This window comes from Somniosus microcephalus, chromosome 5 (genome assembly GCF_052327205.1).
Source record: "Somniosus microcephalus isolate GS21.2 chromosome 5, FLI_Smic_1.0, whole genome shotgun sequence".
Lineage (NCBI taxonomy): Eukaryota > Metazoa > Chordata > Chondrichthyes > Squaliformes > Somniosidae > Somniosus > Somniosus microcephalus.
In genome coordinates, this window is record NC_140991.1 from 232,904,109 (window position 1) to 233,192,466 (window position 288,358).

The window sequence follows — 288,358 nt, forward strand, 5'->3', positions numbered from 1 at the left end:
TGCACCACCCCCCCGCGGCATTGCTGTCTGACTCCCGCGAGCCCGGCACTTCTCCGTGGTGCCGGGCTCATTTGCCGGGGGAATCCAGCGGCGATCTCACGGCTGCAGGCAGCTCCTCCTTAAGAGAAGGAGGAGGCCTGCAGTACCCCAGCCTGCCGCACCGCATCGGGTGGCGCAGCGGCAGCTGGACGCCTGAAATAGACTTTCATCGCCCCAAGCGAGGCGGCCAAACCCTGCAATAGCGCTCGCCTCCGTCTTGGCCCGTCGCAACTGAATTTCAGGCGGGCGCTACGGGAATCCGGACGAGCGCTAAATTTCGGGCGCTAAAGACCTGGCGGGGCCTTACTGAATTTCTAGGCCCATTTGTTTTCTTAAGTGCTTGCTGACCTGCATGTGAACTTTCAGTGATTTGTGTACAAGGACACCCAGGTCTCTCTGAATACCAACATTTCCCAGTCTCTCACTATTTAAAAAATATCCTGCTTTTCTATTTTTCCTATCAAAGTGGTTAACTTTACATTTCTCTACATTATATTCCATCTGCCATGTTCTTGCCCATTCACTTAAACTGCCTCTTTGCAGCCTCTTTGCGTCTTCCTCGCAGCTTATTTTCCCACTTAATTTTGTATCATCAGCAAACTTGGATACATTACACTCGGTTCCCTCTTCTAAGTCAATAACATAGATTGTAAAAGCTGAGGCCCAAGCATTGATCCTTGCGGTACCCCACTAGTTACAGCCTGTTTATTCCTACTCTCTGTTTTCTGTCCATGAACCAATCCTCAATCCATGCTAATATATTACTCCCAATTCCATGAGCCCTAATTTTGTGCAATAACCCCTTGTATGGCACCTTATTGAATGCATTCTCAAAATCCAAATACACCACACCCACTGGTCCCCCTTTGACAGATTTGACAAACATGATTGGGCTATGGGAAGGTGTTGTGGCTGCTCCCACCTTGGGATGGGGATGGGGAGGTTGGATATACCAAGTAAAACCCAAAGGTTCTGTGGGTGGCGAGAGAGAGGAAGGTGAAGTGCTGTTGCAGTTCCTGACATGTATCATGATTCACTGTAATTACTAAGTACACTATGTTCTACATACATCATGTGTTTGAGCTTTGTCTGGAAGAAGTTGAAGATCCTGGTTAAATGGGTCTTCACAATTGGCACCTGAACATAACTAATTTGGTTAGTGGGGGAGAGAGAGTGAGAGCGTCCAACAGTTTTCTACATTGACGAGTTGGTGGTCTGGCCAAGCAATCCTTCAAGTCACAAAGAAGAAGCATTCAGAAAATAGTCCTCTCATTGAAATCAAGGAGTCAAGAAAGGAAGACTATATTTGTCTGGCCATATAATTACTGTTTTCTTTGATTTATTTATCTGTCAGCGCTGAGCAGACCCAACACGCAGCGGCGGGGGAGGTAATTAAGGTCATTATGACCTTGTTACAGAGCATTAAGAACTATTTTCTGCTCACCTTCAGAGTTTACCAGGTCACCCATGCTGCTCGGGGATCACATCAGGTAAGAAGGGCGGGAGTTGAATGGCCATCTCATTACTTGACAGCTGCAAATGTGCTATAAAAGCTCCCATCTCACAGCTGTTCACTTTCGAAGCTCAGAAGCTGTTGCTTGCAGCATTTGGAAGACAGATTGAGCTTTATTCAGATTGCAAGTGTTTGGAGCAAATTCTCTATCCAGTGTCACCTAATTAGAACAATCTCACCAACCATTGACAGCTCGCTTCTGTCATCTCTACTTCACCACGCAGATGACACAAAAATTGGTGGGGTGGTAAATTGCGAGGAGGAAAGCCTCAGGCTACAGGACGATATAAACGGGTTGGTCAGATGGGCGGAAAAGTGGCAAATGGAATTTAACCCTGAAAAGTGCGAGGTGATGCATTTTGGACGGACAAATAAGGCAAGGGAATACACAATGAGTGGTAGGACCCTAGGAAGTACAGAGGGTCAGAGGGACCTTGGTGTACATGTACATAGATCTCTGAAGGCAGCGGAACAGGTAGATAAGGTGGTTAAAAAGGCATATGGGATACTTGCCTTCATTAGCCGAGGCATAGAATATAAGAGCAGGGAGGTTATGATGGAGCTGTACAAAACGCTGGTGAGGCCACAGCTGGAGTACTGTGTGCAGTTCTGGTCGCCTCACTATAGGAAGGATGTGATTGCTTTGGAGAGGGTGCAGAGAAGATTCACCAGAATGTTACCTGGGATGGAGCGCCTCAGCTATGAAGAAAGACTAAACAGGCTGGGGTTGTTTTCCTTGGAGCAAAGAAGGCTGAGGGGGGACCTGATTGAGGTGTACAAAATGATGAGGGGCATAGATAGGGTAGATAAAGAGGAACTTTTCCCCTTAGTAGGGGGGTCAATAACAAGGGGGCATAGATTCAGGGTAAGGGGCAGGAGATTTAGAGCGGATTTGAGGAGGAACTTTTTCACCCAGAGGGTGGTTGGAATCTGGAACTCACTGCCTGAAAGGGTGGTAGAGGCAGGAACCCTCACAACATTCAAGAAGCATTTGGATGAGCACTTGAAATGCCATTGCATACAAGGCTATGGACCAAATGCTGGAAAATGGGATTAGACAGGACAGGGGTGGATGGGCGGCGCGGACACGATGGGCCGAAGGGCCTCTTTCTGTGCTGTATAACTCTATGACTCTCTGACCTACCATCTATTCCATCAGCATCGGTGCCTTTGAAACTATCTCACCTTGGTCCCCAGAATCCCACCACGATCAACCCCAACACCAGCATCACCAGGAACACCAGCTACACCAATAACAACACAACCTTCTCCACAAGCAACCGACACTACACAGGACACAGGGCATCAGCACCTGACCACATTGCTGCCTGGGATGGCCTCAACATGGCTAGATTTACTTCACTTGATGCTGCACACATGATGTACCCTGGCTGCCACATGATGTGTCAGATTGGCACCACCCCACAACAACACCATAAAGCATCTCTACAATGCCCAAGCCATTCTTTCACACTCATCACCATTGTGGGGGGTACTGTTATGTCTCACCATTCAATGCAACTCACTAAGCCACTTCCAAAGGTGCACACAAATCTGTCCAAGAAAGCAAAGTGTTCAAAATAAAGGTTTCAATGTTTGAAAGCACATTAACAGAAACTTTACATGAACATTGCATAAAAGACCCAAGTGCCTACCCTAGTGTGTTGTTAGTTGGTATGATTGCACTAGGATGCGGGTGAGTGTGAGGGGCGGCTAGTGAGATGGGGATGTGATAATGTAGATAGAGAGGGATGGGTGGAGGTGCAAGGTAAGTTGGTGTGAGTAAGCATGTGCAGGAGTAGGGTAGGGAAGGCAGAGTGATTCTTCTTATTCTTAGGAAGCCCCTCGGAACCGAGGATGACTTGCTTCCACATTAAAAATGAGTTCTCATGTGACTGATGAGTCCAATGCGGGACCTACAGTCTCTGTCACAGGTGGGGCAGACGGTGGTTGAAGGGTCGGGTGGGTGAGGTGCTTGGGTTGATGTGCGCTCTTTGCGCGTTTGCGCTTGGCTTCCGCTTGCTCCCAGTGAAGAGACTCGAGGTGTTCGGCATCTTCCCGGATGCTTCTTCTCCACTTTGTGCAGTCTTGGGCCAGGGATTCCCAGGTGTTGATGAGGATGTTGCACTTTTTCAAGGAGGCTTTGAGGTTGTCCATGAAGCATTTCTTCTGCACACCTGGGGCTCCCTTGCCGTATCGGAGCTCTGAGTAGAGCGCTTGTTTTGGGAGTCTCATATCGGGCAAGATATACCAATTTGGATATTGTTGAGGGAGATGGCTTATTGGGGGAAGGCAGCAGCAGCCAACTTCCTGGCACTGTAGGTGGTTCTGCTGCACAGGACGGGATGAAAAAGAGCGGGAGAGCTATAGTGATAGGGGATTCTATTGTAAGGGGAATAGATAGGCATTTCTGCGGCCGCAAATGAGACTCCAGGATGGTATGTTGCCTCTCTGGTGCAAGGGCAAGGATGTCTCGGAGCGGCTGCAGGGCATTCTGGAGGGGGAGGTGAACAGCCAGTTGTCGTGGTACATATAGTTACCAACGATATAGGTAAAAACCGGGATGAGGCCCTAAAAGCTGAATATAGGGAGTTAGGGGATAAATTAAAAAATAGGACCTCAAAGGTAGTAATCTCAGGATTGCTACCAGTGCCACGTGCTAGTCAGAATAGATATAGAAGGATATTTCAGATGAATATGTGGCTAGATGAATGGTGCAAGGGGGAGGGATACAAATTCCTGGGACATTGGAACTGGTTCTGGGGGAGGTGGGACCAATACAAACTGGACGGTTTGCATCTGGGCAGGACCGGGACCGATGTCCTAGGGGGAGTGTTTGCTAGTGCTGTTGGGGAGGTTTTAAACTAAAATGGCAAGGGGTTGTGAACCTGTGCAGCGAGACAGAGGAAAGGGAAGCAAGGATAGACGCAAAAGACAGGAAGGAGAAAAGCAAAAGTGGCAGTAAGAGAAATCAAGGGTGTAAATCAAACATGGACACAGTAAATAATAATTCTAAAAGGTCTAAGAGTGTTAAAAAAACAAGCCTGTGTAGGGGGTGGTGTGGGGTGGCATGTACGCCCAGTCAGTTATGCCTCTGACTGTTTATGAGCGGTTTGAATCGCTCCCATACCCCTGGGTTCTAGACACCGGACTTAGGTACAAGGCGGCGATACAGAAGAGACTTGAGTAGACAGGTGGTTGGATGTAAGCAAAAACCAAGATTTTTATTGAAGAGGAAATTAAAACAATCTTATGAAAAAAAGTTACTAGTATACACTTTTACAGGCAAAATACAAAATAACTATACTTATACAGGGAATGGGGAACACACGGCACATCGAGGGAAAACAACTATCTTAACAATCCCCTTATCCTTATCCCACCCCCTATACCTAACTAGATTAAGCTATGAGGGGCCAGAATTTATGCTCACCAATCAAAAGGGGTCTGCTGACCTCAAAACAGCGGTGGGGTTCAGGGTTCGCTCTTGGTGCTCTCTGGAGCCTGCCATCGTCACGTGGTCTCCGGCTGCTGCAAGGACGTTGTCCAGGTACAAGTACCCGAAAGTTAAAGTCACTGCTTGGGTACTTTGCCTTGCAGGGATGACGGTTCCTCTTCCTCGGCCGACAGTTTGAGTTTATATGAAGATAGTCGCAGGTCAGTTGAGACTGTTGGCCCGATGATTCGAAGCCTGTCTTCAGTCATCTTCCTCAGTTTGTCTCCTCCGTTCGTCTCCTCAGTTCTCTTCCTCAGTTCGTCTTGCCTCTTCACCTCATCGCGTCCCGCCTCGCCTGGCCTGAATTGTCCGTGTCCACCCGATGCAGTGCCTGGGCGATTCCAGATGGAGTGGGGAAAGGCACGGGCAAAAGCCAGGAGATAAGCGCGGGACGGGGAAAGAGCAGCAGCCACGAGGGCGAGGAGCATGGAGAGGCCAGAGAGAAGAGAAGAGAGCGGTAGCTACCCGGGGCCTTCAATTATACTCCTTTTGAAAACCCTTATCTGCGCGCCAAATCAGGTTAGTTCTTTGTCCCAATCTTGGCAGGCTATTTTAAATAATGGTAGCAATCTATACTAACTGTTTTTAGATGGCCGGTAATCGCATCTACTGGCCCGATAATTGACTTGTTTTGTTTAAAATGCACCTTGATGGGCTTGTCCAGCCTCGATGGCTTCCTTAATCTGTTGCTGATTATTTATGCAAACTGCTTGATGGCCTTAACTATAGGCCTAACTGGGTTTGATCTGCCTCCGATTTGGGCTAATACATAATTCAAAGTCCTGTTTGGTTTCAAAAATGCAATGTCTCTCTACACAGAAACTGCAGCTTTGGTTTCGATTTCTCCACGAGCTCCCACAGAGTCCAAGTTTTAAAAATCTCACAGGCTTTCTGCCACGAGGCGCAGATGCCATTTTGGGTACACTTTTTCATTAAAATGTCCATGCAGGGTCCCTTTTCTTATTAATAACCTTTGGGGAAATGTAGAAATTTTGAATTTTGCGAATCTTACACTCCTCCCTGTGATACTAAAACTTGCTTGAAGTATCATACTTTTACAAAGTGAGCAAAAAATTTCTGACCCTCCATAGTCAACCTTCCCCTGTAATTACCTATCTAAATATACCCACGACACATGCACTTCACATTCAGTGAAAATGTAGTGAACATCAGCATACAGAGAGTAAAACTACAGACTTTACACACACCCAAGCATGGAGGGGGTCCAACACCCCTGCACCACTTGGTGCACATACATCTTTGTTACCCGCGTCGCAAAAAACAACAGAAAAACCTTTATTAAAAATAACAAAACACAAAAAAAAATCTTTAATCAAAATACAAGGAAAAAGACTTAAACGGTCGTATCTCCTTCCACCTTTACATAATGTTCCTTCCAGATCTTCTGGTTATGGAATTCTAACAACTGACCTTTTCCCTTACATTGAATGCAAGCTAGATACAACACTATCCCTAACTGGCAAACCACGAGAATGCGGGAAGCCAGTTTGATCCATGAAGGGAACCTCTATATTATTGAAAATGTCCCACCAGGGTGGAATCACAATATCCAATATCTTAGTCCCTATCTCTACTGTTTTCTGCTCTAGAGTGTAAAAATGATTCTGCGAAACTATGACGGCTTTGAGTATTTTGGTAAGGTGTTCAGGGAGAGGGGGAATTTCATAGCCAAAGTGGGCTACGTACTTTTGCAAATCCGTAAAATTATGCTTCACAGTGAGGTGAACAGTGGAGGGTTCAGGAATGGGAACAATTCGCTCCTGGGTCACTTGAACTTCTGCCTCAGGTTTAAAACAGAAGCTGCTTTCACTGACCGGACACCAGCTATGCTGTCCATGCTGGTAGTGGGACGCGCCGGTGGTGACACAATATGTCCCACCTCCTATATATGCTACCTGCGGGGGAACATGGCCTTGTGCCATTGCCTCCATGGTACAATTTATAGGTTTCACGCCAGCAGCTCGGAACCCACACTACGGTTTCAAATAGGCATTCAAGTGGTGGGGACACAGGATTATGTGTGCTCCCCGGCTTCGGCACCCTGAGAGGTCAGTATCTGTCATAGCGTGCTCCCACTTTATGACGTAAGGCGGGACCGCTGTGAAACAAATGTGTGCACCCCCCTGAATGACTCCAATGTTCTCCACCCTGTATACCGGCGCGGGTCGGGCTGTCTTAACCATGACCGGCATCCTAACTACTACTCCCATGATTGTGTGGTTGGACCGCCCACAATCCATGGGGACTGGATAGGCTTCGGAGGCTAGCCGGAGTTGGCACAGGCTTAATGCATTCTCAAATGGGTGTAGGGCTGCGAGGTGCTTGTTGCTAATCCAAAACCCTGTTTTAAATCCTCTAGATTACTGCGGCCCTCGCCCAGTAACCACGCCCCATATAACACGCACACCTCATTCTGCGCAGCCTGGTCAGAAGTGTCGTGTATTGATTGCGAGTTTGACACCAGTCAATACGGTAGTGTAATGTGCATTGCATTATGGGAATTACCCGGGAAAACGGCAGTCGGCCATTTTACGCAATAAAGTGAACATCGCAGTTATAAGCCTGTCTGCCTGACTCTGATTTAATTCGACGTAGCTACATGCTTGATTGAACGCATTAAAGCATAGATACAACTTTGGCGATCAGGATAACAAACGGAATCATTTTAGATAGGTAGTTGCCCAAGTTTAGTTAGCTAGGGTGGAGATGACAGGCATTCAAAATTTTGCATGCTTCGCCGAGCCAGCCACGTTGGGTCCAAGATGGACAAGGTGGTTAACGTCTTTTGAGCTTTATGCCGACGGCAAAGGACTCATTATCGACGATACCTCTACAGGTGCCACAAAGCGGAGGAGAAGCACTCTACTTCTACATCTAGCAGGACCAGACGTCCAGGATATCTTTTCGACTCTACCGGACACAGGAGTGCCAGCAGACTACACGGCGGCAGTTAGTGCTTTGAATCACTACTTCTTGCCCCAGGTCAACGCAGCATTTGCTAGACAGACTTTTCATAAGTTGTCCCAGAAGACAGGTGAGACTGTGCAACAATTTGCTACTCACTTGTGGCAGGCTGCTAAAGACTGTGCTTTTGGGGGGGATGCAGATAATCAAGAGACGCTATCCTGAGTAGATGCACGTCAGCCTATGTGCGGAGGAAATTGCTAGAGGAAGGGCAAGGTCTAACGCTTGCCCGCACATTACAATTGGCCTCACAATGTGAAAACGTCGAGGAGCAGATGTCAGCCATGTCATGTACAGAGAAGGCGGAGACAGATACTGTTCATCGTGTTACACAGAAAAGAGGGTATTATGCGAAAAGCTCGACAGAGAAACCAAAGGGAAATGGCGATAGGAATGAAAGGAAATGTTACAGATGTGGACACACAGACCACATGGGCAGAGATCCGAAATGCCCAGCAAGTGGACAAACATGTCATAAGTGCAAGGGAAAGGATAATTTCTCCAAAGTATGCCGCATAAAGGGTACAAAGAATCACAGTGTGAACAATGCAGAGGAACAAAATGACATTGCATTTGCTGTTACTGGAAATAACGTGACAGAGAGACTTACCTTTTGTGTGGGAGGAGTAAACCTGAGAATGTTAATTGATTTGGGTGCAACTAGTAATGTGATAGATGAGAATACATGGGAAGGATTAAAGTCAGAACACATTAAGTGTCAGTCACATGTCCCTAAGACAGAGAGAAAGTTATTCTCTTATGCTTCTAGCCGACCACTGTCAGTTAAAGATATATTCACATGTGGGATTACAATAGGTAAGAGAACTGAGCAGGCGGAGTTCATTGTGGTTAAAGGCCATGGAGAGCCGTTGCTAGGAAGGGAGACAGCCATGAAACTGGGAGTTTTAAAAATAGGCGCAGATGTCTCAGCTGTGGTAGATGTAAGACGGCTACTAGAACAGCGGTATCCAAAGGTGTTCCAGGGAGTAGGAAGGCTGAACACAAAACAGATCAGTTTGTATATCGACCCACAAGTGAAGCCTGTGGCCCAGCCACTCAGGCGTATACCATTTAACTTAAGGGGGGCAGTAGAGGCCAAAATAAAACAATTGAGGGACATGGACATTATCGAACCTGTAACTGGTCCCACCCCATGGGTAAATCCTGTGGTTATTGTACCAAAAGCGGATAAGGATGTAAGGTTATGCCTAGACATGAGACGAGCAAACCAGGCAATAGTGAGGGAACAATATCCAATCCCCACCATTGATGATACTCCAAGGTATGAACGGCTCGACGGTGTTTAGTAAGCTAGACCTGAAATGGGGTTATCACCAGCTAGAACTGACCCCTGAGTCACGAGAAATCACAACGTTTGCAGTACATAACGGAGTATACAGGTACAAGAGGCTGATATTCGGTGTATCTTCAGCTAGTGAGCAATATCAGCACGAGATAGCTAATGCCTTAGCTGGAATAGAGGGTGTTGAAAACATCTCAGATGACATTATCGTGCATGCACACGACCAGGGAATGCACGACAGACACCTGCACGCTGTCATGACCAGACTAATGGAATGTGGACTGACACTAAATTCAGAGAAGTGCCAATTCAACATGGACCGATTGATTTTCATGGGAATCCTGTTGTCTGAAAAAGGCATCGGACCAACAGCAGAGAGAGTGCAAGCGGTGGCAGAAGCTTGGGAACCAGAGAATGCTACAGAGGTGAGGAGTTTCTTGGGATTTGTTGGGTACAGTAGCAGATTCATCCCGCAGTTTGCAACGCTATCAGAGCTACTGTGACGCCTGACGAGAAAAGACACACCATTTAAATTTGGATCACAACAGAGACAGTCATTCAGTGCACTCAAGGAAGAGTTGGCCAGAGCCGGCACTTTAGCATATTTTGATAAGGACGCACCAACCAAGGTGATTGCAGATGCCAGTCCTGTAGGTTTAGGCGCAGTACTAGTTCAGGACCAACAGGGACAAGAGGTGCCAATATGCTATGTAAGTCATAGTTTAACAGACTGTGAGAGGAAATACTCTCAAACAGAGAGAGAGGCCTTAGCTCTTGTATGGGCTTGTGAGAGGCTGCATCCATATGTGTATGGCCAAAAATTTAACTTGGTAACTGACCATAAGCCATTACAAGTGATATATGGCACACACTCTAAACCCTGTGCCCGTATAGAGAGATGGGTACTTAGATTACAGCCGTACGATTTTAAGGTGATACACATTCCAGGCAAGCAAAACATTGCAGACCCACTGTCACGATTGCTGGGGAGACAGCAAAACAGGAGAGAGATTCTCATGGCTCAGATGAATACGTGAGATTTGTAGCTGTGAGTGCAACACCAAAAGCACTCACTACTAGAGAGGTGGAGGAAACCTCTGCTGCCGACGCAGAGCTGATTGAGGTATGGAAGGCAATCACAAACAGACATTTTGAGAACTGTAAAACTTACGCAGCAATTGCAAACAAGCTGTGCATAGTGGGGTACCTAGTTCTTCGGGGAACACGCATCGTGCTACCCACAGTGTTACACGCACGAGCCCTGGTGTTAGCACATGAAGGACACTTGGGAATAGTTGGAACAAAGCAACATCTCAGAACCAAGGTTTGGTGGCCTGGCATGGACAAGGCAGCTGAAAAACACTGTAAAGCGTGTCACGGCTGTCAGATAGTAGCCAGACCTGACCCACCTGAATCGCTGAGACCAACACCATTACCGGAGAGCCCCTGGCAGGATGTAGCTATAGACTTACTGGGACCCTTGCCATCCAACCACTCCATTCTTGTGGTAGTTGATTATTATAGTCGCTACTATGAATACGACATCATGACCTCCACAACAACAGAGAAGGTTATTGATAGTTTAGAGTCAATCTTCAGCCGTCATGGTTTGTCAATCACCTGCAAATCTGATAATGGTCCCTGTTAGATCCGTGTATCTTGATGTTGTGTCCTTCAATAATTAGACAACCAGACTGCAGGGAACGATTCAACAGGTGTTTACTGAATGAGGGTTACTCTAGAACGAACTGTACAGATCACTACTCAGGGTTTATATACAGGTGTGGTCACTGCCAGTACTACAGTATACAGGAGCTGTAAAAAGTAGTTCTCCCCTTAAAGGTGCATACATTACAATTCCTCCCCTTTTAGATTAACAGTACCATAACACTCATTTAACAATTAAATATCAAACCAATTACAATTAACACTTTTAACATGCAACATTAACTGAAAATAGTCTATTTATAAATTCAGTCTTTGGGGAGGCTTCCTGATTCTTTCTGGATAATGCCTTTCCCGAGTGTCTCGCTCTTGGTGCGGAGGCGATTCTAACGCCCTGTCGTCAGTTGATTCATCAGCTTCCAATGCTATTGTTTCTGAGGTAGATGCGACCTGTACGTTGGGTTCCTCACCAGGTACGTATGGCCGAGACATGGGGTTGACTCGTTCCTGTGACTCTAGGATCTGGTCAGCATGGCGTCTCACAATGTTCTCCCCAACATCCACTGTGTACATTAGTGGCCCCTGCCGTGTGCATATCGTTCCTGGTTGCCATTTCTCTGTTCGGTAGTCACGGGCCAAGACTGGTTGCCCTACATTGAAGCTTCTTGTCGGCTTCTCATTGATGTGCTGGAATTGCTTATTCTCAACATCTCTTCGTACATTTGGTCTGAGCAAATCCAGACGAGATCTCAACCTTCGGTTAAAGAACATCATGGCCGGGGCTTGGTTGGTGACTGCATGTGTCGCATTTCTGTAGGCTAACAGGAAATTGTCCACCTTATGCTGTAGTGGAATGTCGTCATCGCACATGGCCTTTACTGCTTTTTTAAAGGTTTGTACGAACCTCTCAGCCAATCGATTTGTGGCTGGATGATACGGGGCGGATGTGTAATGCCTCACCCGATTCGTTTTCATAAATCTTCGAAACTCTTCGGACACAAACTGTGGTCCGTTATCAGAGCAAATCTGCTCCGGCAAGCCGTTCCTGGCAAAAATGGTCCGTAGGACTGCAATAGTTTTCTCCATGGTGGTGGAGGACATTTTGATCACCTCAGGCCATTTCGAGTGCGCATCCACGGCTATTAAAAACATTGAGTCCATGAATGGACCAGCAAAATCAATATGCACCCATTGCTATGGAGATGAGGGCCACTCCCATGGGTGTAGAGGGGCATGTGGTGGTGCATTTTGGACCTTCTGGCATCCTGAGCAGCTCTTTATCAGGTCCTCGATTTGCTGATCGATCCCCGGCCATCACACATAAGCCCTAGCAAGGCTTTTCATTTTCACCCCTCCCAGATGACCTTCGTGAAGCTCATTGAGCACTCTCTCCCTTAACTTGGGTGGAATTACCACTCGGGATCCACACATCAAGGTCCCCTGGCATACTGACAGCTGTTCTCTTCTGGATGAGAATGCTGGCAACAGTGAGTCGCCATGTGCTGGCCGTCCCTTCACCGTCAAATCATATACCCGAGACAGTGTCGGGTCATTTTGGGTCTCCTTCTCTATACCAGCATTAGTTACTGGCAAGCATTCAATTATAGTCGAATGAAATATTTCGACAGGATCCACTGCTGGTGCTTCCTCCACAGTAGGCACTGGCAGGCGTGATAGCCCATCAGCGTTTCCATGCTGTTTCGTGCCCTTATACTCGATTTGATATTGGTGCGCCCCTAGAAAAAGGGACCATCTTTGTAGCCGTTGCGCAGTCATCACCGGAACGCCCTTCTTTGGATTAAAGATGGAGACAAGTGGTTGGTGGTCAGTCAGCAAGGTAAACTTCTGCCCGTGCAGATAGTGATTGAACTTTTTCACTCCCCACACTAGGCTGAGGGCCTCCCTGTCAATCTGGGCGTAGTTACGCTTGGCTGAGGTTAGTGACTGAGACGCAAAGGCTACTGGCCTCTCCGAGCAGTCCGGGAATTTGTGCGACTGCACCGCTCCAATGCCATAGGGTGATGCATCACACGCCAACCGAATTGGTAGTGCTGGGTTGAAATGAGCCAACACCTCTTTTGATGTGATCAATGCTTTGCTCTTCTGGAAAGCTCATTTACATTCGTCACTCCACTTCCATGGTACCCCCGTTTGCAATAGGGTGTTCAGTGGGTGTAGTACGGTGGACAAATTCGGCAAGAACTTATGGTAGTAGTTCACCAGCCCGAGGAACGACCTCAGTTGTGACACATTTTCCGGTGCTGGAGCCTTGACTACTGCCTCAATCTTTTCAGGGGACTTATGTAACCCCTCTTTATCAATAACGTGGCCACAATACGAGATCTGCTTCTGGAAAAACTCGCATTTGGGGCGATTAGCTCGGAGCCCATATTCCTTCTACCTGGTGAGCACCTGCTCCAGGTTGGCAAGGTGATCACTGTCATTTTCGCCCGTGACCAGGATGTCGTCCAAATAACACTGGGTCCCTGGAATCCCTTGCAGGACTTGTTCCATTGCCCTTTGCCAAATAGCCAGAGCTGATGCTACCCCGAACACCAGCCGCTGGTATTTGTAGAGACCTTTATGAGTGTTGATCGTGAGGTACTGTTTCGAGGCTTCTTCTACCTCCATTTGCAGGTACGCCTGGGCCAGATCAATCTTAGTGAAGCGTTTCCCTCCAGATAGCGGGACGAAAATATCTTCAATCCGCGGAAGCGGATATTGTACAGTGTGAAGGACTGGGTTCACTGTCACCTTAAACTCCCCACAGATGCGAACCTTCTTTGGTTCCCCAGGCGTATTACTCAACGACCTCTTCATTACAGGAACGATGGGTGTAGCCCACTCGCTCCAGTCCACTTTCGACAGTACTCCTGAACGTTCCAAACCTTCCAGCTCTGCTTCGACGGCTGGGCGGATCACATAAGGTACCGGTTTGGCCTTAAAAAACTTTGGGCTTGCATTTTCCTCTATTTTGATCGTCGCTGTTATGCCTTTTAGTGTTACGAGTCCCTGCTGGAACACTTCTTGTGCGTCAGTTAGCATTTTTGACAGTCGTCCAGGTGTGATGTCGTCATCCTTTTAGGCATCTACAGTCAGTGCTTGTATGGAATGCCAATCTAGCTGTATCTTTCGGATCCATTCATGTCCTAGTAGTGGTGGTCCTCCATCTGGCAATACATATAGGTCCATTTTTGGTGTTTCCTTGCCGTTATATATAACGTTCACCCTTATTTTTCCTTTGGGGTGGACTTTTTGCCCCGTGCACGTCTTCAAGACAATCTTTGTATCTCTCAAGGGTATATGTGAGAATAGCCGCTTGTAGTCCCTTCGGTTTATGACTGTTAGGGCTGATCCTGTGTCCAATTCCATTTTCACTTGGACTCCTGCTATCTTGAGCGTGACCCAGATAGTTTGATGATCCTCCGTTTTGATCACATTATGTAGTTTCAGACAGCCCAGCTCCTTGCTTCCGTAGTCTGTATCACTTTTCTGTTCGTCTGAACTACTCTCCGTCACCTTATGTACCTTCTTGTACTTCTCCTGTGGAGATATCTTGCTGCTGGTTTTCTTTCCCAACCTGCAGACTCTTGCTATGTGTCCTACTTTTCCACACTGTTTGCACACTTTGTCCTTGAACCAGCAATCCTTACGGTCGTGTGTTGTTCTGCCGCAGCGATAGCACTTCACTGTTCCGTATGACATTTCATTTGTGCCATATTCTTGCGGTCTCCGTTGTATCTCTGCCACGCCCCGTGCTGCTGCTTCATGTGATACTGCCATGCTGAAAGCCTTGTCCAGCGTAAGATCCTTTTCTGATAGAAGCCGTTTCTGGGTTCCTTCACTTTGAAGCCCACACACAAACTTTTCCCTTAAAGTATCTGCTAGTCCTGTTCCAAACTGGCAGTGTTTTGATGGCTTGCGCAGTTCTGTTAAATACTCAGCATTACTTTCATCTTTATGCTGGTTCCTTTTGTGAAACTTAAATCTTTATGCTATCAGCAGCAGTGTGGGGTTTAAGTGGTCCTGTAGGATTGACACTATGTTTTCAAAATCCTTTTCTACTGGCTTCTCTGGGTTTACTAGGTTTCATAGTAAGCCATACGTTTTTGCACCCATTGAATTCAACAATACCAGCGCTTTCTTGTCATCTGGCACTTCATTCGCCTTGCAGTATACTTCTATGCATTCGACATATGTCATCCAATCTTCGACTTCATTGTCGAACGCTGTGATACTGCCACTCTTCGGCATTTTTGGGTGTGGTTAGACTGGCTTAAAATGGCATCTCCCGCGCTTTCCTTTCTTCCCCGCTGCGGCTTTAAATGGCGTCTCCCGCGCTTTCCTTTCTTCCCTGCTGATGCTGCTCGGCCCTTGAACACCGGCTGCGCTCTGCTCTCTCGCGCCTCTCTCTCCCATTGACGCCGCTCGGTCCTGAACACCGGCTGCGCCCTGTGCGCTCTACCCTCTCTCTCTCCCCCGTCGATGCTGCTCGGCCTTTTTCTGTGCCGTCGGTCGGCTCTGGCCGCCGCTGTCCGGGAAGGGTCTGCACAGTACCTGTTGCCAGCCTGTTTCGCTGGACCACCTTGACTGGAAAGCCAAGCCTGGCTCTCGACAGCCTCCCCTGCAATGCTCAAATCTCCGCTGGATGACTGGGGGGTTTCCCGTGGTCGACGCCCGTGCTTCTGGACTCGGCCTTCTTCCACTGTTCTCCAGGAGCGAATCCCTGGGAGGTGATGCAGAGTTGCAGGTTGGTTTGAATCTGCTCGTCGCCAATGTTAGATCCGTGTATCTTGATGTTGTGTCCTTCAATAATTAGACAACCAGACTGCAGGGAACGATTCAACAGGTGTTTACTGAATGAGGGTTACCCTAGAACTAACTGTACAGATCACTACTCAGGGTTTATATACAGGTGTGGTCACTGCCGGTACTACAGTATACAGGAGCTGTAAAAAGTACTTCTCCCCTTAGAGGTGCATACATTACAGTCCCCAATTCAGATCTGAATTATTCAAAGAACACTGTGAAAACAACGGGATCAAACACCTGAAAACGACAGCAAAATGGGCTCAGACTAACGGAGAAGTCGAGTGCCAGAATGCATCGGTGATGAAGAGAATCAGAATTGCTCAGTCAGAAGGACTAGATTGGAAACGTGAACTTAGAAAATATGTGACTGTGTACAGGAGCATTGACCATGCCACGACAGGAACGAGCCCGGCAGAGCTGCTCTTTAAATGGAAAATGAAAGGAAAGCTGTCAGACATCACAGAGTCGCGCGCAGACATGGAAGTACGTGACCGGGATGCAGAACAAAAAGGCAAGTCCAAACTGTACGCAGATGAACAGCGGAGAACACAATGCTCAGAAGTGGAAGTTGGCGACACGGTGCTGGTACGGCAGGACAAAGTGGACAAGTTCACCACTCCTTTTAATGCCACACCCCACAAAGTTTTGAGTAAAACAGGGAGTCAAGTAGTAGTAGAATCTCCAGACGGAGCACGCTACTCAAGAAACACGATGTTTGTGAAGAAATACAGAACCAATGGACCAAAGGAGACACTTCATGAGCAGGAGGAAACACAAGTGACTGAGGACAGTATAGTAGACCCTGACACACATACCACTGTGACACAGGCAATACCCACTGACACCAACATGTCAGACATACCCAATACAGCCAGACCTCAAAGGGTTAAAAGAAAACCCCAAAGACTGTCTGATTATGTCACAACATAAACTGTGCGAGAAATGCATGGGTGATGTTAAATGTTTAAACCTGGGAATTATTTAGTTGTGTGGTAAGACACAAGTTTGTAAAAAGTTTATAAACCATATAAGTTATGCAGTGTTATTGTAAGCAACTGTTTGTAAACTGTAAGTTTGTTTCCAAGGAAAAGGGGGATGTTGTGTATTGATTGCGAGTTTGACACCAGTCAATACGGTAATGTAATGTGCATTGCATTATGGGAATTACCCGGGAAAACGGCAGTCGGCCATTTTACGCAGTAAAGTGAACATCGCAGTTATAAGCCTGTCTGCCTGACTCTGATTTAATTTAACGTATCTACATGCTTGATTGAACACATTAAAGCATAAATACAACAAGAAGCATTTCTGTCCTCCCTTATGAGAGCATTTACCATCTTTGCGTGCTTTTCCAATTCGGCTATGATTTCCTTTAAATGGACCGTCATGGCCTGGTCCTCATGCAACTCCGAGCCCAGTGCCTTGTTCTCATCCAGTAATATCTTCTTTAACTGTGTTTTTAAATCGTTTATCTGGGTCTGCAACTCTATGTCATCTAAACTGTTGATGACAGAGGACCCAGTATTAAACGCAGTGAAACCATCGTTCCATACTCCCCTTCTTTGCCTCCCTGCATTACCCAAAAACTCTCGGTGTGTGGTGTAGATTTCGGTTTTGTCCTTGTGGGCGAAATTGAACTCGTAAAACTTCTTGAACATGTCGTTTAACAGGGCCTGGTATAGCTGCTCTGTTTCTTTGGGACACCACTCCGGCAAATGTACCTCCGTGAGATTTAAAATCACGGAGGCTACCACGTAGTGTACCCCCTGGTACAGCATCTGATCAGTGGGGACTAGTACCAACCCATTCCCTGGTCCCTTGATGGTAGTGGGGCAACCTTCCCTGGGTAACCTCGCCGCCTGCGCCATGGGCATGGCAACATGCTCAGTGGTGTTGACTGGGATCGGGGTGTAAGGGACCGCACACACCTTCAGGCTGATATCCCACTTCATCCCCTCCCCGGTGTCGTGCCACTGCCGGTGGAAAACGATAGAGATGCCTGCGGGGCAGACCTCCTCTGACCCCCACATACGGATATAAATCCCTTGATCCGGCTCCCACCACTTGTCCCAACACACAATTAATCCTCCATGAGTCCCTGTGATCGTCCGGTGGGTGTTGTTCCCCAGCCGTTCCCACTCGACTTCGGGGTTCCTCATGTCCTTGCTCAGCTTCCTGAGCCACCACCATCTATCCAGTGGAATGTGTCCTTTACACGTCAAACATATTCGCTTCCCAACAGTGACGCTGACCCTCGTGGTAACAACTCGTACCCTGGGGCACAGGAGGGAGGCCTCCCCGTACGTGAATCCGGTTTGGCTGGAGTACTGAGACGAATTGGACCCCAGCCATCCTGGCCACCTTCCCTCATGGAAGTAGATGGTGGTCTCCTCCACATCCCGTTCACCACTTCCATCGATCGCTGTGGGCGCCTTGTCTCCCGAGCACCCGTAGATGTGGGAGTCTTGGACGTTGTCTTGTCTTTCGATGCTCATCCCAATCAGGGCGAATAGGATCACGATCCCCTTCATCCTGAAGATCTTTCTGCAAAAGATACAAAAACATGCAGCCAGATCCCCAAGAGATTCTCTGGCTTGGTGAAGCATGGTCGGGTCCCGCGACCTCGACCCCAAATATACACTCTCAACAGATTCCTTAACTCAAAACTACCCATCACCTTATTTAACTTAAATCAAAAACATCCAAACTTAAGCTAAATAATTAAACTTTACTTAAACTAAAACTTAAACTAAAACTATATACCTCCGCTGCCCGTCTCCGGGCGGCCAGGCTAATCCTTGGTCAGACTGCGGCTCGTCGCTCCCCCCGGCGAGACCGCACCGTCCTTCACTGTTGGTCCCTCGCAGCTCGTGGCTGCTGGCTGAGGACCTGTGTCCTTGGACCTCTCCCTGACTCAAGGGGCAGCCCTTGGTAACTGGAAGGCTGGTGACTATGGCTTTCTCGGCTGGGGCGTCCGTGGGGACCTTCTAGGGGCCTTGGCGGGTGGGGCTTTCTTGGCCACTGGGCCTTTAACCCGAACCAATGCTCCCTCAGGCTTGACCCCTCCAGAACCTGGGCTGGGGGCAGGTAACTTTTCGCAGCCTGCTACTGCGAGCTGTGAGTCTCCGCCCCCAGGTCCCATGGTTGGGTCCGGGGTGGGGTTTTCGACCTCTGGTCCCTCCCTCTTGTAAGGGGTTTTCGATCGCAGAGGTTTCTCTCTCTAGAGGCCTCTCTCTCTTGCACAGTAAAAACATTGAGTGGTTTGACCCACTCGCCCCTTAGGTTCTATACACTGGTCTTTGAGGCAGGAACTACAATGCAGAGAATACTCTATAGATCAGGTTTAATGAAAACGAAATGAAATGTTATTGCATAAAGGAACAAATTGAATGTAAGCCAAATAAGGTACATGGGAGGGAAAAACAAATCATAATACAGGGCTAACCAACATATATACAGGCATGTTATACTTTACAAAAGTCATCTCGAAATGGGGAAACACACGGAACATCGAGGGACAACAACTCATAATTAATTATACCCAAAATGCCCACCCCCTAAGCCTAGCTAGATCAGATTATGAGGGGCCAGAAACATGCTCACCAGTCCAATGAGAAAGTATAAGATTTTGAAAGGTCTGCATTTTGATCCTCTCAGGCGTCCTGTCTCCACGTGGTCAACGCTGCGGGCTGCGACACTCTCACTTCTTCCTCGAGGTGAAGGTCACGGACAGGCTGGATGCTGGCAGGCCTGGACATCGGCGTGGACGGAGACCACCTATTTGACAATGGTCAGATAGGTTTCTTCGCAGAGCCCAGCTGGTTTACCATTTTCAGATAGGTTTCTTCTAATGGGTTGCTGTCCTTTGTCTCGTCAACAGCCCGGGACTCCAGTTATACCTTTTCATGGAGGCCCTTATCTCCCGCCAAATCAAGGTTAGTCTTTGTGGGCTGTTCCAGGATATACCAGGTTGGCTCACAGAGACCCTTCACCTTCAGATCCATCTGTGAGAGGAGCAAGGTCCAGCGAGCAATGCGGGCACTGCTCACTGTTCCATCCTTGATCCACTTGTCCAGAAGCATCTGATGGGTGAGGAGGGTGATGGGAGAGGTGCCTGTGAAGATCAATGATCTTTTCACAGCCCAATGTGTGGCCAAAAGGTACCGCTCACAGTTGGAATAGCTCCTTTCAACATCAGTGAGTATCCTGGAGGAGTAGACGACTGCTCTTGGAGCAGCACAGCACTCAGGCTGTCCTCGCTGGCTGCTACCTCCAGGAAAAACTCTTTCCCCCCATCTATGGCCCCTAGAGCTGGCGCGGTCTGAAAGTCTTTCTTGAGCCTGACAAATGCTGCCTGGCAACCCTCATCCCAAAGCCACTCCACTCCCTTGTGTAGGAGTCGGAGCAGAGGGGCTGCGGTGGCCACATAGTCCTCAATGAAATCTCTACATACCTGGACAGCCCCAGAAATGACCTCACACCCGTTACTGTGTTAGGGACTGGTAGTTTTGTACCGCCTCCCTCCTAGCCTTATCTATGGCCCTTTCTCCAGCGCGCACGGTCAGACCGAGGAATTTCACCTCCTGCTGGCCGATCTGCGCTTTCTTGGGATTTACCTTGAAACCCTGCTGCCCTAACAGCTCCAGCTGTTCGGCCAATAGCGGGCCATGCTCCTCTTTTGAATCAGTGAACAGGAGCAGGTCATCCACATATTGAACCAACTGTCTGGGCTGGCTAAAATCCTTCAAACTGTTGGCCATGCGCTGGTGGAAAATGCTGGGGCTGTTGTGGAAGCCCTGAGGCAAGCAGTTCCACGTGTACTGTTGCCCTTTAAACGTAAAGGCAAACTTGTACTGATCCTTCCTCCTTACAGGGATGGACCAAAACCCATTTGAAATGTCCAGCACCGTGAAAGTGGTCGCAGATGCTGGAATACTCCCGATGAGGTCGGCAACTGCTGCCACTGTGGGTGCGCAGGCTGGGATGTTACTATTTAGCACTCGATAGTCCACCGTGGCCCTCCATGAATTGTCTGGCTTTCTGACTGGCCGTAATGGAGAATTCACGTGGGTAGCTATCAGTCTCAGAACTCCTTGCTGCACTAACGAGGCCATGGCTGCTTCCATGTCCGGTTCTGCTTCCCTGGGGAAGTTATACTGTTTCTGTGGTCGGGCCATGGGGTCCCCGTCTACGCTGACCTCAAACCCTGTGACCCTCCCGCAGTCGTGTTTGTGAGTGGCAAATGTGGTCAGGTGGGCCTGCACAAATGCCTGGAACTCTGGTGGGGTGTTGCTGACCATGAGCCCGAGGTTATAATCCTCTTTGGGTTTCATGGTGCAGAGGGTCCCCTTCCCCTCCTTTCCCGGGATTACTACGATCTCTCCGTTCTTTACTTTACCTGCCCCCCCAAAGGCAGTGATTCCTCAAATCCACTAGGATCCCGTGGCCTACGATAAAGTCGGCTCCCATGACCCCTCTTCCACCCTCCACATCCCATTTCATCAGGACACAGGTCCACTTAGAGCTGAGCGGTCCTAACCGAATGGCGAGTGGGATGGAAAACGAGCCGGCCTGTTCCCTACCCGTGAACCCTGATAGACTGTATGGGACCCCGCTGGAGAGAGGTGAGGTGGTGGGGTTAGCTGAGTAGACCAAGGTGCATGATGCCCCCGTGTCTAACAAATAGGTCCTTGTCACCTTCTCCACCTCCATCTCCAAAAGGGGTCTTTTCCACTCATCATATCGGAGAGAACACAGAAAGACAGGCTGCGTTGGCTCTAGTCATGGCTGTGGGTTGGATGGGATGGATGGGGTGAGAGCACCGGTGGCGGCTGCTACTCTCCCCTGGCCAGTCAGCAAGGACCTCATGGCATCCAAAAGTGACTCGACCTCTGCGGAAGGGGTCCCTGCCCCCGCCTTTTGGGCTGTGACTGTGGGATGCTTTCCCTTGTTACCTTTCCAAGGGTTTTTGCAATCCTTCCGCCAGTGACCATCCTTCCCACACCCGTAACAATTGGTCTTGGTGTTGGGGGGGTTACTCCCTTCCTGGTGCCACTCTTTCCTACTCGGTCCGGGTTTTACCTCATGCACCTTTCCCGTGGGTGGGTGTGCATCGGCTCCCCTACCATTTTTGTAAGCCAGAGTGAGCTGCCTAATTACTGTAAGTTCGGTGGTCTGGGGATTTTTGGAATCGAACCAGGCTTCTGCCTTGGCTCGGACCTGTGGCAAGCTGTTTGCCACCAGGCAACGGAGCCAATGTGTCAGGGAATCGCCATCAGGAACGCCCGGCCCGGCGACCCCGGACAGGCCCTCCGGTACACCGGCCATAGCCAGTCCGCAAAAGCCTGCGGGGTTTCCCCTAAGAGCTGGATCATCTTCTCCACACAGGAGAAAGGACTTCCCTCATTCATCCCCATGGCCTCCAGAACCGCATCTCTAAGCTCCTCATACCCTCACTGCCCCCTTTTACACTCGTCAGAGAGGGATTGGAGGAGATTACTCTCCAGGGAGAATAGCAGCATTTTGGCCTTTTCAGCGTCATCGCAGTCGTTGACGCTGGCCGTTTGCTCTACTTCCCTGAAGTGGATCGAGGGGTCTCCCTTTTCGGAGAGCCTCGGGAGATGGCTGACCATAGCCCTAAGCTATGACTGGGAATTAAATATACCAGGTTATTTAACAATCAGGAAGGACAGGCAGGAAGGGAGAGGAGGTGGGGTGGCTATGTTAATAAAGGAAGGAATCACTATAATACAGAGAAATGATATTGGGTCAAAGGAGCAGGATAGTGAAACAGTTTGGGTGGAGATAAGGAATAATAAGGGGAAAAAAACACTAGTGGGTGTAGTCTATAGGCCTCCGAACAGTTGCAACTCTGTTGGACGGAGTATTAATCAGGAAATAGTTGAGGCTTGTAATAAGGGAACAGCTATAATTATGGGGGATTTTAATTATCATATTAACTGGACAAATCAAATTGGGCAGAGCAGCCTTGAGGATGAGTTCATTGAGTGTATTAGGGATGGGTTTCTTGAGCAGTATGTAACTGAACCGACCAGGGGGCAAGCAACCTTAGATTTGGTCCTGTGTAATGAGGCAGGATTAATTAAAAATGTCCTAGTAAAGGATCCCCTTGGAATGAGTGACCATAACATGGTTGAGTTCCATATTCAATTCGAGGGTGAGAAGGTTGGATCTCAAACAAGCGTGCTGAGCTTGAATAAAGGAGACTATGAAGGTATGAGAGCGGAATTAATTAGAGTGGACTGGGAAAATAGATTAAAGGGTAAGACGGTACATGACCAGTGGTGTACATTTAAGGAGTTATTTTACAACTTCCAAAAAATATATATTCCACTGAGGAAAAAAGGGTGTAAAAGAAAAGATAGCCATCCGTGGCTAAGTAAAGTAATTAAGGATAGTATCCAACTAAAAACAAGGGCATATAAGGTAGCCAAATCTAGTGGGAGGATGGAAGATTGGGAAGTCTTTAAAAGACAGCAAAAAATAACTAAAAGATTGATTAAGAAAGGGAAGATAGATTATGAAAGTAAATTAGCAAAAAATATAAAAACAGACAGTAAAAGTTTCTATAGTTATATAAAAAGAAAAAGGGTGGCTAAAGTAAATGTTGGTCCCTTAGAGGATGAGACCGGGAAATTAATGGTGGGAAACATGGAGATGGCAAAAACACTGAACAATTATTTTGTATCAGTCTTTACAGTAGAGGACACTAAGAATATCCCAACACTGGACAAACAGGGGGCTCTAGGGGGGGAGGAACTAAATATGATTAAAATCACTAAAGAAGTGGTACTTGGTAAAATAATGGGACTCAAGGCGGATAAATCCCCTGGACCTGATGGCTTGCATCCTAGGGTCTTGAGGGAAGTAGCGGTAGGGATTGTGGATGCATTGGTAATAATTTTCCAAAACTCACTGGACTCAGCAAAGGTCCCGGCAGATTGGAAAACTGCTAATGTAACACCCTTATTTAAAAAGGGTAGTAGGCAGAAGGCTGGAAACTATAGACCTGTTAGCCTAACATCTGTGGTTGGTAAAATGTTAGAGTCCATTATTAAGGAGACAGTAACGGGACATTTGGATAAACATAATTTAATAGGACAAACTCAGCATGGTTTCATGAAGGGGAAGTCATGTTTGACAAATTTGCTTGAGTTTTTTGAGGAAGTAACATACAGGGTGGATAAAGGGGAACCAGTGGATGTAGTGTATTTAGACTTCCAAAAGGCATTTGACAAGGTGCCACACAAAAGATTATTGCTCAAGATAAAAAATCACGGGATTGGGGGTAATATTCTGGCGTGGGTGGAGGATTGGCTCTCTAACAGAAAGCAGAGAGTTGGGATAAATGGTTCGTTCTCAGATTGGCAACCAGTAACTAGTGGTGTTCCGCAGGGGTCAGTGCTGGGTCCCCAACTCTTTACAATCTATATTAACGATTTGGAGGAGGGGACCGAGTGTAACATATCAAAGTTTGCAGATGATACAAAGATGGGACGGAAAGTAATGAGTGAGGAGGACATAAAAAACCTGCAAAGGGACATAGACAGGCTAAGTAAGTGGGCAGAGATTTGGCAGATGGAATACAATACTGGAAAGTGTGAGGTTATGCACTTTGGCAGGAAAAATCATAGAGCAAGTTATTATCTTAATGGCAAGAAACTGGAAAGTACTGTAGTACAAAGGGATCTGGGGGTCCTGGTGCACGAAACTCAAAAAGTTAGTATGCAGGTGCAGCAAGTGATTAAGAAGGCCAATGGAATGTTGGCTTTTATTGCTAGGGGGATGGAATATAAAAACAGGGAGGTATTGCTGCAGTTGTACAAGGTATTGGTGAGACCGCACCTGGAATACTGCATACAGTTTTGGTGTCCATACTTAAGAAAAGACATACTTGCTCTCGAGTCAGTACAAAGAAGGTTCACTTGGTTAATCCCGGGGATGAGGGGGTGGTCATATGAGGAGAGGTTGAGTAGATTGGGACTCTACTCATTGGAGTTCAGAAGAATGAGAGGCGATCTTATTGAAACATATAAGATTGTGAAGGGGCTTGATCGGGTGGATGCGGTGAGGATGTTCCCAATGATGGGTGAAACTAGAACTAGGGGGCATAATCTTAAAATAAGGGGCTGCTCATTCAAAACTGAGATGAGGAGAAACTTCTTCACTCAGAGGGTGGTAGGTTTGTGGAATTTGCTGCCCCAGAAAGCTGTGGAAGCTACATCATTAAATAAATTTAAAACAGAAATAGATAGTTTCCTAGAAGTAAAGGGAATTAAGGGTTACGGGGAGCGGGCAGGAAATTGGACATGAGTCTATGTTCGGAATGGTCATGGCCCTGTGGGTAGTGGAGTGGGCCCAGGGGCCGTGTAGCCTTGTTCTGCTCCTACTGTGTTCTAATTCTGTGTTTGATTTCAGGAGATGGTTTTATTCCTGTTCCTGGCTGGGGTGGAGATCGCCTTTACAGAAGGTAAGTACTGTAGAAAATATAGGGACAGAGTGATCTCCTGGAAGAATTTCGATCGCCTAGATGGGTCGGAGAGGAATTTCCCAGATTTTTTTCTCCCAAATTGGCCATTGGGTCTTATCTGCTTTTTCGCCTCTCCCGGGAGATCACATGGGTTCGGGTGGATGCAGAGTGATAAAAGATTTGAGGTTAGGATCAGATCAGCCATGATCTTATTGAATGGTGGAGCAGGCTCGAGGGGCTGATTGGCCTACTCCAGCTCCTATTTCTTATGTTCTTATGTAAGCTGTTGGGTGTTAAAGGGTAATACGAACTGGTTTTGGAGGGGTCCCTCAATGTCGCCATTGGCCTCCGATGCCGTGCTGGGCACATCGGTCCCGGCTCCGACCTCTCTGGCGGGGGTTGCTCTACCTCCGCCTCCACCTCTGGCTCCACTCCGGGCTCCACCCCGGGTTCCACCCCCCCTTGCTGCCAAACCTCGTTGAAACTTGGCGCTACGGGTGGTGGTCATGAGTTATCCTCTCTCTCAATCGGGTCGTCCCTAGACACTACCAGTGACGTTGGAACTGTCCTCCCCTCATTCCCCATAAAATCTGCCTGGCCTGCCTTTGGGCCTATGAGGCATACCATGCCTTTTGCCTTCCGGAGAGCCCGGCTCAGATTTTCTATCCTCTCTTTACAGGGGCCGTGGTCTGCCTCCTCAAACCCCTGATCGCTCGCTAGCTTATATGCTGCCTTTACCTCCTGTACTTTCTCTCCCTTTTCCCTAATCTGCCTTGCCAAGCGGGCATTCTTCTCCCGCAACCTTAACTCATTTCCCTTGGCCTCGGTGACTTGGCACCGTAGGTATTCCAACTGGGCCTTGTGTTCTCCCACTAAATTCACTCTTTCCTGATTCAGAGCCTGCAAAGCTACTAATAAATTCTCCCCTGCAAGAGCCTTATCCTGGATCTCCAGGGCTGACTCCCTTAACACGACTGCCTGTGCTGCAACGAGCCTGTCCAAAAGCTGGACCTGCTTTTTAAAACACATCAGCCAAACTGCCTTCTCTAAGGACCTCTTGAGTTCCTTTCCCTCTGTCCACTTAGCTGCTGCATCTACCGGACGCCCAGCCTTTAACAGAGTGGTGATCCACTTCTTAGTGATATTCACCTTGCTAAACACGTAATCAGAAATCCTTTTCTCCATCATGGTTCGCTCATCCGAACCACTGTCTACTGCGTCGCAACCTTGTTGCCGGTGTCCTGTCGCGGTCGCCATTTCTGTAGGGGGTGGTGTGGGGTGGCGCGTACGCCCAGTCAGTTATGTCCCTGACTGTTTATGAGTGGTTTGAATTGCTCCCACGCCCCTGGGTTCTAGACACCGGACTTAGGTACAAGGTGGCGATACAGAAGAGACTTGAGTAGACAGGTGATTGGATGTAAGCAAAAACCAAGATTTTTATTGAAGAGGAAATTAACACAATCTTATGAAAAAAAGTTACTAGTACACACTTTTACAGGCAAAATACAAAATAACTATACTTATACAGAGAATGGGGAACACACGGCACATCGAGGGAAAACAACTATCTTAACAATCCCCTTATCCTTATCCCACCCGCTATACCTAACTAGATTAAGCTATGAGGGGCCAGAATTTATGCTCACCAATCAAAAGGGGTCTGCTGAACTCAAAACAGCGGTGGGGTTCGGGGTTCGCTCTTAGTGCTCTCTGGAGCCTGCCGTCGTCACGTGGTCTCCGGGTGCTGCAAGGGCGTTGTCCAGGTACAAGTACCCCAAAGTTAAAGTATCTGCTTGGGTACTTTACCTTGCAGGGATGACGGTTCCTCTTCCTCGGCCAACAGATGAGTTTATATGAAGATAGTTGCAGGTCAGCTGAGTCTGAAGGCCCGATGATTCAAAGCCTGTCTTCAGTCATCTTCCTCAGTTCATCTCCTCCATTCGTCTCCTCAGTTGTCTTCCTCAGTTCACCTTGCCTCCTCAACTCGTCGTGTCCCACCTCGCCTGGCCTGAATTATCCGTGTCCGCCCGATGCAGTGCCTGGGCAATTCCAGATGGAGTGGGGAAAGGCACGGGCAAAGGCCAGGGGGTAAGCGCGGGAAGGGGTAAGAGCAGCAGCCACGAGGGCGAGGAGCATGGAGAGGCCAGAGAGAAGAGAGTGATTGCTACCCAGGGCCTTCAATTATACTCCTTTCGAAAACCCTTATCTGCGCACCAAATCAGGTTAGTTCTTTGTCCCAATCTTGGCAGGCTATTTTAAATAATGGTAGCAATCTATACTAACTGTTTTTAGATGGCTGGTAATCGCATCTACCGGCCCGATAATTGAATTATTTTGTTTAAAATGCACCTTGATGGGCCTGTCCAGCCTCGCTGGCTTCCTTAATCTGTTGCTGATTATTTATGCAAACTGCTTGATGGCCTTAACTATAGGCCTAACTGGGTTTGACCTGTCTCCGATTTGGTCTGATACATAATTCAAAGTCCTGTTTGGTTTCAAAAATGCAAAGTCTCTCTTCACAGAAACAGCAGCTTTGGTTTCGATTTCTCCACAAGCTGCCTGTGCTGCAGAGTCCAAGTTTTAAAAATCTCACAGGCTTTCTGCCATGAGGCGCGGACGCCATTTTGGGTACCCTTTTTCATTAAAATGTCCATGCAGGGTCCCTTTTCTTATTAATAACCTTTGGGGAAATGTACAAATTTTGCGAATCTTACACCTGAAGGCTTTCGGCTGAAAATTCAGTAGCCTTAGCGCCTCATTTGAGGCGCTAGAGGGCCTTGCGCCGGAGTTCTGGCCAGTAGTGAAATTCCCTGGGGCCCTAAATCGGCGTTGCTCCGGTAGCGCTGCGCCGGCACCGATGACGTCATCGGTGTGCGCAGCGTCCCGGTTGCCGTGGTAACCCGCCCGAACTCCGAAATTGAGTTGCGGCCGCCTCGCCCGTGGCAGCCGCAACCAGCGTTTTGTCAGAGGTGCCTTACTGCAGTTAGCGCCGGCGCATTAAAGGCCCCGCGGCGGCCGGCCGCTTTCCCGCCGGCCGCCTGCCCGCAGCTCCCTCCCCGGACTTCTCTCCGCCCCCCCCCGGAACAGATGCAAGCCCGGCACTTGTCCGAGGTGCCGGGCTCATCTTTAAGCAGATTTGCGCGGGCCGCGGCTGGGTGCAGGCAGCTCCTCCTTAACGGAAGGAGGAGGCCTGCACTTCCCCAGCCTGCCGCACCGCATCGGGTGCTGCAGCGCCGGAATTGCGGCGCGAAATGGCAGTTAGCGCCCTTTTCCAGGCGCTAAGACCCTTCAGTAGCGCCGGCAGCCGTTAGGGCGCGGCGCCACTGAATTTTTGGCGCGCGCAGGGGACTTAGCGCCGGCACTAATTTACGGCGCTAAAGCCCTGGCTAAGCCAAAACCCAATTTCTAGGCCTTTGTGTCTTAATGCGACGAGCATTCCTAATAAGTTGGATGAATTAGCTGCGCTAATAGATGTAAACGGATATGATATAATTGGGATTACGGAGACATGGCTCCAGGGTGACCAAGGCTGGGAATTCACCATCCAGGGGTATTCAATATTCAGGAAAGACAGGCAAAAATGAAAAGGAGGTGGGGTAGCATTGCTGGTTAAAGAGGAGATTAACACAATAGTAAGGAAGGATATTACCTCTGATGATGCGGAATCTGTATGGGTAGAGCTGCGAAATACCAAGGGGCAGAAAACATTAATGGGAGTTGTATACAGACCCCAAAACAGTAAAGCTGAAGTTGGGGATAGCATTAAACGTGTAATTAGAGACGCGTGCAATAAGGGCACAGCAGTTATCATGATTGACTTTAATCTAAATATAGATTGGGCTAACCAAATTAGTAACAATACTGTGGAGGAGGAATTCCTAGAGTGTATACGGGATGGTTTCCTGGACCAATATGTCCGAGTGGCAGGCAGTGACTAATGGGGTACTGCAGGGATCGATGCTAGGACCCCAGCTATTCACAATATATATTAATGATCTAGCCGAGGGAACTAGATGTAATATCTCCAAGTTTGCAGACGACACAAAGCTGGGTGGGCATGTGTGCTGTGAGGAGGATGCCAAGAAACTCATGTATGATTTGGACAGGTTGGGTGATTGGGCAGTTGCACGGCAGATGCAGTATAATGTGGATAAATGCGAGGTTATCCACTTTGGTGGCAAAAATAAGAAGGCAGATTATTATCTGAACGGCAATATATTGGGAGAAGGGGAAGTGGAACGAGACCTGGGTGTCCTTGTGCACCAGTCGCTGAAGGTAAGCATGCAGGTGCAGCAGGCGGTTAAGAAGGCAAATGGTATGTTGGCCTTCATAGCGAGAGGATTCGAGTACAGGAGCAAGGATGTCTTGCTGCAGTTGTACAGGGCCTTGGTGAGACCACACCTTGAGTACTGTGTGCAGTTTTGGTCGCCTTATCTGAGGAAGGATGTTCTTGCTATGGAGGGAGTGCAGCGAAGATTCACCAGACTGATACCTGGGATGGCAGGAATAATGTATGAGGAGAGATTGGGTCGATTGGGCTTATACTCGCTGGAGTTTAGAAGAATGAGAGGGGATCTCATTGAAACTTATAAAATTCGAACAGGACTAGACAGACTAGATGCAGGAAGGATGTTTCCAATGGCGGGGAGTCCAGAACCAGGGGTCACAGTCTAAATGTAATGGGTAAGCCATTTAGGACAGAGATGAGGAGGAATTTCTTCACCCAGAGAGTGGTGAACCTGTGGAATTCTCTACCACAGAAGACAGTTGAGGCTAATTCATTAATTCAATTCAAGAAGGAGATAGATATATTTCTTAAGGCTTAAGGGATCAAGGGATATGGGGAGAAAGCAGGGACAGGGTACTGAATTTGGATGATCAGCCATGATCTCATTAAATGGTGGAGCAGGCTCGAGGGGCCGAATGGCCTACTCCTATCTTCTGTGTTTCTATGTTTCTACGTCAAGGAACCAATTGAAATCAGGCCATCTTAGACTGGTTATTATGTAATGAGAAAGGATTAATTAGCAATCTTGTTGTGCAAGGCCCCTTGGGGCAGAGCGATCATTATATGATAGAATCCTTCATTAGGATGGAGAGTGAAGTATTTGACTCAGAGACTAGGGTCCTGAATTTAAATAAAGGAAACTACAATGGTATGAGGTGCGAGTTGGCTAGGATGGATTGGGGAACGTTACTTAAAGGGTTGCCGGTGGATAGGCAATGGCAAACATTTAAAGATCGCATGGATGAACTACAGAATTTGTTCATCCCTGTTTGGCATAAAAATAAAACAAATAAGGTGACTCAACCGTGGCTAACAAGGGAAATTAGGGATAGCATAATATCCAAGGAGACAACATATAAATTGGCCAGAAAAAGCAACAAACCTGAGGATTGGGAGCAGTTTAGGATTTAGCGAAGGAGGACAAAGGGATTAATTAAGAGGGAGGAAATAGAGTATGAGAGTAAGCTTGCAGGGAACATAAAAACTGACTGTAAAAGCTTCTATAAATATGTGAAGAGAAAAAGATTGGTGATGTCAAGCATAGGTCCCTTGTAGTCAGAATCAGGGGAATTTATAATGGGGAACAAAGAAATGGCTGACCAACTAAATACATACTTTGGTTCTGTCTTCACAAAGGAGGAGACGAATAACCTTCCAGAGATGTCGGGGAACATAGGGTCTAATGAGAGGGAGGAACTGAATGAAATCAGTATTTGTAGGGAAATGGTGTTAGGGAAATTGACGGGATTGAAGGCCGATAAATCCCCAGGGCCTGATAATCTACATCCTAGGGTACTTAAGGAAGTGGCCCTAGAAATAATAGATGCATTGCTGGTCATCTTCCAAAATTCTATAGACTCTGGAACATCCATGGATTGGAGGGTAGCTAATGTAACCCCATTATTCAAAGAAGGTGGTAGAGAGAAGACAGGGAATTATAGACCGGTAAGCCTGACCTTTGTAGTGGGGAAAATGCTAGAGTCCATTATAAAAGATGTAATAGCAGAGCACTTGGAAAACAGTGACAGGATCGGACAAAGTCAACATGGATTTACAAAAGGTAAATCCTGCTTGACTAATCTACTGGAATTTTTGAGGATGTAACTGGTAGAATAGATAAGGGAGAACCAGTGGATATGGTGTACTTGGACTTTCAGAAGGCTTTCGATAAGGTCCCGCATAAGCATGTAAAGTTAAAGCACATGGGATTGAGGGTAAGGTATTGTCTTGGATAGAGAACTGGTTGGCAGACAGGAAGCAAAGAGTTGGAATAAACGGGTCTTTCTCCGAGTGGCAGGCAGTGACTAGTGGGGTATCGCAGGGATCGGTGCTAGGACCCCAGCTATTCACAATATATATTAATGATCTAGACGAGGGAACTGGATGTAATATCTCCAAGTTTGTAGACGACAAAAAGCTGGGTGGGCGTGTGTGCTGTGAGGAGGATGCTGAGAAACTCCAGTATGATTTGAACAGGTTGGGTGATTGGGCAGATGCATGGCAGATGCAGTATAATGTGGATAAATGCGAGGTTACCGACTTTGGTGGCAAAAACAGGAAGGCAGATTATTATCTGAATGGCAATAGATTGGGAGAAGGGGAAGTGCAATGAGACCTGGGTGTCCTTGTGCACCAGTCGCTGAAGGTAAGCATGCAGGTGCAGCAGGCGGTTAAGAAGGCAAATAGTTTGTTGGCATTCATTCGAGTGCAGGAGCAAGGAAGTCTTTCTGCAGTTGTACAGGGCCTTGGTGAGACCACACCTTGAGTATTGTGTGCAGTTTTGGTCGCCTTATCTGAGGAAGGATGTTCTTGCCATGGAGGGAGTGCAGCAAAGATTCACCAGACTGATACCTGGGATGGCAGGAATGATGTATAAGGAGAGATTAGGTCGATTGGGCTTATATTCGCGGGAGGACTAGACAGACTAGATGCAGGAAGGATGTTCCTGATGGCGGGGGAGTCCAGAAGCAGGGGTCACAGTCTAAAGATAAAGGGTAAGCCATTTAGGACAGAGATGAGGAGGAATTTCTTCACCCAGAGAGTGGTGAACCTGTGGAATTCTCTACCACAGAAGGCAGTTAAGGCCAATTCATTAAATATATTCAAGAAGGAGTTAGATCCACTTCTTAAAGCTAAAGGGATCAAGGGATATGGGGAGAAAGCAGGGACAGGGTACTGAATTTGGATGATCAGCCATGATCTCATTAAATGGTGGAGCAGGCTCGAGGGGCTGAATGGCCTACTCCTGCTCCTATCTTCTATGGCCATCGGAGCTGATCGAGGGTTTTCAAAGCTTCGATGCTGGGGATGTTGGTCTGAGCGAGAACACTGATGTTGGTGCGCCTTTCCTGCTAATGGATCTGCAGGATCTTGCGGAGGCAGCATTGGTGGTACCTCTCCAGTGCTGCACATGGTCCATGTCTCTGAGGCATACAGGAGGGCTGGTATCACCACTGCTCTATATCCCATGAGCTTGGTGCCAGGTTTGAGGTCCTGGTCTTCAAACACTCTCTTCCTCAGGTGACTGAAGGCTGCACTGGCACACTGATGGCAGTGTTGAACTTCGTCATCGATGTCTGACCTTGTTGACAGTAGGTTCCCGAGGTATGGAAAGTGGTCCACGTTGTCCAAGGCCTCGCCGTTGATTTTGATAATCGAGGGGCAGTACTGTGTGGCAGGGGCAGGTTGGTAGAGGACCTTTGTCTTACAGATGTTTAGTGTAAGGCCAATGCTCTTGTACGCTTCGGAGAAAGTGTTGACGATGGTTTGGAGTTCGACCTCCGAGTGTGCGCAGACACAAGCATTGTCTGCATTCTGTAATTTGACGACAGAGGATGGGACGACCTTGGATCTGGACTGGAGGCGACGGTGGTTACCTGTTTGTTTTGTAAATTAGCTCCACTCCAGCGGGGAGCTTACTGAGGGTGAGATGGAGCATTGCAGCAAGGAAGATCGAGAAGCACATTGGTGCGAAGACACAGCCTTGCTTTACCGAGTGATGGGAATGTGATGAGAGGCACAGCAGGATGAGGTTGAGTGTGGCTTTGCACTAACATGTCGTGATTTACTGAGATCATTGAAAGGTTTGCACCACTGCAGCCTGGTCCTCCTGACCACATCCCTGCTTGTGTCCTCCTGTGCAATGTGCAACCAGGAATGAACCACAGCAGATAAGAGAAGTAATAGCAGGGGAACAGCTAGGTAATAGTGACCATAATATAATAAGCTTTAAGATGATAATTGAGAAGGACCGAAGTATGATGAAAACCAAGCTAATAGATTGGAGAAAAGTTGATTTTGAGGGGCTGAGAATAGAACTTGGGAAAAAAATGGGCAACAATATTAGCAAACAACGATGTAGAAAAGCAATAGGAAACATTTAAAACAGTGTTCAACAGTGTGCAGAAAAAATATATTCCCCTAAAAGAAAAGAACAAACTAAACAATCATGAGACTCCATGGATGAATAAAGCCATAAGGGAACAATTGAGGGTAAGGAAAGAGACATACATTAAGTACATAGACAGCAGGGGAGTGCATGATAAGGGAGAATATGAAGGGATTAAGAGAGAAGTCAAAAAATCAATTAGGGAGGCAAAGAGCAACTATGACATTAAATTATCAAGGAACATAAAACATAATAGTAAAACATTTTTTTAGGCACATCAATAAAAAAGGTAGGTTGGGAGGGGAATAGGGCCATTAAGGGATAGTCAGGATAATACCACAGGTAATGATAGAGAGATGGCAGAAATATTAAATAATTATTTTGCTTCAGTATTTACCAGGGAGCTAGAACATGTAGATATGACATTGGATGATGAGATTAGTAATGGGATAAGTGCATTTAAAATAAAACAAGGGGATATCTATGTATATAAAAGGATCGATCTGTCTGTCTGTCTGTCTGTCTGTCTGTCCTTCAGTGTGTCTGTCCGGCTATACACTCTAAAGTTATAGAGCGTACCTACATGTGCATTACATCAAAAGAAAGCTTACGATTCCAGAACGGTCATAAGCATATTTACATTTCGGCGAGACAAAAATTGCACCCGCGGTATCCAAAAAACATTCAAAATTCTGCTCATTATCCGCTCATTAGCATAGAGTGACATTTAGGTCGAACAATCGTACGGTCGAGCGACCCGCCGGTCGACCAATCGCTGCGTGGCGGGGGCGGGTTCATTGCGTGTGCGGGCGGGCCCTCCTAGAGTCGAGTGACAGGACGATTGACCAATCCTACGCTTCGGTGACAGGACGATTAACCAATCGGTGCGTGTGTGGGCGGGCCTTATCGTTCTGAACTGAGCCATCTTGCTTCCATTCTTTTTCCCGCTTTCTACGTGTTTCTTTTCAAATCTACATTTTCAGCAAAAAAAAATTGCCTTTATTAAACTGTTTTAAAAAAAAGTTAATTCATTTGTAAATATTTTCTCTAACCTGATGATTCTTTTTCCTACCTTTCCCTGTTTTTGTAAGGCCTCAAAGCCTGGGCCTCTCCTGCCCAGCCACGCCCGACCTCTCTCACTCTCTCTCTCTCTCACACACTCCCAGTCAGCACCAACCAGATCGCTCGCCGCCATCTTTGATCATGGCAGCACTTCAATGTGGGGAGACAACAGCGCCATATTTGATCCTGGCGGCACTGCAATTTCCTCCTGACGCCATCTTTGATCATGGCGGCACTTCAATGTGGGGAAACAACAGTTCCATCTTTAGTCTGGGCTGCCCGGTTTCTTCCTCCTTCCCTCACTCTCTCCTTCCCCCTTCCCCCCCTCGCCCCCCTCCCCCTCTCCCTCTCCCCCTCCTCCTCCCATCCCTCCCCCTCCCCTCACCCCCTCCTCCCCCCTCCCCTCCTCCCCCTCCCCTCCCCACCTCCTCCCCTCCCCCCTCCCCCCCTCCTCCCCTCCCCTCCCCTCCTCCCCTTCCTTCCCTCCCCTCCCCCTTCCCCTTCCTCCCCCTTCCCCTTCCACCCCCTTCCCCTTCCTCCCCCTTCCCCCCAGTCGCTCTCTCTCTTCCCCCCAGTCGCTCTCTCTCTTCCCCCAGTCGTTCTCTCTCTTCCCCCCAGTCGCTCTCTCTCTTCCCCCCCAGTCGCTCTCTCTTCCCCCCCAGTCGCTCTCTCTCTTCCCCCCCAGTCACGCTCTCTCTTCCCCCCCAGTCGCTCTTTCTCTTCCCCCCCCCCAGTCACTCTCTCTCTCTCTTCCAACAACAACATGCCCTCGAAAAAGCCTCGGCACCGCCGGGCACTCCAGCTAGTATTAAATAAACTAATCATACTCAAAGAGGATAAAACCCCTGGTCCGGATGGATTGCATCCATGCATTTTAAAAGAATCTCAGGAAGAGATAGCAGAGGCATTACTACACATATTTAAGAATTTGTTAGAAATAGGTGTAGTGCCAGAGGACTGGTGGATAACTAATGTAAGAAGGGGGATAGAACATGTCCAGGGAATTACAGACCAGTCAGCTTAACATCGGTGGTAGTAAAAATAATGGAATCCCTACTAAAGGAGAAAATAGAAGAACATCTAGAAACCAAAAATATAATAATAAATATCAGCATGGATTTCAAAAGGGAAAGTCTTGCTTGACCAGCCTTATTCAATTTTTTGAAGAGGTAACAGAGAGACAAAACAATGGTAATGCAGTAGATGTAATTTATCTAGAATTTCAAAAGGCCTTCAATAAGGCCGCACGGTGGCATAGTGGTTAGCACTGTTGCCTCACAGCGCCAGGGACCCGGGTTTGAATCTGGCCTCGGGCGATTGTCTGTGTGGAGTTTGCACATTCTCCCCGTGTTTGCGTGGGTTTACTCCGGGTGCTCCGGTTTCCTCCCACAGTCCAAAGATGTGCAGGTTAGGTTGATTGGCTATGATAAATTGGCCCTTAGTGTTAGGGGGATTAAATACGTGGGGTTACGGGGATAGGGTGGGATATGTGTTGGTGTAGGGGTTATGGGGATCGGGTGGGATATGTGTCGGTGCAGGCTCGATGGGCCGAAATGGCCTCTATCTGCACTGTGGGGTTTCTGTGATTCTGTGAATAAGGTACCACATAATAGACTGATGAACAAGGTCAGAGAATGCGGAGTCAGGGGACAAGTAGCAGCATGGATTGCTGGCTGGCTTCAGGACAGAAAGCAGAGAGTAGGAGTAAAGAGTAGCTATTCACAGTGGCAGAAGGTGGATAGTGGTGTTCCTAGGGTTGCAAAATTCCGGGAATTTTTAAAATAGGAAACCTTCCATGGGAATTTTCAGGAATTTATGGGAATTTGGGGAATTTTTAGTTTTCTTGCACACTAATGGTTTTTGTCTCTGACCCTTATATTGGCCCAGAAATTCGGCTCTCCACGGGTGAGTACGCACGGGGTACTCACCCGTAGGCTGAATGGAAGTGCGGGTTTCCTGCATGCACTGCGCATGCGCAGGAAACCGGCACTTCCGATCCTCTGAACGAAGGGGTGCAGAGGTCGAACGCGCGCGCAGGGGAGGCTGCGCGTGCGCTTTGAACTTAGGTTTTTTTTGCAGGTTTTCACGTGAGTTTAAGCCTGCAGGATTTACACATTTAAAAAGCAGGTCCAATATCCAAACTCGGGGGCCCACTCTCCTCCTGTTTGTCCCAGCCTTTTGCAAGCCTGAACATGTCCTTTTAAACCAGCCAAATCTTCCTGGGATTTTTATTTTAAATCCCTTTGGCCCAATAACTCCTAAAAACAGTCCAAAATCTCTTCCTTAATTTAACTCTTTGTAATTTTTCTGTTAGGCCCAACCACACTTTTATCCTTTTTACAGATTTCTTCTGTAATGTTCCAAAATCATTTAAAAAATGACTTTCCTTCTGTTCTGGGGTTGTGCAGAAATTTTTGAACCTTACACAGCTACCTGCTTTCCCCTGACATGCTTAACAACTTGCTTGGCTCTCTTGTACAGTGTTTCCATGGTTCTCAAACCCATGATGTCCTTGAGGAGCAGGTTGAGCCCATGAGCTGCGCACCCAATAGACGTAATATGAGGGAAGGCCTCCTCCACTTGAGCCCAAGCAGCCTTCATATTCGCAGCATTGTCAGTAACTACTGCAAAGACCTTTTGTGATCCAAGATCATTGATGACCGCTTTCAGCTCATCAGCAATGTATGTGCCTGTGTGTCTGTTGTCCTTCATGTCTGTGCTCTTGAAGAACACTGGGAGAGGAGTAGAGATGATGTAGTTTATGATGTCCTCCCCTCGGACATTTCACCAGCCATCTGAGATAACTGCAACACAGTCTTGCATCTCTATCGTTTCTTTGAGCTTTCCTTGGACTTTATTATACTCAGCCTCCAGAAAATAAGTAGACAAAGCATGTCTGGTGGGAGGACAGTATGCAGGGTGAATAACATTGAAAAATCTCTTCCAGTACACATTGGCTGTGAGCATGAGGGGTGAGCCTGTCACATATACAGCTCGAGCAAGGCACTCATCTGCATTCTTCTGGCTATGGTTATCCATTGTATCAAAGAACCTTCCAAGTTCAAAGAACCTTCCAACTCCTACAGGGCCATCAGCGAACAACAAACTGCGCACCCAGACGGAGCTTTAATCGTCGCGGGGGACTTCAATCACACAAACCTAAAAACTGTACTATCGAAATTCCACCAGAATGTCTCCTGCCCCACAAGAGGGGAGAACACACTGGATCAAGTCTACACGAGCATTGTAGACGCTTACAAGGCCATTCCCTGCCCCCACCTTGGGAAGTCTGACCACCTCTCCCTGTTTCTAGCCCCGGCATACAAACCGCTCATCAAAAGAGAGAGGACATCAATGAGAGCAGTGAAAGTATGGCCAGAGGGGGCAGTATCGGAGCTTCAGGATTGCTTTGAACGCACTGATTGGGGCATGTTTGCCCACAATGACATCGAGGAATACGCATCCACAGTGCTATTCTACATCAACAGCTGCGTCGAGGTCGTCACGACCCACAAAAATATCAGGTCATACCCCAACCAGAAACCCTGGATGAACGGAGAGGTCCGCTCACTGTTGAAAGCACGCGACGCAGCATTTAAATCTGGCGACGCGGCGGCTTACAGAGCAGCTAGGACCAACCTAAAAAAGGGTATCAGGACTGCCAAATGGAAACAGACACTGCGGCTAGAGGATTACTTCCGCAACAACTCGGACCCCCGGCGCATGTGGCAAGGCATCCAGTCCATCACTGACTACAAGGGCAAAAACACCAGTCCCCCGGTCAGCGACGCCTCCCTTCCGGAGGAGCTTAACAACTTCTACGCTCGCTTCGACAGGGACAACAAGGAGCCGGCTACCAAAGCCTTGCCAGCCCCGGAAGACCAGGTGCTCACTCTGTCGACCTCCGACGTAAGGGGCGCTCTACGCAGAGTGAACACACAAAAGGCTACTGGACTGGATAGCATCCCTGGACGGGTACTCAAGGAATGTGCTGATCAGCTGGCTGATGTCTTCACCGCCATCTTCAACCTGTCATTGGCCCAGACAGTAGTCCCTACATGCTTCAAGACCGCCACCATCATCCCTGTGCCTAAACAAGCGGCTGTGACGTGTCTGAACGACTATCGACCTGTCGCACTCACACCCATCATAATGAAGTGTTTCGGGAGACTGGTCTTAGCCCACATCAAAGCCAGTGTTCCTGCCTCCCTTGACCAACACCAGTTTGCCTATCGGGCAAACAGATCAACGGAGGATGCAATCACAACAGCTCTACACTCAGCACTGAATCACCTAGATGGTAAGGAGACCTACATCAGAATGTTGTTTATAGACTACAACTCAGCATTCAACACTATCGTCCCCAACAAGCTGGCCACCAAACTCCAAACTCTTGGCCTGAACACTTCCCTCTGCAACTGGACCCTGGACTTCCTAACAAACAGACCCCAGTCTGTCAAATTAGGTAACCACACCTCCCCCCCCCCGACCCTGAACACGGGGGCCCCACAAGGATGTGTGCTGAGCCCCCTCCTCTACTCCCTCTTCACCCACGACGGTGTGACTGTTAATGGTTCCAACACCATCATCAAGTTTGCAGGTGACACCACGGTAGTAGGCCAGATCACCAACAACGATGAGTCAGCCTACAGGGAGGAGGTCCAGCATCTCGTGAAGTGGTGCGCCGACAACAACCTGGCCCTTAACACCAAGAAAGCAAAGGAAATAATCGTGGACTTCAGGAAGTCCAAAGGCGGAAGTCACACCCCCATCCACATCAATGGGGCGGAGGTGGAAAGGGTGGCCAGCTTTAAGTTCCTCGGAGTCCACATCACGGAAGACCTCTCCTGGTCCCTCAACACCTCCTCTCTGGTGAAGAAGGCCCAGCAGCGCCTATATTTCTTGAGGAGGCTGAAGGGATGTAATCTGTCACCCCCGATCCTCTCTAACTTCTACCGCTGCACTATAGAGAGCATCCTGACAAACTGTATCACGGTATGGTACGGCAGCTGTAGCTCCCATGACCGGAAAGCCCTGCAGCGGGTAGTCAAAACTGCCCAACGCATTACCGGCACCCGGCTACCGACCATAGAACATATATATCAGAAACGCTGCCTACGGAGGGCACGGTCCATCATCAAAGACCCTACCCACCCCAGCCACAGTCTGTTCGCCCTCCTACCACCTGGAAGACGCTACAGATGCATTCGCACCCGTACGACCAGATTTAGGAACAGCTTCTTTCCCAGGGCTGTCATCCTACTGAACTCCACAAATAAACACTAAAGCCTGCACATCTGCCGATGCACTTTATTATGGTCATATTTATGCTAATATATATGTACAAATGTATGTTGAAATGTTTAAGTGTCCTAATCCAAATTGTACACTCTCGGGAGCCGCAAGCCTACATTTCGTTGCACTGCACTTGTGCACTAACAATGACAATAAAAGTTGATTTGATTTGATTTGATTTGAAGTGGGCCAGGAGTTGCTGATAAGGAGCCTGATGCTGAATGTGAACCATCATCTTCTTGAGTGGAAGCAGAGGAACTCTGGGCTGACTGCTGTGAGCTTTGAGTGAAGTTGTTGCATTTGGATAAATGCTGCTGTATCGTTGTGGCATTCTTTACATATGGCTTTGTACAGTGTTTGTACATGTACACAGTCTTTCCATCTTTAATGCCTGGGGTAAAATGCTTCCACACATCCGACGGTAAATGTGGCATTGTTCTATGCAGAGAAATAAAGGGCATTCATCTCTGTCGAACTGCGGTCGATTAGCATGATTGCAACAGGGTGAGTAAACTTTTCCTGATGCTCCATGTGATGGAAGCATGACCTGTGCATGCATGACGCTACATCACCAATAGAGGGAGCTAATTGCTCATCCACTCATCTAGCCAATCAGGACACATTTGTTCACAGTTACACAAAAAACTTGTAATTATTAAAACAAGCCAAATAAGAAGATAAACATATATTGATTAAGAAATTCCTTAATAATTAAGATTCCCTCTCTATTAGTAATTTTAAGAGAGGACCTGTGGAAAAAAAATAATGAAATAAAAAGAAAACAATATTATGCTAGCATGTGCTTTTTTGGGCAAAATTCCCAAAATTCCCAAGCTAAACTTCCCGTGGAAAATTTCTGGAAATTTACTAGAAACTTTCCACCCCTTCGCAACCCTAGGTGTGCCACAAGGATCAGTGCTGGGACCACTGCTGTTCACAATTTACATTAACGATTTAGACTTTGGAATCAAAAACGCAATTTCTAAATTTGTGGATGACTCCAAATTGGGAGGGATAGTCAATACTGAGGAGGACTGCAACAAATTACAGGAGGACATTAATAAACTCGCAGAATGGGCAGATAATTGGCAAATGAAGTTCAGCACAGATAAATGTGAGGTATTATATTTTGGTAGGAAGAATAGGGAGGTCACTTGTTACTTGGAGGGTGCAAGTCTAGTTGGGGTAGAGGAACAAACAGATCTCGGAGTACAAATATACAAATCACTAAAAGTTGCGACACAGGTTAGCAAGACCATAAAAAAAGCAAACCAAGCACTAGGGTTTATTTCTAATGGTACAGAATTGAAAAGTAGGGAAGTTATGCTAAACCTGTATCGAACCTTGGTTAGACCACACTTAGAGCACTGCATACAGCTCTGGTCGCCATATTATAAAAAGGATATAGAGGCACTGGAGATGCTGCAGAGAAGGTTTGCAAGGATGATACCAGAGATGCGAGGGTATACATATCAGGATAGGATGAACAGGCTGGATCTCTTTTCTCTTGAAAAAAGAAGGCTAAGGGGTGACCTAATTGAGGTCTTTAAAATTATGAAAAATGTTGATAGAGTGGATACAGAGAGAATGTTTCCACTTGTGGGGAAGAGCATAACTAGAGGCCATCAATATAAGATAATCTCCAAGAAATCCAATAGGGAATTCAGAAGAAACTTCTTTACCCAAAGAGTGGTGAGAATGTGGAACCCGCTACCACAGAGAGTGATTGAAGCGAATAGTATAGATGCATTTAAGGGGAGGCTAGACAAACGTATGGGGGAAAAGGAAATAGAGGGTAATACTGATAGAGTTAGATGAGGAAAGACGGGAGGAGGCTCATGTAGAGCATAAACGCCGGCCTAGACAGGTTGGGCCGAATGGCCTGTTTCTGTGCCGCATATCCCATGCAATCCTATGTAAGGTTGCATTGGTCTCCTGGGGAGGTCTCTTCCGCTCATTGGAAAGGAAGACAACCTCCCTGCGTGTTGTGACTCCCTCCATAAGCATATGGAGGGAGTTATGGGAGAGCCTGGGTGCAGCTGTGCACCTCTGTGCAGTGCTTGTCAGTGTTTGCAGCACCTCAATGCTGTAGAACACTGATAGCACAAATGTCAAAATCAACTTGCGCATGGTCCCTTTAAGGAAACCGGCTGATGCCACATCATCAAATGACATCATCAGACCCATTTCCTTCAATTGGCTGGCAAATAGGCTGAGCGGGGTTAACAAGCCCATTCAGGGGGAAATCATTTTGGACAGCGGGCTGGAGCCAGCAGCGAGGCTTGCACCCGCCACCGACGTCACCCGCCATGAAGCTGGCGAGGTTGGTAAAATCCAGCCTGTTAACTCTGTTTCTGCCTGACCTGCTGAGTATTTCCAGCATTTTCTGTTTTTATTGCATGTTTAATATAGTATACAGAATGACTTTTCTGTTTGTTTTAGGGGAAAAAAATCCAAATATCTTTTGTAAAACTTTATTTTATAAAGCAGAAATTCTATAGGCTGAATTTTGTCAGCCCCGAGGAGGCGGGACTGCCGGTAAAGTTGCAGAATTTGGGAGTGGGTGGCAAAGCCGCCCCCAGCCCGCCTCCATGCCCTCTTGTCAGGAGGCAGGAAGCCGTCCTGCCCCGGGTCCCGTCTCATCAAGGTGGGAAAGAGATTAAATTCTATTAACTGCCTGTTAACATTTTTCCATCCGAAGTGCAGGCTTCCCGACCTCGGGGAACCCCGCCAGGGTGTAGGAGATGAGTAGGAGGTCTGCGGGGGTCGGAGGGATCTGAAAGTGCAATGTAGAGGTGAGTGATGGGTGCAAATGTAGAGTGGTAAGTATGTAAGGTGAGTGTAAAGTGTTAGAAAATGTTCACTTACCTTTGTTTCTGCCTACAGCCTTCAGCCACTGGGGAGCCGGAGTCCTGACATCTCCATTGTAGATTTCACAGACTGGCTGTTGGATCCTCCGAACCAACAGCCAAGTGATTTCTGCAAAGTTGAAAGGTTTGACGAGTCCTGAACAAAAGGTCTCAGCAAACTACACAGAATGTCAGTGTTTGGCAGCTTCACAGAGCTGTCAAACGTTGACATTCCTTCTTTCAAAAAATCTTGACAGATGGCACGTCATACGCTGATGTGATCTGTCAGTGACTTCCCCCTAATTTGGCCTGCGCGGGCTCAACAATGTCAATCAGTGGAAAATCCTGCTGGTTGGCCAGAAGCTGATGGAGGCGGGATTGAAAGCCAGCAAGCAGCAGTCCTGTCTCCAAAAGCTTCCCATTGACAAAATCCAGCCCTACGTTTGCTGAAAATAGTAAGCCATTGTAAGCTGAAAAATGGCATTTGATTCATCAGCCATTGTATTTAAGTTAACGGATGCACAAAATGCTAGAATGCACAGGCAGCTAGAATACACCCCACTGATAGCTAATTTATTGAATCTTAGTTGCTGGAAATTATATTACAATTATCATTGTGGGAGTGAAATCAGTGCCATTACATACAGTTGGGGCTGAATCTGAATCTTTTTAATATATTGCTTAATCTTCGTGTAAAGCCTGGTAGAGATATTTCATCCATGTTCGTTTTGCTGTAAACCTGGTTTTCAATATGGTGTGAAAGGGATATAAAATGTGACTGTGGTAACTGGGAGCAGTTTGGAATACAAGCATACACCCAAGGCAGAATATGCAAACCTGTGGCATCAAGAAATTTGTAGCTTTAGAAGGGCAAACAAATGTAATGGCAGGAGTTAGAGGGGATCCCTGTGATGAGTATCCCATCAGGAAGCTATGCTAGGAGGCAGGCCCAATTTGATACAGAGAACCAGGCACTCTTTGCCAGTATCAACCGCTGATAGAAACCAATAGTTAGAAACAACAATTGCCACTGAGGTGATCACTGCTCTGTCAGGTATAAGTATAGGAAAGAATAAGAGCAGCAATGAAACACAATCTCTCATTGGCTGAATCAGATGTCAACCTAGTAAGTAAAGAGTGGGGAATAGTGACACTTCGATAATTGCGCAAATCCTGTTATCATCTGGAAGGGGTACTTTCTCAATGATTCACAGCTTGATAACTTTAAATCAGTCCATGAGAGGAATTCTCCAACTTGTTTAAGCAAGCATTCTTATCCTTGCAGGGATGGCTTTATCCTATGGGAAATACTGGATAGATATCAGTGTCTAATGTAATAGTGCAAAAGCCTGTCCCCACATCTGCAGACTCCTAACCAATCTCAGTAATTAAATACAAATTACACTGGGAAATGTAGGTTTGACAATCATATCTGAGTTGGCATTTGCAAGCACACAAAGTGTGTAGCAGATCTGGGATACCAGACAAGGGAACATTCCAAGGAATGTCGGTATCTGTGGCAAGTAGCCAGCAGCTGAAAGGTTTTGACTGTGATTTATCTAACTTTACAATCTATACCTGCCCATAAGGCAATACAGTTTTCAGAAACATTTTTCCCCTAGGAGAAGGGCTAATTATAGACTTGGAAACTGCAGAGGAGAGACCAATGCCGACTATTATGGCTTTATTGGGGAGAGGGGATCAAATGACTGCACCAAATAAATAGGTGGGCAAACAGAATTAAATTTCATTTGCCACCTTCAAGAAAAAATTATGATTTAGCAAATAGGATCCAACTTGACTATTTACACTAACAGCAGGCAATTCAAGACCATACTGGACACATGTGCCACATTCTCTCTGATGAGAGCAGAACTTATCAATTATATCCAAGACTGATCATAAGACCATGTAGAGGTCCATCTCTTGTAATGACAAATTCTGCCAGATCTAGTGGACTAGTTAACATAACATTTGAGTGTCCATGGGAAAAATTCAGTCAGGGTTGTCTATTAATTGAGAATTTGCCAGTGCATTTCTTGCTAGGCTGCAATTTAATTCATTATGAAGTCATGATTGATCCATATGACTGGGTGCAATTCAGTAATGGATGTTGGGTGTCCCACAGTGAAATGAAAGGTCAACAGATACAGGTTTCAGTCAGACAGAAACCTGTAGATAGATTCACTTAATCACAGATAGTAAAATCGCAGAAGCCCTTGGCTATGTTTGCTCTGCTATAGGCAGGGGAGGTACAATGTGAGGTAGCCAGGCAATTATTTGGGGACATGACTTTACCCAAATATGTTGAAAAACACTGCCAGTGGCTTGTTCGGCAATTCATTCAAAGTGTCAGAGAAAAATGATTTGTTGAATTCTCCACTCTGCTTTCTGACAAAATAGGATGGACAAATATAATTACACATTATATTGATACAGGGAAGTCTGCTCCCATCATTAAACCATGATAACAGATCAGCAATGGAAAGAACATTGGTCCAACATGGCCAGAAGATACTGCCAGCTGATGTTATTGTGTCAGTTTTGGGCCCAAGAGCATTTCCTGTGGTGATAATCCGAAAGATTCTCTGCTGACGACAGAAGATTGAATCAAGTGACAGTTAAGGTCAAATATCCGAAGACTTCAGTTGATGAATCTGCAGCAAGTACTGATTGCAGAAAGCAGGACTGATTGTATAACTTAAAATGTCAGTGTTTGAGAAAGGAGGTAGCATTCTTAGGACATATTGGTCAGATATTCCTCTGCCTAACGCTCCCTCAACAGAGCCGGTACCAATATTCTCACGGGGAGGTTTGCTAGTGCTTTTGAGGAGGGCTTAAACTAGCTTGACAGGGGGATGGGCACCAGCATATAGGAGTAGAAATGAGGAATAAGGTGTATAAAAGAGTGAGTGTGTGGGTAGTACTAGAGAAGATAGTACTAGAGGTAGTAATAGTACCATATTAGATAGGAGCAGACTAAGAAAGACTACGAAAAATTCAAAAATGGGTTTAGAATGCATGTACGTAAACGCAAAAAGTGTGGTGAATAAGGTTGGTGAGCTACAAGCACAATTAGCCGTGTGGCAATATGATATTGTGGCAATAACGGAAACGTGGCTTAAAAACGGTGAGGACTGGGCACTTAAAATTCAAGGGTACAAAGTATTCAGAAAAGACAGGGAAGGAAAAAAGGGAGGTGGGGTGGCAATTCTGATTAAGGAAGACATTGTAGTGTTGGAAAGGGAGGAGGTTCCACAGGGGACAAGGACAGAATCTATTTGGTTAGTGTTGAGGAGCAAAAAGTGTATGATCACACTATTGGGGGTATTCTACAGGCCTCCAAATAGTGAGAGGGAGGTAGAGGAGCAAACCTGCAGGGAAATCGTAGAGATATGCAAGAGCTATAGAGTGGTGATATTGGGGGACTTTAATTACCCAAATATTGATTGGGATAATGCTGAGGTAAAGGGAAAGGAGGGGGAAGAATTTCTGAAATGTGTTCAGGAGGATTTCCTTGACCAATATGTTCTTGGCCAAACTAGGAAGGAGGCATTGCTGGATCTGGTGCTGGGGAATGTGGTGGGCCAGGTCGACCAAGTGTCTGTGGGAGAACACTTGGGCATAAGTGATCATCGTATCATAAGGTTTAGATTAGCAATGGAGAGGAGCAAGGAACAATCTAGAGTGGCACTTCTAAACTGGAATAGGGCTAACTTCAATGGGATGCAAGAGTAATAGCCAGGGTAAAATGGAACCAAAGACTGACAGGAAAAACTGTAACGGAACAATGGGTGATCTTTAAGGTGGAGATGTTCCAAGTACAGGCTAGGTACATTCCAACAAGAGGAACGGGTAAGGGAACCAAAGCAAGAGCTCCTTGGATGACGAGAGAGATAAAGAAGATGATGAAACAAAAAAAGTGCGTGTATGATGCATGTCAGGTGAATTCTTCAAGGGAGAACCAGGCCAAATACAATAAGTTGAGAGAGGATGTAAGATTGGCAAAGAGAGCATATGAGAGTAGAATGGTGGTTAACAGAAAAGGGAACCCAAAAATCTTCTACCGGCATGTAAACAGTGTTATAAATCTCATCATAAAGAAACTACTCATGAAATAACACTGGACGACCAGCTGGTGGCACCAACCAAGGAGTATAAATACTCGGGCTTGAGCCCAGCTTGCCCAGGGACATTTTGTAAGACAGGAACAAGTGAAGTACAACTAGACCTCCATGTTCTGAAACAAGCTGATTAAAGCTTTGCTTTATACTCAAACCAAGTGCGTAGTGAGTTTTATTACGTCAAACATTAAGTGGGTAATAAGAGGCGGGGTGGAGCCTATTGGAGGCAAGGAAGGTGATATATGCTTAGAGGCGCAGGGCAAGGCTAGAATACTCAATGTGTACTTTTTATCAGTGTTTACTAAGGAGGTGGATGCTGACAAAATATCAGTAGAAGTGGAAAAGGTGGAAGCAATGAAAGGAGTGAAAATTGATAGACAGGATGTACTAGAAAGGCTGGGTATGCTTAGAGTGGACAAGTCGCCTGGTCCTGATGGCTTGCATCCCAGGTTGCTAAGGGAATTGGGGGAGGAGATAGTGGAAGGGCTTGCCATAATTTTCCAATCTTCCCTAGATGCGATGGTGGTGCCTAAGGATTGGAAAGTGGCAAATGTGACACCATTGTTCAAGAAAGGGTGTAAGGACAATCTTAGTAACTACAGACTGTTCAGTTTAACATCAGTGGTGCGTAAAGTTTTAGAAACAATAATCAAGGAAAAAATTAATGGGCACTTGGAGAGGTTTAAGCTAATTAAGGAGAGCCAACATGGATTTGTAAAAGGCAGATCGTGTTTGACCAATCAAATTTAATTTTTTGATGAAGTAACAGAGAGGATTGATGAAGGGAATGCAATGGATGTTGTCTACATGGATTTTCAGAAGGTGTTTGACAAAGTACCACATAGAAGGCTGGTTAACAAAATTGAGGATCATGGAATAGGTGGGTCAGTGGCAGCTTGGATAAGGAATTGGCTTAAGGACAGAAAACAGCGAGTTGTGGTAAATGGTTGTTTTTCAGACTGGAGGATGGTAGATAGTGGTGTTCCCCAAGGGTCAGTGCTGGGGCCACTGCTTTTTTGATATATATAAATTACCTGGATATTGGAATACAGAGTAGAATTTATAAATTTGCCAATGACACCAAACTTGGGGGTGTGGCAAACAGTGATGATGATACCAATCAACTGCAACAGGACATAGAAAGGCTAGCAAAATGGGCAGACAAGTGGCAGATGGAATTTAATACAGAGAAGTGTGAGGTGGTGCATTTTGACAGAAGGAACAGGGAGAGGCAATATACAATTAATTACAATTTTAAAGAGTGTGCAGGGACAGAGGGACCTGGGAGTTAATGTGCATAGGTCCCTGAAGGTGGCAGGACATATTGAGAGAGTGGTTAGCAAAGCATATGGGATCATGGGCTTCATAAATAGAGGTATTGAGTACAACAGTAGAGAAGTTATGCTGAACCTTAATAAACATAGAAACATGGAAGATAGGAGCAGGAGTAGGCCATTCGGCCCCTCGAGCCTGCTCTGCCATTCAATGCGATCATGGCTGATCATCCAAATTCATTACCCGGTCCCTGCTTTCTCCCCATACCCCTTGATCCCTTTAACCTTAAGAAATATATCCAACTCCTTCTTGAATATATTTAATGAATTGGCCTCCACCGCCTTCTGTGGTAGAGAGTTCAAAAGGTTCACCACTCTCGGTGAAGATACTCCTCCTCATTTCTGTCCTAAATGGCCTACCCTTTATCCTTAGACGGTGTCCCCTGGTTCTGGACTCCCCGACCATCGGGAACATCCTTCCTGAATCTAGTCTGTCCAGTCCTGTCAGAATTTTAAAAGTTTCAACGAGATCACCTCTCATTCTTCTAAACTCCAGCGAGTATAAGCCCAATTGACCCAATCTCTCCTCATGCGTCATTCCTGCCATCCCAGGTATCAGCCTGGTGAATCTTCGCTGAATTCCTTCCATGGCAAGAACATCCTTCCTCAGATAAGGCGACCAAAACTGCACACAATACTCAAGATGTGGTCTCACCAAGGCCCTGTACAACTGCAGCAAGACATCCTTGTTCCTGTACTCAAACCCTCTCGCTATGAAGGCCAACATACCATTCGCCTTCTTAACTGCCTGCTGCACCTGCATGCTTACCTTCAGCGACTGGTGCACAAGGACACCCAGGTATCGTTGCACTTCCCCTTCTCCCAATCTATTGCCATTTAGATAATAATCAGCCTTCCTGTTTTTGCCACCAAAGTGGACAACCTCACATTTATCCACGTTATATATCATCTGCCATGTTTCTGCCCAATCACCCAACATGTCCAAATCATCCTGGAGTTTCTCGACATCCTCCTCACAGCACACACGCCCACCCAACTTTGTGTCGTCTGCAAATTTGGAGATATTACATCTAGTTCCCTTGTCTAGATCATTAATATATATTGTGAATAGCTGGGGTCCAAGGACCAATCCCTGCAGTACCCCACTAGTCACTGCCTGCCACTCGGAAAAGGACCCATTTATTCCAACTCTTTGCTTTCTGTCTGCCAACCAGTTCTCTATCCAAGTCAATACCTTGTCCCCAATCCCATGTGCCTTAATTTTACACGCTAATCTCTTATGCGGGACCTTATCGAAGGCCTTCTGAAAGTCCAGATACACCACATCCACTGGTTCTCCCTTATCTATTTTACCAGTTACATCCTCAATAAATTCCAGTAGATTAGTCAAGCACTAATTACCTTTTGTGAATCCATGTTGACTTTGTCCGATCCTGTCACTGTTTTTCAAGTGCTCTGCTATTACAACTTTCATAATGGACTCTAGCATTTTCCCCACTACCGATGTCAGGCTTACCGGTCTGTAATTCCCCGTTTTCTCTTTACCACCTTTTTTGAATAGTGGGGTAACATTAGCTACCCTCCAATCCATGGGTACTGTTCCAGATTCCATCGAATGTTGGAAGATGATCAGCAATGCATCTACTATTTCTAGGGCCACTTCCTTAAGTACCCTAGGATGTAGATTATCAGGCCTGGGGATTTATCGGCCTTCAATCCCATCAATTTCCCTAACACCATTTCCCTTCAAAAACTGATTTCTTTCAGTTCCTCCCTTTCATCAGACCCTATGTTCCCCAGCATCTCTGGAAGGTTATTTGTGTCCTCCTTTGTGAAGACAGAACCAAAATATGTATTTAGTTGGTCTGCCATTTCTTTGTTCCCCATTATAAATTCCCCTGATATGACTGCAAGGGACCTACGCTTGACTTCACCAATCTTTTTCTCTTCACATATCTATAAAAACTTTTACAGTCAGTTTTTATGTTCCCTGCAAGCTTACTCTCATATTCTATTTTCCCTTTCTTAATTAATCCCTTTGTCCTCCTTTGTTGAATCCTAAATTGCTCCCAATCCTTAGGATTATTGCTTTTTCTGGTCAATTTATATGTCCTCTCCTTGGATCTTATGCTATCCCTAATTTCCCTTGTTAGCCACGGTTGAGTCACCTTTTTTGTTTTATTTTTGTGCCAAACTGGGATGAACATTTTCTGCAGTTCATCCATGCGGTCTTTGAATGTTTGCCATTGCCTATTCACCGTCAACCCTTTGAGTAACATTCCCCAATCAATTCTACCCAACTCGCGCCTCAGACCACCGTAGTTTCCTTTATTTAAATTTACGACCCTAGCCTCTGAGTCAACTACTTCATTCTCCATCTTAATGAAGAATTCGATCATATTATGTTCGCTCCGACCCAAGGGGCCTCGTACAACAAGATTGCTACTTAATCCTTTCTTGTTACATAATACCCAGTCTAAGATGGCCTGCTCTCTGGTTGGTTCCTCGACATATGGCCCAGGAAACCATCCCGTAAACATTCCAGGATTTCCTCCTCCGCAGTATTGTTACTAATTTGGTTAGCCCAATCTATATGTAGATTAAAGTCACCCATGATGACTACTGTGTCCTCACAGTGTCGGCGGGAATTTCAGCGGCAGCAGCGGGGCTGTGAAAGTCCCAGAGACCAGGTAAGGCCTCACAGCGTCGGCGGGAATTTCAGCGGCAGCAGCGGGGCTATAAAAGTCCCAGAGACCAGGTAAGGCCTCACAGCGTCGGTGGGAATTTCAGCGGCAGCAGCGGGGCTATAAAAGTCCCAGAGACCAGGTAAGGCCTCACAGCATCGGCGGGAATTTCAGCGGCAGCAGCGGGGCTATAAAAGTCCCAGAGACCAGGTAAGGCCTCACAGCATCGGCGGGAATTTCAGTGGCAGCAACGGGGCTATAAAAGTCCCAGAGACCAGGTAAGGCCTCACAACGTCGGCGGGAATTTCAGCGGCAGCAGCGGGGCTATAAAAGTCCCAGAGACCAGGTAAGGCCTCACAGCGTCGGCGGGAATTTCAGCGGCAGCAGCGGAGCTATAAAAGTCCCAGAGGCCAGATAAGGCCTCACAGCGTCGGCGGGAATTTCAGCGGCAGCAGCGGGGCTATAAAAGTCCCAGAGACCAGGTAAGGCCTCACAGCGTCGGCGGGAATTTCAGCGGCAGCAGCGGGGCTATAAAAGTCCCAGAGACCAGGTAAGGCCTCACAGCGTCGGCGGGAATTTCAGCGGCAGCAGCGGGGCTATAAAAGTCCCAGAGACCAGGTAAGGCGTACCAGTCGCCCAACTCGGAGGGAAGGAGAGAGGTAAAAAGTAATCCAAGTGTGACGTCACCAGAAAGCGGGTAATTGATTGGGTGGTAAGTATTTCTCTCTTTTTTAAGCTTAAACTCTTTGGTTTATAGTTTCTAAGGTGCGATATTCATCATCTGGATTCGGGGCAGAGGGTATTTAAAAATAATATCAATAAATTTAATTAATTACATAGAATGGGAGATCAGGTGATGTGTTGCTGCTGCAATATATGGGAACTGGTGGACACCATTGATGCTCACGGTGATCACATTTGCAGTAAGTGTTGGCTGCTCAAGGAATTCCGGCTCCGTGTTGAAGAGCTGGAGTCCGAGCTTCAAACACTGAGACACATCAGGGAGGGAGAGAGTTACCTGGACTCTGTGTATCACGAGGTAGTCACACCAATTAGATTAATTAATTCAGATGTAGTCCGTGGCCAGGGTCAGGATGGTGTGACTAGAAGTGAGGCAGGTACGGGGATCCAGGAGGTAGTGTTGGAGGAGCTGCAGCCCTTGCTCTTGTCCAACAGGTTTGAGGCTCTTACTCCCTGTGAGGATGGGAACAGGGACTGCGGGGAGGATGAGCAACCTGGCCACAGCACCGTGGCGCGGGGGGCCATTCAAGTTGGGGGAGTTAAAAGAAATGTTGTAGTGGTAGGGGATAGTATCGTTAGGGGGATAGATAGAGTTCTTTGCAGCCGAGAGCGAGAGTCCCGAAGGCTGTGTTGTCTGCCCGGTGCCAGGGTTAAGGACATCTCCTCTGGGCTGGAGAGAAACTTGGAGTGGGAGGGGGAGGATCCAGTTGTCGTGGTCCATGTTGGTACCAACGACATAGCTAGGACAAGGAAGGAGGTTCTGCTGAGGGAGTTTGAGCAGCTAGTGACCAAATTAAAAAGCAGAACCACAAGGGTAATAATCTCTGGATTACTACCTAAGCCACGTGCAAATTTGGCTAGGGTAAATAAAATTAGAGAGTTAAATGCGTGGCTCAAAGACTGGTGCGGGAGAAATGGGTTTTGCTTCCTGGGACACTGGCATCAGTACTGGGACAGGAGAGAGCTGTTCTGTTGGGACGGACTTCACTTGGCCAGTGCTGGGACTAGAATCCTGGCGAATCAAATAACTAGGGCTGTAGAGAGGGCTTTAAACTAATTAGTGGGGGGGAGGTTTTAAGAGAGCGAAAAATAAAAATGACAGCGGAGAAGGCAATAGGGCAAGGTAGCAGTGGGGGAATTAAAAACCAGAGCGTGTCAGGAAGGGACAGACTGTATAATGATAAAGCTAAAGTAGTAAAAGGGGTAAAAGCAGGAATAAATTATCAGAAAACATATTTGAAAGTTCTTTATCTGAATGCACGCAGCATTCGTAACAAAATTGACGAGTTGATGGTGCAAATAACTACGCATGGGTATGATCTGGTGGCCATTACGGAAACATGGCTGCAAGATAATCATGACTGGGAACTAAACATACAAGGGTATTTGACAATTAGGAAGGGCAGACAGGAAGGAAAGGGAGGTGGGGTTGCTATGTTAATCAAGGATGGAATCACTGCAATAGTCAGAAATGATATTGGGTCAAAGGATCAGGATAGTGAAACAGTTTGGGTGAAGATAAGGAATAATAAGGGGAAAAAGTCACTAGTGGGCGTAGTCTATAGGCCTCCTAACAGTTGCAACTCTGTTGGTCGGAGTATAAATCAGGAAATAGTTGGGGCTTGTAATAAGGGAACAGCTATAATCATGGGGGATTTTAACTTTCATATTGACTGGACTAATCAAATTGGGCATGGCAGCATTGAGGAAGAGTTCATAGAGTGTATTAGGGATGGGTTCCTTGAGCTGTATGTAACTGAACCAACCAGGGGGCAGGCAATCTTAGATCTGGTCCTGTGTAATGAGACAGGATTAATAAAAAATGTCCTAGTAAAGGATCCCCTTGGAATGAGTGACCATAATATGGTTGAATTCCAAATTCAGTTTGAGGGTGAGAGAGTTGGATCTCAAACCAGTGTACTAAGCTTAAATAAAGGAGACTATGAAGGTATGAGAGTAGAATTGACTAAAGTGGATTGGGAAAACAGATTAAAGTGTAAGACGGTACAAGAGCAGTGGTCTACATTCAAGGAGATATTTCACATCTTTCAAGATAAATATATTCCACTGAGGAAAAAGGGGAGTAAAAGAAAAGACAGCCATCCATGGCTTAGTAAAGGAATAAAGGATAGTATTCGACTGAAAACAAGGGCATATAAATTAGCCAAATCTAGTGGGAGGATAGAAGATTGGGAAGCATTTAAAAGCCAGCAAACAATAACTAAAAGATTAATTAAGAAAGGGAAGATAGATTATGAAAGTGAACTAGCAAAAAATATAAAAACAGATAGCAAGAGTTTCTACAGCTATATAAAAAGAAAAAGGGTGGCTAAAGTGAACGTTGGTCCCTTAGAGGATGGGACCAGGAAACTAGTGGTGGGGAACATGGAGATGGCAAAGCCGCTGAACAAATATTTTGTATCAGTCTTTACAGTAGAGGACACTAAAAATATCCCAACACTGGACAAACAGGGGACAATTGGGGGTGAGGAGCTAAACACGATTAAAATCACTAAAGAGATGGTGCTCAGTAAAATAATGGGACTTAAGGTGGATAAAGCCCCCGGACCTGATGGCCTACATCCTAGGGTCTTGAAAGAAGTGGCGGTAGGGATTGTGGATGCATTGGTGATCATTTTCCAGAACTCCCTGGACTCAGGAAAGGTCCCGGCAGATTGGAAAACTGCTAATGTAACACCCTTATTTAAGAAGGGAAGTAGACAAAAAGCTGGAAACTATAGACCAGTTAGCCTAACATCTGTGGTTGGCAAAATGTTGGAGTCCATTATTAAGGAAACAGTATCAGAGCATTTGGATAAACATAATTTAATAGGACAGAGTCAGCATGGTTTTACGAAGTCATGTTTGACAAATTTGCTCGAATTCTTTGAGGATGTAACATACAGGGTGGATAAAGGGGAACCAGTGGATGTAGTGTATTTGGATTTCCAAAAGGCATTTGACAAGGTTCCACACAAAAGATTACTGATCAAGATAAAAAATCACGGGATTGGGGGTAATATACTGGCATGGGTGGAAGATTGGCTATCTAACAGAAAACAAAGAGTTGGGATAAATGGTTCGTTCTCGGGCTGGCAATCAGTAACTAGTGGTGTCCCACAGGGATCAGTGCTGGGACCCCAACTCTTTACAATCTATAATAATTCAACTTTATTGTCATTGTACAATGCACAAGTACATGAACAACGAAATGTGATCTTGCAAGCTCCCATGAGTCCAGTACAAATAACATTAACATTAAACGTAAATAGCACCGTCCTGGGAGAAGCAAAGCCGCTGCGTCTGTGCGCGCCGCCATTCCATTTCCACCTGTCCGACAATCTTCAGCCCAACGCCCGGGCCTGCTCACCAGCCGCCCCTCCCGGGGCTCCTTCCAGTGACCTTCTCACCAACCGCCCCTCCTCGGGGCTCCTTCTGTGACCTTCTGCACCTGGTCTTCCCTGATGGTCACTCCTCCAGGATACTAACCAGACCTGGCTCTGCTTAGTTTCTAAGCCTTGCCTGTGACCCTGTCCCTAGTCCCAGGAACAGGGCTATCTATATTAACGATTTGGAGGAAGGGACCGAGTGCAACATATCCAAGTTTGCCGACGATACAAAGATGGGAGGGAAAGCAGTGAGTGAGGAGGACATAAAAAACCTGCAAAAGGACATAGACAGGCTAAGTGAGTGGGCAGAGATTTGACAGATGCAATATAATGTTGGAAAGTGTGAGGTTATGCACTTTGGCAGAAAAAATCAAAGAGCAAGTTATTATCTAAATGGAGAGAAACTGCAAAGTGCTACAGTACAAAGGGATCTGGGGGTCCTGGTACATGAAACACAAAATGTTAGTATGCAGGTGCAGCAGGTGATCAGGAAGTCCAATGGAATCTTGGCTTTTATTGCAAGGGGAATGGAGTATAAAAACAGGGAAGTCTTGCTGCAGTTATACAGGGTATTGGTGAGGCCATACCTGGAATACTGCGTGCAGTTTTGGTTTCCATATTTAAGAAAAGATATACTTGCTCTTGAGGTGGTTCAGAGAAGGTTCACTCGGTTGATTCCAGAGATGAGGGGGTTGACGTATGAGGAAAGGTTGAATAGGTTGGGACTCTACTCATTGGAGTTCAGAAGAATGAGAGGCGATCTTATCGAAACATGTAAGATTGTGAGGGGGCTTGATCGGGTGGATGCGGTGAGGATGTTTCCACTGATGGGTGAGACTAGAACTAGGGGGCATAATCTTAGAATAAGGGGCTGCCCTTTCAAAACTGAGATGAGGAGAATCTTCTTCACTCAGAGGGTAGTAAATCTATGGAATTTGCTACCCCAGAGAGCTGTGGAAGCTGCAACATTAAATAAATTTAAAATGGAGGTAGACATTGTCCTAGCAGATAAGGGAATTAGGGGTTACGGGGAGAGGGCAGGGAAGTGGACGTGAGTCTAGATTCAGATCAGCCATGATCCTATTGAATGGCGGAGCAGGCCCGAGGGGCCATGTGGCCTACTCCTGCTCCTATTTCTTATGTTCTTATGTTCTTATTGCACGCTTCTTTAATTTCCCTTTTAATGCTATCCCCAACCTCCGCCTTACTGTTTGGAGGTCTATATACCACTCCCACTAACGTTTTCTGCCCCTTGGTATTTCTCAATTCTACCCATACAGATTCCACATCATCAGAGCTAATATCCTTCCTTACAATTGAGTTAATCCCTTCTTTAACCAGTAATGCTACCCCACCTCCCTTTACTTTTTGCCTATCTTTCCTGAATATCAAATACCCCTGGATGTTGAGTTCCCAGCCTTGGCCATCCTTGAGCCACATTTCCGTAATCCCAACCAAATCATATTCGTTTACCTCTATTTGCGCAGCCCATTCATCCACCTTATTATGAATGCTCCTCACATTAAGACCCAAAGCCTTCAGGCTTATTTTTTAACGCTCTTAGACCTATTAGAATTATTATTTACTGTGGTCATGTTTGATTTAAACCGTTGATTTCCCTGACTGCCACTTTTGTTTTTCTCCTTCCTTTCTTCTGCTTTTATCCTTGTTTCCCTTTCCTCTGTCCCCCTGCTCAGGTTCCCAACCCCCTGCCATCTTAGTTTAAACCCTCCCCCAGAGCACTAACAAACACTCCCCCTAGGACATTTGTTCCAGCCCTGCCCAGGTGCAAACCGTCCGGTTTGAACTGGTCCCACCTCCCCCAGAACCGGTTCCAATGTCCCAGGAACTTGAATCCCTCCCCCTTTCACCATTCCTCTAGCCACGTATTCATCTGAAATATCCTTCTATTTCTACTCTGACTAGCACGTGGCACTGGTAGCAATCCTGAGATTACTACCTTTGAGGTCCTATTTTTAAATTTACCTCCTAACTCCCTATATTCAGCTTTTAGGACCTCATCCCGGTTTTTACCTATATCGTTGGTACCTATATGCACCATGACAACTGGCTGTTCACCCTTCCCTTCCAAAATGTTCTGCAGCCGCTCTGAGACATCCTTGACCCTTGCACCAGGGAGGCAACACGCCATCCTGGAGTCTCGTTTGCGGCCGCAGAAACACCTATCTATTCCCCTTACAATAGAATCCCCTATTACTATAGCTCTACCCCTCTGTTTCCTCCCGTCCTGTGCAGCAGAGCCACCCCTGGTGCCAGGAAGTTGGCTGCTGCTGCCTTCCTCTGATAAGCCATCCCCTCCAACAGAAATCAAAGTGGTGTATCTGTTTGAGAGGGGGATGTCCACAGGGGACCCCTGCACTACCTGCCTGCGCCTAGTACTCTGCCTGTTAGTCACCCGTTCCCTTCCTGCCCGTCCAACCTCTACCTGCAGTGTGTCCAGCTCGCTAAATGTGCTATTCACGATGTCCTCAGCATCGTGAACACTCCAGTATGCATCCAATCACAGCTCCAGTGCCACAATGCGGTCTGTCAGTAGCTGCAGCTGGATACACTTCCTGCACACGTAGTTGTCAGGGACACAGGAAGTGTCCCTGAGTTCCCACATAGCGCAGGAGGAGCATACCACATGGCCGGGCTGTCCTGTCATGACATACCCTTTAAGTAATTTAAATTAAATTAAATCAATCAATCCCACCAATTACACTACAGCTAAATGGTTTACCAACAGTCCCCGTTACACCAGAGAGACCTTAGGAACTATAAACCACAGAGTTAAAGTTTAAAAAGAGAGAAATACTCACCAACCAATCACCTACCTGCTTTCTGGTGACATCACACTTCAATTACTTTTTACTTCTCTCCCTCCCTCTGAGCTTGGAGACTGGAGACTGGAGCACCTCACCGGAACTCTGGTGCTTTTATCCCACCTCGGTCGCCTCGTCCCTCGCAGGTCCGCACTGCCGCCACTGCTGGATTATTGCGTCCAATCCTGGTCACCACACTTTAGGAAGGATGTGAAGTCACTTGAGAGGGTGCAGTGGAGATTTACAAGAATGATTCTGGGGATGGGGGAATCTTAGCTACAAGGATAGTTTGGAGAAGCTGGATTTGTTTTCATTAGAGCAAAGGAGGTTGAGAGGTGATTTGAGAGGTGTACAAGATTATGACGGGTTTGGATAGCTAGACGGGGAAAGGCTGATCCCACTAATTGATGGTACAAGGATTAGGGGACACAGATTTAAGGTTTTAGGCAAGAGATACAGAGCGGATGTGAGGAAATACCTTTTTACACAGCAAGTGGTGATGACCTGGAATTCGATGCCGATGGAAGAGGTGCAAGCAGAGACACTCAATGTTTTCAAGGGGAGACTGGATAGGCACTTGAGGGAAATAAACTTGTAGGGCTACGGGGATAGAGCAGGGGAATGGGACTGACTGGATTGCTCTACAGAGAGCTGGCACAGACTTGATGGGCCGAATGGCCTCCTTCTGTGCCATTATGACTCTATGACTCTATATGCAGGGTTTTCCAGACAGGAAAAAGGAGCAGAGCCCCATATCATTGGATCTCTGGCCCATTTGAGAGGCATTTCCTAGGTAGAACAGGCAGGGACAGAAAGCTCTCACTTGCAACAGGTGGGAACATTTAAATCCCATGCAAGTGATGTGGGAGTGATGTAATAATGTCTCCTGCAAAATCTTACAGGGATTCCACCAGGGAATGCTTGGTCTGAAGACCTCCCATGGAAACTCGGCATTAGAAGTTGTGGGGCTGTCCCTTCAGATCAGAGGATCAGTGAAGGGACAGCCAGCAACTTCCTTGGATTTCAGTTTCCCCAACATTTATATAGCGTTTTGCACCTAATGAAGTACTTTTGAAGTGTAGTCACTGTTTCAACGTAGAAAACATGGCAGCCAATTTGTGGACAGCAATGTTATCTCCAAGTTTGCAGATGACACAAAGCTGGGTGGGCGTGTGTGCTGTGAGGAGGATGTCGAGAAACTCCAGTATGATTTGGACAGGTTGGGTGATTGGGCAGATGCATGGCAGATGCAGTATAATGTGGATAAATGCGAGGTTTTCCACTTTGGTGGCAAAAACAGGAAGGCAAATTATTATCTGAATGGCAATAGATTGGGAGAAGGGGAAGTGCAATGAGACCTGGGTGTCCTTGTGCACCAGTCGCTGAAGGTAAGCATGCAGGTGCAGCAGGCGATTAAGAAGGCAAATGGTATGTTGGCCTTCGTAGCGAGAGGATTCGAGTACAGGAGTAAGGATGTCTTGCTGCAGTTGTACAGGGCCTTGGTGAGACAACACCTTGAGTATTGTGTGCAGTTTTGGTCGCCTTATCTGAGGAAGGATGTTCTTGCCATGGAGGGAGTGCAGCGAAGATTCACCAGACTGATACCTGAGATGACAGGAATGACATATGAGGAGAGATTGGGTCGATTGGGCTTATACCCGCTGGACTTAAGAAGAATGAGAGGGGATCTCATTGAAACTTTAAAAATTCTAATAGGACTAGACAGGCTAGATGCAGGAAGGATGTTCCCGATGGCGGGGGAGTCCAGAACCAGGGGTCACAGTCTAAAGATAAGGGGTAAGCCATTTAGGACAGAGATGCGGAGGAATTTCTTCACCCAGAGAGTGGTGAACCTGTGGAATTTTCTACCACAGAAGGCAGTTGAGGCCAATTCATTAAATATATTCAAGAAGGAGTTAGATATGTTTCTTAAGGCTAAAGGGATCAAGGGATATGGGGAGTAGGCAGTGACAGGGTACTGAGTTTAGATGATCAGCCATGATCTCGTTGAATGGCGGAGCAGGCTCGAGGGGCCGGATGGCCTACTCCTGCTCCTATCTTCTATGTTTCTATGTAAGTTGCCCAAACAGCAATGAGATAATGACCAGATAATCTGTTTTAGTAATATTGGTTCAGGGATAACTATTGGCCAGGACACAGGGGAAAACAGCCCAGCTCTTCTTCAAAATAGTGCCATAGCATCTTTTATGTCATAGAATCATAGAAGTTTATGGCAAAGAAGGAGGCCTTTCGGCCCATCGTGTCTGTACCATCTGAAAAAGAGCTATCCAGCCTAATCCCACTTTCCAGCTCTTGGTCCGTAGCCTTGTGGGTTACGGCACTTCAAGTGCATATCCAAGTACTTATTAAATGCGATGCGGGTTTCGGCCTCTACCACCCTTTCAGGTACTGAGACCTCCACTACACCCTGAATGAAAAAAATTCTCCTCAACTCCCTTCTAATCCTTGTACCAATTATTTTAAATCTATGCCCCCTGATTATTGACCTCTCTGCTAATGGAAATTGGTCCTTCCTATCCACTCTATCTAGGCCCCTCATAATTTTATTCACCTCAATTAAGTCTCCCCTCAGCCTCCCCTGTTCCAAAGAAAACAATCCCAGCCTATTCAATCATTCCTCATAGCAAAATTGTCCAGTCCTGAAAACCTTCTCTGTACCTTCTCTAATACAATCACATCTTTCCTATAATGTGGTGACCAGGACTGTACGCAGTACTCTAGCTATGGGCTAACTAGTGTTTTACACAGTTCTAGCATAACCTCCCTGCTCTTATATTCTATGCCTCGAATAAAGGAAAGCATCCCGTATGCCTCCTTAACCTCCTTATCTACCTGAGTGAGCAGACGGGGCTTCAGTTTCTCGTTTCATCCAAAAGACAGCACCCCCGACAGTGCAGCACTCCCTCAGTATTGCACTGGAGTGTCTGCCTAGATTTGGTGCTCAAGGCTCTGGACTGGGGCTTGAACCAATAGCCGCCTGACTCAGAGGCAAGAATGTTAGCCACTGAGCCATGGGTGACACCTAAAGGATGCAGGAGCATGCAACTTCCTGCCGCCTGTTTTGATCATATGCCTTTTCTGAGACAGTATTCTACACCCACTTCGTGCTTACCCAGACTAGATCCAGCTGTATCTGGAAAAAGAGACTGGTTCAACGTAGCTAAATTTGAGTGCTTGTGAATACCACTGGCTGACTCAATCTCTGAGATGAGGGAGCAGGAATATTGACTGCATTGTTTCAGAAGAACATAAGAAATAGGAGCAGGAGTAGGCCATTCGGCCCCTTGAGCCTGCTCCGCCATTCAATAAGATCATGGCTGATCGTCTACCTTAACTCCACTTTCCTGCACTATCCCCATATCCCTTGATTCCCTTAATATTCAAAAATCTATCGATCTCTGTCTTGAATATACTCAATGACTGAGCCTCCACAGCCCTCTGGGGTAGAGAATTCCAAAGCTTCACCACCTCTGAGTGAAGAAATTTCTCCTCATTAGAGTCCTAAATGGCCGATCCGTTATTGTGACAGCTAGTTCTGAACTCCCCAACCAGGGGAAACATCCTCCCTGCATCTACCCTTAGCAATTTCTTGGTCCTCCTTTGCTGAATTCTAAAAACTTCCCAATCCTCAGGCTTACTCCTCTTTTTGGCAACATTGTAAGCTTCTTCCTTTAATTTAATACTATCTTTAATTTCTCTTGTTAGCCACGTTGGACCATGTTTCCTGTGGGGTTTTTATTCCTTAAAGGAATGTACATTCGCTGTGAATTATGAATTATTTCTTTAAATGTTTGTAATTGCTTTTCTACTGTCATATTGTTTAATCTAGTTTCCCAACCTACTTTAGCCAACTTGCCTCTCATACCTACATAGTTTGCTTTGTTCAGGTTTAAGACCCTAGTTTCAGAATTAAGTAAATCATCCTCAAACGCAACATGATATTCTATCATATTATGATCACTGTTCCCCAGAGGCTCCTTTACTCCAAGGCTATTAACTAACCCTGCCTCATTGCACAATACTAGATCTAAAATAACCAATTCCCCCATAGGTTCCTTGACACACTGATCTAGAAAATTATCCTGAATGTATTCCATGAACTTTTCCTCTGCACTATTTATGCAAATTTGGTTTGCCCAGTCTATATGAAAGTTAAAGTCCCCCATGATTAATGTATTATCCTTGTTACATGCATCTCTAATTTCCTGATTTATACTCTGCCCAACACTACAACCACTGTTAGGGGGCCCATAGACTACTCCCACTAGTGATTTCTGCCCCTTGTTGTTTTGTAGCTCCACCCAAACTGATTCTACATTTTGTTTTTCTGAACCAAGGTCCTTTCTCTCTACTGTCTTTATTCCCTCCTTCATTAACAGGGCTACCCCTCCTCCTTTTCCATTCTGCCTGTTTCTTCTAAAAGTCAAATATCCTGAAATATTTAATTCCCAACTTTGGTCACTCTGCAACCACATCTCTGTAATGGCTTTTAAATCAAACCCATTTATTTCTATCTGCACTATTAATTCATTTATTTTGTGTGAAGGCTTCATGCATTCAGATAAAGTACCTTTATCTTTAACTTTATTCTATTTTTTCCTGATGTTACTTTAGTGTCCTATTACCTTTATTAATCTTTCTGTCCCTTCCTGACCCACTCTGCTTATCTTTACCTAGATCACTACTCTCCTCTACAGTCTTAACATTTCTCTTAATGCTTTTGAATTTACTCTTTCCCGAATCCTTTCATCCCCCCTTCATTAGTTTAAAGCCCTATCTACCGCCATAGTTATTCGATTCACCAGGACACTGGTCCCAGCCCGGTTTAAGTGGAGCCCATCCCCACAGAACAGCTCCCTCTTTCCCCAGCACTGGTGCCAGTATCCCACGAATTGAAAACCATGCCTCCCACACCTCTCTTTCATTTAACCTTCTAATCTGTTTGTTCCTATGCCAATTTGCACGTGGCTCAGGTAACAATTGAGAGATTATTACCTGTGAGGTTCTGCATTTTAATTTCAACCCTAGCTCCTCAAAATCTCTCAGCAGAACCTCATTCCTAGTTCTACCTACGTCGTTGGTTCCTACATGGACCACGACAACTGGGTCCTCCACCTCCCATTCCAAGTTGTTCTCCAGCCACGAGGAGACATTCTTTACCCTGGCACCAGGCAGGCAACACAACCTTCAACCTCCCCCCCCTTTCCTTTTGTTTCTCTCTCACACCTGGCAGCTATCTTTTGCCCTGCCAGTACACTTTACACCTAATCCCAGCCTATTACCATCTCATCTAGCTTCTAATCTCTTTTACTTCTTTTGGTTCTTTTATTCTTTTGTCCGATCGCAGCCCTGCCTTCGATCTAGTTCCTTTTCTCTCCAGTTTTGAAGAAGGGTCAAACCCGAAACGTCAACTCAAATTTCTCTCCACGGATGTTGCCTGACCTGCTGAGTTTTTCCAGCATTTTCTGTTGTTACTTCAGAACTCCTGGTCGTGGCTGCAGAGAACAGTATCTATCCCTCTGACTAAACTGTCCCCTACCATTACCACATTCCTTTTCACTCCCCCCAATTGAATGGCCTCCTGCACCATGGTGCCATGGTCAGTTTGCTCATCCACCCTGCAGTCTTTGTTCTCATCCCCACAGGTAGCAAGTATCTTATACCTGTTGGTCAAAGTCAAGGGCCGAGACTCCTCCATCACTACGTCCTGGGTCCCCATACCTCCCTGACTCAAGATCACACACTCCAACCCTGACCATTGATGAACTCTAAAGTACTACTTAATCTAACGAGTGTGACTGCCTCTTGGAACAAAGTGTCCAGGTAATTCCACCCCCCTCTCCCTGATGCCCCGCAATGTCTTTACCTCAGACTCCAGCTCAACGACTGAGCGAAGTTCATTGAGCTGCAGACACTTTCCGCAGATATGGTTGCTCAGGATCTCTCTGGTCTCTACAAACTCCCACATGCTAGTTATGGCACACTACCTGCCCTGCCATGCTCTATCTAACCTTCTTTATTTATTTGATTAGTTAATTAAATATTATTATTCTTTTCAATCAATTATTTTAGTTTTATTCATTAATTGGTTTATCTAGTTTAAGTTACTAACTCAGTAAAGTAAAGTAATAGCAAGTTACAGTTTCCTAGCTCTGAGTTTAACCCACTTCCCTAGCTTAGAGGCTGAAAAAAATGGTAATACTCACCAATCAATCACCTACCTGCTGCCCTGTGGCGTCACTCCTAGATTTTTTTCTGTTTTGAAGGTTCCTCGCGCTGCCTCTCTTTATAGCGCCGCCGCCGCTGCTCTCACTGTTGTATCTCAGGGCCTAGAAATTCAGTTTTCACAGTTTTGGGGCGCTAAAGTCGGGCGTTCGGTAAATTTAGCGCCCGCCGGAAACTGCAGGCAACCGCGCCGAAATTCAGTGGATTTGGCCAAGAGTTTTGGCGAGCGCTGAAACCGGCGTTGCAATGCTCGGTTCCGGCGCTAAACCGGCTCTGCGGCCTGATAACGCCGATGCCGGGCGCAGCGCAGGTGCGGTCATGTGTTGCTTGACAGCAGACACCCTGACGCCGGCCTGCTCTTAAAGGGGGAAGGGTCAACTTTGACTGCTGCCACGCCCTGCACACTGGAGCCCTGCTGCTAGGCCTCAACAGTGCTGGTGGGACAAAATAGCGCCAGGACAGATGGAGATGGCCCGTGAAAGGGCCCAGCGCTTCTCAGACCATGCACTGAGGGTGCTGATTGATGCTGTCCAGGAGAGAAGACCCATCTTGTGCCCGGACAATGGCAGAAAGGCTCCCAGGAGAGAGTTCAGGAAAGCCTGGAGGAGCATCGCACACAGGGTCTCCTCAAACTCAGATGTGCCCAGGACTGCGGACCAGTGCCGCAAAAAGTTCAATGACCTCTGTCGGCTGGTGAAGGTGAGTACCCTTTCCACTGTCCTCCTCATCCTTGCATGTGAGCCTCACACTATGGGCAAAGGGACCTCAAAGGCATAATGGGCAGCCCTCCTCACGCAGCAATGCCACTGGCATGATCATCAACAGCACTTTCTGCACTGACCACACTGGCCAGGCTATTCCACCATGGGAGGCAGTACACACAGCAACAGGGCACCACACTGTACTTAGAGTCCGTCCTTTCTCTTGCAGGCCAAGCTGGCAAGAAATGCGCGCAGCCGGGTGGAGACCGGTGGTGGACGGCCCCACTACCAGGCTCTAAGTGCTCTGGAGGAGAGCGTCGCTGGATTCCTGCGTCCCCGGGTGACTGGCCCTGTAGCCATCGGGGATGCGGACCCTGTGCTGGAAGCCACTGGTAAGGAGATGACCGCTTGCAGCTCTCTCGTTGCCCTAGTGCTTCCGATCTAAATCCTTTCCCACTGACGGACAAATGCGCATAATGCCACCGCTCAGGCGTCCCTCGCTGATGCCCTGTCCTCACTTTAAAGCTACTCTTGTGCCTTCCTGCTTTCAGCTGCTGAGGAGGAGGTGGCCCCTGAGGCGCCGGGTGCCAGGCCCTTGGAGGAGGAGGACGTCCAGGACGAGGAGGAAGCCGGCCCATCGGGCGAGCCCTCAGCCGTGCCAGGGGATGGCAATGAAGGGGGGACGTCTGGCATGCAGGAGAGCCAGGGGGAGGTGTTGCAGGGGAGGGCAGATCCTGCTTGCAGTGGGGTCCAGGCAGGCGGCAGGTGTCGGCCAGCTCGGCCGGCTTCTCCCCAGCTGCAGAGTCCTCTCTCCAGTCCGGAGAGTGGCCTCGGCCAGGAGGTGCGCCTCCTGCAAGAGATCTCGGTGGCGTCTGACCGGCGCCACCATGAGTTCATGGGGGTTGTGCAGCAGATGCCGCACGCCATCGAGTCCCTGGCTCAGAGTGTGGCAGCATTCGGGCAATCACAGGCCAGGGGGGTGGAGCAACTGGCTGCAACGCACGCCAGGGGGGTCGAACTACTCGCGGCACTGCAGGAGGAGAGTCGCCAGAGAGGTGGTTCCTTCGACACACTGTCACAGCAGCTGGAGGCACATACCCGGGCAGTGCGGTCACTGACTTCTGCCACACTCGCTTTGACGCAGAGGCGTCGCACCCGCACCCGCCGCCCTGCTGCAACACAGCGGGCTGGCCTCCAGCGCATAGCTGCGCCAGCTGAACTGCCAGGCTGGACGACTGCCACTGTGTCTGCTGAGCCTCGCGCGCCTGGCAGCAGCCAGCTTGCCCCCCTTGGAGCATCCGACACTGCCACTCCCCCAGCCAGGGTGCGAGGAGCTGCTGCTGCCACTGATGCTGGCCAGCCACAGCCGAACCAGTCAGCAGCCGGCCCCTCCCGGGACGTGCGTCGTGTTGGCCGACCCCCAAGGGCATCTGTCGCGACGCATGGGGGCCCTCATGAGCCTTCCCCCAGCCTTGAGGCCGCCACAGGGCCCACGTTGAGGCGGAGCAGCAGGCCGGGCAGGGGCCGGGGAAGGCTCTCTAAGGACTCGCCCTCTCGGCACAGCCGCTAGAGTGTGGTCTCTGCGGCATTGTATATATGGGGGGGATTGTGTTTTGGGGGCTGATTTTTGTGGATGGCCGAAATTGAAGGCATCTTTTGTTTTTATGGGGTTCTTTCTGTTGGCGAGGGGGGCCCTTTTTTTGTTACGGCCAATGTTGAAGGCCATGTGGATGGCCAACTTTTGTTAGTCCTCCCCAGGTTGGGGGAGTGACATATGTTTGTGACTGTTTTTTGGGTGTGTTCTGTGTTTTTGAGTTTCATGTGGGAAGGGGCCTCAGTTTGTTAAATAAAGGTTTTTATTTATTCAGCTTGTCCAGGTGTCATGTTTCAAGTGTTTGCTGCGTTAACCGGCTGACGGCTTCCGGAGCGGCTGCCTTCAGGTGCGCTCATTCCCACAGGCCATTCCCTCACAGCGGGCCTAGAAGTGTCGAGCAATAAGCCCCCGGCGTACGGCCCTTGGGCCTTCTGGCCCCCTCCTGGCCTGCTCCTCCTCCTCCTCCCCCTCCCCCTCCTGATGGTCCTCCTGCTCGTCCTCCTCAGGTGGTGGTGCAATGTCAGGTGGCAGTGCCTGCGTCCGGCGGATAGCCAGGTTGTGCAGCATGCAGCACACGACGACGAACTGGGACACTCTATCCGGCGAATACTGTAGAGAGCCACCGGAGCAATCCAGGCAGCGGAAGCGTTGCTTGAGGACGCCTATGGTTTGCTCTATGACGTTCCTTGTTGCTTGATGGCTTTCGTTGTATGAGTCCTCCGCTGGGGTCCTGGGCGCGCGGAGCGGGGTCATGAGCCATGTGCACAAAGGGTAGCCCTTGTCCCCGATAAGCCATCCCCTTGGTGGAGGCTGTGCCTGGAACGTGTCAGCCACAGTAGTCTGGCGCAGGATAAAAGCATCGTGGCTGCTTCCTGGGAAGCGGGCATTTACAGCTAGGATGCGCTGCCTGTGGTCACACACCAGCTGCACATTGAGGGAATGGTAGCCCTTGCGGTTGCGGTAAACCTCGGGATTGTCTATAGGTGCCCGCATAGCCACATGCGTGCAGTCAATGGCGCCCTGCACCATGGGGAAGCCCGCGATCCTGCCAAATCCCACTGCACGCTGCTGCTGCCTCTGTTGGGTCATGGGGAAGGAGATGAACTGGTGACTCCTCGCGAACAGTGCATCGGTGACCTGCCGGATGCAGCGATGTGCGGCGAACTGGGAGATGTTCGCGATGTCCCCAGCAGCGGCTTGGAACGAGCCGCTTGCATAAAAGCTGAGAGCCACCGTGACCTTCACTTCCACCGAGAGAGACGTCCTGGACATGAGCTGTGGCTGCAAATCTGCGTGAAGCAGCTGGCAGATCTCTCCAACCACCTCCCTTCTGAAGCGCAGCCTCTTTACACAAAGTGCCGCAGACATGGTGACATAGGACACCTGCTGCCGGTATTGCCTGGGTGCGTAAGGCCTACGTTGGCGACGCCTGATGGCCCTTCTGTGTCTACGCATGGCTGCCCGTCTCTCACAGCGTCTGCGAGCCCTCCGCACATAATGCTGCAACTCAATGTTGGCCCCCCATGCAGCCCCCATAATCAAGGTCGCAACAGTGAAATCAGCAAGAGTCAAATGTCAAAGCACTGGCCAGAAGCCAAAAAGACCTCTCCTATCTTGTCCCAAATCTGGAATCTCTGTCCCTTGGTCTCTGTGTAGAAACCCAAAGCAGTGAAGTCATTGCAGCAAAATGGCTGGGCTTTATAGGTCAGGGGAGGTGCCCTTTAATTTGCGCTGCCCGAGGCCCACAGGGCCTCTGCAACGTTCCATTTTACAATTCCTAATAGCGCCACGCCCACATTGGGCGGGCGCCACTCAATTTCCGGTTTGGGGCGCTAAAACAGCGTTGCGCGAGGATATGACGTCATAAGCTGCGCGCGCACCCGAGCGGGCGCTAACACTTTGCGCCGGCGCTAAATCTCAAATGAATTTGGGCGTCGGCGCAGATCGGTCTGCATTCCGGCGCTAAGGCTTTATCGACGGAAATATAGCCCTTTTTTGGCGTTAGCGCCTGGCGCAGCCAACTGAATTTCTAGGCCCAGGTCCGCTCCTCTCGCTGCTGCAGTTTCTCTTCCAAGCATTATGCTGGATCCTGGAAAGGTCACAGCTGAGACAGTGTCAAGTTTCAAACTACTTATCAGAATGGAAGGATATTACAAAAAATTTCTTACAGGGAGAAATTAATTTGATGCGCTAAAACTTCGGAAGTGGAAAAAATATCTCCAGGCGCTAATGATGAGAGGCTCTCACGAAATTCAGTTGTCTCCAAGAGGAAAGTGGAGCTAAATCAAGTGCTACCACTTCCCTTAGAGCGTTAAAGGGAATGAGGGGGTGATATCGGCAGAGCGCTGATCAATGTTCCATGCAGCACTGCCGGATATGCAGGCTCTTTCCCTCCCTTAAAGGGAAGGGCCAATGCTCACAGCTGTTAAAGGGAAGACTGGGGATGGGATGGTGATGGCACCCGCGATCCACGAGGAGCAGCCCAAGCACTATGAGAGTGCAGGGCTGATCAATCACGACAATGAAAAATTAAAAAAAACAGCACAAAGGGGTGAGAATTTTTTTTTGCCTACCTGCCCCTTTAATTACCGCTGATGCCCAGCAAAGCTGCAGGGGGCTGAAGCAAATTTAGGATCCGGGGCAGTAAGGGGCGATAACGTCACAATCTCCGGGGAGCAGGAGATCGAGGTGGTAAGCTTTACCGCCGGCGCTACCCCCCACCACTGAATTTTGCGGGAGTCGTTACTTTCGCTGCGCCTGGTCGATAAGTTCTTAGCGCCCAGTTATCACTCCCCGGAGGACATAACAGGAGGCACAAAGGAGGCCAATTTCTAGCCCTATGGGGCATAAAATCCAAAGCCCCAAATTCCTGGTGTAAATCCCAGGATGCACTCGCCTGTGACCTCAGGCACTAACCCCATCAAAGTAGAGGTGGGTCAGGGGATAGTCACTACGTATTTAAAATTGAATTTTGCTGTAATCCAGATTAAGGGACAGCTGCAAAAATTGCAAGATATGCTTTTGCATTTGGACGCATTAGAAAAGCATTTTTGGCATGGCAGTAAAAAAGAGGAAAGGGTGTTCTGGTGCGTGAGGACACTGGGGTCGATATCACTTGCTTTGCCTGTCGTTAAGGGGGTGGTAATGGCCTGCAAATGGGGTAGGTAGCTTTACTGCCCCCTTAATCCTGAGAATGCAGCTGTCTCCATTTTGAAAGGGGTCTACCACCGGTTGTCTACAGCACCTGCCCGTTTCAGGCGGTAGGCCCCTTTTAATAGGCAAATCCTATGACATAAACAGGCGCCCAATTGGCATTTTAGGTTAGCAATGGTGAAAGCGTGCGCCCGCGCCATGCAGGCACATCAGTTCCATGGGGGATGGAGCCAAGGTGGCCCAGCAAAGGTGAGTTTGGAATTACTTTTGTGGGGCCCGGAAGAGGAAGAATGCTCCTTAATATCACTCTTCATATATATAGATTCGTGGATGCTGACTGCTCTAATATAGGTGGTGTGGTCTCTTTCCTCGGTTATTCCATGTAACGAAGCAACATTAATCACGTGTGCATAAGCAAACTGAAAACAGCTAAGTTACAGAACATAATGAGGCAATGTGATTCACACACAATAAAAGTCAATGATCTGTGTGATAAAAATAATAACTTCCGGGAAGTTATGCCATCACTTCCTGTGAACTGTGAACTATGAACTATGAACTGTGTACATACCTCACTTCCTGTCATGTGTCACTTCCTGTTGGACTGGTATAAATACTGGTCTGTTCAGTATTGTAAGAGGCTTCTACCAGAGGCATGGTAAAGACCTCTCTTGTATATAGTGTGTTTATAAGTTACTTAAAGCTTACTTTAAAGTTACTTGATGGTAAGCCTCCTTTTTCTTACATCAATTTAAGTAACTTAATATTTGCACTCACGAATACTAGACCTTCGGACAAACTCGGAATTAAGGATCCAGGGAACCACCCATCATGGAGAAAATCCTTAGACCTATTCGTCTGGACTTGGACCCGAATGCACCAGCAGCTGGCAGGGTATGGAAGCATTGGTACCGTACTTTTGAGAATTTTCTGGATGAATGTGAAGCGGATGCTCCTGCTAGATTGAAGATACTTATCAATTATGTGACCCCAAAAGTGTTCGAATATGTTGATGAATGGGATAATTACGATGAGGTGATTCGGGCACTTAAGAAACTGTATGCCAAGACCCCAAATGAGGTCTATGCTAGACATCTACTGGCCACAGCCCGACAAGGGCCAGGGGAATCAATTGACGAATTCCTGCAAGAACTTCGCAGGCTCAGCGTAGATTGTAACTTTCAGGCAGCCTCAGCTGAGCTGTACCGCCAAGAAATGATTCGTGATGCTTTCATCTGCGGGATTGCCTCTCCATTTATACGCCAGCGTCTACTAGAAAGTAAAACACTTGAGCTACAAAAAGCTTTTGACCTAGCTTGTTCACTGGATTTGGCAAAGAGAAATGCAGACCTCTATCAGCTGCCCAGATCTCGATCTGCTGCTGTAGCTGCAACCAGACAATTCAAGCGGTCTCAGGTGAACCCTATCATGGGGGAATCTAATTCTGATAATTCTGATGAAGAAGAGGAGGACGACCCCACTTTAGCAGCCTCTTGGCAATCTAGGAAGGAATGCTTCTTTTGTGGAGATGCTTTTCACCCTAGGAAAACCTGCCCTGCTCGCAATGCAATCTGCAGTTATTGCGGGAAAAAAGGACACTTTGCTAAAGTTTGCCTATCAAGGGCCTCTACGAGGGCCAATCCAGCTAAGGCCTACCGAACTGCCCCAATTAGGGCCTATCAAGATGCTCCAGCTAGGACCTATCAAGCTTCCTCTCGAGCTCTCTCCCGAAGAAGCACACCGAGAGTTTTAGCCACTCTCTGTGCAACGACACCAATTACAGCTGCTTGCCCACAGAACCTGTCTCATGCTGCCACAAAAATTTCAATTAAAGGGCATACCTTAGATGCCTTAATTGACTCAGGAAGTACCGATAGTTTCATTAAGGAACAGATTGTTGCGAAATTGAAACTACATGTCTTCCCATCGGACCAGGCAATTGCGATGGCCCAGTCATCACTTAATACCAGAATCTCCGGCTTTTGTGTTGTTGATATGACACTTCATGGTCGTATGTATCCCTCCACCCGACTTTCGGTGCTCAAGGACTTATGTAGTGATCTCCTCTTAGGACTGGACTTCCAAAAACAGCATAAGAAACTCACCATTGAGTTTGGTGGATCCAAACCCGGACTTACTATTTCTAATATACCGTCTAAATTACCATTTTGTGCATTATCAGCAGCTTCACTTGATGAACCCTCATTATTTGCCAGTATTCTGCCTCAATGCCAACCGATAATAACGAAATCGCGGCGCTTTAATCAGGAAGACCAATCTTTTATTGCAGCTGAAATCTCTCGACTTCTAGCAGAGGATATCATTGAACCATGTTCGTCGCCCTGGCGGGCTCAAGTCGTCATTGTCAAGAACCCTCTAAAACCTCACAAACAGCGACTATGCATCGATTATTCGCAAACCATCAATCAATATACCGACTTGGACGCCTACCCATTGCCACGCATTGATGATATGGTTAATAAACTGGCCGAATACAAAGTGTTCTCAACTTACGATTTAAAAAGTGCCTATCATCAGTTACCCTTGAAGGTCTCAGATAAGCAGTACACAGCCTTTGAGGCTAATGGACGGCTGTACCAATTTCGTCACCTCCCATTCGGGGTTACTAATGGAGTGGCTGTCTTTCAACGGGCAATGGATGGCCTGGTTAAGCAGGAAAACCTAAGGGACACTTTTCCCTATCTTGATAACATTACCATTGCAGGTCACGATCAACAGGAACACGACTCCAACCTCCAAAAATTTCGGGATGCCCTCCATCGCCGTAATTTGACCCTGAATGAATCCAAATCTGTTGAGTCGCAACCGACCATCAACATCCTTGGCTACTGCGTAGGCAATGGTATCATTAAGCCAGACCCAGAAAGACTTCGCCCGCTCCAAGAGCTCCCGTCACCTAAGAATCCGGCTTCTTTACGTCGGGCTCTCGGTCTGTTTGCATACTACGCTAAATGGATTCCTCATTTTTCGGACAAAATCCAACCCTTGCTGCATGCTAGATCATTTCCACTGGGAACAGCGGCTGTTGCAGCCTTTAACCTTCTCAAAAAACAGTTGGAGAAAGCGGCTCTTCACTCCATTGATGAGAATCTCCCTTTCGTGGTTGAATGTGATGCCTCGGAGGTGGCGATCTCGGCTACTCTGAATCAGGAAGGTCGTCCTGTAGCATTTATGTCCAGGACCTTACAAGGTGCCGAGCTACATTATCCTCCGGTTGAGAAAGAAGCCATAGCCATCATAGAGGCAGTACGGAAGTGGAACCATTTTCTAGCTCGCCAGCACTTTACATTGATCACGGACCAACGATCAGTCGCCTTCATGCTCGATAATCGAAAACGAACCAAAATTAAGAATAATAAAATACAACTTTGGAGGATGGAACTGGCCTCTTTTGGTTATACCATTCTCTATCGGCCTGGCAAGGAGAATGTGGCCCCGGACACCCTCACACGGGCATTCTGCTCCACTATGTCATCCTCCACCCTCATGGATGTCCACAATGGTTTGTGCCATCCTGGCGTTACGCGCATGCTACATTTCGTACGATCACGGAATCTCCCTTTTTCCACTGGAGATGTAAAGAAAATATGCTCAGAATGCCGGCTTTGTGCGGAATTAAAACCTCAGTTCTTCCGCCCCTCAGATGGTATACTCATACATGCAACCCAACCGATGCAACGACTTAGCATCGATTTTAAGGGCCCAGTGCCCTCTTCAACTCGGAACACATATTTGCTCGCCATGATCGACGAATATTCACGTTTTCCGTTTGCCTTCCCCTGCTCCAATATGCTGGCGTCCACAGTAATCTGCTGCCTTGAGCAGGTATTTTCTCTCTGTGGCATGCCGGCTTATATTCACTCAGATCGGGGTCCATCCTTTATGTCAAGGGAACTCAAGGACTACCTCTCAGAACGGGGAATTGCTACAAGCAAAACAACACCATACCATCCCATCGGAAATGGGCAGGTAGAGAGGTATAACGGTATCATCTGGAATTCCGTACGTCTCGCTTTAAGATCTCGGGGCCTACCAGACCAGCAATGGGAAACAGTGCTTCCGGATGCATTGCACTCTATACGGTCCCTGCTTTCTACAGCCACAAATACTACACCTCATGAGCGGTTCTTTGGATTCCAGCGTCGCTCATCTCATGGGACATCACTCCCGTCATGGCTAACTACTCCTGGACCTGTATTACTCCGAAGATACGTTCGGACGTCTAAAAATGACCCTCTTGTAGACGAGGTCGAACTAACCGATGCCAACCCCACCTATGCAAACATACGATATTCCGACGGCCGAGAATCTACCGTATCATTACGGGATCTGGCTCCCTGCCCACCAGGACCTAGTGGGACATCGGGTGATGGCATTTCACCAGGAAACTCTTGGGACCTATCGGGTACCCCTCTCCAGGATCCTGATCGGACACCAACTAGCTTGGTGCCGGTAGAACCCCGTGCTCAAGGTTGCGACCCTCCCAGTACCACGCATGAAAGTACTGGTCTGCCACAGACCAGCTCTGCACCTCCCTCTGAACAGAGGCAGTCTGACTTTGAACCTATTGGGGCTCGTACTCGAAGCCATGATCTCCCCGACCCTTCACAGGGCAATCCAGGCCACACGGACTCTGGCCAATGGCCAACCGCATGTAAGCGGACCAGCGACCCTCTACGACGGGAATCCAAACGGGTGCGACTCTTCCTTGTTCGGCGGCTGCGGACCAAAAGGTAGACCACAGCCTCCTAAACCTGCAGGAGGGAAGAATGTGATAAAAATAATAACTTCCGGGAAGTTATGTCATCACTTCCTGTGAACTGTGAACTATGAACTATGAACTGTGTACATACCTCACTTCCTGTCATGTGTCACTTCCTGTTGGACTGGTATAAATACTGGTCTGTTCAGTATTGTAAGAGGCTTCTACCAGAGGCATGGTAAAGACCTCTCTTGTATATAGTGTGTTTATAAGTTACTTAAAGCTTACTTTAAAGTTACTTGATGGTAAGCCTCCTTTTTCTTACATCAATCTGCATCACACATCACAGCAGTACACTGTACTAGAAACCTAAATATAGGAATTTCAGTGCAATTTGGTTAAACTAAGTAAAGCTGATCACCACTCTACCCTACCACTATTTCCAAGCCTTGCCAATTCCACCAGTGCAGGAATGTTCAATAAAGTCAGTTAATGTATTCACACCAGAAAATATTGGGATTAAATTTCAGCAGGAGTTCTGATTGGTTACTGTTTTTCCAGGGTTTTGCATGTTGAAGTAACATGCATGAGCTGAAGACTTCCCCTCCCCCGTTATCTGACAAAAAGAGGCCGCAATTAGCCCTGAAGTAAATCAACATTCATGTAAGACACCCCCACAGAAAAACTCCCCCACAGAAAGACTCCCCCACAGAAAGACTCCCCCACAGAAAGACTCCCCCACAGAAAGACTCCCCCACAGAAAAACTCCCCCACAGAAAGACTCCCCCACAGAAAGACTCCCCCACAGAAAGACTCCCCCACAGAAAGACACCCCCACAGAAAGACTCCCCCACAGAAAGACTCCCCCACAGAAAGACTCCCCCACAGAAAGACTCCCCCACAGAAAGACTCCCCCACAGAAAGACTCCCCCACAGAAAGACTCCCCCACAGAAAGACTCCCCCACAGAAAGACTCCCCCACAGAAAGACTCCCCCACAGAAAAACTCCCCCACAGAAAGACTCCCCCACAGAAAGACTCCCCCACAGAAAGACTCCCCCACAGAAAGACTCCTCCACAGAAAAACTCCCCCACAGAAAGACTCCCCCACAGAAAGACTCCCCCACAGAAAGACTCCCCCACAGAAAGACTCCCCCACAGAAAGACTCCCCCACAGAAAGACTCCCCCACAGAAAGACACCCCCACAGAAAGACTCCCCCACAGAAAGACTCCCCCACAGAAAGACTCCCCCACAGAAAGACTCCCCCACAGAAAGACACCTCCACAGAAAGACTCCCCCACAGAAAGACACCTCCACAGAAAGACTCCCCCACAGAAAGACTCCCCCACAGAAAGACACCTCCACAGAAAGACTCCCCCACAGAAAGACTCCCCCACAGAAAGACACCCCCACAGAAAGACTCCCCCACAGAAAGACTCCCCCACAGAAAGACACCTCCACAGAAAGACTCCCCCACAGAAAGACTCCCCCACAGAAAGACACCTCCACAGAAAGACTCCCCCACAGAAAGACACCCCCACAGAAAGACTCCCCCACAGAAAGACACCTCCACAGAAAGACTCCCCCACAGAAAGACTCCCCCACAGAAAGACTCCCCCACAGAAAGACACCTCCACAGAAAGACTCCCCCACAGAAAGACACCCCCACAGAAAGACTCCCCCACAGAAAGACTCCCCCACAGAAAGACTCCCCCACAGAAAGACTCCCCCACAGAAAGACTCCCCCACAGAAAGACTCCCCCACAGAAAGACTCCCCCACAGAAAGACTCCCCCACAGAAAGACTCCCCCACAGAAAGACTCCCCCACAGAAAAACTCCCCCACAGAAAGACTCCCCCACAGAAAGACTCCCCCACAGAAAAACTCCCCCACAGAAAGACTCCCCCACAGAAAGACTCCCCCACAGAAAGACTCCCCCACAGAAAGACTCCTCCACAGAAAAACTCCCCCACAGAAAGACACCCCCACAGAAAGACTCCCCCACAGAAAGACTCCCCCACAGAAAGACACCCCCACAGAAAGACTCCCCCACAGAAAGACTCCCCCACAGAAAGACTCCCCCACAGAAAGACTCCCCCACAGAAAGACACCTCCACAGAAAGACTCCCCCACAGAAAGACACCTCCACAGAAAGACTCCCCCACAGAAAGACTCCCCCACAGAAAGACACCTCCACAGAAAGACTCCCCCACAGAAAGACTCCCCCACAGAAAGACACCCCCACAGAAAGACTCCCCCACAGAAAGACTCCCCCACAGAAAGACACCTCCACAGAAAGACTCCCCCACAGAAAGACTCCCCCACAGAAAGACACCTCCACAGAAAGACTCCCCCACAGAAAGACACCTCCACAGAAAGACTCCCCCACAGAAAGACTCCCCCACAGAAAGACTCCCCCACAGAAAGACTCCCCCACAGAAAGACTCCCCCACAGAAAGACACCCCCACAGAAAGACTCCCCCACAGAAAGACTCCCCCACAGAAAGACTCCCCCACAGAAAGACACCCCCACAGAATGACTCCCCCACAGAAAGACACCTCCACAGAAAGACACCCCCACAGAAAGACACCCCCACAGAAAGACTCCCCCACAGAAAGACTCCCCCACAGAAAGACTCCCCCACAGAAAGACACCCCCACAGAAAGACACCCCCACAGAAAGACTCCCCCACAGAAAGACACCTCCACAGAAAGACACCTCCACAGAAAGACTCCCCCACAGAAAGACACCTCCACAGAAAGACTCCCCCACAGAAAGACTCCCCCACAGAAAGACACCTCCACAGAAAGACTCCCCCACAGAAAGACTCCCCCACAGAAAGACTCCCCCACAGAAAGACACCCCCACAGAAAGACACCCCCACAGAAAGACTCCCCCACAGAAAGACACCTCCACAGAAAGACACCTCCACAGAAAGACACCCCCACAGAAAGACACCTCCACAGAAAGACTCCCCCACAGAAAGACACCTCCACAGAAAGACTCCCCCACAGAAAGACACCTCCACAGAAAGACACCCCCACAGAAAGACACCTCCACAGAAAGACTCCCCCACAGAAAGACACCTCCACAGAAAGACTCCCCCACAGAAAGACACCCCCACAGAAAGACTCCCCCTGACAAAATAAAACTCACTACGCACTTAGTTTTGAGCATAAAGCAAGGCTTTAAACAACTTGGTTCAGAACATGGAGGTCTAGTTGTACTTCACTAGTTCCTGCTTTACAAAATGTCCCTGGTGAATTAGCCCACACCTGAGTATTTATGCACCATGGTTGGCACCACCAGCTGGCCATCCAGTGTTATTTCTTGAGTAGTTTCTTGATGATGAGATTTATAAGAATGCCCCCCAGAAAGACAGCCCCCCAGAAAGACAGACCCCCAGAAAGACAGACCCCCAGAAAGACAGACCCCCAGAAAGACACCCCCAGAAAGACACACCCCAGATAGACACACCCCAGATAGAAATCCCCCATAAAGACCACCCCAGAAAGACACCCCCAAGAAAGATAGCCCCCAGATAGAAATCCCCAGAAAGGCACTCCCCAGAAAGACACCCCCCCAGAAAGACACCCCCCAGAAAGACCACCCCAGAAAGACACACCTAGAAAGACACACCCCAGATAGACACACAACAGATAGAAATCCCCCATAAAGACCACCCCAGAAAGACAATCCCCCAGATAGACAAACACAGAAAGATGCCGCCCAGAAAGACATACCCCAGAAAAACGCCCCCCAGAAGGAAAACCACAGAAAGACGCTCCCCCAGAAAGACACCCCCCAGAAAGACCACACCCCAGAAAGATACCCCCCAAGAAAGACACCCCCCACCAGAAAGACAAACACAGAAGGTAAACCCCAGAAAGACATCCCAGAAAGACACCCCCCAGAAAGACACACCACCAGATAGAGAAATCCAGAAAGACACCCCCCAGAAAGACACTCTCCCAGAACAACATACCCCTCAGAAGGAAAACCCCAGAGAGACAACCCCCAGAGAGACACCCCGCAGAGAGACACCCCCCAGATAGAAATCCCTCATAAAGACAGAACCCAGAAAGACACACTCCCAGAAAGACACCACCGCAGAAAGACCACCCCCCAGAGAGACAGCCCCCCCAGAGAGACAGCCCCCCAGAGAGACAGCCCCCCAGAAAGACACCCCCCCACAGAAAGACAGCACCCCCAGAAAGACACCCCACTCAGAAAGACACCCCACACCAGAAAGACAAACACAGAATGAAAACCCCAGAAAGACACCCCCCAGATAGAAAAACACAGATAGACATACCCCAGAAAGCTCCCCCCCAGAAAGATACCACCCTTGGAAAGACACCCACCCCAGGTAGACACCCCCCCGAGATAGACACCCCCCCCAGATAGACTCCCCCCAGATAGACACCCCCCAGAAAGGAAACCCCAGATAGACACCCCCAGAAAGACACCCCCCAGAAAGACACACCCCAGAAAGGACACCCCCCAGAAAGAAAGCCCCCAGAAAGACACCCCCCCAAAAGACACCCCCCCAGAAAGACAACCTCCAGAAAGACACCCCCCAGAAAGACACCCCCCAGAAAGGACACCCCCCAGAAAGAGAAGCCCCCAGAAAGACATCCCCCCAAAAGACACCCCCCACAAAAAGACACGCCAGAAAGAAAGCCCCCAGAAAGACACCCCCCAGAATGACACCCCCCAGAAAGACAGCCCCCAGAAAGACACCCCCCAGAAAGACACCCCCCAGAAAGGCACCCCCCAGAAAGACACCCTTCAGAAAGACACCCCCAGAAAGACACACCCCAGAAAGAGATCCCCCAGAAAGACACGCCCCCAGAAAGACACACCCACAGAAAGGAAACCCCCTGAAACCCCCCCCCAGAAAGTCACCCCCCCAGAAAGGTACGCCCCCAGAAAGACACCCCCCCAGAAAGACAACCCCCCAGAAAGACACCCCCCAGAAAGACACCCCCCAGAAAGACAACCCCCCAGAAAGACACCCCCCAGAAAGACACCCCCCAGAAAGGCACCCCCCAGAAAGAAACCCTCCAGAAAGAAACCCTCCAGAAAGAAACCCTCCAGAAAGAAACCCTCCAGATATACACCCCCCCAGAAAGATACCCCCCAGAAGAGAACCTCAAATAGACACCCTCCAGAAAGACAACCCCCAGAATGATAACCCCCAGACAGACAACCCCCAGAAAGACAACCCGCAGAAAGGCACCCCCAGAAAGACACGCCCCAGGAAGACACCCCCACAGAAAGACACCCCCCAGAAAGACACCCACCCCAGAAAGACACCCCCCAGAAAGACACCCCCCAGAAAGACACCCCCCCAGAATGACACCCCCACCAGAAAGAAACCCCCCCAGAAAGACACCCCCAAAAAGACACACCCAGAAAGACACACCCCAGATAGACACACCCTAGATAGAAATCCCCCATAAAGAACACCCCAGAAAGACAACCCCACAGGTAGACAAACACAGAAAGATGCCCCCCAGAAAGACATACCTCAGAAAAACGCCCCCCAGAAGGAAAACCACAGAAAGACGCCCCCCGAGAAAGACACCCACCCAGAAAAATCACACCCCAGAAAGACACCATACCCCAGAAAGACACCACACCCCAGAAAGATACCCCCCCAGAAAGACACCCCCACCAGAAAGACAAACACAGAAGTTAAACCCCAGAAAGACATCCCAGAAAGACACCCCCCAGAAAGACACACCACCAGATAGAGAAATCCAGAAAGACACCCCCAGAAAGACACCCCCCCAGAACGGCACACCCACCAGAACAACACACCCCTCAGAAATAAAACCCCAGAGAGACAGCCCCAGAGAGACACCCCCAGAGAGACACCCCCCAGATAGAAATCCCCCATAAAGACAGAACCCAGAAAGACACCCACACAGAAAGACACCCCCCCAGAAAGACCCCCCCCCCAGAGAGACAGCCCACCAGAGAGACAGCCCCCCAGAAATACACCCACCCACAGAAAGACAGCACCCCCAGAAAGACACCCCGCACAGAAAGACACCCCACACCGGAAAGACATCCCCCCAGAAAGACAAACACAGAAGGAAAACCCCCGAAAGACACCCCCCAGATAGACAAACCCAGAAAGACATATCCCAGACAGATCCCCCCCAGAAAGACACCCACCCCAGATAGACACCCCCCCAGATAGACACCTCCCCAGATAGACACCCCCCAGATAGACACTCCCCCAGAAAGGAAACCACAGATAGACACCCCCAGAAAGACACTCCCCAGGTAGACACCCCCCAGAAAGGACACCCCCCAGAAACAGAAGCCCCCAGAAAGACCTACGCCCAAAAGACCCCCCCCCAGAAAGACAACCTCCAGAAAGACACCCCCCATAAAGACACCCCCCAGAAAGGACACCCCCCAGAAAGAGAAGCCCCTAGAAAGACACACCCCCGAAAGACACACCCCCCAGAAAGACACCCCACAGAAAGACAGCCCCCAGAAAGACACCCCCCAGAAAGACACCCCCCAGAAAGACACCCCCCAGAAAGACACCCCCTAGAAAGACACACCCCAGAAAGAGAAGCACCAGAAAGAGAAGCACCAGAAAGACACACCCCGGAAAGAGACCCCCAGAAAGACACGTCCCCAGAAAGACACCCCCCAGAAAGGAAACCCCCCAGAAAGAGAAGCCCCTGAAAGACAACCCCCCAGAAAGTCACCCTCTCAGAAATGTACCCCCCAGAAAGACACCCCCCCAGAAAGACAACCCCCCAGAAATACACCCCCCCAGAAAGACAACCCCCCAGATAGACACCCCCCAGAAAGACACCCCCCAGAAAGACACCCCACAGTAAGAAACCCTCCAGAAAGAAACCCTCCAGAAAGAAACCCTCCAGATATACACCCCCCCAGAAAGATACCACCGCAGAAAGACAACCTCAGATAGACACCCTCCAGAAAGACAAACCCCAGAATGACAACCCCCAGAAAGACAACCCCCAGAATGACAACCCCCAGAAAGACAACCCCCAGAAAGACAACCCCCAGAAAGACACCCGCAGAAAGACACACCCCAGGAAGACACACCCCAGAAAGACACCCCCCAGAAAGACACCCACCCCAGAAAGACACCCCCCCAGAAAGACACCCCCCCAGAAAGACACCACCGCCAGAAAGAAATCCCCCCGCCAGAAAGGAACCCCCCCAGAAAGACACCCCCAAGAAAGACTCCCCCCAGAAAGACACCCGAGAAAGACAACCCCCTAGAAACACTCCACCCAGAAAGACACCCCCCAGAAAGACATGCACCCAGAAAGACAGCCCCCCAGAAAGACACGCCCCCAGAAAAACAGCCCCCCAGAAAGACACGCCCCCAGAAAGACAGCCCCCAGAAAGACACGCCCCCAGAAAGATATGCCAGAAAGTCAACCCCACAGAAAGACACCCCCAGATAGACACGCCCCCAGAAAGACACCCCCCAGAAAGTCACCCCCAGAAAGACACCCCCCCTGAAAGACACCCCCCCTGAAAGACACAATCCCAAAAGGCACCCCCCAGATAGACACCCCCAGAAAGACATCCCCCCAGAAAGACACCCCCAGAAAGACACCCCCCCAGAAAGACAGCCCCAGAAAGACATCCCCCCAGAAAGACACCCCCAGAATGACACACCCCAGAAAGACACGTCAGAAAGACACGCCCCCAGAAAGACTCCCCCAGAAAGACACCCGAGAAAGACAACACCCCAGAAACACACCACCCAGAAAGACACCCCCCAGAAAGACACGCCCCCAGAAATCCTCCCCCCAGAAAGACAACCCCCACAGAAAGACGACCCCCAGAAAGACACCCCCCAGAAAGAAACACCGCAGAAAGAGACACCCCCAGAAAGACACCTCTGTAGAAAGAAACACCCCAGAAAGACACGCCCCCAGATAGAAACACCCCAGAAAGACAACCCCCAGAAAGACACGCCCCAGAAAGACACCCCCCAGAAAGACACCCTCCCAGAAAGACACCCTCCCTGAAAGACACCCCGCCAGAAAGACACCCCCCCAGAAAGAAACACCCAAGAAAGACACGCCCCCAGAAAGAAACACCCAAGAAAGACACGCCCCCAGAAAGACACCCCCCAGAAAGACACCCTCCCAGAAAGACACCCTCCCTGAAAGACACCCCGCCAGAAAGACACCCCCCCAGAAAGAAACACCCAAGAAAGACACGCCCCCAGAAAGAAACACCCAAGAAAGACACGCCCCCAGAAAGACACCCCCCAGAAAGACACCCTCCCAGAAAGACACCCTCCCTGAAAGACACCCCCCAGAAAGACACAACCCCAAAAGACACCCCCCAGAAAGACCCCCCCCAGAAAGACACCCCCCAGAAAGGCATCCCCCCAGAAAGACACGCCAGAAAGGCACCCCCCCGAAAGGCACCCCCCCCCAGAAAGGCACCTCCCCAGAAAGACAACCCCCCCGAAAGACACCCCCCAGAAAGACACCACCCGGAAAGACACCACCCAGAAAGGCACCCCCCCAGAAAGAAACACCCCAGAAAGGCAACCCCCAGATAGACACGCCCCCCAAAAGACACGCCCCCGAAGGACACGCCCCCAGAAAGACACGCCCCAGAATGACACCCCAGAATGACACCCCCCAGATAGACACGCCCCCAGAAAGACACCCCCAAAAGACACCCCCCAGAAAGACCCCCCGCAGAAAGTCACCCCCCAGAAAGACACCCCCCCAGAAAGACACCCCACCAGAAAGACACCCCCCCAGCAAGACACCCCACAGAAAGTCACCTCCTCAGAAAGACACCCCCCAGAAAGAGAAGTCCCAGAAAGACACACCCCAGATAGACACCCCCCCAGAAAGAAACCCCCAGAAAGAAACCCTACAGTTAGACACCACACAGAAAGACACCCCCCTGAAGGAGACCCCCAGAAAGACACGCCCCCAGAGAGACACGCCCCCAGAAAGGAAACCCCCCAGAAAGAGAAGCCCCTAAAAGACACCCCCCCAGCAAGTCACCCCCCGAGAAAGACACCCCCCCAGCAAGACACCCCCCCAGAAAGACACCCCCCCAGAAAGACACCTCCGCAGAAAGACACTCCCTCAGAAAGACACCCATCAGTAATACACCCCCCAGAAAGACACCCCCCAGAAACGCATCCCCCAGAAAGAAACACTCCAGAAAGAAACCTTCCAGATAGACAGACCCCCAGAATGACACCCCCCCAGAAAGACACCACCAGATAGATACTGTAGTGTATGTACCTTGAAGAAGGAACTATATTCTGCAGCTGCTGTATACTGCAGTAACAGTAGTGACCACCCCTGTATATAAGCCTGTGTAGTAACTTTGTATAGTAATTCCAGTTATGTCTCCATTCAGTAAACACCTGTTATAACCAACTTCTGCATTCCGTGTCTCAATTACACACGGACATTACATTGGCAACGGACAGATCCGAACTCACCTACATTTCTGCACCACCTCACGGGGATCCATCCCTAAAGTGAAGTTATTGGAGGTCGAAGCCAGAAGGAAGAAATCCAAAAAGAAAGGAAAAAGAAAATAAAAACATACAGAGGAAACGGGCGTCGACCGTGGGCAACCGCCCTCTGATTCATCGAATTCGAAGATTTGCAGGAGAGGCTGTCGAGAGCTGGGCTTGGTTCTCCAGTCTATGGTGTTCCAGCTAATCGGGCTGGTGGCAGGTAGTAAACTGATCCTTCCTGGGCTGCGGCGGGCTAGAGCTCGATCGGGTGGCTTTTCAACGGGGCCGAGCAGCGTTGTCGGGAAAGAGGAGAGAGAGAGAGAGGGTGGAGCACACAGGGCGTGGCCGGTGCTACGAAGCCGGGCAGCGTACAGACCCGAGAAGAGGGAGGAAAGTGTCCCATAGGGTCTGCTCTGACGACGGGAACAGTAATTAAAATAAAGGAAAAAGAAGATAGAAGCGCAGAGAAGCCGCGAGGAGCTGCAGTTTGCCACGGGGACTGCGGAGAGCAGCGTTGGCAGCAGTGCGGGGGGAAGTGCGCAAAGACCATAGAGCATCGCCATCAAGGCATAAAAACGTCAGCAACAGCGCTGGCAGCAGCGGAAAAGACAGAAAGCGCGGGAGGTGCCATCTTAATCCAGCGGGGAAGAAGGCAAAGCATGGGAGGTGCCATTTTGTTCAATCGGGGAAGAAGGCAAAGCGCGGGAGGCGCCATCTTAGATCTCCAAGATGCCGAAGATTGGCAATATCACTGCCTTCGATAATGAAGTAGAAGACTGGACCACATATGTTGAAAGAGTCGAAGTATATTGCAAGGCAAATGAAGTAGCCGATGAGAAAAAGGCATCGGTACAACTAAACTTAATGGGCGCAAGAACGTACGGCCTATTGTGGAACCTGATCACTCCAGTCAAACCGATGGGGAAGAGTTTTAACGAAATTGTTGATATCCTACAGGAACACCTAAATCCTACAACACTGCTGATAGCAGAAAGATTTAAATTCCACAAGAGAAATCAGCATAAAGATGAGAGCAATGCTGATTACCTTACGGAACTACGCAAGCTATCAAAGCACTGCCAGTTCGGAGCAGGACTGGCAGATACCCTACGGGACAAATTTGTCTGTAGACTCCTGAGTGAAGGAACCCAGAAGAGGTTACTCTCGGAGAAAGAGCTGATGCTAGATAAGGCTTTCAGCGTGGCAGTATCGTACGAAGCAGCAGCAAGGGGAGCTGCGGAAATACAGCAAAAGCCATAGGAATATGGCACCCATGAAATGACACGGGGATTTGAAAAATGTTATCGCTGCGGCAGAACAACCCATGACCAGAAGGACTGCTGGTTCAAGGACAAAACATGCAGGCAATGCGGAAAGATGGGACACATTGCATGAGTTTGCAGCTCCGGGAAGAAGACTAACGACAACAAAAAGACTACTAAGGAAAAGTACAGGGAAGTACAAAAGATGACGGACAGTAGTTCTGAAGACCAGAAGAGCGATAGTGAATCCGGGAACAAGAGACTAAGCTGTCTCAAACTACACAATGTAATCGCAAAAGAGGATCACCGAACCATTTGGGTCACCCTCACGATAGCAGGGTCCCAAGTCAAAATGGAATTGGATACAGGATCAGCCCTGACAGTCATGAATCGACGAGACTACGAGCGGCTATTCTCACACATACCCTTGAAAGATACATCCATTGTCTTGAAGACATATACGGGGCAGAAACTATACCCCAGAGGGAAAATAAGGGTGCCTGTCGAATACAACGGCAAGGAAATACAGAAATTGTATCTGTACATACTGCAAGATGGTGGACGTGAATGGATCAGAAAGATAAGTTTAGACTGGCACTCCATTCAGGCACTGACTGTGGCTGGTAAAAAGGATGACGACGTCACACCTGGACGATTGTCAAAAATCTTAGCTAACGCTAAAGAGGTATTTCAACAAGGACTGGGAACTCTTAAAGGCTTAACCGCCTCGATAAAAATAGAAGAGAATGCAATTCCCAAGTTTTTCAAAGCAAGACCGGTACCGTATGCAATTCGCCCAGCCGTTGAGGCAGAGCTGGAGAATCTGGAGAATGCAGGCGTGTTATCTAAGGCAGACTGGAGCGAGTGGGCGACACCCATCATTCCTGTCATGAAGAAAACGTTAAACAATAAGTCTGAGGAGCCAAGGAAGGTTCGCATCTGTGGGGACTTCAAGGTGACTGTGAACCCAGTCCTTCACACAGTACAGTATCCTCTTCCAAGGGTAGAAGATATTTTCACCTCACTATCTGGAGGGAAACGTTTTCAAAAATTGACCTAGAGCAAGCATATTTGCAGATGGAGGTTGAAGAATCCTCTTGGAAATATCTCACGATAAACACTCACAAAGGTCTTTACCAGTATAATCGACTGGTATTCGGAGTAGCATCAGCTCCGGCTATATGGCAAAGAGCGATGGAACAAGTCCTGCAAGGGATTCCGGGGACTCAGTGTTACTTGGACGACATCCTAGTGACAGGTGAAAATGACAGTGAACACCTTGCCAACCTAGAGCAAGTGCTCACTAGACGAAGAGAACATGGGCTACGAGCCAATCGCCCCAAGTGCGAGTTTTTTCAGAAACAAATATCGTATTGTGGCCACGTGATTGATGAAGAGGGGTTACTTAAGTCCCCTGACAAAATTGAAGTGGTAGTTAAGGCTCCAGCGACTGAAAGTGTGTTGCAACTGAGGTCATTCCTTGGATTGGTGAATTACTACCATAAGTTTTTGCCGAATTTGTCCACAATTCTGCACCCACTGAATGCCCTGCTACAAATTGGAGTAGCATGGAAATGGAGCGATGAATGTAAGCGGGCCTTTCAGATTTGTAAAGGCCTGATCACTTCAAGAGAAGTATTGGCTCACTACAACCCATCACTACCGATAAGACTGGCGTGTGATGTGTCTCCCTACGGCGTTGGGGTGGTACTGTCACATAAATCCCTTGATGGTTCAGAGAGGCCGATAGCTTTTGCGTCACGCTCGTTAACTGCAGCCGAGCGTAACTAAGCCCAGGTTGACAGAGAGGCCCTCAGCCTGGTGTGAGGGGTGAAGAAGTTCAATCACTACCTGCACGGACAGAAATTTACTCTACTAACTGATCATCAACCTCTTGTCATCATTTTTAACCCTAAGAAGGGCGTCCCGATAATGACAGCACAACGGCTACAGAGGTGGTCCCTTTTCCTAGGGGCACGCCAATATGACATCGAGTACAAAGGAACAAAACAGCATGGGAATGCAGATGGATTGTCGCGCCTACCGTTGTCGACGGTGGAAGAAGCACCTGCAGTGGATCCTGTGGAGGTATTCCACTCGACCATAGTCGAATGTCTACCTGTGACGAATGCAAACATAGAAAAGGAAACACGAAATGACCCGACACTCTCCAGGGTCTATGATTTAACGGTGAAGGGATGGCCAGCACATGGCGAACCACTGTTGCCAGCATTCTCGCTGAGAAGAGAACAGCTGTCAGTGTGCCGAGGAACCTTGATGTATGGATCCAGAGTAGTAATTCCACCCAAATTGAAGGATAGAGTGCTCAATGAGCTTCATGAGGGTCATCTGGGAGGGTTAAAAATGAAGGACTTAGCCAGAGCGTTTGTGTGGTGGCCGGGAATCAATAGAGAAATCGAAGAGATGACCAAGAGCTGTACAGGATGCCAGAAGGTCCAAAACGCCCCACCACAAGCCCCTTTACATCCATGGGAGTGGCCCTCATCTCCATGGCAAAGGGTACACATTGATTTTGCTGGTCCATTTATGGACTCGATGTTTTTAATTGCGGTGGATGCACATTCAAAGTGGCCAGAGGTAATAAAAATGTCCTCAACCACCACAGAAAAAGCTATCACAGTCTTACGAACCATATTCGCCAGAAATGGGCTGCCTGAACAGATTTGCTCCGACAATGGACCACAGTTTGTGTCTGAAGAGTTCCGGAGGTTCTTAAAGAACAATGGTGTTAAGCATTACACATCCACCCCATATCATCCAGCCACCAATGGATTGGCTGAGAGGTTCGTTCAAACATTCAAAAAGGCTATCAAGGCAATGTGTAATGAAGACATACCCCTACAACACAAGGTGGATAACTTCTTGTTTGCCTACCGGAATGCGACAAATGCGGTTACCAACCAAACTCCAGCCATGATGTTCTTCAATCGAAGACTAAGATGCCGCTTGGATTTGGTTAAGCCAAACATCAGAAGAGATGTGGAGAACAGGCAGTTTCAGAATATGACTGAAAGGCCAACCAGGAGTTTCAAGATAGGTCAACCAGCTTTGGCCCGGTACTACCGCACAGAGAAATGGCAGCCAGGAACGATCTGCACATGGCAAGGACCTCTAATGTATACCGTGGACGTTGGAGAGAGCATTGTAAGACGCCATGCTGACCAGATTCTAGAGTCACTGGAAAACGTCAAATCTACACCACGATCTGATACACCTGGTGATGAAACCAAAGTACCAATTGCATCTACCTCAGAATCGGTGATATTGGGAGCAGACGAACCAAACAACGACATTGATCCCGAATCAACTTTGCCAGAAGAACCTGATACCCCAAAGAGGCGTTATCCGGACAGAATCGGGAATCCTCCTCAAAGACTGAATTTATAATTGATTAACTTCAGCTAATGTATATAGCAACTGTAATTGTAAATATGTTATTTAATTATTAATCGAATGTTATGTACTGTTTAGCTAAAAGGGGAGGAATTGTAGTGTATGTACCTTGACGAAGGAACTATATTCTGAAGACCCTGTATACTGCAGTACCAGTAGTGACCACCCCTGTATATAAGCCTGTGAAATAACTTTGTATAGTAGTTCCAGTTTTGTCTCCATTCAGTAAATACCTGTGATAACCAACTTCTGCAGTCCGTGTCTCAATTACTCACGGACATTACAGACACCATCCAGAAAGAAACCCTCCAGATATGCACCCCCGCAGAAAGATACCCCCCAGAAAGACAATCTCAGATAGACACCCTCCAGAAAGACAACCCCCAGAAAAACAACCCCCAGAAAGACAACCCACAGAAAGACAACCCGCAGAAAGTCACCCCCAGAACGACACGCACCAGGAAGACAACCCCCCAAGAAAGACTACGCCCCAGAAAGACACCCGCCTCAGAAAGACACCCCCCCAGAAAGACACCCCCCCAGAAAGACACCCCCGCCAGAAAGAAACTCCCCCAGAAAGACACCCCCCCAGAAAGACACCCCCAGAATGACACACCCCAGAAAGATAGGCCAGAAAGACACCCCAGAAAGACACCCCCCCAGAAAGACACCCCCCAGAAAGACAACCCCCCAGAAAGACACGCCAGAAAGACACCCCCCAGAAAGACACCCACACAGAAAGACACCACCCAGAAAGACACCCCCCAGAAAGACACCCCCCCCAGAAAGACACACCAGAAATACATCCTCCAGAAAGATACCCCCCCGAAAGACACCCCCCCAGAAAGACACCCCCCCAGAAAGACACACCCCAGAAAGACACCCCCCAGAAAGACACCCCCCAGAATGACATCCCCCAGAAAGACACGCCAGAAAGACACACCCCAGAAAGACACGCTCCCAGAAAGACACCCCCCAGAAAGACAACCCCCCAGAAAGACACGCCAGAAAGACACCCCCCAGAAAGACACCCACACAGAAAGACACCCCCCCAGAAAGACACCCCCCGGAAAGACATCCCCCAGAAAGACACCCCCCCAGAAAGACACACCAGAAATACATCCTCCAGAAAGACACCCCCCCGAAAGACACCCCCCAAGAAAGACACCCCCCGAGAAAGACACACCCCAGAAAGACACCCCCCAGAAAGACACCCCCCAGAATGACATCCCCCAGAAAGACACGCCAGAAAGACACACCCCAGAATGACACGCCCCCAGAAAGACACGCCCCCAGAAAGACACGCCCCAAAAGACACCCCCCAGAAAGACACCCCCCAGAATGACATCCCCCAGAAAGACACGCCCCCAGAAAGACACGCCCCCAGAAAGACACCCCCCAGAAAGACACGCCAGAAAGACACACCCCAGAAAGACACACCCCAGAAAGACACGCCCCCAGAAAGACACGCCCCCAGAAAGACACGCCCCAAAAGACACGCCACCAGGAAGTCACGCCCCCAGAAAGACACACCAGAAATACATCCTCCAGAAAGACACCCCCCCGAAAGACACCCCCACAGAAAGACACCCCCCCAGAAAGACACACCCCAGAAAGACACCCCCCAGAAAGACACCCCCCAGAATGACATCCCCCAGAAAGACACGCCAGAAAGACACTCCCCAGAAAGACACGCCTCCAGAAAGACACGCCCCCAGAAAGACACGCCCCAAAAGACACGCCCCCAGAAAGACACGCCCCCAGAAAGACACCCCAGAAAGACACCCCCCAGAACGACACCCCCCAGATAGAAACGCCCCCAGAAAGACACCCCCCAAAAGACACCCCCAGAAAGACCCCCACAGAAAGACACCCCTCAGAAAGACAAACCCCTTAGAAAGGCACACCAGAAAGACACGCCCCCAGAAAGGCACCCCCCCAGAAAGAAATCCCCAGAAATAAACCCTACAGATAGACACCCCCCAGAAAAGCATTCCCCAGAAAGAGACCCCCAAGCAAGGCACACCCCCAGTAAGACATGTTCCCAGAAAGGAAACACCCCAGAAGGAGAAGCGCCTAAAAGACACCCCCCCAGAAAATCAACGCCCCAGAAGGACACCCATTCAGAAAGACACCCCCCCAGAAAGACACCTCCCAGAAAGACACCCCCCAGAAAGACAGCCCCCAGAAAGACACCCACCCAGAAAGAAACCCTCCAAAAAGTATCCTCCAGATAGACACACCCCCAGAAAGACACCCGCCCAGAAAGACAGCCTCAGATAGACACTCTCCAGAAAGAAACCCTCCAGATATACACCCTCCCAGAAAGAAACCCCCCCAGAAAGACAATCTCAGATCGACACCCTCCAGAAAGACAACCCCCAGAAATACAACCCCCAGAAAGACAACCCCCAGAAAGACAACCCCAAGAAAGACACCCCCGCCAGAAAACCCCCCCGAGAAAGACACCCCCCAGAAAGACACCCCCAGAATGACACACCCCAGAAAGGTACACCAGAAAGACACCCCCCAGAAAGACACCCCCCAGAAAGACAACCCACAGAAACACAACCCACAGAAAGACAATCCCCAGAAAGACACCCCCAGAAAGACACGCCGCAGGAAGACACCCCCCCCGAAAGACTCCGCCCCAGAAAGACTCCGCCCCAGAAAGACTCCAGCCCCAGAAAGACACCCCCCAGAAAGACACCCCCTCAGAAAGACACCACCCCAGATAGACCCCCCCCAGAAACACACACCCGCCAGAAAGAAACACCCCCAGAAAGACACCCCCCAGAAAGACAGCACCAGAATGACACACCCCAGAAACATACGCCAGAAGGACATGCCCCCAGAAAGACACCCGCCAAAAAGGCACCCGAGAAAGACAACCCCCCAGAAACACCCCCCCCCAGAACGACACCCCCAGAAAGACAGGCCCCAGAAAGACAAGCCCCCAGAAATCCACCCCTCCAGAAAAACAACCCCCAGAAATACATCCCCCAGAAAGACAGCCCCCAGAAAGGCAAACCCTGAGTAAGACACCCCCCAGATAGACACCCCCAGAATGACACCCCCCAGAATGACATGCCAGAAAGACACGCCAGAAAGACACGTCCCCAGAAAGACACGCCCCTAGAACGACACCCCCAGAAAGACCTGCCCCCAGAAAGACAGCCCCCAGAAAGACACGCCCCCAGAAAGACATGCTCCCAGAACGACACCCCCAGAAAGACACGCCCCCAGAAAGACAGCGCCCCAGAAAGACACCCCCCAGAAAGGCAAACCCTGAGTAAGACATCCCCCAGATAGACACCCCCAGAATGACACCCCCCAGAATGACACGCCAGAAAGACAGGCCAGAAAGACACGCCCCCAGAAAGACAGCCCCCCAGAAAAACACCCCCCAGAAAGACCCACCCAGAAAGACATCGCCCCCAGAAAGACACCCCCCAGAATGACAACCCCCCCAGAAAGACAACCCCCACAGAAAGACACCCCCCAGAAAGATACGCCCCCAGAAAGACAACCCCAGAAAGACATGCCCCCAGAAAGACACCTCCCAGAAAGAGACCCCCCAGAAAGGCACGCCCGCAGAAAGACACGTCGGAAAGACAGCCCCCCAGAAAGACATGCCCCCAGAAAGACGCCCCCAGAAAGACACGCCCCCAGAAAGACACCGCCAGAAAGACACACCCCCAGAAAGACACGCCCCCAAAAAGACAACCCCCCAGAAAGAAACACCCCAGAAAGACACACCCCAGAAAGGAAAGACACCCCCCCTGAAAGAAATCCTCCAGAAAGAAACCGTCCAGATAGACACCCCCCCAGAAAGACACCACCCCAGAAAGACAGCCCCAGGTAGACACTCTCCAGAAAGAAACCCTCCAGATATACATGCCCCAGAAAGATACCCCCACAGAAAGACAATCTCAGATAGATACCCTCCAGAATGACAACCCCCAGAAAGGCAACCCCCAGAAAGACAACCCCCAGAAAGGCAACCCCCAGAAAGTCGCCCCCGCCAGAAAGAAACCCCCCCAGAAAGACACACCCCAGAAAGCCACCCCCAGAATGACACACCCCACAAAGATACGCCAGAAAGACATGCCCCAGAAAGACAACCCCCCAGAAAGACAACCCCCAGAAAGACAACCCCCAGAAAGACAATCCCCAGAAAGACACCCCCAGAAAGACATGCCACAGGAAGACACCCCCCGAGAAAGACTACGCCCCAGAAAGACACCCCACAGAAAGACACCCCTGCCAGAAAGAAACCCCCCCAGAAAGACACCCCCCAGAAAGACACTCCCAGAATGACACACCCCTGAAAGACACGCCAGAAAGACACCCCCCAGATAGACACCCCCCAGAAAGACATCCCCCCAGAAAGACACCCCGCAGAAAGACACGCCAGAAAGGCATCCCCCAGAAAGACACCCCCCCAGAAAGACAGCCCCCCAGAAAGACACCCCCAGAAAGACACCCCACAGAAAGACACCCCCCAGAAAGACATTCCCCCAGAAAGACACGCCCAGAAATACACCCCCCAGAAAGACACCACCCCAGAAAGACACCCCCAGAAAGACAATCTCAGATAAACACTCTCCAGAAAGACAACCCCCAGAAAGCCAACCGCCAGAAAGACAACCCCCAGAAAGACACCCCCAGAAAGACATGCCGCAGGAAGACAACCCCCGAAAGACTCCGCCCCAGAAAGACACCCGCCCCAGAAAGACACCCCCACAGAAAGACACCCCCCCAGAAAGACACACCCGCCGGAAAGAAACCCCCACAGAAAGACACCCCCCAGAAAGACAGCCCCAGAATGACACACCCCAGAAAGTTACGCCAGAGAGACACGCACCCAGAGAGACACACACCAGAAAGACACCCAAGAAAGACAATCCCCCAGAAACACACCCCCCCAGAATGCCACCCTCAGAAAGACATGCCCCCAGAAAGACAGCACCCCAGAAAGACACGCCCCCAGTAAGACAGCGCCCCAGAAAGACAAGCCCCCAGAAAGACATGCCCCCAGAAAGCCACCCCTCCAGAAAGACAACCCCCAGAAATACACCCCCCAGAAAGACACCCACCTAGAAAGAGAACCCCCAGAAAGACAACCCCCCAAGTAAGACACCCCCCCAGATAGACACCCCCAGAATGACACCCCCCAGAATGACACGCCGGAAAGACATGCCAGAAAGACACGTCCCCAGAAAGACACGCCCCAGAACGACACCCCCAGAAAGACATGCCCCCAGAAAGACAGCCCCCAGAAAGACACGCCCCCAGAAAGACACGCCCCGAGAACGACACCCCCAGAAAGACACGCCCCCAGAAAGACAGCGCCCTAGAAAGACACCCCCCAGAAAGACAACCCCCCGAGTAAGACACCCCCCCAGATAGACACCCCCAGAATTACACCCCCCAGAATTACACGCCAGAAAGACACGCCAGAAAGACAGGTCCCCAGAAAGACACGCCCCCAGAACGACACCCCCAGAAAGACATGACCCCAGAAAGACAGCCCCCAGAAAGACACGCCCCCAGAAAGGCACGCCCCGAGAGCGACACCCCCAGAAAGACACGCCCCCAGATAGACAGCGCCCCAGAAAGACACCCCCCAGAATGACACGCCAGAAAGACATGCCAGAAAGACACGCCCCCAGAAAGACATCCCCCCAGAAAGACACCCCGCAGAAAGTCCCACCCAGAAAGATATCCCCCCCCAGAAAGACACCCCCCAGAAAGACAAACCCTGCAGAAAGACAACCCCCACAGAAAAACACCCCCCAGAAAGACAGGCCCCCAGAAAGACACGTCAGAAAGACAGCCCCCCAGAAAGACACGCCCCCAGAAAGACATGCCAGAAAGGCAGCCCCCCAGAAAGACACGCCCCACAAAGACACCCCCCAGAAAGACACGCCCCCAGAAAGACACCGACAGAAAGACACACCCCCAGAAAGACACGCCCCCAAAAAGACAACCCCCCAGAAAGAAACACCCCAGAAAGACACTCCCCAGAAAGACACACCCCCTGAATGAAATCCTCCAGAAAGAAACCATCCAGATAGACACCCCCCCAGAAAGACACCCCCCCAGAAAGACAGCCCCAGATGGACACTCTACAAAAAGAAACCCTCCAGATATACACCCCCCAGAAAGATACCCCCCAGAAAAAAAATCTCAGATAGACACCCTCCAGAAAGACAACCCCCAGAAAGACAACCCCCAGAAAGACAACCCCCAGAAAGACAACCGCCAGAAAGTCACCCCCGCCAGAAAGAAACCCCCCTAGAAAGACACCCCCCAGAAAGAGACCCCCAGAATGACACATCCCAGAAAGACACGCCAGAAAGACATCCCCCAGAAAGACAATTCACAATTCACAATTCACAATTCAAATCGCTTTATTGGCATGATAAGTTACATCTTATGTTGCCAAAGCATCAAAATACATTTATGGTTTAGCACATAAACGCAGTTCTATTCATACAGTGTATAAACAGGTATATCCCTGAGTGTATAAATATACATTCGCATTGTTTATATATATTCTTTTCTTAGTTTACTGGTTGTCCCTCTGTTCATGGCAAGCTGTAACATAGTGTGCCGCCAGTGTTATACAGCTTCTCTCCTCTCCCAGTAGGTATGGGAGTTTTTGGTTGTCATTCAGATTTCTGAAATCAGGGCATATTTGTGAGAATTTTTGGTAGAAATTCTCCCTGATGCCCTGATATTTTCCGCAGGCTGTGAGGAAGTGCATCTCTGTCTCCACTACTCCCTGACTGCAGTGAGAGCATATCCTGTCTTCTCTTGGTAGCCTGGTCTGCCTGTGTCTGCCTTTTTCGATCGCTAGGCTATGTTCGCTAAGTCTGTACCTTGTCAAGGTTCTTCTCAGTTTGTTATCCTTTACCATGGTCAGGTAATCAGCTATGTTGTATTGTCTGTTTAGGGCCAAGTAGCAATTGAGTTTGCTTTGGGTTTTTGTTGTTTCTGCCCAATATGTCAGATATTTTTCCTTTTGCTTAGCGACGATTGTGTTGGGTCGAATTCTTTGTGTTACCCTGTCACTGTCCTGGTGCTGGTTATTGTTAGTATTGTTAGTAGTTACTTCACTGAGTCCCAGGACTAGTTGACTGAGGGTATTCTTCTTTATGGTCAGTTCTTGGCATTTCAGGGCGTCGTAGTGATAGCATTGGGGATTGCTCATTTGTAGGTGATTCCAAAATTTGGTGGCTCTTTTTTGGATAGTGATTATTAATGGATATTGGCCTAATTCCGCCCTGCATGCATTGTTTACTGTTTTCCTTTGAGTCCGGAGGATACTTTTACAGAATTCTGCATGTAGGATCTCAATTGGGTGTTTGTCCCATTTTGCAAATTCTTGTTGAGTTAGCGGTCCCCATACTTCACTGCCATAGAGTGCAATTGGTTCAATTACTGATTTGAAAATTTTGAGCCAAATGCTAATTGGGATTTCTATTTGGATTGATTTTTTGATGGCATAGAAAGCCCTTCTTGCTTTCTCTTTCAGTTCATTCACAGCCAGTTTGAAGTTTCCCGTAGAACTGATTTTTAAGCCCAAGTATGTGTAGTTAGTGGTTTGTTCAATTTTGGTTGTTCCTACTGTGAAATTTATTTTGGGTCCCTGATGTTTGGATCTTTGCTGGAACACAAGGACTTTGGTTTTTTGGGGATTTATTGTCAGGGCCCAAGTCTGGCAGTACGACTCCAGCAGGTCCAGGTTTTGCTGTAGCCCCTCTTTAGTAGGTGACCAGGTCGTCTGCATAGAGGAGGAATTTAACCTTGGATTCATATAGGGTGAGGCCGGGTGCTGTAGATTGTTCAAGTAGTTTTGCCAATCCATTTATGTAAATATTAAAGAGTGTCGGTGAGATTGGCAAGCCCTGCGTCACCCCCCGCCCCTGTGGGAAGTATTTTGTTTGTTTGTCTCCAATTTTAACTGCACATTTGTTGTTTGTATACATTGATTTAATTACATCATATGTTTTCCCTCCTACCCCGCTTTCGATAAGTTTCAGGAATAAACCGTCATGCCAGATGGAGTCGAAAGCCTTCTGGAAATCTACAAAGCATGCGTAGATTTTGCTTTTGTTATGGTGAACGTGTTTGTCAATTAGGGTCTGTAGGGTGAAGATATGGTCGGATGTTCTATAGTTTGGCAGGAATCCAATTTGGCTTTTACTCAAGACATTGTGCTCCTCAAGGAAATTTATAAGTCTTTTGTTTATGATGCTACAGAATACCTTCCCCAGGTTACTGTTTACACAGATGCCTCGATAGTTGTTTGGGTCGATTTTGTCCCCACTTTTGTATATGGGCGTTATGAGTCCTTTGTTCCAGATATCAGGGAAATAACCGACACTCAGAACCAAGTTGAAGAGTTTTAGGATAGCCAGTTTCATTTTGTTGTCTGTGTGTTTAATCATCTCGTTTAGTATGCCGTCTGTCCCGCAGGCTTTTCCTGGTCGCAGGTCCTTGAGTTTTTCAAGAAGTTCTTTTTCTGTTATTATGGCGTCCAGCGGGTTTTGGTTATCTTTTATGGCCATTTCTAGCTTTTCCAGTTTTTTGCATATTTGGTGTTGCTCTGGTCTTAGTGTGTTTTTCTGGTATAATTTTTCAAAGTGGTTTACCCATGTGTCCCCATTTTGAATGGCCAAATCGTCGTGTTGTTTTTTGTGTAGTGTTTTCAAGTTTTCCCAGAAACAATTGGAATCAATGGATTCCTCCATGGAGCTGAGTGTATTCTTAATATATTGCTCTTTTTTGGTTCTGAGTGTGTTTCTGTATTGTGTTAGTGTCTGACAATAAGTAAGGCGTTGTTCCTCGTTTTCTGGATGTCTGTGTTTTTGGTTTGATATTTTTCTAAGTTTTTTCCTCATGTTATGGCAATCTCGGTCAAACCATTTTTCATAGTTTTTTGTTTTGGGTTTGTTCTTGTGAGCTTTCAAGTTTGCATTTGTTGCCAAATTATCAAAAATATTGTTTAGTTTACTAACTGCCCGGTTTACGCCTTCTTTATTGTGAGTGTATATGTTATCCAGAAAGGTGTCTAAGAGAGCTTGAGTTGATGCATTGCTAATTGTTTTCTGGTATTTTTCCGTGTCGTTTTTGGCCCATCTGTACGATTTTTTGGTGTTGTACAGTTTACTGGGTTGTGTTTCTATGTTGTTTGTTTCTGTCTTTTTGAGGAACATAGTAATTTGATTGTGATCTGACAGTGTTGTTTGTGGTTTGACTGTGAATGCTCTGAAAGAGGATGGGTCTAAGTCTGTAATCATATAGTCTACTGTGCTGCAGCCAAGAGGTGAGCAATAGGTCGATCTTCCTAGGAGGTCTCCTATGAACCTACCATTGACAATGTACAGACCCAGGTTTTGACAGAGCTGTAGTAGCTGTTTTCCGTTGGTATTTGACTGCTTGTCGCAGTTATGCCTGTATGGAAGGGAAGGGATGTCAAAGTGGTTATTCCCGAAAATGTAATTGTTTCCCTGATTATTGGTGAAGTCTGGTTCTTCGCCCGTTCTTGAATTGAGGTCCCCACAGATCAACACATTCCCCTGGGCCTGGTATTGGATAATTTCCCCCTCCATGTTGGAGAAGGTGTCCTCTTTAAAGTACGGGGAATCGATTGGAGGGATATAAAGTGCGCAAATGTAAACATCTTGGGTGTTTGAAATAATCTCCCTCTCAAGTTTGAGCCACATATGGTTTTCGCCCTTTTTTATAAATTTGATGTAATTCTTAAGTTCTGTTTTAAACCAGATCAGTATGCCTCCGGAGTCTCTGCCTTGGGTTACACTTGGTAATTTATTGGAGGGGACCACCAGCTCAGTGTACCCTTGGGGACAGCCAGTGTGTCCTTTTCCTTTATACCAAGTTTCCTGTAAAATGATAATATCTAGGTCTTTAGTTTCATCTATGAACTCTGGGGTCCAACTTTTCACTTCTCGCAGTGAAGAGCGTAGACCTTGGATATTCCAGGTCGAAATATATAAGGATTTCATGTTAAGTTTGATCTTTTACTATGATAGGTTAAAGAGTGGTACGTGTTTGTCGTGTCTAAGTGTGGGAAAAAAAAAGTTCACATCAGTTGTCTAAAAAGACACCCCCCAGAAAGACATTCCCCCAGAAAGACACGCCCCCAGAAAGACACGCCCAGAAAGACAATCTCAGATAAACACACTCCAGAAAGACAACCCCCAGAAAGCCAACCCCCAGAAAGACACCCCCAGAAAGACATGCCCCAGGAAGACACCACCCCGAAAGACTCCGCCCCAGAAAGACACCAGCCCCAGAAAGACACCCCCAAGAAAGACACCCCCACAGAAAGACACCCCCGAGAAAGACCCACACAGAAAGACATCCCCCCCGGAAAGACACCCCGCAGAAAGACAACCCCCCCAGAAAGACAACCCCCCCAGAAAGGCACCACCCAGAAAGACACCCCCAGAATGAGACACCACTGAAAGATACGCCAGAAAGAAACCCCCCAGATAGACACCCCCCCAGAAAGACCCCCCCAGAAAGACATCCCCCCAGAAAGACACCCCGCAGAAAGACATCCCCCCAGAAAGACATTCCCCCAGAAAGACATCCCCCCAGAAAGACACCCCGCAGAAAGACATCCCCCCAGAAAGACACCCCGCAGAAAGACACGCCAGAAAGACATCCCCCAGAAAGACACCCCCCCAGAAAGACAGCCCCCCAGAAAGACACCCCCCAGAAAGACACCCCACAGAAAGACACCCCCCAGAAAGACATTCCCCCAGAAAGACACGCCCAGAAATACACCCCCCAGAAAGACACCACCCCAGAAAGACACCCCCAGAAAGACAATCTCAGATAAACACACTCCAGAAAGACAACCCCCAGAAAGCCAACCCCCAGAAAGACAACCCCCAGAAAGACACCCCCAGAAAGACATGCCCCAGGAAGACACCCCCTGAAAGACTCCGCCCCAGAAAGACACCCGCCCCAGAAAGACACCCCCCCAGAAAGACACCCCCCCAGAAAGACACACCCGCCGGAAAGAAACCCCCACAGAAAGACACCCCCCAGAAAGACCGCCCCAGAATGACACACCTCAGAAAGATGCGCCAGAGAGACACGCACCCAGAGAGACACACACCAGAAAGACACCCGAGAAAGACAACCCCCCAGAAACACACCCCCCAGAATGCCACCCACAGAAAGACATGCCCCCAGAAAGACAGCCCCCCAAAAAGACACACCCCCAGTAAGACAGCGCCCCAGAAAGACAAGCCCCCAGAAAGACATGCCCCCAGAAAGCCACCCCTCCAGAAAGACAACCCCCAGAAATACACCCCCCAGAAAGACACGCACCTGGAAAGACACCCCCCAGAAAGACAACCCCCCAAGTAAGACAGCCCCCCAGATAGACACCCCCAGAATGACACCCCCCAGAAAGACACGCCAGAAAGACACGCCAGAAAGACACGCCCCCAGAAAGACACGCCCCAGAACGACACCCCCAGAAAGACATGCCCCCAGAAAGACAGCCCCCAGAAAGACACGCCTCCAGAAAGACACGCCCCGAGAACGACACCCCCAGAAAGACACACCCCCAGAAAGACAGCGCCCTAGAAATACACCCCCCAGAAAGACAACCCCCCGAGTAAGACACCCCCCCAGATAGACACCCCCAGAATGACACCCCCCAGAATTACACGCCAGAAAGACACGCCAGAAAGACACGTCCCCAGAAAGACACGCCCCCAGAACGACACCCCCAGAAAGACATGACCCCAGAAAGACAGCCCCCAGAAAGACACGCCCCCAGAAAGGCACGCCCCGAGAACGACACCCCCAGAAAGACACGCCCCCAGATAGACAGCGCCCCAGAAAGACACCCCGCAGAAAGTCCCACCCAGAAAGACATCCCCCCCCAGAAAGACACCCCCCAGAAAGACAACCCCTGCAGAAAGACAAGCCCCACAGAAAGACACACCCCAGAAAGACAGGCCCCCAGAAAGACACGTCAGAAAGACAGCCCCCCAGAAGGACACGCCCCCAGAAAGACACGCCAGAAAGGCAGCCCCCCAGAAAGACACCCCCCAGAAAGACATGCCCCCAGAAAGACACCCCCCAGAAAGAGACCCCCCAGAAAGACACCCCCCAGAAAGACACGCCAGAAAGACAGCCCCCCAGAAAGACACGCCCCCAGAAAGACACCCCCCAGAAAGACACCCCCCAGAAAGAGACCCCCCAGAAAGACACGCCCCCAGAAAGACACGCCAGAAAGACAGCCCCCCAGAAAGACACGCCCCCAGAAAGACACCCCCCAGAAAGACACGCCCCCAGAAAGACACCGCCAGAAAGACACACCCCCAGAAAGACACGCCCCCAAAAAGACAACCCCCCAGAAAGAAACCCCCCAGAAAGACACTCCCCAGAAAGACACCCCCCCTGAATGAAATCCTCCAGAAAGAAACCCTCCAGATATACACCCCCCAGAAAGATACCCCCCCAGAAAAACAATCTCAGATCGGTGTGTGTGTGAGTGTATGCCAGACAGACTGAATACACACGCTGAAGATGGGCTGCTGAATTTTTCGTGTTTTTAGTGTTTAAAGTGGGGAAAAAAAGGTTCATTTCAAGTTTAAAAAGGTTTTAAAGTTAAATTTAGTTCTAGTTAAGTTAGTTTAGTTTTGTTTAGTTAAGTTTAAGTTTAGTTTAGTCTAGATTAAGTAAGGAAGGAAAAGAGCGCCAAAGAGACCACCAAAGGAAAAAAAACCCAGAGGAAATTAGAAAAAAAAAGCCAAAGCAATAAAGAAATAAGGGAAGAAATATACAAACCAAAGAACAGCGGCCGCACGGGGCCACAGCAGCAGCAGAAGCGAGGTGACTCGGCCGCATCGGAAACCGAGGCGAGGTGACTCGACGAAGGCCGCATGGAGACGCAGCGGCAGCCGGAGCGAGGTGACTCGGGGAGGCCGCTTCGGGAAACGAGGCGAGGCCGCACGGAGACGCAGCGACAGCCGGAGCGAGGTGACTCGGGGAGGCCGCTACGGGAAACGAGGCGAGGCGAATCGGGGAGGCCGCACGGAGACGCAGCGGCAGCCGGAGCGAGGTGACTCGGGGAGCCCGAGCGGCGAAAGAGACATGGCCCGATCGGCGGTAGCAGTCCAGCACCCGAGCGACGGCCGCAGTCCAGCACACGAGCGACGGCCGCAGTCCAGCACCCGAGCGACGGCCGCAGTCCAGCACCCGAGCGACGGCCGCAGTCCAGCACCCGAGCGACGGCCGCAGTCCAGCACCCGAGCGACGGCCGCAGTCCAGCACCCGAACGGCGAACGAGGCACAGCCCGAGCGGCGGCTGGGATAGAAAGCCCGAGAAAGGTCCGAGGAGCCAGGCCCAGAGACCTCGAAGGAGAAGGGGAGCAACCAGAAGGCTCCCAGAAGCAATCCAAGACTGTGAGTACAGGGCCCAGGGAGGGAGACTGAAGCCAGGGAAAGGCCCGAGGAGCCAGGCCGAGACAGATGCCCAGAGACCTCTGAGGGGGAGGGGAACAGCCCGAAGGCACCGGGAAACAGCGGCTCACAGACTCAGACCTGAGAAGGGTGAACTCAGGAGCCGAGGCTCAGGGACCACGGGCTCGGAGAGGGGGACCGGGAAAGTTCGCGAACTGGGAGAGGGAAACACCAAACCCGGGGCCCCAGAAAAGCTTATTCTAAGATCAACAATACTTTACCAAAAATGAGCGAATCAGAAGATCCACAACAGCCCCGCTTCCAGATTCCCCCCAACACCACAAAAAAAGCTATAAAAGCGATCAAGCATGATCAGATGAGAGAAAAACCAGAAACTCTTTTTGCTGACTGTTACAACAATGGGACAAAAAGTAACCTCATTTTCTACTCACATCAGCCAGCGGCTTGGATCACAGCAATAAAATCACACTATACCAATGTTAAGCTAGAAAATACCGCAAATGGGTCCATAATGAAAATTAGCACACCAGAAGACAGTTCAACCACGACGGTCAACGCGTACAATACCGGAACAATATTAGCGCAAGGCAACCTCGACAGATTTGCAACGACCTTCAGGACACTGAAAAGATTAACTAAGGGGGAAAGGAACAGCCCCAGAGTGGCCCGCACTCCCCCCAACATTGACAACTTACCAGGAGTAAATCTGCCTGGTCAGGAGGTGAACGAGCCACACAGTTCAAACCAGACACTAACCCCGGGGAACCACAGCCACACGATACAACTGACAAACCCCAGCATAACTACCAGGGAGGAAGCCACACATAGTCCCCCTAACATTCCCAGCTCACCAAGAGAAGAGCAGCATAGTCAGGAAGTGAGTGAGCCTTCCAGGGCCGACCAGCCTAGCCAGGAAGTGAGTGAGCCTTCCAGGGCCGACCAGACACATACCCCGGGATCACACAGACAGATACAACCAAAAGATAAATTCAATCAATTAGAGATACAGATGGTTAAACTTAGAGAGGAGTTCCTCAAAATGAATGACGAACAAAATCAGGAGAGGGAGAGACACAAGAGAGAGCTGAATCTACTTGAGAACCAGGTGAATCTACTTAGGAATCAGGTGAAAGAGCTGCAGGAAAAAGAAGAGAGCCATAGAGGAGAGATAACACCATTAGACCAGCAACCAGAGGCTAGAGAGAAGACAAGACAGAGCCATACGGAACGGCTGCACTCCCACACGGAACAAAAGCAACAGACACACAATACAAGGGGTGCCACACAGACCGACCAGCATACTGATTCGCAATCTTCCCCCACCACCGTGAAACCACAAGCGAGCCGCTCACAAGAGATACGCACACACCAGACACCCCAGCCCAGCACACACACTATGAGTCCAAGCGAAAGCCACCAGACAGTAAACACAAACAAGGCTGACGTCGTAATACTCATAGACTCAAATGGGAAATTTCTATGGGAGAAAAAGCTTTTCCCTAGAAGTAAAGTAGAAAAGATCTGGTGCCCAACAACAAACAGAGCCATGGGATGGCTGACCAAAGCCAGATTAGGCTCCCCCCAACACATAATAATACACACGGGCACAAATGACCTAAAGGCCCAACAGAAAGAGGTAGCAACATCGCTCAGAGCAATGATTAGGAAGGCAAGCAGTACATTTCCAAACACTAGAATCACTGTTTCCACAATATTGCCGAGAACAGACTTCAACAACAACACAATTCATGAGATAAATGCCAGCATAGCAAGAGACTGCGAATCAAACCACAACGTACACCTGGCCCAACACCCCACCCTCGATGGGGAATGTCTTTACGACCACGTCCACATCCAAAGGCAAAGAATATCGATCTTTGCTAAAGCCCTGAAGGACGTCGCTTTTAACCGGGTCCATACCCAGACTCCAAGAGGACCCCCCCCCGACCACCAGAGATCAGCGGGGTACATATCAGGAACACTACAAAGACCACCAACACACCAACCGAGACCAGAGAGGATCCCCATGCAAAACAACATTATCAGACCTGCACCACTCCTGTCCCACAGGGGAATAGGACCGCTCCCAGCCAGACAGAGGGAGAAATGCACAGGACATACGCAATACCTCAGACAGAAACAATCCATTAAGAGACAATAAGCAGATGTGCAGCAGCATCTACTTCCGCCTTATGGATCAAGGACTAATTAATAGAAAGAACTGTAACCAAATTGTATTAACTTTTATAGACAACTGAAGTGATCTTTTTTTTCCCCACACTTAGACACGACAAACACGTAACACTCTTTAACCTATCATAGTAAAAGATCAAACTTAACATGAAATCATTATATATTTCGACCTGGAATATCCAAGGTCTACGCTCTTCAGTGCGAGACGTGAAGAGTAGGACCCCAGAGTTCATAGATGAAACTAAAGACCTAGATATTATCATTTTACAGGAAACTTGGAATAAAGGAAAAGGACACACTGGCTGTCCCCAAGGGTACACTGAGCTGGTGGTCCCCTCCAATAAATTACCAAGTGTAACCCAAGGCAGAGACTCCGGAGGCATACTGATCTGGTTTAAAACAGAACTTAAGAATTACATCAAATTTATAAAAAAGGGTGAAAACCATATGTGGCTCAAACTTGAGAGGGAGATTATCTCAAACACCCAAGATGTTTACATTTGCGCACTTTATATCCCCCCAATCGATTCCCCGTACTTTAAAGAGGACACCTTCTTCAACATGGAGGGGGAAATTATCTAATACCAGGCCCAGGGGAACGTGTTGATCTGTGGGGACCTCAATTCAAGAATGGGCGAAGAACCAGACTTCACCAATAATCAGGGAAACAATTACGTTTTCGGGAATAACCACTTTGACATCCCTTCCCTTCCATACAGGCATAACTGCGACAAGCAGTCAAATACCAATGGAAAACAGCTACTACAGCTCTGTCGAAACCTGGGTCTGTACATTGTCAATGGTAGGTTCATAGGAGACCTCCTAGGAAGATCGACCTATTGCTCACCTCTTGGCTGCAGCACAGTAGACTATATGATTACAGACTTAGACCCATCCTCTTTCAGAGCATTCACAGTCAAACCACAAACAACACTGTCAGATCACAGTCAAATTACTGTGTTCCTCAAAAAGACAGAAACAAACAACATAGAAACACAACCCAGTAAACTGTACAACACCAAAAAATCGTACAGATGGGCCAAAAACGACACGGAAAAATACCAGAAAACAATTAGCAATGCATCAACTCAAGCTCTCTTAGACACCTTTCTGGATAACATATACACTCACAATAAAGAAGGCGTAAACCAGGCAGTTATTAAACTAAACAATATTTTTGATAATTTGGCAACAAATGCAAACTTGAAAGCTCGCAAGAACAAACCCAAAACAAAAAACTATGAAAAATGGTTTGACCGAGATTGCCATAACATGAGGATAAAACTTAGAAAAATATCAAACCAAAAACACAGACATCCAGAAAACGAGGAATTAAGCCTTACTTATTGTCAGACACTAACACAATACAGAAACACACTCAGAACCAAAAAAGAGCAATATATTAAGAATACACTCAGCTCCATGGAGGAATCCATTGATTCCAATTCTTTCTGGGAAAACTTGAAAACACTACACAAAAAACAACACGACGATTTGGCCATTCAAAATGGGGACACATGGGTAAACCACTTTGAAAAATTATACCAGAAAAACACACTAAGACCAGAGCAGCACCAAATATGTAAAAAACTGGAAAAGCTAGAAATGGCCATAAAAGATAACCAAAACCCGCTAGACGCCATAATAACAGAAAAAGAACTTCTTGAAAAACTCAAGGACCTGCGACCAGGAAAAGCCTGCGGGACAGACGGCATACTAAACGAGATGATTAAACACACAGACAACAAAATGAAACTGGCTATCCTAAAACTCTTCAACTTGGTTCTGAGTGTCGGTTATTTCCCTGATATCTGGAACAAAGGACTCATAACGCCCATATACAAAAGTGGGGACAAAATCGACCCAAACAACTATCGAGGCATCTGCGTAAACAGTAACCTGGGGAAGGTATTCTGTAGCATCATAAACAAAAGACTTATAAACTTCCTTGAGGAGCACAATGTCTTGAGTAAAAGCCAAATTGGATTCCTGCCAAACTATAGAACATCTGATCATATCTTCACCCTACAGACCCTAATTGACAAACACGTTCACCATAACAAAAGCAAAATCTACGCATGCTTTGTAGATTTCCAGATAGCGTTTGACTCCATCTGGCATGACGGTTTATTCCTGAAACTTATTGAAAGCGGGGTAGGAGGGAAAACATATGATGTAATTAAATCAATGTATACAAACAACAAATGTGCAGTTAAAATTGGAGACAAACAAACAAAATACTTCCCACAGGGGCGGGGGGTGACGCAGGGCTCGCCAATCTCACCGACACTCTTTAATATTTACATAAATGGATTGGCAAAACTACTTGAACAATCTACAGCACCCGGCCTCACCCTATATGAATCCAAGGTTAAATTCCTCCTCTATGCAGACGACCTGGTTCTGCTGTCACCAACTAAAGAGGGTCTACAGCAGAACCTGGACCTGCTGGAGTCGTACTGCCAGACTTGGGCCCTGACAACAAATCCCCAAAAAACCAAAGTCCTTGTGTTCCAGCAGAGATCCAAACATCAGGGACTCAAAATAAATTTCACAGTAGGAACAACCAAAATTGAACAAACCACTAACTACACATAATTGGGCTTAAAAATCAGTTCTACGGGAAACTTCAAACTGGCTGTGAATGAGCTGAAAGAGAAAGCAAGAAGGGCTTTCTATGCCATCAAAAAATCAATCCAAATAGAAATCCCAATTAGCATTTGGCTCAAAATTTTCAAATCAGTAATTGAACCAATTGCACTCTATGGCAGTGAAGTATGGGGACCGCTAACTCAACAAGAATTCGCAAAATGGGACAAACACCCAAATGAGATCCTACATGCAGAATTCTGTAAAAGTATCCTCCGGACTCAAAGGAAAACAGTAAACAATGCATGCAGGGCGGAACTAGGCCAATATCCATTACTAATCACTATCCAAAAAAGAGCCACCAAATTTTGGAACCACCTACAAGTGAGCAACCCCCAATGCTATCACTACGATGCCGTGAAATGACAAGAGCTGACCATAAAGAAGAATACCCTCAGTCAACTAGTCCTGGGACTCAGTGAAGTAACTACTAACAATACTAACAATAACCAGCCCCAGGACAGTGACAGGGTAACACAAAGAATTCGACCCAACACAATCGTCGCTAAGCAAAAGGAAAAATATCTGACATATTGGGCAGAAACAACAAAAACCCAAAGCAAACTCAATTGCTACTTGGCCCTAAACAGACAATACAACATAGCTGATTACCTGACCATGGTAAAGGATAACAAACTGAGAAGAACCTTGACAAGGTACAGACTTAGCGAACATAGCCTAGCGATCGAAAAAGGCAGACACAGGCAGACCAGGCTGCCAAGAGAAGACAGGATATGCTCTCACTGCAATCAGGGAGTAGTGGAGACAGAGATGCACTTCCTCACAGCCTGTGGAAAATATCAGGACATCAGGGAGAATTTCTACCAAAAATTCTCACAAATATGCCCTGAATTCAGAAATCTGAATGACAACCAAAAACTCCCATTCCTACTGGGAGAGGAGAGAAGCTGTGTAACACTGGCGGCACACTATGTTACAGCTTGCCATGAACAGAGGGACAACCAGTAAACTAAGAAATGAATATATATAAACAATGCGAATGTATATTTATACACTCAGGGATATACCTGTTTATACACTGTATGAATAGAACTGCGTTTATGTGCTCAACCATAAATGTATTTTGATGCTTTGGCAGCATAAGATGTAACTTATCATGCCAATAATGCGATTTGAATTGTGAATTGTGAATTGTAGACACCCTCCAGAAAGACAACCCCCAGAAAGACAACCCCCAGAAAGACAACCCCCAGAAAGACAACTGCCAGAAAGTCACCCCTGCCAGAAAGAAACCCCCCTAGAAAGACACCCCCCAGAAAGAGACCCCCAGAAAAGTAATATTGTATGTACCCAACAAATGTCAAATCGATTGACACCTACAGAATGTTGGAAAACTGTACCTTTTTGCTATGTAAGCTTTGGCAATATGGTTCTCTGTAAACTTTCATGCCAATAAAGCATTTGAATTGGAAATTGGATTGGACACACCCCAGAAAGACACGCCAGAAAGACATCCCCCAGAAAGACACCACCCCAGAAAGACACCCCCCCAGAAAGACACCCCCAGAAAGACACCCCACAGAAAGACAGCCCCCAGAAAGACATTCCTCCAGAAAGACACGCCCCCAGAAAGACACGCCCAGAAATACAGCCCCCAGAATGACAACCCCCCAGAAAGACACCCCCCAGAACGACACCACCCCAGAAAGACACCCCCAGAAAGACAATCTCAGATAAACACTCTCCAGAAAGACAACCCGCAGAAAGCCAAACCCCAGAAAGACACCCCCAGAAAGACATGACCCAGGAAGACACGCCCCCGAAAGACTCCGCCCCAGAAAGACACCCCCCCAGAAAGACACCCCCCAGAAAGACACCCCCCCAGAAAGACACCCCCAGAAAGACACCCCACAGAAAGACAGCCCCCAGAAAGACATTCCTCCAGAAAGACACGCCCCCAGAAAGACACGCCCAGAAATACAGCCCCCAGAATGACAACCCCCCAGAAAGACACCCCCCAGAAAGACACCACCCCAGAAAGACACCCCCAGAAAGACAATCTCAGATAAACACTCTCCAGAAAGACAACCCGCAGAAAGCCAAACCCCAGAAAGACACCCCCAGAAAGACATGACCCAGGAAGACATCCCCCCGAAAGACTCCGCCCCAGAAAGACACCAGCCCCAGAAAGAAACCCCCCAGAATGACACCCCCACAGAAAGACACCCCCGCCAGAAAGAAACCCCCCAGATAGACACCCCCCCAGAAAGACACCCCCAGAAAATAAACCCCCCAGAAAGACACCCCCCAGAAAGACAACCCCCGAAGTAAGACACCCCCCCAGATAGACACCCCCAGAATGACACCCCCCAGAATGACACGCCAGAAAGACACGCCAGAAAGACACGTCCCCAGAAAGACACGCCCCAGAACGACACCCCCAGAAAGACATGCCCCCAGAAAGACAGCCCCCAGAAAGACAAGCCCCCAGAAAGACATGCCCCCAGAAAGACAGCCCCCAGAAAGACAAGCCCCCAGAAAGACATGCCCCCAGAAAGCCACCCCTCCAGAAAGACAATCCCCAGAAATACACCCCCCAGAAAGACAGCGCCCTAGAAAGACACCCCCCAGAAAGACAACCCCTCGAGTAAGACACTCCCCCAGATAGACACCCCCAGAATGACACCCCCCAGAATTACACGTCAGAAAGACACGTCAGAAAGACACGTCCCCAGAAAGACACGCCCCCAGAACGACACCCCCAGAAAGACATGACCCCAGAAAGACAGCCCCCAGCAAGACACGCCCCCAGAAAGGCACGCCCCGAGAACGACGCCCCGAGAACGACACCCCCAGAAAACACGCCCCCAGATAGACAGCGCCCCAGAAATACACCCCCCAGAATGACACGCCAGAAAGACATGCCAGAAAGACACGCCCCCAGAAAGACATCCCCCCAGAAAGACACCCCGCAGAAAGTCCCACCCAGAAAGACATCCCCCCCCAGAAAGACACCCCCCAGAAAGACAACCCCTGCAGAAAGACAACCCCCACAGAAAGTCACCCCCCAGAAAGACAGGCCCCCAGAAAGACACGTCAGAAAGACAGCCCCCCAGAAAGACACGCCCCCAGAAAGACACGCCAGAAAGGCAGCCTCCCAGAAAGACACGCCCCCAGAAAAACAACCCCAGAAAGACACGCCCCCAGAAAAACACCCCCCAGAAAGACATGCCCCCAGAAAGACACCCCCCAGAAACAGACCCCCCAGAAAGACACGCCCCCAGAAAGACACGCCAGAAAGACAGCCCCCCAGAAAGACACGCCCCCAGAAAGACACCCCCCAGAAAGACACGCCCCCAGAAAGACACCGCCAGAAAGACACCCCCCCAGAAAGACACGCCCCCAAAAAGACAACCCCCCGGAAAGAAACCCCCAGAAAGACACTCCGCAGAAAGACACCCCCTCTGAATGAAATCCTCCAGAAAGAAACCATCCAGATAGACACCCCTCCAGAAAACCCCCCCCCCAGAAAGACAGCCCCAGATGGACACTCTACAAAAAGAAACCCTCCAGATATACACCCCCCAGAAAGATACCCCCCCAGAAAAACAATCTCAGATAGACACCCTCCAGAAAGACAACCCCCAGAAAGACAACCCCCAGAAAGACAACCCCCAGAAAGACAACCGCCAGAAAGTCACCCCCGCCAGAAAGAAACCCCCCTAGAAAGACACCCCCCAGAAAGAGATCCCCAGAATGACACACCCCAGAAAGACACGCCAGAAAGACATCCCCCAGAAAGACATCCCCCCAGAAAGACAGCCCCCCAGAAAGACACCCCCAGAAAGACACCCCCCAGAAAGACATTCCCCCAGAAAGACACGCCCCCAGAAAGGCACGCCCAGAAATACACCCCCCAGAATGACAACCCCCCAGAAAGACACCCCCCAGAAAGACACCCCCCCAGAAAGACACCCCCAGAAAGACAATCTCAGATAAACACTCTCCAGAAAGACAACCCGCAGAAAGCCAAACCCCAGAAAGACACCCCCAGAAAGACATGACCCAGGAAGACACCCCCCCGAAAGACTCCGCCCCAGAAAGACACCAGCCCCAGAAAGACACCCCCCAGAAAGACACCCCCACAGAAAGACACCCCCGCCAGAAAGAAACCCCCCCAGAAAGACACCCCCCAGAAAGACACCCCCAGAATGACACCCCTGAAAGATATGCCAGAAAGAAACCCCCCAGATAGACACCCCCCCAGAAAGACACCCCCAGAAAATAACCCCCCGAGAAAGACACCCCCCAGAAAGACATCCCCCCAGAAAGACACCCCGCAGAAAGACACGCCAGAAAGACATCCCCCAGAAAGACACCCCCCCAGAAAGACAGCCCCCCAGAAAGACACCCCCCAGAAAGACACCCCACAGAAAGACACCCCCCAGAAAGACATTCCCCCAGAAAGACACGCCCAGAAATATACCCCCCAGAAAGACACCACCCCAGAAAGATACCCCCAGAAAGACAATCTCAGATAAACACTCTCCAGAAAGACAACCCCCAGAAAGCCAACCCCCAGAAAGACAACCCCCAGAAAGACAATCTCAGATAAACACTCTCCAGAAAGACAACCCCCAGAAAGCCAACCCCCAGAAAGACAACCCCCAGAAAGACACCCCCAGAAAGACATGCCCCAGGAAGACACCCCCCGAAAGACTCCGCCCCAGAAAGACACCCGCCCCAGAAAGACACCCGCCCCAGAAAGACACCCCCCCAGAAAGACACCCCCCCAGAACGACACACCCGCCGGAAAGAAACCCCCACAGAAAGACACCCCCCAGAAAGACAGCCCCAGAATGACACACCCCAGAAAGATACGCCAGAGAGACACGCACCCAGAGAGACACACACCAGAAAGACACCCGAGAAAGACAACCCCCCAGAAACACACCCCCCCAGAATGCCACCCACAGAAAGACATGCCCCCAGAAAGACAGCCCCCCAGAAAGACACGCCCCCAGTAAGACAGCGCCCCAGAAAGACAAGCCCCCAGAAAGACATGCCCCCAGAAAGCCACCCCTCCAGAAAGACAACCCCCAGAAATACACCCCCCAGAAAGACACCCACCTAGAAAGACACCCCCAGAAAGACAACCCCCCAAGTAAGACACCCCCCCAGATAGACACCCCCAGAATGACACCCCCCAGAATGACACGCCAGAAAGACACGCCAGAAAGACACGTCCCCAGAAAGACACGCCCCCAGAACGACACCCCCAGAAAGACATGCCCGCAGAAAGACAGCCCCCAGAAAGACAAGCCCCCAGAAAGACATGCCCCCAGAAAGCCACCCCTCCAGAAAGACAACCCCCAGAAATACACCCCCCAGAAAGACAGCACCCTAGAAAGACACCCCCCAGAAAGACAACCCCTCGAGTAAGACACTCCCCCAGATAGACACCCCCAGAATGACACCCCCCAGAATTACACGCCAGAAAGACACGCCAGAAAGACACGTCCCCAGAAAGACACGCCCCCAGAACGACACCCCCAGAAAGACATGACCCCAGAAAGACAGCCCCCAGAAAGAGACCCCCCAGAAAGACACGCCCCCAGAAAGACACGCCAGAAAGACAGCCCCCCAGAAAGACACGCCCGCAGAAAGACACCGCCAGAAAGACACACCCCCAGAAAGACACGACCCCAAAAAGACAACCCCCCAGAAAGAAAACCCCAGAAAGACACTCCCCAGAAAGACACCCCCCCTGAATGAAATCCTCCAGAAAGAAACCATCCAGATAGACACCCCCCCAGAAAGACACCCCCCCAGAAAGACAGCCCCAGATGGACACTCTACAAAAAGTAACCCTCCAGATGTACACCCCCCAGAAAGATACCCCCCCAGAAAAACAATCTCAGATAGACACCCTCCAGAAAGACAACCCCCAGAAAGACAACCCCCAGAAAGACAACCCCCAGAAAGACAACCACCAGAAAGTCACCCCCCCAGAAAGACACCCCCCCAGAAAGACACACCCGCCGGAAAGAAACCCCCACAGAAAGACACCCCCCAGAAAGACAGCCCCAGAATGACACACCCCAGAAAGATACGCCAGAGAGACACGTACCCAGAGAGACACACACCAGAAAGACACCCGAGAAAGACAACCCCCCAGAAACACACCCCCCCAGAATGCCACCCACAGAAAGACATGCCCCCAGAAAGACAGCGCCCCAGAAAGACACGCCCCCAGTAAGACAGCGCCCCAGAAAGACAAGCCCCCAGAAAGACATGCCCCCAGAAAGCCACCCCTCCAGAAAGACAACCCCCAGAAATACACCCCCCAGAAAGACACCCACCTAGAAAGACACCCCCCAGAAAGACAACCCCCCGAGTAAGACACCCCCCCAGATGGACACCCCCAGAATGACACCCCCCAGAATGACACGCCAGAAAGACACGCCAGAAAGACACGTCCCCAGAAAGACACGCCACCAGAAAGACATGCCCCCAGAAAGACAGCCCCAGAAAGACGCGCCCCCAGAATGACACCCCCAGAAAGACATGCCCCCAGAAAGACAGCCCCCAGAAAGACACGCCCCCAGAAAGACACGCCCCGAGAACGACACCCCAGAAAGACACACCCCCAGAAAGACAACCCCCCGAGTAAGACACCCCCCCAGATAGACACCCCCAGAATGACACCCCCCAGAATTACACGCCAGAAAGACACGCCAGAAAGACACGTCCCCAGAAAGACACGCCCCCAGAATGACACCCCCAGAAAGACATGCCCCTAGTAAGACAGCCCCCCAGAAAGACACGCCCCCAGTAAGACAGCGCCCCAGAAAGACAAGCCCCCAGAAAGACATGCCCCCAGAAAGCCACCCCTGCAGAAAGACAACCCCCAGAAATACACCCCCCAGAAAGACACCCACCTAGAAAGACACCCCCCAGAAAGACAACCCCCCAAGTAAGACACCCCCCCAGATAGACAACCCCAGAATGACACCCCCCAGAATGACACGCCAGAAAGATATGCCAGAAAGACACGTCCCCAGAAAGACATGCCCCAGAACGACACCCCCAGGAAGACATGCCCCCAGAAAGACAGCCCCCAGAAAGACTGCCCCCAGAACGACATGCCCCGAGAACGACACCCCCAGAAAGACACGCCCCCAGAAAGACAGCGCCCCAGAAAGACACCCCCCAGAATGAAACGCCAGAAAGACATGCCAGAAAGACACGCCCCCAGAAAGACATCCCCCCAGAAAGACACCCCGCAGAAAGACCCACCCAGAAAGACATCCCCCCCCAGAAAGACACCCACCAGAAACACAAAACCCGCAGAAAGACAACCCCCACAGAAAGACACCCCCCAGAAAGACACGTCAGAAAGACAGCCCCCAGAAAGACACGCCCCCAGAAAGACATGCCAGAAAGGCAGCCCCCCAGAAAGACACGCCCCCAGATAAACACCCCCCAGAAAGACATGCCCCCAGAAAGACACCCCCCAGAAAGACACCCCCCAGAAAGACACGCCCCCAGAAATCACCCCCCAGAAAGACATGCCCCCAGAAAGACACCCCCCAGAAAGAGACCCCCCAGAAAGACACGCCCCCAGAAAGACACGCCAGAAAGACAGCCCCCCAGAAAGACACGCCCGCAGAAAAGCACCGCCAGAAAGACACACCCCCAGAAAGGCACGACCCCAAAAAGACAACCCCCCAGAAAGAAACCCCCCAGAAAGACACTCCCCAGAAAGACACCCCCCCTGAATGAAATCCTCCAGAAAGAAACCATCCAGATAGACACCCCCCCAGAAAGACACCCCCCCAGAAAGACAGCCCCAGATGGACACTCTACAAAAAGTAACCCTCCAGATATACACCCCCCAGAAAGATACCCCCCCAGAAAAACAATCTCAGATAGACACCCTCCAGAAAGACAACCCCCAGAAAGACAACCCCCAGAAAGACAACCCCCAGAAAGACAACCGCCAGAATGTCACCCCCGCCAGAAAGAAACCCCCCTAGAAAGACACCCCCCAGAAAGAGACCCCCAGAATGACATACCCCAGAAAGATACGCCAGAAAGACACCCCCCAGAAAGACATACCCCCAGAAAGACAACCCCCAGAAGGACAACCCCCAGAAAGACAACCCCCAGAAAGACAACCCCCAGAAAGACACCCCCAGAAAGAAACGCCACAGGAAGACACCCCCTCAGAAAGACTCTGCCCCAGAAAGACACCAGCCCCAGAAAGGCACCCCCAGAAAGGCACCCCCACAGAAAGAAACCCGCGCCAGAAAGAAACCCCCCCAGAAAGACACCCCCCAGAAAGACACCCCCAGAATGACACCCCCCCGAAAGATACGCCAGAAAGACACCCCCCAGAAGATACCCCTCCAGAAAGACACCCCTAGAAAATAACCCCCCCCAGAAAGACACCCCGCAGAAAGACACACCAGAAAAACACGCCCCCAGAAAGACACCCCCCCAGAAAAACAGCCCCCCATAAAGACACCCCCCAGAAAGACACCCCCCAGAAAGACACCCCCCAGAAAGACATTCCCCCAGAAAGACACCCCCCCAGAATGACACCCGCAGAACGACACCCCCCAGAAAGACAACCCCCCAGAAAGACCCCCCCCAGAAAGACACCACCCCAGAAAGACACCCCCAGAAAGCCAATCTCAGATAGACACTCTCCAGAAAGACAACCCCCAGAAAGCCAACCCCAAGAAAGACAACCCCCAGAAAGACACCCCCAGAAAGACATGCCCCAGGAAGACACCCCCCCGAAAGACTCCGCCCCAGAAAGCCACCCGCCCCAGAAAGACACCCCCCCAGAAAGACACCCCCCCAGAAAGACACACCTGCCGGAAAGAAAACCCCACAGAAAGACACACCCCAGAAAGACAGCCCCAGAATGACACACCCCAGAATGATACGCCAGAAAGACACGCCCCCAGAAAGACACATACCAGAAAGACACCCGAGAAAGACAACCCCCCAGAAACACAGCCCCAGAATGACCCCCCCAGAAAGACATGCCCCCAGAAAGACAGCCCCCCAGAAAGACACGCCCCCTGTAAGACAGTGCCCCGAAAGACAAGCCCCCAGAAAGACATGCCCCCAGAAAGCCACCCCTCCAGAAAGACAATCCCCAGAAATACACCCCCCAGAAAGACACCCCCCCAGAAAGACACCCCCAGAAAGACAACCCCCCGAGTAAGACACCCCCCAGATAGACACACCCAGAATGACACCCCCCTGTTGACATGCCAGAAAGAAACTCCAGAAAGACACGCCCCCAGAAAGTCAGCCCCCAGAATGACAACCCCCAGAAAGACCCACCCAGAAAGACATCCCCCCCAGAAAGACACCCCCCAGAAAGACAACTCCCCCAGAAAGACAACCCCCACAGAAAGACACCCCCCAGAGAGCCACCCGCCAGAAAGACATCCCCTGAAACAGACCCCCCAGAAAGACACGCCCCCAGAAAGACAGCCCCCCAGAAAGGCATGCCCCCAGAAAGACACCCCCCAGAAAGACATGCCCCCTGAAAGATACGCCCCCAGAAAGACACCCTGAGAAAGACACACCACCAGAAAGAAACGCCCCCAGAAAGACAGCCCCCCAGAAAGACACCCCCGAGAAAGACACCACCCCAGAATGGCACCCCCAGAAAGACACCCTCCAGAATGACACACACCAGAAAGACAACCCCCGGAAAGAGAACCCCCAGAAAGACACCCCCCCAGAATGACACCCCCCAGAAAGACAACCCCCAGAAAGACAACCCCCAGAAAGACAACCCCCAGAAAGACAATCCCCAGAAAGACAGGCCAAAGGAAGACACCCCCCCAGAAAGACTCCGCTCCAGAAAGACACCAGCCGCAGAAAGACAGCCCCCAGAAAGACACCCCCCAGAAAGATACCTCCGCCAGAAAGAAACCCCCCCAGAAAGACACCCCCCAGAAAGACACCCCCTGAATGACACACCCCAGAAAGATACACCAGAAAGACACCCCCCAGAAAGACACCCCGCAGAAAGACACCCCCCAGAAAGACACCACCCAGAAACCCCCGCCCCAGAAAGACACACCCCAGAAAGGCAACCCCCCCAGAAAGACACCCCCCAGTAAGACACACCCCAGAAAGAAACCTCAGAAAGAAACCCCCTAGAAAGACACCCCCCAGATAGACACGCCCCTGAAAGACACGCCTCCAGAAAGACACCCACCTGAAAGACACGCCCCCAGAAATATACCCCCCAGAAAGACACCCCAGAAAGAAATCCCCTAGAAAGACACCCCCCAGATAGACACGTCCCCAGAAAGGCACCCCCCAAAGGACACCCCCCAGAAGGAACCCCCGCAGAAAGACACCCCCCAGAAAGACAACCCCCACAGAAAGACACGCCAGAAAGAGATGCCCCCAGAAAGACAGCACCCCAGAAAGACACGCCCACAGAAAGACATCCCCCAGAAAGACACCCCGCAGAAAGACATCCCCAGAAAGACACCCTGCAGAAAGACACCCCCCAGGATGTCACCCCCCCAGAAAGACACCCCCTCAGAAAGACACGCCAGAAAGACGACTCCCCAGAAAGACACCCCTCAGAAAGACACCTCCCAGAAAGACACCCCACAGAAAGACACACCTGCCGGAAAGAAAACCCCACAGAAAGACACACCCCAGAAAGACAGCCCCAGAATGACACACCCCAGAATGATACGCCAGAAAGACACGCCCCCAGAAAGACACATACCAGAAAGACACCCGAGAAAGACAACCCCCCAGAAACACAGCCCCAGAATGACCCCCCCAGAAAGACATGCCCCCAGAAAGACAGCCCCCCAGAAAGACACGCCCCCTGTAAGACAGTGCCCCGAAAGACAAGCCCCCAGAAAGACATGCCCCCAGAAAGCCACCCCTCCAGAAAGACAATCCCCAGAAATACACCCCCCAGAAAGACACCCCCCCAGAAAGACACCCCCAGAAAGACAACCCCCCGAGTAAGACACCCCCCAGATAGACACACCCAGAATGACACCCCCCTGTTGACATGCCAGAAAGAAACTCCAGAAAGACACGCCCCCAGAAAGTCAGCCCCCAGAATGACAACCCCCAGAAAGACCCACCCAGAAAGACATCCCCCCCAGAAAGACACCCCCCAGAAAGACAACTCCCCCAGAAAGACAACCCCCACAGAAAGACACCCCCCAGAGAGCCACCCGCCAGAAAGACATCCCCTGAAACAGACCCCCCAGAAAGACACGCCCCCAGAAAGACAGCCCCCCAGAAAGGCATGCCCCCAGAAAGACACCCCCCAGAAAGACATGCCCCCTGAAAGATACGCCCCCAGAAAGACACCCTGAGAAAGACACACCACCAGAAAGAAACGCCCCCAGAAAGACAGCCCCCCAGAAAGACACCCCCGAGAAAGACACCACCCCAGAATGGCACCCCCAGAAAGACACCCTCCAGAATGACACACACCAGAAAGACAACCCCCGGAAAGAGAACCCCCAGAAAGACACCCCCCCAGAATGACACCCCCCAGAAAGACAACCCCCAGAAAGACAACCCCCAGAAAGACAACCCCCAGAAAGACAATCCCCAGAAAGACAGGCCAAAGGAAGACACCCCCCCAGAAAGACTCCGCTCCAGAAAGACACCAGCCGCAGAAAGACAGCCCCCAGAAAGACACCCCCCAGAAAGATACCTCCGCCAGAAAGAAACCCCCCCAGAAAGACACCCCCCAGAAAGACACCCCCTGAATGACACACCCCAGAAAGATACACCAGAAAGACACCCCCCAGAAAGACACCACCCAGAAACCCCCGCCCCAGAAAGACACACCCCAGAAAGGCAACCCCCCCAGAAAGACACCCCCCAGTAAGACACACCCCAGAAAGAAACCTCAGAAAGAAACCCCCTAGAAAGACACCCCCCAGATAGACACGCCCCTGAAAGACACGCCTCCAGAAAGACACCCACCTGAAAGACACGCCCCCAGAAATATACCCCCCAGAAAGACACCCCAGAAAGAAATCCCCTAGAAAGACACCCCCCAGATAGACACGTCCCCAGAAAGGCACCCCCCAAAGGACACCCCCCAGAAGGAACCCCCGCAGAAAGACACCCCCCAGAAAGACAACCCCCACAGAAAGACACGCCAGAAAGAGATGCCCCCAGAAAGACAGCACCCCAGAAAGACACGCCCACAGAAAGACATCCCCCAGAAAGACACCCCGCAGAAAGACATCCCCAGAAAGACACCCTGCAGAAAGACACCCCCCAGGATGTCACCCCCCCAGAAAGACACCCCCTCAGAAAGACACGCCAGAAAGACGACTCCCCAGAAAGACACCCCTCAGAAAGACACCTCCCAGAAAGACACCCCACAGAAAGAGAAGCCCCAGAAAGACACACCCCAGATAGACAACCCCCAGAAAGGAACCCCCAGAAAGAAACCCTACAGATAGAAACCCCCCAGAAAGACACGCCCCAGAAAGGGACCCCCCAGAAAGACACGCCCGCAGAAAGACACGCGCCCCAGAAAGGAAACCCCCCAGAAAGAGAAGCCCCTAAAAGACACCCCCGCAGAAAGTCAACACCCCAGAAAGACACCCCCTGAGAAAGACACCCCCCAAGAAAGACAACAACCCAGAAAGACACCTCCCCCGGAAAGACACTCCCTCAGAAAGACACCCCCCAGAAAGACACACCCCAGAAAGACAGCCCCCCAGAAAGACAGCCCCCCAGAAAGACAACCCCCACAGAAAGACACCCCCCAGAAAGACACCCGGCAGAAAGACACCCCCAGAACGAGACCACCCAGAAAGACACGCCACCAGAAAAGCACGCCAGAAAGACAGCCCCCCAGAAAGACACGCCCCCAGAAAGACACCCCCCAGAAAGACATGCCCCCAGAAAGTCATGCCCCCAGAAAGACACCCCCCCAGAAAGACATGCCCCCAGAAAGACAACCCCAAAAAGACAGCCCCCAGAAAGACACCCCCCAGAATGATACACTCCAGAAAGACAATCCCCAGAAAGACAACCCCCAGAAAGAAAAACCCCAGAAAGACACCACCGCCAGAAAGAAACCCCCCAGAAAGACTCCCCCAGAAAGACACCCCCGAGAAAGACATCCCCCAGAAAGACACCCCGCAGAAAGACATGCCAGAAAGACATCCCCCAGAAAGACACCCCGCCATAAAGACACCCCCAGATAGACAGCCTATAGAAAGATACCCTCCAGATATACACCCCACAGAAAGCTACCCCCACAGAAAGACAATCTCAGATTGGCACCCTCCAGAAAGACAACCCCCAGAAAGCCAACCCCCAGAAAGACAACCCCCAGAAAGACACCCCCCAGGAAGACAACCCCCCAAAAGACTCTGCCCCAGAAAGAAACCTGCCCCAGAAAGGCACCCCCTAGAAAGACACCCCCCCAGAAAGACACACCTGCCAAAAAGAAATCCCCCAGAAAGACACCCCCCAGAAAGACAGCCCCAGAATGGCACACCCCAGAAAGATACGCCAGAAAGACACGCCCCCAGAAAGACACCCCCTGAATGACACACCCCAGAAAGATACACCAGAAAGACACCCCCCAGAAAGACACCCCCCAGAAAGACACCCCCCAGAAAGACACCACCCAGAAACCCCCGCCCCAGAAAGACACACCCCAGAAAGGCAACCCCCCCAGAAAGACACCCCCCAGTAAGACACCCCCCAGAAAGAAACCTCAGAAAGAAACCCCCTAGAAAGACACCCCCCAGATAGACACGCCCCTGAAAGACACGCCCCCAGAAAGACACCCCCCTGAAAGACACGCCCCCAGAAAGATACCCCCCAGAAAGACACCCCAGAAAGAAACCCCTATAAAGACACCCCCCAGATAGACACGTCCCCAGAAAGGCACCCCCCAAAGGACACCCCCCAGAAGGAACCCCCGCAGAAAGACACCCCCCAGAAAGACAACCCCCGCAGAAAGTCACGCCAGAAAGAGATGCCCCCAGAAACACAGCACCCCAGAAAGACACGCCCACAGAAAGACATCCCCCAGAAAGACACCCCGCAGAAAGACACCCCCCAGAATGTCACCCCCCCAGAAAGACACCCCCTCAGAAAGACACGCCAGAAAGACGCCCCCCCAGAAAGAGACCCCGCAGAAAGACACCTCCCAGAAAGACACCCCCCAGAAAGAGAAGCCCCAGAAAGACACACCCCAGATAGACAACCCCCCAGAAAGGAACCCCCAGAAAGAAACCCTACAGATAGAAACCCCCCAGAAAGACACGCCCCAGAAAGGGACCCCCCAGAAAGACACGCCCGCAGAAAGACACGCGCCCCAGAAAGGAAACCCCCCAGAAAGAGAAGCCCCTAAAAGACACCCCCGCAGATAGTCAACACCCCAGAAAGACACCCCCTGAGAAAGACACCCCCCCAGAAAGACAACAACCCAGAAAGACACCTCCCCCGGAAAGACACTCCCTCAGAAAGACACCCCCCAGAAAGACAACCCCCAGAAAGACACCCCCCAGAAAGACAATCCCCAGAAAGACAGGCCAAAGGAAGACACCCCCCCAGAAAGACTCCGCTCCAGAAAGACACCAGCCGCAGAAAGACAGCCCCCAGAAAGACACCCCCCAGAAAGATACCTCCGCCAGAAAGAAACCCCCCCAGAAAGACACCCCCCAGAAAGACACCCCCTGAATGACACACCCCAGAAAGATACACCAGAAAGACACCCCCCAGAAAGACACCCCGCAGAAAGACACCCCCCAGAAAGACACCACCCAGAAACCCCCGCCCCAGAAAGACACACCCCAGAAAGACAACTCCCCCAGAAAGACAACCCCCACAGAAAGACACCCCCCAGAGAGCCACCCGCCAGAAAGACATCCCCTGAAACAGACCCCCCAGAAAGACACGCCCCCAGAAAGACAGCCCCCCAGAAAGGCATGCCCCCAGAAAGACACCCCCCAGAAAGACATGCCCCCTGAAAGATACGCCCCCAGAAAGACACCCTGAGAAAGACACACCACCAGAAAGAAACGCCCCCAGAAAGACAGCCCCCCAGAAAGACACCCCCGAGAAAGACACCACCCCAGAATGGCACCCCCAGAAAGACACCCTCCAGAATGACACACACCAGAAAGACAACCCCCGGAAAGAGAACCCCCAGAAAGACACCCCCCCAGAATGACACCCCCCAGAAAGACAACCCCCAGAAAGACAACCCCCAGAAAGACAACCCCCAGAAAGACAATCCCCAGAAAGACAGGCCAAAGGAAGACACCCCCCCAGAAAGACTCCGCTCCAGAAAGACACCAGCCGCAGAAAGACAGCCCCCAGAAAGACACCCCCCAGAAAGATACCTCCGCCAGAAAGAAACCCCCCCAGAAAGACACCCCCCAGAAAGACACCCCCTGAATGACACACCCCAGAAAGATACACCAGAAAGACACCCCCCAGAAAGACACCCCGCAGAAAGACACCCCCCAGAAAGACACCACCCAGAAACCCCCGCCCCAGAAAGACACACCCCAGAAAGGCAACCCCCCCAGAAAGACACCCCCCAGTAAGACACACCCCAGAAAGAAACCTCAGAAAGAAACCCCCTAGAAAGACACCCCCCAGATAGACACGCCCCTGAAAGACACGCCTCCAGAAAGACACCCACCTGAAAGACACGCCCCCAGAAATATACCCCCCAGAAAGACACCCCAGAAAGAAATCCCCTAGAAAGACACCCCCCAGATAGACACGTCCCCAGAAAGGCACCCCCCAAAGGACACCCCCCAGAAGGAACCCCCGCAGAAAGACACCCCCCAGAAAGACAACCCCCACAGAAAGACACGCCAGAAAGAGATGCCCCCAGAAAGACAGCACCCCAGAAAGACACGCCCACAGAAAGACATCCCCCAGAAAGACACCCCGCAGAAAGACATCCCCAGAAAGACACCCTGCAGAAAGACACCCCCCAGGATGTCACCCCCCCAGAAAGACACCCCCTCAGAAAGACACGCCAGAAAGACGACTCCCCAGAAAGACACCCCTCAGAAAGACACCTCCCAGAAAGACACCCCACAGAAAGAGAAGCCCCAGAAAGACACACCCCAGATAGACAACCCCCAGAAAGGAACCCCCAGAAAGAAACCCTACAGATAGAAACCCCCCAGAAAGACACGCCCCAGAAAGGGACCCCCCAGAAAGACACGCCCGCAGAAAGACATGCGCCCCAGAAAGGAAACCCCCCAGAAAGAGAAGCCCCTAAAAGACACCCCCGCAGAAAGTCAACACCCCAGAAAGACACCCCCTGAGAAAGACACCCCCCAAGAAAGACAACAACCCAGAAAGACACCTCCCCCGGAAAGACACTCCCTCAGAAAGACACCCCCCAGAAAGACACACCCCAGAAAGACAGCCCCTCAGAAAGACAGCCCCCCAGAAAGACAACCCCCACAGAAAGACACCCCCCAGAAAGACACCCGGCAGAAAGACACCCCCAGAACGAGACCACCCAGAAAGACACGCCACCAGAAAAGCACGCCAGAAAGACAGCCCCCCAGAAAGACACGCCCCCAGAAAGACACCCCCCAGAAAGACATGCCCCCAGAAAGTCATGCCCCCAGAAAGACACCCCCCCAGAAAGACATGCCCCCAGAAAGACAACCCCAAAAAGACAGCCCCCAGAAAGACACCCCCCAGAATGATACACTCCAGAAAGACAATCCCCAGAAAGACAACCCCCAGAAAGAAAAACCCCAGAAAGACACCACCGCCAGAAAGAAACCCCCCAGAAAGACTCCCCCAGAAAGACACCCCCGAGAAAGACATCCCCCAGAAAGACACCCCGCAGAAAGACATGCCAGAAAGACATCCCCCAGAAAGACACCCCGCCATAAAGACACCCCCAGATAGACAGCCTATAGAAAGATACCCTCCAGATATACACCCCACAGAAAGCTACCCCCACAGAAAGACAATCTCAGATTGGCACCCTCCAGAAAGACAACCCCCAGAAAGCCAACCCCCAGAAAGACAACCCCCAGAAAGACACCCCCCAGGAAGACAACCCCCCAAAAGACTCTGCCCCAGAAAGAAACCTGCCCCAGAAAGGCACCCCCTAGAAAGACACCCCCCCAGAAAGACACACCTGCCAAAAAGAAATCCCCCAGAAAGACACCCCCCAGAAAGACAGCCCCAGAATGACACACCCCAGAAAGATACGCCAGAAAGACACGCCCCCAGAAAGACACCCCCTGAATGACACACCCCAGAAAGATACACCAGAAAGACACCCCCCAGAAAGACACCCCCCAGAAAGACACCCCCCAGAAAGACACCACCCAGAAACCCCCGCCCCAGAAAGACACACCCCAGAAAGGCAACCCCCCCAGAAAGACACCCCCCAGTAAGACACCCCCCAGAAAGAAACCTCAGAAAGAAACCCCCTAGAAAGACACCCCCCAGATAGACACGCCCCTGAAAGACACGCCCCCAGAAAGACACCCCCCTGAAAGACACGCCCCCAGAAAGATACCCCCCAGAAAGACACCCCAGAAAGAAACCCCTATAAAGACACCCCCCAGATAGACACGTCCCCAGAAAGGCACCCCCCAAAGGACACCCCCCAGAAGGAACCCCCGCAGAAAGACACCCCCCAGAAAGACAACCCCCGCAGAAAGTCACGCCAGAAAGAGATGCCCCCAGAAACACAGCACCCCAGAAAGACACGCCCACAGAAAGACATCCCCCAGAAAGACACCCCGCAGAAAGACACCCCCCAGAATGTCACCCCCCCAGAAAGACACCCCCTCAGAAAGACACGCCAGAAAGACGCCCCCCCAGAAAGAGACCCCGCAGAAAGACACCTCCCAGAAAGACACCCCCCAGAAAGAGAAGCCCCAGAAAGACACACCCCAGATAGACAACCCCCCAGAAAGGAACCCCCAGAAAGAAACCCTACAGATAGAAACCCCCCAGAAAGACACGCCCCAGAAAGGGACCCCCCAGAAAGACACGCCCGCAGAAAGACACGCGCCCCAGAAAGGAAACCCCCCAGAAAGAGAAGCCCCTAAAAGACACCCCCGCAGATAGTCAACACCCCAGAAAGACACCCCCTGAGAAAGACACCCCCCCAGAAAGACAACAACCCAGAAAGACACCTCCCCCGGAAAGACACTCCCTCAGAAAGACACCCCCCAGAAAGACAACCCCCACAGAAAGACACCCCCCAGAAAGACACCCGCCAGAAAGACACCCCCAGAACGAGACCACCCAGAAAGACACGCCACCAGAAAAGCACGCCAGAAAGACAGCCCCCCAGAAAGACACGCCCCCAGAAAGACACCCCCCAGAAAGACATGCCCCCAGAAAGTCATGCCCCCAGAAAGACACCCCCCCAGAAAGACATGCCCCCAGAAAGACAACCCCAGAAAGACAGCCCCCAGAAAGACACCCCCCAGAAAGATACACTCCAGAAAGACAATCCCCAGAAAGACAACCCCCAGAAAGTAAAACCCCAGAAAGACACCACCGCCAGAAAGAAACCCCCCAGAAAGACACCCCCAAGAAAGACACCCCCAGAAAGACACCCCCGAGAAAGACATCCCCCAGAAAGACACCCCGCAGAAAGACATGCCAGAAAGACATCCCCCAGAAAGACACCCCGCCATAAAGACACACCCAAGAAAGGCAACCCCCCAGAAAGACAACCCCCAGAAAGACACCCCCCAGAAAGACACCCCCCAGAATGACATCCCCCACAAAGACACGCCAGAAAGACACGCCCCCAGTAAGACACGCCCCTGAAAGACACGCCCCCCAGAAAGACACCCCCCAGAAAGATACCCCAGAAAGAAACCCCCTAGAAAGACACCCCCAGATAGACACGCCCCCAGAAAGACACCCCCCAAAAAAACCCCCCCAGAAAGACCCCCCGCAGAAAGTCACCCCCCAGAAAGACAACCCCCTCAGAAAGACACGCCAGAAAGACATGCCCCCAGAAAGACAGCCCCCCAGAAAGACATGCCCACAGAAGGACACCCCCCAGAAAGACACTACCCAGAAAGACATGCCCCCAGAAAGACACGCCCCCAGAAAGACACGCCCCAGAAAGACACGCCCCCAGAAAGACACCACCCCAGAAATACACCACCCCAGAAAGACACCCCGCCAGAAAGACAGCCCCCCAGGAAGACACCCCCCAGAATGTCAGCCCCCAGAAAGGCACCCCCCCAGAAAGACACGCCAGAAAGACACCCCCCCAGAAAGACACCCCCCAGAAAGACACTCCCCAGAAAGGAACCCCCTGAAAGATACCCTACAGATAGACACCCCCCAGAAAGACAACCCCCAGAAAGGGACCCCCCTGACAGACACGCCCCCAGAAAGACACGCCCCCCAGAATTAAACCCCCCAAAAAGAGAAGCCCCAAAAGACAATTTACAATTTTACAATTTAAATCGCTTTATTGGCATGATAAGTTACATCTTATGTTGCCAAAGCATCAAAATACATTTATGGTTCAGCACATAAACGCAGTTCTATTCATACAGTGTATAAACAGGTATATCCCTGAGTGTATAAATATACATTCGCATTGTTTATATATATTTTTTTCTTAGCTTACTGGTTGTCCCTCTGTTCATGGCAAGCTGCAACATAGTGCGCCGCCAACGTTACACAGCTTCTCTCCTCTCCCAGTAGGAATGGGAGTTTTTGGTTGTCATTCAGATTTCTGAAATCAGGGCATATTTGTGAGAATTTTTGGTAGAAATTCTCCCTGATGCCCTGATATTTTCCACAAGCTGTGAGGAAGTGCATCTCTGTCTCCACCACTCCCTGACTGCAGTGAGAGCATATCCTGTCCTCTCTTGGCAGCCTGGTCTGCCTGTGTCTGCCTTTTTCGATCGCTAGGCTATGTTCGCTAAGTCTGTACCTTGTCAAGGTTCTTCTCAGTTTGTTATCCTTTACCATGGTCAGGTAATCAGCTATGTTGTATTGTCTGTTTAGGGCCAAGTAGCAATTGAGTTTGCTTTGGGTTTTTGTTGTTTCTGCCCAATATGTCAGATATTTTTCCTTTTGCTTAGCGACGATTGTGTTGGGTCGAATTCTTTGTGTTACCCTGTCACTGTCCTGGGGCTGGTTATTGTTAGTATTGTTAGTAGTTACTTCACTGAGTCCCAGGACTAGTTGACTGAGGGTATTCTTCTTTATGGTCAGCTCTTGGCATTTCAGGGCGTCGTAGTGATAGCATTGGGGATTGCTCATTTGTAGGTGATTCCAAAATTTGGTGGCTCTTTTTTGGATAGTGATTATTAATGGATATTGGCCTAGTTCCGCCCTGCATGCATTGTTTACTGTTTTCCTTTGAGTCCGGAGGATACTTTTACAGAATTCTGCATGTAGGATCTCAATTGGGTGTTTGTCCCATTTTGCAAATTCTTGTTGAGTTAGCGGTCCCCATACCTCACTGCCATAGAGTGCAATTGGTTCAATTACTGATTTGAAAATTTTGAGCCAAATGCTAATTGGGATTTCTATTTGGATTGATTTTTTGATGGCATAGAAAGCCCTTCTTGCTTTCTCTTTCAGTTCATTCACAGCCAGTTTGAAGTTTCCCGTAGAACTGATTTTTAAGCCCAAGTATGTGTAGTTAGTGGTTTGTTCAATTTTGGTTGTTCCTACTGTGAAATTTATTTTGGGTCCCTGATGTTTGGATCTTTGCTGGAACACAAGGACTTTGGTTTTTTGGGGATTTATTGTCAGGGCCCAAGTCTGGCAGTACGACTCCAGCAGGTCCAGGTTTTGCTGTAGCCCCTCTTTAGTAGGTGACAGCAGAACCAGGTCGTCTGCATAGAGGAGGAATTTAACCTTGGATTCATATAGGGTGAGGCCGGGTGCTGTAGATTGTTCAAGTAGTTTTGCCAATCCATTTATGTAAATATTAAAGAGTGTCGGTGAGATTGGCGAGCCCTGCGTCACCCCCCGCCCCTGTGGGAAGTATTTTGTTTGTTTGTCTCCAATTTTAACTGCACATTTGTTGTTTGTATACATTGATTTAATTACATCATATGTTTTCCCTCCTACCCCACTTTCGATAAGTTTCAGGAATAAACCGTCATGCCAGATGGAGTCGAAAGCCTTCTGGAAATCTACAAAGCATGCGTAGATTTTGCTTTTGTTATTGTGAACGTGTTTGTCAATTAGGGTCTGTAGGGTGAAGATATGATCGGATGTTCTATAGTTTGGCAGGAATCCAATTTGGCTTTTACTCAAGACATTGTGCTCCTCAAGGAAGTTTATAAGTCTTTTGTTTATGATGCTACAGAATACCTTCCCCAGGTTACTGTTTACACAGATGCCTCGATAGTTGTTTGGGTCGATTTTGTCCCCACTTTTGTATATGGGCGTTATGAGTCCTTTGTTCCAGATATCAGGGAAATAACCGACACTCAGAACCAAGTTGAAGAGTTTTAGGATAGCCAGTTTCATTTTGTTGTCTGTGTGTTTAATCATCTCGTTTAGTATGCCGTCTGTCCCGCAGGCTTTTCCTGGTCGCAGGTCCTTGAGTTTTTCAAGAAGTTCTTTTTCTGTTATTATGGCGTCCAGCGGGTTTTGGTTATCTTTTATGGCCATTTCTAGCTTTTCCAGTTTTTTGCATATTTGGTGTTGCTCTGGTCTTAGTGTTTTTTTCCGGTATAATTTTTCAAAGTGGTTTACCCATGTGTCCCCATTTTGAATGGCCAAATCGTCGTGTTGTTTTTTGTGTAGTGTTTTCAAGTTTTCCCAGAAACAATTGGAATCAATGGATTCCTCCATGGAGCTGAGTGTATTCTTAATATATTGCTCTTTTTTGGTTCTGAGTGTGTTTCTGTATTGTGTTAGTGTCTGACAATAAGTAAGGCGTAGTTCCTCGTTTTCTGGATGTCTGTGTTTTTGGTTTGATATTTTTCTAAGTTTTTTCCTCATGTTATGGCAATCTCGGTCAAACCATTTTTCATAGTTTTTTGTTTTGGGTTTGTTCTTGCGAGCTTTCAAGTTTGCATTTGTTGCCAAATTATCAAAAATATTGTTTAGTTTACTAACTGCCCGGTTTACGCCTTCTTTATTGTGAGTGTATATGTTATCCAGAAAGGTGTCTAAGAGAGCTTGAGTTGATGCATTGCTAATTGTTTTCTGGTATTTTTCCGTGTCGTTTTTGGCCCATCTGTACGATTTTTTGGTGTTGTACAGTTTACTGGGTTGTGTTTCTATGTTGTTTGTTTCTGTCTTTTTGAGGAACATAGTAATTTGACTGTGATCTGACAGTGTTGTTTGTGGTTTGACTGTGAATGCTCTGAAAGAGGATGGGTCTAAGTCTGTAATCATATAGTCTACTGTGCTGCAGCCAAGAGGTGAGCAATAGGTCGATCTTCCTAGGAGGTCTCCTGTGAACCTACCATTGACAATGTACAGACCCAGGTTTCGACAGAGCTGTAGTAGCTGTTTTCCGTTGGTATTTGACTGCTTGTCGCAGTTATGCCTGTATGGAAGGGAAGGGATGTCAAAGTGGTTATTCCCGAAAACATAATTGTTTCCCTGATTATTGGTGAAGTCTGGTTCTTCGCCCGTTCTTGAATTGAGGTCCCCACAGATCAACACGTTCCCCTGGGCCTGGTATTGGATAATTTCCCCCTCCATGTTGGAGAAGGTGTCCTCTTTAAAGTACGGGGAATCGATTGGAGGGATATAAAGTGCGCAAATGTAAACATCTTGGGTGTTTGAGATAATCTCCCTCTCAAGTTTGAGCCACATATGGTTTTCGCCCTTTTTTATAAATTTGATGTAATTCTTAAGTTCTGTTTTAAACCAGATCAGTATGCCTCCGGAGTCTCTGCCTTGGGTTACACTTGGTAATTTATTGGAGGGCACCACCAGCTCAGTGTACCCTTGGGGACAGCCAGTGTGTCCTTTTCCTTTATACCAAGTTTCCTGTAAAATGATAATATCTAGGTCTTTAGTTTCATCTATGAACTCTGGGGTCCTACTTTTCACTTCTCGCAGTGAAGAGCGTAGACCTTGGATATTCCAGGTCGAAATATATAAGGATTTCATGTTAAGTTTGATCTTTTACTATGATAGGTTAAAGAGTGGTACGTGTTTGTCGTGTCTAAGTGTGGGAAAAAAAAATCACATCAGTTGTCTACAAAAGTTAATACAATTTGGTTACAGTTCTTTCTATTAATTAGTCCTTGATCCATAAGGCGGAAGTAGATGCTGCTGCACATCTGCTTATTGTCTCTTAATGGATTGTTTCTGTCTGAGGTATTGCGTACGTCCTGTGCATCTCTCCCTCTGTCTGGCTGGGAGCAGTCCTATTCCCCTGTGGGACAGGAGTGGTGCAGGTCTGACATTGTTGTTTTGCATGGGGATCCTCTCTGGTCTCGGTTGGTGTGTTGGTGGTCCTTGTAGTGTTCCTGATATGTACCCCGCTGATCTCTGGTGGTCGGGGGGGGGTCCTCTTGGAGTCTGGGTATGGACCCGGTTAAAAGCGACGTCCTTCAGGGCTTTAGCAAGGATCGATATTCTTTGCCTTTGGATGTGGACGTGGTCGTAAAGACATTCCTCATCGAGGGTGGGGTGTTGGGCCAGGTGTACGTTGTGGTTTGATTCGCAGTCTCTTGCTATGCTGGCATTTATCTCATGAATTGTGTTGTTGTTGAAGTCTGTTCTCGGCAATATTGTGGAAACAGTGATTCTAGTGTTTGGAAATGTACTGCTTGCTTTCCTAATCATTGCTCTGAGCGATGTTGCTACTTCTTTCTGTTGGGTCTTTAGGTCATTTGTGCCCGTGTGTATTATTATGTGTTGGGGGGAGCCTAATCTGGCTTTGGTCAGCCATCCCATGGCTCTGTTTGTTGTTGGGCACCAGATCTTTTCTACTTTACTTCTAGGGAATAGCTTTTTCTCCCATAGAAATTTCCCATTTGAGTCTATGAGTATTACGACGTCAGCCTTGTTTGTGTTTACTGTCTGGTGGCTTTCGCTTGGACTCATAGTGTGTGTGCTGGGCTGGGGTGTCTGGTGTGTGCGTACCTCTTGTGCGCGGCCCGCTTGTGGTTCCACGGTGGTGGGGGAAGATTGCGAATCAGTATGCTGGTCGGTCTCTGTGGCACCCCTTGTATTGTGTGTCTGTTGCTTTTGTTCCGTGTGGGAGTGCAGCCGTTCCGTCCGGCTCTGCCTTGTCTTATCTCTAGCCTCTGGTTGCTGGTCTAATGGTGTTATCTCTCCTCTATGGCTCTCTTCTTTTTCCTGCAGCTCTTTCACCTGATTCCTAAGTAGATTCACCTGGTTCTCAAGTAGCTTCAGCTCTCTCTTGTGTCTCTCCCTCTCCTGATTTTGATAGTCATTCATTTTGAGGAAGTCCTCTCTAAGTTTAACCACCTCTATCTCTAATTGATTAAATTTATCTTTTGGTTGTATCTGGCTGTGTGATCCCGGGGTATGTGCCTGGTCGGCCCTGGAAGGCTCACTCACTTCCTGGCTAGGCTGGTCGGCCCTGGAGGGCTCACTCACTTCCTGGCTATGCTGCTCTTCTCTTGGTGAGCTGGGAATGGTAGGGGGACTATGTGTGGCTTCCTCCCTGGTAGTTATGCTGGGGTTTGTCAGTTGTATCGTGTGGCTGTGGTTCCCCGGGGTTGGTGTCTGGTTTGAACTGTGTGGCTCGTTCACCTCCTGACCAGGCAGATTTTCTCCTGGTAAGTTGTCAATGTTGGGGGGAGTGCGGGCCACTCTGGGGCTGTTCCTTCCCCCCTTAGTTAATTTTTTCAGTGTCCTGAAGGCCGTTGCAAATTTGTCGAGGTTGCCTTGCACTAATATTGTCCCGGTATTGTACGCGTTCACCGTCGTAGTTGAACTGTCTCCTGGTGTGTTAATTTTCATTATGGACCCATTTGCGGTATTTTCTAGCTTAACATTGGTATAGTGTGATTTTATTGCTGTGATCCAAGCCACTGGCTGATCTGAGTAGAAAATGAGGTTACTTTTTGTCCCATTGTTGTAACAGTCAGCAAAAAGTGTTTCTGGTTTTTCTCTCATCTGCTCATGCTTGATCGCTTTTATAGCTTTTTTTGCGGTGTTGGGGGGAATCTGGAAGCGGGGCTGTTGTGGATCTTCTGATTCGCTCATTTTTGGTAAAGTATTGTTGATCTTAGAATAAGCTTTTCTGGGGCCCCGGGTTTGGTGTTTCCCTCTCCCTGTTCGCGAACTTTCCCGGTCCCCCTCTCCGACCCCGTGGTCCCTGGGCCTCGGCTTCTGGGTTCACCCTTCTCAGGTCTGGGTCTGTGAGCCGCTGTTTCCCGGTGCCTTCGGGCTGTTCCCCTCCCCCTCAGAGGTCTCTGTGCCTCTGTCTCGGCCTGGCTCCTCGGGCCTTTCCCTGGCTTCAGTCTCCCTCCCTGGGCCCTGTACTCACAGTCTTGGTTTGCTTCTGGAAGCCTTCTGGTTGCTCCCCTTCTCCTCAGAGGTCTCTGGGCCTGGCTCCTCGGGCCTTTCCCGGGCTTTCTAGCCCAGCCGCCGCTCGGGTTGTGCCTCGTTCGCCGTTCGGGTGCTGGACTGCGGTCGTCGCTCGGGTGCTGGACTGCGGCCGTCGCTCGGGTGCTGGACTGCGGTCGTCGCTCGGGTGCTGGACTGCGGCCGCCGATCGGGCCGTGTCTCGTTCGCCGCTCGGGCTCCCCGAGTCACCTCGTTCCGGCTGCCGCTGCGTCTCCGTGCGGCCTCCCCGATTCGCCTCGTTTCCCGAAGCGGCCTCCCCGAGTCTCCTCGCTCCGGCTGCTGCTGCGTCTCCGTGCGGCCTTCGCGCCTCGGTTCCCGATGCGGCCGAGTCACCTTGCTTCTGCTGCTGCTGTGGCCCCGTTTGTTTTTTTTTTCCCTTATTTCTTTTTTTTTTTTTTCTTTGGCTTTTTTTTTCTAGTTTCCTCTGGTTTTTTTTCCTTTGGTGGTCTTTTCCTTCCTTACTTAATCTAGACTAAACTAAACTTAAACTTAACTAAACAAACTAAACTAACTTAACTAGAACTAGATTTAACTTTAAAACCTTTTTAAACTTGAAATGAACCTTTTTTTTCCCCACTTTAAACACTAAAAACACTAAAAATTCAGCAGCCCATCTTCAGCGTGTGTATTCACTCTGTCTGGCTGTCTGGCTCTCCCTGGCTCCCCCCCCCCAGACACCCCCCCAGAAAGGCACGCCCCGAGAAAGACACCCCCACAGAAAGACATTCCCCAGGAAGACACCTCCCCAGAAACACACTCCCTCAGAAAGAAACACTCCAGATAGAAACCCTCCAGATATACACACCCCCAGAAAGACACCCCCCCAGAAAGACACCCCCAGATAGACAGCCTATAGAAAGATACCCTCCAGATATACACCCCACAGAAAGCTACCCCCACAGAAAGACAATCTCAGATTGGCACCCTCCAGAAAGACAACCCCCAGAAAGCCAACCCCCAGAAAGACAACCCCCAGAAAGACACCCCCCAGGAAGACAACCCCCCAAAAGACTCTGCCCCAGAAAGAAACCTGCCCCAGAAAGGCACCCCCTAGAAAGACAACCCCCCAGAAAGACACACCTGCCAAAAAGAAATCCCCCAGAAAGACACCCCCCAGAAAGACAGCCCAAGAATGACACACCCCAGAAAGATATGCCAGAAAGCCACACCCCCAGAAAGACACCCGCCAGAAAGACACCCGAGAAAGTCAACCCCCCAGAAACACACCCCCCAGAACGACACCTCCAGAAAGACACGCCCCCAGAAAGACAGCGCCCCAGAAAGACAAGCCCCCAGAAAGACAAGCCCCCAGAAAGTCACCCCTCCAGAAAGACAACCCCAGAAATACAACCCTCAGAAAGACACACCCCCAGAAAGACCCCCCCCAGAAAGACAACCCCCCCGAGCAAGACACGCCGCAGGTAGACACCCGCAGAATGACACCCCCCAGAATGACACGCCAGAAAGACACGCCAGAAATACACGTCCCCAGAAAGACAACCCCCAGAAAGACACCCCCAGGAAGACCCACCCAGAAAGACATCCCCCCCAGAAAGAGAACCACCCTAGAAGGACAATCCCCACAGAAAGACACCCCCCAGAAAGACACCCGACAGAAAGACACCCCAAGAAAGAGACCCCCCAGAAAGACAGCCCCCCAGAAAGACACCCCCCAGAAAGACATGCCCCCAGAAAGACACGCCCCAGAAAGACACCCCCAGAAAGACACCCCCCAGAAAGACACCACCCCAGAAAGACACACACAGAAAGACACCCACCCAGAAAGACACCCCCCAGAAAGACATGCCCCCAGAAAGACACGCCCCAGAAAGACACCCCCAGAAAGACACCCCCCAGAAAGACACCACCCCAGAAAGACACACACAGAAAGACACCCACCCAGAAAGACACACACAGAAAGACACCCACCCAGAAAGACACCCCCCAGAAAGACATGCCCCCAGAAAGACACGCCCCAGAAAGACACCCCCAGAAAGACACCCCCCAGAAAGACACCACCCCAGAAAGACACACACAGAAAGACACCCACCCAGAAAGACACCCCCCAGAAAGACATCCCCCCAGAAAGACACGCCCAAAGAAAGACACACCAGAAAGACATCCCCCCAGAAAGACACGCCCAAAGAAAGACACACCAGAAAGACACCACCCCAGAAAGACACCACCCCAGAAAGACACCCCCCAGAAAAACACCCCCCCAGAAAGGCCCCCCAGAAATATACCCCCCCAGAAAGACACCCCCCAGAAAGATACCCCCAGATATAAACACCCCCAGATAGACACCCCCCAGAAAGACACCCCCCAGAAAGATAACACCCCCAGAAAGGCACGCCAGAAAGACACGCCCCCAGAAAGGCGCCCCCCCAGAAAAACATCCCCCCAGAAAGACACGCCCCAGAAAGACACGCCAGAAAGACACGCCCCCAGAAAGACAGCCCCCCAGAAAGACACGCCCACAGAAAGACACCCCAAACAAAGACACCCCAGAAAGACACCTCAGAAAGACACCCCCTCCAGAAAGACAACCCCCAGAAACACACGCCCTCAGAAAGACACCCCCCAGAAAGACACACCCCAGAAAGACACCCCCCAGAAAGAACCCCCGCAGAAAGGCACCCCCCAGAAAGACAGGCCCCCAGAAAGACACCCCGCCAGAAAGACAGCCCCCCAGCAAGACACCCCCCAGAAAGTCAGCCCCCTGAAAGACACCCCTCAGAAAGACAGCCCCCAGAAAGAGAAGCCCCAGAAAGACACACCCCAGATAGACACCCCCCCAGAAAGGAACCCCCAGAAAGAAACCCTGCAGATAGACACACCCCAGAAAGACACTCCCCAGAAAGACACCCCCCAGAAAGACATCCCCCAGAAAGACACCCCCCAGTAAGAAACCCTCCAGAAAGAAACCCTCCAGATATACACACCCCCAAAAAGACCCCACCCCGAAAGACACCACCAGATAGACACCCTTTAGAAAGATACCCTCCAGATATACACCCTCCCAGAAAGATACCCCCCCGGAAAGGCAATCTCAGATTGACACCCTCCAGAAAGACAACCCACAGAAAGCCAACCCCCAGAAAGACGACCCCCAGAAAGACACCCCCAGAAAGATATGCCCCAGGAAGACAACCCCCCCAAAAGACTCCGCCCCAGAAAGACACCCGCCCCAGAAAGACACCCCCCAGAAAGACATCCCCCCCAGAAAGATACACCCGCCAGAAAGAAACCCCCCCGAGAAAGACACCCCACATAAAGACAGCCCCAGAATGACACACCCCAGAAAGATACGCCAGAAAGACACGCCCCCAGAAAGACACCCGCCAGAAAGACACCCGAGAAAGACAACCATCCAGAAACACACCCCCCAGAACGACACCCCCATAAAGACATGCCCCGAGAAAGACAGCCCCCCAGAAAGACACGCACCCAGAAAACAGCGCCCCAGAAAGACAAGCCCCCAGAAAGACACGCCCCCAGAAAGCCACCCCTCCAGAAAGACATCCCCCAGAAATACACCCCCCAGAAAGACACCCCCCCAGAAAGACACCCCCCAGAAAGAGAACCCCCCGAGCAAGACACCCCCCAGATAGACACCCCCAGAATGACACCCCCCAGAATGACCCGCCAGAAAGACACGCCAGAAAGACACGCCCCCAGAAAGACAGCCCCCCAGAAAGGCACCCCCCAGAAAGACCCACACAGAAAGACATCCCCCCAGAAAGACATCCCCCAGAAAGACAACCCCCCCAGAAAGACACCCCCCAGAATGACACCCGCCAGAAAGACACCCACAGAAAGAGACCCCCCAGAAAGACAGCCCCCGAGAAAGACACCCCCAGAAAGACACCCCCAGAAAGACACCACCTCAGAAAGACACCCCCCCAGAAAGACACCACCCCAGAAAGACACCCCCCCAGAAAGAAACACCCCAGAAAGACACACCCGAGAAAGGCACCCACACAGAAAGACACCCCCAGAAAGGCACCCCCCCAGAAAGATACCCCAGAAAGATAGCCCCCCAGAAAGACACCCCCCAGAAAGACACCCCCAGATAGACACGCCCCCAGAAAGACTCCCCCCAGAAAGACACCCCCCAGAAAGATAACCCCCGCAGAAAGACACGCCAGAAAGACACGCCCCCAGAAAGGCACCCCCGGAGATAGACACCACCCCAGAAATACACCACCCCAGAAAGACACCCCGCCAGAAAGACAGCCCCCTAGAAAGAAACACTCCAGAAAGACACACCCCAGAAAGACACCCCACCAGAAAGACACCCCCCCAGAAAGACACCCCCCAGAAAGAAACACCCCAGAAAGTCACCACCCCAGAAAGACACCCCCCCAGAAAGACACCCCCCCAGAAAGACACACCCCCAGAAAGAAACACCCCAGAAAGACACACCCCAGAAAGTCACCCCCACAGAAAGACACCCCCAGAAAGGCACCCCCCAGAAAGATACCCCCCCAGAAAGGTACCCCCCCAGACAGACACCCGCCAGAAAGAGACACCCCCAGAAAGACACCCCCCAGAAAGACACCCCCCAGAAAGATAACCCCCGCAGAAAGACAAGCTAGAAAGACACGCCCCCAGAAAGGCACCCCCCCAGAAAGACACCCCCCGAGAAAGACACCACCCCAGAAATACACCACCCCAGAAAGACACCCCGCCAGAAAGACAGCCCCCAGCAAGACACCCCCGAGAAAGTCAGCCCCCAGAAAGACACTCCCCAGAAAGACACCCTCCAGAAAGACACCCCCAGAAAGAACCCCGCAGAAAGATACCCCCCAGAAAGACAGCCCCCCAGAAAGACACCCCGCCAAAAAGACAGCCCCCCAGCAAGACACCCCGCAGAAAGTCAGCCCCCAGAAAGACACCCCCCAGAAAGACACCCCCCAGAAAGAGAAGCCCCAGAAAGACACACCCCAGATAGACATCCCCCCAGAAAGGAACCCCGAGAAAGAAACCCTACAGATAGACACACCCCAGAAAGACACCCCCCAGAAAGTGACCCCCCAGAAAGACATGCCCCCAGAAAGACACGCCCCCCAGAAAGGAAACCCCCCTGAAGGAGAAGCCCCTAAAAGACACCCCCCCAGAAAGTCAACCCCCCAGAAAGACACCACCCAAGAAAGACACCCCCGCAGAAAGACACCTCCCCAGAAAGACACTCGCTCAGAAAGACACCCCCCAGAAAGACACCCCCCCAGAAAGACACCCCCAAAAAGACACCCCCCAGAAAGACACCCCCCAGAAAGAATCCCTCCAAATTTACAGTCCCCAGAAAGACCCCCCCAGAAAGACACCGCCAGATAGACACCCTATAGAAAGATACCCTCCAGATATACACCCTCCCAGAAAGATACCCCCCCAGAAAGACAATCTCAGATTGACACCCTCCAGAAAGACAACCCACAGATATCCAACCCCCAGAAAGACGACCCCCAGAAAGACACCCCCAGAAAGACATGCCCCAGGAAGACAACCCCCCCAAAAGACTCCGCCCCAGAAAGACACCCGCCCCAGAAAGACACCCCCCAGAAAGACATCCCCCAGAAAGACACACCCGCCAGAAAGAAACCCCCCAGAAAGGCACCCCCAGAAAGACAGCCCCAGAATGACACACCCCAGAAAGACACCCGAGAAAGACAACCCCCCAGAAACACAACCCCAGAACAACACCCCCATAAAGACATGCCCCAAGAAAGACAGCCCCCAGAAAGATACGCCCCCTGAAAACAGCGCCCCAGAAATACAAGCCCCCAGAAAGAAACGCCCCCGGAAAGCCACCCCTCCAGAAAGACAACCCCCAGAAATACACCACCCAGAAAGACACCCACCCAGAAAGACACCTCCAGAAAGACAACCCCCCGAGCAAGACACCCCCCAGATAGACACCCCAAAATGACAACCTCCAGAATGACACGCCAGAAAGACACTCCATAAAGACACGCCCCCAGAAAGACAGCCCCCCAGAAAGACACCCCCCAGAAAGACCCACACAGAAAGACATCCCCCCGAGAAAGACACCCCCAGAAAGACAACCCCCCCAGAAGGTTTCATCGACTTCAAGAAAGCCTTTGACTCTATATGGCACGAAGGGCTCTATTATAAACTTCTTCAGTGTGGAATAGGGGGCAAAGTCTATGACCTTATTAAATCAATGTATCTGAAAAACAAATGCGGGGTCAAAATTGGAGACAAACGCACCGATTTCTTCACCCAGAGAAGAGGCGTCCGGCAGGGCTGCAATTTGAGCCCGACCCTGTTCAACATATACATAAATGAATTAGCAGACATGCTGGAGCAAAGCGAGTCACCAGGTCTCCGTCTCCTGGATGGAGAAGTGAAATCCCTGTTCTATGCGGACGACCTGGTTCTGCTGTCTCCCACAGAACAGGGATTACAGCAACAACTAGACCTACTCGACAAATACTGCCAAAATTGGGCTCTAACAGTAAACCTAAAGAAAACCAACATCATGATTTTTCAAAAAAGGCCCAGATGTCAGGAAAACAAATACCAGTTTACCCTCAGTGATACCACTATAGGACACACTATGAGCTACACCTACCTTGGTCTAACTATTACAGCATCAGGGAGCTTCAGCATAGCAGTGAATGCACTAAAAGAAAAAGCCCGAAGAGCCCTATATGCAATAAAAAGAAAATTCTACAACATCCACATCCCAATCAAAATCTGGCTCAAAATATTTGACAGCATAATCCTGCCCATTGCACTGTACGGTAGTGAAGTATGGGGCCCGCTAAATCACCAAAGCTACACTAAATGGGAAAAACACACAATAGAAGCCCTACATGCAGAATTCTGCCGAAGCATCCTTCGCATCCAAAGAAAAACGCCAACAAATGCATGCAGAGCCGAACTAGGCAGATACCCACTGATAATAAACATCCAAAAACGAGCACTAAACTTCCTAAATCACCTCAAATCTAGCTCCCCAGACACCCTTCATTTCAAAGCCTTTCAGACCCAAGAGCTAAACCCAGAAAGAGTCCCCTGAGTCAGCTGCTACTGAAACTAAGTACTCAGCCGGACCCTGACCAGCCCCAGACCAACACAGCCGTCCAAACACCAATCCGAGTGAACCAAATCATTAAACAATGCAAAGAAACCTACCTGGAACATTGGAACAAAATAACCGAAAGCCAAAGCAGATTAGAATGTTACCGGGCCCTAAAAAGAGAATATAAACTGGCAGACTACCTCATGACCATCAGAGACACAAAACAGAGACAGACCCTCACCAGGTACAGACTAAGCGACCACCAACTGGAAATTGAAAAAGGCAGATACAAGAAATCCTGGCAGCCTAGAGAGAATAGAATATGTGATCAATGTCTGGCCGGCGAGGTTGAAACAGAAATGCATTTCCTCCTAAAATGCGAAAAATTCAACACATCAAGAAATATATTATTCAACAAGCTAAGCCAAACAACCCCAGATTTCAAGGAATTGGATGACCTGTCAAAATTGAGATTAGTCCTGGGAGAAGGAGACAGACCATACCTTGGGGCCAAATATGTAACAACATGTCACAACCTGAGGACTGTTTAAAATTAAGACTGTTTAAAATTAATATTGAACGTACCAAATGAAGTAGAAAGACTGTTTAAAATTAATATTGTTTAAAAGTAATATTGTATGTACCCAACAAATGTCAAATCGATTGACACCTTCAGAATGTTGGAAAACTGTACCTTTTTGCTATGTAAGCTTTGGCAATATGGTTCTCTGTAAACTTTCATGCCAATAAAGCATTTGAATTGGAATTGGAATTGGACAACCACCACAGAAAGACACCCGCCAGAAAGACACCCCCAGAATGAGAACCCCCAGAAAGACAGCCCCAGAGAAAGACACCCCCAGCAAGACAACCCCCAGAAAGACACCACCCCAGAAAGACACCCCCCAGAAAGACAACCCCCAGAAAGATAACCCCCGCAGAAAGATACAACAGAAAGACACGCCCCCAGAAAGACACCCCCCCAGAAAGACACACCCCGAGAAAGACACCACCCCAGAAATACACCACCCCAGAAAGACAGCCCCACAGCAAGACACCCCCCAGAAAGTCAGCCCCCAGAAAGACACCCCCGCAGAAAGACAATCTCAGATTGACACACTGAAAGACAACCCACAGAAAGCCTACCCCCAGAAAGACAACCCCCCCAAAAGACTCCGCCCCAGAAAGACACCCGCCCCAGAAAGACACCCCCCAGAAAGACACACCCCCAGAAAGACACCCCCCCAGAAAGACACACCCCCCAGAAAGACACGCCCCAGTAAGACACCCCAGAATGAAACACCCCAGAAAGATACGCCAGAAAGACATGCCCCCAGAAAGACACCCGCCAGAAAGACACCCGAGAAAGACAACCCCCCAGAAACACATCCCCCAGAACGGCACCCCCAGAAAGACATGCCCCGAGAAAGACAACCCCCCAGAAAGACACGCACCCAGAAAACAGCGCCCCAGAAACACAAGCCGCCAGAAAGACACGCCCCCAGAAAGCCACCCCTTCAGAAAGACAACCCCCAGAAATAGACCTCCCAGAAAGACACCCCCCCAGAAAGACACCCCCAGAAAGACAACCCCCCGAGCAAGACACCCCCCAGGCACCCCCAGAATGACACACCAGAAAGACACGCCACCAGAAAGACAGCCCCCCAGAAAGGCACACCCCAGAAAGACCCACCCAGAAAAACATCCCCCCCAGAAAGACACCCCCCAGAAAGACAACCCCCCCAGAAGGACAACCCCCACAGAAAGACACCCGCTGGAAAGACACCCCCAGAAAAAGACCCCCCAGATATACAGCCCCCCAGAAAGACACCCCCCAGAATGACACCCGCCAGAAAGACACCCACAGAAAGAGACCCCCCAGAAAGACAGCCCCCGAGAAAGACACCCCCAGAAAGACACCCCCAGAAAGACACCACCTCAGAAAGACACCCCCCCAGAAAGACACCACCCCAGAAAGACACCCCCCCAGAAAGAAACACCCCAGAAAGACACACCCGAGAAAGGCACCCACACAGAAAGACACCCCCAGAAAGGCACCCCCCCAGAAAGATACCCCAGAAAGATAGCCCCCCAGAAAGACACCCCCCAGAAAGACACCCCCAGATAGACACGCCCCCAGAAAGACTCCCCCCAGAAAGACACCCCCCAGAAAGATAACCCCCGCAGAAAGACACGCCAGAAAGACACGCCCCCAGAAAGGCACCCCCGGAGATAGACACCACCCCAGAAATACACCACCCCAGAAAGACACCCCGCCAGAAAGACAGCCCCCTAGAAAGAAACACTCCAGAAAGACACACCCCAGAAAGACACCCCACCAGAAAGACACCCCCCCAGAAAGACACCCCCCAGAAAGAAACACCCCAGAAAGTCACCACCCCAGAAAGACACCCCCCCAGAAAGACACCCCCCCAGAAAGACACACCCCCAGAAAGAAACACCCCAGAAAGACACACCCCAGAAAGTCACCCCCACAGAAAGACACCCCCAGAAAGGCACCCCCCAGAAAGATACCCCCCCAGAAAGGTACCCCCCCAGACAGACACCCGCCAGAAAGAGACACCCCCAGAAAGACACCCCCCAGAAAGACACCCCCCAGAAAGATAACCCCCGCAGAAAGACAAGCTAGAAAGACACGCCCCCAGAAAGGCACCCCCCCAGAAAGACACCCCCCGAGAAAGACACCACCCCAGAAATACACCACCCCAGAAAGACACCCCGCCAGAAAGACAGCCCCCAGCAAGACACCCCCGAGAAAGTCAGCCCCCAGAAAGACACTCCCCAGAAAGACACCCTCCAGAAAGACACCCCCAGAAAGAACCCCGCAGAAAGATACCCCCCAGAAAGACAGCCCCCCAGAAAGACACCCCGCCAAAAAGACAGCCCCCCAGCAAGACACCCCGCAGAAAGTCAGCCCCCAGAAAGACACCCCCCAGAAAGACACCCCCCAGAAAGAGAAGCCCCAGAAAGACACACCCCAGATAGACATCCCCCCAGAAAGGAACCCCGAGAAAGAAACCCTACAGATAGACACACCCCAGAAAGACACCCCCCAGAAAGTGACCCCCCAGAAAGACATGCCCCCAGAAAGACACGCCCCCCAGAAAGGAAACCCCCCTGAAGGAGAAGCCCCTAAAAGACACCCCCCCAGAAAGTCAACCCCCCAGAAAGACACCACCCAAGAAAGACACCCCCGCAGAAAGACACCTCCCCAGAAAGACACTCGCTCAGAAAGACACCCCCCAGAAAGACACCCCCCCAGAAAGACACCCCCAAAAAGACACCCCCCAGAAAGACACCCCCCAGAAAGAATCCCTCCAAATTTACAGTCCCCAGAAAGACCCCCCCAGAAAGACACCGCCAGATAGACACCCTATAGAAAGATACCCTCCAGATATACACCCTCCCAGAAAGATACCCCCCCAGAAAGACAATCTCAGATTGACACCCTCCAGAAAGACAACCCACAGATATCCAACCCCCAGAAAGACGACCCCCAGAAAGACACCCCCAGAAAGACATGCCCCAGGAAGACAACCCCCCCAAAAGACTCCGCCCCAGAAAGACACCCGCCCCAGAAAGACACCCCCCAGAAAGACATCCCCCAGAAAGACACACCCGCCAGAAAGAAACCCCCCAGAAAGGCACCCCCAGAAAGACAGCCCCAGAATGACACACCCCAGAAAGACACCCGAGAAAGACAACCCCCCAGAAACACAACCCCAGAACAACACCCCCATAAAGACATGCCCCAAGAAAGACAGCCCCCAGAAAGATACGCCCCCTGAAAACAGCGCCCCAGAAATACAAGCCCCCAGAAAGAAACGCCCCCGGAAAGCCACCCCTCCAGAAAGACAACCCCCAGAAATACACCACCCAGAAAGACACCCACCCAGAAAGACACCTCCAGAAAGACAACCCCCCGAGCAAGACACCCCCCAGATAGACACCCCAAAATGACAACCTCCAGAATGACACGCCAGAAAGACACTCCATAAAGACACGCCCCCAGAAAGACAGCCCCCCAGAAAGACACCCCCCAGAAAGACCCACACAGAAAGACATCCCCCCGAGAAAGACACCCCCAGAAAGACAACCCCCCCAGAAGGTTTCATCGACTTCAAGAAAGCCTTTGACTCTATATGGCACGAAGGGCTCTATTATAAACTTCTTCAGTGTGGAATAGGGGGCAAAGTCTATGACCTTATTAAATCAATGTATCTGAAAAACAAATGCGGGGTCAAAATTGGAGACAAACGCACCGATTTCTTCACCCAGAGAAGAGGCGTCCGGCAGGGCTGCAATTTGAGCCCGACCCTGTTCAACATATACATAAATGAATTAGCAGACATGCTGGAGCAAAGCGAGTCACCAGGTCTCCGTCTCCTGGATGGAGAAGTGAAATCCCTGTTCTATGCGGACGACCTGGTTCTGCTGTCTCCCACAGAACAGGGATTACAGCAACAACTAGACCTACTCGACAAATACTGCCAAAATTGGGCTCTAACAGTAAACCTAAAGAAAACCAACATCATGATTTTTCAAAAAAGGCCCAGATGTCAGGAAAACAAATACCAGTTTACCCTCAGTGATACCACTATAGGACACACTATGAGCTACACCTACCTTGGTCTAACTATTACAGCATCAGGGAGCTTCAGCATAGCAGTGAATGCACTAAAAGAAAAAGCCCGAAGAGCCCTATATGCAATAAAAAGAAAATTCTACAACATCCACATCCCAATCAAAATCTGGCTCAAAATATTTGACAGCATAATCCTGCCCATTGCACTGTACGGTAGTGAAGTATGGGGCCCGCTAAATCACCAAAGCTACACTAAATGGGAAAAACACACAATAGAAGCCCTACATGCAGAATTCTGCCGAAGCATCCTTCGCATCCAAAGAAAAACGCCAACAAATGCATGCAGAGCCGAACTAGGCAGATACCCACTGATAATAAACATCCAAAAACGAGCACTAAACTTCCTAAATCACCTCAAATCTAGCTCCCCAGACACCCTTCATTTCAAAGCCTTTCAGACCCAAGAGCTAAACCCAGAAAGAGTCCCCTGAGTCAGCTGCTACTGAAACTAAGTACTCAGCCGGACCCTGACCAGCCCCAGACCAACACAGCCGTCCAAACACCAATCCGAGTGAACCAAATCATTAAACAATGCAAAGAAACCTACCTGGAACATTGGAACAAAATAACCGAAAGCCAAAGCAGATTAGAATGTTACCGGGCCCTAAAAAGAGAATATAAACTGGCAGACTACCTCATGACCATCAGAGACACAAAACAGAGACAGACCCTCACCAGGTACAGACTAAGCGACCACCAACTGGAAATTGAAAAAGGCAGATACAAGAAATCCTGGCAGCCTAGAGAGAATAGAATATGTGATCAATGTCTGGCCGGCGAGGTTGAAACAGAAATGCATTTCCTCCTAAAATGCGAAAAATTCAACACATCAAGAAATATATTATTCAACAAGCTAAGCCAAACAACCCCAGATTTCAAGGAATTGGATGACCTGTCAAAATTGAGATTAGTCCTGGGAGAAGGAGACAGACCATACCTTGGGGCCAAATATGTAACAACATGTCACAACCTGAGGACTGTTTAAAATTAAGACTGTTTAAAATTAATATTGAACATACCAAATGAAGTAGAAAGACTGTTTAAAATTAATATTGTTTAAAAGTAATATTGTATGTACCCAACAAATGTCAAATCGATTGACACCTTCAGAATGTTGGAAAACTGTACCTTTTTGCTATGTAAGCTTTGGCAATATGGTTCTCTGTAAACTTTCATGCCAATAAAGCATTTGAATTGGAATTGGAATTGGACAACCACCACAGAAAGACACCCGCCAGAAAGACACCCCCAGAATGAGAACCCCCAGAAAGACAGCCCCAGAGAAAGACACCCCCAGCAAGACAACCCCCAGAAAGACACCACCCCAGAAAGACACCCCCCAGAAAGACAACCCCCAGAAAGATAACCCCCGCAGAAAGATACAACAGAAAGACACGCCCCCAGAAAGACACCCCCCCAGAAAGACACACCCCGAGAAAGACACCACCCCAGAAATACACCACCCCAGAAAGACAGCCCCACAGCAAGACACCCCCCAGAAAGTCAGCCCCCAGAAAGACACCCCCGCAGAAAGACAATCTCAGATTGACACACTGAAAGACAACCCACAGAAAGCCTACCCCCAGAAAGACAACCCCCCCAAAAGACTCCGCCCCAGAAAGACACCCGCCCCAGAAAGACACCCCCCAGAAAGACACACCCCCAGAAAGACACCCCCCCAGAAAGACACACCCCCCAGAAAGACACGCCCCAGTAAGACACCCCAGAATGAAACACCCCAGAAAGATACGCCAGAAAGACATGCCCCCAGAAAGACACCCGCCAGAAAGACACCCGAGAAAGACAACCCCCCAGAAACACATCCCCCAGAACGGCACCCCCAGAAAGACATGCCCCGAGAAAGACAACCCCCCAGAAAGACACGCACCCAGAAAACAGCGCCCCAGAAACACAAGCCGCCAGAAAGACACGCCCCCAGAAAGCCACCCCTTCAGAAAGACAACCCCCAGAAATAGACCTCCCAGAAAGACACCCCCCCAGAAAGACACCCCCAGAAAGACAACCCCCCGAGCAAGACACCCCCCAGGCACCCCCAGAATGACACACCAGAAAGACACGCCACCAGAAAGACAGCCCCCCAGAAAGGCACACCCCAGAAAGACCCACCCAGAAAAACATCCCCCCCAGAAAGACACCCCCCAGAAAGACAACCCCCCCAGAAGGACAACCCCCACAGAAAGACACCCGCTGGAAAGACACCCCCAGAAAAAGACCCCCCAGATATACAGCCCCCCAGAAAGACACCCCCAGAATAAGACCCCCCAGAAAGACAGCCCCCCAGAAAGACACCCCCAGAAAGACACCCCCCAGAAAGACACCACCCCAGAAAGACACCCCCCAGAAAGACACCCCCCCAGAAAGAAACCCCCCAGAAAGACACCCCCAGAAAGAAACACCCCAGAAAGACAGACCCCAGAAAGACACCCCCACAGAAAGACACCCACAGAAAGGCACCCCCCCAGAAACATACCCCCCAGAAAGAAATCCCCCCAGAAAGACACCCCCAGAAAGACACCCACAGCTAGACACGCCCCCAGAAGGACACCCCCCAGAAAGACACCCCCCAGAAAGATAACCCCCGCAGAAAGACACGCCAGAAAGTCATGGCCCCAGAAAGGCACCCCCCCAGAAAGACACCCCCCGAGAAAGACAGCCCCCAGAAAGACACCCCCAGATAGACATGCCCCAGAAAGACAGCCCCCAGAAAGACACGCACACAGAAAGACACCCCCCAGAAAGTCACCCAGAAAGACAACCACTCCAGAAAGACAGCCCCCAGAAAGACACCCCCCAGAAAGTAACCCTCCAGAAAGACACGCCCCCAGAAAGACAACCCCAGAAAGACACGCCCCCAGAAAGACACCCCGCAGAAAGACACCCCCAGAAGGACACGCCCCCAGAAAGACACGCCACCAGAAAGACACGCCCCAGAAAGAAACGTCCTCAGAAAGACACCACCCCAGAAAGACAACCCGCCATAAAGACACCCCCCAGCAAGACACCCCCCAGAAAGTCAATCCCCCAGAAAGAGTCCCCCCCAGAAAAACACGCCAGAAAGACACCCCCCCAGAAATACACACCCCAGAATGACAGCCCCCAGAAAGGCACCCCCCAGAAAGAGAAGCCCCAGAAAGACACACCCCAGATAGACACCACACCAGAAAGGAACCTCCAGAAAGAAACCCTACAGATAGACAATACAATACAATACAATACAAATCACTTTATTGGCATGATAAGGTACATCTTATGTTGCCAAAGCATCAAAATACATTTATGGCTGAACACATAAACGCGGTTCCATTCATACAGTGTATAAACTTGTATATCCCTGAGTCTATAAATATACATTCGCCTTGTTTATATATACTCTTGTCTTAGTTTACTGGTTGTCCCTCTGTTCATGGCAAGCTGTAACATAGTGTGCCGCCAGTGTTACACAGCTTCTCTCCTCCCCCAGTAGGAATGGGAGTTTTTGGTTGTCATTCAGATTTCTGAATTCAGGGCATATTTGTGAGAATTTTTGGTAGAAATTCTCTCTGATGCCCTGATATTTTCCACAGGCTGTGAGGAAGTGCATCTCTGTCTCAACTACTCCCTGACTGCAGTGAGAGCATATCCTGTCTTCTCTTGGCAGCCTGGTCTGCCTGTGTCTGCCTTTTTCGATCGCTAGGCTATGTTCGCTAAGTCTGTACCTTGTCAAGGTTCTTCTCAGTTTGTTATCCTTTACCATGGTCAGGTAATCAGCTATGTTGTATTGTCTGTTTAGGGCCAAGTAGCAATTGAGTTTGCTTTGGGTTTTTGTTGTTTCTGCCCAATATGACAGATATTTTTCCTTTTGCTTAGCGACGATTGTGTTGGGTTGAATTCTTTGTGTTACCCTGTCACTGTCCTGGGGCTGGTTATTGTTAGTATTGTTATTAGTTACTTTATTGAGTCCCAGGACTAGTTGACTGAGGGTATTCTTCTTTATGGTCAGCTCTTGGCATTTCAGGGCATCGTAGTGATAGCATTGGGGGTTGCTCATTTGTAGGTGATTCCAAAATTTGGTGGCTCTTTTTTGGATAGTGATTATTAATGGGTATTGGCCTAGTTCCGCCCTGCATGCGTTGTTTACTGTTTACCTTTGAGTCCGGAGGATACTTTTACAGAATTCCGCATGTACGATCTCAATTGGGTGTTTGTCCCATTTTGCAAAATCTTGTTGTGTTAGTGGTCCGCAGACCTCACTGCCATAGAGTGCAATTGGTTCAATTACTGATTTGAAAATTTTGAGCCAAATGCTAATTGGGATTTCTATTTGGATTGATTTTTTGATGGCATAGAAAGCCCTTCTTGCTTTCTCTTTCAGTTCATTCACAGCCAGTTTGAAGTTTCCCGTAGAACTGATTTTTAAGCCCAAGTACGTGTAGTGAGTGGTTTGTTCAATTTTGGTTGTTCCTACTGTGAAATTTATTGTGGGTCCATGTTGTTTGGATCTTTGCTGGAACACAAGGACTTTGGTTTTTTGGGGATTTATTGTCAGGGCCCAAGTCTGGCAGTACGAATCCAGCAGGTCCAGGTTCTGCTGTAGACCCTCCTTAGTTGGTGACAGCAGAACAATGTCGTCGGCATAGAGGAGGAATTTAACCTTGGATTCATATAGGGTGAGGCCGGGTGCTGTAGATTGTTCAAGTAGTTTTGCCAATCCATTATTGTAAATATTAAAGAGTGTCGGTGAGATTGGCGAGCCCTGCGTCACCCCCCGCCCCTGTGGGAAGTATTTTGTTTGTTTGTCTCCAATTTTAACTGCACATTTATTGTTTGTATACATTGATTTAATTACATCATATGTTTTCCCTCCTACCCCGCTTTCGATAAGTTTCAGGAATAAACCATCATGCCAGATGGAGTCGAAAGCCTTCTGGAAATCTACAAAGCATGCGTAGATTTTGCTTTTGTTATGGTGAACGTGTTTGTCAATTAGGGTCTGTAGGGTGAAGATATGATCGGATGTTCTATAGTTTGGCAGGAATCCAATTTGGCTTTTACTCAAGACATTGTGCTCTTCAAGGAAGTTTATAAGTCTTTTGTTTATGATGCTACAGAATACCTTCCCCAGGTTACTGTTTACACAGATGCCTCGATAGTTGTTTGGGTCGATTTTATCCCCACTTTTGTATATGGGTGTTATGAGTCCTTTGTTCCAGATGTCAGGGAAATAACCGACACTCAGAACCAAGTTGAAGAGTTTTAGGATAGCCAGTTTCAGTTTGTCGTCTGCGCGTTTAATCATCTCGTTTAGTATGCCATCTGTCCCGCAAGCTTTTCCTGGTCGCAGGTCCTTGAGTTTTTCAAGAAGTTCTTTTTCTGTTATTATGGCGTCTAGTTGGTTTTGGTTATCTTTTATGGCCATTTCAAGCTTTTCCAGTTTTTTGCGTATTTGGTGTTGCTCTGGTCTTAGTGTGTTTTTCTGGTATAATTTTTCAAAGTGGTTTACCCATGTGTCCCCATTTTGAATGGACAAATCGTCGTGTTGTTTTTTGTGTCGTGTTTTCAAGTTGTCCCAGAAACAATTCGACTCAATGGATTCCTCCATGGAGCTGAGTGTATTCTTAATAAATTGCTCTTTTTTGGGCCTGAGTGTGTTTCTGTATTGTGTTAGCGTCTGACAATAAGTAAGGCGTAATTGCTCGTTTTCTGGATGTCTGTGTTTTTGGTTTGATAGTTTTCTAAGTTTTTTCCTCATGTTATGGCAATCATGGTCAAACCATTTTTCATAGTTTTTTGTTTTGGGTTTGTTCTTGCGAGCTTTCAAGTTTGCATTTGTTGCCAAATTATCAAAAATATTGTTTAGTTTACTAACTGCCCGGTTTACGCCTTCTTTATTGTGAGTGTATATGTTATCCAGAAAGATGTCTAAGAGAGCTTGAGTTGATGCATTGCTAATTGTTTTCTCGTATTTTTCCGTGTCATTTTTGGCCCATCTGTACGATTTTTTGGTGTTGTACAGTTTACTGGGTTGTGTTTCTATGTTGTTTGTTTCTGTCTTTTTGAGAAACATAGTAATTTGGCTGTGATCTGACAGTGTTGTTTGTGGTTTGACTGTGAATGCTCTGAAAGAGGATGGGTCGAAGTCTGTAATCATATAGTCTACTGTGCTGCAGCCAAGAGGTGAGCAGTAGGTCGATCTTCCTAGGAGGTCTCCTATGAACCTACCATTGACAATGTACAGACCCAGGTTTCGACAGAGCTGTAGTAGCTGTTTACCGTTGGTATTTGACTGGTTGTCGCAGATACGCCTGTATGGAAGGGAAGGGATGTCAAAGTGGTTATTCCCGAATACGTAATTGCTTCCCTGATTATTGGTAAAGTTTTGTTCTTCGCCCGTTCTTGAATTGAGGTCCCCACAGATCAACACGTTCCCCTGGGCCTGGTATTGGATAATTTCCCCCTCCATGTTGGAGAAGGTGTCCTCTTTGTAGTACGGGGAATTGATTGGAGGGATATAAAGTGTGCAAATGTAAACATCTTGGGTGTTTGAGATAATCTCCCTCTCAAGTTTGAGCCACATATGGTTTTCGCACTTTTTTATAAATTTGATGTAATTCTTAAGTTCTGTTTTAAACCAGATCAGTATGCCTCCGGAGTCTCTGCCTTGGGTTACACTTGGTAATTTATTGGAGGGGACCACTAGCTCAGTGTACCCTTGGGGACAGCCGGTGTGTCCTTTTCCTTTATACCAAGTTTCCTGTAAAATGATAATATCTAGATCTTTAGTTTCCTCTATGAACTCTGGGGTCCTACTCTTCACTTCTCGCACTGAAGAGCGTAGACCTTGGATATTCCAGGTCGAAATATATAAGGATTTCATGTTAAGTTTTATCTTTTTCTATGATAGGTTAAAGAGTGGTACGTGTTTGTCGTGTCTAAGTGTGGGGAAAAAAAAAGATCACCCCAGTTGTCTACAAAAGTTAATACAATTTGGTTACAGTTCTTTCTATTAATTAGTCCTTGATCCATAAGGCAGAAGTAGATGCTGCTGCACATCTGCTTATTGTCTCTTAATGGATTGTTTCTGTCTGAGGTATTGCGTACGTCCTGTGCATCTCTCCCTCTGTCTGGCTGGTAGCGGTCCTATTCCCCTGTGGGACAGGAGTGGTGCAGGTCTGATAATGTTCACCCCCCAGAAAGACACCCCCCAGAAAGAGAAGCCCCAGAAAGACACGCCCTCAGAAAGAATGGCCCCCCAGAAAGGAAACCCCCCAGAAAGATAAGCTCCAAAAAGAACCGCCCCCAGAAAGTCAACCCCCCAGAAAGACACCCCACAGAAAGACACCCCCCAGAAAGACACCCCCCTAGAAAGACACCACCCCAGAAAGACACCACCCCAGAAAGACACCCCACAGAAAGACACCCCCCAGAAAGACACCCCCCTAGAAAGACACCACCCCAGAAAGACACCACCCGAGAAAGACAATCCCCCAGAAACACACCCCCAGAACGACACCCCCATAAAAACATGCCCCGAGAAAGACAGCCCCCCAGAAAGACACACCCCCAGAAAACAGCGCCCCAAAAATAGAAGCCCCCAGAAAGACACGCCCACAGAAAGCCACCCCTCCAGAAAGACAAACCCCAGAATTACACCCCCCAGAAAGACACCCCCCCAGAAAGACACCCCCCAGAAAGACAAACCCCCGAGCAAGACACCCCCCAGATAGACACCCCCAGAATGACACCCCCCAGAATGACACGCCAGAAAGACACGCCAGAAAGACACGCCCCCAGAAAGACAGCCCCACAGAAAGACACCCCCCAGAAAGACCCACACAGAAAGACATCCCCCCCAGAAAGACACCCCCCAGAAAGACAACCCCCCCAGAAAGACAACCCCCACAGAAAGACACCCCCCAGAAAGACACCCCCCAGAAAGACACCTGCCAGAAAGACACCCTCAGAAAGACACCCCCCAGAAAGACACCACCCCAGAAAGACACCCCCCAGAAAGACACCCCCCAGAAAGAAACCCCCCAGAAAGACACCCCCCCAGAAAGAAACACCCCAGAAAGACACACCCCAGAAAAACACCCCCACAGAAAGACACCCTCAGAAAGTCACCCCCCCAGAAAGATACCCCCCAGAAAGAAACCCCCCCAGAAAGACACCCCCAGAAAGACACCCCCAGCTAGACTCGCCCCCAGAAGGATACCCCCCAGAAAGACACCCCCCAGAAAGATAACCCCCGCAGAAAGACACGCCAGAAAGACACGGCCCCAGAAAGGCACCCCCCCAGAAAGACACCCCCCGAGAAAGACACCCCCCAGAAAGACACCCCCAGATAGACACGCCCCAGAAAGACAGCCCCCCAGAAAGACACGCACACAGAAAGACACACCCCAGAAAATCACCCCAGAAAGACAACCCCTCCAGAAAGACAGCCCGCAGAAAGAGACCCCCCAGAAAGACACGCCCACAGAAAGACACGCCCCCAGAAAGACAACAACCCCAGAAAGACACACCCCCAGAAAGGCACCCCAGAAAGACACCCCGCAGAAAGACACCCCCCAGAAGGACACGCCCCCAGAAAGACACGCCACCAGAAAGACACGCCCCAGAAAGAAACGTCCTCAGAAAGACACCACCCCAGAAAGACAACCCGACATAAAGACACCCCCCAGCAAGACACCCCCCAGAAAGACACCACCCCAGAAAGACAACCTGCCATAAAGACACCCCCCAGCAAGACACCCCCCAGAATGACAGCCCCCAGAAAGGCACCCCCCAGAAAGAGAAGCCCCAGAAAGACACAACCCAGATAGACACCACACCAGAAAGGAACCTCCAGAAAGAAACCCTACAGATAGACACCCCCCAGAAAGACACCCCCCAGAAAGAGAAGCACCAGAAAGACACGCCCTCAGAAAGACTGGTCCCGCAGAAAGGAAACCCCCCAGAAAGATAAGCTCCAAAAAGAACCGCCCCCAGAAAGTCATCACCCCAGAAAGACACCCCCCAGAAAGACACCCCCCAGAAAGACTCCCCCCAGAAAGACACCCCCCAGAAAGACACCCCACAGAAAGACACCCCCCAGAAAGAAACCCTCCCGAAAGAAATACTCCAGATATACACCTCCCCAGAAAGATACCCCCCCAGAAAGACAATCTCAGATTGACACACTCCAGAAAGACAACCCACAGAAAGCCAACCCCCAGAAAGCCAACCCCCAGAAAGACACCCCCAGAAAGACATGCCCCAGGAAGACAACTCCCCCAAAAGACTCCGCCCCAGAAAGACACCCGCCCCAGAAAGACACCCCCCAGAAAGACACCCCCCCAGAAAGACACACCCGCCAGAAAGAGACCCCCCCAGAAAGACACCCCCCAGAAAGACAGCCCCAGAATGAAACACCCCAGAAAGATACGCCAGAAAGACATGCCCCCAGAAAGACACCCGCCAGAAAGACACCCGAGAAAGACAACCCCCCAGAAACACATCCCCCAGAACGACACCCCCAGAAAGACATGCCCCGAGAACGACAGCCCCACAGAAAGACACGCCCCCAGAAAACAGCGCCCCAGAAACACAAGCCGCCAGAAAGACACGCCCCCAGAAAGCCACCCCTCCAGAAAGACAACCCCCCGAAATAGACCTCCCAGAATGACACCCCCCCAGAAAGACACCCCCCAGAAAGACAACCCCCCGAGCAAGACACCCCCCAGGCACCCCCAGAATGACACCCCCCAGAATGACACGCCAGAAAGACACGCCACCAGAAAGACAGCCCCCCAGAAAGACACCCCCCAGAAAGACCCACCCAGAAAAACATCCCCCCCAGAAAGACACCCCCCAGAAAGATAACCCCCCCAGAAAGATGACCCCCACAGAAAGACAGCCGCCGGAAAGACACCCCCAGAAAAAGACCCCCCAGATAGACAGCCCCCCAGAAAGACACCCCCAGAAAGACACCCCCCAGAAAGACACCCCCCCAGAAAGACACCCCCCCAGAAAGACACCCCCCCAGAAAGAACACCCCAGAAATACACAACCCAGAAAGACACCCCCACAGAAAGACACCCCCAGAAAGGCACCCCCCAGAAAGATACACCCCCAGAAAGATACCCCCCCAGAAAGACACCCCCCAGAATGATAAACCCAGATAGACACGCCCCCAGAAAGACACCACCCAGAAAGACACCCCCCAGAAAGATAACCCCGGTAGAAAGACACGCCAGAAAGACACACCCCCAGAAATGCACCCCCCCAGAAAGACACCCCCCGAGAGAGACACCCCCCAGAAAGACACCCCCAGATAGACACGCCCCCAGAAAGACAGCCCCCCAGAAAGTCACGCACACAGAAAGACACCCCCCAGAAAATCACCCCAGAAAGACACCCCAGAAAGGCAACCCCTCCAGAAAGACAGCCCCCAGAAGGACACGCCCTCAGAAAGACAGCCCCCAGAAAGTCACCCCAGAAAGACACACCAGAAAGACAACCCCCAAGAAAGACACGCCAGAAAGACACGCCCCCAGAAAAACAGCCCCCCAGAAAGACACGCCCACAGAAAGACACCCCCCAGAAAGTCACCCCAGAAAGACACCCCAGAAAGACAACAACCCCAGAAAGACAGCCCCCAGAAAGACACACCCCCAGAAAGACACGCACCCAAAAGATACGCCCCCGGAAAGAGACACACCCAGAAAGACACGCCCCCAGAAAGACACCACCTCAGAATGACAATCCCCCAGAAAGACACCCCGCAGAAAGACACGCATGCAGAAAGACACGCCCCCAGAAAGACACCCTCCCAGAAAGACAACCCCCAGAAAGACACGCCAGGAAGACACCCCCCCAGAAAGACACCCCCCAGAAAGACACGCCCCCAGAAAGACACGCCCCCAGAAAGACAGGACCCCAGAAAGACATGCCCCCAAAAGACACTCCAGAAAAACACCCCCCAGAAAGACACCCCCCAGAAAGACACCCCCCCAGAAAGACACCCCCCCAGAAAGACACCCCACAGAAAGACACCCCCCAGAAAGAAACCCTCCCGAAAGAAATACTCCAGATATACACCTCCCCAGAAAGTCTGAGGTATTGCGTACGTCCTGTGCATCTCTCCCTCTGTCTGGCTGGTAGCGGTCCTATTCCCCTGTGGGACAGAAGTGGTGCAGGTCTGATAATGTTCACCCCCCAGAAAGACACCCCCCAGAAAGAGAAGCCCCAGAAAGACACGCCCTCAGAAAGAATGGCCCACCAGAAAGGAAACCCCCCAGAAAGATAAGCTCCAAAAAGAACCGCCCCCAGAAAGTCAACCCCCCAGAAAGACACCCCCCAGAAAGACACCCCCCAGAAAGACACCCCCCTAGAAAGACACCCCACAGAAAGACACCCCCCAGAAAGAAACCCTCCCGAAAGAAATACTCCAGATATACACCTCCCCAGAAAGATACCCCCCCAGAAAGACAATCTCAGATTGACACACTCCAGAAAGACAACCCACAGAAAGCCAACCCCCAGAAAGACAACCCCCAGAAAGACACCCCCAGAAAGACATGCCCCAGGAAGACAACCCCCCCAAAAGACTCCGCCTCAGAAAGACAATACAATACAATAATACAAATCGCTTTATTGGCATGATAAGGTACATCTTATGTTGCCAAAGCATCAAAATACATTTATGGTTGAACACATAAACGCGGTTCCATTCATACAGTGTATAAACAGGTATATCCCTGAGTTTATAAATATATTTTCGCCTTGTTTATATATACTCTTGTCTTAGTTTACTGGTTGTCCCTCTGTTCATGGCAGGCTGTAACATAGTGTGCCGCCAGTGTTACACAGCTTCTCTCCTCCCCCAGTAGGAATGGGAGTTTTTGGTTGTCAGTCAGATTTCTGAATTCAGGGCATATTTGTGAGAATTTTTGATAGAAATTCTCTCTGATGCCCTGATATTTTCCACAGGCTGTGAGGAAGTGCATCTCAGAAAGACACCCCCCAGAAAGACACCCCCCAGAAAGACACACCCGCCAGAAAGAGACCCCCCCAGAAAGACACCCGCCAGAAAGACACCCGAGAAAGACAACCCCCCAGAAACACATCCCCCAGAACGACACCCCCAGAAAGACATGCCCCGAGAAAGACAGCCCCACAGAAAGACACGCCCCCAGAAAACAGCGCCCCAGAAACACAAGCCGCCAGAAAGACACGCCCCCAGAAAGCCACCCCTCCTGAAAGACAACCCCCAGAAATAGACCTCCCAGAAAGACACCCCCCCAGAAAGACACCCCCCAGAAAGACAACCCCCCGAGCAAGACACCCCCCAGGCACCCCCAGAATGACACCCCCCAGAATGACACACCAGAAAGACATGCCACCAGAAAGACAGCCCCCCAGAAAGACACCCCCCAGAAAGACCCGCCCAGAAAAACATCCCCCCCAGAAAGACACCCCCCAGAAAGACAACCCCCCCAGAAGGACAACCCCCACAGAAAGACACCCGCCGGAAAGACACCCCAGAAAAAGACCCCCCAGATAGACAGCCCCCCAGAAAGACACCCCCAGAAAGACACATCCCAGAAAGACACCACCCCAGAAAGACACCCCCCCAGAAAGACACCCCCCAGAAAGACACGCCCCCAGAAAGACACGCCCCCAGAAAGACAGGACCCCAGAAAGACATGCCCCCAAAAGACACTCCAGAAAAACACCCCCCAGAAAGACACCCCCCCAGAAAGACACGCCCCCAGAAAGACAACAACCCCAGAAAGACACCCCAGAAAGACGCCCCCCCAGAAAGACACGCCCCCAGAAAGACAGGACCCCAGAAAGACATGCCCCCAAAAGACACTCCAGAAAAACACCCCCCAGAAAGACACCCCCCCAGAAAGACACGCCCCCAGAAAGACAACAACCCCAGAAAGACACCCCAGAAAGACGCCCCCCCAGAAAGACACGCCCCCAGAAAGACACCCCAGAAAGACACCCCGCAGAAAGACACGCCCCCAGAAAGACACGCCACCAGAAAGACACGCCACCAGAAAGACAGGCCCCAGAAAGAAAACCCGCCATAATAACACCCCCCAGCAAGACACCCCCCAGAAAGTCAATCCCCCAGAAAGAGTCCCCCCCAGAAAGACACGCCAGGAAGACACCCCCCCAGAAAGACACCCCCCAGAATGACAGCCCCCAGAAAGACACCCCCCAGAAAGACAAGCCCCAGAAAGACACACCCCAGATAGACACCACACCAGAAAGGAACCTCCAGAAAGAAACCCTACAGATAGACACCCCCCAGAAAGACACCCCCCAGAAAGAGAAGCCCCAGAAAGACACGCCCTCAGAAAGATGGCCCCCCAGAAAGGAAACCCCCCAGAAAGATAAGCTCCAAAAAGAACCGCCCCCAGAAATTCAACCCCCCAGAAAGACACCCCCCCAAGAAAGACACCGCCCCAGAAAGACAGCCCCCCAGAAAGACACCCCCCCAGAAAGACACCCCCCCAGAAAGATACCCCCCAGAAAGACACCCCACAGAAAGACACCCCCCAGAAAGAAACCCTCCCGAAAGAAATACTCCAGATATACACCTCCCCAGAAAGACCCCCTCCCAGAAAGACACCCCCCGCAGAAAGACACCCCCCCAGAAAGGCACCCCCCAGAAAGACACCCCACAGAAAGACATCCCCCAGAAAGAAACCCTCCCGAAAGAAATACTCCAGATATACACCTCCCCAGAAAGATAGCCCCCCAGAAAGACAACCCCCAGAAAGACAACCCCCAGAAAGACACCCACAGAAAGACACCCCCAGGAAGATACTCCCCAAAAAGACTCCGCCCCAGAAAGACACCCGCCCCAGAAAGACATCCCCCAGAAAGACACCCCCCCAGAAAGACACCCCCGCCAGAAAGAAACCCCCCCTGAAAGACACCCCCCAGAAAGCAAACGGCCAGAATGACAAACCCCAGAAAGATACGCCAGAAAGACAAGCCCCAGAAAGACACCCGCCAAAAAGGCACCCAAGAAAGACAACCCCCCAGAAACACACCCCCCAGAACGACACCCCCCAGAAAGACATGCCCCCAGAAAGACAGCCCCCAAGAAAGACACTCCCCCAGAAGGACAGCGCCCCAGAAAGACAAGCCCCCAGGAAGACATGCCCCCAGAAAGCCACCCCTCCAGAAAGACAACCCCCAGAAAGACAACCCCCCCAGAAAGACAACCCCCATATAAAGACACCCCCCAGAAAAACAGGCCCCCAGAAAGACACGCCAGACAGACACCCCCAGAAAGACATGACCCCAGAAAGACACGCCCCCAGGAAGACACTCCCAGAAAGTCACCCCCCCAGAAAGACACGCCCCCAGAAAGACAACCCCACAGAAAGCCACCCCCAAGAAAGACACCACCCCAGAAAGACACTCCCCAAAAAGACACCCCCCAGAAATACACCCCCCAGAAAGACAACCCCAGAAAGACACCACCCCAGAAAGACCCCCCACAGAAAGACACACCCCAGAAAGGCACCCCCCCAGAAAGACAACCCCCCAGAAAGAGACACCCCAGAAAGACAACCCCCCCAGATAGACAGCCCCCAGAATGACACGCCCCCAGAAAGACACGCCCCCCGAAAGACATGCCCCCAGAAAGACACCATCGCAGAAAGACAAACCCCCAGAAAGATACCCCCCAGAAAGACACGCCAGAAAGACACGCCCCCAGAAAGACAGCCCCCCAGAAAGACACCCCCCGAAAGAACCACCAGAAAGACACCCCCCCAGAAAGACACCGCCCAGAAAGATAAGCCCCCAGAAAGATATGCCCCCTGAAAGACAGGACCCCAGAAAGACATGCCCCCAAAAAGACACTCCAGAAAAACACCCCCAGAGAGTCTTCCCCCAGAAAGACACACCCCCAGAAAGGCACTCCCCATAAAGGCACCCCCCAGAAAGGCAACCCCCCCAGAAAGACACCACCCAGAAATACACCCGCAGAATGACAACCGCCAGAAAGACACGCCAGAAAGATATGCCCCCAGATAGACACCCCCCAGAAAGACACGCCCCCAGAAAGACAACAACCCCATAAAGACACCCCCCAGAATGACGCCCCCCCAGAAAGACATGCCCCCAGAAAGACACCCCAGAAAGACAACCCCCAGAAAGACACCCCCCAGATAGACACCCCCTCAGAAGGACACCCTCAAAAGACACCCACCAGAAAGACCCCCCGCAGAAAGACACCCCCAGAAAGAGAACCCCCTCAGAAAGACACTCCACAGAAAGACACCCCCCAGAAAGAAACCCTCCCGAAAGAAATACTCCAGATATACACCTCCCCAGAAAGACACCCCCCCAGAAAGACACCCCCCGCAGAAAGACACCCCCCCAGAAAGACACCCCCCAGAAAGACACCCCACAGAAAGACACCCCCCAGAAAGAAACCGTCCCGAAAGAAATACTCCAGATATACACCTCCCCAGAAAGATACCCCCCCAGAAAGACAACCCCCAGAAAGACAACCCCCAGAAAGACACCCACAGAAAGACACCCCCAGGAAAATAGTCCCCAAAATGACTCCGCCCCAGAAAGACACCCGCCCCAGAAAGACATCCCCCAGAAAGACACCCCCCCAGAAAGACACCCCCGCCAGAAAGAAACCCCCCCTGAAAGACACCCCCCAGAAAGCCACGGCCAGAATGACACACCCCAGAAAGATACGCCAGAAAGACACGCCCCAGAAAGACACCCGCCAAAAAGGCACCCAAGAAAGACAACCCCCCAGAAACACACCCCCCAGAACGACACCCCCCAGAAAGGCATGCCCCCAGAAAGACAGCGCCCCAGTAAGACAAGCCCCCTGAAAGACATGCCCCCAGAAAGACACCCCTCCAGAAAGACAACCCCCAGAAAGACAACCCCCCCAGAAAGACAACCCCCATATAAAGACACCCCCCAGAAAAACAGGCCCCCAGAAAGACACGCCAGACAGACACCCCCCAGAAAGACATGACCCCAGAAAGACACGCCCCCAGGAAGACACTCCCAGAAAGTCACCCCCCCAGAAAGACACGCCCCCAGAAAGACAACCCCACAGAAAGCCACCCCCAAGAAAGACACCACCCCAGAAAGACACTCCCCAAAAAGACACACCCCAGAAATACACCGCCCAGAAAGACAAGCCCAGAAAGACACCCCCCCAGAAAGACCCCCCACAGAAAGACATCCCCCCAGAAAGACATGCCGCAAGAAAGACACCCCCCGAGAAAGACAACCGCCCAGAAAGACACCCCCCCGAAAGGCACTCCCCCCAGAAAGACACACCCCAGAAAGGCACCCCCCCAGAAAGACACCCGCCAAAACGGCACACCCCAGAAAGACAACCCCCCAGAAAGAGACACCCCAGAAAGACAACCCCCCCAGATAGACAGCCCCCAGAATGACACGCCCCCAGAAAGACACGCCCCCCGAAAGACATGCCCCCAGAAAGACACCACCGCAGAAAGACAAACCCCCAGAAAGATACCCCCCAGAAAGACACGCCAGAAAGACACGCCCCCAGAAAGACACCCCCCCAGAAAGACACCCCCCGAAAGAAACACCAGAAAGACACCCCCCCAGAAAGACACCGCCCAGAAAGACAAGCCCCCAGAAAGACATGCCCCCAGAAAGACAGGACCCCAGAAGGACATGCCCCCAAAAAGACACTCCAGAAAAACACCCCCAGAAAGTCATCCCCCAGAAAGACACACCCCCAGAAAGGCACTCCCCATAAAGGCACCCCCCAGAAAGGCAACCCCCCCAGAAAGACACCACCCAGAAATACACCCGCAGAATGACAACCGCCAGAAAGACACGCCAGAAAGATATGCCCCCAGATAGACACCCCCCAGAAAGACACGCCCCCAGAAAGACAACAACCCCATAAAGACACCCCCCAGAATGACGCCCCCCCAGAAAGACATGCCCCCAGAAAGACACCCCAGAAAGACAACCCCCAGAAAGACACCCCCCAGATAGACACCCCCTCAGAAGGACACCCCTCAAAAGACACCCACCAGAAAGACCCCCCGCAGAAAGACACCCCCAGAAAGAGAACCCCCTCAGAAAGACACCCCCCAGAAAGACACCCCCCAGAAAGACATGCACCCAGAAAGACACGCCCCCAGAAAGACACCACACCAGAAAGACACACCCACAGAAAGACACCCCGCCAGAAAGACACCCCCCCAGCAAGACACACCCCAGAAAGTCACCCCCCCAGAAAGAGACCCCCCAGAAAGACACACCCCTGAACGATACCCTCCAGATAGACACCCTGCAGAATGTCACCCCCCAGAAAGAGAACCCCCAGAAAGACACGCCCCCCAGAAAGACACACCCCAGAAAGATACACCCCAGAAAGGCACCCCCCCAGAAAGAGACCTGCCAGAAAGACAACACCCCCAGAAAGACAGCCGCCAGAAAGACACGCACCCAGAAAGACACGCCCCCAGAAAGACACCACCCCAGAAAGACAACCCCCCCGAAAGACACCCCCCAGAAAGACACGCCCCCAGAAAGACAACCCCCAGAAAGACACCCCCAAGAAAGGAACGCCAGAAAGACACCCCCCCAGAAAGACACCCCCCAGAAAGACACGCCCCCAGAAAGGCACGCCCCCAGAAAGACAGGACCCCAGAAAGACATGCCCCCAAAAAGAAACTGCAGAAAAACACCCCCCAGAAAGTCATCCCGCAGAAAGACACCCCCCCAGAAAGGCACTCCCCAGAAAGACACCCCCAGAAAGGCAAACCCCCCAGAAAGACACCCCCAGAAATACACCCGCAGAATGACAACCGCCAGAAAGACACGCCAGAAAGATATGCCCCCAGAAAGACAACCCCCAGAAAGACACGCCCCCAGAAAGTCAACAACCCCAGAAAGACACACCCCAGAAAGAAACGTCCTCAGAAAGACACCACCCCAGAAAGAAAACCCGCCATAAAAACACCCCCCAGCAAGACACCCGCCAGAAAGTCAATCCCCCAGAAAGAGTCCCCCCCAGAAAGACACGCCAGGAAGACACCCCCCCAGAAAGACACCCCCCAGAATGACAGCCCCCAGAAAGACACCCCCCAGAAAGACAAGCCCCAGAAAGACACACCCCAGATAGACACCACACCAGAAAGGAACCTTCAGAAAGAAACCCTACAGATAGACACCCCCCAGAAAGACACCCCCCAGAAAGAGAAGCCCCAGAAAGACACGCCCTCAGAAAGACTGGCCCCCCAGAAAGGAAACCCCCCAGAAAGATAAGCTCCAAAAAGAACCGCCCCCAGAAAGTCAACCCCCCAGAAAGACATCCCCCACAAAGACAATTCACAATTCACAATTCAAATCGCTTTATTGGCATGATAAGTTACATCTTATGTTGCCAAAGCATCAAAATACATTTATGGTTTAGCACATAAACGCAGTTCTATTCATACAGTGTATAAACAGGTATATCCCTGAGTGTATAAATATACATTCGCATTGTTTATATATATTCTTTTCTTAGTATACTGGTTGTCCCTCTGTTCATGGCAAGCTGTAACATAGTGTGCCGCCAGTGTTATACAGCTTCTCTCCTCTCCCAGTAGGAATGGGAGTTTTTGGTTGTCATTCAGATTTCTGAAATCAGGGCATATTTGTGAGAATTTTTGGTAGAAATTCTCCCTGATGCCCTGATATTTTCCACAAGCTGTGAGGAAGTGCATCTCTGTCTCCACCACTCCCTGACTGCAGTGAGAGCATATCCTGTCCTCTCTTGGCAGCCTGGTCTGCCTGTGTCTGCCTTTTTCGATCGCTAGGCTATGTTTGCTAAGTCTGTACCTTGTCAAGGTTCTTCTCAGTTTGTTATCCTTTACCATGGTCAGGTAATCAGTTATGTTGTATTGTCTGTTTAGGGCCAAGTAGCAATTGAGTTTGCTTTGGGTTTTTGTTGTTTCTGCCCAATATGTCAGATATTTTTCCTTTTGCTTAGCGACGATTGTGTTGGGTCGAATTCTTTGTGTTACCCTGTCACTGTCCTGGGGCTGGTTATTGTTAGTATTGTTAGTAGTTACTTCACTGAGTCCCAGGATTAGTTGACTGAGGGTATTCTTCTTTATGGTCAGCTCTTGGCATTTCAGGGCGTCGTAGTGATAGCATTGGGGATTGCTCATTTGTAGGTGATTCCAAAATTTGGTGGCTCTTTTTTGGATAGTGATTATTAATGGATATTGGCCTAGTTCCGCCCTGCATGCATTGTTTACTGTTTTCCTTTGAGTCCGGAGGATACTTTTACAGAATTCTGCATGTAGGATCTCAATTGGGTGTTTGTCCCATTTTGCAAATTCTTGTTGAGTTAGCGGTCCCCATACCTCACTGCCATAGAGTGCAATTGGTTCAATTACTGATTTGAAAATTTTGAGCCAAATGCTAATTGGGATTTCTATATGGATTGAATTTTTGATGGCATAGAAAGCCCTTCTTGCTTTCTCTTTCAGTTCATTCACAGCCAGTTTGAAGTTTCCTGTAGAACTGATTTTTAAGCCCAAGTATGTGTAGTTAGTGGTTTGTTCAATTTTGGTTGTTCCTACTGTGAAATTTATTTTGGGTCCCTGATGTTTGGATCTTTGCTGGAACACAAGGACATTGGTTTTTTGGGGATTTATTGTCAGGGCCCAAGTCTGGCAGTACGACTCCAACAGGTCCAGGTTTTGCTGTAGCCCCTCTTTAGTAGGTGACAGCAGAACCAGGTCGTCTGCATAGAGGAGGAATTTAACCTTGGATTCATATAGGGTGAGGCCGGGTGCTGTAGATTGTTCAAGTAGTTTTGCCAATCCATTTATGTAAATATTAAAGAGTGTCGGTGAGATTGGCGAGCCCTGCGTCACCCCCCGCCCCTGTGGGAAGTATTTTGTTTGTTTGTCTCCAATTTTAACTGCACATTTGTTGTTTGTATACATTGATTTAATTACATCATATGTTTTCCCTCCTACCCCACTTTCGATAAGTTTCAGGAATAAACCGTCATGCCAGATGGAGTCGAAAGCCTTCTGGAAATCTACAAAGCATGCGTAGATTTTGCTTTTGTTATGGTGAACGTGTTTGTCAATTAGGGTCTGTAGGGTGAAGATATGATCGGATGTTCTATAGTTTGGCAGGAATCCAATTTGGCTTTTACTCAAGACATTGTGCTCCTCAAGGAAGTTTATAAGTCTTTTGTTTATGATGCTACAGAATACCTTCCCCAGGTTACTGTTTACACAGATGCCTCGATAGTTGTTTGGGTCGATTTTGTCCCCACTTTTGTATATGGGCGTTATGAGTCCTTTGTTCCAGATATCAGGGAAATAACCGACACTCAGAACCAAGTTGAAGAGTTTTAGGATAGCCAGTTTCATTTTGTTGTCTGTGTGTTTAATCATCTTGTTTAGTATGCCGTCTGTCCCGCAGGCTTTTCCTGGTCGCAGGTCCTTGAGTTTTTCAAGAAGTTCTTTTTCTGTTATTATGGCGTCCAGCGGGTTTTGGTTATCTTTTATGGCCATTTCTAGCTTTTCCAGTTTTTTGCATATTTGGTGTTGCTCTGGTCTTAGTGTGTTTTTCTGGTATAATTTTTCAAAGTGGTTTACCCATGTGTCCCCATTTTGAATGGCCAAATCGTCGTGTTGTTTTTTGTGTAGTGTTTTCAAGTTTTCCCAGAAACAATTGGAATCAATGGATTCCTCCATGGAGCTGAGTGTATTCTTAATATATTGCTCTTTTTTGGTTCTGAGTGTGTTTCTGTATTGTGTTAGTGTCTGACAATAGGTAAGGCGTAGTTCCTCATTTTCTGGATGTCTGTGTTTTTGGTTTGATATTTTTCTAAGTTTTTTCCTCATGTTATGGCAATCTCGGTCAAACCATTTTTCATAGTTTTTTGTTTTGGGTTTGTTCTTGCGAGCTTTCAAGTTTGCATTTGTTGCCAAATTATCAAAAATATTGTTTAGTTTACTAACTGCCCGGTTTACGCCTTCTTTATTGTGAGTGTATATGTTATCCAGAAAGGTGTCTAAGAGAGCTTGAGTTGATGCATTGCTAATTGTTTTCTGGTATTTTTCCGTGTCGTTTTTGGCCCATCTGTACGATTTTTTGGTGTTGTACAGTTTACTGGGTTGTGTTTCTATGTTGTTTGTTTCTGTCTTTTTGAGGAACATAGTAATTTGACTGTGATCTGACAGTGTTGTTTGTGGTTTGACTGTGAATGCTCTGAAAGAGGATGGGTCTAAGTCTGTAATCATATAGTCTACTGTGCTGCAGCCAAGAGGTGAGCAATAGGTCGATCTTCCTAGGAGCTCTCCTATGAACCTACCATTGACAATGTACAGACCCAGGTTTCGACAGAGCTGTAGTAGCTGTTTTCCGTTGGTATTTGACTGCTTGTCGCAGTTATGCCTGTCTGGAAGGGAAGGGATGTCAAAGTGGTTATTCCCGAAAATGTAATTGTTTCCCTGATTATTGGTGAAGTCTGGTTCTTCGCCCGTTCTTGAATTGAGGTCCCCACAGATCAACACGTTCCCCTGGGCCTGGTATTGGATAATTTCCCCCTCCATGTTGGAGAAGGTGTCCTCTTTAAAGTACGGGGAATCGATTGGAGGGATATAAAGTGCGCAAATGTAAACATCTTAGGTGTTTGAGATAATCTCCCTCTCAAGTTTGAGCCACATATGGTTTTCGCCCTTTTTTATAAATTTGATGTAATTCTTAAGTTCTGTTTTAAACCAGATCAGTATGCCTCCAGAGTCTCTGCCTTGGGTTACACTTGGTAATTTATTGGAGGGGACCACCAGCTCAGTGTACCCTTGGGGACAGCCAGTGCGTCCTTTTCCTTTATACCAAGTTTCCTGTAAAATGATAATATCTAGGTCTTTAGTTTCATCTATGAACTCTGGGGTCCAACTTTTCACTTCTCGCAGTGAAGAGCGTAGACCTTGGATATTCCAGGTCGAAATATATAAGGATTTCATGTTAAGTTTGATCTTTTACTATGATAGGTTAAAGAGTGGTACGTGTTTGTCGTGTCTAAGTGTGGGAAAAAAAAGATCACATCAGTTGTCTACAAAAATTAATACAATTTGGTTACAGTTCTTTCTATTAATTAGTCCTTGATCCATAAGGCGGAAGTAGATGCTGCTGCACATCTGCTTATTGTCTCTTAATGGATTGTTTCTGTCTGAGGTATTGCGTACGTCCTGTGCATCTCTCCCTCTGTCTGGCTGGGAGCAGTCCTATTCCCCTGTGGGACAGGAGTGGTGCAGGTCTGATATTGTTGTTTTGCATGGGGATCCTCTCTGGTCTCGATTGGTGTGTTGGTGGTCCTTGTAGTGTTCCTGATATGTACCCCGCTGATCTCTGGTGGTCGGGGGGGGTCCTCTTGGAGTCTGGGTGTGGACCCGATTAAAAGCGACGTCCTTCAGGGCTTTAGCAAAGATCGATATTCTTTGCCTTTAGATGTGGACGTGGTCGTAAAGACATTCCTCATCGAGGGTGGGGTGTTGGGCCAGGTGTACGTTGTGGTTTGATTCGCAGTCTCTTGCTATGCTGGCATTTATCTCATGAATTGTGTTGTTGTTGAAGTCTGTTCTCGGCAATATTGTGGAAACAGTGATTCTAGTGTTTGGAAATGTACTGCTTGCTTTCCTAATCATTGCTCTGAGCGATGTTGCTACTTCTTTCTGTTGGGTCTTTAGGTCATTTGTGCCCGTGTGTATTATTATGTGTTGGGGGGAGCCTAATCTGGCTTTGGTCAGCCATCCCATGGCTCTGTTTGTTGTTGGGCACCAGATCTTTTCCACTTTACTTCTAGGGAATAGCTTTTTCTCCCATAGAAATTTCCCATTTGAGTCTATGAGTATTACGACGTCAGCCTTGTTTGTGTTTACTGTCTGGTGGCTTTCGCTTGGACTCATAGTGTGTGTGCTGGGCTGGGGTGTCTGGTGTGTGCGTACCTCTTGTGAGCGGCCCGCTTGTGGTTCCATGGTGGTGGGGGAAGATTGCGAATCAGTATGCTGGTCGGTCTGTGTGGCACCCCTTGTATTGTGTGTCTGTTGCTTTTGTTCCGTGTGGGAGTGCAGCCGTTCTGTCCGGCTCTGTCTTGTCTTATCTCTAGCCTCTGGTTGCTGGTCTAATGGTGTTATCTCTCCTCTATGGCTCTCTTCTTTTTCCTGCAGCTCTTTCACCTGATTCCTAAGTAGATTCACCTGGTTCTCAAGTAGCTTCAGCTCTCTCTTGTGTCTCTCCCTCTCCTGATTTTGATCGTCATTCATTTTGAGGAAGTCCTCTCTAAGTTTAACCATCTCTATCTCTAATTGATTAAATTTATCTTTTGGTTGTATCTGGCTGTGTGATCCCGGGGTATGTGTCTGGTTGGCCCTGGAAGGCTCACTCATCTCCTGGCTAGGCTGGTCGGCCCTGGAGGGCTCACTCACTTCCTGGCTATGCTGCTCTTCTCTTGGTGAGCTGGGAATGGTAGGGGGGCTATGTGTGGCTTCCTCCCTGGTAGTTATGCTGGGGTTTGTCAGTTGTATCGTGTGGCTGTGGTTCCCCGGGGTTAGTGTCTGGTTTGAACTGTGTGGCTCGTTCACCTCCTGACCAGGCAGATTTTCTCCTGGTAAGTTGTCAATGTTGGGGGGAGTGCGGGCCACTCTGGGGCTGTTCCTTCCCCCCTTAGTTAATTTTTTCAGTGTCCTGAAGGCCGTTGCAAATTTGTCGAGGTTGCCTTGCACTAATATTGTCCGGTATTGTACGCGTTGACCGTCGTAGTTGAACTGTCTCCTGGTGTGTTAATTTTCATTATGGACCCATTTGCGGTATTTTCTAGCTTAACATTGGTATAGTGTGATTTTATTGCTGTGATCCAAGCCACTGGCTGATCTGAGTAGAAAATGAGGTTACTTTTTGTCCCATTGTTGTAACAGTCAGCAAAAAGTGTTTCTGGTTTTTCTCTCATCTGCTCATGCTTGATTGCTTTTATAGCTTTTTTTGCGGTGTTGGGGGGAATCTGGAAGCGGGGCTGTTGTGGATCTTCTGATTCGCTCATTTTTGGTAAAGTATTGTTGATCTTAGAATAAGCTTTTCTGGGGCCCCGGGTTTGGTGTTTCCCTCTCCCTGTTCGCGAACTTTCCCGGTCCCCCTCTCCGACCCCGTGGTCCCTGGGCCTCGGCTTCTGGGTTCACCCTTCTCAGGTCTGGGTCTGTGAGCCGCTGTTCGGGCTGTTCCCCTCCCCCTCAGAGGTCTCTGTGCCTCTGTCTCGGCCTGGCTCCTCGGGCCTTTCCCTGGCTTCATTCTCCCTCCCTGGGCCCTGTACTCACAGTCTTAGTTTGCTTCTGGAAGCCTTCTGGTTGCTCCCCTTCTCCTCAGAGGTCTCTGGGCCTGGCTCCTCGGGCCTTTCCCGGGCTTTCTAGCCCAGCCGCCGCTCGGGCTGTGCCTCGTTCGCCGTTCGGGTGCTGGACTGCGGTCGTCGCTCGGGTGCTGGACTGCGGCCGCCGATCGGGCCGTGTCTCGTTCGCCGCTCGGGCTCTCCGAGTCACCTCGTTCCGGCTGCCGCTGCGTCTCTGTGCAGCCTCCCCGATTCGCCTCGTTTCCCGAAGCGGCCTCCCCAAGTCTCCTCGCTCCGGCTGCCGCTGCGTCTCCGTGCGGCCTTCGCGCCTCGGTTCCCGATGCGGCCGAGTCACCTCGCTTCTGCTGCTGCTGTGGCCCCGTGCGGCCGCTGTTCTTTGGTTTGTATATTTTTTTTTCCCTTATTTCTTTTTTTTCTTTGGCTTTTTTTTTCTAATTTCCTCTGTTTTTTTTTCCTTTGGTGGTCTCTTTGGTGGTCTTTTCCTTCCTTACTTAATCTAGACTAAACTAAACTTAAACTTAACTAAACAAACTAAACTAACTTAACTAGAACTAAATTTAACTTTAAAACCTTTTTAAACATTAAATGAACCTTTTTTTCCCCCACTTTAAACACTAAAAACACTAAAAATTCAGCAGCCCATCTTCAGCGTGTGTATTCACTCTGTCTGGCTGTCTGGCTCACCGCCCCAGAAAGACACCCGCCCAGAAAGACACCCCCCCAGAAAGACACCCCCCCAGAAAGATACCCCCCAGAAAGACACCCCACAGAAAGACACCCCCCAGAAAGAAACCCTCCCGAAAGAAATACTCCAGATATACACCTCCCCAGAAAGACACCCCCCCAGAAAGACACCCCCCGCAGAAAGACACCCCCCCAGAAAGACACCCCCCAGAAAGGCACCCCACAGAAAGACACCCCCCAGAAAGAAACCCTCCCGAAGGAAATACTCCAGATATACACCTCCCCAGAAAGATACCCCCCCAGAAAGACAACCCCCAGAAAGACACCCACAGAAAGACAACCCCAGGAAGATACTCACCAAAAAGACTCCGCCCCAGAAAGACACCCGCCCCAGAAAGACATCCCCCAGAAAGACACCCCCCCAGAAAGAAACCCCCGCCAGAAAGAAACCCCCCCTGAAAGACACCCCCCAGAAAGCCACGGCCAGAATGACACACCCCAGAAAGATACGCCAGAAAGACACGCCCCAGAAAGACACCCGCCAAAAAGGCACCCAAGAAAGACAACCCCCCAGAAACACACCCCCCAGAACGACACCCCCCAGAAAGACATGCCCCCAGAAAGACAGCCCCCAAGAAAGACACTCCCCCAGAAGGACAGCGCCCCAGAAAGACAAGCCCCCAGAAAGACATGCCCCCAGAAAGCCACCCCTCCAGAAAGACAACCCCCAGAAAGACAATCCCCCCAGAAAGACAACCCCCATATAAAGACACCCCCCAGAAAAACAGGCCCCCAGAAAGACACGCCAGACAGACACCCCCCAGAAAGACATGACCCCAGAAAGACACGCCCCCAGGAAGACACTCCCAGAAAGTCACCCCCCCAGAAAGACACGCCCCCAGAAAGACAACCCCACAGAAAGCCACCCCCCAGAAAGACACCACCCCAGAAAGACACTCCCCAAAAAGACACACCCCAGAAATACACCCCCCAGAAAGACAACCCCAGAAAGACACCCCCCCAGAAAGACCCCCCACAGAAAGACATCCCCCCAGAAAGACATGCCGCAAGAAAGACGCCCCCCGAGAAAGACAACCCCCCAGAAAGACACCCCCTCGAAAGGCACTCCCCCCAGAAAGACACACCCCAGAAAGGCACCCCCCCAGAAAGACACCCGCCAAAACGGCACACCCCAGAAAGACAACCCCCCAGAAAGAGACACCCCAGAAAGACAACCCCCCCAGATAGACAGCCCCCAGAATGACACGCCCCCAGAAAGACACCCCCCCGAAAGGCACTCCCCCCAGAAAGACACACCCCAGAAAGGCACCCCCCCAGAAAGACACCCGCCAGAACGGCACCCCCCAGAAAGACAACCCCCCAGAAAGAGACACCCCAGAAAGACAACCCCCCCAGATAGACAGCCCCCAGAATGACACGCCCCCAGAAAGACACGCCCCTCGAAAGACACGCCCCCAGAAAGACACCACCGCAGAAAGACAAACCCCCAGAAAGATACCCCCCAGAAAGACACGCCAGAAAGACATGCCCCCAGAAAGACACCCCCCCAGAAAGACACCCCCCGAAAGAAACACCAGAAAGACACCCCCCCCCAGAAAGACACCGCCCAGAAAGACAAGCCCCCAGAAAGACATGCCCCCAGAAAGACAGGACCCCAGAAAGACATGCCCCCAAAAAGACACTCCAGAAAAACACCCCCAGAAAGTCATCCCCCAGAAAGACACACCCCCAGAAAGGCACTCCCCAGAAAGGCACCCCACAGAAAGGCAACCCCCCCAGAAAGACACCACCCAGAAATACACCCGCAGAATGACAACCGCCAGAAAGACACGCCAGAAAGATATGCCCCCAGATAGACACCCCCCAGAAAGACACGCCCCCAGAAAGACAACAACCCCATAAAGACACCCCCTCAGAAGGACACCCCTCAAAAGACACCCACCAGAAAGACACCCCGCAGAAAGACACCCCCCAGAAAGAGAACCCCCTCAGAAAGACACCCCCCAGAAAGACACCCCCCAGAAAGACATGCCCCCAGAAAGACACGCCCCCAGAAAGACACCACACCAGAAAGACACGCACCCAGAAAGACACGCCCCAGTAAGAAACCACCCCAGAAAGACAACCCCCTAGAAATACACCCCCCAGAAAGACACGCCAGAAAGACACGCCCCCAGAAAGACATCCCCCAGAAAGACACGCCAGAAAGACACGCCCCCAGAAAGACACGCCCCCTGAAAGACAGGACCCCAGAAAGACATGCCCCCAAAAAGACACTTCAGAAAACCCCCCCCAGAAAGTCATCCCCCAGAAAGGCAACCCCCCCAGAAAGACACCCCCCAGAAATACACCCGCAGAATGACAACCGCCAGGAAGACACGCCAGAAAGATATGCCCCCAGAAAGACACCCCCCAGGTAGACACGCCCCCAGAAAGACAACAACCCCAGAAAGACACCCCAGAAAGACAACCCCCAGAAAGACAACCCCCAGATAGACACCCCCCCAGAAGAACACCCCTCAAAAGACACCCACCAGAAAGACCCCCCGCAGAAAGACAACCCCCAGAAAGACAACCCCCTCAGAAAGACACCCCCCAGAAAGACACCCCCAGAAAGACACGCCCCCAGAAAGGCATGCCCCCAGAAAGACAACCCCCTCAGAAAGACAACCCCCTCAGAAAGACACCCCCCAGAAAGACACCCCCCAGATAGACACGCCCCCAGAAAGGCAACAACCCCAGAAAGACACCCCAGAAAGACAACCCCCAGAAAGACACCCCCCTGATAGACACCCCCCCAGAAGAACACCCCTCAAAAGACACCCACCAGAAAGACCCCCCGCAGAAAGACAACCCCCAGAAAGACAACCCCCTCAGAAAGACACCCCCCAGAAAGACACCCCCCAGAAAGACACGCCCCCAGAAAGACACGCCCCCAGAAAGACATGCCCCCAGAAAGACACACCCCAAGAAAGTCACCACCCCAGAAAGACACCCCCACAGAAAGACACCCCGCCAGAAAGACACACCCCCAGCAAGACACACCCCAGAAGGTCACCCCCCCAGAAAGACACCCCCCAGAAAGACACGCCCCAGATCAAAACCCTCCAGATAGGCACCCCCCAGAAAGTCACCCCCAGAAAGGGGACCCCCAGAAAGACACGCCCCCAGAAAAACACACCCCCCAGAAAGGAAATCCACCAGAAAGAGAAGCTCCTAAAAGACACCCCCCCAGAATGTCAACCCCCCAGAAAAACACCCCCCCAGAAAGACACCCCCCCAGAAAGAAACTCCCTTTGAAAGACACCCCCCAGAAAGGCACCCCCCAGAAAGAGTCCCTCCAGAAATAAACACTCCTGATATACTCACCCCAGAAAGATACCCCCCCAGAAAGACAATCTCAGATAGACACCCTCCAGAAAGACAAACCCCAGAAAGACAACCCCCAGAAAGACAACCCCCAGAAAGACACCCACAGAAAGACACACCCCAGGAAGACACCCCCCAGAAAGACTCCACCCCAGAAACACTCCCACCCCAGAAAGACACCCCCCCAGAAAGACACCCCCCCAGAAACACACCCCCGCAGAAAGAAACCCCCCCAGAAAGACACCCCCCAGAAAGAGACCCCCAGAATGACACACCCCAGAAAGATACGCCTGAAAGACACGCCCCCAGAAAGACACCCGCCAAAAAGACACCCGAGAAAGACAACCCCCCAGAAACACATCCCCCAGTATGACACCCCACAGAAAGACATGCCCTCAGAAAGACAGCCCCCCAGAAAGACACGCCCCCAGAAAGACATGCCCCCAGAAAGCCACCCCTCCAGAAAGACACCCCCCAGAAAGACACGCACCCAGAAAGACATGCCCCCAGAAAGACACGCACCCAGAAAGACATGCCCCCAGAAAGACACGTCCCCAGAAAGACATGCCCCCAGAAAGACACGTCCCCAGAAAGACACGCCCCCAGAAAGACACGCCACCAGAAAGACATGCCCCCAGAAAGACACGCCCCCAGATAGACATGCCCCAGAAAGACATGCCCCCAGAAAGACAACCAACCCAGAAAGACACCCCCCAGAAAGACACGTCCCCAGAAAGACACGCCCCCAGAAAGACACGCCACCAGAAAGACATGCCCCAGAAAGACACGCCCCAGAAAGACACGCCCCCAGAAAGACAACCAACCCAGAAAGACACCACCCAGAATGACACACCCCAGAAAGGCAACTCCCAGAAAGGCAACCCCCCCAGAAAGACACGCCCCCAGAAAGACACCCGCCAAAAAGACACCCCCAGAAAGACACGCCCCCAGAAAGGCATGCCCCCAGAAAGACAACCCCCTCAGAAAGACAACCCCCTCAGAAAGACACCCCCCAGAAAGACACCCCCCAGGTAGACACGCCCCCAGAAAGGCAACAACCCCAGAAAGACACCCCAGAAAGACAACCCCAGAAAGACACCCCCCTGATAGACACCCCCCCAGAAGAACACCCCTCAAAAGACACCCACCAGAAAGACCCCCCGCAGAAAGACAACCCCCAGAAAGACAACCCCCTCAGAAAGACACCCCCCAGAAAGACACCCCCAGAAAGACACGCCCCCAGAAAGGCATGCCCCCAGAAAGACAACCCCCTCAGAAAGACAACCCCCTCAGAAAGACACCCCCCAGAAAGACACCCCCCAGATAGACACGCCCCCAGAAAGGCAACAACCCCAGAAAGACACCCCAGAAAGACAACCCCCAGAAAGACACTCCACTGATAGACACCCCCCCAGAAGAACACCCCTCAAAAGACACCCACCAGAAAGACCCCCCGCAGAAAGACAACCCCCAGAAAGACAACCCCCTCAGAAAGACACCCCCCAGAAAGACACCCCCCAGAAAGACACGCCCCCAGAAAGACACGCCCCCAGAAAGACATGCCCCCAGAAAGACACACCCCAAGAAAGTCACCACCCCAGAAAGACACCCCCACAGAAAGACACCCCGCCAGAAAGACACACCCCCAGCAAGACACACCCCAGAAGGTCACCCCCCCAGAAAGACACCCCCCAGAAAGACACGCCCCAGAACGAAACCCTCCAGATAGGCACCCCCCAGAAAGTCACCCCCAGAAAGGGGACCCCCAGAAAGACACGCCCCCAGAAAAACACACCCCCCAGAAAGGAAATCCACCAGAAAGAGAAGCTCCTAAAAGACACCCCCCCAGAATGTCAACCCCCCAGAAAAACACCCCCCCAGAAAGACACCCCCCCAGAAAGACACCCCCCCAGAAAGAAACTCCCTCTGAAAGACACCCCCCAGAAAGGCACCCCCCAGAAAGAGTCCCTCCAGAAATAAACACTCCAGATATACTCACCCCAGAAAGATACCCCCCCAGAAAGACAATCTCAGATAGACACCCTCCAGAAAGACAAACCCCAGAAAGACAACCCCCAGAAAGACAACCCCCAGAAAGACACCCACAGAAAGACACACCCCAGGAAGACACCCCCCAGAAAGACTCCACCCCAGAAACACTCCCACCCCAGAAAGACACCCCCCCAGAAAGACACCCCCCCAGAAACACACCCCCGCAGAAAGAAACCCCCCCAGAAAGACACCCCCCAGAAAGAGACCCCCAGAATGACACACCCCAGAAAGATACGCCTGAAAGACACGCCCCCAGAAAGACACCCGCCAAAAAGACACCCGAGAAAGACAACCCCCCAGAAACACATCCCCCAGTATGACACCCCACAGAAAGACATGCCCTCAGAAAGACAGCCCCCCAGAAAGACACGCCCCCAGAAAGACATGCCCCCAGAAAGCCACCCCTCCAGAAAGACACCCCCCAGAAAGACACGCACCCAGAAAGACATGCCCCCAGAAAGACACGCACCCAGAAAGACATGCCCCCAGAAAGACACGTCCCCAGAAAGACATGCCCCCAGAAAGACACGTCCCCAGAAAGACACGCCCCCAGAAAGACACGCCACCAGAAAGACATGCCCCCAGAAAGACACGCCCCCAGATAGACATGCCCCAGAAAGACATGCCCCCAGAAAGACAACCAACCCAGAAAGACACCCCCCAGAAAGACACGTCCCCAGAAAGACACGCCCCCAGAAAGACACGCCACCAGAAAGACATGCCCCAGAAAGACACGCCCCAGAAAGACACGCCCCCAGAAAGACAACCAACCCAGAAAGACACCACCCAGAATGACACACCCCAGAAAGGCAACCCCCAGAAAGGCAACCCCCCCAGAAAGACACGCCCCCAGAAAGACACCCGCCAAAAAGACACCCGAGAAAGATAACCCCCCAGAAACACACCTCCCAGAACAACACCCCCAGAAAGACATGCCCCCAGAAAGACAGCGCCCCAGAAAGACCAGCCCCCAGAAGGACACCCCCCAGAAAGACAGCCCCCAAGAAAGACAAGCCCCCAGAAAGACATGCCCTCAGAAAGACAGCCCCCCAGAAAGACACGCCCCCAGAAAGACAGCTCCCCAGAAAGACAAGCCCCCAGAAAGACATGCCCCCAGAACATAAGAACATAAGAAATAGGAGCAGGAGTAGGCCAATCGGCCCCTCGAGCCTGCTCCACCATTCAATAAGATCATGGCTGATCTGATCCTAACCTCAAATCTTCTATCACTGTGCATCCACCTGAACCCATGTGATCTCCCGGGAGAGGCGAAAAACCAGATAAAGACCCAATGGCCAATTTGGGAGAAAAAAATCTGGGAAATTCCTCTCCGACCCATCTAGGCGATCGAAATTCTTCCAGGAGATCACTCTGTCCCTATATTTTCTACAGTACTTACCTTCTGTAAAGGTGATCTCCACCTCAGCCAGGAACAGGAATAAAACCATCTCCTGAAATCTAACACAGAATTAGAACACAGCAGGAGCAGAACCAGGCTACACGGCCCCTGGGCCCACTCCACTACCCACAGGGCCATGACCATTCCAAACCTAGACTCATGTCCAATTTCCTGCCCGCTCCCCGTAACCCTTAATTCCCTTTACTTCTAGGAAACTATCTATTTCTGTTTTAAATTTATTTAATGATGTAGCTTCCACAGCTTTCTGGGGCAGCAAATTCCACAAACCTACCACCCTCTGAGTGAAAGCCAGAATGAAATCCCCCAGAAATACACCCCCCAGAAAGACATGCCCCCAGAAAGACAGCCCCCCAGAAAGACACGCCCCCAGAAAGACAGCCCCCCAGAAAGAAAAGCCCCCAGAAAGACATGCCCCCAGAAAGCCACCCGTCCAGAATGACAACCCCCAGAAATACTCCCCCCAGAAAGACACGCCCCATATAAAGACACTGCCCAGAAAGACACCTGCCAGAAAGACACACACCAGAAAGAGACCCCCCAGAAAGACACACACCAGAAAGACACGCCCCCAGAAAGACACCCCCCAGAAACACACCCCCCAGAAAGACATGCCCCCAGAAACACACGCCCCCAGAAAGACACCCGCAGAAAGACACCCCCCCAGAAAGACACGCCCCCAGAAAGACATCCCCCAGAAAGACATGCCCCCAGAAAGACAGGACCCCAGAAAGACATCCCCCAGAAAGACATGCCCCCAGAAAGACAGGACCCCAGAAAGACATGCCCCCAAAAAGACACTCCAGAAAAACACCCCCAGAAAGACATCCCCCAGAAAGACACACCCCCAGAAAGACACTCCCCAGAAAGGCACCCCCCAGAAAGGCAAACCCCCCAGAAAGGCAACCTCCCCAGAAATACACCCGCAGAATGACAACCGCCAGAAAGACACGCCAGAAAGATATGCCCCCAGATAGACACCCCCCAGAAAGACACGCCGCCAGAAAGACAACAACCCCATAAAGACACCCCCCAGAATGACGCCCCCCCAGAAAGACATGCCCCCAGAAAGACACCCCAGAAAGACAACCCCCAGAAAGACACCCCCCAGATAGACACCCCCTCAGAAGGACACCCCTCAAAAGACACCCACCAGAAAGACCCCCCGCAGAAAGACACCCCCCAGAAAGAGAGCCCCCTGAGAAAGACACCCCCCAGAAAGACACCCCCCAGAAAGACATGCCCCCAGAAAGACATGCCCCCAGAAAGACACCACACCAGAAAGACACACCCACAGAAAGACACCCCGCCAGAAAGACACCCCCCCAGCAAGACACCCCCCAGAAAGACACCCCCCAGAAAGAGAACCCCCAGAAAGACACGCCCCCCAGAAAGACACACCCCAGAAAGATACACCCCAGAAAGGCACCCCCCCAGAAAGAGACCTGCCAGAAAGACAACACCCCCAGAAAGACAGCCCCCAGAAAGACACGCACCCAGAAAGACACGCCCCCAGAAAGACACCACCCCAGAAAGACAACCCCCCCGAAATACACACCCCAGAAAGACACGCCCCCAGAAAGACACCCCCCCAGAAAGACACCACCAAGAACGGAACGCCAGAAAGACACCCCCCCAGAAAGACACCCCCCAGAAAGACACGCCCCCAGAAAGACACGCCCCCAGAAAGACAGGACCCCAGAAAGACATGCCCCCAAAAAGAAACTGCAGAAAAACACCCCCCAGAAAGTCATCCCCAGAAAGACACCACCCAGAAAGGCAACCCCCCCAGAAAGACACCCCCCAGAAATACACCCGCAGAATGACAACCGCCAGAAAGACACGCCAGAAAGATATGCCCCCAGAAAGACACCCCCCCGAAAGACACGCCCCCAGAAAGACAACAACCCCAGAAAGACACACCCCAGAAAGACACCCCCCCAGAAAAACACGCCCCCAGAAAGACAAACCCCAGAAAGACACCCCCCAGTTAGACACACCTCCAGAAGGACACCCCTCAAAAGACACCCACCAGAAAGACTCCCCGCAGAAAGACACCCCCCAGAAAGACAACCCCCTCAGAAAGACACCCCCAGAAAGACACCCCCCAGAAAGACACGCCCCAGAAAGACACGCCCCCAGAAAGACACACACCAGAAAGAGACGCCCCCAGAAAGAAACCACACCAGAAAGACAACCCCCCAGCAAGACACATCCCAGAAAGTCACCCCCCCAGAAAGACACCCCCCAGAAAGACACACCCCAGAACGAAACCCTCCAGATAGACACCCCGCAGAAAGTCACCCCCGAGAAAGAGAACCCCAGAAAGACACGCCCCCAGAAAGACACGCCCCCAGAAAGGAAACGCACCAGAAAGAGAAGCTCCTAAAAGACACCCCCCCAGAAAGTCAACCCCCAGACATACACCCGCACAGAAAGACACCCCCCCAGAAAGACAACCCCCCCAGAAAGACAGCCCCCAGAATGACACGCCCCCAGAAAGACACACACCCAGAAAGACACGCCCCAGTAAGAAACCACCCCAGAAAGACAACCCCCCAGAAATACACCCTCCAGAAAGAGGCGCCAGAAAGACACGCCCCCAGAAAGACATCCCCCCAGAAATACACGCCAGAAAGACAGCCCCCCAGAAAGACACCCCCCAGAAAGACACGCCCCCAGAAAGACACGCCCCCTGAAAGACAGGACACCAGAAAGACATGCCCCCAAAAAGACACTTCAGAAACCCCCCCCCCAGAAAGTCATCCCCCAGAAAGACACACCCCCAGAAAGGCACTCCCCAGAAAGACACCCCCCAGAAAGGCAACCCCCCCAGAAAGACACCCCCCAGAAATACACCCGCAGAATGACAACCGCCAGAAAGACACGCCAGAAAGATATGCCCCCAGAAAGACACCCACCAGATAGACACGCCCCCAGATAGACAACAACCCCCAGAAAGACACCCACAGAAAGACACCCCAGGAAGACACTCCCCAAAAATGACTCCGCCCCAGAAAGACACCCGCCCCAGAAAGACACCCCCCAGAAAGACACCCCCCAGAAAGACACCCCCGCCAGAAAGAAACCCCCCTGGAAAGACACCCCCCAGAAAGACACGGCCAGAATGGCACACCCCAGAAAGATACGCCAGAAAGACACGCCCCAGAAAGACACCACCAAAAAGACACCCGAGAAAGACAACCCCCCAGAAACACATCCCCCAGAACGACACCCCCAGAAAGACATCCCCCAGAAAGACAGCCCCCAAGAAAGACACGCCCCCAGAAGGACAGCGCCCCAGAAAGACAAGCCCCCAGAAAGACATGACCCCAGAAAGCCACCCCTCCAGAAAGACAACCCCAGAAAGACAATCCCCCAGAAAGACAACCCCATATAAAGACACCCCCAGAAAAACAGGCCCCAGAAGACACGCCAGACAGACACCCCCCAGAAAGACATGACCCAGAAAGACACGCCCCAGGAAGACACCCCCAGAAAGACACCCCCCCAGAAAGACACGCCCCCAGAAAGACAACCCCACAGAAAGCCACCCCCCAGAAAGTCACCACCCCAGAAAGACACCCCCCAAAAGACACCCCCCAGAAATACACCCCCAGAAAGACAACCCCAGAAAGACACACCCCCAGAAAGACAGCCCCCAGAAAGAAAAGCCCCCAGAAAGACATGCCCCAGAAAGCCACCCTCCAGAATGACAACCCCCAGAAATACTCCCCCCAGAAAGACAAGCCCCATATAAAGACACTGCCCAGAAAGACACCTGCCAGAAAGACACACACCAGAAAGAGACCCCCAGAAAGACACACACCAGAAAGGACACGCCCCAGAAAGACACCCCCCAGAAACACCCCCCCAGAAAGACATGCCCCCAGAAACACACGCCCCCAGAAAGACACCCGCAGAAAGACACCCCCCCAGAAAGATACGCCCCCAGAAAGACATCCCCCAGAAAGACATGCCCCCAGAAAGACAGGACACCAGAAAGACATCCCCCAGAAAGATATGCCCCCAGAAAGACAGGACCCCAGAAAGACATGCCCCCAAAAAGACACTCCAGAAAAACACCCCCAGAAAGTCATCCCCCAGAAAGGCAACCCCCCCAGAAAGGCAACCTCCCCAGAAATACACCCGCAGAATGACAACCGCCAGAAAGACACGCCAGAAAGATATGCCCCCAGATAGACACCCCCCAGAAAGACACGCCCCCAGAAAGACAACAACCCCATAAAGACACCCCCCAGAATGACGCCCCCCCAGAAAGACATGCCCCAGAAAGACACCCAGAAAGACAACCCCCAGAAAGACACCCCCCCCAGATAGACACCCCCTCAGAAGGACACCCCTCAAAAGACACCCACCAGAAAGACCCCCCGCAGAAAGACACCCCCCAGAAAGAGAACCCCCTGAGAAAGACACCCCCCAGAAAGACACCCCCCAGAAAGACATGCCCCCAGAAAGACACGCCCCCAGAAAGACACCACACCAGAAAGACACACCCACAGAAAGACACCCCGCCAGAAAGACACCACCACAGCAAGACACCCCCCAGAAAGTCACTCCCCAGAAAGAGAACCCCCAGAAAGACACGCCCCCAGAAAGACACACCCCAGAAAGATACACCCCAGAAAGGCACCCCCCCAGAAAGAGACCTGCCAGAAAGACAACACCCCAGAAAGACAGCCCCCAGAAAGACACGCACCCAGAAAGACACGCCCCCAGAAAGACACCACCCCAGAAAGACAACCCCCCCGAAATACACCCCCCAAATACACCCCCCAGAAAGACACGCCCCCAGAAAGACACCCCCCCAGAAAGACACCCCCAAGAACGGAACGCCAGAAAGACACCCCCCCAGAAAGACACCCCCCAGAAAGACACGCCCCCAGAAAGACACGCCCCCAGAAAGACAGGACCCCAGAAAGACATGCCCCCAAAAAGAAACTGCAGAAAAACACCACCCAGAAAGTCATTCCCCAGAAAGACACCACCCAGAAAGGCAACCCCCCCAGAAAGACACCCCCCAGAAATACACCCGCAGAATGACAACCGCCAGAAAGACACGCCAGAAAGATATGCCCCCAGAAAGACACCCCCCAGAAAGTTCCGCCCCCAGAAAGACAACAACCCCAGAAAGACACACCCCAGAAAGACGCCCCCCCAGAAAGACACGCCCCCAGAAAGACAAACCCCAGAAAGACACCCCCCAGTTAGACACACCTCCAGAAGGACACCCCTCAAAAGACACCCACCAGAAAGACTCCCCGCAGAAAGACACCCCCCAGAAAGACAACCCCCTCAGAAAGACACCCCCAGAAAGACACCCCCCAGAAAGACACGCCCCCAGAAAGACACGCCCCCAGAAAGACACACACCAGAAAGAGACGCCCCCAGTAAGAAACCACCCCAGAAAGACAACCCCCCAGAAATACACCCTCCAGAAAGAGACGCCAGAAAGACACGCCCCCAGAAAGACATCCCCCCAGAAAGACACGCCAGAAAGACAGCCCCCCAGAAAGACACCCCCCAGAAAGACACGCCCCCAGAAAGACACGCCCCCTGAAAGACAGGACACCAGAAAGACATGCCCCCAAAAAGACACTTCAGAAAACCCCCCCCCAGAAAGTCATCCCCCAGAAAGACACACCCCCAGAAAGGCACTCCCCAGAAAGACACCCCCCAGAAAGGCAACCCCCCCAGAAAGACACCCCCCAGAAATACACCCGCAGAATGACAACCGCCAGAAAGACACGCCAGAAAGATATGCCCCCAGAAAGACACCCACCAGATAGACACGCCCCCAGATAGACAACAACCCCCAGAAAGACACCCACAGAAAGACACCCCCAGGAAGACACTCCCCAAAAAGACTCCGCCCCAGAAAGACACCCGCCCCAGAAAGACACCCCACAGAAAGACACCCCCCCAGAAAGACACCCCCGCCAGAAAGAAACCCCCCTGAAAGACACCCCCCAGAAAGACACGGACAGAATGACACACCCCAGAAAGATACGCCAGAAAGACACGCCCCAGAAAGACACCCACCAAAAAGACACCCGAGAAAGACAACCCCCCAGAAACACATCCCCCAGAACGACACCCCCCAGAAAGACATGCCCCCAGAAAGACAGCCCCCAAGAAAGACACGCCCCCAGAAGGACAGCGCCCCAGAAAGACAAGCCCCCAGAAAGACATGCCCCCAGAAAGCCACCCCTCCAGAAAGACAACCCCCAGAAAGACAACCCCCCCAGAAAGACAACCCCCATATAAAGACGCCCCCCAGAAAAACAGGCCCCCAGAAAGACACGCCAGACAGACACCCCCAGAAAGACATGACCCCAGAAAGACACGCCCCCAGGAAGACACCCCCAGAAAGTCACCCCCCCAGAAAGACACGCCCCCAGAAAGACAACCCCACAGAAAGCCACCCCCCAGAAAGTCACCACCCCAGAAAGACACTCCCCAAAAAGACACCCCCCAGAAATACACCCCCCAGAAAGACAACCCCAGAAAGACACCCCCCAGAAAAACCCCCCACAGAAAGACATCCCCCCAGAAAGACACGCCGCAAGAAAGACACCCCCCGAGAAAGACAACCCCCCAGAACGACACCCCCCCGAAAGGCAATCCCCCCAGAAAGACACACCCCAGAAAGGCACCCCCCCAGAAAGACACCCGCCACAACAGCACCCCCCAGAAAGACAACCCCCAGAAAGGGACACCCCAGAAAGACAACCCCCCCAGATAGACAGCCCCCAGAATGACACGCCCCCAGAAAGACACGCCCCCCGAAAGACACGCCCCCAGGAAGACACCACCCCAGAAAGACAAACCCCTAGAAAGACACCCCCCCAGAAAGACACCCCCCGAAAGAAACACCAGAAAGACACCACCCCAGAAAGACACCGCCCAGAAAGACAAGCCCCAGAAAGACATGCCCCCAGAAAGACAGGACCGCAGAAAGACATGCCCCCAAAAAGACACTCCAGAAAAACACCCCCAGAAAGTCATCCCCCAGAAAGACACACCCCCAGAAAGGCACTCCCCAGAAAGGCACCCCCCAGAAAGGCAACCCCCCCGGAAAGACACCACCCAGAAATACACCCGCAGAATGACAACCGCCAGAAAGACACGCCAGAAAGATATGCCCCAAGATAGACACCCCCCAGAAAGACACCCCCCCAGAAAGACAACAACCCCATAAAGACACCCCCCAGAATGACGCCCCCCCAGAAAGACATGCCCCCAGAAAGACACCCCAGAAAGACAACCCCCAGATAGACACCCCCCCAGAAGGACACCCCTCAAAAGACACCCACCAGAAAGACCCCCGCAGAAAGACACACCCCAGAAAGAGAACCCCCTCAGAAAGACTCCCCCCAGAAAGACACCCCCCAGAAAGACATGCCCCCAGAAAGACACGCCCCCAGAAAGGCACCACACCAGAAAGACACACCCACAGAAAGACACCCCGCCAGAAAGACACCCCGCCAGAAAGACACCCCCCCAGCAAGACACACCCCAGAAAGTCACCCCCCCAGAAAGAGACCCCCCAGAAAGACACGCCCCTGAACAAAATCCTCCAGATAGACACCCCCCAGAAAGTCACCCCCCAGAAAGAGAACCCCCAGAAAGACACGCCCCCCAGAAAGACACACCCCAGAAAGGTACACCCTAGAAAGGCACCCCCCCAGAAAGAGACCTGACAGAAAGACAACACCCCCAGAAAGACAGCCCCCAGAATGACACGCCCCCAGAAAGACACGCACCCAGAAAGACACGCCCCCAGAAAGACACCACCCCAGAAAGACAACCCCCCGAAAGACACCCCCCAGAAAGACACGCCCCCAGAAAGACAACCCCCCAGAAAGACACCCCCAAGAAAGGAACGCCAGAAAGACACCCCCCCAGAAAGACACCCCCCAGAAAGACACGCCCCCAGAAAGACACGGCACCAGAAAGACAGGACCCCAGAAAGACATGCCCCCAAAAAGAAACTGCAGAAAAACACCCCCCAGAAAGTCATCCCCCAGAAAGACACACCCCCAGGAAGGCACTCCCCAGAAAGACACCCCCCAGAAAGGCAACCCCCCCAGAAAGACACCCCCCAGAAATACACCCGCAGAATGACAACCGCCAGAAAGACACGCCAGAAAGATATGCCCCCAGAAAGACACCCCCCAGAAAGACAACAACCCCAGAAAGACACACCCCAGAAAGACACCTCCCCAGAAAGACACGCCCCCAGAAAGACACGCCCCCAGAAAGACAACAACCCCAGAAAGACACACCCCAGAAAGACACCTCCCCAGAAAGACACGCCCCCAGAAAGACACCCCCCCAGAAAGACACCCCCAAGAACGGAACGCCAGAAAGACACCCCCCCAGAAAGACACCCCCCAGAAAGACACGCCCCCAGAAAGACACGCCCCCAGAAAGACAGGACCCCAGAAAGACATGCCCCCAAAAATAAACTGCAGAAAAACACCCCCCAGAAAGTCATCCCCCAGAAAGACACCCCCCAGAAAGGCAACCCCCCCAGAAAGACACCCCCCAGAAATACACCCGCAGAATGACAACCGCCAGAAAGACACGCCAGAAAGATATGCACCCAGAAAGACACCCCCCAGAAAGACACGCCCCCAGAAAGACAACAACCCCAGAAAGACGCCCCCCCAGAAAGACACGCCCCCAGAAAGACAAACCCCAGAAAGACACCCCCCAGTTAGACACACCTCCAGAAGGACACCCCTCAAAAGACACCCACCAGAAAGACTCCCCGCAGAAAGACACCCCCCAGAAAGACAACCCCCTCAGAAAGACACCCCCAGAAAGACACCCCCCAGAAAGACACGCCCCCAGAAAGACACGCCCCCAGAAAGACACACACCAGAAAGAGACGCCCCCAGTAAGAAACCACCCCAGAAAGACAACCCCCCAGAAATACACCCTCCAGAAAGAGACGCCAGAAAGACACGCCCCCAGAAAGACATCCCCCCAGAAAGACACGCCAGAAAGACAGCCCCCCAGAAAGACACCCCCCAGAAAGACACGCCCCCAGAAAGACACGCCCCCTGAAAGACAGGACACCAGAAAGACATGCCCCCAAAAAGACACTTCAGAAAACCCCCCCCCAGAAAGTCATCCCCCAGAAAGACACACCCCCAGAAAGGCACTCCCCAGAAAGACACCCCCCAGAAAGGCAACCCCCCCAGAAAGACACCCCCCAGAAATACACCCGCAGAATGACAACCGCCAGAAAGACACGCCAGAAAGATATGCCCCCAGAAAGACACCCACCAGATAGACACGCCCCCAGATAGACAACAACCCCCAGAAAGACACCCACAGAAAGACACCCCCAGGAAGACACTCCCCAAAAAGACTCCGCCCCAGAAAGACACCCGCCCCAGAAAGACACCCCACAGAAAGACACCCCCCCAGAAAGACACCCCCGCCAGAAAGAAACCCCCCTGAAAGACACCCCCCAGAAAGACACGGACAGAATGACACACCCCAGAAAGATACGCCAGAAAGACACGCCCCAGAAAGACACCCACCAAAAAGACACCCGAGAAAGACAACCCCCCAGAAACACATCCCCCAGAACGACACCCCCCAGAAAGACATGCCCCCAGAAAGACAGCCCCCAAGAAAGACACGCCCCCAGAAGGACAGCGCCCCAGAAAGACAAGCCCCCAGAAAGACATGCCCCCAGAAAGCCACCCCTCCAGAAAGACAACCCCCAGAAAGACAACCCCCCCAGAAAGACAACCCCCATATAAAGACGCCCCCCAGAAAAACAGGCCCCCAGAAAGACACGCCAGACAGACACCCCCAGAAAGGCATGACCCCAGAAAGACACGCCCCCAGGAAGACACCCCCAGAAAGTCACCCCCCCAGAAAGACACGCCCCCAGAAAGACAACCCCACAGAAAGCCACCCCCCAGAAAGTCACCACCCCAGAAAGACACTCCCCAAAAAGACACCCCCCAGAAATACACCCCCCAGAAAGACAACCCCAGAAAGACACCCCCCAGAAAAACCCCCCACAGAAAGACATCCCCCCAGAAAGACACGCCGCAAGAAAGACACCCCCCGAGAAAGACAATCCCCCAGAACGACACCCCCCCGAAAGGCAATCCCCCCAGAAAGACACACCCCAGAAAGGCACCCCCCCAGAAAGACACCCGCCACAACAGCACCCCCCAGAAAAACAACCCCCAGAAAGGGACACCCCAGAAAGACAACCCCCCCAGATAGACAGCCCCCAGAATGACACGCCCCCAGAAAGACACGCCCCCCGAAAGACACGCCCCCAGGAAGACACCACCCCAGAAAGACAAACCCCTAGAAAGACACCCCCCCAGAAAGACACCCCCCGAAAGAAACACCAGAAAGACACCACCCCAGAAAGACACCGCCCAGAAAGACAAGCCCCAGAAAGACATGCCCCCAGAAAGACAGGACCGCAGAAAGACATGCCCCCAAAAAGACACTCCAGAAAAACACCCCCAGAAAGTCATCCCCCAGAAAGACACACCCCCAGAAAGGCACTCCCCAGAAAGGCACCCCCCAGAAAGGCAACCCCCCCGGAAAGACACCACCCAGAAATACACCCGCAGAATGACAACCGCCAGAAAGACACGCCAGAAAGATATGCCCCCAGATAGACACCCCCCAGAAAGACACCCCCCCAGAAAGACAACAACCCCATAAAGACACCCCCCAGAATGACGCCCCCCCAGAAAGACATGCCCCCAGAAAGACACCCCAGAAAGACAACCCCCAGATAGACACCCCCCCAGAAGGACACCCCTCAAAAGACACCCACCAGAAAGACCCCCCGCAGAAAGACACACCCCAGAAAGAGAACCCCCTCAGAAAGACTCCCCCCAGAAAGACACCCCCCAGAAAGACATGCCCCCAGAAAGACACGCCCCCAGAAAGGCACCACACCAGAAAGACACACCCACAGAAAGACACCCCGCCAGAAAGACACCCCCCCAGCAAGACACACCCCAGAAAGTCACCCCCCCAGAAAGAGACCCCCCAGAAAGACACGCCCCTGAACAAAATCCTCCAGATAGACACCCCCCAGAAAGTCACCCCCCAGAAAGAGAACCCCCAGAAAGACACGCCCCCCAGAAAGACACACCCCAGAAAGGTACACCCTAGAAAGGCACCCCCCCAGAAAGAGACCTGACAGAAAGACAACACCCCCAGAAAGACAGCCCCCAGAATGACACGCCCCCAGAAAGACACGCACCCAGAAAGACACGCCCCCAGAAAGACACCACCCCAGAAAGACAACCCCCCCGAAAGACACCCCCCAGAAAGACACGCCCCCAGAAAGACAACCCCCCAGAAAGACACCCCCAAGAAAGGAACGCCAGAAAGACACCCCCCCAGAAAGACACCCCCCAGAAAGACACGCCCCCAGAAAGACACGGCACCAGAAAGACAGGACCCCAGAAAGACATGCCCCCAAAAAGAAACTGCAGAAAAACACCCCCCAGAAAGTCATCCCCCAGAAAGACACACCCCCAGGAAGGCACTCCCCAGAAAGACACCCCGCAGAAAGGCAACCCCCCCAGAAAGACACCCCCCAGAAATACACCCGCAGAATGACAACCGCCAGAAAGACACGCCAGAAAGATATGCCCCCAGAAAGACACCCCCCAGAAAGACAACAACCCCAGAAAGACACACCCCAGAAAGACACCTCCCCAGAAAGACACGCCCCCAGAAAGACACGCCCCCAGAAAGACAACAACCCCAGAAAGACACACCCCAGAAAGACACCTCCCCAGAAAGACACGCCCCCAGAAAGACACCCCCCCAGAAAGACACCCCCAAGAACGGAACGCCAGAAAGACACCCCCCCAGAAAGACACCCCCCAGAAAGACACGCCCCCAGAAAGACACGCCCCCAGAAAGACAGGACCCCAGAAAGACATGCCCCCAAAAATAAACTGCAGAAAAACACCCCCCAGAAAGTCATCCCCCAGAAAGACACCCCCCAGAAAGGCAACCCCCCCAGAAAGACACCCCCCAGAAATACACCCGCAGAATGACAACCGCCAGAAAGACACGCCAGAAAGATATGCCCCCAGAAAGACACCCCCCAGAAAGACACGCCCCCAGAAAGACAACAACCCCAGAAAGACACACCCCAGAAAGACGCCCCCCCAGAAAGACACGCCCCCAGGAAGACAAACCCCAGAAAGACACCCCACAGTTAGACACACCTCCAGAAGGACACCCCTCAAAAGACACCCACCAGAAAGACTCCCCGCAGAAAGACACCCCCCAGAAAGACAACCCCCTCAGAAAGACACCCCCAGAAAGACACCCCCCAGAAAGACACGCCCCCAGAAAGTCACGCCCCCAGAAAGACACACACCAGAAAGAGACGCCCCCAGAAAGAAATCACACCAGAAAGACACCCCCCCAGCAAGACACATCCCAGAAAGTCACCCCCCCAGAAAGACATCCCCCAGAAAGACACACCCCAGAACGAAACCCTCCAGATAGACACCCCACAGAAAGTCACCCCCGAGAAAGAAAACCCCAGAAAGGCACGCCCCCAGAAAGACCCGCCCCCAGAAAGGAAACGCACCAGAAAGAGAAGCTCCTAAAAGACACCCCCCCAGAAAGTCAACCCCCAGACAAACACCCGCACAGAAAGACACCCCCCCAGAAAGACAACCCCCCCAGAAAGACAGCCCCCAGAATGACACACCCCCAGAAAGACACACACCCAGAAAGACACGCCCCAGTAAGAAACCACCCCAGAAAGACAACCCCCCAGAAATACACCCTCCAGAAAGAGACGCCAGAAAGACACGCCCCCAGAAAGACATCCCCCCAGAAAGACACGCCAGAAAGACAGCCCCCCAGAAAGACACCCCCCAGAAAGACACGCCCCCAGAAAGACACGCCCCCTGAAAGACAGGACACCAGAAAGACACGCCCTCAAAAAGACACTTCAGAAAACCCCCCCCCAGAAAGTCATCCCCCAGAAAGACACACCCCCAGAAAGGCACTCCCCAGAAAGACACCCCCCAGAAAGGCAACCCCCCCAGAAAGACACCCCCCAGAAATACACCCGCAGAATGACAACCGCCAGAAAGACACGCCAGAAAGATATGCCCCCAGAAAGACACCCACCAGATAGACACGCCCCCAGATAGACAACAACCCCCAGAAAGACACCCACAGAAAGACACCCCCAGGAAGACACTCCCCAAAAAGACTCCGCCCCAGAAAGACACCCGCCCCAGAAAGACACCCCCCAGAAAGACACCCCCCCAGAAAGACAACCCCGCCAGAAAGAAACCCCCCTGAAAGACACCCCCCAGAAAGACACGGCCAGAATGACACACCCCAGAAAGATACGCCAGAAAGACACGCCCCAGAAAGACACCCACCAAAAAGACACCCGAGAAAGACAACCCCCCAGAAACACATCCCCCAGAACGACACCCCCCAGAAAGACATGCCCCCAGAAAGACAGCCCCCAAGAAAGACACGCCCCCAGAAGGACAGCGCCCCAGAAAGACAAGCCCCCAGAAAGACATGCCCCCAGAAAGCCACCCCTCCAGAAAGACAACCCCCAGAAAGACAACCCCCCCAGAAAGACAACCCCCATATAAAGACACCCCCCAAAAAAACAGGCCCCCAGAAAGACACGCCAGACAGACACCCCCAGAAAGACATGACCCCAGAAAGACACGCCCCCAGGAAGACACCCCCAGAAAGTCACCCGCCCAGAAAGACACGCCCCCAGAAAGACAACCCCACAGAAAGCCACCCCCCAGAAAGTCACCACCCCAGAAAGACACTCCCCAAAAAGACACCCCCCAGAAATACACCCCCCAGAAAGACAACCCCAGAAAGACACCCCCCAGAAAGACCCCCCACAGAAAGACATCCCCCCAGAAAGACACGCCGCAGGAAAGACACCCCCTGAGAAAGACAACCCCCCAGAACGACACCCCCCCGAAAGGCAATCCCCCCAGAAAGACACACCCCAGAAAGGCACCCCCCCAGAAAGACACCCGCCACAGCGGCACCCCCCAGAAAGACAATCCCCAGAAAGGGACACCCCAGAAAGACAACCCCCCCAGATAGACAGCCCCCAGAATGACACGCCCCCAGAAAGACACGCCCCCCGAAAGACACGCCCCCAGGAAGACACCACCTCAGAAAGACAAACCCCCAGAAAGATACCCCCCAGAAAGACACCCCCCGAAAGACACACCAGAAAGACACGCCCCCAGAAAGACACCCCCCCAGAAAGGCACCCCCCGAAAGAAACACCAGAAAGACACCCCCCCCAGAAAGACACCCCCCAGAAAGACACGCCCCCAGAAAGACACGGCACCAGAAAGACAGGACCCCAGAAAGACATGCCCCCAAAAAGAAACTGCAGAAAAACACCCCCCAGAAAGTCATCCCCCAGAAAGACACACCCCCAGGAAGGCACTCCCCAGAAAGACACCCCCCAGAAAGGCAACCCCCCCAGAAAGACACCCCCCAGAAATACACCCGCAGAATGACAACCGCCAGAAAGACACGCCAGAAAGATATGCCCCCAGAAAGACACCCCCCAGAAAGCCACGCCCCCAGAAAGACAACAACCCCAGAAAGACACACCCCAGAAAGACACCTCCCCAGAAAGACACGCCCTCAGAAAGACACCCCCCCAGAAAGACACCCCCCGAAAGAAACACCAGAAAGACACCCCCCCAGAAAGACACCGCCCAGAAAGACAAGCCCCAGAAAGACATGCCCCCAGAAAGACAGGACCGCAGAAAGACATGCCCCCAAAAAGACACTCCAGAAAAACACCCCCAGAAAGTCATCCCCCAGAAAGACACCCCCCCAGAAAGGCACTCCCCAGAAAGGCACCCCCCAGAAAGGCAACCCCCCCGGAAAGACACCACCCAGAAATACACCCGCAGAATGACAACCGCCAGAAAGACACGCCAGAAAGATATGCCCCCAGATAGACACCCCCCAGAAAGATACGCCCCCAGAAAGACAACAACCCCATAAAGACACCCCCCAGAATGACGCCCCCCCAGAAAGACATGCCCCCAGAAAGACACCCCAGAAAGACAACCCCCAGATAGACACCCCCCCAGAAGGACACCCCTCAAAAGACACCCACCAGAAAGACCCCCCGCAGAAAGACACACCCCAGAAAGAGAACCCCCTCAGAAAGACTCCCCCCAGAAAGACACCCCCCAGAAAGACATGCCCCCAGAAAGACACGCCCCCAGAAAGACACCACACCAGAAAGACACACCCACAGAAAGACACTCCGCCAGAAAGACACCCCCCCAGCAAGACACACCCCAGAAAGTCACCCCCCCAGAAAGAGACCCCCCAGAAAGACACCACCCCAGAAAGACAACCCCCCCGAAAGACACCCCCCAGAAAGACACGCCCCCAGAAAGACAAGCCCCCAGAAAGACACCCCCAAGAAAGGAACGCCAGAAAGACACCCCCCCAGAAAGACACCCCCCAGAAAGACACGCCCCCAGAAAGACACACCCCCAGAAAGTCATCCCCCAGAAAGACACACCCCCAGAAAGGCACTCCCCAGAAAGACACCCGCCAGAAAGGCAACCCCCCCAGAAAGACACCCCCCAGAAATACACCCGCAGAATGACAACCGCCAGAAAGACACGCCAGAAAGATATGCCCAGAGAAAGACACCCCCCAGAAAGCCACGCCCCCAGAAAGACAACAACCCCAGAAAGACACACCCCAGAAAGACACCTCCCCAGAAAGACACGCCCCCAGAAAGACACCCCACAAAGACAAACCCCAGAAAGACACCCCCCAGTTAGACACACCCCCAGAAAGACACCCCTCAAAAGATACCCTCCAGAAAGATTCCCCGCAGAACGACACCCCCCAGAAAGACAACCCCCTCAGAAAGACACCCCCAGAAAGACACCCCACAGAAAGACACGCCCCCAGAAAGACACGCCCCCCAGAAAGACACACACCAGAAAGAGACGCCCCCAGAAAGAAACCACACCAGAAAGACACCCCCCCAGCAAGACACATCCCAGAAAGTCACCCCCCCAGAAAGACACCCCCCAGAAAGACACACCCCAGAACGAAACCCTCCAGATAGACACCCTGCAGAAAGTCACCCCCGAGAAAGAGAACCCCAGAAAGACACGCCCCCAGAAAGACCCACCCCCAGAAAGGAAACGCAACAGAAAGAGAAGCTCCTAAAAGACACCCCCCCCAGAAAGTCAACCCCCCAGACAAACACCCCCACAGAACGACACCCCCCCAGAAAGACAACCCCCCCAGAAAGACAGCCCCCAGAATGACACGCCCCCAGAAAGACACGCACCCAGAAAGACACGCCCCAGTAAGAAACCACCCCAGAAAGACAACCCCCCAGAAATACACCCCCCAGAAAGACACGCCAGAAAGACACCCCCCCAGAAAGACACCCCCCAGAAAGACACGCCCCCAGAAAGACACGCCCCCTGAAAGACAGGACCCCAGAAAGACATGCCCCCAAAAAGACACTTCAGAAAACCCCCCCCAGAAAGTCATCCCCCAGAAAGGCAACCCCCCCAGAAAGACACCCCCCAGAAATACACCCGCAGAATGACAACCGCCAGAAAGACACGCCAGAAAGATATGCCCCCAGAAAGACAACAACCCCAGAAAGACACCCACCAGAAAGACCCCCCGCAGAAAGACAACCCCCAGAAAGACAACCCCCTCAGAAAGACACCCCCCAGAAAGACACGCCCCCAGAAAGACATGCCCCCAGAAAGACACACCCCAAGAAAGTCACCACCCCAGAAAGACACCCCCACAGAAAGACACCCCGCCAGAAAGACACACCCCCAGCAAGACACACCCCAGAAAGTCACCCCCCCAGAAAGACACCCCCCAGAAAGACACGCCCCAGAACGAAACCCTCCAGATAGGCACCCCCCAGAAAGTCACCCCCAGAAAGGGGACCCCCAGAAAGACACGCCCCCAGAAAAACCCGCCCCCCAGAAAGGAAATCCACCAGAAAGAGAAGCTCCTAAAAGACACCCCCCCAGAAAGTCAACCCCCCAGAAAAACACCCCCCCAGAAAGGCACCCCCCCAGAAAGACACCCCCCCAGAAAGAAACTCCCTCTGAAAGACACCCCCCAGAAAGAGTCCCTCCAGAAAGAAACACTCCAGATATACACACCCCAGAAAGATACCCCCCCAGAAAGACAATCTCAGATAGACACCCTCCAGAAAGACAAACCCCAGAAAGACAACCCCCAGAAAGACAACCCCCAGCAAGACACACCCCAGAAAGTCACCCCCCCAGAAAGACACCCCCCAGAAAGACACGCCCCAGAACGAAACCCTCCAGATAGGCACCCCCCAGAAAGTCACCCCCAGAAAGGGGACCCCCAGAAAGACACGCCCCCAGAAAAACCCGCCCCCCAGAAAGGAAATCCACCAGAAAGAGAAGCTCCTAAAAGACACCCCCCCAGAAAGTCAACCCCCCAGAAAAACACCCCCCCAGAAAGGCACCCCCCCAGAAAGACACCCCCCCAGAAAGAAACTCCCTCTGAAAGACACCCCCCAGAAAGAGTCCCTCCAGAAAGAAACACTCCAGATATACACACCCCAGAAAGATACCCCCCCAGAAAGACAATCTCAGATAGACACCCTCCAGAAAGACAAACCCCAGAAAGACAACCCCCAGAAAGACAACCCCCAGAAAGACACCCACAGAAAGACACACCCCAGGAAGACACCCCCCAGAAAGACTCCACCCCAGAAACACTCCCACCCCAGAAAGACACCCCCCCAGAAAGACACCCCCCCAGAAATACACCCCCCCAGAAAGAAACCCCCCCAGAAAGACACCCCCAGAATGACACGCCCCCAGAAAGACACCCGCCAAAAAGACACCCGAGAAAGACAACCCCCCAGAAACACACCCCCCAGTATGACACCCCACAGAAAGACATGCCCTCAGAAAGACAGCCCCCCAGAAAGACACGCCCCCAGAAAGACATGCCCCCAGAAAGCCACCCCTCCAGAAAGACAACCCCAAGAATTAAACCCCCCAGAAAGACACCCCCCAGAAAGACACGCACCCAGAAAGACATGCCCCCGGAAAGACACGTCCCCAGAAAGACACGCCCCCAGAAAGACACGCCACCAGAAAGACATGCCCCCAGAAAGACACGCCCCCAGATAGACATGCCCCAGAAAGACATGCCCACAGAAAGACAACCAACCCAGAAAGACACCCCCCAGAAAGACACGTCCCCAGAAAGACACGCCCCCAGAAAGACATGCCCCAGAAAGACACGCCCCAGAAAGACACGCCCCCAGAAAGACAACCAACCCAGAAAGACACCACCCAGAATGACACACCCCAGAAAGGCAACCCCCAGAAAGGCAACCCCCCCAGAAAGACACGCCACCAGAAAGACACCCGCCAAAAAGACACCCGAGAAAGATAACCCCCCAGGAACACACCTCCCAGAACGACATCCCCAGAAAGACATGCCCCCAGAAAGACAGCGCCCCAGAAAGACCAGCCCCCAGAAGGACACCCCCCAGAAAGGCAGACCCCCAGAAAGACAAGCCCCCAGAAAGACATGCCCTCAGAAAGACAGCCCCCCAGAAAGACACGCCCCCAGAAAGACAGCTCCCCAGAAAGACAAGCCCCCAGAAAGACATGCCCCCAGAACATAAGAACATAAGAAATAGGAGCAGGAGTAGGCCAATCGGCCCCTCGAGCCTGCTCCACCATTCAATAAGATCATGGCTGATCTGATCCTAACCTCAAATCTTCTATCACTGTGCATCCACCTGAACCCATGTGATCTCCCGGGAGAGGCGAAAAACCAGATAAAGATCCAATGGCCAATTTGGGAGAAAAAAATCTGGGAAATTCCTCTCTGACCCATCTAGGCGATCGAAATTCTTCCAGGAGATCACTCTGTCCCTATATTTTCTACAGTACTTACCTTCTGTAAAGGTGATCTCCACCCCAGCCAGAAACAGGAATAAAACCATCTCCTGAAATCTAACACAGAATTAGAACACAGCAGGAGCAGAACCAGGCTACACGGCCCCTGGGCCCACTCCACTACCCACAGGGCCATGACCATTCCAAACCTAGACTCATGTCCAATTTCCTGCCCGCTCCCCGTAACCCTTAATTCCCTTTACTTCTAGGAAACTATCTATTTCTGTTTTAAATTTATTTAATGATGTAGCTTCCACAGCTTTCTGGGGCAGCAAATTCCACAAACCTACCACCCTCTGAGTGAAAGCCAGAATGAAAACCCCCAGAAATACAACCCCAGAAAGACATGCCCCCAGAAAGACAGCCCCCCAGAAAGACACGCCCCCAGAAAGACAGCCCCCCAGAAAGAAAAGCCCCCAGAAAGACACGCCCCAAGAAAGGCACGCCAGAAAGACACCCCCCCAGAAAGAAACCCCCACAGAAAGACACGCCCAGAAAGAGAACCCCCAGAAAGGCATGCCCCCAGAAAGACCCGCCCCCAGAAACACACGCCCCCAGAAAGACACCCGCAGAAAGACACCCCCCCAGAAAGACACGCCCCCAGAATGACATCCCCCAGAAAGACACGCCCCAAGAAAGACACACCAGAAAGACACCCCCCTAGGAAGAAACCCCCACAGAAAGACACCCCCAGAAAGAGAACCCCCAGAAAGACATGCCCCCAGAAAGACCCGCCCCCAGAAAGGAAACCCCCCAGAAAGAGAAGCTCCTAAATACACCCCCCAGAAAGACACCCCCCAGAAAGAAACCCTCCAGAAAGAAACACTCCAGATATACACCCCCCCAGAAAGATACCCCCCAGAAAGACAATCTCAGATAGACACCCTCCAGAAAGACAAACACCAGAAAGACAACCCCCAGAAAGACAACCCCCAGAAAGACAACCCCCAGAAAGACACCCACAGAAAGACACGCCCCAGGAAGACAACCCCCAGAAAGACACCCCCCCAGAAAGACACACCCCCAGAAAGACACCCACAGAAAGACACGCCCCAGGAAGACAACCCCCAGAAAGACTCCACCCCAGAAAGACACCCGCCCCAGAAAGACACCCCCCCAGAAAGACACACCCCCAGAAAGACACCCCCACCAGAAAGAAACCCCCACAGAAAGACACCCCCTAGAAAGACACCCCCAGAATGACACACCCCAGAAAGATACGCCAGAAAGACACGCCACCAGAAAGACACCCGCCAAAAAGACACCCGAGAAAGACAACCCCCCAGAAACACACCCCCCAGAATGACACCCCACAGAAAGACATGCCCGCAGAAAGACAGCCCCCCAGAAAGACACGCCCCCAGAAACACAGCACCCCAGAAAGACACCCCCCAGAAAGACAACCACCAGAAATACACCCCCCAGAAAGATACCCCCCAGAAAGACAACCCACATATAAAAACACCCCCCAGAAAGACACCCGCCAGAAAGACACCCCCCAGAAAGAGACCCCCCAGAAAGACACGCCCCCAGAAAGACACGGCAGAAAGACAGCCCCCCAGAAAGACACGCCCCAGAAAGGCACGCCCCCAGAAAGACACCCCCAAGAAAGACACACCCCAGAAAGACACACCCCAGAAAGACACCCCCCCAGAAAGACACCACCCAGAAAGACACCCCAGAAAGACACCCCCAGATAGACACGCCACCAGAAAGAAATCCCCCCAAAAGACACCCCCCAGAAAGACCCCCGTAGAAAGACATCCCCGAGAAAGACACCCCCCAGAAAGACAAGCCAGAAAGACACCCCCCGAGAAAGACACCCCCCAGAACGTCACGCCCCCAGAAAGACACGCCCCCAGAAAGACAGGATCCCAGAAAGACATGACCCCATAAAGACACTCCAGAAAGACACCCCCCAGAAATACTCCCGAAGAATGACAGCCGCCAGAAAGAGACGCCAGAAAGATATGCCCCCAGAAAGACACCCCCCAGAAAGACACGCCCCCAGAAAGACAACCCGCCAGAAAGACACCACCCAGAAGCACACACCCCAGAATGACACCCCCCCAGAAAGACATACCCCCAGAAAGACAGCCCCCCAGAAAAACACGCCCCCAGAAAGACAGCGCCCGAGACAGACAAGCCCCCAGAAAGACATGCCCCCAGAAACCACCCCTCAGAAAGAGAACCCCCAGAAATACACTCCACAGAAAGACACCCCCCCCGGAAAAACACGCCCCCAGAAAGACAGCGCCCCAGAAAGACAAGCCCCCAGAAAGACATGCCCCCAGAAACCACCCCTCCAGAAAGAGAACCCCCAGAAATACACCCCCCAGAAAGACGCCCCCAGAAATACAGCCCCCCAGAAAGACAAGCCCCCAGAAACACACGCCCCCAGAAAGACAACCCCACAGAAAGACACCCCCAGAAAGAGAACCCCCAGAAAGGCATGCCCCCAGAAAGACCCGCCCCCAGAAAGAGAACCCCCAGAAAGGCATGCCCCCAGAAAGACCCGCCCCCAGAAAGACACCCCCAGAAAGACACACCCCCAGAAAGACACCCCCACAGAAAGACACCCCCAGAAAGAGAACCCCCAGAAAGGCATGCCCCCAGAAAGACCCGCCCCCAGAAACACACGCCCCCAGAAAGACACCCGCAGAAAGACACCCCCCCAGAAAGACACGCCCCCAGAATGACATCCCCCAGAAAGACACGCCCCAAGAAAGACACGCCAGAAAGACACCCCCCTAGGAAGAAACCCCCACAGAAAGACACCCCCAGAAAGAGAACCCCCAGAAAGACATGCCCCAAGAAAGACCCGCCCCCAGAAAGGAAACCCCCCAGAAAGAGAAGCTCCTAAATACACCCCCCAGAAAGGCACCCCCCAGAAAGAAACCCTCCAGAAAGAAACACTCCAGATATACACCCCCCCAGAAAGATACCCCCCAGAAAGACAATCTCAGATAGACACCCTCCAGAAAGACAAACACCAGAAAAACAACCCCCAGAAAGACAACCCCCAGAAAGACAACCCCCAGAAAGACACCCCCAGAAAGACACGCCCCAGGAAGACAACCCCCAGAAAGACACCCGCCCCAGAAAGACACCCCCCCAGAAAGACACCCCCGCCAGAAAGAAACCCCCACAGAAAGACACCCCCCCAGAAAGACACCCCCGCCAGAAAGAAACCCCCACAGAAAGACACCCCCTAGAAAGATACCCCCAGAATGACACACCCCAGAAAGATACGCCAGAAAGACACGCCACCAGAAAGACACCCGCCAAAAAGACACCCGAGAAAGACAACCCCCCAGAAACACACCCCCCAGAATGACACCCCACAGAAAGACATGCCCGCAGAAAGACAGCCCCCCAGAAAGACACGCCCCCAGAAACACAGCACCCCAGAAAGACACCCCCCAGAAAGACAACCACCAGAAATACACCCCCCAGAAAGATACCCCCCAGAAAGACAACCCACATATAAAAACACCCCCCAGAAAGACACCCGCCAGAAAGACACCCCCCAGAAAGAGACCCCCCAGAAAGACACGCCCCCAGAAAGACACGGCAGAAAGACAGCCCCCCAGAAAGACACGCCCCAGAAAGGCACGCCCCCAGAAAGACACCCCCAAGAAAGACACACCCCAGAAAGACACACCCCAGAAAGACACCCCCCCAGAAAGACACCACCCAGAAAGACACCCCAGAAAGACACCCCCAGATAGACACGCCACCAGAAAGAAATCCCCCCAAAAGACACCCCCCAGAAAGACCCCCGTAGAAAGACATCCCCGAGAAAGACACCCCCCAGAAAGACATGCCAGAAAGACACCCCCCGAGAAAGACACCCCCCAGAACGTCACGCCCCCAGAAAGACACGCCCCCAGAAAGACAGGATCCCAGAAAGACATGACCCCATAAAGACACTCCAGAAAGACACCCCCCAGAAATACTCCCGAAGAATGACAGCCGCCAGAAAGAGACGCCAGAAAGATATGCCCCCAGAAAGACACCCCCCAGAAAGACACGCCCCCAGAAAGACAACCCGCCAGAAAGACACCACCCAGAAGCACACACCCCAGAATGACACCCCCCAGAAAGACATACCCCCAGAAAGACAGCCCCCCAGAAAAACACGCCCCCAGAAAGACAGCGCCCGAGACAGACAAGCCCCCAGAAAGACATGCCCCCAGAAACCACCCCTCAGAAAGAGAACCCCCAGAAATACACTCCACAGAAAGACACCCCCCCCGGAAAAACACGCCCCCAGAAAGACAGCGCCCCAGAAAGACATGCCCCCAGAAAGACATGCCCCCAGAAACCACCCCTCCAGAAAGAGAACCTCCAGAAATACACCCCCCAGAAAGACGCCCCCAGAAATACAGCCCCCCAGAAAGACAAGCCCCCAGAAACACACGCCCCCAGAAAGACACCCCCAGAAAGACACCCCCCAGAAAGACAGCCCCCCAGAAAGACATGCCCCCAGAAAGACAGCGCCCTAGAAAGACAAGCCCCCAGAAAGACATGCCCCCAGAAAGCCACCCCTCCAGAAAGATAATCCCCAGAAATACAACCCCCAGAAAGACACCCCCCGAGAAAGAGACCTCCCAGAAAGACAAACCCCGAGTAAGACACCCCCCAGATAAACACCCCCAGAATGATACCCCCCAGAATGACACGCCAGAAAGGCACGCCAGAAAGACATGCCCTCAGAAAGACAGCCCCCCAGAAGGACACCCCCCAGAAAGACCCACCCAGAAAGATATCCCCCCCAGAAAGACAGCCCCCAGAAAGACACCCCCCAGAAAGACACCCCCCCAGAAAGGCACCCCGCAGAATGAAACCCTCCAGAAAGACAGGCCCCAGAAAGAAACCCTCCAGAAATTAACACTCCAGATATACACCCCCCCAGAATGACACCCACAGAAAGACAATCTCAGATAGACACCCTACAGAAAGACAAACCCCAGAAAGACAACCCCCAGAAAGAAAACCCCCAGAAAGACACCCACAGAAAGACACGCCCCAGGAAGACACCCCCCAGAAAGACTCCGCCCCAGAAAGACACCCGCCCCAGAAAGACACCCCCCCAGAAAGACACCCCCAGAAAGACCCCCCAAGAAAGGCACCCCCGCCAGTAAGAAACCCCCCCAGAAAGACACCCCCCAGAAAGACACCCCCAGAATGACACACCCTAGAAAGATACGCCAGAAAGACACGCCCCCAGAAAGGCTCACGCCAAAAAGATGCCCGAGAAAGACAACCCCGCAGAAACACCCCCCCAGAAAGAAAACCCCCAGAAATACAACCCCCAGAAAGACACCCCCCCCAGAAAGACACACCCCAGAAAGACAACACCCCGAGTAAGACACCCCCCAGATAGACACCCTCAGAATGATACCCCCCAGAATGACACGCCAGAAAGACACGCCAGAAAGACAAGCCCCCAGAAAGACACCCCCCCAGAATGACACCCACAGAAAGACAATCTCAGATAGACACCCTACAGAAAGACAAACCCCAGAAAGACAACCCCCAGAAAGACAACCCCCAGAAAGACACCCACAGAAAGACAAGCCCCAGGAAGACGCCCCCCAGAAAGACTCCGCCCCAGAAAGACACCCGCCCCAGAAAGACACACCACCAGAAAGACCCCCCAGAAAGACACCCCCGCCAGAAAGAAACCCCCCCAGAAAGACACCCCCAAGAAAGACACCCCCAGAATGACACACCCTAGAAAGATAGGCCAGAAAGACACGTCCCCAGAAAGACTCACGCCAAAAAGACGCCCGAGAAGGACAACCCCGCAGAAACACACCCCCAGAATGACTCCCAGAAAGCCACACCCGCAAAAAGACTCACTTCAGAAATACACCCTCCAGACAGACAACCCCCAGAAAGACACCCCCAGAAACACCCCCCCAGAAAGACACCCCCACAAAGACCCCCCAGAAAGACAACCCCAGAAAGACCCCCACACAAAGACATCCCCAGAAAGATACCACCAGAAAGGCAGCCCCCAGAATGACATCCCCCAAAAAGACAACACCCCCAGAAATACACCCCCAGGAAGAAACAGCCCAGAAAGACACACCCCAGAAAGACACCCCGAGAAAGACACCCCACAGAAAGACAAGCCCCAGAAAGACACCCCCCAGAAAGACTCACCCCAGAAAGACACCCTCCAGAAAGACACCCTCCAGATAGACAACACCCAGAGAGACACCCCGAGAAAGACACCCCCCAAAAGCACTCCCCAGAAAGACACACACCCAGAAAGACAAACCCCAGAAAGATACCCCCAGAAAGACATCCCCCAGAAAGACAATCCAGAAAGACACCCCCCAGAAAGACACCCTCCAGATAGACAATACAATACAATACAATACAAATCGCTTTATTGGCATGATAAGGTACATCTTATGTTGCCAAAGCATCAAAATACATTTATGGTTGAACACATAAACGCGGTTCCATTCATACAGTGTATAAACAGGTATATCCCTGAGTTTATAAATATATTTTCGCCTTGTTTATATATACTCTTGTCTTAGTTTACTGGTTGTCCCTCTGTTCATGGCAAGCTGTAACATAGTGTGCCGCCAGTGTTACACAGCTTCTCTCCTCCCCCAGTAGGAATGGGAGTTTTTGGTTGTCAGTCAGATTTCTGAATTCAGGGCATATTTGTGAGAATTTTTGATAGAAATTCTCTCTGATGCCCTGATATTTTCCACAGGCTGTGAGGAAGTGCATCTCTGTCTCAACTACTCCCTGACTGCAGTGAGAGCATATCCTGTCTTCTCTTGGCAGCCTGGTCTGCCTGTGTCTGCCTTTTTCGATCGCTAGGCTATGTTCGCTAAGTCTGTACCTTGTCAAGGTTCTTCTCAGTTTGTTATCCTTTACCATGGTCAGGTAATCAGCTATGTTGTATTGTCTGTTTAGGGCCAAGTAGCAATTGAGTTTGCTTTGGGTTTTTGTTGTTTCTGCCCAATATGACAGATATTTTTCCTTTTGCTCAGCGACGATTGTGTTGGGTCGAATTCTTTGTGTTACCCTGTCACTGTCCTGGGGCTGGTTATTGTTAGTATTGTTATTAGTTACTTTATTGAGTCCCAGGACTAGTTGACTGAGGGTATTCTTCTTTATGGTCAGCTCTTGGCATTTCAGGGCGTCGTAGTGATAGCATTGGGGGTTGCTCATTTGTAGGTGATTCCAAAATTTGGTGGCTCTTTTTTGGATAGTGATTATTAATGGGTATTGGCCTAGTTCCGCCCTGCATGCGTTGTTTACTGTTTTCCTTTGAGTCCGGAGGATACTTTTACAGAATTCCGCATGTAGGATCTCAATTGGGTGTTTGTCCCATTTTGCAAAATCTTGTTGTGTTAGTGGTCCCCAGACCTCACTGCCATAGAGTGCAATTGGTTCAATTACTGATTTGAAAATTTTGAGCCAAATGCTAATTGGGATTTCTATTTGGATTGATTTTTTGATGGCATAGAAAGCCCTTCTTGCTTTCTCTTTCAGTTCATTCACAGCCAGTTTGAAGTTTCCCGTAGAACTGATTTTTAAGCCCAAGTATGTGTAGTGAGTGGTTTGTTCAATTTTGGTTGTTCCTACTGTGAAATTTATTGTGGGTCCATGTTGATTGGATCTTTGCTGGAACACAAGGACTTTGGTTTTTTGGGGATTTATTGTCAGGGCCCAAGTCTGGCAGTACGACTCCAGCAGGTCCAGGTTCTGCTGTAGACCCTCCTTAGTTGGTGACAGCAGAACCAGGTCGTCGGCATAGAGGAGGAATTTAACCTTGGATTCATATAGGGTGAGGCCGGGTGCTGTAGATTGTTCAAGTAGTTTTGCCAATCCATTAATGTAAATATTAAAGAGTGTCGGTGAGATTGGCGAGCCCTGCGTCACCCCCCGCCCCTGTGGGAAGTATTTTGTTTGTTTGTCTCCAATTTTAACTGCACATTTATTGTTTGTATACATTGATTTAATTACATCATATGTTTTCCCTCCTACCCCGCTTTCGATAAGTTTCAGGAATAAACCGTCATGCCAGATGGAGTCGAAAGCCTTCTGGAAATCTACAAAGCATGCGTAGATTTTGCTTTTGTTATGGTGAACGTGTTTGTCAATTAGGGTCTGTAGGGTGAAGATATGATCGGATGTTCTATAGTTTGGCAGGAATCCAATTTGGCTTTTACTCAAGACATTGTGCTCTTCAAGGAAGTTTATAAGTCTTTTGTTTATGATGCTACAGAATACCTTCCCCAGGTTACTGTTTACACAGATGCCTCGATAGTTGTTTGGGTCGATTTTGTCCCCACTTTTGTATATGGGTGTTATGAGTCCTTTGTTCCAGATGTCAGGGAAATAACCGACACTCAGAACCAAGTTGAAGAGTTTTAGGATAGCCAGTTTCAGTTTGTCGTCTGCGTGTTTAATCATCTCGTTTAGTATGCCGTCTGTCCCGCAAGCTTTTCCTGGTCGCAGGTCCTTGAGTTTTTCAAGAAGTTCTTTTTCTGTTATTATGGCGTCTAGCGGGTTTTGGTTATCTTTTATGGCCATTTCAAGCTTTTCAAGTTTTTTGCGTATTTGGTGTTGCTCTGGTCCTAGTGTGTTTTTCTGGTATAATTTTTCAAACTGGTTTACCCATGTGTCCCCATTTTGAATGGACAAATCGTCGTGTTGTTTTTTGTGTAGTGTTTTCAAGTTGTCCCAGAAACAATTCGACTCAATGGATTCCTCCATGGAGCTGAGTGTATTCTTAATAAATTGCTCTTTTTTGGTCCTGAGTGTGTTTCTGTATTGTGTTAGCGTCTGACAATAAGTAAGGCGTAATTCCTCGTTTTCTGGATGTCTGTGTTTTTGGTTTGATAGTTTTCTAAGTTTTTTCCTCATGTTATGGCAATCATGGTCAAACCATTTTTCATAGTTTTTTGTTTTGGGTTTGTTCTTGCGAGCTTTCAAGTTTGCATTTGTTGCCAAATTATCAAAAATATTGTTTAGTTTACTAACTGCCCGGTTTACGCCTTCTTTATTGTGAGTGTATATGTTATCCAGAAAGGTGTCTAAGAGAGCTTGAGTTGATGCATTGCTAATTGTTTTCTGGTATTTTTCCGTGTCGTTTTTGGCCCATCTGTACGATTTTTTGGTGTTGTACAGTTTACTGGGTTGTGTTTCTATGTTGTTTGTTTCTGTCTTTTTGAGAAACATAGTAATTTGACTGTGATCTGACAGTGTTGTTTGTGGTTTGACTGTGAATGCTCTGAAAGAGGATGGGTCCAAGTCTGTAATCATATAGTCTACTGTGCTGCAGCCAAGAGGTGAGCAGTAGGTCGATCTTCCTAGGAGGTCTCCTATGAACCTACCATTGACAATGTACAGACCCAGGTTTCGACAGAGCTGTAGTAGCTGTTTACCGTTGGTATTTGACTGCTTGTCGCAGTTATGCCTGTATGGAAGGGAAGGGATGTCAAAGTGGTTATTCCCGAATACGTAATTGTTTCCCTGATTATTGGTGAAGTCTGGTTCTTCGCCCGTTCTTGAATTGAGGTCCCCACAGATCAACACGTTCCCCTGGGCCTGGTATTGGATAATTTCCCCCTCCATGTTGGAGAAGGTGTCCTCTTTGTAGTACGGGGAATCGATTGGAGGGATATAAAGTGCGCAAATGTAAACATCTTGGGTGTTTGAGATAATCTCCCTCTCAAGTTTGAGCCACATATGGTTTTCGCCATTTTTTATAAATTTGATGTAATTCTTAAGTTCTGTTTTAAACCAGATCAGTGTGCCTCCGGAGTCTCTGCCTTGGGTTACACTTGGTAATTTATTGGAGGGGACCACTAGCTCAGTGTACCCTTGGGGACAGCCGGTGTGTCCTTTTCCTTTATACCAAGTTTCCTGTAAAATGATAATATCTAGATCTTTAGTTTCCTCTATGAACTCTGGGGTCGTACTCTTCACTTCTCGCAGTGAAGAGCGTAGACCTTGGATATTCCAGGTCGAAATATATAAGGATTTCATGTTAAGTTTTATCTTTTTCTATGATAGGTTAAAGAGTGGTACATGTTTGTCGTGTCTAAGTGTGGGGAAAAAAAAAAAAAGATCACCCCAGTTGTCTACAAAAGTTAATACAATTTGGTTACAGTTCTTTCTATTAATTAGTCCTTGATCCATAAGGTGGAAGTAGATGCTGCTGCACATCTGCTTATTGTCTCTTAATGGATTGTTTCTGTCTGAGGTATTGCGTACGTCCTGTGCATCTCTCCCTCTGTCTGGCTGGTAGCGGTCCTATTCCCCTGTGGGACAGGAGTGGTGCAGGTCTGATAATGTTGTTTTGCATGGGGATCCTCTCCGGTCTCGGTTGGTGTGGTGGTGGTCTTTGTAGTGTTCCTGATATGTACCCCGCTGATCTCTGGTGGTCGGGGGGGGGTCCTCTTGGAGTCTGGGTATGGACCCGGTTAAAAGCGACGTCCTTCAGGGCTTTAGCAAAGATCGATATTCTTTGCCTTTGGATGTGGACGTGGTCGTAAAGACATTCTTCATCGAGGGTGGGGTGTTGGGCCAGGTGTACGTTGTGGTTTGATTCGCATTCTGTTGCTATGCTGGCATTTATCTCATGAATTGTGTTGTTGTTGAAGTCTGTTCTCGGCAATATTGTGGAAACAGTGATTCTAGTGTTTGGAAATGTACTGCTTGCCTTCCTAATCATTGCTCTGAGCGATGTTGCTACCTCTTTCTGTTTGGCCTTTAGGTCATTTGTGCCCGTGTGTATTATTATGTGTTGGGGGGAGCCTAATCTGGCTTTGGTCAGCCATCCCATGGCTCTGTCTGTTGTTGGGCACCAAATCTTTTCTACTTTACTTCTAGGGAAGAGCTTTTTCTCCCATAGAAATTTCCCATTTGAGTCTATGAGTATTACGACGTCAGCCTTGTTTGTGTTTACTGTCTGGTGGCTTTCGCCTGGACTCATAGTGTGTGTGCTGGGCTGGGGTGTCTGGTGTGTGCGTTTCTCTTGTGAGCGGCTCGCTTGTGGTTCCATGGTGGTGGGGGAAGATTGCGAGTCAGCATGCTGGTCGGTCTGTGTGGCACCCCTTGTATTGTGTGTCTGTTGCTTTTGTTCCGTGTGGGAGTGCAGCCGTTCCGTCCGGCTCTGTCTTGTCTTATCTCTAGTCTCTGGTTGCTGGTCTAATGGTGTTTTCTCTCCTCTATGGCTCTCTTCTTTTTCCTGCAGCTCTTTCACCTGATTCTTAAGTAGATTCACCTGGTTATCAAGTCTATTCAGCTCTCTCTTGTGTCTCTCCCTCTCCTGCTTTTGTTTGTCATTCAATTTGAGGACCTCCTCTCTAAGTTTAACCATCTCTATCTCTAATTGATAAAATGTATCTTTTGGTTGTATCTGGCTGTGTGATCCCGGGGTATGTGTCTGGTCGGCCCTGGAAGGCTCACTCACTTCCTGGCTAAGCTGGTCGGCCCTGGAAGGCTCACTCACTTCCTGGCTATGCTGCTCTTCTCTTGGTGGGCTGGGAATGGTAGGGGAACTATGTGTGGCTTCCTCCGTGGTAGTTATGCTGGGGTTTGTCAGTTGTATCGTGTGGCTGTGGTTCCCCGGGGTTAGTGTCTGGTTTGAACTGTGTGGCTCGTTCATCCCTTGACCATGCAGATATTCTCCTGGTAAGTTGTCAATGTTGGGGGGAGTGCGGGCCACTCTGGGGCTGTTCATTCCCCTCGTAGTTGATCTTTTCAGTGTCCTGAAGGCCGTTGCAAATTTGTCGAGGTTGCCTTGCACTAATATTGTTCCGGTATTGTACGCGTTGACAGTCGTGATTGAACTGTCTCCTGGTGTGTTAATTTTCATTATGGACCCATTTGCGGTATTTTTTAGCTTAACACTGGTATAGTGTGATTTTATTGCTCTGATCCAAGCCGCTGGCTGATCTGAGTAGAATATGAGGTTACTTTTTGTCCCATTGTTGTAACAGTCAGTAAAGAGAGTTTCTGGTTTTTCTCTCATCTGAGCATGCTTGATCGTTTTTATAGCTTTTTTTGTGGTGTTGGGGGGAATCTGGAAGCGGGGACAACATCCAGAAACATACCCCCAGGAAGACACACCCCATAAAGACACACCCCAGAAAGACACCCCGGGAATGACACCCGCCAAAACGACTCCCCAGAAAGACACGCCCCCAGAAATACAACCCCCAGAAAGACACCCCCAGAAAGACACCCCGCAGAAAGACACACCCCAGAAAGACACCCCCAGAAAGACAACCACCAGAAAGACACCCCCAGAAAGACAACCCTAAGAAAGACACCCTCCAGATAGACAAAACCCAGAAAGACACCCCGAGAAATACAACACCCAAAAATCACTCCCCAGAAAGACACACCCCCAGAAGGACAAACCCCAGAAAAACACCCCCAGTAAGACATCCCCCAGAAAGACAATCCAGAAAGACACCCCGCAGAAAGACACCCACCAGAAAGACACCCCGCAGAAAGACACCCTCCAGATAGACAACCCCCAGAAAGACACCCCCTAGAAAGTCACCCGCCCAGAAAGACACTCCCTAGAAAGACCCCCGCAAAGACACCCCGGGAAAGACACCCGCCAAAAAACACTCCCCAGAAAGACACGCTCCCAGAAATAAAAGCCCAGAAAGTCACACCCAGAAAGAGAGCCTGCAGAAAGACACACCCCAGAAAGACTCCCCCAGAAAGACAACACCCAGAAAGACACCCTCAGAAAGACAACCCCAGAGAGACAACCCCAGAAAGACACCCCCAGAAAGACAACCCCAGAAAGACACCCCAGAAAGACAACCCCCAAAATGACACACACCAGAAAGGCACAATCCCAGAACGATACCCCCAGAAAGAAACCCCCCCCAGAAAGACAACCCTAAGAAAGACACCCTCCAGATAGACAACACCCAGAAAGACACCCCGAGAAAGAAAGCACCCAAAAAACACTCCCCAGAAAGACACCCCCGCAGAAGGACAAACCCCAGAAAGACACTCCCAGTAAGACATCCCCCAGAAAGACAATCCAGAAAGTCACCCAGCAGAAATACACCCACCAGAAAGACACCCCCCACAAAGACACCCTCCAGATAGACAACCCCCAGAAAGATACCCCCCAGAAAGTCACCCGCCCAGAAAGATACTCCCTAGAAAGACCCCCCGCAAAAGACACCCCGGGAAAGAAACCCGCCAAAAAACACTCCCCAGAAAGACACGCTCCCAGAAATACAAGCCCAGAAAGACACACACAGAAAGAGAGCCCCTAGAAAGACACACCCCAGAAAGACACCCTGCAGAAAGACACACCCCAGAAAGACGCCCCCAGAAAGACAACCCCCAGAAGGACACCCTGAGAAAGACACCCCCAGAAAGACACTACCCAGAAAGACACCTAAAAAAGACACCCTCAGAAAGACACCCCAGAAGGACACCCGCCAAAAAACATTCCCCAGAAAGACATGCTCCCAGAAAAACAACCCGCAGAAAGACACACCCAGAAAGACAGTCCCCCAGAAAGACACACCTCAGAAAGACACCCCACAGAAAGACACACCACAGAAAGACGCCCCCAGAAATACAAATTCCAGAAAGACCCCCCCAGAAAGCCACCCCCTGAAAGACAGCACCCAGAAAGACACCCCCAGAAAAACGCCCCCAGAAAGACAACCCCAGAAAGACACCCCAGAAAGACACCCCCCAAAAAGACACACACCAGAATGACACAATCCCAGAACGATACCCCCAGAAAGAAACCCCCCCAGAAAGACAACCCCCAGAAAGACACCTTCCAGATAGACAACACCCAGAAAGACACCCCGAGAAAGACAACCCCCAAAAAACACTCCCCAGAAAGACACCCCCCAGAAAGGGATCCCCCAGAAAGACAATCCAGAAAGACAACCCGCAGAAAGACACCCACCAGAAAGACACACCCCAGAAAGACACCCCCTGAAAGTCACCCGCCCAGAAAGACACTCCCTAGAAAGACCCCCCGCAAAAGACACCCCCAGAAAGACACACCACAGAAAGACGCACCCCAGAAAGACACCCCGGGAAAGACACCCACCAAAAAACACTCCCCAGAAAGACAGGCTTCCAGAAATACAACCCCCAGAAAGACACACCTAGAAAGACAGCCCCCAGAAAGACACACCCCAGAAAGACACCCTGCAGAAAGACACAGCCCAGAAAGATGCCCCCAGAAAGCCCACCCCAGAAAGACCCCCCAAAAAGACACCCCCAGAAAGACACCACCCAGAAAGTCACCCCAGAAAGACACCTCCCAAAATGACACACACAAGAAAGAAACAATCCCAGAAAGATACCACAAAAATAAACCCCCCCCCAGAAAGACAACCCCCAGAAAGACACCCTCCAGATAGCCAACACCCAGAAAAACACCCCGAGAAAGACACACCCCAAAAAACAATCCCCAGAAAGACACACCACAAGAAAGACAACCCACAGAAAGACACCCCAGAAAGTCACCCCCCAGAAAGACACACCCCAGAATGACACAGCCCAGAAAGACAACCACCAGAAAGACACACCCCAGAAAGACATACCCTGGAAAGACACCCCCAGAATGACACATCCAGAAAGGCACACCCCAGAAAGACACCCCCGATAGACAACCCCATAAAGACAACCCCAGATAGACAACCCCAGAATGATACACCCCAGAATGACACCCCCAGAAAGACACCCCTCAGAAACACACCCCCAGAAAGACAAATCCCAGAAAGACACCACCCCAGAAAGACTCACCCCACAAAGACACCCCCCAGAAATACACCCCCAGAAAGACACCCCCAGAAAGACACCCACCAGAAAGATACCCTCAGGAAGACACCCCCCAGAAAGTCACACCACCAGAAAGATACCCCCCAGAAAGACAAACCCCAGAAAGACACCCCCCAGAAAGACATCCACCAGAAAGACTACCCCAGAAAGACACACCCCATAAAGAAACACCCCAGACAGACTCACCCCGAGAAAGACACCATCAGAAAGACACACACCAGAAAGAAACCCCCCTGAAAGACACCGTTCAGATAGACAACCCCCAGAAAGTCAAACCCCAGAAAGTCATACCCCAGAAAGTCTCCCCCAAGAAAGACACCCTCCAGATAGACAACCCCCAGAAAGACACCCCCCAGAAAGTCACCCGCCCAGAAAGACACTCCCTAGAAAGACCCCCCGCAAAAGACACCCCCAGAAAGACACACCACAGAAAGACGCACCCCAGAAAGACACCTGGGAAAGACACCCGCCAAATAATACTCCCCAGAAAGACACGCTCCCAGAAAGACACACCCGAGAAAGGCACCCCGCAGAAAGACACACCCCAGAAAGACACCCCCAGAAAGACACCCCAGAAAGACACCCCCCAGAAAGGCACACCCCAGAAAGACACACTCCCAGAAAGACACACAATTCACAATTCACAATTCAAATCGCTTTATTGGCATGATAAGTTACATCCTATGTTGCCAAAGCATCAAAATACATTTATGGTTTAGCACATAAACGCAGTTCTATTCATACAGTGTATAAACAGGTATCTCCCTGAGTGTATAAATATACATTCGCATTGTTTATATATATTCTTTTCTCAGTTTACTGGTTGTCCCTCTGTTCATGGCAAGCTGTAACATAGTGTGCCGCCAGTGTTATACAGCTTCTCTCCTCTCCCAGTAGGAATGGGAGTTTTTGGTTGTCATTCAGATTTCTGAAATCAGGGCATATTTGTGAGAATTTTTGGTAGAAATTCTCCCTGATGCCCTGATATTTTCCACAAGCTGTGAGGAAGTGCATCTCTGTCTCCACCACTCCCTGACTGCAGTGAGAGCATATCCTGTCCTCTCTTGGCAGCCTGGTCTGCCTGTGTCTGCCTTTTTCGATCGCTAGGCTATGTTCGCTAAGTCTGTACCTTGTCAAGGTTCTTCTCAGTTTGTTATTCTTTACCATGGTCAGGTAATCAGCTATGTTGTATTGTCTGTTTAGGGCCAAGTAGCAATTGAGTTTGCTTTGGGTTTTTGTTGTTTCTGCCCAATATGTCAGATATTTTTCCTTTTGCTTAGCGACAATTGTGTTGGGTCGAATTCTTTGTGTTACCCTGTCACTGTCCTGGGGCTGGTTATTGTTAGTATTGTTAGTAGTTACTTCACTGAGTCCCAGGACTAGTTGACTGAGGGTATTCTTCTTTATGGTCAGCTCTTGACATTTCAGGGCGTCGTAGTGATAGCATTGGGGATTGCTCATTTGTAGGTGATTCCAAAATTTGGTGGCTCTTTTTTGGATAGTGATTATTAATGGATATTGGCCTAGTTCCGCCCTGCATGCATTGTTTACTGTTTTCCTTTGAGTCCGGAGGATACTTTTACAGAATTCTGCATGTAGGATCTCAATTGGGTGTTTGTCCCATTTTGCAAATTCTTGTTGAGTTAGCGGTCCCCAGACCTCACTGCCATAGAGTGCAATTGGTTCAATTACTGATTTGAAAATTTTGAGCCAAATGCTAATTGGGATTTCTATTTGGATTGATTTTTTGATGGCATAGAAAGCCCTTCTTGCTTTCTCTTTCAGTTCATTCACAGCCAGTTTGAAGTTTCCCGTAGAACTGATTTTTAAGCCCAAGTATGTGTAGTTAGTGGTTTGTTCAATTTTGGTTGTTCCTACTGTGAAATTTATTTTGGGTCCCTGATGTTTGGATCTTTGCTGGAACACAAGGACTTTGGTTTTTTGGGGATTTATTGTCAGGGCCCAAGTCTGGCAGTACGACTCCAGCAGGTCCAGGTTTTGCTGTAGCCCCTCTTTAGTAGGTGACAGCAGAACCAGGTCGTCTGCATAGAGGAGGAATTTAACCTTGGATTCATATAGGGTGAGGCCGGGTGCTGTAGATTGTTCAAGTAGTTTTGGCAATCCATTTATGTAAATATTAAAGAGTGTCGGTGAGATTGGCGAGCCCTGCGTCACCCCCCGCCCCTGTGGGAAGTATTTTGTTTGTTTGTCTCCAATTTTAACTGCACATTTGCTGTTTGTATACATTGATTTAATTACATCATATGTTTTCCCTCCTACCCCACTTTCGATAAGTTTCAGGAATAAACCGTCATGCCAGATGGAGTCGAAAGCCTTCTGGAAATCTACAAAGCATGCGTAGATTTTGCTTTTGTTATGGTGAACGTGTTTGTCAATTAGGGTCTGTAGGGTGAAGATATGATCGGATGTTCTATAGTTTGGCAGGAATCCAATTTGGCTTTTACTCAAGACATTGTGCTCCTCAAGGAAGTTTATAAGTCTTTTGTTTATGATGCTACAGAATACCTTCCCCAGGTTACTGTTTACACAGACGCCTTGATAGTTGTTTGGGTCGATTTTGTCCCCACTTTTGTATATGGGCGTTATGAGTCCTTTGTTCCAGATATCAGGGAAATAACCGACACTCAGAACCAAGTTGAAGAGTTTTAGGATAGCCAGTTTCATTTTGTTGTCTGTGTGTTTAATCATCTCGTTTAGTATGCCGTCTGTCCCGCAGGCTTTTCCTGGTCGCAGGTCCTTGAGTTTTTCAAGAAGTTCTTTTTCTGTTATTATGGCGTCCAGCGGGTTTTGGTTACCTTTTATGGCCATTTCTAGCTTTTCCAGTTTTTTGCATATTTGGTGTTGCTCTGGTCTTAGTGTGTTTTTCTGGTATAAGTTTTCAAAGTGATTTACCCATGTGTCCCCATTTTGAATGGCCAAATCGTCGTGTTGTTTTTTGTGTAGTGTTTTCAGGTTTTCCCAGAAACAATTGGAATCAATGGATTCCTCCATGGAGCTGAGTGTATTCTTAATATATTGCTCTTTTTTGGTTCTGAGTGTGTTTCTGTATTGTATTAGTGTCTGACAATAAGTAAGGCGTAGTTCCTCGTTTTCTGGATGTCTGTGTTTTTGGTTTGATATTTTTCTAAGTTTTTTCCTCATGTTATGGCAATCTCGGTCAAACCATTTTTCATAGTTTTTTGTTTTGGGTTTGTTCTTGCGAGCTTTCAAGTTTGCATTTGTTGCCAAATTATCAAAAATATTGTTTAGTTTACTAACTGCCCGGTTTACGCCTTCTTTATTGTGAGTGTATATGTTATCCAGAAAGGTGTCTAAGAGAGCTTGAGTTGATGCATTGCTAATTGTTTTCTGGTATTTTTCCGTGTCGTTTTTGGCCCATCTGTATGATTTTTTGGTGTTGTACAGTTTACTGGGTTGTGTTTCTATGTTGTTTGTTTCTGTCTTTTTGAGGAACATAGTAATTTGACTGTGATCTGACAGTGTTGTTTGTGGTTTGACTGTGAATGCTCTGAAAGAGGATGGGTCTAAGTCTGTAATCATATAGTCTACTGTGCTGCAGCCAAGAGGTGAGCAATAGGTCGATCTTCCTAGGAGGTCTCCTATGAACCTACCATTGACAATGTACAGACCCAGGTTTCGACAGAGCTGTAGTAGCTGTTTTCCGTTGGTATTTGACTGCTTGTCGCAGTTATGCCTGTATGGAAGGGAAGGGATGTCAAAGTGGTTATTCCCGAAAACATAATTGTTTCCCTGATTATTGGTGAAGTCTGGTTCTTCGCCCGTTCTTGAATTGAGGTCCCCACAGATCAACACGTTCCCCTGGGCCTGGTATTGGATAATTTCCCCCTCCATGTTGGAGAAGGTGTCCTCTTTAAAGTACGGGGAATCAATTGGAGGGATATAAAGTGCGCAAATGTAAACATCTTGGGTGTTTGAGATAATCTCCCTCTCAAGTTTGAGCCACATATGGTTTTCGCCCTTTTTTATAAATTTGATGTAATTCTTAAGTTCTGTTTTAAACCAGATCAGTATGCCTCCGGAGTCTCTGCCTTGGGTTACACTTGGTAATTTATTGGAGGGCACCACCAGCTCAGTGTACCCTTGGGGACAGCCAGTGTGTCCTTTTCCTTTATACCAAGTTTCCTGTAAAATGATAATATCTAGGTCTTTAGTTTCATCTATGAACTCTGGGGTCCTACTTTTCACTTCTCGCAGTGAAGAGCGTAGACCTTGGATATTCCAGGTCAAAATATATAAGGATTTCATGTTAAGTTTGATCTTTTACTATGATAGGTTAAAGAGTGGTACGTGTTTGTCGTGTCTAAGTGTGGGAAAAAAAAGATCACATCAGTTGTCTACAAAAGTTAATACAATTTGGTTACAGTTCTTTCTATTAATTAGTCCTTGATCCATAAGGCGGAAGTAGATGCTGCTGCACATCTGCTTATTGTCTCTTAATGGATTGTTTCTGTCTGAGGTATTGCGTACGTCCTGTGCATCTCTCCCTCTGTCTGGCTGGGAGCAGTCCTATTCCCCTGTGGGACAGGAGTGGTGCAGGTCTGACATTGTTGTTTTGCATGGGGATCCTCTCTGGTCTCGGTTGGTGTGTTGGTGGTCCTTGTAGTGTTCCTGATATGTACCCCGCTGATCTCTGGTGGTCGGGGGGGGGTCCTCTTGGAGTCTGGGTATGGACCCGGTTAAAAGCGACGTCCTTCAGGGCTTTAGCAAGGATCGATATTCTTTGCCTTTGGATGTGGACGTGGTCGTAAAGACATTCCTCATCGAGGGTGGGGTGTTGGGCCAGGTGTACGTTGACACACTCCCAGAAAGACACCCACCAGAAAGACACCCCCCCAGAAAGAAAACCTCAGGAAGACACACCCCAGAAAGTCACCTCACCAGAAAGATACCCCCCAGAAAGACAAACCCCAGAAGGACACCCCCCAGAAAGACAACCCCCAGAAAGAAACCCCCCATAAAGACAACCCAGAAAGACACCCCCAAGAAAGACACCCTCCAGGTAGACAACCCCCAGAAAGACACGCCCCAGAAAGTCACCCGCCCAGAAAGACACTCCCTAGAAAGACCCCCCGCAAAAGACACCCCCAGGAAGACACACCACAGAAAGGCACACCCCAGAAAGAAACCCTGGGAAAGACACAAGCCAAATAACACTCCCCAGAAAGACACGCTCCCAGAAAGACAGCCCCCAGAAAGACACAACCCAGAAAGACACCCCGCAGAAAGTCACACCCACAGAAAGATACCCCCAGAAAGACACCCCCCGATAGAGAATCTCCAGAAAGACAACCCCCAGAAGGACAACTCCCAGAAAGACACCCCCCCAGAAAGACTCACCCCAGAAAGACACCCTCCAGATAGACATCCCCCAGAAAGACCCCCCCAGAAACACACCCCCAGAAAGACAACCCACAGAAAGACACCCCAGAAAGTTAACCGCCAGAAAGACACACCCCAGAATGACACAGCCCAGAAAGACAACCTCCAGATAGACACACCCCAGAAAGACAACTCCCAGAAAGTCCCCCCAGAAAGACACCCCCAGAAAGACACCACCCAGAAAGACACCACCCAGAAAGACACCCCCAGAAAGACACCACCAGATAGACAACCCCAGAAAGAAACCCCAGAAAGACACCCCCCAAAAAGACACACATCAGAAAGACACAATCCCAGAACGACACCCCCAGAAAGAAACCCTCCCCAGAAAGACAACCCCCAGAAAGGCACCCTCCAGACAGACAACACCCAGAATGACACCCCGAGAAAGATAACCCCCAAAAAACACTCACCAGAAAGACACCCCCCCAGAAAGGCATCCCACAGAAAGACAATCCGGAAAGACAACCCGCAGAAAGACACCAACCAGAAAGACACCCCCCAGAAAGACAACCTCCAGATAGACAACCCCCAGAAAGACACCCCCCAGAAAGTCACCCACCCAGAAAATCACTCCCTAGAATGACCCCTCGCAAAAGACACCCGCAGGAAGACGCACCACAGAAAGACGCACCCCAGAAAGACACCCCGGGAAAGACACCCGCCAAAAAACACTCCCCAGAAAGACACGCTTCCAGAAATACAACCCCCAGAAAGGCACACCCAGAAAGACAGCCCCCAGAAAGACACACCCCAGAAAGACACCCTGCAGAAAGACACAGCCCAGAAAGACGCCTAGAAAGAAATCCCCCAGAAAGACCCCCCCAGAAAGACACCCCCAGAAAGACACCACCCAGAAAGACACCACCCAGAAAGACACCCCCAGAAAGACACCCCCAGAAAGACACTCCCCAAAATGACACACACAAGAAAGAAACAATCCCATAAAGATACCACAGAAATAAACCCCCCCCAGAAAGACAGCCCACAGAAAGACACACTCCAGATAGACAACACCCAGAAAGACACCCCGAGAAAGACACCCCCCAAAAAACAATCCCCAGAAAGACACCCCACAAGAAAGACAACCCACAGAAAGACACCCAGAAAGTCACACCCCAGAAAGACACACCCCAGAATGACACAGCCCAGAAAGACAACCACTAGAAAGACACACCCCAGAGAGACATACCCTAGAAAGACACCCCCAGAATGACACCCCCAGAATGGCACACCCCAGAAAGACACCCCCCGATAGACAACCCCAGAAAGACAACCCCAGATAGACAACCCCAGAATGATACACCCCAGAAAGACACCCCCAGAAAGACACCCCTCAGAAATACACCCCCAGAAAGACAAATCCCAGAAAAACAATTCACAATTCACAATTCACAATTCAAATGGCTTTATTGGCATGATAAGTTACATCTTATGTTGCCAAAGCATCAAAATACATTTATGGTTTACCACATAAACGCAGTTCTATTCATACAGTGTATAAACAGGTATATCCCTGAGTGTATAAATATACATTTGCATTGTTTATATATATTCTTTTCTTAGTTTACTGGTTGGCTCTCTGTTCATGGCAAGCTGTAACATAGCGTGCCGCCAGTGTTATACAGCTTCTCTCATCTCCCAGTAGGAATGGGAGTTTTTGGTTGTCATTCAGATTTCTGAAATCAGGGCATATTTGTGAGAATCTTTGGTAGAAATTCTCCCTGATGTCCTGATATTTTCCACAAGCTGTGAGGAAGTGCATCTCTGTCTCCACCACTCCCTGACTGCAGTGCGAGCATATCCTGCCCTCTCTTGGCAGCCTGGTCTGCCTGTGTCTGCCTTTTTCGATCGCTAGGCTATGTTCGCTAAGTCTGTACCTTGTCAAGGTTCTTCTCAGTTTGTTATCCTTTACCATGGTCAGGTAATCAGCTATGTTGTATTGTCTGTTTAGGGCCAAGTAGCAATTGAGTTTGCTTTGGGTTTTTGTTGTTTCTGCCCAATATGTCAGATATTTTTCCTTTTGCTTAGCGACGATTGTGTTGGGTCGAATTCTTTGTGTTACCCTGTCACTGTCCTGGGGCTGGTTATTGTTAGTATTGTTAGTAGTTACTTCACTGAGTCCCAGGACTAGTTGACTGAGGGTATTCTTCTTTATGGTCAGCTCTTGGCATTTCAGGGCGTCGTAGTGATAGCATTGGGGATTGCTCATTTGTAGGTGATTCCAAAATTTGGTGGCTCTTTTTTGGATAGTGATTATTAATGGATATTGGCCTAGTTCCGCCCTGCATGCATTGTTTACTGTTTTCCTTTGAGTCCGGAGGATACTTTTACAGAATTCTGCATGTAGGATCTCAATTGGGTGTTTGTCCCATTTTGCAAATTCTTGTTGAGTTAGCGGTCCCCATACCTCACTGCCATAGAGTGCAATTGGTTCAATTACTGATTTGAAAATTTTGAGCCAAATGCTAATTGGGATTTCTATTTGGATTGATTTTTTGATGGCATAGAAAGCCCTTCTTGCTTTCTCTTTCAGTTCATTCACAGCCAGTTTGAAGTTTCCCGTAGAACTGATTTTTAAGCCCAAGTATGTGTAGTTAGTGGTTTGTTCAATTTTGGTTGTTCCTACTGTGAAATTTATTTTGGGTCCCTGATGTTTGGATCTTTGCTGGAACACAAGGACTTTGGTTTTTTGGGGATTTATTGTCAGGGCCCAAGTCTGGCAGTACGACTCCAGCAGGTCCAGGTTTTGCTGTAGCCCCTCTTTAGTAGGTGACAGCAGAACCAGGTCGTCTGCATAGAGGAGGAATTTAACCTTGGATTCATATAGGGTGAGGCCGGGTGCTGTAGATTGTTCAAGTAATTTTGCCAATCCATTTATGTAAATATTAAAGAGTGTCGGTGAGATTGGCGAGCCCTGCGTCACCCCCCGCCCCTGTGGGAAGTATTTTGTTTGTTTGTCTCCAATTTTAACTGCACATTTGTTGTTTGTATACATTGATTTAATTACATCATATGTATTTATGATTACAAAAACACCCCCCCAGAAAGACTCACCCCACAAAGACACACCCCAGATAGACACCCCTAGAAAGACACCCCCAGAAAGACACCCACCAGAAAGACACCCACCAGAAAGACACCCCCCCAGAAAGAAAACCTCAGGAAGACACACCCCAGAAAGTCACCTCACCAGAAAGATACCCCCCAGAAAGACAAAGCCCAGAAAGACACCCCCAGAAAGACACCCCCCAGAAAGACATCCACCAGAAAGACTACCCCAGAAAGACACACCCCATAAAGAGACACCCCAGACAGACTCATCCCCAGAAAGACACCACCAGAAAGACACACACCAGAAGGACTCCCCCAAGAAAGACACCCTCCAGGTAGACAACCCCCAGAAAGACACGCCCCAGAAAGTCACCCGCCCAGAAAGACACTCCCTAGAAAGACCCCCTGCAAAAGACACCCCCAGGAAGACACACCACAGAAAGGCACACCCCAGAAAGACACCCTGGGAAAGACACAAGCCAAATAACACTCCCCAGAAATACACGCTCCCAGAAAGACAGCCCCCAGAAAGACACAACCCAGAAAGACACCCCGCAGAAAGTCACACGCACAGAAAGATACCCCCAGAAAGACACCCCCCAATAGAGAATCTCCAGAAAGACAACCCCCAGAAGGACAACTCCCAGAATGACACCCCCCCAGAAAGACTCACCCCAGAAAGACACCCTCCAGATAGACATCCCCCAGAAAGACCCCCCCAGAAACACCCCCCAGAAAGACAACCCACAGAAAGACACCCCAGAAAGTTAACCGCCAGAAAGACACACCCCAGAATGACACAGCCCAGAAAGACAACCACCAGATAGACTCAGCCCAGAAAGACATACCCCAGAAAGACACCCCCAGAATGATACCCCCAGAAAGGCAAACCCCAGAAAGACACCCCCGATAGACAACCCCAGATAGACAACCCCAGAATGATACACCCCAGAAAGACACCCCCAGAAAGACACACCCCAGAAAGACACCCCCAGAAAGACACCCCCAGAAAGACACCCACAAGAAAGACACCCCCCCAGAAAGACACCCTCAGCAAGACATCCCAGAAAGTCACCCCACCAGAAAGATACCCCCCAGAAAGACAAACCCCAGAAAGACACCCCCCAGAAAGATATCCACCAGAAAGACAACACCCAGAAAGACACCCTGCAGAACGACACACCCCAGAAAGACGCCCCCAAAAAGACAACCCCCAGAAAGACACCCTGAGAAAGACACCCCCAGAAAGACAGCTCCCAGAAAGGCACCCCCAGAAAGATACCCTCAGAAAGACAACCCCAGAAAGACACCCCAGAAAGACACCCGCCAAAAAACATTCCCCAGAAAGACATGCTTCCAGAAAAACAACCCGCAGAAAGACACACCCAGAAAGACAGCCCCCAGAAAGACACACCCCAGAAAGACACCCCACAGAAAGACACCCCACAGAAAGACACACCCCAGAAAGACAATTCCCAGAAAGACCCCATACAAAGACACACCCAGAAAGACACCACTCAGAAAGACACCCCCAGAAAGACACCCCCAGATAGACAACCCCAGAAAGACACCCCAGAAAGACACCCCACAAAATGACACGCACCAGAAAGACACAATCCCAGAACGATACCCCCAGAAAGAAACCCTCCCCAGAAAGACAACCCCCAGAAAGACACCCTCCAGACAGACACCACCCAGAAAGACACCCCGAGAAAGACAACCCCCAAAAAACACTCCCCAGAAAGACACCCCCCGAAAAAGGCATCCCCCAGAAAGACAATCCAGAAAGGTAAACGCAGAAAGACACCCACCAGAAAGACACCCCCCAGAAAGACACCCTCCAGATAGACAACCCCCAGAAAGACACCCCCCAGAAAGTCACCCGCCCAGAAAGGCACTCCCTAGAATGACCCCCCGCAAAATACACCCCCAGGAAGACACACCACAGAAAGACGCACCCCAGAAAGACACCCTGGAAAGACACCCGCCAAAAAACACTCCCCAGAAAGACACGCTTCCAGAAATACAACCCCCAGAAAGACACACCCAGAAAAACGCCACCAGAAAGAAAACCCCAGAAAGACACCCCCAGAAAGATACCCCCAGAAAGACACCACCCTGAAAGACACCCCCAGAAAGACACCCCAGAAAGACAACCCCCAAAATGACACACACCAGAAAGAAACAATCCCAGAAAGATACCACAGAAATAAACCCCCCCAGAAAGACAGCCCCCAGAAAGACACCCTCCAGATAGACAACACCCAGAAAGACACCCCGAGAAAGACACCCCCCAAAAAACAATCCCCAGAAAGACACAATTCACAATTCACAATTCAAATCGCTTTATTGGCATGATAAGTTGCATCTTATGTTGCCAAAGCATCAAAATACATTTATGGTTGAGCACATAAACTCAGTTCTATTCATACAGTGTATAAACAGGTATATGCCTGAGTGTATAAATATACATTCGCATTGTTTATATATATTCTTGTCTTAGTTTACTGGTTGTCCCTCTGTTCATGGCAAGCTGTAACATAGTGTGCCGCCAGTGTTACACAGCTTCTCTCCTCTCCCAGTAGGAATGGGAGTTTTTGGTTGTCATTCAGATTTCTGAATTCAGGGCATATTTGTGAGAATTTTTGGTAGAAATTCTCCCTGATGTCCTGATATTTTCAACAGGCTGTGAGGAAGTGCATCTCTGTCTCCACTACTCCCTGACTGCAGTGAGAGCATATCCTGTCTTCTCTTGGCAGCCTGGTCTGCCTGTGTCTGCCTTTTTCGATCGCTAGGCTATGTTCGCTAAGTCTGTACCTTGTCAAGGTTCTTCTCAGTTTGTTACCCTTTACCATGGTCAGGTAATCAGTTATGTTGTATTGTCTGTTTAGGGCCAAGTAGCAATTGAGTTTGCTTTGGGTTTTTGTTGTTTCTGCCCAATATGTCAGATATTTTTCCTTTTGCTTAGCGACGATTGTGTCCAGAAAGTCACCCCAGAGAAAGACACACCCCAGAATGACACAGCCCAGAAAGACAACCACCAGAAAGACACACCTCAGAAAGACATACCCTAGAAAGACACCCCCAGAATGACACCCCCAGAAAGGCACACTCCAGAAAGACACCCCCCGATAGACAACCCCAGAAAGACACCTCCAGGGAGACAAGACCAAGAAAGACACCCCGAGAAATACAGCCCCCACAAAACACTCCCCAGAAAGACACCACCACAGAAATACAACCCCCAGAAAGATACCCCAGAAAGTCACCCCGCAGAAAGACACCCCAGAAAGACACACCCACAGAAAGACACCCGCAGAAAGACACCCCCCCGATAGACAATCTCCAGAAAGACAACCCCCAGAAAGACAACCCCAGATAGACAACCCCAGAAAGATACATCCCAGAAAGACACCACCAGAGAGACACCCCCCAGAAAGACAGCCCCCAGAAAGACAACTCCCAGAAAGACACCCCCCCAGAAAGACTCACCCCAGAAAGACACCCTCCAGATAGACATCCCCCAGAAACACCCCCCCAGAAACACACCCCCAGAAAGACAACCCACAGAAAGACACCCCAGAAAGTTAGCCCCCAGAAAGACACACCCCAGAATGACACAGCCCAGAAAGACAACCACCAGAAAGATACACCCCAGAAACACATACCCTAGAAAGACACCCCCAGAATGACACCCCCAGAAAGGCACACCCCAGAAAGACACCCCCAGATAGACAACCCCAGATAGACAACCCCAGAATGATACACCCCAGAAAGACACCCCCAGAAAGACACCCCTCAGAAATACACCCCCAGAAAGACAAATCCCAGAAAGACACCCCCCAGAAAGACTCACCCCACAAAGACGCACCCCACAAAGACACACCCCACAAAGACACCCCCAGAAAGACACCCCCAGAAAGACATCCACCAGAAAGACACCCCCCCGAAAAAACACCCTCAGGAAGACACACCCCAGAAAGTCACCCCACCAGAAAGATACCCCCCAGAAAGACAAACCCCAGAAAGACACCCCCCAGAAAGACACCCCCCAGAATGTCACCCGCCCAGAAAGACACTCCCTAGAAAGACCCCCCGCAAAAGACACCCCCAGGAAGACACACCACAGAAAGACGCACCCCAGAAAGACACCCCGGGAAAGACACCCACCAAAAAACACTCCCCAGGAAGACACGCTTCCAGAAATACAACACCCAGAAAGACACACACAGAAAGACAGCCCCCAGAAAGACACACCCCAGAAAGACACCCTGCAGAAAGACACAGCACAGAAAGACGCCCCCAGAAAGACAACCCCCAGAAAGACCCCCCAGAAAGACACCCCCAGAAATACACCACCCAGAAAGACACCCCCAGAAAGACACCCCAGAAAGACACACCCCAAAATGACACACACAAGAAAGAAACAATCCCAGAAAGATACCACAAAAATAAACCTCCCCCAGAAAGACCACCCCCAGAAAGACACCCTCCAGATAGACAACACCCAGAAAGACACCCCGAGAAAGACACCCCACAAAAAACAATCCCCAGAAAGACACCCCACAAGAAAGACAACCCACAGAAAGACACCCCAGAAAGTCACACCCCGGAAAGACACCCCCAGAATGACACCCCCAGAAAGGCACACCCCAGAAAGACACCCCCCGATAGACAACCCCAAAAAGACAACCCCAGATAGACAACCCCAGAATGATACACCCCAGAAAGACACCCCCAGAAAGACACCACTCAGAAATACACCCCCAGAAAGACAAAGCCCAGAAAGACACCACCCCAGAAAGAATCACCCCAAAAAGACACCCCCCAAAAAACAATCCCCAGAAAGACACAATTCACAATTCACAATTCAAATCGCTTTATTGGCATGATAAGTTGCATCTTATGTTGCCAAAGCATCAAAATACATTTATGGTTGAGCACATAAACTCAGTTCTATTCATACAGTGTATAAACAGGTATATGCCTGAGTGTATAAATATACATTCGCATTGTTTATATATATTCTTGTCTTAGTTTACTGGTTGTCCCTCTGTTCATGGCAAGCTGTAACATAGTGTGCCGCCAGTGTTACACAGCTTCTCTCCTCTCCCAGTAGGAATGGGAGTTTTTGGTTGTCATTCAGATTTCTGAATTCAGGGCATATTTGTGAGAATTTTTGGTAGAAATTCTCCCTGATGTCCTGATATTTTCAACAGGCTGTGAGGAAGTGCATCTCTGTCTCCACTACTCCCTGACTGCAGTGAGAGCATATCCTGTCTTCTCTTGGCAGCCTGGTCTGCCTGTGTCTGCCTTTTTCGATCGCTAGGCTATGTTCGCTAAGTCTGTACCTTGTCAAGGTTCTTCTCAGTTTGTTACCCTTTACCATGGTCAGGTAATCAGTTATGTTGTATTGTCTGTTTAGGGCCAAGTAGCAATTGAGTTTGCTTTGGGTTTTTGTTGTTTCTGCCCAATATGTCAGATATTTTTCCTTTTGCTTAGCGACGATTGTGTCCAGAAAGTCACCCCAGAGAAAGACACACCCCAGAATGACACAGCCCAGAAAGACAACCACCAGAAAGACACACCTCAGAAAGACATACCCTAGAAAGACACCCCCAGAATGACACCCCCAGAAAGGCACACTCCAGAAAGACACCCCCCGATAGACAACCCCAGAAAGACACCTCCAGGGAGACAAGACCAAGAAAGACACCCCGAGAAATACAGCCCCCACAAAACACTCCCCAGAAAGACACCACCACAGAAATACAACCCCCAGAAAGATACCCCAGAAAGTCACCCCGCAGAAAGACACCCCAGAAAGACACACCCACAGAAAGACACCCGCAGAAAGACACCCCCCCGATAGACAATCTCCAGAAAGACAACCCCCAGAAAGACAACCCCAGATAGACAACCCCAGAAAGATACATCCCAGAAAGACACCACCAGAGAGACACCCCCCAGAAAGACAGCCCCCAGAAAGACAACTCCCAGAAAGACACCCCCCCAGAAAGATTCACCCCAGAAAGACACACTCCAGATAGACATCCCCCAGAAACACCCCCCCAGAAACACACCCCCAGAAAGACAACCCACAGAAAGACACCCCAGAAAGTTAGCCCCCAGAAAGACACACCCCAGAATGACACAGCCCAGAAAGACAACCACCAGAAAGATACACCCCAGAAACACATACCCTAGAAAGACACCCCCAGAATGACACCCCCAGAAAGGCACACCCCAGAAAGACACCCCCAGATAGACAACCCCAGATAGACAACCCCAGAATGATACACCCCAGAAAGACACCCCCAGAAAGACACCCCTCAGAAATACACCCCCAGAAAGACAAATCCCAGAAAGACACCCCCCAGAAAGACTCACCCCACAAAGACACACCCCACAAAGACACACCCCACAAAGACACCCCCAGAAAGACACCCCCAGAAAGACATCCACCAGAAAGACACCCCCCCGAAAAAACACCCTCAGGAAGACACACCCCAGAAAGTCACCCCACCAGAAAGATACCCCCCAGAAAGACAAACCCCAGAAAGACACCCCCCAGAAAGGCATCCCCCAGAAAGACAATCCAGAAAGACAACCCGCAGAAAGACACCCACCAGAAAGACACCCCCCAGAATGTCACCCGCCCAGAAAGACACTCCCTAGAAAGACCCCCCGCAAAAGACACCCCCAGGAAGACACACCACAGAAAGACGCACCCCATAAAGACACCCCGGGAAAGACACCCACCAAAAAACACTCCCCAGGAAGACACGCTTCCAGAAATACAACCCCCAGAAAGACACACCCAGAAAGACAGCCCCCAGAAAGACACACCCCAGAAAGACACCCTGCAGAAAGACACAGCACAGAAAGACGCCCCCAGAAAGACAACCCCCAGAAAGACCCCCCAGAAAGACACCCCCAGAAATACACCACCCAGAAAGACACCCCCAGAAAGACACCCCAGAAAGACACACCCCAAAATGACACACACAAGAAAGAAACAATCCCAGAAAGATACCACAAAAATAAACCTCCCCCAGAAAGACCACCCCCAGAAAGACACCCTCCAGATAGACAACACCCAGAAAGACACCCCGAGAAAGACACCCCACAAAAAACAATCCCCAGAAAGACACCCCACAAGAAAGACAACCCACAGAAAGACACCCCAGAAAGTCACACCCCGGAAAGACACCCCCAGAATGACACCCCCAGAAAGGCACACCCCAGAAAGACACCCCCCGATAGACAACCCCAAAAAGACAACCCCAGATAGACAACCGCAGAATGATACACCCCAGAAAGACACCCCCAGAAAGACACCACTCAGAAATACACCCCCAGAAAGACAAAGCCCAGAAAGACACCACCCCAGAAAGAATCACCCCAAAAAGACACCCCCCAGAAATACACCCCCAGAAAGACACCCCCAGAAAGACACCCACCAGAAAGACACCCACCAGAAAGACACCCAGCAGAAAGACACACCCCCAGAAAGGCACCCTCAGGAAGACACACCCCAGAAAGTCACCCCACCAGATAGATACCCCCCAGAAAGACAAACCCCAGAAAGACACCTCCCAGAAAGACATCCACCAGAAAGACTACCCCAGAATGACACACCCCATAAAGAGACACCCCAGGAAGACTCACTCCCAGAAAGAAACCCCTCTGAAAGACAGCCTTCAGATAGACAACCTCCAGAAAGACAAACCCCAGAAAGTCTTACCCCAGAAAGACTCCCCCCAGAAGGACACCCCCCAGAAAGACAACCCCCAGAAAGAAACCCCCCATAAAGACAACCCAGAAAGACACCCCCAAGAAAGATACCCTCCAGATAGACAACCCCCAGAAAGACACCCTCCTGAAAGTCACCCGCCCAGAAAGACACTCCCTAGAAAGACCCCCTGCAAAAGACACCCCCAGAAAGACACACCACAGAAAGACGCACCCCAGAAAGACACCCTGGGAAAGACACCCGCCAAATAATACTCCCCAGAAAGACACACTCCCAGAAAGACAGCCCCCAGAAAGACACACCCCAGAAAGACACCCCCAGAAAGACACCCCCAGAAAGACACCCCCAGAAAGACACCCCCAGAAAGACACCCCCCAGAAAGGCACACCCCAGAAAGACACACTCCCAGAAAGACACACTCCCAGAAACAAACCCCCCCAGAAAGACAACCCCCTGAAAGACACTTCCAGATAGACAAGACCGAGAAAGACACCCCGAGAAATACAGCCTCCACAAAACACTCCCCAGAAAGACACCACCACAGAAATACAACCACCAGAATGATACCCCAGAAAGTCACCCCCCAGAAAGACACCCCAGAAAGACACTCCCAAAGAAAGACACCGCCAGAAAGACAACCCCGATAGACAATCTCCAGAAAAACAACCCCCAGAAAGACAACCCCAGATGGACAACCCCAGCAAGATACACCCCAGAAGGACAACCCAAAAGGTCACCCCCCAGAAAGACAGCCCCCAGATAGACATCCCCCAGAAAGACCCCCCCAGAAACACCCCCCCAGAAAGACAACCCACAGAAAGACACCCCAGAAATTTACCCCCCAGAAAGACACACCCCAGAATGACACAGCCCAGAAAGACAACCACCAGAAAGACACACCCCAGAAAGACATACCCTAGAAAGACACCCCCAGAATGACACCCCCAGAAAGGCACACCACAGAAAGACACCCCCGATAGACAACCCCAGATAGACAACCCCAGAATGATACACCCCAGAAAGACACCACCAGAAAGACACCCCTCAGAAATACACCCTCAGAAAGACACACCCCAGAAAGACACCCCCAGAAAGACACCCCCAGAAAGACACCCACCAGAAAGACACTCCCCCAGAAGGACACCCTCAGGAAGACACACCCCAGAAAGTCACCCCACCAGAAAGATACCCCCCAGAACGACAAACCTCAGAAAGGCACCCCCCAGAAAGATATCCACCAGAGAGACAACCCCCAGAAAGACACCCTGCAGAAGGACACACCCCAGAAAGACGCCCCCAGAAAGACAACCCCCAGAAAGACACCCTGAGAAAGACACCCCCAGAAAGACACCACCCAGAAAGACACCCCCAGGAAGACACCCTCAGAAAGACACCCTCAGAAAGACAACCCCAGAAAGACACCCCAGAAAGACACCCGCCAAAAAACATTCCCCAGAGAGACATGCTCCCAGAAAAACAACCCCCAGAAAGACACACCCAGAAAGTCACACCCCAGAAAGACACCACACAGAAAGACACACCCCTGAAAGTCACCCTCAGAAAGACAACCCCAGAAAGACACCCCAGAAAGACACCCACCAAAAAACATTCTCCAGAGAGACATGCTCCCTGAAAAACAACCCCCAGAAAGAGACACCCAGAAACACAGCCCCCAGAAAGTCACACCCCTGAAAGACACCCCACAGAAAGACACACCCCAGAAAGACGCCCCCAGAAAGACAACTCCCAGAAAGACCCCCCCAGAAAGACACCCCCAGAAAGACACCACCCAGAAAGACACCACCCAGAAAGACAACCCGAGAAAGACACCCCCAGATAGACAACCCCAGAAAGACACCCCAGAAAGACACCCCCCAAAAAGACACACACCAGAAAGACACAATCCCAGAACGACACCCCCAGAAAGAAACCCTCCACAGAAAGACAACCCTCAGAAAGACACCCTCCAGACAGACAACACCCAGAATGACACCCCGAGAAAGACAACCCCCAAAAAACACTCCCCAGAAAGACACCCCCCCAGAAAGGCATCCCACAGAAAGACAATCCAGAAAGACAACCCGCAGAAAGACACCCACCAGAAAGACACCCCACAGAAAGACACCCTCCAGATAGACAACCCCCAGAAAGACACCCCCCAGAAAGTCACCCACCCAGAAAGACACTCCCTAGAATGACCCCCCGCAAAAGACACCCGCAGGAAGACACACCACAGAAAGACGCACCCCAGAAAGACACCCTGGGAAAGACACCCGCCAAAAAACACTCCCCAGAAAGACACGCTTCCAGAAATACAACCCCCAGAAAGGCACACCCAGAAAGACAGCCCCCAGAAAGACACACCCCAGAAAGACACCGTGCAGAAAGACACAGCCCAGAAAGATGCCCCCAGAAAGAAAACCCCCAGAAAGACCCCCCAGAAAGACACCCCCAGAAAGACACCACCCAGAAAGACACCACCCAGAAAGATACCCCCAGAAAGACACCCCCAGAAAGACACCCCCCAAAATGACACACACAAGAAAGAAACAATCCCAGAAAGATACCACAGAAATAAACCCCCCCCAGAAAGACAGCCCACAGAAAGACACCCTCCAGATAGACAACACCCAGAAAGACACCCCGAGAAAGACACCCCCCAAAAAACAATCCCCAGAAAGACACCCCACAAGAAAGACAACTCCCTGAAAGACACCCAGAAAGTCACCCCCCAGAAAGATACACCCCAGAATGACACAGCCCAGAAAGACAACCACCAGAAAGACACACCCCAGAGAGACATACCCTAGAAAGACACCCCCAGAATGACACCCCCAGAATGGCACACCCCAGAAAGACACCCCCCGATAGACAACCCCAGAAAGACAACCCCAGATAGACAACCCCAGAATGATACACCCCAGAAAGACACCCCTCAGAAATACACCCCCAGAAAGACAAATCCCAGAAAAACACCCCCCCAGAAAGACTCACCCCACAAAGACACCCCCCAGATAGACACCCCGAGAAAGACACCCCCAGAAAGACACCCACCAGAAAGACACCCACCAGAAAGACACCCCCCAGAAAGACACCCTCTGGAAGACACACCCCAGAAAGTCACCCCACCAGAAAGTTACCCCCCAGAAAGAGAAACCCCAGAAAGACACCCCCAGAAAGAAAACCCCCAGAAAGACATCCACCAGAAAGACTACCCCAGAAAGACACACCCCATAAAGAGACACCCCAGACAGACTCACCCCCAGAAAGACACCACCAGAAAGACACACACCAGAAGGACTCCCCCCAGAAGGACACCCCCCAGAAAGACAACCCCCAGAAAGAAACACCCCATAAAGACAACCCAGAAAGACACCCCCAAGAAAGACACCCTCCAGGTAGACAACCCCCAGAAAGACACCCCCCAGAAAGTCACCCGCCCAGAAAGACACTCCCTAGAAAGACCCCCTGCAAAAGACACCCCCAGGAAGACGCACCACAGAAAGACACACCCCAGAAAGACACCCTGGGAAAGACACAAGCCAAATAACACTCCCCAGAAAGACACGCTCCCAGAAAGACAGCCCCCAGAAAGACACAACCCAGAAAGACACCCCGCAGAAAGTCACACCCACAGAAAGACAACCCCAGAAAGACGCCCCCCGATAGAGAATCTCCAGAAAGACAACCCCCAGAAGGACAACTCCCAGAAAGACACCCCCCCAGAAAGACTCACATTTCACAATTCACAATTCAAATCGCTTTATTGGCATGATACGGTACATCTTATGTTGCCAAAGCATCAAAATACATTTATGGTTGAACACATAAACGCGGTTCTATTCATACAGTTTATAAATATACATTCGCCTTGTTTGTATATATTCTTGTCTTAGTTTACTGGTTGTCCCTCTGTTCATGGCAAGCTGTAACATAGTGTGCCGCCAGTGTTACACAGCTTCTCTCCTCCCCCAGTAGGAATGGGAGTTTTTGGTTGTCATTCAGATTTCTGAATTCAGGGCATATTTGGGAGAATTTTTGGTAGAAATTCTCCCTGATGTCCTGATATTTCCCATAGGCTGTGAGGAAGTGCATCTCTGTCTCAACTACTCCCAGACTGCAGTGAGAGCATATCCTGTCTTCTCTTGCCAGCCTGGTTTGCCTGTGTCTGCCTTTTTCGATCGCTAGGCTATGTTCGCTAAGTCTGTACCTTGTCAAGGTTCTTCTCAGTTTGTTATCCTTTACCATGGTCAGGTAATCAGCTATGTTGTATTGTCTGTTTAGGGCCAAGTAGCAATTGAGTTTGCTTTGGGTTTTTGTTGTTTCTGCCCAATATGTCAGATATTTTTCCTTTTGCTTAGCGACGATTCACCCCAGAAAGACACCCTCCAGATAGACATCCCCCAGAAAGAACCCCCCAGAAACACACCCCCAGAAAGACAACCCACAGAAAGACACCCCAGAAAGTTACCCGCCAGAAAGACACACCCCAGAATGACACAGCCCAGAAAGACAACCACCAGATAGACACACCCCAGAAAGACATACCCCAGAAAGACACCCCCAGAATGACACCCCCAGAAAGGCACACCCTAGAAAGACACCCCCCGATAGACAACCCCAGATAGACAACCCCAGAATGATACACCCCAGAAAGACACCCCCAGAAAGACACCCCTCAGAAATACACCCCCAGAAAGACAAATCCCAGAAAGACACCCCCCAGAAAGGCTCACCCCACAAAGACACACCCCACAAAGACACCCCCAGAAAGACACCCCCCCAGAAAGACACCCTCAGGAAGACACATCCCAGAAAGTCACACCACCAGAAAGATACCCCCCAGAAAGACAAACCCCAGAAAGACACCCCCCAGAAAGATATCCACCAGAAAGACAACACCCAGAAAGACACCCTGCAGAAAGACACACCCCAGAAAGATGCCCCCAGAAAGACAACCCCCAGAAAGACACCCTGAGAAAGACAACCCCAGAAAGACACCACCCAGAAAGACACCCCCAGAAAGATACCCTCAGAAAGACAACCCCAGAAAGACACCCCAGAAAGACACGCGCCAAAAAACATTCCCCAGAAAGCCATGCTCCCAGAAAAACAACCCGCAGAAAGACACACCCAGAAAGACAGCCCCCAGAAAAACACACCCCAGAAAGAAACCCCACAGAAAGACACCCCACAGAAAGACACACCCCAGAAAGACAATTCCCAGAAAGACCCCATACAAAGACACCCCCAGAAAGACACCCCCAGATAGACAACCCCAGAAATACACCCCAGAAAGACACCCCACAAAATGACACGCACCAGAAAGACACAATCCCAGAACGATACCCCCAGAAAGAAACCCTCCCCAGAAAGACAACCCCCAGAAAGACACCCTCCAGACAGACAACACCCAGAAAGACACCCCGAGAAAGACAACCCACAAAAAACACTCCCCAGAAAGACACCCCCCGAAAAAGGCATCCCCCAGAAAGACAATCCAGAAAGATAACCGCAGAAAGACACCCACCAGAAAGACACCCCCCAGAAACACACCCTCCAGATAGACAACCCCCAGAAAGACACCCCCCAGAAAGTCACCCACCCAGAAAGACATTCCCTAGAATGACCCCCCACAAAAGACATCCCCAGGAAGACACACCACAGAAAGACGCACCCCAGAAAGACACCCCTGGAAAGACACCCGCCAAAAAGCACTCCCCAGAAAGACACGCTTCCAGAAATACAACCCCCAGAAAGACACACCCAGAAAGACGCCACCAGAAAGACACCCCCAGAAAGACACCACCCAGAAAGACACCCCCAGAAAGACACCCCAGAAAGACAACTCCCAAAATGACACACACAAGAAAGAAACAATCCCAGAAAGATACCACAGAAATAAACCCCCCAAGAAAGACAGCCCCCAGAAAGACACCCTCCAGATAGACAACACCCAGAAAGACACCCCGAGAAAGACACCCCCCAAAAAACAATCCCCAGAAAGACACACCACAAGAAAGACAACCCACCGAAAGAAACCCAGAAAGTCACCCCACAGAAAGACACACCCCAGAATGACACAGCCCAGAAAGAAAACCACCAGAAAGACGCACACCAGAAAGACATACCCTAGAAAGACCCCCCAGAATGACACCCCCAGAAAGGCACACCCCAGAAAGACACCCCCCGATAGACAACCCCAGAAAGACAGCCCCAGATAGACAACCCCAGAATGATACACCCGAGAAAGACATCACCAGAAAGACACCCCTCAGAAATACACCCACAGAAAGGAAAATCCCAGAAAGAAACCCCCCAGAAAGACTCACCCCACAACGACACCCCCAGAAAGACACCCCCAGAAAGACACCCCCAGAAAGACACCCACCAGAAAGACACCCCTAGAAAGACACCCCCAGAAAGACACCCATGAGAAAGACACCCACCAGAAAGACACCCCCCGAGAAAGACACCCTCAGGAAGACACACCCCAGAAAGTCACCCCACCAGAAAGATACCCCCCAGAAAGACAAACCCCAGAAAGACACCCCCAGAAAGACACCCCCCAGAAAGACATCCACCAGAAAGACTATCCCAGAAAGACACACCCCATAAAGAGACACACCAGAAAGAAACACCCCTGAAAGACACCCTTCAGATAGACAACCCCCAGAAAGACAAACCCCAGAAAGTCATACCCCAGAAAGACTCCCCCTAGAAGGACACGCCCCAGAAAGACAACTCCCAGAAAGAAACCCCCAATAAAGACAACCCAGAAAGACACCCCCAAGAAAGACACCCTCCAGGTAGACAACCCCCAGAAAGACACCCCCCAGAAAGTCACCCGCCCAGAAAGACACTCCCTAGAAAGACCCCCCGCAAAAGACACCCCCAGGAAGACACACCACAGAAAGACGCGCCCAAGAAAGACACCCTGGGAAAGACACCTGCCAAATAACACTCCCCAGAAAGACACGCTCCCAGAAAGACAGCCCCCAGAAAGACACACCCCAGAAAGACACCCCGCAGAAAGGCACACCCCAGAAAGACACCCCCAGAAAGACACCCCAGAAAGACACCTCCCAGAAAGTCACACCCCAGAAAGACACACTCCCAGAAAGACAAGACCGAGAAAGACACCCCGAGAAAGACAGCCCCCACAAAACACTCCCCAGAAAGACACCACCACAGAAATACAACCCGCAGAAAGATACCCCAGAAAGTCACCCCCCAGAAAGACACCCCAGAAAGTCACACCCACAGAAAGACACCCCAAGAAAGACACCCCCGATAGACAATCTCCAGAAAGACAATGCCCAGAATGACAACCCCAGATATACAACCCCAGAAAGATACACCCCAGATAGACACCCCCAGAAAGACAAATCCCAGAAAGAAACCCCCCAGAAAGACAGCCCCCAGAAAGACAACTCCCAGAAAGACACCCCCCCAGAAAGACTCACCCCAGAAAGACACCCTCCAGATAGACATCCCCCAGAAAGACCCCCCAGAAACACCCCCCCAGAAAGACAACCCACAGAAAGACACCCCAGAAAGTCACCCCCAGAAAGATACACCCCAGAATGACACAGCCCAGAAAGACAACCACCAGAAAGACACACCCCAGAAAGACATACCCTAGAAAGACACCCCCAGAATGACACCCCCAGGAAGGCACACCCCAGAAAGACACCCACCGATAGACAACCCCAGATAGACAACTCCAGAATGATACACCCCAGAAAGACACCCCCAGAAAGATACCCCTCAGAAATACACCCCCAGAAAGACAAATCCCATAAAGACACCCCCCCGAAAGACAAACCCCAGAAAGACACCCCCCAGAAAGATATCCACCAGAAAGACAACCCCCAGAAAGACACCCTGCAGAAAGACACACCCCAGAAAGACGCCCCCAGAAAGACAACCCCCAGAAAGACACCCTGAGAAAAGCACCCCCAGAAAGACACCACCCAGAAAGACACCCCCAGAAAGACACCCTCAGAAAGACAACCCCAGGAAGACACCCCAGAAAGACACGAGCCAAAAAACATTACCAGGAAAGACATGCTCCCAGATAAATAACCCCCAGAAAGACACACCCAGAAAGACAGCCCCCAGAAAGACACACCCCAGAAAGACACCCCACAGAAAGACTGCCCCAGAATGACGCCCCCAGAAGGAAAACTCCCAGAAACACCCCCCCAGAAAGACACCCCCAGAAAGACACACCCAGAAAGACAGCCCCCAGAAAGACACACCCCAGAAAGACACCCCACAGAAAGACACACCCCAGAATGACGCCCCCAGAAAGAAAACTCCCAGAAAGACACCCCCAGAAAGACCCCCCCAGAAAGGCACCACCCAGAAATATGCCTCCAGAAAGACACTCCCAGAAAGACAACCCCAGAAAGACACCCCAGAAAGGCACCCCCCAAAAAGACACACACCAGAAAGGCACAATCACAGAACGATACCCCCAGAAAGAAACCCTCCCCAGAAAGGCAACACCCAGAAAGACACCCTCCAGACTGACAACACCCAGAAAGACACCCCGAGATAGACAACCCCCAAAAAACACTCCCCAGTAAGACACCCCCCTAGAAAGGCATCCCCCAGAAAGACAATCCAGAAAGACAACCCGCAGAAAGGCACCCACCAGAAAGACACCCCCCAGAAAGACACCCTCCAGATAGACAACCCCCAGAAAGACACCCCCCAGAAAGTCACCCGCCCTGAAAGACACTCCCTAGAATGACCCCCCACAAGAGACACCCCCAGGAAGACACACCACAGAAAGACCCACCCCAGGAAGGCACCCCGGGAAAGACACCTGCCAAAAAACACTCCCCAGAAAGACACGCTTCCAGAAATACAACCCCCAGAAAGACCCCCCCAGAAAGACACCCCCAGAAAGGCACCAACCAGAAAGACAGCCCAGAAAGACACCCCAGTAAGACACCCCCCAAAATGACAAACACAAGAAAGAAACAATCCCAGAAAGATAACACAGTAATAAACCGCCCCCAGAAAGACAACCCCCAGAAAGACACCCTCCAGATAGACAACACCCAGAAAGACACCCCGAGAAAGACACTCCCCAAAAAACAATCCCCAGAAAGACACCCCACAAGAAAGACAACCCACAGAAAGACACCCCAGAAACTCACCCCCCAGAAAGACACATCCCAGAATGACACAGCCCAGAAAGACAACCACCAGAAAGACACACCCCAGAAAGACATACCCTAGAAAGACACCCCCAGAATGACACCCTCAGAAAGGCACACCCCAGAAAGACACCCCCCGATAGACAACCCCAGAAAGACAACCCCAGATAGACAACCCCAGAAAGATACACGCCAGAAAGACACCCCTCAGAAATACACCCCCAGAAAGACAAATCCCAGAAAGACAACACCAGTTAGACACCCCCAGAAAGACAACCCAGAAAGACACCCGGAGAAAGACAACCCCCAGAAAGACACACCTCAGAAAGACACACCCCAGACAGACACACTCCCAGAAAGATACACCCCAGAAAGAGACCCACAGAAAGATAACCCCCAGAAAGACACCCCCAAGAAAGACAACTCCCAGAAAGATAAACTGAGAAAGACTCCCCAGAAAGATAACCCCAGAAAGAGAAGCCCAGTAACACACTCCAGAAGGACATCCCCAGAAACAACCCCAGAATGATAACCCAGAAAGACATGCCCCAGAAAGACACATCCCAGAAAGACAACCCCTGAAAGATACACCCCAGAAATAAAACCCCAGAAAGATACCCCCCAGAAAGGCACACCCCAGAAAAACACGCGCAGAAAGACACCCCCCAGAAATATACCCCCAAGAAAGACAACCCCAGAAAGGCACCACCCAGAAAGACAACCCAGAAAGACACTCCCCTGAAAGACATCCCCCAGAAAGACAACCCCAGAAAGACACCTCCCAGAAAGACATCCCCCAGACAGACTAACCCCCAGAAAGACACCCCTAGAAAGACACCCACCAGAAAGACACCCCCCAGAAAGCCACCCTACAGGTAGACAACCCCCAGAAAGACAGCCCCCAAAAAGACAATCCCAGAAAGATACACCCCAGAAAGACACACACAGAAACAACCCCACATAAAGACACCCCCAGAAAGATACCCCCATAAAGATAACCCCAGAAAGACATCCCCCAGAAAGACAAACTCCAGGAAGTCAACCCCAGAAAGGCACCCCAGAAAGACAACCCCAGAAAGACACCCCCCAGAAAGACACCCCCAGAAAAACAGACCACTGAAAGTCACCCCCCAGAAATACATCACACAGAAAGATACCCCACTGAAAGACACCCCCCAGAAAGACACACCCCAGAAAGACACCCCCAGAAAGACACCCGCAGAAAGACAACACCAGAAAGACTATCACAGAAAGACACCCCAGAAAGACACCACCCAGAAAGACAACCCCAGAATGGCACCCCCAGAAAGACACCCCCAGAAAGACACGCCCCAGAAAGACACACCCCAGAAAGACACCACGCCAGAAAGACAGCGCCCCAGAAAGACAACCACCAGAAAGACACACTCCAGATAGACAACACCCAGAAAGAGACACCAAGAAAGACAGCCCGCAGAAAGACACACCCAGAAAGACACCCTGCAGAAAGAAACAACCCAGAAAGACTCCCCCAGAAAGACACCCTCCAGAAAGACACCCTCCAGAAAGACACACCCCAGACAGACACACTCCCAGAAAGAAACCCCCAGAAAGAAACCCCCCCAGAAATACAACCCCCAGAAATACTCCCTCCAGATAGACAAGACCCAGAAAGACACCCAGAGAAAGACACACCCCACAAAACACTCCCCAGAAAGACACACCCTTAGAAAGGCAACCCCCAGAAAGATACTGCAGAAACTCACCCCCCAGAAAGATACACCCCAGAAAGAAACTCCCCAGAAAGACACACTCCAGATAGACAACACCCAGAAAGACACACCCAGAAAGACACCCTGCAGAAAGACACACCCCAGAAAGACACCCCCCAAAAAGACAACTCCCAGAAAGATACACCCCAGAAAGACACACACAGAAACAACCCCCCATAAAGACACCTCCAGAAAGATAGCCCCATAAAGACAACCCCAGAAAGACATCCCCCAGAAAGACAAACTCCAGGAAGTCAAACCCAGAAAGGCACCCCAGAAAGAAAACCCCAGAAAGACACCCCCCAGAAAGACACCCCCCAGAAAAACAGACCATTGAAAGTCACGCCCCAGAAATACACCACCCAGAAAGACACCCCACTGAAAGATACCCCACAGAAAGACACACCCCAGAAAGACACCCCCAGAAAGACATCCCCAGAAAGACAAAACCAGAAAGACTATCACAGAAAGACACACCAGAAAGACACCACCCAGAAAGACAACCCCAGAAAGGCACCCCCAGAAAGAGACGCCCCACAAAGACACACCACAGAAAGACACCACCGCAGAAAGACACCCCCCACAAAACACTCCCCAGAAAGACAAACCCTTAGAATGTCAACCCCCAGAAAGATACTGCAGAAAGTCACCCCCCAGAAAGAAACACCCCAGAAAGAAACTCCCCAGAAAGACACTCCCCCAGAAAGAAACCCCCATAAAGACACACCCCGATAGACAACCCCCAGAAAGACAACCCCCAGAAAGACAACACTAGTTAGACACCCCCAGAAAGACAACCCAGAAAGACACCCGGAGAAAGACAACCCCCAGAAAGACACACCTCAGAAAGACACACCCCAGACAGACACACTCCCAGAAAGATACACCCCAGAAAGAGACCCACAGAAAGATAACCCCCAGAAAGACACCCCCAAGAAAGACAACTCCCAGAAAGATAAACTGAGAAAGACTCCCCAGAAAGATAACCCCAGAAAGAGAAGCCCAGTAACACACTCCAGAAGGACATCCCCAGAAACAACCCCAGAATGATAACCCAGAAAGACATGCCCCAGAAAGACACATCCCAGAAAGACAACCCCTGAAAGATACACCCCAGAAATACAACCCCAGAAAGATACCCCCCAGAAAGGCACACCCCAGAAAAACACGCGCAGAAAGACACCCCCCAGAAATATACCCCCAAGAAAGACAACCCCAGAAAGGCACCCCCCAGAAAGACAACCCAGAAAGACACTCCCCTGAAAGACTTCCCCCAGAAAGACAACCCCAGAAAGACACCTCCCAGAAAGACACCCCCCAGACAGACTAACCCCCAGAAAGACACCCCTAGAAAGACACCCACCAGAAAGACACCCCCCAGAAAGACACCCTACAGGTAGACAACTCCCAGAAAGAGAGCCCCCAAAAAGACAATCCCAGAAAGATACACCCCAGAAAGACACACACAGAAACAACCCCACATAAAGACACCCCCAGAAAGATACCCCCATAAAGATAACCCCAGAAAGACATCCCCCAGAAAGACAAACTCCAGGAAGTCAACCCCAGAAAGGCACCCCAGAAAGACAACCCCAGAAAGACACCCCCCAGAAAGACACCCCCAGAAAAACAGACCACTGAAAGTCACCCCCCAGAAATACATCACACAGAAAGATACCCCACTGAAAGACACCCCCCAGAAAGACACACCCCTGAAAGACACCCCCAGAAAGACACCCGCAGAAAGACAACACCAGAAAGACTATCACAGAAAGACACCCCAGAAAGACACCACCCAGAAAGACAACCCCAGAATGGCACCCCCAGAAAGACACCCCCAGAAAGACACGCCCCAGAAAGACACACCCCAGAAAGACACCACGCCAGAAAGACACCGCCCCAGAAAGACAACCACCAGAAAGACACACTCCAGATAGACAACACCCAGAAAGAGACACCAAGAAAGACAGCCCGCAGAAAGACACACCCAGAAATACATCCCGCAGAAAGACACACCCCAGAAAGACTCCTCGAGAAAGACACCCCAGAAAGACACCCTCCAGAAAGACACACCCCAGACAGACACAATCCCAGAATGAAACCCCCAGAAAGAAAGCCCCCCAGAAAGACAACCCCCAGAAAGACACCCTCCAGATAGACAAGACCCAGAAAGACACCCCGAGAAAGACACACCCCACAAAACACTCCCCAGAAAGACACACCCCTAGAAAGGCAACCCCCAGAAAGATACTGCAGAAAGTCACCCCCCAGAAAGAAACACCCCAGAAAGATACTCCCCAGAAAGACAACCCCCAGAAAGACACCCCCAAAAAGACACACCCCGATAGACAACCCCCAGAAAGACAACCCCCAGAAAGACAACCCCAGTTAGACAACCCCAGAAAGATACACCCCATAAAGACACCCCCAGAAAGACACACCCCAGAAAGACGGCCCCCAAAAAAAAAACTCCCAGAAAGACAGCCCACCAGAAAGACTCACCCCAGAAAGAAACCCTCCAGATAGACAACACCCAGAAAGACACCACCAGAAAGCCCCCCCAGAAAGACACCCCCAGAAAGAGCCCCAGAAAGACGCACCCCGGAAAGACACCCCGAGAAAGACACACCCCAGAAAGACACACCCCAGAAAGACACCCCCAGAAAGACACACCTCAGGAAGTAAACCAAAGAAAGGCTCCATCCAGAAAGACAACCTGAGAAAGACACCTCCAGAAAGACACACCGCTGAAAGACACAACCCAGAAAGACACCCCCAGAAGTAAACCCCCAGAAAGACACCCCCAGAAAGACAACCCAGAAAGACACCCCAGAAAGACTCTCTACATAAAGACAACCCCAGAATGACATGCCGCAGAAAGACACACTCCAGAAAGACACCCCCAGAAAGTAAACCCCAGAAAAACATCCCAGAAAGATACATCCCAGAAAGACACCCGCAGAAAGTCACCCCCTGGAGAGACACCCCACAGAAAGACAAACCCAGAAAGACACCCCCAGAAAGATCAGGCCAGAAAGATACTACCCACAAAGACACACCTCAGAAAGACACACCCAGAAACAATCCCCAGAAGGGCACCCCCGAGAAACAATGGCAGAAAGACAAACCAGAAAGACACACCCCAGACAGACACACTCCCAGAAAGATACACCCCAGAAAGACACACCACAGACAGACACACTCCCAGAAAGATACACCCCAGAAAGACAACTCCCAGAAAGATAAACTGAGAAAGACTCCCCCGAAAGATAACCCCAGAAAGACATGCCCAGAAAATCACGCCCCAGAAAGACATGCCCCAGAAAGACACGCCCCAGAAAGACACATCCCAGAAAGACAACCCCTGAAAGATACACCCCAGAAATACAACCCCAGAAAGATCCCCCCCAGAAAGGCACACCCCAGAGAAACACACGCAGAAAGACACCCCCAGAAATATAACCTCCAGAAAGACAACCCAAGAAAGGCACCCCCCAGAAAGACAACCCAGAAAGACACTCCCCATAAAGACTTCCCCCAGAGAGACAACCCCAGCAAGACACCCCCCAGAAAGACACACCCGAGACAGACTCACCCCCAGAAAGACACCCCCAGAAAAACTGACCACTGAAAGTTACCTCCCCTGAAATACACCACCCAGAAAGACACCCCCCAGAAAGACACCCCCCAGAAAGACACCCCCCAGAAAGACACCCCCAGAAATACAACCCCAGAAAGTCAACCACAGAAAGACACCCCAGAAAGACACCACCCAGAAAGACAACCCCAGAAAGGCACCCCCAGAAAGACACCCCCAGAAAGACACGCCCCAGAAAGACACACCCCAGAAAGACACCACCACAGAAAGACACCCCCCCAGAAAGACAACCACCAGAAAGACACACTCCAGATAGACAACACCCAGAAAGACACACCAAGAAAGACAGCCCGCAGAAAGACACACCCAGAAAGACACCCCGCAGAAAGACACACCCCAGAAAGTCTCCCCGAGAAAGACACCCCAGAAAGACACCCTCCAGAAAGACACAACCCAGACAGACACACTCCCAGAAAGAAACCCCCAGAAAGAAAGCCCCCCAGAAAGACAACCCCCAGAAAGACACCCTCCAGATAGACAAGACCCAGAAAGACACCCCGAGAAAGACACCCCCCACAAAACACTCCCCAGAAAGACACACCCCTAGAAAGGCAACCCCCAGAAAGATACTGCAGATAGTCACCCCCCAGAAAGAAACACCCCAGAAAGAAACTCCCCCTAGAAAGACACCCCCAGAAAGACACACCCCGATAGACAACCCCCAGAAAGACAACCCCCAGAAAGACAATCCCAGTTAGACAACCCCAGAAAGATACAGCCCATAAAGACACCCCCAGAAAGACACACCCCAGAAAGACAGACCCCAGAAATAAAACTCCCAGAAAGACAGCCCCCCAGAAAGACTCACCCCAGAAAGAAACCCTCCAGATAGACAACACACAGAAAGACACCACCAGAAACCCCCCCCAGAAAGACACCCCCAGAAAGAGCCCCAGAAAGACGCACCCCAGAAAGACACCCCGAGAAAGGCACACCCCAGAAAGACACACCCCGGAAAGACACCCCCAGAAAGACACCCCCCAGAAAGACACACCTCAGGAAGTAAACCAAAGAAAGGCTCCATCCAGAAAGACAACCTGAGAAAGACACCTCCAGAAAGACACACCACTGAAAGACACAACCCAGAAAGACACCCCCAGAAGGAAACCCCCAGAAAGACACCCCCAGAAAGACAACCCCAGCAAGACACCCCAGAAAGACTCTACATAAAGACAACCCCAGAATGACACGCCGCAGAAAGACACACTCCAGAAAGACACCCCCAGAAAGTCAACCCCAGATAAACATCCCAGAATGATACATCCCAGAAAGACACCCGCAGAAAGTCACCCCCTAGAGAGACACCCCACAGAAAGACAAACCCAGAAAGACACCCCCAGAAAGATAAGGCCAGAAAGATACTACCCACAAAGACACACCCCAGAAAGACACACCCAGAAACAATCCCCAGAAGGACAGCCCCGAGAAACAATGGCAGAAAAACAAACCAGAAAGACACACCCCAGACAGACACACTCCCAGAAAGATACACCCCAGAAAGACAACTCCCAGAAAGATAAACTGAGAAAGACTCCCCAGAAAGATAACCCCAGAAAGAGAAGCCCAGAAAAACACTCCAGAAGGACATTCCCAGAAACAACCCCAGAAAGATAACCCAGAAAGATATGCCCCAGAAAGACACATCCCAGATAGACAACCCCTGAAAGATACACCCCAGAAAGACAACCCCAGAAAGATCCCCCCCAGAAAGACAACCCAGAAAGACACTCCCCATAAAGACTTCCCCCAGAAAGACAACCCCAGAAAGACACCCACCAGAAAGACACCCCCGAGACAGACTCACCCCCAGAAAGACACCCCTAGAAAGACACCCACCAGAAAGACACCCCCCAGAAAGACACCCTCTAGATAGAAAACCCCCAGAAAGACACCCCCCAAAAAGACAACTCCCAGAAAGATACACCCCAGAAAGACACACACAGAAACAACCCCCCATAAAGACACCCCCAGAAAGATACCCCCATAAAGCTAACCCCAGAAAGACATCCCCGAGAAAGACAAACTCCAGGAAGTCAACCCCAGAAAGGCACCCCAGAAAGACAACCCCAGAAAGACACACCCCAGAAAGACACCCCCAGAAAAACTGACCACTGAAAGTTACCTCCCCAGAAATACACCACCCAGAAAGACACCCCCCAGAAAGACACCCCCCAGAAAGACACCCCCCAGAAAGACACCCCCAGAAATACAACCCCAGAAAGTCAACCACAGAAAGGCACCCCAGAAAGACACCACCCAGAAAGACAACCCCAGAAAGGCACCCCCAGAAAGACACCCCCAGAAAGACACGCCCCAGAAAGACACACCCCAGAAAGACACCACCACAGAAAGACACCCCCCCAGAAAGACAACCACCAGAAAGACACACTCCAGATAGACAACACCCAGAAAGACACACCAAGAAAGACAGCCCGCAGAAAGACACACCCAGAAAGACACCCCGCAGAAAGACACACCCCAGAAAGTCTCCCCGAGAAAGACACCCCAGAAAGACACCCTCCAGAAAGACACAACCCAGACAGACACACTCCCAGAAAGAAACCCCCAGAAAGAAAGCCCCCCAGAAAGACAACCCCCAGAAAGACACCCTCCAGATAGACAAGACCCAGAAAGACACCCCGAGAAAGACACCCCCCACAAAACACTCCCCAGAAAGACACACCCCTGGAAAGGCAACCCCCAGAAAGATACTGCAGATAGTCACCCCCCAGAAAGAAACACCCCAGAAAGAAACACCCCCTAGAAAGACACCCCCAGAAAGACACACCCCGATAGACAACCCCCAGAAAGACAACCCCCAGAAAGACAATCCCAGTTAGACAACCCCAGAAAGATACAGCCCATAAAGACACCCCCAGAAAGACACACCCCAGAAAGACAGACCCCAGAAATAAAACTCCCAGAAAGACAGCCCCCCAGAAAGACTCACCCCAGAAAGAAACCCTCCAGATAGACAACACACAGAAAGACACCACCAGAAACCCCCCCCAGAAAGACACCCCCAGAAAGAGCCCCAGAAAGACGCACCCCAGAAAGACACCCCGAGAAAGGCACACCCCAGAAAGACACACCCCGGAAAGACACCCCCAGAAAGACACCCCCCAGAAAGACACACCTCAGGAAGTAAACCAAAGAAAGGCTCCATCCAGAAAGACAACCTGAGAAAGACACCTCCAGAAAGACACACCACTGAAAGACACAACCCAGAAAGACACCCCCAGAAGGAAACCCCCAGAAAGACACCCCCAGAAAGACAACCCCAGCAAGACACCCCAGAAAGACTCTACATAAAGACAACCCCAGAATGACACGCCGCAGAAAGACACACTCCAGAAAGACACCCCCAGAAAGTCAACCCCAGATAAACATCCCAGAATGATACATCCCAGAAAGACACCCGCAGAAAGTCACCCCCTAGAGAGACACCCCACAGAAAGACAAACCAGAAAGACACCCCCAGAAAGATAAGGCCAGAAAGATACTACCCACAAAGACACACCCCAGAAAGACACACCCAGAAACAATCCCCAGAAGGACAGCCCCGAGAAACAATGGCAGAAAAACAAACCAGAGAGACACACCCCAGACAGACACACTCCCAGAAAGATACACCCCAGAAAGACAACTCCCAGAAAGATAAACTGAGAAAGACTCCCCAGAAAGATAACCCCAGAAAGAGAAGCCCAGAAAAACACTCCAGAAGGACATTCCCAGAAACAACCCCAGAAAGATAACCCAGAAAGATATGCCCCAGAAAGACACATCCCAGATAGACAACCCCTGAAAGATACACCCCAGAAATACAACCCCAGAAAGATCCCCCCCAAAAAGGCACACCCCAGAGAAACACGCGCAGAAAGACACCCCCAGAAATATAACCACCAGAAAGACAACCCCAGAAAGACACCCCCCAGAAAGACACCCCCGAGACAGACTCACCCCCAGAAAGACACCCCTAGAAAGTCACCCACCAGAAAGACACCCCCCAGAAAGACACCCTCTAGATAGAAAACCCCCAGAAAGACACCCCCCAAAAAGACAACTCCCAGAAAGATACACCCCAGAAAGACACACACAGAAACAACCCCCATAAAGACACCCCCAGAAAGATACCCCCATAAAGCTAACCCCAGAAAGACATCCCCGAGAAAGACAAACTCCAGGAAGCCAACCCCAGAAATGCACCCCAGAAAGACACCACCCAGAAAGACAACCACAGAAAGGCACCCCCAGAAAGACACCCTCAGAAAGACACGCCCCAGAAAGACACACCCAGAAAGACACCACCCCAGAAAGACACCCCCCCAGAAAGTCAACCACCAGAAAGACACACTCCAGATAGACAACACCCAGAAAGACTGCCCACAGAAATACACTCCCCAGAAAGACACCCCGCAGAAAGACACACCCAAGAAAGACTCCCCCAGAAAGACACCCCAGAAAGACACCCTCCAGAAAGACACACCCCAGACAGACACACTCCCAGAAAGAAACACCCAGAAAGAAACCCCCCCAGAAAGACAACCCCCAGAAAGACAACCTCCAGATTGACAAGACCCAGAAAGACACCGCGAGAAAGACACCCCCCACAAAACACTCCCCAGAAAGACACACCCCTAGAAAGGCAACCCCCAGAAAGATACTGCAGAATGACACCCCCCAGAAAGACACAACCCAGAAAGACACCCCCCAGAAAGACACCCCCAGATAGACAACCCCCAGAAACACAACCCCCAGAAAGACAACCCCAGTTAGACAACCCTAGAAAGATACACCCCAGAAAGATACCCCCAGAAAGACACCCCCAGAAAGACAGCCCCCAGAAACAAAATTCCCAGAAAGGCAGCCCCCAGAAAGACTCACCCCAGAAAGAAATCCTCCAGAAAGTCAACCCCCAGAAAGACACCCCCAGAAACGCCCCCCCAGAAAGACACCCCCAGAAAGAGCCCCAGAAAGGCCATCCCCAGAAAGACCTCCCCACAAAGACACCCCCAGGAAGACAAACCCCAGAAAGTCTTCCACCCAGAAAGACACTCCCTAGAAAGACCTCCCCGGCAAAAGACACGCCCAGGAAGACATACTCCAGAAAGATGCACCCCAGAAAGACACCCGAGAAAGACACCCCCCAGAAAAACACTCTCCAGAAAGACACGCCCCCAAAAGACACCCCCCAGAAAGACAACCCCAGAAAGACTCCCCCCAGAAAGACACACCTCAGGAAGTAAACCACAGAAAGGCTCCATCCAGAAAGACAACCCCAGAAAGACACCCCAGAAAGACACCCCCCATAAAGACAACCCTAGAATGACACGCCGCAGAAAGACACACTCCAGATAGACAGCCCCAGAAAGTCAACCCCAGATTAACACCCCAGAAAGATACATCCCAGAAAGACACCCCCAGAAAGTCACCCCCCAGAGAGACACCCCACAGAAAGACAAACCCAGAAAGACACCCCAGAAAGATTCACCCAGAAAGATACTACCCAGAAAGGCAGCCCCAAGAAAGACATCCCCAGAAACAATACAATACAATACAATACAAATCGCTTTATTGGCATGATAAGGTACATCTTATGTTGCCAAAGCATCAAAATACATTTATGGTTGAACACATAAACGCGGTTCCATTCATACAGTGTATAAACAGGTATATCCCTGAGTTTATAAATATACATTCGCCTTGTTTATATATACTCTTTTCTTAGTTTACTGGTTGTCCCTCTGTTCATGGCAAGCTGTAACATAGTGTGCCGCCAGTGTTACACAGCTTCTCTCTTCCTCCAGGAGGAATGGGAGTTTTTGGTTGTCAGTCAGATTTCTGAATTCAGGGCATATTTGTGAGAATTTTTGGTAGAAATTCTCTCTGATGCCCTGATATTTTCCACAGGACACACCCCAGAAACAATGGCAGAAAGACAACCCAGAAAGACACCCGCAGAAAGACACCCCCCAGAAAGACACACCCCAGAGAGACACACTCCCAGAAAGATACACCCCAGAAAGAGACCCACAGAAAGACTGGCAGCTCAATATTCCGGGGTACAGAATCTTCAGGCGAGACAGAGGGGGAGGTATAAGAGGAGGGGGTGTCGCAATATTAATTAAGGAGTCAATTACTGCAGTAAGGAGGGATGATATATTAGCAGGGTCCTCTACTGAGGCCATATGGGTGGAGCTTAAAAACAAAAAGGGGGCAAGCACTTTGCTGGGAGTGTACTATAGGCCTCCAAACAGTCAGGGGGAGATAGAGGAACAGATATGTAGGCAAATCTCAGAGAAATGTGCAAATAATAGGGTAATAATAATGGGGGATTTCAACTTCCCCAATATTAACTGGGATAGTCAGAGTGTGAAAGGCTCAGAGGGTGTAGAATTCTTAAAGTGCATCCAGGAGAGCTTTTTGAGCCAGCATGTAGAAAGTCCTACAAGAGAGGGGGCGGTACTGGACCTAATTCTAGGGAATGTGGCCGGCCAAGTGGAAAAAGTGCTAGTAGGTGAGCACTTTGGTGATAGTGACCATAATATGGTAAGATTTAAGGTGGCCATGGAAAAGGACAGGGATGGGCCGGAAATAAAGGTTCTAAATTGGGGGAAGGCCGATTTTAATAGGATAAGGCAGGATCTGGCCAAAATGGACTGGGATCAGCTACTTGTAGGAAAATCCGCATCGGAGCAATGGGAGGCTTTCAGAAGGGAGATTGAGATCATACAATGGCAACGTGTTCCCGTAAAGGTCAAGGGTGGTTCCAAAAACCACAGGGAACCTTGGATGTCAGGGGATATACGAGAATGGATTAGGAAAAAAAGGAGGGCTTTTGGTAGATACAAAAGGCTAAAGACGGAGGAAGCCCTAGAGGAGTACAAAAAGTGCAGGGGGATACTTAAAAAAGAAATTAGGAGATCAAGGAGGGGCCATGAAATAACACTGGCAAGCAAAATAAAGGAAAATCCGAAGATGTTTTATAAGTATATTAAGGGTAAGAGGATAACTAGGGAAAAAATAGGGCCCATTAGGGACAAAAGTGGCAATCTGTGTGTGGAGCCGGAAGATGTAGGAGGGGTTCTAAATGAATTTTTTGCATCTGTTTTCACTATGGAGAAGGATGATGTAGACATAGAAATAGGGCGGGGGGACTGTGATATGCTCGAACATATTAACATCGAGCGGGAGGAGGTATTGGCGGTTTTAGCTGGCCTAAAAATGGATAAATCCCCAGGCCCGGATGAAATGTATCCCAGGCTGCTGTGTGAGGCAAAGGAGGAGATTGCGGGGGCTCTAACACATATATTCAGGACCTCTCTGGCCACAGGGGATGTGCCAGAGGACTGGAGAACCGCTAATGTAGTACCATTATTCAAGAAGGGTAGTAGGGAAAAACCGGGGAACTACAGGCCAGTGAGCCTAACATCAGTGGTAGGAAAATTATTGGAAAAAATCCTGAGGGACAAAATTTGTCTCCACTTGGAGAGGCAAGGATTAATCAGGGATAGTCAACATGGCTTTGTCAAGGGAAGATCATGTCTGACTAATTTGATTGAATTTTTTGAGGGGGTGACTAGGTGTGTGGATGAGGGTAACGCAGTGGATGTGGTATACATGGATTTCAGTAAGGCCTTCGATAAAGTCCCGCACAGGAGACTGGTCAAGAAGGTAAGAGCCCATGGAATCCAGGGTGCCTTGGCACATTGGATACAAAACTGGCTTAGTGGCAGAAGGCAGAGGGTGATGGTCGAAGGTTGTTTTTGTGACTGGAAACCTGTGGCCAGTGGGGTACCACAGGGATCGGTGCTGGGTCCCTTGCTGTTTGTGGTCTACATTAATGACTTGGATATGAATGTAAAGGGTATGATCAGTAAGTTCGCAGATGATACAAAAATTGGTAGGGTGGTAAATAACGAGGAGGGTAGCCTCAGTCTGCAGGACGATATAGATGGGTTGGTCAGATGGGCAGAACAGTGGCAAATGGAATTTAACCCGGAAAAGTGCGAGGTGATGCACTTTGGGGGGACTAACAAGGCAAAGGAATACACAATGAATGGAAAGACCCTAGGCAAGACGGAGGGTCAGAGGGATCTGGGTGTGCAAGTACACAGATCCCTGAAGGCGGCGGAACAGGTGGATAAGGTGGTAAAAAAGGCATATGGGATACTTGCCTTCATTAGCCGAGGCATTGAATATAAGAGCAAGGAGGTTATGATGGAGCTGTATAAAACACTGGTTAGGCCACAGCTGGAATATTGTGTGCAGTTCTGGTCGCCACACTACAGGAAGGATGTGATTGCGTTAGAGAGGGTGCTGAGGAGGTTCACCAGGATGTTACCAGGGCTGGAGCGCTTCAGCTATGAGGAGAGACTGGGCAGGTTGGGTTTGTTTTCCTTGGAGCTGAGGAGGCTGAGGGGGGACATGATTGAGGTGTACAAAATTATGAGGGGCATAGATAGGATGGATGCTGAGGAGCTTTTTCCCTTAGTAGAGGGGTCGATAACTAGGGGGCATAGATTCAAGGTAAAGGGCGGGAGGTTTAGAGGGGATTTGAGAAAGAACTTTTTCACCCAGAGGGTGGTTGGAGTCTGGAACTCACTGCCTGAAAGGGTTGTGGAGGCAGAAACCCTCACAACATTTAAGAAGCATTTGGATGTGCACTTGAAATGCCATAGCATACAAGGCTACGGGCCAAATGCTGGAATATGGGATTAGATTAGACAGGGCTTGATGGCCGGCGCGGACACGATGGGCCGAAGGGCCTCTATCCGTGCTGTATTACTCTATGACTCTATGACTCTATAAAGACAACCCCCAGAAAGACACCCTCCAGATAGACAAGACCCAGAAAGACACTCCGAGAAAGACACCCCCCACAAAACACTCCCCAGAACGACACACCCCAGAAAGGCAACCCCCAGAAATATAATACAGAATGTCACCCCCCAGAAAGACACACCCCAGAAAGACACCTCCCCAGAAAGACACCCCTAGAAAGACACCCCCCGATAGACAACACCCAGAAAGACGACCCCGAGAAAGACCACCCCAGTTAGACAACCCCAGAAAGATACATCGCAGAAAGACACATCCCAGAAAGACACCCCCCAGAAACAAAACTCCCAGAAAGACAGCCCCTCAGAAAGACTCACCCCAGAAAGACACCCTCCAGATATACAACCCCCAAAAAGACACCCCCAGAAACACCCCCCCAGAAAGATACACCCAGAAAGAGCCCCAGAAAGACAACCCCCAGAAAGACCCCCCCACAAAGACACCCCCAGAAAGACACCCCAAGAAAGACAGCCCCAGAAAGACACCTCCCCAAAAGACACCCCCAGGGAGACAAACCCCAGAAAGTCTTCCGACCAGAAAGACACTCCCTAGAAAGACCTCCCCCGCAAAAACATGCCCAGGAAGGCATACCCCAGAAAGACGCACCCCAGAAAGACACCCCGAAAATGACACCCCCCAAAAAAACACTCTCCAGAAAGACACGCCCCCAATAGACACCCCCCAGATAAACACCTCCAGACGCCCCTGGAAATACACCGCCAGAAAGAAAACCCCAGAAAAAAACACATCAGAAAGACAACACCCAGAAAGACACCTCCCAGGAACACAGACCCCAGAAGGACCCCCCTCAGAAGGACACCTCCCCAAAAGACACCCCCAGGAAGACACACCCCAGAAGGTCACCCGCACAGGAAGACAATTCACAATTCACAATTCAAATCGCTTTATTGGCATGATAAGTTACATCTTATGTTGCCAAAGCATCAAAATACATTTATGGTTTAGCACATAAACGCAGTTCTATTCATACAGTGTATAAACAGGTATATCCCTGAGTGTATAAATATACATTCGCATTGTTTATATATATTCTTTTCTTAGTTTACTGGTTGTCCCTCTGTTCATGGCAAGCTGTAACATAGTGTGCCGCCAGTGTTATACAGCTTCTCTCCTCTCCCAGTAGGAATGGGAGTTTTTGGTTGTCATTCAGATTTCTGAAATCAGGGCATATTTGTGTGAATTTTTGGTAGAAATTCTCCCTGATGCCCTGATATTTTCCACAGGCTGTGAGGAAGTGGATCTCTGTCTCCACCACTCCCTGACTGCAGTGAGAGCATATCCTGTCCTCTCTTGGCAGCCTGGTCTGCCTGTGTCTGCCTTTTTCGATCGCTAGGCTATGTTCGCTAAGTCTGTACCTTGTCAAGGTTCTTCTCAGTTTGTTATCCTTTACCATGGTCAGGTAATCAGCTATGTTGTATTGTCTGTTTAGGGCCAAGTAGCAATTGAGTTTGCTTTGGGTTTTTGTTGTTTCTGCCCAATATGTCAGATATTTTTCCTTTTGCTTAGCGACGATTGTGTTGGGTCGAATTCTTTGTGTTACCCTGTCACTGTCCTGGGGCTGGTTATTGTTAGTATTGTTAGTAGTTACTTCACTGAGTCCCAGGACTAGTTGACTGAGGGTATTCTTCTTTATGGTCAGCTCTTGGCATTTCAGGGCGTCGTAGTGATAGCATTGGGGATTGCTCATTTGTAGGTGATTCCAAAATTTGGTGGCTCTTTTTTGGATAGTGATTATTAATGGATATTGGCCTAGTTCTGCCCTGCATGCATTGTTTACTGTTTTCCTTTGAGTCCGGAGGATACTTTTACAGAATTCTGCATGTAGGATCTCAATTGGGTGTTTGTCCCATTTTGCAAATTCTTGTTGAGTTAGCGGTCCCCATACCTCACTGCCATAGAGTGCAATTGGTTCAATTACTGATTTGAAAATTTTGAGCCAAATGCTAATTGGGATTTCTATTTGGATTGATTTTTTGATGGCATAGAAAGCCCTTCTTGCTTTCTCTTTCAGTTCATTCACAGCCAGTTTGAAGTTTCCCGTAGAACTGATTTTTAAGCCCAAGTATGTGTAGTTAGTGGTTTGTTCAATTTTGGTTGTTCCTACTGTGAAATTTATTTTGGGTCCCTGATGTTTGGATCTTTGCTGGAACACAAGGACTTTGGTTTTTTGGGGATTTATTGTCAGGGCCCAAGTCTGGCAGTACGACTCCAGCAGGTCCAGGTTTTGCTGTAGCCCCTCTTTAGTAGGTGACAGCAGAACCAGGTCGTCTGCATAGAGGAGGAATTTAACCTTGGATTCATATAGGGTGAGGCCGGGTGCTGTAGATTGTTCAAGTAGTTTTGCCAATCCATTTATGTAAATATTAAAGAGTGTCGGTGAGATTGGCGAGCCCTGCGTCACCCCCTGCCCCTGTGGGAAGTATTTTGTTTGTTTGTCTCCAATTTTAACTGCACATTTGTTGTTTGTATACATTGATTTAATTACCTCATATGTTTTCCCTCCTACCCCACTTTCGATAAGTTTCAGGAATAAACCGTCATGCCAGATGGAGTCGAAAGCCTTCTGGAAATCTACAAAGCATGCGTAGATTTTGCTTTTGTTATGGTGAACGTGTTTGTCAATTAGGGTCTGTAGGGTGAAGATATGATCGGATGTTCTATAGTTTGGCAGGAATCCAATTTGGCTTTTACTCAAGACATTGTGCTCCTCAAGGAAGTTTATAAGTCTTTTGTTTATGATGCTACAGAATACCTTCCCCAGGTTACTGTTTACACAGATGCCTCGATAGTTGTTTGGGTCGATTTTGTCCCCACTTTTGTATAAAGACACTCCCTAGAAAAAACCCCCCCTCAAAAGGCACCCCCAGGAAGACACACCATAGAAAGACGCACCCCAGAAAGACAACCCGGGAAAGACACCCACCAAAAAACACTACCCAGAAAGACACGCTCCCAGAAATACAACCCCCAGAAAGACACACCCAGAAAGACAGCCCCCAGAAAGACACGCCCCAGAAAGACACCCCGCAGAAAGACACACCCCAGAAAGACGCCCCCAGAGAGACAACCCCCTGAAAGACACCCCCAGAAAGAAACCCCCAGAAAGACACTACCCAGAAAGACACCCCCGGAAAGTCACCCCCAGAAAGACAACCCCAGAAAGGCACCCCAGAAAGAGACCCCCCAGAAAGCCACACACCTGAAAGACACAATCCCAGAAAGATACCCCCAGAAAGAAACCCCCCACAGAAAGACAACCCACAGAAAGACACCCTCCAGAAAGACAACATCCAGAAAGACACACAGAGAAAGACACCCCCCAAAAAACACTCCACAGAAAGACAACCCCCCAGAATGACAACCCCCAGAAAGACACAGCCCAGAAAGACACAGCCCAGAAACCCAAACAGGACCACCAATGTCCCCCACCCCCCTTTACAAAACCAACAACAGAACCGTGCTTTTATACCTGACCCAAGACCCCCCTCTAGACCACAGACTGCAGACCAAGAACTGAGAAAGATCATGACGATGCTGAACAGCCTGATAGAAAGCCGGAGAAATTATTAATACTGTTATTTATCATTATCATTATTGTTATCTTATCAGTATTATTACTATTATTAGATAGATATATGTGCATGCCTCATGAAATTTATACTAAATCATCATTTAGCATTATAGAAAATAGTGTTTCCACACGCATCCCACAAAATAGGTCCATTTTATTTTGTTTTATTGAATTATATAAATGCGTTCTTTCCACATAAGCTGCTGGAATATCCAGGGCCTCCGCTCCTCAACTTTTGGGATGAAGAGTACAGACCCTGAATTCCTAAAAGCTATAAAAGACATTGATATAATTGTGTTAACAGAAACATGGTGCCAAAAGGACATGCCGACCCACTGTCCTCCAATGTACCATGAAATCATTGTGCCCTCAGTAAAGAACACTAAGACACGCAAGGGCAGAACCTCCGGGGGAATCCTGGTGTGGTATAAAGGAGAACTGAACAAACACATCTCACCGATAAAACAGGGAAAATCACACGTATGGCTAAAATTAGATAAAAATATAGGAATAGCAAAAAACGATGTTTACTTATGTGCGATCTACATACCTCCAATAGAATCGCCATATTTTGAAGAGGAGATATTTGACACTCTCCCCATGGAAATCAGCCATTTCCAGGCCCAAGGAAAGGTGCTACTATGTGGGGACCTAAATGCAAGGACAGGATGTGAACCTGACTTCATAGACCCACAGGGCAACAACCATGTGTTTGGCCAGACCCCTCTATATGTCACACCAGCCATCGCAAACCGAAACAACCTCGATTGTGAAATAAATAAAAGCGGTAGGGAGGTAGTGCAACTCTGCCGAGCCTTAGGCCTGTACATAGTTAACGGTAGGTTCAGAGGGGACTCCTTAGGGAGACTCACATATTCCTCAACTCTTGGGTCTAGTGTGGTGGATTATACAATCACTGACCTGGACCCCTGCGATATCAACGCATTCACTGTCAGGCAGCAATCCCCCCTCTCAGACCATAACCAAATAAATGTGTCCCTTAAACTTTCTGCCCAAACTACAGACACAAAAAAGGAACCCATTAAGCTACATAAAATAAACCAGACATACAGATGGGCCCCAGACAGTGGAGATAAATTCATCACAGCACTAAATTCACCTGATCTCACAAGTAAAATATCAAAATTTAAAGAAAATCTATATGAGATCACCAGAGATGGTGTAAACATGGCCATAGAGGATATAAATATGATCTTCCATGAGGCAGCTGTAAAAGCCGACCTCGTGAAACAGAAGAGGAAGAGCCACAAAAGACAAAATAAAAATAAGAAATGGTTTGACCACGAATGTAAAAATGCCAGAAAAGACCTGAGAAAAATATCAAACCAAAAGCATCGGCAACCAAACAATCCGGACCTACGTACTAGATACAATGAAACCCTCAAAAGATATAAACACACCATTAGGAACAAAACACAAATCTATACCCACAAAATACTCGAAGAAATTGAAAACTCCACCAATCCAAAACAATTCTGGGAAATGTGGAATAACCTGAGTACAACACAATTGCAAGCATTACCAATCCAAGATGGCGACATCTGGAGAACACATTTTGAAAACCTCTACAAAGACATCCCAATAAACGAAACAAACCCAAGTCAACATCAGGTCACAGAAAAACTCCACACATTAGAAGCAACAATTAAAGACAACCAAAACCCTCTAGACTCCCCAATCACATGGAAAGAACTGGCCACAAAAACAAAATCTCTCCACCTAAAGAAAGCCTGTGGCCCAGACAACATCAAAAATGAAATGCTCAAGTTCAGCAATATGGAGATGCAGGGTGCGGTACTCAAATTATTCAACATCATATTACGTTCAGGCTGTTTTCCCGATATCTGGTGCCAAGGACTAATCTCCCCCATATATAAAAGCGGAAACAAATCAGACCCAAATAACTACCGCGGCATCTGTGTCAACAGTTGTCTAGGGAAGTTATTCTGCAGTATTCTAAACAGTAGATTACTTGATTTTCTTAACAAACATAATATCCTCAGAAAAAACCAAATAGGCTTTCTTCCAAAACACCGCACCGCCGACCATATCTATACCCTTCACACCCTCATTGAAAAACATATACACCAAACAAAAAATGGGAAAATATTCGCCTGTTTCATCGACTTCAAGAAAGCCTTTGACTCTATATGGCACGAAGGGCTCTATTATAAACTTCTTCAGTGTGGAATAGGGGGCAAAGTCTATGACCTTATTAAATCAATGTATCTGAAAAACAAATGCGGGGTCAAAATTGGAGACAAACGCACCGATTTCTTCACCCAGAGAAGAGGCGTCCGACAGGGCTGCAATTTGAGCCCGACCCTGTTCAACATATACATAAATGAATTAGCAGACATGCTGGAGCAAAGCGAGTCACCAGGTCTCCGTCTCCTTGATGGAGAAGTGAAATCCCTGTTCTATGCGGACGACCTGGTTCTGCTGTCTCCCACAGAACAGGGATTACAGCAACAACTAGACCTACTCGACAAATACTGCCAAAATTGGGCTCTAACAGTAAATCTAAAGAAAACCAACATCATGATTTTTCAAAAAAGGCCCAGATGTCAGGGAAACAAATACCAATTTACCCTCAGTGATACTGCTATAGGACACACTATGAGCTACACCTACCTTGGTCTAACTATTACAGCATCAGGGAGCTTCAGCATAGCAGTGAATGCACTAAAAGAAAAAGCCCGAAGAGCCCTATATGCAATAAAAAGAAAATTCTACAACATCCAAATCCCAATCAAAATCTGGCTCAAAATATTTGACAGCATAATCCTGCCCATTGCACTGTACGGTAGTGAATTATGGGGCCCGCTAAATCACCAAAGCTACACTAAATGGGAAAAACACACAATAGAAGCCCTACATGCAGAATTCTGCCGAAGCATCCTTCGCATCCAAAGAAAAACGCCAACAAATGCATGCAGAGCCGAACTAGGCAGATACCCACTGATAATAAACATCCAAAAACGAGCACTAAACTTCCTAAATCACCTCAAATCTAGCTCCCCAGACACCCTTCATTTCAAAGCCTTTCAGACCCAAGAGCTAAACCCAGAAAAGAGTCCCCTGAGTCAGCTGCTACTGAAACTAAGTACTCAGCCGGAACCTGACCAGCCCCAGACCAACACAGCCGTCCAAACACCAATCCGAGTGAAACAAATCATTAAACAATGCAAAGAAACCTACCTGGAACATTGGAACAAAATAACCGAAAGCCAAAGCAGATTAGAATGTTACCGGGCCCTAAAAAGAGATTATAAACTGGCAGACTACCTCACGACCATCAGAGACACAAAACAGAGACAGACCCTCACCAGGTACAGACTAAGCGACCACCAACTGGAAATTGAAAAAGGCAGATACAAGAAATCCTGGCAGCCTAGAGAGAATAGAATATGCGATCAATGTCTGGCCGGCGAGGTTGAAACAGAAATGCATTTCCTCCTAAAATGCGAAAAATTCAACACATCAAGAAACATATTATTCAACAAGCTAAGCCAAACAACCCCAGATTTCAAGGAATTGGATGACCTGTCAAAATTGAGATTAGTCCTGGGAGAAGGAGACAGACCATACCTTGGGGCCAAATATGTAACAACATGTCACAACCTGAGGACTGTTTAAAAGTAAGACTGTTTAAAATTAATATTGTTTAAAAGTAATATTGTATGTACCCAACAAATGTCAAATCGATTGACACCTACAGAATGTTGGAAAACTGTACCTTTTTGCTATGTAAGCTTTGGCAATATGGTTCTCTGTAAACTTTCATGCCAATAAAGCATTTGAATTGAATTGAAATTGAATTGAATTGAAATTGATTGACAACCACCAGAAAGACACACGCCAGAAAGACACACCCTAGAAAGACACCCCCAGAAAGACACACCCTAGAAAGACACCCCCAGAAAGACATCCCCAGAAAGGCACACCCCAGAAAGACACCCCCGATAAACAACCCCCAGAAAGACAACCACAGATAGACAACCCCAGAAAGATACACCCCAGAAAGACAACCCCAGAAAGACACCTCCAGAAAGACACCCCCAGAAAGAAAACTCCCAGAAAGACACCCAACAGAAAGTCTCACCCCAGAAAGACACCCTCCAGATAGACAACCCCCAGAAAGTCACCCCCAGAAACACCCCCACATAAAGACAACCACAGAAAGAACCCCAGAAAGACAACCCCCAGATAGAGCCCCCCACAAAGACTCCCCCCAGAAAGACACCCCCAGAAAGACTCCCCCAGAAAGACAGCCCCCAGGAAGTCACACCCCAGAAAGTCACCCCACCAGAAAGTTAACCCCCAGAAAGACAAACCCCAGAAAGACAACCCAGAAAGTCAATCCAGAAAGACACGCCCCAGGAAGACATCCACCAGAAAGACACCCTCCAGATAGACAATCACCAGAAAGAAACCCCCCAGAAAGCCAAACACCAGAAAGACACCCCCCAGGAAGACAGCCCCCAGAAAGTCAACCCCCAGAAAGAAACCACTCAGAAAGACAGACCCCAGAAAGACACACCACCAGAAAAACACCCCCAGTTAGTCATCCCCCAGAAACACATCCCCCAGAAAGACAACACCCAGAAACCCCCCCCCCACAAAGACACCCCCCAGAAAGACACCCCCAGAAAGACCCCCCCCAGAAAGACACCCCCCAGAAAGATACACAACTGAAAGTCACCACCCAGAAAGAGACCCCCCAGAAAGTCACCCCAGAAAGATACCGCCGAAAGACACTCCCCCAGAAAGACACCCTCAGGAAGACACACCCCAGAAAGTCACCCCCCCAGAAAGGCAAACCCCAGAAAGACACCCCGAGAAAGAAACCCCCCAGAAAGACATCCACCAGAAAGACAACCCCAGAAAGACACACCCCAGAAAGACACACCCCAGAAAGGCACCCCCTAGAAAGACAACCCCCAGAAACACAACCCCCAGAAAGACAACCCCCCAGAAAGAAAACCCCAGATAGACAACCCCAGAAAGAAACACTGCACGGTGGCATAGTGGTTAGCACTGTTGCCTCACAGCGCCAGGGACCCGGGTTCAAATCCGGACTCGGGCGACTGTCTGTGTGGAGTTTGCACGTTCTCCCCGTGTTTGCGTGGGTTTCCTCCCGGTGCTCCGGTTTCCTCCCACAGTCCAAAGATGTGCGGGTTAGGTTGATTGGCTATGATAAATTGACCCTTAGTGTTAGGGGGATTAAATGGGGATATATGTTGGTGTAGGGGTTACGGGGATTGGGTGGGATATGTGTCGGTGCAGGCTCGATGGACTGAAATGGCCTCTATCTGCACTGTGGGGTTTCTGTGATTTCTGTGAAAAACACCCCCAGAAAGACACCCCCTAGAAGGACAACCCCCAGAAAGACAACTCCCAGAAAGAAACCCCCCAGAAAGACTCACCCCAGAAAGACCACCCCCAGAAATCCCCCCGCAGAAAGACAACACCCAGAAAGACGCCCCGCAGAAAGATAACCAACTGACAGTCACCACCCAGAACGAGACCCCCCAGGAAGACGCCCCCTGAAAGACACCCCCCAGAAAGACACTCCCCCAGAAAGATACCCTCAGGAAGACACACCCCAGAAAGACAATCCAGAAAGAAACCCACCAGAAAGTCAACCCCAGAAAGACTCCCCACAGAAAGACACCCCATAGAAAGACACACCCCAGAAAGACAGCCCCCAGAAAGTCAACCCCCGGAAAGAAACCACTCAGAAAGACACCCCACAGAAAGACACACCCCAGAAAGACACTCCCCAGACAGACACACCACCAGAAAAACACCCCCAGTTAGTCCACCCCCAGAAAGACACCCCCCAGAAAGATACACAACTGAAAGTAACCACCCAGAAAGAGACCCCCCAGAAAGACACCCCAGAAAGACACCCCACAGAAATACACCCCCTCAGAAAGACGCCCTCAGTAAGACACACCCCAGAAAGTCGTCCCCCAGAAAGGCAATCCCCAGAAAGACACCCCGAGAAAGAAACCCCCCAGAAAGACAATCCAGACAGACACCCCCCAGAAAGACATCCACCAGAAAGACAGCCCCCAGAAAGACACACCCCAGATGGACACCCCCAGAGACCCCCCAAGGAATACCCCCACAGAAAGACACCCAATTCACAATTCAAATCGCTTTATTGGCATGATAAGTTACATCTTATGTTGCCAAAGCATCAAAATACATTTATGGTTGAGCACATAAACGCAGTTCTATTCATACAGTGTATAAACAGGTATATTCCTGAGTGTATAAATATACATTCGCATTGTTTATATATATTCTTTTCTTAGTTTACTGGTTGTCCCTCTGCTCATAGAAAGAGAACACCAGAAACACCCCCCCAGAAAAAATGCCCCAGAAAGCCACCCAAAAAGAACCCCCCAGAAAGGCCACCCCGAGAAAGAAACCCCCCAGGAAGACAATCCAGACAGACACCCCCCTGAAAGACATCCACCAGAAAGACACCCCCAGAAAGACACCCCCTAGAAAGACAACCCCCAGAAAGACAACTCCCAGAAAGACACCCCCCAGAAAGACTCACCACCGAAAAACACCCTCCAGATAGACAACCCCCAGAAAGACACCCCCAGAAACCCACCCCCAGAAAAAACCCCCAGAAGGACAACACCCAGAAAGACACCCCGCAGAAAGATACACAACTGACAGTGACCCCCCAGAAAGACCCCCCCAGAAAGACACCCCCCAGAAAGACACCCCCCCCAGAAAGACACCCTCAGGAAGACATACCCCAGAATATCACCCCCCCAGAAAGAGACACCCCCAGAACGAAACCACCCAGAAAGACAATCCAGAAAGACACCCACCAGAAAGTCAACCCCAGAAAGACTCCCCACAGAGAGACACTCCCAGAAAGACACCCCATGGAAAGACACACCCCAGAAAGACACCCCTAGAGTCACCCAACTGGAAGACACCCACAGAAAGACACCCCAGAAAGACACCCCCAGAAAGACAACCCCAGAAAGACACCCCCAGAATGATATGCCCCAGAAGGACACCCAGAAAGTCACCCCCATAAAGACACACCCCAGAAAGACACAACCCTAGAAAGACACCCCCAGAAAGACACCCCCCGATAGACAACCCACAGAAAGGCAAACCCCCAGAAAGACAACCTCAGAAAGACACCCCCAGAAAGATATGCCCCAGAAAGAAACCCAGAAAGTCACCCTCCATAAAGACACACCCCAGAAAGACACAACCCCAGAGAGACACCCCCAGAAAGACACGACCCCCGATAGACAACCCCCAGAAAGACAACCCACCAGAAAGACAACACCAGATAGACAACCCCAGAAAGATACACTCCAGAAAGACACCACCAGAAATACAGCCCCCAGAAAGACAACCCCCAGAAAGACAACCCCCCAGAAAGACAAACCAAATAGACAACTCCAGAAAGATACACCCCAGAAAGATACCCTCCAGATAGACAATCCCCAGAAAGACAACCCCAGAAAGACACCCCCCAGAAAGCCACACACCAGAAAGACACAATCCCAGAAAGATACCCCCAGAAAGAAATCCCCAACAGAAAGACAACCCACAGAAAGACACCCACCAGATAGACAACACCCAGAAAGACACCCCAGAATTCACCCCCCAGAAAGACAACCCCCAGAAAGACACAGCCCAGAAAGACAACCACCAGAAAGACACACGCCAGAAAGTCACACCCTAGAAAGACACCCCCAGAAAGACACACCCTAGAAAGACACCCCCAGAAAGGCACACCCCAGAAAGACACCCCCGATAGACAACCCCCCAGAAAGGTACACCCCAGAAAGACACCCCCAGAAAGACACACCCCAGAAATACACCCCCAGAAAGAAAACTCCCAGAAAGACACCCCCCCAGAAAGACTCACCCCAGAAAGACACCCTCCAGATAGACAACCCCAGAACGTCACCCCCAGAAACACCCCCACAGTAAGACAACCACAGAAAGAACCCCCAGAAAGACAACCCCCAGATAGACCCCCCACAAAGACACTCCCCAGGAAGACTCCCCCAGAAAGACACCCCCCAGGAAGACTCCCCAGAAAGTTACCCCACCAGAAAGATACAACCCAGCAAGACAAACCCCAGAAAGACACCCCCAGAAAGTCAATCCAGAAAGACACCCCCCAGAAAGACATCCACCAGAAAGACACCCTCCAGATAGACAATCACCAGAAAGAAAACCCCCAGAAAGTCAAACCCCAGAAAGAAACCCCCCAGAAAGACAGCCCCCAGAAAGTCAACCCCCAGAAAGAAACCACTCAGAAAGACACCCCACAGAAAGACACCCCCCAGAAAGACGCCCCCCAGAAAGACACACCCCAGAAAGACACACCCCAGACAGACACACCACCAGAAAAACACCCCCAGTTAGTCATCCCCCAGAAAGACATCCCCAGAAAGACAAACCCTAGAAAGACACCCCCCAGAAAGATACACAACTGAAAGTCACCACCCAGAAGGAGACCCCCCAGAAAGACACCGCAGAAAGACACCCCCCAGAAAGACACACCCCCAGAAAGACACCCTCAGTAAGACACACTCCAGAAAGTCACTCCCCCAGAAAGGCAAACCCCAGAAAGACACCCCGAGAAAGAAACCCCCCAGAAAGACAATCCAGACAGACACACCCCAGAAAGACATCCACCAGAAAGACAACCCCAGAAAGACACCCCCCAGAAAGACACACCCCAGAAAGACACACCCCAAAAAGACAACTCCCAGAAAGACACCCCCCAGAAAGACACCCCCCAGAAAAACAGACCACTGAAAGTCACCCCCCAGAAATACACCACCCAGAAAGACACCCCACTGAAAGACACCCCCCAGAAAGACACACCCCAGAAAGACACCCCCAGAAAGACACCCCCAGAAAGACAACACCAGAAAGACTATCACAGAAAGACACACCAGAAAGACACCACCCAGAAAGACAACCCCAGAAAGGCACCCCCAGAAAGAGACGCCCCACAAAGACACACCCCAGAAAGACACCACCGCAGAAAGACACCCCCCCAGAAAGACAACCACAAGAAAGATACACTCCAGATAGACAACACCCAGAAAGACACACCAAGAAAGACAGCCCGCAGAAAGACACACCCAAAAAGACACCCTGCAGAAAGACACACCCCAGAAAGACTCCCCCAGAAAGACACCCCAGAAAGACACCCTCCAGAAAGACACACCGCAGACAGACACACTCCCAGAAAGAAACCCCCAGAAAGAAACCCCCCCAGAAAGACAGCCCCTAGAAAGACACCCTCCAGATAGACAAGACCCAGAAAGACACCCCGAGAAAAACACCCCCCACAAAACACTCCCCAGAAAGACACACCCTTAGAAAGTCAACCCCCAGAAAGATACTGCAGAAAGTCAGCCCCCAGAAAGAAACACCCCAGAAAGAAACTCCCCAGAAAGACACCCCCCCAGAAAGACAGCCCCAGAAAGACACACCCCGATAGACAACCCCCAGAAAGACAACCCCCAGAAAGACAACACCAGTTAGACACCCCCAGAAAGACAACCCAGAAAGACACCCGGAGAAAGACAACCCCCAGAAAGACACACCTCAGAAAGATACACCCCAGACAGACACACTCCCAGAAAGATACACCCCAGAAAGAGACCCACAGAAAGATAACCCCCAGAAAGACACCCCCAAGAAAGACAACTCCCAGAAAGATAAACTGAGAAAGACTCCCCAGAAAGATAACCCCAGAAAGAGAAGCCCAGTAACACACTCCAGAAGGACATCCCCAGAAACAACCCCAGAAAGATAACCCAGAAAGACATGCCCCAGAAGACACATCCCAGAAAGACAACCCCTGAAAGATACACCCCAGAAATACAACCCCAGAAAGATACCCCCCAGAAAGGCACACCCCAGAAAAACACGCGCAGAAAGACACCCCCCAAAAATATACCCCCAAGAAAGACAACCCCAGAAAGGCACCCCCCAGAAAGACAACCCAGAAAGACACTCCCCAGAAAGACTTCCCCCAGAAAGACAACCCCAGAAAGACACCTCCCAGAAAGACAGCCCCCAGACAGACTAACCCCCAGAAAGACACCCCTAGAAAGACACCCACCAGAAAGACACCCCCAGAAAGACACCCTACAGATAGATAACCCCCAGAAAGACAGCCCCCAAAAAGACAGTCCCAGAAAGATACACACCAGAAAGACACACACAGAAACAATCCCACATAAAGACACCCAATTCACAATTCACAATTCAAATCGCTTTATTGGCATGACAAGTTACATCCTATGTTGCCAAAGCATCAAAATACATTTATGGTTTACCACATAAACGCAGTTCTATTCATACAGTACACAAACAGGTATATCCCTGAGTGTACAAATATACATTCGCACCGTTTATATACACTCCTTTCCTACTTCACTGGTTGGCTCTCTGTTCATGGCAAGCTGTAACATAGCGTGCCGCCAGTGTTATACAGCTTCTCTCCTCTCCCAGTAGGAATGGGAGTTTTTGGTTGTCATTCAGATTTCTGAAATCAGGGCATATTTGTGAGAATCTTTGGTAGAAATTCTCCCTGATGCCCTGATATTTTCCACAAGCTGTGAGGAAGTGCATCTCTGTCTCCACCACTCCCTGACTGCAGTGCGAGCATATCCTGTCCTCTCTTGGCAGCCTGGTCTGCCTGTGTCTGCCTTTTTCGATCGCTAGGCTATGTTCGCTAAGTCTGTACCTTGTCAAGGTTCTTCTCAGTTTGTTATCCTTTACCATGGTCAGGTAATCAGCTATGTTGTATTGTCTGTTTAGGGCCAAGTAGCAATTGAGTTTGCTTTGGGTTTTTGTTGTTTCTGCCCAATATGTCAGATATTTTTCCTTTTGCTTAGCGACGATTGTGTTGGGTCGAATTCTTTGTGTTACCCTGTCACTGTCCTGGGGCTGGTTATTGTTAGTATTGTTAGTAGTTACTTCACTGAGTCCCAGGACTAGTTGACTGAGGGTATTCTTCTTTATGGTCAGCTCTTGGCATTTCAGGGCGTCGTAGTGATAGCATTGGGGATTGCTCATTTGTAGGTGATTCCAAAATTTGGTGGCTCTTTTTTGGATAGTGATTATTAATGGATATTGGCCTAGTTCCGCCCTGCATGCATTGTTTACTGTTTTCCTTTGAGTCCGGAGGATACTTTTACAGAATTCTGCATGTAGGATCTCAATTGGGTGTTTGTCCCATTTTGCAAATTCTTGTTGAGTTAGCGGTCCCCATACCTCACTGCCATAGAGTGCAATTGGTTCAATTACTGATTTGAAAATTTTGAGCCAAATGCTAATTGGGATTTCTATTTGGATTGATTTTTTGATGGCATAGAAAGCCCTTCTTGCTTTCTCTTTCAGTTCATTCACAGCCAGTTTGAAGTTTCCCGTAGAACTGATTTTTAAGCCACCCACAGAAAGATACCCCCATAAAGATAACCCCAGAAAGACATCCCCCAGAAAGACAAACTCCAGGAAGTCAACCCCAGAAAGGCACCCCAGAAAGACAACCCCAGAAAGACACCCCCGAGAAAGACACCCCCCAGAAAAACAGACCACTGAAATTCACACCCCAGAAATACATCACCCAGAAAGATACCCCACTGAAAGACACCACCCAGAAAGACACATCCCAGAAAGACACCCCCAGAAAGACACCCGCATTAAGACAACACCAGAAAGACTATCACAGAAAGACACCCCAGAAAGACACCACCCAGAAAGACAACCCCAGAATGGCACCCCCAGAAAGACACCCCCAGAAAGACACGCCCCAGAAAGACACACCCCAGAAAGACACCACCCCAGAAAGACACCACCCCAGAAAGACAACCACCAGAAAGACACACTCCAGATAGACAACACCCAGAAAGACACACCAAGAAAGACAGCCCGCAGAAAGACACACCCAGAAAGACACCCCGCAGAAAGACACACCCCAGAAAGACTCCCCGAGAAAGACACCCCAGAAAGACACCCTCCAGAAAGACACCCCAGATAGACTCTCTACATAAAGACAACCCCAGAATGACACGCCGCAGAAAGACACACTCCAGAAAGACACCCCCAGAAAGTCAACCCCAGGTAAACATCCCAGAAAGATACATCCCAGAAAGTCAACCCCAGAAAGGCACCTCCAGAAAGACACCCCCAGAAAGACATGCCCCAGAAAGACACACCCCAGAAAGACACCACCCCAGAAAGACACCCCCCCAGAAAGTCAACCACCAGAAAGACACACTCCAGATAGGCAACACCCAGAAAGACACACCAAGAAAGACAGCCCGCAGAAAGACACACCCCAGAAAGACATTCCGCAGAAAGACACACCCAAGAAAGACTCCCCCAGAAAGACACCCCAGAAAGACAACCTCCAGAAAGACACACCCCAGACAGACACACTCCCAGAAAGAAACGCCCAGAAAGAAACCCCCCCAGGAGGACAACCCCCAGAAAAACAACCTCCAGATTGACAAGACCCAGAAAGACACTGCGAGAAAGACACCCCCCACAAAACACTCCCCAGAAAGACACACCCCTAGAAAGGCAACCCCCAGAAAGATACTGCAGAATGACACCCCCCAGAAATACACAACCCAGAAAGACACCCCCCCAGAAAGACACCCCCAGATAGACAACCCCCAGAAACACAACCCCCAGAAAGACAACCCCAGTTAGACAACCCCAGAAAGATACACCCCAGAAAGATACCCCCAGAAAGAGACCCCCAGAAAGACAGCACCCAGAAACAAAACTCCCAGAAAGACTGCCCCCCAGAAAGACTCACCCCAGAAAGAAATCCTCCAGAAAGACAACCCCCAGAAAGACACCCCCAGAAACGCCCCCCCAGAAAGACACCCCCAGAAAGAGCCCCAGAAAGGCCACCCCCAGAAAGACCTCCCCACAAAGACACTCCCAGGAAGACAAACCCCAGAAAGTCTTCCACCCAGAAAGACACTCCCTAGAATGACCTCCCCGGCAAAAGACACACCCAGGAAGACATACTCCAGAAAGACGCACCCCAGAAAGACACCCGAGAAAGACACCCCCAGAAAAACACTCTCCAGAAAGACACGCCCCCAAAAGACACCCCCCAGAAAGACAACCCCAGAAAGACTCCCCCCAGAAAGACACACCTCAGGAAGTAAACCACAGAAAGGCTCAATCCAGAAAGACAACCTGAGAAAGACACCTCCAGAATGACACACCACTGAAAGACACAACCCAGAAAGACACGCCCCAGAAAGACACCCCCAGAAAGACACCCCCAGAAAGACAACCCCAGAAAGACACCCCAGAAAGACACCCCCCATAAAGACAACCCTAGAATGACACGCCGCAGAAAGACACACTCCAGATAGACAGCCCCAGAAAGTCAACCCCAGATAAACACCCCAGAAAGATACATCCCAGAAAGACACCCCCAGAAAGTCACCCCCCAGAGAGACACTCCACAGAAAGACAAACCCAGAAAGACACCCCAGAAAGATTCACCCAGAAAGATACTACCCAGAAAGACAGCCTCAAGAAAGACAGCCCCAGAAACACTCCCCAGAAGGACACACCCCAGAAACAATGGCAGAAAGACAACCCAGAAAGACACCCGCAGAAAGATACCCCCCAGAAAGACACACCCCAGACAGACACACTCCCAGAAAGATACACCCCAGAAAGAGACCCACAGAAAGACAATCCCCAGAAAGACACCCCCAGAAAGACAACTCCCAGAAAGATAAACTGAGTAAGTCTCCCCAGAAGGATAACCGCAGAAAGAGAAGCCCAGAAACACTCCGCAGAAGGACATCCCCACAAACAACCCCAGAAAATAACCCAGAAAGACATGCCCCAGAAAGACACATCCCAGAAAGACAACCCCTGAAAGACACACCCCAGAAATACAACCCCAGAAAGATACCCCCCAGAAAGGCACACCCCAGAAAAACACGCGCAGAAAGACACCCTCCACAAATATACCCCCCAGAAAGACAACACCAGAACGGCACCCCCCAGAAAGACAACCCAGAAAGACACTCCCCAGAAAGACTTCCCCCAGAAAGACAACCCCAGAAAGACACCCACCAGAAAGACATCCCCCAGAAAGACACCCTCCAGATAGACAACCCCCAGAAAGACACCCCCAAAAAGACAACTCCCAGAAAGATACACCCCAGAAAGACACACACAGAAACAACCCCCCATAAAGACACCCACAGAAAGATACCCCTATAAAGACAACCCCAGAAAGACATCCCACAGAAAGACAAACACCAGAAAGACAACCCCAGAAAGACACCCCCAGAAAGATAGACCACTGAAAGTCACCCCCCCAGAAATACACAACCGAGAAAGACACCCCACTGAAAGACACCCCCAGAAAGACACCCCCAGAAAGACACCCCCAGAAAGACACCCCACTGAAAGACATCCCCCAGAAAGACACCCCCCAGAAAGACACCCCCAGAAAGACACCCCCAGAAAGACAACCCCAGAAAGACAACCACTGAAAAACACCCCAGAAAGACACCACACAGAAAGACAACCCCAGAAAGGCACCCCCAGAAAGACACCCACAGAAAAACACGCCCCAGAAAGACACACCCCATAAAGACACCCCCCATAAAGACATCCCCAGAAAGACAACCACCAGAAAGACACACTCCAGAGAGACAACACCCAGAAAGACACACCAAGAAAGACAGCCCGCAGAAAGACACACCCCAGAAAGACACCCTGCAGAAAGACACACCCCAGAAAGACTCCCCCAGAAAGACACCCCAGAAAGACACCCTCCAGAAAGACACACCCCAGACAGACACACTCCCAGAAAGAAACATCCAGAAAGAAACCCCCCAGAAAGACAACCCCCAGAAAGACACCCTCCAGATAGACAAGACCCAGAAAGACACTCCGAGAAGGACACCCCCGACAAAACACTCCCCAGAAAGACACACCCTAGAAAGGCAACCCCCAGAAATATACTGCAGAATGTCACCCCCCAGAAAGACACACCCCAGAAAGACACCTCCCCAGAAAGACACCCCCAGAAAGACACCCCCCGATAGACAACACCCAGAAAGACGACCCCCAGAAAGACCACCCCAGTTAGACAACGCCAGAAAGATACACCGCAGAAAGACACATCCCAGAAAGGCACCCCCCAGAAACAAAACTCCCAGAAAGACAGCCCCGCAGAAAGACTCACCCCAGAAAGACACCCTCCAGATATACAACCCCCAAAAAGACACTGTCAGAAGCACCCCCCCAGAAAGACACACCCAGAAAGAGCCCCAGAAAGACAACCCCCAGAAAGACCCCCCCACAAAGACACCCCCAGAAAGACACCCCAAGAAAGACAGCCCCAGAAAGACACCTCCCCAAAAGACACCCCCAGGAAGACAAACCCCAGAAAGTCTTCCGACCAGAAAGACACTCCCTAGAAAGACCTCCCCCGCAAAAACATGCCCAGGAAGACATACCCCAGAAAGACGCACCCCAGAAAGACACCCCGAGAATGACACCCCCAAAAATACACTCTCCAGAAAGACACGCCCCCAAAAGACACCCCCCAGATAAACACCTCCAGACGCCCCTGGAAATACACCGCCAGAAAGAAAACCCCAGAAAAACACACATCAGAAAGACAACACCCAGAAAGACACCTCCCAGGAACACAGACCCCAGAAAGAGCCCCCTCAGAAGGACACCTCCCCAAAAGACACCCCCAGGAAGACACACCCCAGAAGGTCACCCGCACAGGAAGACACTCCCTAGAAAGAACCCCCCCTCAAAAGACACCCCCAGGAAGACACACCACAGAAAGACGCACCCCAGAAAGACACCCCGGGAAAGACACACACCAAAAAACACTACCCTGAAAGACACGACCCAGAAAGACACCCCGCAGAAAGACACCCCCCAGAAAGATGCCCCCAGAGAGACAACCCCCTGAAAGACACCCCCAGGAAGAAACCCCCAGAAAGGCACCCCAGAAAGACACCCCCCAGAAAGCCACACACCAGAAAGACACAATCTCAGAAAGAAACCCCCAGAAAGAAACCCCCCACAGAAAGACAACCCACAGAAAGACACCCTCCAGATAGACAACATCCAGAAAGACACACAGAGAAAGACACCCCCCAAAAAACACTCCACAGAAAGACAACCCCCCAGAAAGACAACCCCCAGAAAGACACCCCAGGATTCACCCCCCAGAATGACAACCCCCAGAAAGACACAGCCCAGAAAGACAACCACCAGAAAGACACACGCCAGAAAGACACACCCTAGAAAGACACCCCCAGAAAGACACACCCTAGAAAGACACCCCCAGAAAGACATCCCCAGAAAGGCACACCCCAGAAAGACACCCCCGATAAACAAACCCCAGAAAGACAACCACAGATAGACAACCCCAGAAAGACACACCCCAGAAAGACACCCCCAGAAAGACACCCCCAGAAAGACACCCCCAGAAAGACAACCACAGAAAGAACCCCCAGAAAGACAACCCCCAGATAGATCCCCCCACAAAGACACCCCCCAGAAAGACACCCCCAGAAAGACTCCCCCAGAAAGACACCCCCCAGGAAGACACACCCCAGAAAGTCACCCCACCAGAAAGAGAACCCCCAGAAAGACAAACCCCAGAAAGACACCCCCAGAAAGTCAATCCAGAAAGACATGCCCCAGGAAGACATCCACCAGAAAGACACCCTCCAGATAGACAATCACCAGAAAGAAAACCCCCAGAAAGTTTAACACCAGATATACACCCCCCAGGAAGACAGCCCCCAGAAAGTCAACCCCCAGAAAGAAACCACTCAGAAAGACAACCCAGAAAGACACCCCACAGAAAGACACCCCCCAGAAAGACACGCCCCAGAAAGACAGACCGCAGAAAGACACACCACCAGAAAAACACCCCCAGTTAGTCATCCCCCAGAAACACATCCCCATGAAAGACAACGCCCAGAAACCCCCCCCACAAAGACACCCCCCAGAAAGACACCCCCAGAAAGACACCCCCCAGAAAGACACCCCCCAGAAAGATACACAACTGAAAGTCACCACCCAGAAAGAGACCCCCCAGAAAGACACAACAGAATGATACCCCCCAGAAAGACACCCCCCCAGAAAGACACCCTCAGGAAGACACACCCCAGAAAGTCACCCCCCCAGAATGGCAAACCCCAGAAAGACACCCCGAGAAAGAAACCCCCAGAAAGTCAATCCAGAAAGACACCTCCCAGAAAGACATCCACCAGAAAGACAACCCCAGAAAGACACCCCCCAGAAAGACACACCCCAGAAAGGCACCCCCTAGAAAGAGAACCCCCAGAAAGACAACTCCCAGAAAGATAAATTGAGAAAGACTCCCCAGAAAGATAACCCCAGAAAGAGAAGCCCAGAAACACATTCCAGAAGGACATCCCCAGAAACAACCCCAGAAAGATAACCCAGAAAGACATGCCCCAGAAAAACACATCCCAGAAAGACAGCCCCTGAAAGATACACCCCAGAAATACAACCCCAGAAAGATACACCCCAGAAAGGCACACCCCTGAAAGGCACCCCCCAGAAAGACAACCCAGAAAGACACTCCCCAGAAAGACTTCCCCCAGAAAGACAACCCCAGAAAGACACGCCCCAGAAAGACACACCCCAGAAAGACACCACCCCAGAAAGACACCCCCCCAGAAAGACACCCCCCCAGAAATACAACCACCAGAAAGACACACCAAGAAAGACAGCCCGCAGAAAGACACACCCAGAAAGACCCCCCCCAAAAAGACAACTCCCAGAAAGATACACCCCAGAAAGACACACAGAGAAACAACCCCCCATAAAGACACCCCCAGAAAGATACCCCCATAAAGACATCCCCAGAAAGACATCCCCCAGAAAGACAACCTCCAGGAAGTCAACCCCAGAAAGGCACCCCAGAAAAACAGACCACTGAAAGCCACCCCCCAGAAATACACCACCCAGAAAGACACCCCACTGAAAGACACCAACCAGAAAGACACACCCCAGAAAGACACCCCCAGAAAGACACCCCCAGAAAGACAACACCAGAAAGACTATCACAGAAAGACACACCAGAAAGACACCACCCAGAAAGACAACCCCAGAAAGGCACCACCAGAAAGACACCCCAAGAAAGACACGCCCCAGAAAGACAAACCCCAGAAAGGCACCACCCCAGAAAGACACCCCCCCAGAAAGACAACCACCAGAAAGACACACTCCAGATAGACAACACCCAGAAAGACACACCAAGAAAGACAGCCCGCAGAAAGACACACCCAGAAAGACACCCTGCAGAAAGAAACAACCCAGAAAGACTCCCCCAGAAAGACACCCTCCAGAAAGACACCCTCCAGAAAGACACACCCCAGACAGACACACTCCCAGAAAGAAACCCCCAGAAAGAAACCCCCCCAGAAATAAAGCCCCCAGAAAGACTCCCTCCAGATAGACAAGACCCAGAAAGACACCCAGAGAAAGACACACCCCACAAAACACTCCACAGAAAGACACACCCTTAGAAAGGCAACCCCCAGAAAGATACTGCAGAAACTCACCCCCAGAAAGATACACCCCAGAAAGAAACTCCCCAGAAAGACACACTCCAGATAGACAACACCCAGAAAGACACACCCAGAAAGACACCCTGCAGAAAGACACACCCCAGAAAGACACCCCCCAAAAAGACAACTCCCAGAAAGATACACCCCAGAAAGACACACACAGAAACAACCCCCCATAAAGACACCCCCAGAAAGATAGCCCCATAAAGACAACCCCAGAAAGACATCCCCCAGAAAGACAAACTCCAGGAAGTCAAACCCAGAAAGGCACCCCAGAAAGAAAACCCCAGAAAGACACCCCCCAGAAAGACACCCCCCAGAAAAACAGACCACTGAAAGTCACGCCCCAGAAATACACCACCCAGAAAGACACCCCACTGAAAGATACCCCACAGAAAGACACACCCCAGAAAGACACCCCCAGAAAGACATCCCCAGAAAGACAAAACCAGAAAGACTATCACAGAAAGACACACCAGAAAGACACCACCCAGAAAGACAACCCCAGAAAGGCACCCCCAGAAAGAGACGCCCCACAAAGACACACCCCAGAAAGACACCACCGCAGAAAGACACCCCCCACAAAACACTCCCCAGAAAGACAAACCCTTAGAATGTCAACCCCCAGAAAGATACTGCAGAAAGTCACCCCCCAGAAAGAAACACCCCAGAAAGAAACTCCCCAGAAAGACACTCCCCCAGAAAGAAACCCCCAGAAAGACACACCCCGATAGAGAACCCCCAGAAAGACAACCCCCAAAAAGACAACACCAGTTAGACACCCCCAGAAAGACAACCCAGAAAGACACCCGGAGAAAGACAACCCCCAGAAAGACACACCTCAGAAAGACACACCCCAGACAGACACACTCCCAGAAAGATACACCCCAGAAAGAGACCCACAGAAAGATAACCCCCAGAAAGACACCCCCAAGAAAGACAACTCCCAGAAAGATAAACTGAGAAAGACTCCCCAGAAAGATAACCCCAGAAAGAGAAGCCCAGTAACACACTCCAGAAGGACATCCCCAGAAACAACCCCAGAATGATAACCCAGAAAGACATGCCCCAGAAAGACACATCCCAGAAAGACAACCCCTGAAAGATACACCCCAGAAATAAAACCCCAGAAAGATACCCCCCAGAAAGGCACACCCCAGAAAAACACGCGCAGAAAGACACCCCCCAGAAATATACCCCCAAGAAAGACAACCCCAGAAAGGCACCACCCAGAAAGACAACCCAGAAAGACACTCCCCTGAAAGACTTCCCCCAGAAAGACAACCCCAGAAAGACACCTCCCAGAAAGACACCCCTCAGACAGACTAACCCCCAGAAAGACACCCCTAGAAAGACACCCACCAGAAAGACACCCCCCAGAAAGCCACCCTACAGGTAGACAACCCCCAGAAAGACAGCCCCCAAAAAGACAATCCCAGAAAGACAACCCCAGAAAGACACACACAGAAACAACCCCACATAAAGACACCCCCAGAAAGATACCCCCATAAAGATAACCCCAGAAAGACAACCCCAGAAAGACACCCCCCAGAAAGACACCCCCAGAAAAACAGACCACTGAAAGTCACCCCCCAGAAATACATCACACAGAAAGATACCCCACTGAAAGACACCCCCCAGAAAGACACACCCCAGAAAGACACCCCCAGAAAGACACCCGCAGAAAGACAACACCAGAAAGACTATCACAGAAAGACACCCCAGAAAGACACCACCCAGAAAGACAACCCCAGAATGTCACCCCCAGAAAGACACACCCAGAAAGACACGCCCCAGAAAGACACACCCCAGAAAGACACCACGCCAGAAAGACACCGCCCCAGAAAGACAACCACCAGAAAGACACACTCCAGATAGACAACACCCAGAAAGAGACACCAAGAAAGACAGCCCGCAGAAAGACACACCCAGAAAGACACCCTGCAGAAAGAAACAACCCAGAAAGACTCCCCCAGAAAGACACCCTCCAGAAAGACACCCTCCAGAAAGACACACCCCAGACAGACACACTCCCAGAAAGAAACCCCCAGAAAGAAACCCCCCCAGAAATACAACCCCCAGAAAGACTCCCTCCAGATAGACAAGACCCAGAAAGACACCCAGAGAAAGACACACCCCACAAAACACTCCCCAGAAAGACACACCCTTAGAAAGGCAACCCCCAGAAAGATACTGCAGAAACTCACCCCCCAGAAAGATACACCCCAGAAAGAAACTCCCCAGAAAGACACACTCCAGATAGACAACACCCAGAAAGACACACCCAGAAAGACACCCTGCAGAAAGACACACCCCAGAAAGACACCCCCCAAAAAGACAACTCCCAGAAAGATACACCCCAGAAAGACACACACAGAAACAACCCCCCATAAAGACACCCCCAGAAAGATAGCCCCATAAAGACAACCCCAGAAAGACATCCCCCAGAAAGACAAACTCCAGGAAGTCAAACCCAGAAAGGCACCCCAGAAAGAAAACCCCAGAAAGACACCCCCCAGAAAGACACCCCCCAGAAAAACAGACCACTGAAAGTCACGCCCCAGAAATACACCACCCAGAAAGACACCCCACTGAAAGATACCCCACAGAAAGACACACCCCAGAAAGACACCCCCAGAAAGACATCCCCAGAAAGACAAAACCAGAAAGACTATCACAGAAAGACACACCAGAAAGACACCACCCAGAAAGACAACCCCAGAAAGGCACCCCCAGAAAGAGACGCCCCACAAAGACACACCACAGAAAGACACCACTGCAGAAAGACACCCCCCACAAAACACTCCCCAGAAAGACAAACCCTTAGAATGTCAACCCCCAGAAAGATACTGCAGAAAGTCACCCCCCAGAAAGAAACACCCCAGAAAGAAACTCCCCAGAAAGACACTCCCCCAGAAAGAAACCCCCATAAAGACACACCCCGATAGACAACCCCCAGAAAGACAACCCCCAGAAAGACAACACCAGTTAGACACCCCCAGAAAGACAACCCAGAAAGACACCCGGAGAAAGACAACCCCCAGAAAGACACACCTCAGAAAGACACACCCCAGACAGACACACTCCCAGAAAGATACACCCCAGAAAGAGACCCACAGAAAGATAACCCCCAGAAAGACACCCCCAAGAAAGACAACTCCCAGAAAGATAAACTGAGAAAGACTCCCCAGAAAGATAACCCCAGAAAGAGAAGCCCAGTAACACACTCCAGAAGGACATCCCCAGAAACAACCCCAGAATGATAACCCAGAAAGACATGCCCCAGAAAGACACATCCCAGAAAGACAACCCCTGAAAGATACACCCCAGAAATACAACCCCAGAAAGATACCCCCCAGAAAGGCACACCCCAGAAAGACACCCCCCAGAAAGACACCCCCAGAAAAACAGACCACTGAAAGTGACCCCCCAGAAATACATCACACAGAAAGATACCCCACTGAAAGACACCCCCCAGAAAGACACACCCCTGAAAGACACCCCCAGAAAGACACCCGCAGAAAGACAACACCAGAAAGACTATCACAGAAAGACACCCCAGAAAGACACCACCCAGAAAGACAACCCCAGAATGGTACCCCCAGAAAGACACCCCCAGAAAGACACGCCCCAGAAAGACACACCCCAGAAAGACACCACGCCAGAAAGACACCGCCCCAGAAAGACAACCACCAGAAAGACACACTCCAGATAGACAACACCCAGAAAGAGACACCAAGAAAAACAGCCCGCAGAAAGACACACCCAGAAATACATCCTGCAGAAAGACACACCCCAGAAAGACTCCCCGAGAAAGACACCCCAGAAAGACACCCTCCAGAAAGACACACCCCAGACAGACACAATCCCAGAATGAAACCCCCAGAAAGAAAGACCCCCAGAAAGACAACCCCCAGAAAGACACCCTCCAGATAGACAAGACCCAGAAAGACACCCCGAGAAAGACACACCCCTAGAAAGGCAACCCCCAGAAAGATACTGCAGAAAGTCACCCCCCAGAAAGAAACACCCCAGAAAGATACTCCCCAGAAAGACAACCCCCAGAAAGACACCCCCAAAAAGACACACCCCGATAGACAACCCCCAGAAAGACAACCCCCAGAAAGACAACCCCAGTTAGACAACCCCAGAAAGATACACCCCATAAAGACACCCCCAGAAAGACACACCCCAGAAAGACGGCCCCCAGAAAAAAAACTCCCAGAAAGACAGCCCACCAGAAAGACTCACCCCAGAAAGAAACCCTCCAGATAGACAACACCCAGAAAGACACCCCCAGAAAGAGCCCCAGAAAGACGCACCCCAGAAAGACACCCCGAGAAAGACACACCCCAGAAAGACACACCCCAGAAAGACACCCCCAGAAAGACACACCTCAGAAAGACAACCTGAGAAAGACACCTCCAGAAAGACACACCGTTGAAAGACACAACCCAGAAAGACACCCCCAGAAGGAAACCCCCAGAAAGACACCCCCAGAAAGACAACCCCAGAAAGACACCCCAGAAAGACTCTCTACATAAAGACAACCCCAGAATGACATGCCGCAGAAAGACACACTCCAGAAAGACACCCCCAGAAAGTAAACCCCAGAAAAACATCCCAGAAAGATACATCCCAGAAAGACACCCGCAGAAAATCACCCCCTGGAGAGACACCCCACAGAAAGACAAACCCAGAAAGACACCCCCAGAAAGATAAGGCCAGAAAGATACTACCCACAAAGACACACCTCAGAGAGACACACCCAGAAACAATCCCCAGAAGTGCACCCCCGAGAAACAATGGCAGAAAGACAAACCAGAGAGACACACCCCAGACAGACACACTCCCAGAAAGATACACCCCAGAAAGACAACTCCCAGAAAGATAAACTGAGAAAGACTCCCCAGAAAGATAACCCCAGAAAGAGAAGCCCAGAAAAACACTCCAGAAGGACATTCCCAGAAACAACCCCAGAAAGATAGCCCAGAAAGACATGCCCCAGAAAGACACGCCCCAGAAAGACACATCCCAGAAAGACAACCCCTGAAAGATACACCCCAGAAATACAACCCCAGAAAGATCCCACCCAGAAAGGCACACCCCAGAGAAACACACGCAGAAAGACACCCCCAGAAATATGACCCCCAGAAAGACAACCCAAGAAAGGCACCCCCCAGAAAGACACACCCCATAAAGACTTCCCCCAGAGAGACAACCCCAGCAAGACACCCACCAGAAAGACACACCCGAGACAGACTCACCCCCAGAAAGACACCCCTAGAAAGACACCCACCAGAAAGACACCCCCCAGAAAGACACCCTCTAGATAGAAAACCCCCAGAAAGACACACCCCAAAAAGACAACTCCCAGAAAGATACACCCCAGAAAGACACACACAGAAACAACCCCCCATAAAGACACCCCCAGAAAGATACCCCCATAAAGCTAACCCCAGAAAGACATCCCCGAGAAAGACAAACTCCAGGAAGTCAACCCCAGAAAGGCACCCCAGAAAGACAACCCCAGAAAGACACACCCCAGAAAGACACCCCCAGAAAAACTGACCACTGAAAGTTACCTCCCCAGAAATACACCACCCAGAAAGTCACCCCCCAGAAAGACACCCCCCAGAAAGACACCCCCCAGAAAGACACCCCCAGAAATACAACCCCAGAAAGTCAACCACAGAAAGACACCCCAGAAAGACACCACCCAGAAAGACAACCCCAGAAAGGCACCCCCAGAAAGACACCCCCAGAAAGACACACCCCAGAAAGACACACCCCAGAAAGACACCACCACAGAAAGACACCCCCCCAGAAAGACAACCACCAGAAAGACACACTCCAGATAGACAACACCCAGAAAGACACACCAAGAAAGACAGCCCGCAGAAAGACACACCCAGAAAGACACCCCGCAGAAAGACACACCCCAGAAAGTCTCCCCGAGAAAGACACCCCAGAAAGACACCCTCCAGAAAGACACAACCCAGACAGACACACTCCCAGAAAGAAACCCCCAGAAAGAAAGCCCCCCAGAAAGACAACCCCCAGAAAGACACCCTCCAGATAGACAAGACCCAGAAAGACACCCCGAGAAAGACACCCCCCACAAAACACTCCCCAGAAAGACACACCCCTAGAAAGGCAACCCCCAGAAAGATACTGCAGATAGTCACCCCCCAGAAAGAAACACCGTAGAAAGACACCCCCAGAAAGACACACCCCGATAGACAACCCCCAGAAAGACAACCCCCAGAAAGACAATCCCAGTTAGACAACCCCAGAAAGATACAGCCCATAAAGACACCCCCAGAAAGACACACCCCAGAAAGACAGACCCCAGAAATAAAACTCCCAGAAAGACAGCCCCCCAGAAAGACTCACCCCAGAAAGAAACCCTCCAGATAGACAACACACAGAAAGACACCACCAGAAACCCCCCCCAGAAAGACACCCCCAGAAAGAGCCCCAGAAAGACGCACCCCAGAAAGACACCCCGAGAAAGGCACACCCCAGAAAGACACACCCCGGAAAGACACCCCCAGAAAGACACCCCCCAGAAAGACACACCTCAGGAAGTAAACCAAAGAAAGGCTCCATCCAGAAAGACAACCTGAGAAAGACACCTCCAGAAAGACACACCACTGAAAGACACAACCCAGAAAGACACCCCCAGAAGGAAACCCCCAGAAAGACACCCCCAGAAAGACAACCCCAGCAAGACACCCCAGAAAGACTCTACATAAAGACAACCCCAGAATGACACGCCGCAGAAAGACACACTCCAGAAAGACACCCCCAGAAAGTCAACCCCAGATAAACATCCCAGAATGATACATCCCAGAAAGACACCCGCAGAAAGTCACCCCCTAGAGAGACACCCCACAGAAAGACAAACCCAGAAAGACACCCCCAGAAAGATAAGGCCAGAAAGATACTACCCACAAAGACACACCCCAGAAAGACACACCCAGAAACAATCCCCAGAAGGACAGCCCCGAGAAACAATGGCAGAAAAACAAACCAGAAAGACGCACCACAGACAGACACACTCCCAGAAAGATACACCCCAGAAAGACAACTCCCAGAAAGATAAACTGAGAAAGACTCCCCAGAAAGATAACCCCAGAAAGAGAAGCCCAGAAAAACACTCCAGAAGGACATTCCCAGAAACAACCCCAGAAAGATAACCCAGAAAGATATGCCCCAGAAAGACACATCCCAGATAGACAACCCCTGAAAGATACACCCCAGAAATACAACCCCAGACAGATCCCCCCCAAAAAGGCACACCCCAGAGAAACACGCGCAGAAAGACACCCCCAGAAATATAACCCCCAGAAAGACAACCCCAGAAAGGCACCCCCCAGAAAGACAACCCAGAAAGACACTCCCCATAAAGACTTCCCCCAGAAAGACAACCCCAGAAAGACACCCCCCAGAAAGACACCCCCGAGACAGACTCACCCCCAGAAAGACACCCCTAGAAAGACACCCACCAGAAAGACACCCCCCAGAAAGACACCCTCTAGATAGTAAACCCCCAGAAAGACACCCCCCAAAAAGACAACTCCCAGAAAGATACACCCCAGAAAGACACACACAGAAACAACCCCCCATAAAGACACCCCCAGAAAGATACCCCCATAAAGCTAACCCCAGAAAGACATCCCCGAGAAAGACAAACTCCAGGAAGCCAACCCCAGAAATGCACCCCAGAAAGACACCACCCAGAAAGACAACCACAGAAAGGCACCCCCAGAAAGACACCCCCAGAAAGACACGCCCCAGAAAGACACACCCCAGAAAGACACCACCCCAGAAAGACACCCCCCCAGAAAGTCAACCACCAGAAAGACACACTCCAGATAGACAACACCCAGAAAGACAGCCCGCAGAAATACACACCCCAGAAAGACACCCCGCAGAAAGACACACCCAAGAAAGACTCCCCCAGAAAGACACCCCAGAAAGACACCCTCCAGAAAGACACACCCCAGACAGACACACTCCCAGAAAGAAACACCCAGAAAGAAACCCCCCCAGAAAGACAACCCCCAGAAAGACAACCTCCAGATTGACAAGACCCAGAAAGACACCGCGAGAAAGACACCCCCCACAAAACACTCCCCAGAAAGACACACCCCTAGAAAGGCAACCCCCAGAAAGATACTGCAGAATGACACCCCCCAGAAAGACACAACCCAGAAAGACACCCCCCAGAAAGACACCCCCAGATAGACAACCCCCAGAAACACAACCCCCAGAAAGACAACCCCAGTTAGACAACCCCAGAAAGATACACCCCAGAAAGATACCCCCAGAAAGACACCCCCAGAAAGACAGCCCCCAGAAACAAAATTCCCAGAAAGACAGCCCCCAGAAAGACTCACCCCAGAAAGAAATCCTCCAGAAAGTCAACCCCCAGAAAGACACCCCCAGAAACGCCCCCCCAGAAAGACACCCCCAGAAAGAGCCCCAGAAAGGCCATCCCCAGAAAGACCTCCCCACAAAGACACCCCCAGGAAGACAAACCCCAGAAAGTCTTCCACCCAGAAAGACACTCCCTAGAAAGACCTCCCCGGCAAAAGACACGCCCAGGAAGACATACTCCAGAAAGATGCACCCCAGAAAGACACCCGAGAAAGACACCCCCAGAAAAACACTCTCCAGAAAGACACGCCCCCAAAAGACACCCCCCAGAAAGACAACCCCAGAAAGACTCCCCCCAGAAAGACACACCTCAGGAAGTAAACCACAGAAAGGCTCCATCCAGAAAGACAACCCCAGAAAGACACCCCAGAAAGACACCCCCCATAAAGACAACCCTAGAATGACACGCCGCAGAAAGACACACTCCAGATAGACAGCCACAGAAAGTCAACCCCAGATTAACACCCCAGAAAGATACATCCCAGAAAGACACCCCCAGAAAGTCACCCCCCAGAGAGACACCCCACAGAAAGACAAACCCAGAAAGACACCCCAGAAAGGTTCACCCAGAAAGATACTACCCAGAAAGGCAGCCCCAAGAAAGACATCCCCAGAAACAATACAATACAATACAATACAAATCGCTTTATTGGCATGATAAGGTACATCTTATGTTGCCAAAGCATCAAAATACATTTATGGTTGAACACATAAACGCGGTTCCATTCATACAGTGTATAAACAGGTATATCCCTGAGTTTATAAATATACATTCGCCTTGTTTATATATACTCTTTTCTTAGTTTACTGGTTGTCCCTCTGTTCATGGCAAGCTGTAACATAGTGTGCCGCCAGTGTTACACAGCTTCTCTCTTCCCCCAGGAGGAATGGGAGTTTTTGGTTGTCAGTCAGATTTCTGAATTCAGGGCATATTTGTGAGAATTTTTGGTAGAAATTCTCTCTGATGCCTTGATATTTTCCACAGGACACACCCCAGAAACAATGGCAGAAAGACAACCCAGAAAGACACCCGCAGAAAGACACCCCCCAGAAAGACACACCCCAGACAGACACACTCCCAGAAAGATACACCCCAGAAAGAGACCCACAGAAAGACAACCCACAGAAAGACACCCCCAGAAAGACAACTCCCAGAAAGATAAACTGAGTAAGTCTCCCCAGAAGGATAACCGCAGAAAGAGAAGCCCAGAAACACTCCGCAGAAGGACATCCCCAGAAACAACCCCAGAAAATAACCCAGAAAGACATGCCCCAGAAAGACACATCCCAGAAAGACAATCCCTGAAAGATACACCCCGGAAATACAAACTCAGAAAGATACCCCCCAGAAAGGCACACCCCAGAAAAACACGCGCAGAAAGACACCCTCCACAAATATACCCCCCAGAAAGACAACACCAGAACGGCACCCCCCAGAAAGACAACCCAGAAAGACACTCCCCAGAAAGACTTCCCCCAGAAAGACAACACCAGAAAGACACCCCCCAGAAAGACACCCCCCAGACAGACATACCTCCAGAAAGACACCCCTAGAAAGACACCCACCAGAAAGACACCCCCCAGAAAGACACCCTCCAGATAGACAACCCCCAGAAAGACACCCCCAAAAAGACAACTCCCAGAAAGATACACCCCAGAAAGACACACACAGAAACAACCCCCCATAAAGACACCCACAGAAAGATACCCCTATAAAGACAACCCCAGAAAGACATCCCCCAGAAAGACACCCCCCAGACAGACATACCTCCAGAAAGACACCCCTAGAAAGACACCCACCAGAAAGACACCCCCCAGAAAGACACCCTCCAGATAGACAACCCCCAGAAAGACACCCCCAAAAAGACAACTCCCAGAAAGATACACCCCAGAAAGACACACACAGAAACAACCCCCCATAAAGACACCCACAGAAAGATACCCCTATAAAGACAACCCCAGAAAGACATCCCCCAGAAAGACAAACACCAGAAAGACAACCCCAGAAAGACACCCCCAGAAAGACAGACCACTGAAAGTCACCCCCCCAGAAATACACAACCGAGAAAGACACCCCACTGAAAGACACCCCCCAGAAAGACACCCCCCAGAAAGACACCCCAGAAAGACACCCCCAGAAAGACAACCCCAGAAAGACAACCACTGAAAAACACCCCAGAAGGACACCACACAGAAAGACAACCCCAGAAAGGCAACCCCAGAAAGACACCCCCAGAAAGACACGCCCCAGAAAGACACACCCCATAAAGACACCCCCCAGAAAGACATCTCCAGAAAGACAACCACCAGAAAGATACACTCCAGATAGACAACACCCAGAAAGACACACCAAGAAAGACAGCCCGCAGAAAGACACACCCCAGAAAGACAGCCCGCAGAAAGACACACCCCAGAAAGACTCCCCCAGAAAGACACCCCAGAAAGACACCATCCAGAAAGACACACCCCAGACAGATACACTCCCAGAACGACACCTCCAGAAAGAAACGCCCCAGAAAGACAACCCCCAGAAAGACACCCTCCAGGTAGACAAGACCCAGAAAGACACTCCGAGAAAGACACCCCCCACAAAACACTCCCCAGAAAGACACACCCCAGAAAGGCAACCCCCAGAAAGACACCCCCAGAAAGACACCCCCCGATAGACAACCCCCAGAAAGACGACCCCCAGAAAGACCACCCCAGTTAGACAACCCCAGAAAGATACACTGCAGAAAGACACATCCCAGAAAGACACCCCCCAGAAAGACAGCCCCCAGAAACAAAACTCCCAGAAAGACAGCCCCTCAGAAAGACTCACCCCAGAAAGACACCCTCCAGATATTCAACCCCCAAAAAGACACCCCCAGAAACACCCCCCCAGAAAGACACACCCAGAAAGAGCCCCAGAAAGACCCCCCCACAAAGACACCCCCCGAAAGACAGCCCCAGAAAGACACCTCCCCAAAAGACACCCCCAGGAAGACAAACCCCAGAAAGTCTTCCGACCAGAAAGACACTCCCTAGAAAGACCTCCCCCGCAAAAGACATGCACAGGAAGACATACCCCAGAAAGACGCACCCCAGAAAGACACCCCGAGAATGACACCACCCAAAAAAACACTCTCCAGATAGACACGCCCCCAAAAGACACCCCCCAGATAAACACCTCCAGACGCCCCTGGAAATAGACCGCCGGAAAGAAAACCCCAGAAAAACACACATCAGACAGACAACACCCAGAAAGACAACTCCCAGGAACACAGACCCCAGAAAGACCCCCCTCAGAAGGACATCTCCCCAAAAGACACCCCCAGGAAGACACACCCCAGAAGGTCACCCGCACAGGAAGACACTCCCTAGAAAGAAACCCCCCTCAAAAGACACCCCCAGGAAGACACACCACAGAAAGACGCACCCCAGAAAGACACCCCGGGAAAGACACCCACCAAAAAACACTCCCCAGAAAGACACGCTCCCAGAAATACAACCCACAGAAAGACACACCCAGAAAGACAGCCCCCAGAAAGACACGCCCCAGAAAGACACCCCGCAGAAAGACACACCCCAGAAAGACGCCCCCAGAGAGACAACCCCCTGAAAGACACCCCCAGAAAGAAAACCCCAGAAAGACACTACCCAGAAAGACCCCCCCAGAAAGTCACCCCCAGAAAGACAACCCCAGAAAGGCACCCCAGAAAGACATCCCCCAGAAAGCCACACACCAGAAAGACACAATCCCAGAAAGATACCCCCAGAAAGAAACCCCCCACAGAAAGACAACCCACAGAAAGACACCCTCCAGATAGACAACATCCAGAAAGACACACAGAGAAAGACACCCCCAAAAAACATTCCACAGAAAGACAACCCCCTAGAAAGACAACCCCCAGAAAGACACCCCAGAATTCTCCCCCAGAATGACAACCCCCAGAAAGACACAGCCCAGAAAGACACACTCTAGAAAGACACACCCTAGAAAGACACCCCCAGAAAGACACCCCCAGAAAGACATCCCCAGAAAGGCACACCCCAGAAAGACACCCCCGATAAACAACCCCCAGAAAGACAACCACAGATAGACAACCCCAGAAAGATACACCCCAGAAAGACACCCCCAGAAAGACACCCCCAGAAAGAAAACTCCCAGAAAGACACCCCAACAGAAAGTCTCACCCCAGAAAGACACCCTCCAGATAGACAACCCCCAGAAAGTCACCCCCAGAAACACCCCCACAGAAAGACAACCACAGAAAGAACCCCCAGAAAGACAACCCCCAGATAGAGCCCCCCACAAAGACACCCCCCAGAAAGACACCCCCAGAAAGACTCCCCCAGAAAGACACCCCCCAGGAAGACACACCCCAGAAAGTCACCCCACCAGAAAGATAACCCCCAGAAAGACAAACCCCAGAAAGACACCCCCAGAAAGTCAATCCAGAAAGACACGCTCCAGGAAGACATCCACCAGAAAGATACCCTCCGGATAGACAATTACCAGGAAGAAAGCCCCCAGAAAGTCAAACACCAGAAAGACACACCCAGGAAGACAGCCCCCAGAAAGTCAACCCCCAGAAAGAAACCACTCAGAAAGACAACCCAGAAAGACACCCCACAGAAAGACACCCCCCAGAAAGACACCCCCCAGAAAGACAGACCCCAGAAAGACACACCACCAGAAAAACACCCCCAGTTAGTCATCCCCCAGAAACACATCCCCCAGAAAGACAACGCCCTGAAAGCCCCCCCCACAAAGACAGCCCCCAGAAAGACACCCCCAGAAAGACACCCCCCAGAAAGACACCCCCCAGAAAGATACACAACTGAAAGTCACCACCCAGAAAGAGACCCCCCAGAAAGACACCCCAGAAAGATACCCCCCAGAAAGACACCCCCCCAGAAAAACACCCTCAGGAAGACACACCCCAGAAAGGCAAACCCCAGAAAGACACCCCGAGAAAGAAACCCCCCAGAAAGACAATCCAGAAAGACACCTCCCAGAAAGACATCCACCAGAAAGACAACCCCAGAAAGACACCCCCGAGAAAGACACACCCTAGAAAGGCACCCCCTAGAAAGACAACCCCCAGAAAGACAACCCCCAGAAAGACAACCCCCCAGAAAGAAAACCCGAGATAGACAACCCCAGAAAGAAACACCGCACGGTGGCATAGTGATTAGCACTGTTGCTTCACAGCACCAGGGACCCGGGTTCGAATCCGGCCTCGGGCGACTGTCTGTGTGGAGTTTGCACATTCTCCCTGTGTTTGCGTGGGTTTCCTCCGGGTGCTCCGGTTTCCTCCCACAGTCCAAAGATGTGCGGGTTAGGTTGATTGGCTATGATAAATTGACCCTTAGTGTTACGGGGATTAAATGGGGATATGTGTTGGTGTAGGGGTTACGGGGATTGGGTGGGATATGTGTCGGTGCAGGCTCGATGGGCTGAAATGACCTCTATCTGCACTGTGGGGTTTCTGTGATTTCTGTGAAATACACACCCAGAAAGACACCCCCTAGAAAGACAACCCCTAGAAAGACAACCCCCAGAAAGACAACTCCCAGAAAGACACCCCCCCAGAAAGACTCACCCCAGAAAGACCACCCCCAGAAACCCCCCCCCAGAAAGACACCCCCAGAAAGACAACACCCAGAAAGACGCCCCGCAGAAAGATAACCAACTGACAGTCACCACCCAGAATGAGACCCCCCAGAAAGACGACCCCAGAAAGACACCCCCCAGAAAGACACCCTCAGGAAGACAAACCCCAGAAAGTCACCCGCCCAGAAAGATACCCCCCAGAAAGACAACCCCAGAAAGAAGACAATCCAGAAAGAAACCCACCAGAAAGTCAACCCCAGAAAGACTCCCCACAGAGAGACACCGCCAGAAAGACACCCCATAGAAAGACACACCCCAAAAAGTCTCCCCCAGAGAGACAGCCCCCAGAAAGTCAACCCCCGGAAAGAAACCACTTAGATAGACAACCCAGAAAGAAACCCCACAGAAAGAAACCCCCCAGAAAGACGCCCCCCAGAAAGACACACCCCAGACAGACAGTTCACAATTCACAATTCACAATTCAAATCACTTTATTGGCATGATAAGTTACATCTTATGTTGCCAAAGCATCAAAATACATTTATGGTTTAGCACATAAACGCAGTTCTATTCATACAGTGTATAAACAGGTATATCCCTGAGTGTATAAATATACATTCGCATTGTTTATATATATTCTTTTCTTAGTTTACTGGTTGTCCCTCTGTTCATGGCAAGCTGCAACATAGTGAGAAAGAGAGACTGGGGGAAGAGAGAGACTGGGGGAAGAGAGAGGGAGACTGGGGGGAAGAGAGAGAGACTGGGGGGAAGAGAGAGAGACTGGGGGGAAGAGAGAGAGAGAGACTGAGAGGAGAGAGAGAGGCTGGGGGGAAGAGAGAGAGAGTGGGGGAAGAGAGAGAGAGAGAGAGACTGGGGAGAGGTCAGGCAGCTTCTGTGGAGAGAGAAACAGAGAATAGAGAGAGTGAGAGAGAGACCGAGCGACCCGGCACCAGGACACCGAGAGCCCGGAGACACCCGGGACACAGCCCGGCTCACCGAGACCGAGACCGAGAGACCGGCCCAGAGACACAGTGAGGCCCGGGGACAGAGAGAGAGAGAGCGAGGTCGCGAGAACCAGAGAGAACGGTGTGTGACTCTGTCAACCGGAGCACGGGGCCTGAAGCCGGAGAAAGGCCCGAGGAACCGGGCCGAGCGAGGCACCGGAGAGAGGGAGAGCGAGCGGCAGCAGGGGTCGACCCAGACCGGGAGGAGCGGCCCGAGCCAGTCAGGGAGGCGAGTGGAGAGGTAGGGGTGCCGGATCGGGTCGGGCCTGGACAGCGAGCAAGCCCGGGGCCTGAAACCCGAGAAACTCCGGGGTCGGAGAGACTCGGCCGGGCCGGGACTGCACAGCCGAGCCGAGGGGCTGGGACCAGGGCAGAGGCCCGGAGAGCGAGCAAGCCCGGGGCCTGAAAACCGAGAAACTCCGGGATCGGAGAAACTCGAACAAACACCGGGCCGGGCGGGGACTGCACAGCCGAGCCGAGGGGCTGGGACCAGGGCAGAAGCCCGGAGAGAGAGCAAGCCCGGGGCCTGAAACCCGAGAAACTCCGGGGTCGGAGAAACTCGGACAAACACCGGACCGGGACGGGACTGCACAGCCGAGCCGAGGGGCTGGGACCAGAGCAGAAACAGCCTGAGACCGACGCGAGGAGAGAGAGGAAAACTCCGGGTCCGGAGGAAAAAAGCTATACCTAGATCTACCTAAATTTAGTTAACCTAGAAAAAGAACAACAAACCCGAAGAAAAAAAAAAAAAAAAAAAAAAAAAGAATAGAAACCAGAGAGAAACGATAAACAACCCGAACCAGGAACCTGTGAGAGAGAGAGAGAGAAACTTTTAAGAGCAGCTATATCAAAGATGAACCCCTGAAAAACTCTCAATTTTGGACCTAAAAGTGGGATAAGGTGGAACACGACACAAAAAAGAGAAAAAAAGTTATCTACCTGAGACAAAACAAACGACTACAATGAGCAGGGAAATGAAATATCCTGAGCAATGCACAAAAAATAAAGCAAAGGAAAAACACAAGGACATAACACTAAAAAGTAACCCAGAGGTCCTCTACGTTGACTATACCACACACAAAGGGATTAAGACGAAGAACAACCTCATATTCTACACCGACTCCATTCCCTCATGGAAGGAGACTTTACAAAAATACTACGCATACGTCTCCAGCGAAGGTATTGGCAGTGGAGGCAGACTGAAAATATGTAAAGATGGAAATCTAGATAAAGATGACCCCCTGCTAACCATAAGCTACTACAACAAAAAAGGAAAGATCATGATACAGGGGAATGTAGAAAGTCTGGACTCCTTCGAAAAGGAATTCCCCCAGTTGAAAACTAAGGCAGACACAAATAGGACCAATGGACAGGAGGCAAAAGAGAATCGAACAGAGGATGATGAGAGCCAAGCGGAGGAAGAAGAAGAGAG